Source organism: Saccopteryx leptura, unplaced genomic scaffold, assembly GCF_036850995.1.
Source record: "Saccopteryx leptura isolate mSacLep1 unplaced genomic scaffold, mSacLep1_pri_phased_curated manual_scaffold_57, whole genome shotgun sequence".
In the NCBI taxonomy this organism is placed as follows: Eukaryota; Metazoa; Chordata; class Mammalia; order Chiroptera; family Emballonuridae; genus Saccopteryx; species Saccopteryx leptura.
In genome coordinates, this window is record NW_027095739.1 from 1 (window position 1) to 242,376 (window position 242,376).

The following is a 242,376-nucleotide window of genomic DNA, read 5'->3' on the forward strand; positions in this document are numbered from 1 at the left end:
TCACTATTCCACACATCCTTCTGTGGGACCTTCTGTGGTGGATATTATTCTAATTGCTTTTATGAATATTAATATTTACTTTTCCCAGAGACCTAATTCACACATGTAGTCTCAGTGGCATTCATAAAATGTAATCAATTATACACACTTTTCTAAACAAACTCTTGCATTTCAACTTCAGATTTCTGTACTCATTGCTTTAGAACTTCATGTGTTCACCTGAATGATTCACAGACGACATCATATCAGTGTCTATAGCACTGAATCAGACTGAAACCCATGGGATGTCATGACATTTACAATGTGGTTTTCCGGCTCTGGAACCCGAAACATGGAGAGTGCTGACACTTAGGAGTCAGTAAAAAATATTTTTGAATGAAAATATAAATAAGTCATTAAATATATTTTTAAATGCCCATTCACCCTCTCTAACACATGGGTGACAAGGGATGAAGACACGGTTACAGGGTTGCTGTCATTCATGCTGTAACTGTTGTAAAGTACTGTACCTTAATCCACGGGTTACATAGAGACACCAAGTCCAAATGAATTTTTGAGAAGTTTATTAATTAGCTGGCTAGCTACATGGGGCACAATCCCAAATCATGTAGCCAGTCCCTACCATTCTGTGGTTGATTTTATAGACCAAATCACATACCGGTTGGGGTGGGTAAGGAGGGAGCATGGTACAATAGTCAATTACTAACAAGCTTACAACATCTATCTATAGGATCTATTAAAAGGAAAAAGCATTCTTACACATCAAGACCACAAGATAACACAGTAGTGAAAATTGTTTTACATACCCGGCAAAGTCATTCCCAAATTTCTAGTGTCTACGACCCATGCTTGTTGCCACAACGAAATGGTTAGCTTATGCAAAGCCAGTAGGCATGGCCACCATCACTGCCGGCTGGCCCATGCAGGTTTACATTGGATTTGAACAGTTGGTAATGAAACAACTGAGTCAATAACTGGTGGGCCATTACCTTTAATCCTAGCTTGCACCCGGCGGGCAAGTAAAAACACACACTGGGCTCCAAAACCCATTCATTCAGTGCTCACAAAGCTACTGACTCATCCGAGTTTCCTAGAATCAAAGGTTTCTAGCTCACTAGCCTTATTCACCTCTGTTTCCCATCTCCTTCTCTCTGCACAAACTCTACACCAGGGGTGGGGAACCTATGGCTCACAAGCCAGATGTGGCTCTTTTGATGGCTGCATCTGGCTCGCAGACAAATCATTAATAAAAAAATAATAACATTAAAAATATAAAACATTCTCATGTATTACAATCCATTCATTTCCTACTGCTCATGTTTATGGTTGTGTATGGCTGATGCCAATCACAGCTGTCCTCCGGGACAACATCAAACTTGTATTGAATAATGCGTAACGTATATGGGTTGTTGTATGGCTCTCATGAAATTACATTTTAAAATATGTGGCGTTTATGGCTCTCTCAGCCAAAAAGCTTCCCAACCCCTGCTCTACACAAACTGTCTTCTTCTTCAGCATTCTGCCATCTTGGCTGCTTCTCCTGTCCTCCACGTGGCCTTTCTCTGCTCTCCTCTCTAATGCTAATCTCAGGAACCAAGAAAGAGCAAGCTCCCAGTCTGGCCCACTTTATAGTGTAGCTTTAAAACCTTTAATCCAATATACAAATAAAGAAGTCTCTGATACAAAGTCACTTATCTGAGGCATGATGGGATTCCTCATGAGGGTGCACCAGCACAGGATGGGAAAAGCTTAATCTTAAAACTAAGCCTTAGGCTAGTGGTAGTCAACCTGGTCCCTACCGCCCACTAGTGGGCATTCCAGCTTTTATGGTGGGCAGTAGCGGACCAACCAAAGTATAAATATCAGATAAAAAGATAGATTTAACTATAGTAAGCTGTTTTATAAAAACTTATTCTGCCAAACTTAGTGAAAATTCAACATAAAGTACTTGGTAAGTAGTTACTATTATATGCTTTAACTTGCTGTAACTCTGCATTATAAATTTTATAAAGTAAAGTTACTTCCCTACTTTATAAATCACCATTACTGTGGAACCGGTAGGTGGTTAGAAAATTTTACTACTACCAGAGATATAAACGTGGGCGGTAGGTATAAAAAGGTTGACAACCCCTGCCTTAGGCCATAACGACCTGACCTGCTTACAGCCTGTCCCCACACCCAGTGCAAACTATAAGTGAGCAAACATATATATCACATTTAAAAACTTATTTGCCCAACAGCTTAGAATAAGGAGAGAAGCTAACTGAAATTACCTTTGCTAAAAGTGTTGGGGCTACTTATTAGGAAACCTAATAACCTAGTAAGCTAGACCCTGCTTGTTTAGTTTACAAGTTTTTATACATATAAAGGATTTCAAAAGGGATGATTATTAGAAAGCATATAAAATGTTACAGAATGCAGGTTTTTCAAGCAAGGGGAATGGACTTGTGATGCCTTTGTCTAGACTCTAGAGGTATAAGTCACTCTCAGGACCCCAGGAGTGAGAAAGAGTTAGAATCAGTGCAGGAATTTTTAATTAAGATATATAAACATTGTCTCCTAAAGGATCTTATTGAAGGGGAAGAGAAGTTTTCAGATAACTTTTATCTTCTTTGCTGTCTAGCAAGTGGCCTAGTCCTTCCAGAGAACTATAGTTAAACTAAGATTGGTTCCTAACTTTTGCCCCTTTAATCTCTTTCTCTGGGTTTTTTTATTCTTTTCAGAAAGGAGGAGTAAGGGGTGTTGGTCAAATAAGTTTGTAAATATAATATATATGTTTGCTCATTCATAGTTTGCATTGGGTGTGGAGGACAGGCTGTAAGCAGGCAGGGTTGTTATACCCTAAGGCTTAGTTTTAACAGTAAGCCTTTCCCACCCTAAGTGACTTTGTATCAGAGACTTCCTTGTTTTTATATTGGATTAAAGGTTTTTATTTCTACACTATAAAATAAGGCAGACCGGGAGCTTGCTCTCTCTCGGTTCCTGAGATTAGTATTAGAGAGGAGAGTAAAGAAAGGCCACGTGAAGGAGAGGAGAAGCAGCCAAGATGGTGGAGTGCTGAAGGAGAAGACAATTTGTGCAGAGTTTGTGCGGAGAGAAGGAGATGAGGAACAGAGGTGAATAAGGCTGGTGAGGTACAAACCTTTGATTCTAGGAAACTCGGATGAGTCAGTGGTTTTGGAAGCCATGAATGGAAAGGGAAGTGTCTTCCCACTGTGTGTTTTTAGTTGCCCACTGAGTGCAAGCTAGGATTAAAGCTAATGGCCCAGCAGTTCTTGGCTTCCTTGTTTCATTACTCTCTGTCCGAATCAAATGTGAACCTGCATGGGCCAGGCGGCTGTGATGGTGGCCGTGGCTACTGACTTTACAGGGGGCCTGACTCTTTCTTTTAAAATACTTATGTTAACAATTTTTTCAATTCTTCGGAACCTTATCACAGAACCATACTCCCTGATCCCAGTCATAGACATGGAGTCATGCTAGAGACACCCACCTTCCTCACCCAAATCTCCAACAATCCCTCATTCTGCTGATTCTACAACAAAAACAGATCTAGACTCTTCTGTGTTCTCCTCATCATCACTCTGTCCTGAGCTCAGACACTGCATCTTGCCCTGGAATATGACAACAGTCCTACACCCTCCCTCCCTGTCACAGTTCTCCATTCCGCTTTACCTTTAAAACATCTCTCAGAATTAGCTGCAAAGTCATTGTCAAAACAACAGTGTCTTTGTGATGATCTGGCTTCCACCTGCCTCTCTAGGAAGCCAAGCTCAACTCGGGGCACCTCCTGGAACTCTTTCTCACCCTTATAATCAGATAAATAGGACAACAAGAAATTTAATGGTATTTTTGAGACATATATTCCAATGGCAGTGTGTGCTCATATTAGAGGCACATGTCCCCTCCACAACATGGTGCACTGTAATTTATTGTGTGAAAGCACTAAATGAAGGAAAATATTCACACAGGACTACATGCTTTTTAGCTTTATTTATTTAAAATGCACAAAATAGCTTAAGATGTAAACATAAAAAGCAGAATAATGGAGACTAATTGCTGGGTTGACAGACAATGGTGAATTACTGTTAATTCCTGAGTTGTCTCTCATTCCACAAAGGCTTCAAATGTAAGATTCCACCCAGTCCCCAGATTCAGGAGCGGTGATCATTCTCATCTGGCACCATGTGCAAAAGCCAGCACCCCAATGTCATGTTGTGTCCCCCATCTGGTTTACTGAGGAAAATTACAGGAAAGGTTTCAGCAAAATCCACGGCCCTCCTACCCTCTCCTGAGCCTCCTGAGAAGCAGACGGGGTGGGACCAGGGGCAGCAGGATGGATATGGGGTTGTCTTTCCAGACAAGAGCTCACACCTGACATTATGTGTCTTTAATAAATGAAGTGGGTAAGAGGCCATGACGTGAGACCTGGAGAAGGAGACTCAGCAGTGGTTCCGAGGAGACGTGTGGCCATGATGGATCCACGTCCATGACACTTGGAGACCCAGGGAGTTAGGTCACAGGTGGGGGCACAGATGGCAGTCTGATCCAGCTCAAAGCAGAGCACCCTGAGAGAGACTCGGGAGTCACCTACAGACAGACGGCTGCTTCACTCTGTGTGGGAAGTGAACGTGGTACCAGGGCTGACCCGGTACCAGAGACAGGAGAAGAGGGACAGGGACTCTGTCCCAGATGACCTTTTCCAAAATGCCCTGAGCCCTTCACCTGTGCAGAGAGAAGAGTGAGGAGAAAGGACCCTATGTCAGGCCTGTAGTGTCCCCAGAGTTGGGACCCTAAAACTCCCGACACCTGCATGATCCTCCTTCAGAGCTGTGTGGGGGGATCTCCATCACCTGATGTTACTAAACATTAATTGTCCCCAGCTCCATTGACATCTTGGCATGAGCCTCAGATCACCTTGAGATGGAGGAGAGAGGGGGCTCTCACAGAACCCGCACGGGTGTGAGGAAGCTGACACTGGTGTCCCTTGTGCAGAAGGAGGTCACACATAGTCACGTCTCATTCTGGAAAACACTCTTTTTTCTCAGCATCCTTGGAGCCACAGACCTGCTTCCTTTGAGCCTCAGGAGGAGAATGATAGTTCTCACAGACACATCATAATGAGCACATGTAGAGGGGAGGTGACATAACCTTTGGAGCTGGTCCCTAGGAGGTGAGCGAGAGGAAAGCTCAATATAGTGACTGACCAGAATCACTCAGACCACCCACAGTGGTGAGTCAGACTTTGACCCTGCTTTGGGCATGGCTGAGGTCAGACATCTCCTAGCTCACCCATCAACCCTAAAGGGAGGAGCACAGCCCTAAGACCTGATGATGTCTGTGTGCACACGATCATGGTGAGAAGGTGTTAGCAATAAATGAATGAACAGTCTGACTTAAGAAAAAGAAGATGTTTGCACACTATGGTTGCAAAGAGGTTAACTGCAGACTTGACAATAGATTTCACCTTGCATTACCCTTTGTTCCAGGCAGAACAAGGTTAACAACCACAAGCAGGGAGAGCGTTATGTGCTTTTAGTCTCACTTCCCCTTTACCCTAGAGCATTGTGTAACTCTTACTGCCATCATTCCATATATCACAGTAATAGTCCACCTCGTCCTCAGGCTGGAACCCAGAGATGAGCAGGAACCCAGAGATGAGCAGGAACCCCGCATTGGCTGAGGCATCTTTGGATCCAGAGAAACGGCTGGGGACCCTGGAGCGCTGGTGCTTATCTGAGTCTGAGTTGAACCTCAGGAGATACTGGGGAGGGCTGCTTGGCTTCTGCTGGTGCCAGTATATCCTGTACCCACCAACATCAATGCCATTGCTCAGGGTGCAGGTGAGTCTGGCTGATGCTCCAGGAGATGCAGAGAGGGAGGGCAGCTGAGTCAGCACAGGCTGGGACAGGGAACCTGCAGACACAAATGGCGAATGGGACAAGAACCAAGGTAATGTACCTTAGGGTCTGAATCTAAGTGTCTGATCCAGGATGAACAGCTGCCCTCTGTCTGTCAGGGCTGTCTCTACCTGCACAGTGAGAGAGGAGCACAAGGAAGAGAGGGGTCCAGGACATGGCGCTCACAGCCCTGAGCCCACAGTGGGGCTGGGCTGCCCCAGGCCTCCTTTTCTTCTCCCCCCTCTGCCAGAGGAGTGGTTGTCCATGCAAATGTGTGTCCCTCAATGACTGACCAGCCCCTTCCTGAGCCTTGAGGATGAGCTCAGCTCACACATCAGATTGAGGGGAATAAAGTTTGGCCTCGCTCCTGGGAGGAAGCTCTGGGAGGAAGCACCTACTGAGACCACACAAACGCCTCTGCTCAGGGGACTCTGCCAGGACAGAAATGACACAGGTGCTGTGTCTCCATCAGTGAACACAGGGCCTATTCTGTGAGGCCCAGATTTTTTCAAGTGAATGGTCCCATGTGAACAGCAGTGTAGGGATCACAGGTCTGCCCCACAGTGCCAACACCTGGCAAACATCTAAAAATGTACAATTTAGCCTGACCAAGTGGTGGCTCAGTGGATAGAGCATCAAACTGGGATGTGGAGGACCCAGGTTCGAGACTCCGAGGTCACCAGCTTTAGCGTGGGCTCATCTGGTTTGAGCAAGGCTCACCAGCTTGAGCCCAAGGTCGCTGGCTTGAGCAAGGGGTCACTCGGTCTCCTGTAGCCCCCCGGGGTTAAGGAACATATGAGAAATCAATCAATGAACAACTAAGGAGCTACAACAAAGAATTGATGTTTCTTATCTCTCTCCCTTTCTGACTCTCTGTCCCTATATGTCCCTCTCTCTGACTATCTCTGTTTCTACTACAAAAAAGTGTAAAATTTATAAAAATTAAGAGATAACCTCCATTAAAAATAGGTAAAATGTACATTTTCATTGGAAAATAGAAATTTTGATTTGGATGAAATAAAGTAAAAAAGAAAAAATTTCAGTAGAAAATTTAAAAATGTAATGAAACTACTCTACTGAGTAGCATAAGATACAAACAATTCACTGAGAAATTTGACCAAGCTTTCAAAGATGAAAGGGGTCCAATTTAATTGTTTCATATTTGCCACCATATTGAAAAGTAAGTAGGATATCATAGCTTTTGTTACAATATTGATAGTCACTTTACATATAACTTACACAAAAAGAGAAATAATAGTCCAATAACATTAAATATTGCTACAAAATATTTTTTTAAATATTAACCAATAGCCCAGTATCAGATAAATAATTTTATACACTAATATGGAACATGATTTATTGCAATGATGCAAGTTTTGAGTTATATTAAGAAATATTTTTATATAACATAACATATTAATGCAGCAATAAATATGATCACACTGTCTCCATTTATGTGGAAAAAGCCTTTAAGCAAATTATCACCAACTCTAAAAAACCATATGAAGAGGCAAACATATGCATTTATAAAGTGGTAATAAACACTCACACACATGCAAACTTCATACTAAATGCAGCATCTTACTTAATCAAATGCGGAAGGGGCATTTCCACAAATATCAGGAACAGTCTAAGGTGAGCTTTATCTCTGTTATTATTCAAGTATTAGACAATGAAATTAAACAAGAGAAATCTATATTTAGGTCTCAGCTTTGAGGAGAACAGCCAAGTAGACATGTTTAAAGATGTGAATGGAAGATATGGCCTTAGTCTCGTGCTGGTGCAGAAGTGACAGCAGGAACCTCCCTGTGACAAGTATCGGTAACACTGGGTGACAGATGCATGGTGAGTGGAACAAGATGAGCGAGAGGCGTCCTCAAGTTATGTTGAGAGACCTGAGGCATCGCCCCGGTCTTATGTCACAATCTGTAGTTCACTGGGCTGCATCACATTCATGGGGCTTCTGTCCCCGAGCCCGAATCCACGCACTGCAGAGGCTCCCAGTGCAGACGGAGGACCTTCTGCCAAAGGGAACAACATGCTGACACAGAAGGATGTGAGTCTGGTGTCACAGGACCTGCTCTGAATGGAACTGGGAGGTCAGACCCTGTCCTAGCCCAAGTACTACTTTCCTTAAGTCTGACGAACATGAGGAGACAGCTGGAAGCTCTGTGTCCTGAGTCCCACAGGGGAAATCCAACAACGAGCTGATTCTAATTTTCTGCACAGACTTTTCTAGCAGCCCACGTCCCCCTCGGAAATGCACTCTGGGTCTTCGTTGTCTTATCACTACAATATGTATCAGATTTAGCCAAAGATGCCACAGAGAACAAGTAGATGACAACAATTCAAAACCATCTGCTGAGAGAGCCACACCCAGGACCTCATAGGGCGATGAAGACCTTGCAGGGCCAGAAATGTCACACAACAGTGAGGACAGAGTGTACGCAACTACCCTAGAGCCCCAGAGTGGATCACCCACAGTCTGTCATTGCTCCCCCTACTGGCCACCGGGCACATCCTCCAGCCACTTGATGTCCCTGAGCACACCAAGCATATGGGTATTTTCACAGGAGTCATTTCTACATCTAAGAAGTGGGGGGAGAAAGGACTTTTTTAAGTCACCATGGAAACAGCGATGTTTTAACACTTGGACTTTTATCTCAGTGGAAAAATATAATTTTATTTTCAAATTCTCAATCTCTGTCCATTGTAACACTGCAGCTCTTGTCTGCTGTGCCAGGCACCCCACGTATGTGTGGTAACAGAAAACGGGTGACACATGAACACACATATGGCCACAGTGCCTGAGCGCATGTTGGGGGTACAGAGGGAGCTGACCCCAGTAGCCTGAACAGAGCTGAGGTATGTGCTTTGGGATCAGTGGGAGAGTCAGGTGATTCTCCTGGCAAAGGGGGGAGAGCGCTCACTCATGTCAGGGGTCAGGGCCGGTGCCAAGGCCAGAGAAAGGGGCTGATTGTTTGCTGCTGATGCTGGTAATTGGCCATTTGAAACCTGAGACATAGAGCTTCTGACCATGTGTATCTGCCATCTCCACACTGTCTGTTCCTGCCCTCCATGCCAGGGGTCCTCACAGACCAGAAGGGGAAAGTGGAGGAGACGAGCCTGGGACACAGGCACCTGGCTCTTGATCAGCATGAGTCCTGGTGGGACAGCTCACCCAGTGAGCACACTGATGGCCAAGGTCCCAGGTGGTGGCCCTGAGGGAGCTGCCAGATAATCAAAACAATCTCAGGATTAAAGAACACTGTCCCACTCTGCTAACAGGTCCCCACCCCTCCTGTCCTCTCTGACACACTGGTCCCTCCAGTAGAAGAGCACTGGTGTCCTGATCCTCTTTTCTGAAGCCTTTTGTGATGTCACAGAGGAACCTGGGCCCACTGGGATTATAGACAAAGGAGGTGGGGGCTAAGGGTGCCCCTCTCACTCCTAAGGGGCCTCAAAGACCTTGTGTTTCTGGTTTATCAGCAAAACAAACACAGACGTTTATTATTCAGTCATTTCACCTCCAAAAATGAAGACTATTTGCTCTTCAGTTTTTCACAGTCCAGATGTCCCAGTTTAAAACACTTCTTTTCCCAACACTCTCACCTCCTGTAACTGGAAACCCAAGTGAGACCCGAGGCTGATGAGTCCGGTCAAGTGCAGTCTCTAAGTCTTTGTTCCTGACATGGGTGAGATCAGCCTTCTCTGTCCATTGGTGTCTGTCTGGGAACAACTTGTGCTCTGTCCAAGGAGCTCTGTCCCATGTGGACATGACTGGGCAGAGGAGGTGCCTTTAGAAACATCTAGATGGTGACAGAGAAGGGGACAGTCTTGGAAAAAGAGACACATGGAAGGGTCTCTAATCCTTAGGTGCTGGTGACAGAGGTGACAACAATCACACAAGAATGAGTGTCGAGCCCTGGCCGGTTGGCTCAGTGGTAGAGCGTTGGCCTGGTGTACAGGAGTCCCGGGTTCGATTCCCGGCCAGGGCACACAGGAGAAGCAACCATCTGCTTCTCCACTCCTCCCCCTCTCCTTCCTCTCTGTCTCTCTCTTCCCCTCCCGCAGCCAAGGCTCCACTGGAGCAAAGTTTGCCCGGGCACTGAGGATGGCTCTGAGGCCTCTGCCTCAGGCGCTAGAATGGCTCTGATTGCGGCAGAGCGATGCCCCAAGACGGGCAGAGCATCGCCCCCTGGTGGGCGTGCCGGGTGGATCCCGGTCAGGCGCATGCGGGAGTCTGTCTGACTGCCTCCCTATTTCCAACTTCAGAAAAATACAAAAAAAAAAAAAAAAAAAAAGAATGAGTGTCTGCTCAGGGGTCTCAGAGGGGGTGTCTGTGTTGCTTCCTCCTGAGCACACAGCACTGTGTGCATTAAGTCTCATCACTTACGGGAATATTGTCTTAACGTCGTCCTCAGGCTGGAGCCCAAGATGGTTGTGAGGCTATGTGAGGCCTTGAAAAGAGAAAATCAGTCTGGAATCAGTGACGGCCTAGTCCTTCCTAGATTCAGAGATCAGGGGCGACCCCACTTTGAGCTGGAACGTGTACACATTATAGGATTCAATGTTGCTGCTGCTCCCAGAGATGACGTGATCACTGGGTCAGAGTCCCCAACAACCAAGGATGACTGTCAGCAAACAGGATGCCAAGGACCCTGAAATGAAGGACACAGTCACAGAGATAGAGTCAAGGTCCTTGCCCACAGCTCAGGCTAAGCACCATGGAGCAAGGCCAGGGGACCCAAGCAAGGCCTGGGACAGGCCTGGAGTTGTCAGTTTAATCTTAACAGACAGTTCACCTTTCACCCGGGTGAGGACCACACTAAGGGTAACCTCACTGTCACTGCTGGGGTCTATGTGACTATGGAGACTAATGGATGACAAAATCTTCACATTCTTATACACAAAGCTGTAGTCTCTTCATAATTTTGCCTCCCTGTCCCCATGTCTGAGGCTGAATTATGGTGTTAGATTTATATTTTCCAGAATGGTGTTGGCCCGGTCAGCCCTGCTGCTGTCAGGGGAGACTGGAGAGGGCTCCCTGACTTCTGCTGACACCAGCATATCCCGTGTCCCTAACACTGACATCACTGCTCAGGTTGCAGGGTGGAGGGCACAGAGGGAGACAGGTGATTTGACACAGGCTGGCTATGGAAACTGCACACACAGACATGAGTGTATAGGTTTTAAAATGTACATATATTATGATGTAATAAATTATATATAGGTAGATATATTGTTGTAAAGTACTGCAACCCATGGATTACATAGAGAAACCAGGCAGGTTACAGAAGAAATTTGAGGAGTTTATTAATTAGCCGGCTAGCTAGCTATATGGGGCATGGTCCCAAATCATGTAGAAAGTCCCTACCATTCTGTGGCTGATTTTATAGACCAAATCACATCCCGTTTGGAGTGGGTAAGGAGGGGTTCATGATCCCTTTGTAGAGATATAGGTTACTCTCATGACTTTAAGATGGGAGGGTGAGTCAGAGTGTAGAAATTCTTAATTAAGGTACATAAACATTCTTTTCTAAAGGCTTTTAAGAAAAGAGAAGTGAAGGGATTCTTAGATAAGTTCTATCTTCCTTGCTTTGTAGTTACATTATGACCTATCTGACCCAGTTGCCCTTGTAAGCCAAAAAGCTCCAGCATTCTTCTCTCTCCATTCTCCACAGAAAAGAGGGGACAAGGAGCTTGACTTTTCTCTTTAAAATGATGTTGTCAATACTAAGTTTTACAGTTCTTTAGCACCTTATCACAATACGCACAAAAATTAGGGGATATTTCAAAATAAATATATAGCTATAAAATATCACCTAATATTTGTGAGCAGTATAGATAGATGATAGATAGATAGATAGATAGATAGATAGATAGATAGATAGAAAGATAGATAGATAGATGATAGATAGATAGATAGATAGATAGATAGATAGATAGATAGATAGATAGATAATAGATAGAGGTTACCAGGCAAAGATGCTGTCCTCAAAAAGGACATACTTTGGGAACTCAAAAGAAGTTTCCCAGGAGCCACAGGAATGGTCAGATTGTCCCCTCCTATGAAGTTCAGACCATCTTGGTGATGGCAGCACCACGCGGAGACAGAGCTCCCAGGACACAGTGACGTGGGGTCAGGGGTGGGCACTCCTAGAGCTCTGCTCCTTGTGTCCAGCATTTCAGGACAGAGAACTTGTTCATTCAGTCACTCAATAAGTAGAGGAATTTATTTGAATTACCAACGGCCACTTAGACCCAACATATTTTGTGAAAGGACCCACGTGTCACAAGGTGGAGACAGGGGAAGTCTAAGTATGTGAGGTAAGAAGCCTGTGGCCCAGGTTGGGACAGAGGAGATTTTAGCTGAGCTGCCGACAAGGACTGGAGACTCACTCTTGGACCCTGAGTGTCACACCCATCCCGGTAGAGCAGGTGCTCAGGGCATTTCCTGGGGGTTCTTATAACCGGACCCCAGCTACACTCCTGTCTCTGGGGTTCCTCTGAGGGACAGTCTGCCTCCTGACGATTCTGACCCTGAGGATGCTGGGTTAGCACAGACTGATTCCTGAGTTCTGGGGGGACAGGAGCCTGAGAACTGCAGAGCCCAGGGGGGTGTGCACTCAGAGAGAGGAGGGTGTGTGCATGTGAGTGTGTGTGTGAGTCTGTGCATGTGTGCGTGACACAGCCCTAAATCTGTGGATCTGACACTATTTTCAGGAAAATAGTGCTCAGTTGTGTCCCTGAGTGAGAGAGAGACAGGTGTGTATGTCCAGGAGTGTATGCACGGCATGGAGACATTTCCTCAGAGATCAAGCATGAGGACTGTGGTCTCCTGTCCCTCTTACTTTCTTTCTGTTCCCTGAGGGAGGTTCTTCATGCAAACCCATCCCTGGGGCTGGTTCTCTGTAAGACCCTCCAGGTCCCGGAGCCTGCAGCTAAGAAAACCAGTGTGTAAGAAAACCACTTCCCTTGGACCGGGATGAAATTTAGGTGAGGATGAGGAATTTGGTGCAGATTAGCTCTGACAACACTCCCACTTAATCAGCAGTCTGGGTCCTGCAGAGTCAGGGAAATCTGTCCATGTTCCTCCTGTAGGCCCAGGACCCTCAGCTGTGGGGACTCAGGTCTCAGGAAACACAGAGTGGGGTGAGCACACAGCCCCCTTCTTTCTGCCTGCACACCACAGCCGTGCCTGATAATCAGCCCTTCCTTTGTTTATGACATCAAATCTGACTTTGTTCAGGGACTGTTATTTCTGTCTGATCCATACAAAGGGCATCAGCAAGAAAAAACAGCATATCATCGTATATCCTAATGTTTCTTCAGCAATACGACCTATCCCACACTCTGAGACACTCCAGGTTCCAATTTTCAATGATTTTATTTCTTCTTCTGAGGACGAAGAAAGTGAACATCCAGTAATTCTGAAGGATGAATATCACTGGGGAACAAAATTTTTGTTGCATCCACAGAAACACTTGTTCTTACCTAATTCGAGTGTGCTGATCTCAGATCTGACATTAGCTTTTCTCTGTAAGCTAGAGTTTTTTTGCAATTCAAGATTTTAGGTTTTTATCTTATTGTAAAATTTTCAACATTTAATTTAACATAATGAAGTAGAATGCCTTCTTGGGCATCATCTTTGTGAAAACATAATAATTTATATAATGCAGTAAATACACTAATACACTAAAAGATATGATTGCATCAGAATTTGTCTACAATTTCGAAATAGAACATATTAAAACACTTATTTTAATCATAAAATCTGCACAAAACATATTTAAAGTCTTTTCATGCAAAAATTTGTGTTTGTAGCTCTTGTGTTTTGTACTTGTTGAGGACAATGTCCTTTGATGCTCCAGCAGTAGTCTGCTCATCACTAACAGCTCCAAGATTTTCAGGAAACTTATCAAGGTGACTGTTCAGGAAGTGAATCTTAACGCTCATGTTTCATCCAATTTTGTGGAAAGTCAACAACATCGTTTAAACCAGAAATTCATAGTTTTCTGCTTTTTTGTTGCCAAGAAAGTTCTTTGTAACTGCCACAAAAGACTGCCATGCTGCTTTCTCCTCCTTATTCATCTTCCTGGTATATTCTTCGTCACCTATGAGGGTTTGAATTTGAGGTCCATCGAATATACCTGTTTTTATCGTCTCGAAAGACAAGGCAGGAGAAGCAGAAATACTATGTTGAAAGCATTCACTTTCTCTATTCAAAGCCTGAATAAACTGCTTCATTAAGCCAACTTTGATGTGAAGTGGGGAATAATGATCCTGTCTCGATTAACTACAGGTTCATTCACAATATTTTGCATCCCTACTTCTAGAGCTTCATGTTTCGGCCACTCCTTCTGTGTCCAGTGTTTCTCCCGAGCTCAGCTGACCCACAAACACAGAAAGCAGAGATACTTCGTGAAACCTCTATGTTGTCCTAGCAGGAAATTTACTATTTTAAGATCCACACAAATGATCCAGTTATGCTCCTCAACTTCAGAAAGTCGAGGACAATTTTTATGTCATTATAATCTTTTCACAGATGAGTTAAATAACCAATTGGAATCATTGCATAAACATTATCGTTGTGTAGGAGAACATATTTCAGACTTAGTTTAGAGCTGTCAAGAAATAGCCGCCATTCTGTTGGACTGTAAGTGGTAACAACTTGGTGGCTGAGAAGATTACTGATATCATGACTGTAAAGAAATTGTTTGTCTTTGGAAAAAAGTCCACAAAAATTTGTTCACACTTGCTGAAATGGGATACTTTAGCTGACCGGTGAAGTACATTCTTTTCTTGAAGCCTGGAGGCTAATAACTCAGCTGCTTCCTTTGATAGGCCCAAATCTCTTACTAAGTCATTCAATTCGGGTTGGCTAAACTGCTGAGGGGTTAATGACTGCTTGGCATCAGAAGAAGACCCTTTAGATTCTACAACCAGTTCCTCATGCATCTTATCAAAATATACTTGATCACTATGTTCACTTTCTTCGTCCTCAGAAGAAGAAATAAAATCATTGAAAATTGGAACCTGGAGTGTCTCAGAGTGTGGGATAGGTCGTATTGCTGAAGGAACATTAGGATATACGATGATATGCTGTTTTTTCTTGCTGACGCCCTTTGTATGGATCAGACAGAAATAACAGTCCCTGCTGTGGTTCTTAGGTTCACGCCAAACCATGGGAATACCAAAAGACATTCCTTTGTATTTTCCTTTTGTCCAATCACAAAGCATTTCCTCAGAATTATGACACACAATATGAGGAGCCCAATTCTTATCTTGATCACCAAGAGGAACTTGAAAATACATAATATATACACGTGTCACAAATAATGAAATATTGCGCCTTTGATGTTGAAGTGTGGAATAGCCACATATAACAGAAAGTGTCAGGACAATTCTTACATTTACACCTACTCGAAGAAGCTATGATTCAATCTTAGAACAAAATAAGAGGGTGTTTTTATCAGCAAATAATTTTTTACATTTAAAAACAACCACAATATGTAAAAGTGATGTTTGTAAAACATTATTTTCCTTGTGGTTATGTTCAATCCAAGAATCGTTGCCCTTTAACTCCAATTTAAAAACCAATGCCTGCCATTAACTGTGACAAAAAGAAATCAACAGTGCATAAAAACCAGAGCATGCACCAAAAAATGGATTTCAGATTTGGAATCAGCGATGCAGAAATATATAGAAACAGTTCTAAAACCTCATGCAAAAGAAAATGAAAAAACAAATTTCCCCAGAGTAATAAATACAGTAACAATTTCTATGTATAAATACTCAAAGGTTGGATAGACACATCACTTAAAAAAAAAAAAAAAAGCAGGCCCTGGCCGTTTGGCTCAGTGGATAGAGCATTGGCCCTGCATATGGATATCCCAGGTTTGATCCTGGTCAGGGCACACAGGAGATGTGACAATCTGCTTCTCTTCCCCCTTGTTTTTCTTTTTTCTCTTCCCCTCTTGCTCAATTGGTCTGAGCATCAGCCTCAGGCGCTGAGGATAGATCCTTTCATTTGAGCATCAGTACCAGTGGGGGCTTTGTGTAGATTCTAGTCAGGGTGCATGTGGGAATCTGTCTATCTCCCCTCCTCTTACTGAAAGAAAGAACAAAAAAGAAAGAAAGAAAAGAAAGGAAGCAAGGAAGGAAGGAAGAAAAGGAGGGAGAGAAGAAGGAGGGATAGAGAGAGAGAGAGAGAGAGAGAGAGAGAGAGAGAGAAAGAAAGAGAAAAAGAGAAAGAAAGAATATTATATGGTTGCATTAAAGAGATTGGCTGTGGGTGGTAGAGAGTGAACAACTCAATGGGGAGCTGACAGTAGGAAAAAAATGAGGAATGAATTTACGCTGGTCTGCTATCTGTCCATCCTCCCTGTAGCCAGAGCCAGGGGAATGAAGACTTCAGCAAGACCTTGCCAGTTTCTCTGAAACTAAAGTGAGGATGGAGTGAAGACCTGATATGCTAGAGGGAGAGACCAGGAGGGGGAGGGTCCCCAGCAGAGAAGAGACAGCAGAACAGAGTGAGGGGCTGTCAGTGATGGTCTGTGGATCTGGGTCCAGTTAGACTTGAAGACTGATCCAGAGAAACTGTGTCTGTGACTATTAACATGAGTATTAACACAGCACTATGGACATGTCATTAGCAACACAACATTGACACTTTGCAGCATAAGTTTTGTGGGTGAACATGACTCACTTGCTCATCACGTGTAGTAGACACAGACAGCGTTAATTTGTTTACTTACTACTACCCTGTGGGCAGCTGGGCTCTATTACCTCACCTGCAATGCCCTGCATTGCATAACTGAGTTACTCATTCATGTTCATAAATAGGTGTAACTGAGTAGTCACCCCTCAGTGAGTCATCTCCACAGAAGTTTCTCAATAAAAGAGGCTCAGGGACAAATTTGGTAAACCCAGGGGTTTTTGTCTCACTTCCTCGTCCTCTGAGACACTGTGAGTAACTGTAGCTGCTCCCACTGCCATGAGGTGCAGCACAGTAATAGTCCGCCTCGTCCTCAGGCTGGAGCCCAGAGATGAGCAGGAGCCCCGCATTGGCCGAGGTGTCTTTGGATCCAGAGAAGCGGCTGGGGACCCCCGAGCCCTGGTGCTTATCAGAGTCTGACTTGTAGTACAGGAGATACCGGGGAGGGCTCCCTGGTTTCTGCTGGTATCAGTATATCCAGTGTCCATCAACATTGAAGCCACTGCTCAGGGTGCATGTGAGTCTGGCTGATGCTCCAGGAGATGCAGAGAGGGAGGGCAGCTGAGTCAGCACAGGCTGGGACAGGGAACCTGTGAACACAGATGGCATATGAGGCAAGAACCAAAGTAATTCTGAAGTGCTGAGTCAAAGAGGCTGACACAGGTTAAATGACTGCCCCGTGTCTGTGAAGCCTGTCCCTACCTGCGCAGTGAGAGAGGAGCACAAGGAGGAGAGAGGTCCAGGCCATGGTGCTCACAGCCCTGAGCCCACAGTGGGGCTGGGCTGCCCCAGGCCTCCTTTTCTTCTTCCTCCTCTGCCAGAGGAGGGGCTGTCCATGCAAATGTGTGTCCCTCAGTGACTGCCCAGTCCCTCCCTGAGCCCTGGTGCTGAGTTCAGCTCACACTTCATACTGAGGAAGCTTGAGGTTACTTTCCCCCTAGGAGTCACTGCAGCAAACTGAGCCCTGTCCCTTCAGGGCCCCAAACCTACTCCTTCCTTTCCCTTTTGGGAGATATTGGCCTAAGCTTGAGATCATGGTGATAACATACATTTTGAAAAATTTGAGTGACTTTTAGTAACAAAATGGGCACACATCTTGATAGATAGGAATAGAGAATTAACAAATACAGACTGTGGATAATATTGAAGGTACACAATCAGTAGGGAAAAGTTCTAAGTACCTGCTCCCATTATCTCCCATTAATCACCATCCCTAGGACTCTTCTTTTTCAACCTTCCACCCTCTGTCCCTCCTTCTACTCCCTGGACGAGTAGGAAACCACATCCACACACTGTGTCCATCATTGCTATGCATTAGCGTGTATGTGCATTTTTAATGTCTCCATACTCTTGCACCTGAAAACGTTGGTTTCCACCTACTCTCACATAAATATATCTGTGCTTTAGGCTCAGGAACAGTTACCTAATTGATTGTTGCACCGACTGAAAGAGTGGAGGAGGAACAAGGCCTCCTGTGTCTGCAGTCTGAGGCTCGTGGATGACGTATGAGCAGAGGAAAGCCCAAAGCAGCACGCACGTCCTCAGACATTTATTGGCTTCCTTCACAGACGTCACAGCGCACATCCTGTCTTCCTTTACACGGAGAATTCAAATCCGTCATTCTGGCTTCATGAATGTTCCCACTAGGATCCTTTGTGGGAATGTTGGTCAAAGAGTTGAATATTAAAATTCATTGATTACCTGGTTCATTTTGAGCTGTGTATTTAGCACTGTGAGATAATTGATGATATTACAGACTTTCAGTTTAGTGAATTCTGAGATGTTCAAATGACTACCTTGCACCCGGCAGTACATCGGCCCACGGAGGTTGTCTTGTTCTCTGTCATCAGCGTTTCTTCCTCGTCCACCTGCTGCTCCTGTCCATTTCTGGGACTCACACAGACATGCAGACTCCAAGAGGACAAGCCTTTGTCATAAGTTTATTCCTCTTTTGTCTCATGCTTAAAATGGACTCCCTAAAAATAAAAATAAATATATTATATATTCAGGCGCATTGTGTGAAAATTTCAAAATATTAACTGCACACATAGTCTACCCAAATTTCTACTTGCTCTTTGTGTGAGAGGAGAGTCCAGGCTCTTTGATTTCATATGAGTTCTGTATAACTGTTTTTCTTTAACACATGATTAAAAGGAAGAAAGAAAGAAATTAATCTCTGTCCAGCTGATGACATAAACAGGACAATAGCCAAAGGCTACACAAAGCTGAGAGCATGTCTTTTTAGCTCTGTGGTTCTCAATCAGGGAGGTGTGTCCCCCTCGGGGAGTATCTGGAACTGTCCGGAGGTGTGTTGTGTGTCCTGATTTAGAGAACAGAGCTTACTGTCTTGTGATGTGTGGAGCCCAAAGAATGCTTTTTAAAGTCCCATATGCACAAAACAGCCCTCTCCTCAAGCAATGACCCAGCCCCATTGTCTGAAGTCCAGAAGCTCAGAAACCCTGTTCCAAACTAAATCAACTCCATGAAGTAAGTGCAAAAGAAATAAGCAATTGTCCATCAGGGCATGGTGGAAGTTTGAAAAGAAAATAGACTCTTGTACCCAAAATATCAACACACACATTCCAGCAGGAGACAGTAAAGAGCATCCCCTGCTGAAGGTGACAGACGAGAGCAGACCCAGCACAAGGAGGCTCTGGGAGTTTGGTATCGCTTCTCCAAGGGCCAGATCGACTGTGTGATCATAGCTACAACCATAACCAGACTGATAGTAGTAGTTGGCCTCCTCCTCAGGATGGAGCCCAGAGATGGTCAGCTAAGCCTGGTTAGAAGCTACTGTTGGAGCCAGAGAACTAAATGGAACCCCAGAGGGTCTTTGGTTGTCCTCATATGTCATGGCGGTGGGACCATTGCTCAGGTGCTGCTGGTACCAGTACACATACCTGTGCCCAGTGTTGCTGCTGCTGCAGGTGCAAGAGATGGTGGCCTTCTCTCCTGGAGACCATAAAAAAGAACAAAGCTAATTCAAGACAACCTCGGCCCAGGACCCTGCGAGAAGGAATCAACATGGACATCAGTGGACACAGAATTGACCCTGTTCCTAAGGAAATGAGAAACGTCTACTTTCCAGGTGACAAAGAGCTATCCTCCCAGAATTTCCAGCAGGCACCAACTGAGCAGTGAGAAAGAAGGGAGAGGAGGGCCTGAGCCCAGGCCTTGGTGGGGATGCCCTCAGACTGTCCCTGAGCACAACAGCCCGGCCTGAGCTTTCATACATCTTATTTGTCATCCAGATCACGAGAGTGGACCTCTCAAAGCAAATTTACCCTACTGTGGAGGCTGAGCAAACACAATGTTGGACCCGCACCTCAGATCCAGCTAAGGAAAAGAGAACAATGTGGAGGGCTACAGCCTCAGGATATCACAGGAGACCAGCAAGAGTAAGGGAGGATTCACAAATGAGAAAGTGAGGCACAGGCGCCCTCTGGTGGATGCCAAAAACATGATGTCCTGGGATATGAGCTCAGGGTGCATCCAACCTCCATCCTCCACCTCAGTTTTAGCATGTTAAGATTGGCTGCTTTCTCTCACAAATATGCATATTGGGTTACCGGACTGAATCACTTTCCGTTATTTAGAGGTACAGAATTTGTCTATTCATTCACCTATTGAAGGACACAGCAGTTGCTTTTAAGTTGTAATAAACATGAATAAAGGAGCTGTGAACTTGACGTGCATGTGCTTGTTTGGAGAAGAGTCACTGATTTTGGGAAATACCTACCGGTGTGATTTCTGTACTGTGTCACATAAGAGTAAGGTTAGCTTTGTAAGAAACTGACAAAATCACTTTCACAGTGACAGTGGCATTTGATTTACAGGAGCATAAATGAGAGTTCCTGCTGCCCTGTGTCCTTGGAGCATCTGATGTGGTCGGTGTACTGACTTCAGGAGGGAAGGATGGATGAGGGAAGAGGAGCCTCAGGGGGGACAATGATGGTGGAAAGAGACTTGACTTAGAATGGTGAACACACAAGACAGTGTACAGATGATGTTATAGAAATGTGCGCTTGAAATTTGCATAATTTTGCTAACCTGTGTCACCCAATAAATTCAATAAAAATTATTTTTAAAAAGGAGAAACATTCATAGAAGGCTTTTAAGAAAAATTGAGCAAGGATTGAAACTTAGACCCACCCAGCAATCCCCACTCTCCTCTCCCCATGATAGAGCTGTTTGTCAAATGCTAACCATGGTCCAGACATTACTTCCTCCATTTCCAGACTCCACCTGAACTAGTATTCATTTAACAACTTTCTTTAGATACACTGTTTATTTAACTATATTAATTTTGAAAGGATGCTTTGTATCACCATGGTAAACAGGAAGCCAGAAATAAAACACAAACTTACAAATCTAAACACAATGCAGATAAAGCAGTGCTGGTCCATTCTACCCAACACGGCTGCCTGGAAGAGCCCATGAACTGAGGTTAGGAGCCATCACTGAGGGAGATCAGCAGGTATGAGAGAGGCGTTAGAGACATACTAGCCCAGAAGGAGACTTTCTCCTTCTTGTAACCAGAGTTTTCTGAGATCACTGGAAAAGGGACTTGTGTTCTCAGTCACTCATTTAAAGCTGGGCGATGCCCACACTCTGTTACCTTATTTGCCTCATGGCACTCATAAACTAAGCACTGAAATACTGCACCACACAAAAAATATATTGTTTGCTGCTCTAACAAAACAAAAATAGTTATATTTTTATTTATTCACACTGCAAGGCTATAGTTATATTGGTTGTTCTCTCTCTCTTTTTTTTTAATTTGACATTCTATGGGAAAAAAGGTCAGTGCCCCTACTCGATAGTCAGATAGTGCATGTTTGAGATGTTCTTGCAGCACACTGGTTGAAGATTGCTGGCTCAAGAAAATAGTATTGTTGTCATTATTTATTTAAAGTGTACTTAATGTGACCCTCCCACGTGCCAGACACTGGCTTAACGTACTTGGGACAGCCCAGTGAACAAACTTGTCAAAAACCCCTTGATCTTATGAAACTTACTAACAGCACTGGTAGGTTCTCATTATTCTGCTGACCCATGAGTGTCATGGAAACGGGGGTAGTGACAGATCTAGGCTGGTCCTAACGGGTCAGGTTTCTGTTTCCCAAAGTGAGAGACATATATCTTAGCAGACTTAGAAATTATTTCCGGTTCTTCAAGGCCATATATTAAATTATGGAGTAAGAATGCTGTTCTCTGATGACCACAAGGAGGAAGTCTCAGTAGGGAGCGGGGATGCCTTCAGTGCCTACAGGTGAAGCTTGGTGGTGACAACAGGGACTCCAGGCTGCCCTGGTTTACATCCAAGCTGGGCACCTCCGTGTTAGTCAACTTGGGCTTCCATAAGAACAAAAGACTACTAGAGGCTTAATCAACACAAATTCATTTTCTCAAAATTACATGTTTTCTCCCACCACACATTTTTGAAAACATCCTCATGCAATCTTTATCATGTGGCTGCAGAGTGTGTGTGGGCCGTGAGGACGGTGAAGACAGCGCTGTGTAAGAAGAGGCTACAGTCAGACTCCCTCTGGGTTGTGCTTCCCAGTGGAGGGGCAGCTGAGACCTCAGAAGATGCACAGTGGCCAGGGGTTCTCCTGGAGCAGTGACAAAGGGACAGACATGGTCAGAAGGCAGACTGTAAAACAGTCCCTGACAAGACATGTGAGGTGTGACTTTGCAAGCCCATCCCAGCTTGTGTCCACAAAACATCCCTGTCCGTGGTCCTCACATGATAGGGTGGCCTCATACTGCTCCTTTTATTGTCTCTGAGAGCAATTATATTTATGAACAAAAATTTTCTACTGTGTAGAGGTAAGCACAGGCTGAGTGTGTGAACTCAGCAATCATTCAGTTTACAAATTCATAAAGTCAGTGATCCATGGGCTCCCACAGAGCCCTGTCTTTTCATCACAGGAGGAGAATCATACAGCACATGACAGGCTAACATCCCTGACCATGAGGGACAATGCGAGTCACCCTGCAGTGAGATATCATTCCACCCAGACAAGAAGGGCTGTGATCAAAATGAAAGGTAATATTAATTGTTTGTGAAGGTGTGGTGGAAATGGAATCTTTATACATTGTTGTTAGAAATTCATCCCGTGCAATCATATTGAAAAATACCTGATAGTTCCTCAAAAAATGTAATGTGCCATTACCATAATGACACATAAATCCCAATAGAATATTTTGGTCCAACAATTGAAAACCTCAGTTTTCAAAATTATATACAAAACATAAAACGTGCACACAAATGTCCCAAGCAAATACATGCACATTTCATGCACCACTATGCACAACTGACAAAAGAAGACAATCGAACCAGCGTTGCGTGACCTGGTGGGGCATCATGAACAGAGCATCAGCCTGGGAATCTGAGGACTCATGGTTGAAACCTGAAGATCGCTCACTTTAGTGCAGGATTATAAACATGACCCCATGGTCATTGTCTTGAGCCCAAAGGTCCCTGGCTTGAATCCCAAGGTTGCTATCTTGAGCACAGATCACTGGCATGACAAAGGGGTCACTGACTCAGTTAGAACCCACTGTTCAAGGCATGTGGGAGAAGCAATCAATGAATAACTAAAGTGCTGCAACTATGAGTTGATGCTTCTCATCTCGCTCTCTTCCTATCTGTCTGTCTCTCTCTCTTTCTCTCTCTCTCTAAAACCAAAGCAAAACAAACAAACAAACAAAAAGAACAACCCAATGTTGGTGAGTGGATGGGCACATGGATAGATGGGCAAACTGAACTGTGTTTATACAATGCAGTGTTACATGGACATAGAAATGAACGATTCACCATATCACAACATTGATGGATCTCAAAAACAAGATACAAACCAATTAAGTAAAATAGATAGTCATAAAATCCCCCCAACCCTTTGCATCTGACCTAATGAAATGTCCTCACGAGGGAAATCTATATAGAGGAGAAGAGGATCAGCAGTTACCCAGGACTGAGCAGAGTGGACGAGGACTGATTTGCAAATGGGTGGAAATTTCTTTGAGGGACAATGAAATGTTCTAAAATTATACTTTCACAATAGCTGCATAATGAGGTAACTACATTCATAACAATTAAATATATGCTTTAAAAAAGTAACTTTAACATATGCATCTTGTAATTTTATAAACTCATTAAAAAGAGCATGTGAGTGTCACTGCCCCTTTAAAGTTCATCTGTAAATGTAAAGTGGGCCTCTGACACTCTCCACCTGCTACAGTCACCCTCTCTGTTGTTTGTCACAGTCTCAGGAGAGATCATGAGGAACAGGGGCAGGTTTTTGTCTCAGTTCCCAATGCGTCTGAGTCATTGTGTTACCACTTGAACAGTAATAGTCAGCCTCGTCCTCAGGCTGGAGGCCGGTGATGGTCAGAGAGGCCATGTTGCCAGATATGGAGCCAGAAAAACAACCTGGGATCCCCGAGGGCCGAGACCCATCAATCATCACAGCTTTGGGACAGCACCAGGGAGATGTTGGTACCAGGCTGCACCATTTTTTCCAAAAGTACCCATGCCCCTGCTTCCATCGCAGGAGAGAGTGACCTTCTGTCCCACAGACCCTGACACCGAGGCTTCCTGCCTCAGCCCAGACTGTGCCCAGGACCCTGCAACAGAGTTGTAGACACACAGAGATGTGAAACGGGTTATTTCTCACAGCTCATTCTCATTAAATAAAGAAAAAATGTGTCCCCATCATCACTCCCACGCCATCAGTCCATCACCTGAGCAGTGAGCGAGGAGGGCGAGGAGGAGAGGGGTCCAGGCCATGGTGGAGATGCCCACGCTCTGCTTCTGAGCCCCACATGTGAGAGAACTGCTCACAGTCTCTCTTATCTTGTCCCCTCAGGGGAGGGCAGGGAGGAACCCTCATGCAAAGTTTACCTCTCTTGGGTGTTCCCTGGCCTAAATTTGTTAAAAGCTGAGGGTGGGGGAGCATCATCTGGGGGCACTGGGAGGCCACAGCTGCTGGTCCCACTGAGCACAGAGCAGAGAACAAAGGTTAGGGCCCCAGGGCTTGTTTCTCAACTGAACCCCCTCAGCCCTCCCTCTGGGACAAGCCCACAGCGCCCTCTGCTGTCTGAGAGTGCAGACTCACTTGTAACTGGGAAGGAGAGGAGGAGCTGAGCAGATAGGGACTGAGACTCTGGTCTCCAGCCTCTCCTTACACGTCACCCACCCCCACAGGGCAGGGACTTCCCATCCCTCAGGGGCTCCTTACTGTGCTGCAGGTGTCCCCACACCTCACTCTAATGTTCAAATACATTGACTCCTCAGCATGAAGTCATCCTGTGCTCCCCTAGTGTTTAGATCATTATCTTAGGAGGACAATTAGGTGACTAACCCCCAGAAACAAAGTGACCTGCACCCAGTGAGAGAAGATATTGACACCCCTAAATACCCTCTCTGTGCAGGGACCTGGTGGGGGGACTGAGAAACCAAGCTCCCATCCCATTTCAATCCTGCCTTGAAGGCAAGTCTCCATAACCCTCTCCAGTTGTTCTTGCCTGTAAACTCAGAGAGGCAGGATCCATTCATACAAATGCCCAAAAAATTATCCTGGAAGAGACCTGTATTATTTAGAGAGAACTGCTTCTCTGTGGCCCCTCCGCCTTGAGGAAGCTGACCAAGGACACCCGCCCCAGATGCAGCCGGAACCCACAGCCCTAGAGTGGACACCAGAGGAACAGGTCTCCACACAAGACGGGGTGGGCTGCATGGTGTTGTTGGGTCTGGGCAGTGAAGACAGGCTGTAGTGGCGAGGACAGCGACAAGGGAAATGACACACAGCTCCAGAATTCCTGCCTAAGCCCATTAACTACTCAGTCAACTATTTTAACTATTTTGCAGATCTGGTGGGTATTATTCTACTTGCTTTATGAATATTAACATTTCTTTTTTCCAGAGACCTAATCCACACATGTACTCACATGGCATTCGTAAACTATAATCAACCATATACACGTTTCTAGCCAAACTCTTGTGTTTTCACTTCAGACTTCTGCACTCATTGCTGTTAGACTTCATGTGTTCATCTGAATGATTCACAGACAACATCATATCAGTGTCTCTAACACTGAGTCAGACTAAAACCCACAGGATGTCCATGACATTTACAGTGTAGTCTTCCGGCTGTGGAACCCAGAGTTCTGGCACTTAGTAGTCAGTAATAAATATTTTTGAATGAAAATATAAATAAATCATTAAACACATTTTAAAATCCACCCTCATTAACACATGGAAGATGAAGGATAAAGACACAGTTACAGGGTTGATGTCATGAGTGCTGTAACCTTACTCCTTGATCCCAGTCATAGACATGGACTCATGATAGAGACACCCACCTTCCTCACCCAAATCTCCAACAATCCCTCATTCTGCTTAATTTACAACTAAAACAAATCTTGACTCTTCTGTGTTCTCTTCATCGTCACTCTGTCCTGAGCTTGGACACTGCCATCTTGCCCTGGAATATGACACCAGTCCAATACCCTCTCTCCTAGTTTAACTTCTCCGTTCTGTTTTACCTTTATCGCATCTCCCAGAAATAGCTGCAAAGTTGTCGTCAAAACAATAGTGTTCGTGATGATCTGGCTTCCACCTGACTCCCTAGACAGCCCAGTTCATCCCGAAGGGCACCTCCTAGAACTCTTTCTCACCCTTAGAATCAGATGAATATGACAAAGACAAATTTTATGACTTATTTGAGACGTGTATCCAATGTTACTATGTGCTCATATTAGAGTCAGATAATCCCTCCACAACATGGTGGACTGAACAATTATTGTGTGAAAGCACTAAATGAGGAGAACATTCACACAGGACTACATGTTATATGGCTTTATTTATGTAAAATGAACAAAATAGGTAAAGATGTAAAAATAAGAATTAGATTAATACCTACTAATTGCTGAGCGGATGGAGGTTAGCAAATGACTGTTAATTCCTGAGTTGTCTCTCATTCTTCAAAGGGCTCAAATGTAAGATTCCACCCAGTCCCCAGATTCAGGGAGGGGCGATCATCCTCATCTGCACCATGTGCAAAAGTCAACACTCCAATGTCATGTTGTTTCCCCCATCTGGCTTTACAGGGAAAATTACAGAAAAGGTTTCAGCAAAATCCATGACCCTCCTATCCTCTCCTGAGCCTCCTGAGAAGCAGACGGGGTGGGACCAGGGGCAGCAGGATGGATGTGGGGTTGCTCTTCCAGGCAAGTACTCACACCTGAGACACTGTGTCTTTAATAAATGAAGGGGGTGAGAGGTCATGACATGAGACCTGGAGAAGGGACTCAGCAGTGGCTCCTAAAGGACGTGTGGACATGATAGATCCATGTTCATGGCAGCTGTAAACCCGGGGAGTTAGGTCACAAGGGGCAACGTAGATGGAAGTTCAACCCAGCTCAGGGCTGGGCACCCTGAGAGAGACTCGGGAGTCACCTACAGACAGTAGCTTCACTCTAAGTAGGAAATAAAGATGGCTCAAGGGCTGACCCGGTACTAGGGACAGGAAAGGACAGAGAGGGCCGGTGTCCTGATGACCATTTCCGGAATGTCCTCAGCCCTTCACCTGTGCAGAGAGAAGGGTGAGGAGGGAGGACCCTAGGTCAGGCCTGGATTGTCCCAGAGTTGGGACCCTACTACTCCCCACACCTTCATGATCCTCCTTCAGAGCTGTGTGGGTCAATCTCCATCACCTGATGTTCCTAAACGTTAATTGTCCCCAGCTTTGTTGACATCTTGGCATGAGCCTCAGATCACCTAAATGGAGACGAGAAGGGCTCTCCCAGAACCTGCACCGGTGTGAGGAAGCTGACACTGGTGTCTCTTGCGCACAAGGTCACACACAGTCACGTCTCATTCTAGAAAAGACATTTTCCCTAGCTTTCATGGAGCCACAGAGACCTACTTCCTCTGAGCCTCAAGAGGGAACTGACAGTCTGCACAGAATGGTCACAGCGAGCCGATGTAGAGGGAAGGTGACAGACACTTGGTGCTGGTTCTCAGGAGATGAGTGAGGCGTAAGCTGTACCCAGTGACTATCAGACGATCTATATCTGTGAGGTCAAACACCTCTTTCCTCATCAGTCATCGCCAAGGGGAGGAGCACAGCCCCAAGACCTGATCTGATGTATGTCTGTGTGGACATGATCAGGGTGACAAGGTGTTAGCAATAAATGAAGGATCATTTTGAATAAATAAAGTGTGAAGCCATTTGCACATCCTCCATTGCAAGGAAAGGAGTTGCTGACAACAGATATCACCCTCAGTTAGGCTTCGCCTCAGGCAGAGCAAGGTTGTCAGCCCCAGGCAGGGAGGACAGCGGAGTGTTAGTCTCACTTCCCCATGACCCTGGAGCACTGTGTAACTCTTACTACCATCGTGCCATGTAGCACAGTAATAGTCTGCCTCATCCTCAGGCTGGAGCTCAGAGATGAGCAGAAGCCCTGCATTGGCCGAGGCATCTTTGATCCAGAGAGCCCTGGTGCTTATCAGAGTCTGACTTGTAGTACAGGAGATACCGGGGAGGGCTCCCTGGTTTCTGCTGGTACCAGTATATCCAGTGTCCATCAACATTGAAGCCACTGCTCAGGGTGCAGGTGAGTCTGGCTGATGCTCCAGGAGATGCAGAGAGGGAGGGCGGCTGAGTCAGCACAGGCTGGGACAGGGAACCTGTGAACACAGATGGCATATGAGGCAAGAACCAAAGTAATTCTGAAGTGCTGAGTCAAAGAGGCTAACACAGGTTAAATGATTGCCCTGTGTCTGTGAGGCCTGTTCCTACCTGTGCAGTGAGAGAGGAGCACGAGGATGAGAGGGGTCCAGGCCATGGTGCTCACAACCCTGAGCCCACAGTGGGGCTGGGCTGCCCCAGGCCTCCTTTTCTTCTCCCCCCTCTGCCAGAGGAGGGGCTGTCCATGCAAATGTGTGTTCCTCAGTTACCACCCAGCCCCACCCTGAACCCTGGAGCTGAGCTCAACTCACACTCCTGACTGAGGAGGAACAAGTCTGTTTCTCCCTTTGGGGGGCCTTGGAAGGAAGCACCTACTGAGACCACACAAAGTTGGTGCTTCCTGATCTGGAAATACTGAGTCCTCATCTGGGAGTACAGGGCCCAGGCCTGATGTCCAGAGTGTAGCAAGTGAATGGTTCTCAGAAGTTATGCAGAAAATTAGGACAGTCCCACAGCACCTTCTACTGGTCAAAGAGCATGAACCTCCTCGTGGCCCAAAGGCCTGGAAGCCCCGCTGGTTTCTGCAGCTCACCAGGTTCCTGTCTCTTCACAACCTCACTTTCTGATTCCTAAACCACACTACCATGTGGTTCAGCTGTCCCGCCCCTGGGGAGTTATCTGGACCAAAGGAAAATAGTAACCCACAATGATACATGCACCCCCATGCTCATGGAAGAGTTACTTACTACAGTCAAGATAGAGAAACAAAGTTAATGTTCATCAATAAATGAATATATATATATATAAATATACATGAATATGTTTCATTTCTAAAAATAGGTAAACCTTTGGCACAATAAGCTAAGAGAAATAAGTAAGGCTGAGGATGACAAACACCACATGATCTCACTGATTAGTGGGATAAACCATAACCAGGGGATCACTTGCTCTGTTCCATAGTTTGTGTAAATTTTCGAACCATTGCTTATTGCAAACTTTCATTTCCAAATAATATTTTGCTAACCAAGTTACAAAAACTGAATTAAGTGAGCCAGCAAAGAGCATTTAATAAGACAACATTATCAGCCCTGGCTGGTTAGCTCAGCAGTGGAGCATCGGTCCAGCATGTAGAAGTCCCTGGTTCAATTCTTGACCAGGGCACATAGAAGAAGTGCCCATCTGCTTCTCTACCCTGGCTCCATTGAAGCAAAGTTGGTCTGGGCGCTGAGGATGGCTCCATGGCCTCCGCCTCAGGTGCTAGATCAGCTTTGATTGCAGTGGAGCAACGCCCCAGAGGGCCGAGCATCGCCCCCTGGTGGACATGCCTGGTGGGTTGCGGTTCGGCACATATCGGAATCTGTCTGCTTCCCCCTTTGGCTTCTCACTTTGAAAAAATGCAAAAAAATGCAAAAAAACAAAACAAAAAAAAAACAACACCACCAAAACCCCCAGCATTGACAGCTTTCAAAAATTGAAATTATATAGTACTAATAATAACAATAGCATATGCACTGTTGAGTTAGCATCATTTACGGAGGCAGAAACATTGCTTCTCCATACTCGGATATTCTCCTGCCCATGACAGTAACTAGTTGTGTACTTGTGCATGCATGTATGTATGTATGTAGTGTTAGTATGTGCATGTGTGTTTATCCATGCATGCATTTAGGTATGTCTGTTGAATATATCCCTGTTTTTTATACATAAGTCAACATTATTATATAAGTATAGTTTTTACTTCACCAAAACGTAGGTACTGATTATAATTTAGTACTATAGAATATGCATACCTAATTATATATATCAAAATATAATTAGATAATTATAGATATCTATATCCTATTATATATGGAGATCTAGACACTGAGGATGGCAGCGACAACCCCAGCACCTTCTGGCCCAGGACCCTGAAGCAGGTTGAGCACCCTCACAGCTAATGGAACAGCCCCGCTGTGTGCAGCTGGTGGAAGGAGAAAGCGACGCCCCTCCCCCATACCGCCTCACTTTCCACTACAGGAAACTCCCTGTGCAGGGAGTGAGAAGGGGAGGAACCTGGGCCATGACAGAGAGCCCAGAGCTCTGCTTGCTGAGGCCTAATGTTGTCACTGGGAAAATCCCTCCTTAGGTGTCTCCTCCTTTGCCTACAGAGCACTGTGGGTTGTGTTTCTTCAAGATTTAATTTTATTGCATCATGTTTTGTCTATCCTTCCTGCAAATCAGACCAGGAAATGACTTTATGAAAGGAGAAGATACAATATGGGACAAATGTGTGGGTCACATTTGAGCGCTCATGTGACTCCTTGGGCATCAGATGCAGACAAGTCACACACTTTAGTGACGACACTGCTTGCCCAAGTGTGCAAGAGCCAGTAGAGAACATTGCTAGCCTGCTTGGCTCAGAACCCTGAGCTCTCAGGTGCAGTCCACCAGCGCCCCCTGCTGGTCTCAGAACGCACATCTGCAGCCCATTTCACACCACCCAGTTCTCCTGGAAGAGCTCTGGTTTTGCAATTGAATATTTCCCATGTCACTACCCAGGGCAATAGAATGAGCAAATCCCCTCTGTGATGTTGGGCTTAAGCCATTAATTTTTCCAGAACACTGATGATCTCCAGAGAGCGCTATAAAATGCGATGTTACCAGATATCACAGGATTATATGATAGTTGAGTTTATTTCTACCTGGCCCCTGTGCTCATTACTGGTATGTGTTCACATTATTCTTCTAGCACATGGACTTTTTTTAATTATTGATTTTAGAGAAAAAGAAGTGAAAAGAGAGAAGGAGACAGAAACATCAATCTCTTGTATGTGCCCTGACCGGGGATCAAGCCCCACAGCCTTTACATATAAGGACAATGCTCTAATTAACCCAGCTATCCAGTCAGGGCCATGCCTATGCTGCTGTTGTCATGAGGGTTTCCTATTAAGTCGCCAGCCCCCAGGGCACATGTCTTGGCTTTTTATGTCTCCTTTGCCACAAGAACACGGCCCAGGCTGGGAACAAGTGTCTTATGTTCTTCATAACACTGCAGGTTCTCATTCACCTTGAATGTGATTCTGACAGTACTTCCTCTCTCCTGACTCTGAGGTAGTTAAGATAGTTTTGTCCATTTATGCAATTTCCCTTAGTACAAAAATTGATATAAAATATTCTTATGAAGAGAACTCTACCCATTTTAGGGGTTCTTCTTTCATTGTGAGATTTATAAACTCTCATTTTCTATTTTCTAATCTTCTTTATCTTGGCTCAGATTCATTTGTTAAGACCTCCATAGATCTAATGCAGGTTATGTTAATAAGGTCTAGATCCAAATCAACTAATATTTATTTCATATCATCCCAACAACAGAACCCATAGAAAAAGGTACGACAGGTCATGGGTTAAAACAGAGGAAGTGAGCAGGAGACGGGCCTCAGGGCCACACCCTTTCTGGAGAGCATCTCCCATGGCCAGGAGCTCCTCACAGTATCATCGCAAAAGCAAAATAAAACCCAGGTTCCCTAAAGGAGTCAGGGTTCAAAGAATGAGCATCAAATCTTAGACCAAGAACAAGGGCAGGCATGGGGCTGCTAGAAGGCACCTGGTCTCCCAGGTCACATATCTCAGATTTCTGTTGTCCTTTCACCCTGCCCATCACTCTGAGGGTTATAATGAATTTGGGTAGAGTGATCTGTTTGAACTGAAGACTAATCAGAAGTGGAGATGTTGTCATTGACCCCTAGGTGCAGGCCATGATGAGATCATGAGACCTCCTGGTTTCAAAACAAATGTCTCAGCAGAGGCCAACACCTGAGCAAGGATGGTCACAGTCAAGAACAGAGCAGTGATGGGCCACAGGGGAGGAGGATAGATTTGACCTCACTTCTTGATGGCAGGAAGTTCTCTGTGGCATTGGGTTGTGCTGGGTTGCTGGCAGTGATGGTCAGCCTCCTCATCAGCTGGAGCCTGGGGGTCATGGAGGCTGTGTGCACACACAGGAGCCAGGGAAGAGGAGGAACCCCTGAGGGTCAGTCACCCCTGTCTATGTCAAAAAGTAAGAGACCTGCCCCGGAGCCCTGGGAACCATTGCCATGGGAACCCTCCATGTATGACCACACCCAGAGCAGGAGATGGTTGTCTCAGGTCTGGGCTCATCAGAGCTTCACAGGGGGAGTGACACAGGCACACACTGGGGAGTTTCTGCTCCTGATGCCCCATGGCCCAGCCAACACTGGAGTAATGGAAAGCTAACTGGGATGAGAGGACAGGACATAGTCAGGGCCTGTGGACTCAGGAAACTCACTCATGGGAGTTCCCACAACCCTGAGTGAGGTCATCTTATCCATGGACCCACTTCACCCTTTTCCATGGATCAGGCTCCGCTTTGTCTGAGGAACAGTGGAGCGTCCCCCACCCCCTCAGCTTCCATAAAGACATGTGCTGCACTCAGTCCACAGATCAAATCTGACTAACTACCATCTACTGGACACCACTCCTGAAGGGACAGGTACTATGACAGTGCCAGGTCACCTTTGTGCCTGGAATTCTTCCTCACCCCGTGTCCTCACACAGCACCTCACGTCATGGTGCCTCGTGCTCAGGACACAGCGCTCCTCGACCAGCCCTGCGCACAGGAGCCTGGGAGGGACAGGAAGGGGAAGTTCCCTGCTCCAACCCCTATTTTTGAGTTCTTGCAGGGAATTTTCTTCTTTAATTTCAACCATTGCATTCTCAGTTCTATTATTTTTATTTCTTTTGTTTTCATGACTTCTACTTTAATTCTGATTTTTTTCTCATTTCCCAAGTGTACCAAAAATGCTTGTTTCGCATCAAGAGGCTGTTATCATTTGTGCCTATAAATGTATTCATATAATTACATCATCTATGTTACCTCTTTGTTAATGTCAGAAGACTTCTTTCTCATTCAAGTTTTGACTTTTCTGGTCCTTGGGGTGACAAGTGGCATTTTTACTGGACCCTGGACATTTCCGGATGCATCACTCTCCCCCGGTTACCATTTACTCTCCCTTTAGTCAGGCCCCCAGCAGCTGAGCCATAGCAGAAGGTCAGGGCGGGGGCGTTCAGTTCCCTCTGGACACTGAGTGTCTCAGCAAATGTGAAACAATGACCCAGGCATCTTCCTTGGGACAATAAGGCGGGGTTCGTAACCAGCTGGTTCCCATCAAGTGGGGTGTGAGACAAGTCCCTTGTTTGGCAGTGCTGACTGAGGGAGGGAAGCACAGGGCTCCGTGGAGGACCAGGGCTCAGTGGGGATGGGCGGCCTGAATCACGGATGGGACCATGGGTCTGCAGTCTAACTGTTCTTATCTGGTTATAGAAACAGAGACGATTTGGCTTCCAGAAATATGTTGAAAACCGTTCTTTCTTTATCTTAGTCAAAATATTTGTGTAGAATATTTATATTAAGCTACTTCAATGACTGATAAAATTAAGACACAAAGTAATTTGTGTTTGGAGGAGGTCAGAAAATACACTGTACTGTACTGACAAACACAAAATTAAACAGAACCGACCTCACATGTCATGAGATAATATTCACAGTGTAGAAGAGCGCTGCTTTTTCAATAGGTTGTAATTTACATTCAATATTAATGCCACTGTGGGTTTAAAATAAAATGCATTTTTATGCTTGAAAAAATAATTTTTTGTATTTTATTTTATTTTTATTTTTATTTTTTTTTAAATAATTTTATTTTTTTAATGGGGCGACATCAATAAATCAGGATAAATATATTCAAAGATAACATGTCCAGGTTATCTTGTCATTCAATTATGTTGCATACCCATCACCCAAAGTCAGATTGTCCTCTGTCACCTTCTGTCTAGTTTTCTTTGTGCCCCTCCCCCTCCCCCTTTCCCTCTCCCCGCCCCCCCCCCCCCCGTAACCACCACACTCTTATCAATGTCTCTTAGACTCACTTTTATGTCCCACCTACGTATGGAATAATGCAGTTCCTGTTTTTTCTGATTTACCCATTTCACTTCGTATCATGTTACCAAGATCCCACCATTTTGCTGTAAATGATCCGATGTCATCATTTCTTATGGCTGAGTAGTATTCCATAGTGTATATGTGCCACATCTTCTTTATCCAGTCATCTATTGATGGGCTTTTTGGTTGTTTTCATGTCCTGGCCACTGTGAACAATGCTGTGATAAACATGGGGCTGCATGTGTCTTTACGTATCAATGTTTCTGAGTTTTGGGGGTATATACCTAGTAGAGGGATTGCTAGGTCATAAGGTAGTTCTATTTTCAGTTTTTTCAGGAGCCACCATACTTTCTTCCATAATGGTTGTACTACTTTACATTCCCATCAACAATGAATGAGGGTTCCTTTTTCTCCACAGCCTTTCCAACATTTGCTATTACCTGTCTTGTTAATGATAGCTAATCTAACAGGTGTGAGGTGGTATCTCATTGCAGTTTTGATTTGCACTTCTCTAATAACTAAAGAAGATGAGCATCTTTTCATATATCTGTTGGCCATTTGTATTTATTCCTGGGAGAAGTGTCTGTTCATGTCCTCTTCCCATTTTTTTATTGGATTGTTTGTTTGTTTGTTGTTGAGTTTTATGAGTTCTTTGTATATTTTGGATATTAGGCCCTTATCTGAGCTGTTGTTTGAAAATATCATTTCCCATTTAGTTGGCTGTCTGTTTATTTTGTTATCAGTTTCTCTTGCTGAACAAAAACTTCTAGTCTGATGTAGTCCCATTCATTAATTTTTGCCTTCACTTCTCTTGCCTTTGGAGTCAAATTCATAAAATGCTCTTTAAAACCCAGGTCCATGAGTTTAGTACCTATGTCTTCCTCTATGTACTTTATTGTTTCAGGTCTTATGTTTAGATATTTGATCCATTTTGAGTTAATTTTAGTACAGGGGGACAAACTGTAATCCAGTTTCATTCTTTTGAATGTAGCTTTCCAGTTTTCCCAGCACCATTTATTGAGGACGCTTTCTTTTATCCATTGTGTGTTCTTGGCCCATTTATCAAAAATTATTTGACTATATATATGTGGTTTTATTTCTGGACTTTCTATTCTGTTCCATTGGTCTGAGTGTCTACTTTTCTGCCAATACCATGCTGTTTTGATTGTCGTGGCCCTATAATATAGTTTGAAGTCAGGTATTGTAATGCCCCCAGCTTCATTCTTTTTCTTTAGGATTGCTTTGGCTATTCGGGGTTTTTTATAGTTCCATATAAATCTGATGATTTTTTGCTCCATTTCTTTAAAAAAAGTCATTGGAATTTTGATGGGAATTGCATTAAATTTGTATATTGCTTTGGGTAATATGGCCATCTTGATTATATTTATTCTTCCTAACCAAAAACAAGGAATATTCTTCCATCTCATTATATCTTTTTCGATTTCCCTTAACAATGATTTATAGCAAGGGTCCCCAAACTTTTTACACAGGGGGCCAGTTCACTGTCCCTCAGACTGTTGAAGGGCCGGACTATAAAAAAAAAACTATGACCAAATCCCTATGAACACTGCACATATCTTATTTTAAAGTAAAAAAACAAAACAGGAACAAATACAATATTTAAAATAAAGAACAAGTAAATTTAAATCAACAAACTGACCAGTATTTTAATGGGAACTATGCTCCTCTCACTGACCACCAATGAAAGAGGTGCCCCTTCCAGAAGTGCGGCGGGGGCCAGATAAATGGCCTCAGGGGGCCGCATGCGGCCTGCGAGCCATAGTTTGGGGACCCCTGGTTTATAGTTTTCATTATATAACTCTTTACATTCTTTGTTATGTTTATTTCTAAGTATTTTATTTTTTGTTGTTGCAATCATGAAGGGGATTATTCTTTTGAGTTTGTTCTCAAATGTTTCATTGTTGGCATATAGAAAGGCTATTGACTTCTGTATGTTAATTTTGTATCTTGCGACCTTACTGTATTGGCTTATTGTTTCTAGTAGTCTTTTTGTGGATTCTTTGGGGTTTTTGATGTATAGGATCATATCATCTGCAAAAAGTGATAATACTTTTACTTCTTCTTTTCTGATATGGATGCCTTTTATTTCTTTGTCTTGTCTGATTGCTCTGGCTAGAACCTCTAGTACCACATTAAATAAGAGTGGAGAGAGTGGACAACCCTGTCTTGTTCCTGATTTAAGGGGGAAAGCCTTCAGTTTTGAGCCATTTAATATGATGTTAGCTGATGGTTTATCATATATGGCCTTTATCATGTTGAGATATTTTCCTTCTATACCCATTTTCTTGAGAGTCTTAAACATAAAATTGTGTTGTATTTTATCAAAAGCCTTTTCTGCGTCTATTGATAAGATCATGTGGTTTTTCTTCTTTGTTTTGCTGATATGGTGTATTATGTTAACCGTATTATGTATGTTGAACCATCCTTGAGATTCTGGGATGAATCCCACTTGATCATGATGTATTATTTTTTTAATATGTTGTTGTATTCGATTTGCTAGTATTTTAGCATCTGTATTCATTAGAGATATTGGTCTGTAGTTTTCTTTTTTTATGCCATCCTTGCCTGGTTTTGGTATGAGGGTTATGTTGGCTTCATAAAATGTGTTTGGAAGTATTGCTTCTTCAATTTTTTGGAAGACTTTCAGTAGAATAGGAACCAAGTCTTCTTTGAATGTTTGATAAAATTCGCTGGTATAGCCATCTGGACCTGGACTTTCATTTTTGGGGAGGTTTTTAATGTTTTTTTTTATTTTTATTTCTTTTCTACTAATAGGTCTGTTTAGGATTTCTGCTTCTTCTTGACTCAGTCTAGGAAGGTTGTATTGTTCTAGGAATTTATCCATTTCTTCTAGGTTGTTGAATTTAGTGGCATAAAGTTTTTCATAGTATTCTACAATAATTCTTTGTATATCTATGGTGTCCATGGTAATTTCTCCTCTTTCATTTTGGATTTTGTTTATATGAGTTCTTTCTCTTTTTTCCTTGGTAAGTCTTGCCAGTCGTCTGTCAATTTTGTTGATCTTTTCAAAGAACCAGCTCCTTCTTCTATTAATTTTTTCTATAGTTTTTCTGTTCTCTATTTCATTTATTTCTGCTCTGATTTTTTTTTTAATTTTTTATAAAGATTTTATTTATTCATTATAGAGAGGGGAGAGAGAGAGAAAGAGAGAAGGGGGGAGGAGCAGAAAGCATCAACTCCCATATGTGCCTTGACCAGGCAAGCCCAGGGTTTTGAACTGGCAACCTCAGCGTTTCCAGGTTGACACTTTATCCACTGTGCCACCACAGGTCAGGTTCTGCTCTGATTTTTATTATCTCCTTTCTTCGGCTGGTTTTGGGTTGTCTTTGTTCTTCTTTTTCTAGTTCCTTAAGGTGGGAAGTTAAGTGGTTCACTTGGGCATTCTCTTGTTTGTTCATATATGCCTGAAGTGATATGAACCTCCCTCTTATCACTGCTTTTGCTGCATCCCATAGATTCTGATATGTCATATTGTCATTTTCATTTGTCTGTACATATCTTTTGATCTCTGCAGTTATTTCTTCTTTGACCCATTCATTTTTTAAAAGTATGTTGTTTAGATTCCACATTTTTGTGGGATTTTTTTCCTGTTTTTGCAGTTGAATTCTAGTTTCAAGGCTTTATGGCCAGAAAATATGCTTGGTACAGCTTCGATTTTTCTGAATTTGCTGATGTTGTTTTTGTGGCCCAACATATGGTCAATTCTTGAGAATGATCCATGTACACTGGAGAAAAATGTATACTCAGTCACTTTGGGATGAAATGTCCTGTAGATGTCTATCATATCCAGGTGCTCTAGTGTTTTGTTTAAGGCCACTATATCTTTGTTGATTGTCTGTTTGGATGACCGATCTAGAGCCGTCAGCTGTGTATTGAGGTCTCCAAGTATGATTGTATTTTTGTCAGTTTTTGTTTTAAGGTCAATAAGTAGCTGTCTTATATATTTTGGTGCTCCTTGGTTTCGTGCATATATATTAAGAATTGTTATGTCTTCTTGATTTAGTGTCCCCTTAGCCATTATGAAATGGCCATTTTTGTCTCAGTACTTTTGCTGTCTTGTAGTCAGCATTATCAGATATGAGTATTGCTACGCCTGCTTTTTTTTGGATGTTATTTTCTTGGAGTATTGTTTTCAAGCCTTTCACTTTGAATTTGTTTTTATCCTTGTTACTTAGATGAGTTTCTTGTAGGCAGCATACAGTTGGATTTTCTTTTTTAATCCATTCTGCTACTCTGTGTCTTTTTATTGGTGAGTTTAATCCGTTTACATTTAGTGTAATTATTGACACTTGTGAGTTCCCTATTGCTATTTTATAGATTGCTTTCTGTTAGTTTTGTGTCTTGTTTGATCCTTCTCTTTCGTTTTTCTACCTTTTGTTTTTATTTGGTTGTATTCCATACATCTTTCCTCTGTTGCTATCTTTTTTATCTCATGTGCTTCTGTGGTGGTTTTTTCAATGGTGGTTACTTTTAAGTAATGAATAGGGTTCCTACCATGTTCATTGTAGTGCACTATTTTGTGAGTACTTTTGCACTCCATTGTCCTTTGCTACTGTTAATCTCCATCCTCCCCCCTCCTTTCTTTTTGTTGTTGTCACAGTTTAAATTTGGTTTTATTGTGTTCTTCTTGGAGCTTTTACTTGTGGCTTTGTTTTTTTTTTTTTTGTTCTTTGTATCTGATTGCAGAACCCCCTTTAGTAATTCCTGGAGTGGGGGTTTTCTGATGATAAATTCCCTGATCTTTTCTGTATCTGTGAATGTTTTTATTTCTCCTTCATATTTGAAGGATAGCTTTGATGGATATAGTATTTGTGGCTGAAAGTTCCTCTCTTTCAGGACTTTAAATATTGGGGTCCACTCTCTTTTAGCTTGTAAAGTTTCTGTTGAGAAATCGGATGAAAATATAATGGGCCTTCCTTTATATGTTGTATTCTTCTTTTCCCTGGCTGCCTTGAGAATTTTTTCTTTGCAGTTGGTTTGTGCCAATTTCATTATGATGTGCCTTGGAGTAGGTTTGTTGGGGTTAAGAAAACTCGGAGTTCTGTTTGCTTCTTGAATTTGAGGCTTTAGCTCTTTCCACAGGCTTGGGAAGTTCTCATCTATTATTTGTTTGAGTATGTTCTCCATTCCATTTTCTCTCTCTTCTCCCTCTGATATACCTATTATTCTTGTTATTCTTTTTGATGGAGTCAGATAATTCCTGTAGGGCTATCTCATCTTTTTTTAATTTTTGAGTTTCTTTCTTTTCTCTCTGTTTTGCCTCAAGTTGCTTGTCTTCTATTTCACTAACCCTACCTTCTATATGGACTGTTCTATTAGCTAAGCTTGTTACCTCGTGAAAAAATAATTTTTAAGAAAGGAAATATATTTTGAAATAAAAATAATAAAAGCTCTTTAAATTCAACCTCAAGTACTGTGCACATCCTATCTCCAGTGCGGCACCAGCAGGTCATTCCCCAGAGCCTCGTGGTCTCACCTGAGAGTAGCCGGCCCTGGGGAACCAGGTCCCAGATGTGGAACTGCTTCTTTCCTTCTCACAGAGCCCAGCAACATGCAGGAACATATTAAAAACTGGTCAGATGTCCATAAGGCTCTATTAGACCAGCAAGCAAAGATATTTTTATGGTCCTCATAAAGATAGGTCACAATGAGAACAGAAACCCTCATGGTTTGTAGCACAAGTGACAAAAAAGTCAAAACCTAAGCTGGCATTGTTCACAGTCATGGGACAGGACCAGGATGGGTCACCGGGGAGAGCTGGGCAGATGTTTACCTCACTTCAGATGCAGTGACAGTTCTCTGTGGCATTGAGTTGTATTGACTCATGTGACCGTGATGGTCATCCTCCTAGTCAGCTTGGAGCCCAAAGGGGGTATAGGAGGCGGTGTGCACACACAGGATCCAGGAAAGAGGGTCAGTCACTATTGTCTTATGTCAGAGGGCAAGAGATCTGCCCAGGAGCCCTTGGAACCATTGCCATGGTAACCCTCCATGTATGTGCCATGCCTAGTGCTGAAGAAAGCTACTTAGGTCTGGGCTCATCAAGACCTTCACAGGGGGAGTGACACAAAAGCCAGAGAAGAGGTTGAACTCTGGGACTCAGTCACCTCTACCCTAGCTCACAAGGTAAGAGATCTGTCTGGGAGCCCTAGACAAGGTCAGGTGTGCTCCTCCCTGTGCAAGAGAAAATGGCCTTCGATCTGGGCTCATCGAGACCTTCACAGTGGGAGCAACAGAGGCACACTCTGAAGAGTTCCTGCTCCTGATGTCCCATAGCCCAGCCCACACTGAGTGCTGAAAAGCTCCAGTGAGCTGCGAGAGGAGAGGACACAGTCAGTGCCTGAGCCCCTCTCGGGAGTCCCCACGGCCCTGGGTGCTGTCGGCTATAAGAGTGCTTTGACTCCGGACCCACATCACCCCTTTCCCTGGAGCAGGCTCTACATTTCCCCAGCAACAGTGGAGCATCACCCGCCCCTTGTGACCATAAATGGGGTTTCTTGGCCTCAGATCCAACATTTTGCCTTTTGGTTCCCCCTCTCCCCGACTTCACAACTGAAGATGCAGGGACTGAGCAAGGTTGACAGGCCAGCTCTGCTCCTGGGGTTCCTCGTGGGCCTGAGTCTTCACCTGCATCTTACGTTTTGTGCCTTGGCCCAGGGACACTGCCCCACAGCCAGTCCTGAGCTCTGGAGGCTGGTGAGTGTGGGACAGCTACCGCTCGGACCCCTGGAAGAGCAGAGTCCACACTGTAAAAAATTGTCCTCCTGTGGGAAGGTCCAGGGCTTGACCAGGAGAAAAGCTCGAATGTCTCTCATTAATTCAAAAGAGCTGTTCCACAGGCTATGGGGTTTCTTACACATGGAAAACAGGCAAGATTTCTGTCATAACTTCTTTTGGATTTATACTCTTTTCCTGAGACTTCAGAGACATAGACTAGACAATGGAAGGTAGACCCACTATGAGTCAGATGGTTCTTGCAGGTATCATCTGTATACCAGTACATACAAGTGATTTAAAATGTGCATTTGTCATGAACCAGGACCAGTATGTTGGGGTTTTTGCCCCACTTCCTCATCTTTTCTGTCACTGTGCAAAGCATTATCATGGACAATCATACAGTAATAGTCTGCCTCATCCTCAGGCTGCAGCCCAGAGATGAGCAGAAGGCCCACATTAGCCAAGGCGTCTGTGGATTCAGAGAAGCAGCTGGGGACCCTGGAACCCTGGTGCTTGTCTGAGTCTGAGTAAAACCTCAGGAGATACCGAGGAGGGCTGCCTGGAATTTGCTAGAACCAATTTATACCATAGCTGCCAACACTAATGTCGCTGCTCAGGGTGCAGGTGAGTCTGGCTGATGCTCCAGGAGATGCAGAGAGGGAGGGCAGCTGAGTCAGCACAGGGAACCTGTGAACACAGAGGCTCATGGGTCATGGGGCTGGGAACTGGATAAAATTCTTCAGGTCTGACCTAAAAGGCTTGGCAAAGCTTGGAATTGATATCGGGGAGGAGAGGGGTCCAGGCCATGGTGCTCACAGCCCTGAGCCCACAGTGGGGCTGGGCTGCCCCAAGCCTCCTTTTCTTCTCCCCCCTCTGCCAGAGGAGGAGCTGTCCATGCAAATGTGTGTCCTTCAGTGACCGCCAGCCCCTCCCTGAGCCCTGGTGCTGAGCTCAGCTCACACCCCACACTGATAAAACTGATTGTCCTCACCTCTTGGGAGAGCCCTGGGAGGAAGCACCTGCTGAGACCACACATAGGTCCCTGCTCACGGGACTCTGCCAGGACACAGGGGTCAGAGCTGCTGTGTCTCCATCAGGGAGCACAGGGCCCAGCTGTCAAGCCCAGTTTTTTTTTTTCTTTTTCTTTTTCTTTTAGTAATGGTCCTCACTGAGCAGTTGTGTGAGGTTCATGGGGCCACCCAACAATGCCTCTTTCTGGAGAATCATGTAAAAATGAAATAATCTTTGTTATCTTACTTATTTTTTAGAGAGAGAGAGAGAGAGAGAGAGAGAGAGAGAGAGGGAGAGAAAGGGGGAGAAGTAGGAAGCATCAGCTCCCATATGTGCCTTGACCAGACAAGGCCGGATTTCAAAGCAGAGACCTCAGTATCCAGGTCCACTGCGCCACCACAGACCAGACAAAATGAAAAATTCATGAGTCTTGTTTCTGTTTTCTTTGTTAATTTGTTTTTTGTTGTTCATTAGATTTCACATGTAAGTGAAATCATATGAAACTTGTCTTTCTCTGACTTTTTATTCTTCTATTTTTAGTGAGTAGTTCAAGGTTAGCAAACAGCCTGAGTTTACTGAGGCACCTCTGGACCCTGAGAAGCAGCTGGGGCAGCAGCGCCCTGGCTCCCACTGAGACTGAGAAGCATCTGAGACGGTACTTGCGAGGGGTCCTGGCCTCTGGTGCTGCCAGTGATACTAGTTTCACCTGCACCAGGGAATCTCTGCACCTTCTGCTCAAACCTGCTGCAAACAAAATACTTCTATAACAAGTCAAGTCTAATTAAAGAAAAAATAAAGAATGAGAACTCTTTAGAAACCATATTGTAAAGAGAAAAGTAGTCAAGAGGGATCATTGAGAGTTCTGCCAGGTACAAGAAAAGAAAAAGAAAAACATTAAGAAAACAACATCATTAACAAAACAACATCCTCTCATTATAATAATGTAACAATAAATGAGGGAGACATTAGAAAAACAGTAGATCTGACTGACACATCAAACCTAATTTTCAAATGACAGAATAGAACAACCACTCACTGAATTTTGAATGAAAATGGATAATGCACAAATATACAAAATAAGAAGTAACATGTGGAAGCAATATTTTTTTAAATGTGTGTTAAACTTCATTAAACTAAACAATAGTATATTTTCCTCATAACTTAAAATAATTACCTCTGTTACAAAAAATGGGTAAAGAATCATATTTTAAGATAAAATAAGAATATTATTATAGATGATTTCACAAAAGAATAGAATACAGCTAGCTTCACAGAAAACACTAAGAAAACTTCACAGGTCAGATAGTTCGTTTGATTCATATACATTTTTTTTATTTCAAAATATTAAAAATATAAAAAAATTTCCAATTTTTAGAATGGAGGTGCGATAGAAATATATTCACATGAAAAATAAACTAAAGGAGTCCTCAGATAACCACATAGTTCTGTTCCTACAACAGTGACGTAACCCAAATTTTGGTGTAAGTTGAAACATACCCTAGCCTAAGTCACCTACCTATCCTAACACAGTTGTACAATCATAATCTAGAAATAAAAGCACAACTAATCCACAAAAGAAGGGAAAAAGACATATATATATATATATATATACTGTACAGTGCACTGTACTGTAGTAACAGAAAAAATGACGTGAAGTTCATAAGTATGACGCTAACAGCATAAGCTGAAACATTACAGTCTTAATTTTTTAAGTTTTTACGGGCGTGAACGTAAACACGAAACATCGTATGTTGACCCCTGGACCCTGCTGCAAAGAAAAATGAAAATAATAGACCATTAACATGAACTATTGATGCTACAGTTCTAAAAAAATATCAACAGAGATCCTATTCTGAGATTAATAAATTGATACTCCAGTACCCTAAATTATTTATTATAGTCTTTCATTCTGGGCTTCATACTGATCACCCTTTAATATTATAGATTATATTAATGGATCACCAGATAAACTCATATAATCTCAGTTGATTCTAAAAAAGATTTTGATCAAATGGTAAAAGATTTTTCTAATAAAAACACATACAGATAGAAACAGACAGATGCGTTTTTAATATTGTAATTTACACTCTGTCCACACACACAGGACTTAATCCTACAGCCAGTGTCTTAGCTAACGGGCTTGGGTAGAGAACATTCCCACAGAGCTCAGGAGCAGACCAGACCAGGTGGTGGCGCAGTGGATAGAACTGGATTGGGATGTGGAGAATTCAGGTTCGAATCCCCGAAGTCACCAGATAAAGCACAGGTTAATTTGGTTTGAGCAAGTCTCACCCGCCAGAGCCCAAGGTCGCTGGCTTGAGCAAGGGGTCACTTGGTCTGCTGTAGTCCCCCGGTCAAGGCAGATATGAGGAAACAATCAATGAACAACTAAGGTGTCACTATGAAAAATTGATCCTTCTCATCTCTCTCCCTTCCAGTCTATTTGTCCCTGTCTTTCCCTCTATCTGTTTCTCTCTGTTTCTGTCACACACATAAAAAAAATCAGGAGCAGACCAGTGTGACTTTAACTCCATTATTATTTAACACAATTCTTTAAGTTTAGACAATGCAATTAAAAAAGGAGAAATTCATGGTTAGTCCTTAACACTAATGGGAATAGACAGGGAGTCATTCCAAGCCCCACATGTGTGACACAGCTCGAGGTGCCTGGTGCCCCCATAGCAGTGACAGCAGAAACCTCTTGTGAGCGAGAAGGACAGGCCTTCATGATGAAGACTAATGAGAGGATGACAGAGCTCTGGAACATCTGGAACTAGGTAAATGGCCAATGACGGGGACGCTGGATTCCTCTTCATAGTCCAGGTCAAGATGACCACAGCTGGAATCTCTTTCAGGCCCTGAGCTTTCATGCATAGAGTCTGTGTCCACAGGTGACAGGGAGATGGGCCTTCTGTTTCCTTTGAGTACTATTGTCTAGGAATAGGCTGTTGTGAGTGATCTGAGGACAGAGGGAGATGAGGAGCCTTCACTCCCAGGTGCTGCCCCTGGATGGAGCTGGCCCACGGTGACAGCAACAGAGGCAACAAAAGTCACCAGCTGAGCCTGAGCCAGAGGTTGCTGGGTTGTTCCTCCTCCCAGTAGGTGATCAAGGGTCACTGGTGGCAGTTGCCACAGGCCAGCAGCTTTGTGGACACACTGAGGTCACCTGCAGTCAGAACAGACACACTGAGAACCAGTCTCATACTTAGGTCACCCCAGCGATGGACAAGGCCTCCCACTTGCCAGATTTGAGCCAGAGAATCAATAGAGACCCTGCGGGTCTAGTCTATATAATAGCCGAGGGCTTTGGGTTCTTCCTGGGAACTGTGGTACCAGGACACACATTCTGGATACTATTGATGCTATTGATGTGTCCTGACTCAGACACAGCTGGACTCCATGTCCCTGGTTCTGCCCTGACCCATTATGGGCTCTGTCCTCAGAGCACTTTGCCCCATGTTCCAGGAATTTCTGCTCAGTTTGAGGAAATCACACAATGGGTTTCCAAGGACAGGTGCAGGGGCAGAATGTAAAGGACGTGGACAGACTGTCTAGACGAGCTGAATGAAGTGGGTCTCAGGCCCCAGTACTTGGCCACACAAACCCAGGAAGCAGCTGCTGTTAGAAGAGTAGGGAACCCCACTTCAAGAGGGACAATTGGTTTTTATCTCACTTCCCCACAGGCCTGCAGCACTGTGAGACCACTGAGACCACTGTCCCATGCTGAGCAGTAATAATCAGCCTCGTCCTCAGCCTGGAGCCCAGTGATGGTCAGTATAGCTGAGCTGCCAGACTTGGAGCCAGAGAATCGGTCAGGGACCCCCGGTTCATGATTGCTATTACCCCAGATGAGACGTTTGGGGACCGTTCCTGGGAGCTGTTGGAACCACTGCACACTATTACTCCCGATGTTGGAGCTGCTCCCAGTGCGGGAGATGGTGACCCTCTGTCCCGGGGCTCCAGACACTGAGGGTGGCTGAGTTGCACAGCCTGGGCCCAGGATCCTGGAAGAGGGAGAAACACAGAGATGGTGATTCTGGGTCGGGAGGCAAGAGGAGGAAGCAGACCCCATGTGTCTTCCCAAGGTCCCTTCTGTTTTTCTTTTATCCAGTCACCTGTGAAGTGAGCAATGAGAATGATCAGGGGAAGGGACCAGGCCATGGTGGGGATCATCCCTGAGTCCTGTCTCTGTGGCCCCACAGCTGAAGCAGAGCTTCCCCCACATCTCTCCCTGCCCCTCTTCATGCTCTGCAAGGGGGAGGGGCCACTCATGCAAATGAGACTCCTCAGTTTTCTGATTCTCACTGGTCTCTGGGTCATGTCTTTCTGTCTGAGATTGTCATGGGTTGGGGACAAGGTTAGGGTGGCCTGGGGCTCAAAGGATGGGGAGCTCACAGCTGTGAGTCCTGACAAGGGGCACAGGCAGTGCCAGGTGGCTGGTCCCAGCTCTCATTACCCACAGATATCTCAGGAACAGGCCCTGTGTGCCCCCTGGTGTTTCAGCAGAGACACAGCATTGTGTGACATGGTGACCAGAGCCAGCAGAGACAGCTCCTGCCTCCCCACTGCTCTGCCCCCGCCCTGCTCCCCTGCCTTACAGCCAGGCTGGTGCCCTCAGTTAGCTCTCTCTTTGCTTCAGAGCAGACTCTGTGCTTTACACAGACACTTCAGGGGGTCTGTCCAGTTGTCCTTGGCTGCTCAGTGGTCAGGAAAGTAGCAGTGTGTCTCATACACACTCCTCTTAGATCAGGATCAAGTCCGGAGCAGTGACCTACCCCATAAGGATAGGTCCCCTTCTGTGCAACACGGATTCTCTGCTCTACATCATTTCTCCCTGTGGTCAGGCTCTGATCCCTGTGGATCCCACAGCCGTGAGGAGGTGGGGCTCTTCTCTCTGGGGATTGAGACGGGGGGGGGGGTAAAAGGAAGCCCCTGAGAGAATTCCCAGTGCGTGATGCTGTGTTAATTGTTATTGTCTGTCACTCTTTCCTCGTGAAACACATTTGCCAGGTACTCCTAGTGGAACTCACTGTGAGGAGTTCCTTCTCAGATCAGAGTCATCAGTCTGCAGGAGCCTCGCACAATGACCTTGTTTATCACTTTTCCATAAGGTCAAAGAAGGCAAAAAGCCAGTTACTTATAGAATACAATGAGGTAAACGTCCAAATTGCCCTGATAGGGCTGATTAAAGAGTTTATATGTTTTCATCACTTTCCCATCGGTGCACTTAAAAGAGATACATGCTGTGTTGTATAAAAGAAACTTTCATAAGATTGATTTTAAAACAATGATGGTGAATATTAATATAAATTCTGTTTCCAAACAAAAAGAAACAAAAATGGAAATATAATGCCCTTTATTCTTGCCTTAACAGGGTCATATTATTTTATTATTGCATTTATTTTTTATTTGTCTATTTACTTACTATTTTATTTATTATGAGATTTGCATTGTGGAATGAGTCTGTAGGTAGGAAAGCAGACCGGGTGCTCAGTGAAACCCCAGAGTGTCCCGTCCTATGAACCTCAGTCCACTTCGGTGACGGCTGTAGCACACGGAGTTAGAGCTCCCAGGACAGAGAGACGTGGGGTCAGGGGTGGGCGTCCCCACAGATCTGCCCCTTGTGTCCAGCATTTCAGGACAGAGACCTTGTTCATTCAAAGACTCAATAAGTAGAGGAATCTATTTGAATTACCAATGGCCAATTAGACGCAACATATTTTATCAAAGGATCCATGTGTCACAAGGAGGAGACAGGGGCAGACTATTTGCCTGAGGTAAGAATCCTGTGAACCAGGTTGGGACAGGAGAGATTTTAGCTGAGCTGCCGACAAGGACTGGAGACTCACTCTGGGACCTGAGTGTCACACCCATCCCGGTAGAGCAGGTGCTCAGGGCATTTCCCGGCTGCTCTCATAACCAGACCCCAGCTACACTCCTGTCTCCGGGGTTTCTGCTGAGGGACAGTCTGCCTCCTGATGATTCTGACCCTGAGGATGCTGGGTTAGCACAGAGTGATTCCTGAGTTCTGGGGGGACAGGAGCCTGAGAACTGCAGAGCCCAGGAGGGTGTGCACTCAGAGAGAGGAGGGTGCGTGCGTGCATGCGTGCGCACGTGTGTGTGTACATGTATGTGTGTGTGACTGCACACTGGATCTGTCTTCACGGATATAGTGCTGAATTGTGTCCCAGAGTGGGAGAGAGAGACAGGAGTGTATGTCCAATGCTCCTCATGGAGCCATTTCCTCAGAGATCAAACATGACGACAAGCGGACACCTGTCCCTCATTGTCTTTCAGTCTCCTGAGAGGGGTCCTTCATGCAGACCCATCCCTGGGGCTCATTCTCTATAAGACCTTCCAGGTCCAGATGGCTGCAGTTAAAAAGACCTATCTGTTAAAAGCCACTTCCCTTGGACAAGGGTGAAATTTAGGTAAGGAGGAGGAATTTGGTACCGATTAGCTCTGACAACACTTCCACTTAATCAGCAGTCCAGATTCTGCGGTTCAGGGAAATCTGTCCATGTTCCTCCTACAAGCCCAGGACCCTCAGCTGTGGGGTCTCAGGTCTCAAGAAGCACAGAGCGGGGATGAGCACACAGCCCCTTCTTCCTGCCTGCATACCACAGGCATCCCCACAGTGCAATGTGATCCCCATTGCCCACCTGGGTTTGATAAAAAGAAATTATTTATTTATTTATTTATTTTGTGGCATAGAGAGGGAAAGTCAGAGAGAGGGACAGATAGGGACATACAGACAGGAAGGGAGAGAAATGAGAATCATCAATTCTTTGTTGCGGTTCCTTAGTTGTTCATTGATTGATTTATTATATGTGCCTTGACCAAGGGGCTACAGCAGGCTAGTAACCCCTTGCTCTAGACAGCGACCTTGAGTTCAAGCTGGTGAGCCTTGCTCAAATCAAATGAACTCGCGCTCAATCTGGTGACCTCGGGGTCTTGAACCTGGGTCCTCCCCATCCCTATCCAATGCTTTATCCACTGCACCACCTTCTGGTCAGGCAATATTAATTTTTATATTAGAAAAAGACTCATGCATGGGACTTCATCAGTATGAGACAAACGTGTGTGCAATTGAGTGAATCCTGATGTTCTTAAGATACAAGTACTCTTGGGAACAAGGAAACTGTTGGCATGTGCTGAAATATGGCATCCACTCCCTCCTTTGTCTGTGACATCAAGACTGACCTTGTGCGGAGCCTCAGTAACGCTGAGGGAGGAATGATAAACACACTGAGAGCTTAATTCTGCAAATACTCAGAGTGTGGGGAAAACATTTTTAGGTATAAACAATAACTGTATTGTTATAGTAAAGAGATTGAGGGTGTTGGAGAGTGAAAGCAATTCAAATTTGAAAGCAGAAATACGGTTATAAAGAAATTTTATGTTAGTCTTAAATATGTAAATTTTCCTCCCTAGAATTGGATCCCTGGAAAATGCAAACTACAGCAAAACTTTTTTCTGTTTTTTTTGTTAAAATCTTAACATGCAACAGAGTTACGGTCTCATGAGCCAGAGGAAGAAATGTAGAAGGTGAGAGGTGCTGCACAGAGGAGGACAAGGAGGGACGAGTGAGGGGTGCTGGCAGTGACAGAGGAGGTCAGGGTCCTATCTCATATGTAGAATAATCCAGACAGAGAGGAAACTGTGTCTATGATCAGTGTGACTTCTGACTCACAGCTGAGGCTGTGTCATTAGTAACACAAGATTCACACTGGGACACGAGTTCTGTGCGGGAACACGATCATTGTGGTCACCATGTTTTGTTGCAGGAAAAATACTGTGAGATAATAAAAATATATAGTGTGGTCTGCCCTCGATTCCTGACACAGAAATCCTGAAACACTCTAAGTTCCTGGGCAACAGGAGTGACTTTCATCCAATGCAAGGACTCTGGAAGGGCTCGACGCCGAAGGACCAACCACGATTAGAAGCTTGAGGTTGTTCAGCCCCGTCCCCCATTGTCTTAAAAACGGCGAGCTGAGAGTGGAGTTGATAATTAATCCTGTCAAGGTGATGAAACTCCCAAAATAAAAGTCACTAAATCATAAAGTTTATGCAGCTTCTGGGTTGACTAACCAATCCATAGCAGGAGGGTGACAGGTGCCAACATTACAGGGACAGGAGTTCTGTGCTCAGGACCTTCCCAAACCTCTATCCCTCTATCATCTGTGTGTCTGCCTGTGTCCTTTACCACGACCTCTAATAACACAGAAATGCAAGCATGTCTTTCCCTGGGTTCCATGCGATGCTCTAGTGTGGTCATCAAGCCCAAAGACAGGATCGTAGAAACCTCTGGATACAGAAAATTCAAACAGAAATTGTGGGCAGTAGGAGACCTCCTATGTGTGGTTGGCACCTAAAATGGGGACAGTCTTGTGGGACAGAGTCTTAAAACTGTGGGTCTGATCCTGTCTCCATGCAGATAGTGTGAGAATGGAGGTAACTCGTAGGACATACAAAGGGTGCATCACAGAAATTCTTATTGTGGAGAACACTTCCTGCACATTGACAACTAGAGTGTCAAAACTAAATATTTTAAATGAGTAGTAAAGAAAATATAACAGGAAGAGAAAATAAAGTATTATGTTGTTTTTTATTACACAGTATTTTTCTTGTTCATTTACTTCAGACCCTGGGGGAATGTATACTTTGGAACTACTACCTTATGAGTGTGTGTGTGTGTGTGTGTGTGTGTGTGTGTGTGTTTGAGTGTGTGTGTGCACACGCACATGCCCATATGTTAGAGAGAGAGAGAGAGAGAGAGAAAAATCCTGGGATGCTCTGTGCTGGCTCAGGTGACAGCCATGAATTCCATGTTATTGTTTCCTCCTGAAAAACAGGTCTTACCATTAAGAAGCCTCCCATACAGACGTCATTACAGGATTTTCTTAAAACTAATTCAGAGCTAAGACCTATGTGCCTAGGGGTTTTTGTCTTACTTCCTCCTTATGTGAGACACTGTGAGTAACGGAAGCTGCTCCCACTGCCATGATCTGTAGCACAGTAATAGTCCACCTCGTCCTCAGGCTGGAGCCCAGAGATGAGCAGGAGCCCTGCATTGGCTGAGCTGTTCTTGGATCCAGAGAAGCAGCTGGGGACTCTGGATCCCAAACTTGTACTTGTATAGTAGTACATGAGAAACCGAGGAGGGCTCCCTGGCTTCTGCTGGAACCAGTATATGTAGTAGCCGCCAACATTGAAGCCACTGCTCAGGGTGCAGGTGAGTCTGGCTGATGCTCCAGGAGATGCAGAGAGGGAGGGTGGCTGAGTCAGCACAGGCTGGGACAGGGAACCTGAAAATACACACACACCGTCAGTACTGAGGCAGAGATCATGGTGAATTTTTACATTCGTTTGAGCATACAGGGAAAGAAGCTGGGAAATGAGGCCTGTTCCCCGAGTGCTGTCTCACCTGAGCAGTGAGAGAGGAGCACGAGGAGGAGAGGGGTCCAGGCCATGGTGCTCACAGCCCTGAGCCCACATTGGGGCTGGGCTGCCCCAGGCCTCCTTTTCTTCTCCCCCCTCTGCCAGGGGAGGGGCTGTCCATGCAAATGTGTGTCCCTCAGTGACCACCCAGCTCCTCCCAGAGCTCAACTCACACCCCAGACTGCAGAGGATGGAGGTTGACCTCACCCCCTGGGAGAGCCCTGGGAGCAAGCACCTGCTCCAACAACACAAAGGACCCTGCTCAGCGGACTCTGCTATGTCAGAGAGGTCACAGCTGTGAGTTCCCACAGTGAGCATAGTGCTTCGCACACAGGCCAGGCTCCTTTGACTGACCAGCCTCACTGAGGACTTCTGTTTTTATTGTCATGCAACCAAGGAATGCTAGAGGATCTTTTAGAATTTGGGTGCATGGGGATTCTGATTGCTTCAGGAAACCAGTAAGGGGATGAGGTTGATCCCATAAAGATAGACAGTGGTGAGAACATAAGGCCTCCTGGGTTGTAACACAAGTGACAGCAGAATACAAAATGTGACTGAGTGTTGGTCACAGTCAGAGACAGGGCAGTGATGGGCCACCAGAAGGAGTACACCTTGCGTGCATGTGACAAGGAGAGTGACTATTAACTTATGAGTTGGTTTGTCTAACTTTCTTCACATAACACAATTGTAAGATTCTACAAAATACCCAGATTCTATAGGGGTGTTTGACTCATGTGACACCGAATGCAAACACAGACACCCCGTGTCATCTGGTGCCCCCCTTCTGGCTTTATTGGGGACAATTTACAAAAACTAATTTCCAACGTAAAGAATACATCTGGGTTTCAACAGCAGTTTTGTTCCTTCTGGATGGTGTAGGCTTCTGTGCACGTAGAAGGGGGTGTTTGTGTGTGATCTGTGTGTGTGATTCTGAGTGTGCCTACATGCATGTCCCACTAAGAAAGAAATTGCCAGTGCCAACCTCTAAATGAGGTAAATCTCATAAACCATGTTCTGTGTGTCTGTAAAGTTTACCAAATTTCATATTCACATTGTATCTGAACTACATCTCAAGCGTTTACAGAAAAATCCATCACCACTTGGGGACATGCTCACAGGCTCTAAGTAGACAAGCTGTGTTTCAGAATCACCACTCTATTTGGTGAGTAACAGTGACACTTACTCATGACCATAGCGCCCTGTAGGCCTCTGTCCTTCCTGCACCTCAGTCTGACCAATCACAATGGAGAAAAGCAGCTTTACTGTCTCATTTCTCATGCGACAGAGATTGAAAGTTGGGTGAATCATGCAGGGTTGCTCTTTCTGTGATGGGGAACCAGGAAGTGTGATTTAGTCCCTGTTCCAAATCCAAGCATTTTCTCTCAAGCCTGCCGAGTCTGTGGACAGACGTACACATGAGATCGTGCATCTGGCATCTGGAGAACCCTGAGCATTTTCCACCGGAGCCTGCTGCCTGCGTGGCAGAGACCAGACTGGGACATCTTATCAGTAGAGTTCACTAGAAAGTGGGAATGGAAGACATGGGAACAATGGAAGTGCCCCTGGATAGAGGACTGGGTAAAGAAGATGTGGTTTATGTACACAGTGGAATACTACTCAGCCATAAGAAATAATGACATATTGCCATTTACAACAACATGGATGGACCTTGAGCACATTATACTAAGGGAAATAAATAAATCAGAAAAAGCTAAGAATTATATAATTTCACACATAGGTGGGAAATAATATTGAGATTCATGGACGTAGATAAAAGTGAAGTGGTTACCAGGGAAGGAGGGTGGGGGAAGGCAAGTAAGGAGGGACAAATATATGGTGACAGAAAATGATTTGACTTTGGGTAATGGGCACACACACAACAGTCTAAATGCTCTGTAAATGTTTACCTGAAACCTATGTACTCTTATTGATCAATGTCACCACATTAAATTTCTAAATAATAATAATTTTTAAAAATGGGCCTGACCAAGTGTGATGCAGTGGTTAGAACATCAGACTCAGATGCAGAGGACTCAGGTTTGAAACCCCAAGGTCACTGGCTTGAGTGCAGGCTCATCAGCTTGAACACAGGGTCACTGGCTTGGGCATTGGATCCCAAACATGACCTCATGGTCACTGGCTTCAACCCAGAGTTCATTGGCTTGAACCCAAGGTCACTGGCTTGAGCCAAAAGTTTCTGACTTGAGCCCAAGGTTGCTAGCTTGAGCAAGGGGTCATTCACTCTGCTGTAGCCCCCCACCCCCGCATCAATTCACATGAGAAAACAATCAATGAACAACTAAGATGCTGCAACAAAGAACCGATGCTTCCTTTCTCTCTCCCTCATTGTCTGTTTGTCCCTATATGTTTCTCTCTCTCTCTCTCTCTCTCTCTCTCTCTCTCTCTCTCTCTATCACACAGATAAAAAAGTTTGGAATGAACAGAAGGTTCACAGATCCATGGAAGAGCCTCTGAACCCTGGTTCTTGAGGAACAAATAACTGTAGAGATTTCTCCAAGTCTGGTGTTGGTCACATGAGGTGAGAGTGAGTCAAAAGTCCAGGCTGCGGATCAGATGGAAGGCTTCCATCTCATTTGCTTCCAGGGCTAGAGCCCTGGGTTAATACAGGGATCCCTTCAAATCTTAATTAGCCATATCCACCTTTTTCTTTTTCCTATTCCATCCTCAGACAGCAGCCTAGGGTCATCACAGAGAATGAGTGACCAGGACTGGAGCCAAAAAACCAATAAGAGATCCTGAGGGTTGGGGATCACCAGCATCACTGTTTGGGACTCCTGTGGGAGCAGTTGGTGTCAGCCCAACTCTGCTGCTCTTTCTGATGCCAAAGGAGCTGACATTAAACCAGAACGCGGGTGTCTGAGTCAGTACAGATCATGCGCAGGACCCTGGAAGGGACCACATGGCACATCACTGCTGGAGAGCCTGGCACTGAGAAGGCACAAGAACCCTGTGTGATATCAGTAACTGATGTTTGCCATTTACTGATCCCTGTAACAAAGAGGAACTTGTAGTAACGACTTCCCTTACAGGCACCTCCACACCTTCTCAAGGGAAAGCATGTGTAAATGAGTAATAATGTAAATAATAAAAGTGCTTATATAGCCTGACTTTCAGTGTTAACATTTTTACTGTGTTGTTATATAAAAAAATACTTCACCACTTGTTCAAATGTTTTTATTCATTATTGAATTTTGTAATTATTTTTCCTGCAGCTATGGTCAAAGTTTATATATATATATATATATATATATATATATATATATATATATAATTATAATTGGGTCAAGATAATGTATATTATGAAATAATTTAAAAATTATATAATGTTTTTATTCATTGTAGCCTAGAATTATTTATTCCTTTTAATAAATTTTCAATTCACTCTCCAGTCCCCTATGTACATGGTGGTAGTCTGCATTACTTAAAAATTAAATTGATTCCACATCATTAAATAGCTTCCTTTTCTAAAATGTCTATTATTGATCTGATCCATCCCTGGTTGCCATTTTCACAGTCGTTGTGTCAGCAGCCAGGGTGAATGGTCCAAATGAAATGGTAACGATGCTGGAGTTTTTTATTTTTAAGAACAATGTTCCTCTCTAGAATAAACATGTAGTCAATAAGACATTAAGGAGTATTCTTTATTTCTTTATGTGTATATTTACTTTTATAAAACCAGGAGAAGTAATTGAATGTAATTGGTAGCATTTAAGCAAGTATTAAAAATGTTATGTGTATTTTTCCACTTAAAACATTTGGAATTTTAAAAAATCACCAAAAATGACTGTTTTGAAACAATAGACTCATTTCATCTTTATTACTAACCCCTCTTTGGTTCACTGTGAAGCTTTATATTCAGAAAATTCTCATGTTTCCTTCCCAACACCTGCTATGGAGACTTTACCTTCCATTTCCAGAATCTTCCACGGTACTAATGGACCTAAGGAAGGGGCCTTGCATGTTCAAATGACAAGGACAGTGGGCTCCTTTTGCCTCATAAACTGTCACGGATTTCTCCCACTCTGAGCAGAACCACGCCCTGACACCCTGACTGGGCCATAAGATGAGGGACCCACCCAGGACTAAGCACATGGGTCTCAGGCATCGGGGTCCCACTTTCCCGCCAGCTGAGATGACCTCTGTGACTCAGAGCATTCTCCCCTGGTTTCCTGCTTCTGTGAGAATCCCAGTACTTACAAAGGAGCCTGGTGTCTGAGGGCAGGAGCTTACAGGGAACACATCTGCTCAGAGCTGAGGGTTGGGTCAGGAGACCAGGCAGGGAGGTGACTTCCTGTGTCCTCCTGAGGACAGGAAGGAAGCCACCAGAGAGGGGTTGGGTGCAGATGGAGAAAAGTACTCACATCCTTGGATTCTTGACAAAGGCCTGAGATTAGATTGCATGAGATCCTTCTGGTTTGATTCTGGTTGATCCTTAACCCCTGAGCTAAGGACATTGGCATCCGCCTCCCACTAACTCTTCCATTCATTACCTGGAGGGAATCTGTGTCCCCAAGATAAAGTGTCTGTCTGCAGAGAAGTAACCAGATTGGGAACATGAGATTAGAAACATTTTTGTTATCCTCAGAGCCAGAGACCTTTGGTGAGTCTTCAGGTCCTCAGGGGGCAGTCAGAGAATTGCCAACAGTCACCTCTGCTGTGAAGTCAGAGGAAGGAAAGTGACCACAGAGAGATGAGACCACAGAGGGAGGGGGAGGGGTTGTATCTTCATTCTTCACAGATCTGCAACACATTGTTAAATCATTCTCTATCACATCCTACTGATCAGCCTTTACTTGGGACAGGCTCTCAGAGACCCATGGGAAGTACCCCTTGCCAGACCGGAAGCCAGAGGTTCCATGTCAGAAGGCTCAGAGACAGAACTCCAGGCCCACGGCTGGAAGGCTGCTGCCTGATGCTCTTGCTGCCAGGATGCCCTGTCCACGTTGTGCTGCTGCTGCTTCTGCTGTAGAGGATTGCGTTCCTGATTGTCATCTCACTCTGATAAAAGACTGTGTCCTTGCAACTTGCTGAGTAAGACATCTCATCCGGTGTCTCAAAACTAACTTCCGGGCTCCTGAGTGAATTTCCAGGGCTTACAAATGAAACCTGCATCTATGAATCCTGGATGGAAAATCAGACCTTTCTGGTTGGTCCTTAACCCCTGAACTGAGGACATTGGCATCCACCTCCGACTAACCCTTCCATTCATTTCACTTCTGGGACGGAGGCTGCTGTCCCCCCTCTCCTTAGTGTGGTTCCTGCAGCCCCACGCCCCCTCCCCCCATGCAGGAAGACTCATGGAAGCAGAGAAGGTTATTCCAGGGCCTCTGTTTCAGTTACATCTTTTCTTATGGTTTCCATTTCTTGGCTGAACATTTCTACCTCATTTTTATCGAAAGTATATTTTAATGAAGACCTTGACATTAGTTTTATATTCAATTTGGGAAAAGCTGTCATCTTCACCACATTTGGGTATTTTGAACCACAAACTGAGATATCTACTTAAGTTTAATTTCCTTGCAGTGTTTTATACTTTTCACTATATAAGACATTCAATTTTTTCGGATTTATCCTTAAGTATTTAATACACATGCTGTTTAAACAAAGTTGTGTTGTTATTTTTGAAATGTTGATGGTTCCCTGCTCATATATAGAATACACTTCATTCAGCATGTTGGCTGTATCAGAACATTCAGATGGGAGCACTCAGACCAGAATCACCTCAGTCACTGTGTCACCCTGATCTGAGCTTGGCCTGAATGAGCTTGCTTTGTCCCCCACAGTGTCTCCTATGGGAAATGTCTGTCTCTGAGCAAGGAATTGTAGCCTGTGATAACATGGACACACCAAGAACATATGAGCAAGAAATCCAGTTGAACTGAAGGAAAAAAATAATTAAAATTTGAACTGGAGACAAGCATGTGACACTGTCACAACTACTGTCCCAGGAACGGCAGGTACTGAATGAGGGTCTGACAATACGAGTAACGGCTGAGCCAGACATGGTCACAGTCCCCAGTAGGGATGATTGTACCAGATCGGGAGAACAGAGAGGAGGTTTGTCTCACATCCTTGTAGGTCTGGAACACTGTGTAACTGTTAGCCTTGCCGTCCCATGTAGCACAGTAACAGACTGCTTCATCTCAGGCTGCAGCCCAGTAATGTGCAGGACACCTGAGTTGGTTGATGAGTCTTTGGATTCAGAGAAGCAGCTAGGGACCTCATAGCCCCGGTGCTTATCTGAGTCTGCGTGTTAATACAGGAGGGACAAAGGAGTGCTCCCTGCCTTCTGCTGGTGCCAGACTATACCATAGTCACCAACACTGAAGCCACTGCTCAGGGTGCAGGTGAGTTTGGCTGATGCTTCAGGAGATGCAGAGAGGGAGGGCGGCTGAGTCAGCACAGCCTGGGACAGGGAACCTGCAAACACAGCACCTGTCAATGTTGAGACAGAGACCACAGTGAAATTTTTCATTAGACTGGACATAAAGGGAACGAAGCTGGGAAATGAGGCCTGGCCCTGAGTTCTGTCCCTACCTTCGCAGTGAGAGAGGAGCACGAGGAGGAGAGGGGTCCAGGCCATGGTGCTCACAACCCTGAGCCCACAGTGGGGCTGGGCTGCCCCAGGCCTCCTTTTCTTCTCCCCCCTCTGCCAGAGGAGGGGCTGTCCATGCAATTGTGTGTCCCTCAGTGACAGCCAGCCCCTCCCTGAGCCCTGGGGCTGAGCTCAGCTCTCACCCCAGACTGAGGAGGATGGTGGTTGGCTTTATTCCTTGGGGGAGTCTTGGGAGGAAGCACCTACCCAGGGAAAAAGAAAAAAAAGGTCCCTCCACAGAATACATTACCAGGACAGAGATCACAGGGCTGCTGAGTCTCCATCAGTGATCACAGGGCCCAGACTTGAGGTCCATGGTTATTTATTTATTACTATTATTATTGTATTTTTAAACTTTTTAAATGAATGTTCCTCACTGAGCAGATGTGTCAAGACCACAGGGCAACCCAGCAGTGCCCCCTCTTGGTCAAACATGTAAGAATGAAAAATTTATAAGAATGAAGAGATAACCTCTATTAAAAATAGATAAAATGCATGCTCTCCTTGAAACATGCTTTTGGGAAATCCAAAGTGTTACAAGTGTGTTAGGTTTGCTCGCTTGCACTTTGCCTAAATATTGCCTGAGCACGGGGCAGCGCCATGTGTGTACAGTCTATGTGAGACTGGTGCTTGCTCTCAGGGCGGCAGATTGCAAGTTGTGGATTGCCTGCCTGCTTGGGAGGGGCCATTGTTTGCTACTGTTTGCTAGAGAAGGGGTTTGTTCCCCCAGCCTGTTTTGCTGAAGAGTCCAGAGAGAGAGAGAGAGGGAAGCAGTTCTTTCCTGCTTGTTTATTTGTCCACCTTTGTGACACTTTAATAAACGGAATGGCCCACCATACTCTGTCTCTACAATTCCTTTACCGTCTGCCCAAATCCAATGTGAACCTGCATGACCAGCGTCACTGGCCTTACACAGACAAAATTGGCTCTAGTAGAAATACAGTAATTAACAAAACAATTTCTGTAGAAAAATTAAAAACATAATGAAACTACTTCACTGATTGCCATAATATACACACATTTTCACAGGGAACCTCAACCAAACCTTGAAAGATTAGGAAGTTCCAATTATATTCTTCAAATTTTCCAGAATATTCAAAAGTATATATAGCAGTCATAGTTTTTGGTTATAGCATTGATAAACACACATTACTCATGAATTAAACATAAAGGAAAATTACAGTTTATTACCATGAAATATTGCTACAAATGTTTGAAATAAGAGAGCCTAATAACATATAAATAATTCTATACACTATTACAAAGTGTGATTTATTCTAATGATACAAATTTTGTTTAATGTTAAGAAATATTTTCATATAAAACAATATATTTATAATCAATAAATATGATCATAGTGTTGTGATTGATGCCAGCAATGCCCTTTTATCAGATTAAATAGCAACTCCTAAAAAGTCATATAAAAATATAAACATATGCGTTTATAATTTTAATAAACACTCACATACCTGCATAACTTAGCACTAAATGCAGCATCTTAGATAATGAGATGGGGAAGGGACATTCACAAAAATTAGCATCAGGCAAACGTGACCTTTATCTCCATCATTATTCACAGCATTCTTCAAGTACTCCTGCCCTCCATTCCCCAAGGTCCTCACAGACCAGACCAAGAAGGAGGAGACAAATCCAAGCAGAGGCACCTGTCTCTTGATCAGCATGGGTCCTGGTGGGAAGGACAGCTCACCCACTGAGCACACTGATGACCAAGCTCCCAGGTGGCCCTAAGGGAGCTGGCAGATGATTGGAGCAATCTCAGCATTGTCACACACTGTCCCACTCTGCTCTCAGGACCCAGCCCCTCCTGTCCTCTCTGACACACCAGACCCTCCAATAGAAGAGCACTGGTGTCCTGATCCTCTCTTCTGAAGCCCCTTGTGATGTCACAGAGGGACCCAGGGCCACTGGGATTGTAGACAAAGGGGGTGTGGGGCTAAGGGTGTCCCTCTCACTCCTAAGGGGCCTCAGAGATCTTGTGTTTCAGGTCAATCAGCAAAACCAACACAGATGTTTATTACTCATCCATTTCACCTCCAAAAATGAAGACTATTTGCTCTCAGTTTTTCACAGTCCAGATGTCCCAGTTTAAATCACTTCTTTTCCCAACTCTCTCACCTCTTGTAACTGGAAACTCAAATGAGACCCGAGGCTGATGAGTCTGGTCACATGCAGTCTCTTAGTCTTTGTTCCTGACATGGGTGGGATCAGCCTCCTCTGCCTCCCTGGTGTCTGTCTGGGCACACGTTGTGCCCTGTCCAAGGAGCTCCGTCCTGTGTGAACATGTCTGGGTGGAGCTGCTGTGATTAGGAACAGCTAGATGGGGACAGTCTTGAAAAAACAAACACATGAAAGGACCTCTGATTCTCAGGTGCTGGTGACAGAGGTGACAACAGTCACACAAGAATGAGTGTCTGCTCAGGGGTCTCAGAGGGGGTGTCTGTGTCGCTTCCTCCTGAGCTCACAGCACTGTGTACATTGAGTCTCATCACCTACGGGAATGTTGTCATAATCTCGTCCTCAGGCTGAAGCCCAAGATGATTGTGAGGCCCTGTGAGGTCTTGGAAACAGAAAATCAATCTGGAATCACTGACGGCCTAGTCCTTCCTAGAGTCAGAGATCAAGGACAGCCCCACTTCGAGCTGGAACGTGTACACATTATAGGATTCAATGTTGCTGCTGCTCCCAGAGATGACGTGATCACTGGGTCAGAGTCCCCAACAACCAAGGATGACTGTCAGCAAACAGGATGCCGAGGACCCTGAAATGAAGGACACAGTCACAGAGATAGAGTCAAGGTCCCTGCCCACAACTCAGGCTAAGCACCATGGGGCAAGGCCAGGGGGCCCAAGCAAGGCCTGGGACAGGCCTGGAGTTGTCAGTTTAGTCTAAATAGACAGTTCACCTTTCATCCCAGTGAGGATCAGACTGAGGGCTAACCTCACTGTCATTGATGGAATCTGTGTGACTATGGAGACTAATGGATAACAAAATCATTATATTGCAATACACAAAGCTATAGTATCTTTATTATTTTACTCCCTGTCCCATCTCTGAGGCTGAATTATGGTGTTAGATTTATATTTTCCAGAATGGTGCTGGCCTGGTCAGCCTTGCTGCTGTCAGGGGAGACTGGAGAGGGCTCCCTGACTTCTGCTGACACCAGCATATCCTGTGTCCCAGACAATGACGTCACTGCTCAGGGTGTAGGGGGTGTCCCAGCAGGTCAGGGATGCAGAGAGAGAGGCTGCTGATTCAGCACAGATTGGCAATGGAAACTGAAAACACAGACATCATTGTATAGTTTTAATATATACATATATTTATAATGTATATAATTATATATAGGTAATTAGATAGAAGATAGATAGATGGATGGATGGATAAATAGATAGATAGACATTACCAGGCAAAGAAAGATGCTCTCCTTGAAAAGGTCCTTTGGGAGCTCAAAAAAACTTCCCAAGAACCACAGGAAAGATCATAGAAAAGCCCTCCTATGAACTTCAGACCATCTCGGTGACGGCAGCACCACATGGAGATAGAGCTCCCAGGACAGAGCGACGTGGGGTCAGGGGTGGGAGCCCCTACAGCTCTGCTCCTTGTGTCCAGCATTTCAGGACAGAGAACTTCTTCATTCAGTCACTCAAGGAATGGAAGAATCTATTTGAATTACCAATGACCAATTTGCACCCAATATTTTTTTTCTAAAGACCCATGGATCACTCATGAAAAGGTGGAGACAAAGGCAGACTATGTGCCTGAGGTAAGAAGCCTGTGGCACAGGTTGGGACAGAGGAGATTTTAGCTGAGCTGCCGACAAGGACTGGAGACTCACTCTTGGACCTGAGTATCACACCCATCCCGGTAGAGCAGGTGCTCAGGCATTTCCTGGCAGCTCTTGTAACCGGGCCCCAGCTACACTCCTGTCTCCCAGGTTCCCTCTGAGGGAGAGTCTGCCTCCTGAGAATTCTGACCCTGAGGATGCTGGGTTAGCACAGACTGATTCCTGAGTTCTGGGGGGACAGGAGCCTGAGAACTGCAGAGCCCAGGGGGGTGTGCACTCAGACAGAGGAGGAGGGTGTGTGTGAGTGTGGGTGCATGAGTGTGTGACTGCGCCCTTAATCTGTGGATCTGACACTATCTTCAGAAAGTAGTGCTGAATTGTGTCCCAGAGTCGGAGAGAGAGACAGGTGTGTATGTCCAGTGCACCTCATGGAGCCATTTCCTCAGAGATCAAGCCTGAGGACAAGTGGACTACTGTCCTTCTTGTCTTTCAGTCCTGTGAGGGAGGTTCTTCATGCAAACCCATCCTTGGGGCTGGTTCTCTGAAAGACCTCCCAGGTCCCGGAGGCTGCAGCAAAGAAGGTCAGTGTGTAAGAAGCTACTTCCCTTGGACTAGAATGAAATTTAGGCAAGGAAGAGGAATTTGATGCAGCTTTACTCTGACAACACTTCCACTTAATCAGCAGTCTGGGTTCTGCAGAGTCAGGGAAATCTGTCCATATTCTTCCTGTAGGCCCAGGACCCTTAGTTGTGGGGTCTCAGGTTTCAGGAAGCACAGGTTGGGGTGACCACACAGCCCCCTTCTTCCTGCCCGCACATCACAAGCTGTGCCCAATAGTCAGCCCTTCCTTTGTTTATGACATCAAATCTGACTTAGTTCAGGTCCTCAGTAATTCTAAAGGATGAATAATAAATACATCAACCGTTTCTATGTACGAGTACTCAAAGGTTGGATGGACACATCATCTTAAGAAAAAAAGCAAGTGTGTTGTTTGACTCAGTGCATAGAGTGTCTGTCGGCCCTGCATGTGGATGTCCCAGGTTTAATCCCCGGTCAGGGCACACAGGAGACGCAACCATCAGCTTCTCTATCCCTCCCTCTTCCACTTCTCTCTCTTCCTCTCTTACTCAATTGGTCTGAGCATCGGCTTCAGGCACTGAAGATAGTTCAGCAGATTTTTCTTTTTTTTTTCCTGAAGCTGGAAATGGGGAGGCAGTCAGACAGACTACCACATGCGCCTGACTGGGATCCACCTGGCACGCCCACTAGGGAGCGATGCTCTGCTCATCTTGGGGCATCGCTCTGCCGCAATCAGAGCCATTCTAGTGCCTGAGGCAGAGGCCACAGAGCCATCCTCAGTACCCGGGCCATCTTTTGCTCCAATGGAGCCTTGGCTGCGGGAGGGGAAGAGAGAGACAGAGAGGAAGGAGAGGGGGAGGGGTGGAGAAGCAGATGGTTGCTTCTCCTGTGTGCCCTGGCCAGGAATCGAACCCAGGACTTCCGCACGCCAGGCCGACGCTCTACCACCGAGCCAACCGGCCAGGGTCTAGTTCAGCAGATTTGAGCATCAGTCCCAGAGGGGAGTTTTGGATGGAATCTGGTCAGGGTACATGCGGGAGTCTATCTCCTCTCCTTTTCCTCTAGAGAGAGAGATAGAATGAAAGGAAGACAGTAAGAAGGAAAGTATTATATGGTCACATTAAAGAGACTGGCTGTGGTGGGGGAGGGTGAAGCACATCAACGGGAGCTGCCAGTAGAAAAAATCAGGAATGAATTTACGCTGGTCTGCTGTCTGTCAACCATCCTCCTGTAGACAGAGCCCGGGGAGTAAAGACCACAGCAAGACCTTGCCTGTTTCTCTGAAACTAACTTGGGGATGGAGTGAAGACCTGAAGGGCAGAGGGAGAGACCAGGAGGGGAGGGGTGTCACAGCAGAGGAGAGATGAGGAGGGACAGTGAGGGGCTGTCAGTGACAGTCTGGAGAAATGGGTCCACTTAGACATGAAGGTTGATCCAGAGAGAGGAAACTGTCTGTGACCAGGGTGAGTAATATCACATCACTATGGACCTATCATTAGTAACACAGTATTGACACTCTGAGTATAAGACTTGAGGGTGAATCTGACTGACTTGTTCATCACATGTAGATGCAGACACAGTGTTAACATGTTTACTTACTGCTACCCCGTGAGCATGGGCAATTTGGCTCGAGTCCCTCAGCTGGAATGCCCGGCACTACATTGAAGGGAAAGACCCTCCACAAATATGAACGGTAGTTAACTTCAGAGCAGGGGTTACTTGGAGACAAGAGACTTTGGAGTGTGTTAACCATAACAGGAGACTGGCCTGGGGTTACTTGAATGCAAGTACTCAGGATTCTCGGAGAAATGCCTTCAAGAACCAGATGTCCTTTATGATTGATAAGCTCTGAGATGCTGATGCTTCTCGTGTCCTTGATCATGAAGGAAACAGACGTGCAGGATTGGGGATGGTATCGTTGGGAAAAAAAAAAGGCTTTTGTAGCTTTCTAGTTTTATCTGCTGAGCTGTGGCTTTAGGAACTCAATAAACATGCAGTGGCCCAGTTTCTCGGGACTGATTCCACCTTGTGAGTTTCAGCCCTCTGCTTATACTACTTTCATCTGATGTGTCTTATTCCTTCTGAGTCCAAAACATAAACAAATCGTAACATTGTGTAACTGAGTTACTCATTCACGTGCACGAGAAGGTCTAACTGCGTCTTCTCCCCTCAGTGAGGCATCTCCACAGCATATTCTCAATAAAAGTGGCTTAGAAACAATGTCTGTGTGCCCAAGGGTTTTTGTTTCACTTCCTAATCATCTGAGACACTGTGAGTAATTTGGCTGTTCTCACTTTTATGACTTATAGAACAATAATAGTCCGCCTTGTCCTCAGGCTGGAGCCCAGAGATGAGCAGAAGCCCCACATTGGCCGAGGCCTCTTTGGATCCAGAGAAGCGACTGGGGACTCCGGAGCCTTGGCCTTTATCTGAGTCTGACTTGAACCTCAGGAGATACCTGGGTGGGTTCCCTGGCTTCTGCTGGAACCAGCATATAGTATACACACCAACACTGAAGCCACTGCTCAGGGTGCAGGTGAGTGTGGCTGATGCTCCAGGAGATGCAGAGAGGGAGGGCGGCTGAGTCAGCACAGGCTGGGACAGGGAACCTGCAAACACAGACACTCAGAGATTAGGGGTCACAGACACAAGTAAATATTATCAGGGTGGTGAACAAGATAAGAATGATTTTTGAAAATACCCTGTGTTCCTAAGACTGGATCCTACCTGTAAAGTGAGAGAGGAGCATGAGGAGGAGAGGGGTCCAGGCCATGGTGCTCACAGCCCTGAGCCCACAGTGGGGCTGGGCTGCCCCAGGCCTCCTTTTCTTCTCCCCCCTCTGCCAGAGGAGGGGCTGTCCATGCAAATGTCTGTCCCTCAGTGACTGCCAGCCCCTCCCTGAGCCCTGGTGCTGAGCTCAGCTCACACCACAGACTGAGGAGGATGGAGTTTGGTTTCATAGCTTGTAAGAGCCCTGGGAGGGAGCACCGGCTGACAGCACACAAAGGAGGGGTCAAGGAGCTCTACAAGGTCAGAGTGAGAACAGTTGCTGAGTCCCCATCAGGGAGCACAAAGCCCAGCCCCCAGGCCTAGGCTCTATTGTGTGAATGGTTCTCACCAGCTGTGATGGGAATTCAGGACTGTCCTACTGTGTGTTCTGCTGGTTGCAGGTCACACACCTCTTCATGTCCTAAGTGCCTGGATTTCAGTTAGTACAGTTTACCAGATCACTTGTGTATTCACACCTCCATGGTCTGACTCCTAAAAATGTACTACCATCTGTTTCAGCTATTCTACCTCTGGGTATTATCTGCACCAAAGGAAAAAGTAACTCAAAAAGATACATGCACCCCCATGCTCACGGCAGTGTTACAACAGACAAGATTTGGAAACAACCTAAATGTTCATCAATAAATGAATATATAGCCTGGTCAGGTGGTGGCACAGTGGATAGAGCTTCAGACTGGAATGCGGAGGACCCAGATTCAAGACCCCAAGGTCACCAGCTTGACCGTGGGCTCATCTGGTTTGAGCAAAGCTCACCAGCTTGGACCCAAGGTTGCTGGCTTGAGCAAGGGGTCACTCAGTCTGCTGTAGCCCCCCGGTCAAGGCACATATGAGAAAGCAATCAAAGAACAACTAAGTTGTGGCAACAAAAAACTGATGATTGATGCTTCTCATCTCTCTCCGTTCCTGTCTATCCCTCTCTCTGACTCTCTCTCTGTCTCTGTAAATAAAAAACAAAAACAAACTTAAAATAAATAAATAAATATATATTATGATATATATGTGAATATATATTAAAATTATTTATTTCTATAAAAGGATAGATCTTTTGGACAACAAGCTAAGTGAAATAAGTCTGTGTTGTAAGGTACCAAAAAACTGCAAAATTAATATTAATATTCTAGGAGGAAAAAGTCAGGCTTTCCTGTCCTTTCTTGGAAAATGGAGGAAAAAGAATATAGAAGCCTGACCAGGCAGTGGCACAGTGGATAGAGCGTTGGACTCGGATGTGGAAGGACCCAGGTTCGAAACCCCGAGGTAGCCAGCTTGAGCGCGGGCTCTTCTGGTTTAAGGAAAAAGCTCACCAGCTTGGATCCAAGGTCGCTGGTTCGAGCAAGGGGTTACTCGGTCTGCTGAAGGCCTGTGGTCAAGGCACATATGAGAAAGCAATCAATAAACAACTAAGGAGTCGCAATGCGCAACAAAAAACTAATGATTGATGCTTCTCATCTCTCTGTTCCTGTCTATCCCTCTCTCTGACTCTCTCTGTCTCTGTAAAAAAAAAAAGAAAAAAAAAAAGAATATATGAATAGAAGTCTCCTGACTTACAAGGATGACTAGGGTCATTTGGTTTTTAGTTCTCTGAAAGGATTAAGGTTATATGAGGAACTCCCTTTCACTTTCAATAAGAGGCAAAATTCACATACCACCCTACACTGATCTTAGCTCTCCCTCCCTTCCTGGAATCCTGAGATCAATGTGTACCTCTAGGCATAGGAGGAGAGATAGACACTGAAAGGATTTGTGAATGTCTTTGATTATATAACCTTGAAAGTTTGAACGTTCTTTGTTAATCCCCTAGACAAATATTATAATCTTGTTAATAATTGTGTCATGCTGTCATGCTCCCCAGCCTGTATGTGGTCAAAGGGTATATAACCAGCCTCTGAAATATACTCGGCACGCAGGATTTGGGTCTGCTATGCCTCGTTTCAGCCATATGCGGCCGGCATATTTAACAAATCTCCTCCTTCAATTAAACTCTTCAAAATTCATCTGGACTGGGTGTCTCTACATGAACCCAATGGAGTGAGGTACGGTGCCTTTCAGAATCTGGGGTACCACACTTTGTAACAACAAAGGATGATGACAAACTCCAAATCATCTCTCTGATAAGATAAATTGAATCATAATCAGGAGATCACTTGCTCTGTTTTATAATTTGTGTAAATTTTTAACATTTCCTTATGATAAACATACATTTCTGAATTATATTACTAAGAAGTTACAGAAACTGAGTTAACTGAGCCAACAAAAAGCATTTAATAAGAGAGCATGCTCAGCTCTTACAAATTGAAATTGTATAGTAATGCTGTAAAGTGACCAGAGAATTTCATAAAGACACCAAGTCCAGATGAATTTTTTTGAAACATTTTCTTAAATTTTTTTTATTTCCAAGAGGAAAAATTATTAAAGTGAGTGTAGCTTTGAAAAGTGATATTCAAAGGCAAAACCAATATTTTTGTATCACAAACTTTTGAGAATAAAAAATTTAAAGAATCAGTATATTTTAATGATTATTACACATTATAAACTCACAGTTATGATTGCATACTGATGTTTCCAGTAATAACCAGTATTATACTTACAGTCTACTTTCTAACAGATGGTAGAACAGATAATTCTTTCCTCCTATGGCTACAGACTAGATTTTTAAAAAGTATAAGAGTAAATTTTTTTTTATAATTTTATTTTTTTAATGGGGTGACATCAATAAATCAGGATACATATATTCAAAGATAACAAGTCCAGGTTATCTTGTCTTTCAATTATGTTGCATACCCATCACCCAAAGTCAGATTGTCCTCTGTCATCTTCTATCTAGTTTTCTTTGTGCCCCTCCACCTCCCCCTTTCCCTCTCCCATTCCCCCCTCTCCCCATAACCACCACACTCTTATCAATGTCTCTTAGTTTCACTTTTATGTCCCACCTACGTATGGAATAATGCAGTTCCTGTTTTTTTCTGATTTACTTATTTCACTTCGTATACTGTTATCAAGATCCCACCATTTTGCTGTAAATGATCCGATGTCATCATTTCTTATGGCTGAGTAGTATTCCATAGTGTATATGTGCCACATCTTTATCCATTCATCTATTGATGGGGTTTTTGGTTGTTTCCATGTCCTGGCCACTGTGAACAATGCTGCAATGAACATGGCGCTGCATGTGTCTTTACGTATCAATGTTTCTGAGTTTTGGGGGTATATACCCAGTAGAGGGATTGCTGGGTCATAAGGTAGTTCTATTTTCAGTTTTTTGAGGAACCACCATAGTTTCTTCCATAATGGTTGTAATACTTTACATTTCCACCAACAGTGTATGAGGGTTCCTTTTTCTCCACAGCCTCTCCAACATTTGCTATTACCTGTCTTGTTAATAATAGCTAATCTAACAGGTGTGAGGTGGTATCTCATTGCAGTTTTGATTTGCATTTCTCTAATAATTAAAGAAGATGAGCATCTTTTCATATATCTGTTGGCCATTTGTACTTCTTCCTGGGAGAAGTGTCTGTTCATGTCCTCTTCCCATTTTTTTATTGGATTGTTTGTTTGTTTGTTGTTGAGTTTTATGAGTTCTTTGTATATTTTGGATATTAGGCCCTTATCTGTTGTTTGAAAATATCATTTCCCATTTAGTTGGCTGTCTGTTTATTTTGTTATCAGTTTCTCTTGCTGAACAAAAACTTCTTAGTCTGATGTAGTCCCATTCATTAATTTTTGCCTTCACTTCTCTTGCCATTGGAGTCAAATTCATAAAATGCTCTTTAAAACGCAGGTCCATGAGTTTAGTACCTATGTCTTCTTCTATGTATACTTTATTGTTTCAGGTCTTATGTTTAGATCTTTGATCCATTTTGAGTTAATTTTAGTACAGGGGGAGTTAATTTTAGTCCAGTTTCATTCTTTTGCATGTGGCTTTCCAGTTTTCCCAGCACCATTTATTGAAGACGCTTTCTTTTATCCATTGTGTGTTGTTGGCCCCTTTATCAAAAATTATTTGACTATATATATGTGGTTTTATTTCTGGACTTTCTATTCTGTTCCATTGGTCTGAGTGTCTACTTTTCTGCCAATACCATGCTGTTTTGATTGTCGTGGCCCTATAATATAGTTTGAAGTCAGGTATTGTAATGCCCCCAGCTTCATTCTTTTTCTTTAGGATTGCTTTGGCTATTCGGGGTTTTTTATAGTTCCATATAAATCTGATGATTTTTTGCTCCATTTCTTTAAAAAAAGTCATTGGAATTTTGATGGGAATTGCATTAAATTTGTATATTGCTTTGGGTAATATGGCCATCTTGATTATATTTATTCTTCCTAACCAAGAACAAGGAATATTCTTCCATCTCATTATATCTTTTTCGATTTTTCTTAACAATGGTTTATAGTTTTCATTATATAAGTCCTTTACATTCTTTGTTATGTTTATTCCTAAGTATTTTATTTTTTTTGTTGCAATTGTGAAGGTGATTATTCTTTTGAGTTCGTTCTCAGTTGTTTCATTATTGGCATATAGAAAGGCTATTGACTTCTGTATGTTAATTTTGTATCCTGCGACCTTACTGTATTGGCTTATTGTTTCTAGTAGTCTTTTTGTGGATTCTTTGGGGTTTTTGATGTATAGGATCATATCATCTGCAAAAAGTGATACCTTTACTTCTTCTTTTCCGATATGGATGCCTTTTATTTCTTTGTCTTGTCTGATTGCTCTGGCTAGAACCTCTAGTACCACATTAAATAAGAGTGGAGAGAGTGGACAACCCTGTCTTGTTCCTGATTTAAGGGGGAAAGCCTTCAGTTTTGTGCCATTTAATATGATGTTAGCTGATGGTTTATCATATATGGCCTTTATCATGTTGAAATATTTTCCTTCTATACCCATTTTGTTGAGAGTCTTAAACATAAAATTGTGTTGTGTTTTATCAAAAGCCTTTTCTGTGTCTATTGATAAGATCATGTGGTTTTTGTTCTTTGTTTTGTTGATATGGTTTATTACGTTAACCGTTTTACGTATGTTGAACCATCCTTGAGATTCTGGGATGAATCCCACTTGATCATGATGTATTATTTTTTTAATATGTTGTTGTATTCGATTTGCTAGTATTTTGTTTAGTATTTCAGCATCTGTATTCATTAGAGATATTGGTCTCTAGTTTTCTTTTTTTGTGCCATCCTTGCCTGGTTTTGGTATGAGGGTTATGTTGGCCTCAAAAAATGTGTTTGGAAGTATTGCTTCTTCTTCAATTTTTTGGAAGACTTTCAGAAGAATAGGAACCAAGTCTTCTTTGAATGTTTGATAAAATTCGCTGGTATAGCCGTCAGGACCTGGACTTTTATTTTTGGTGAGGTTTTTAATGGTTTTTTCTATTTCTTCTCTACTAATAGGTCTGTTTAGGCTTTCTGCTTCTTCTTGTCTCAGTCTAGGAAGGTTGTATTGTTCTAGGAATTTATCCATTTCTTCTAGGTTGTTGAATTTAGTGGCATAAAGTTTTTCATAGTATTCTACAATAATTCTTTGTATATCTACGGTGTCCGTGGTGATTTCTTCTCTTTCATTTTGAATTTTGTTTATATGATTTCTTTCTCTTTTTTCCTTGGTACGTCTTGCAAAGCGTTTGTCGATTTTGTTGATCTTTTCAAAGAACCAGCTCTTTGTTCTATTAATTTTTTCTATAGTTTTACTGTTCTCTATTTTATTTATTTCTGCTGATGTTTATTATCTCCTTTCTTTGGCTGGTTTTGGGTTGTCTTTGTTCTTCTTTTTCTAGTTCCTTAAGGTGTGAAGTTAAGTGGTTCACTTGGGCTCTCTCTTGTTTGTTCATATATGCCTGAAGTGATATGAACCTCCCTCTTATCACTGCTTTTGCTGCATCCCATAGATTCTGATATGTCATATTGTCATTTTCATTTGTCTGTACATATCTTTTGATCTCTGCACTTATTTCTTCTTTGACCCATTCATTTTTTAAAAGTATGTTGTTTAGATTCCACATTTTTGTGGGATTTTTTTCCTGTTTTTGCAGTTGAATTCTAGTTTCAAGGCTTTATGGCCAGAAAATATGCTTGGTACAGCTTCGATTTTTCTGAATTTGCTGATGTTGTTTTTGTGGCCCAACATATGGTCAATTCTTGAGAATGATCCATGTACACTGGAGAAAAATGTATACTCAGTCACTTTGGGATGAAATGTCCTGTAGATGTCTATCATATCCAGGTGCTCTAGTGTTTTGTTTAAGGCCACTATATCTTTGTTGATTGTCTGTTTGGATGACCGATCTAGAGCCATCAGCTGTGTATTGAGGTCTCCAAGTATGATTGTATTTTTGTCAGTTTTTGTTTTAAGGTCAATAAGTAGCTGTCTTATATATTTTGGTGCTCCTTGGTTTGGTGCATATATATTAAGAATTGTTATGTCTTCTTGATTTAGTGTCCCCTTAGCCATTATGAAATGGCCATTTTTGTCTCAGTACTTTTGCTGTCTTGTAGTCAGCATTATCAGATATGAGTATTGCTACGCCTGCTTTTTTTTGGATGTTATTTTCTTGGAGTATTGTTTTCAAGCCTTTCACTTTGAATTTGTTTTTATCCTTGTTACTTAGATGAGTTTCTTGTAGGCAGCATACAGTTGGATTTTCTTTTTTAATCCATTCTGCTACTCTGTGTCTTTTTATTGGTGAGTTTAATCCGTTTACATTTAGTGTAATTATTGACACTTGTGAGTTCCCTATTGCTATTTTATAGATTGCTTTCTGTTAGTTTTGTGTCTTGTTTGATCCTTCTCTTTCGTTTTTCTACCTTTTGTTTTTATTTGGTTGTATTCCATACATCTTTCCTCTGTTGCTATCTTTTTTATCTCATGTGCTTCTGTGGTGGTTTTTTCAATGGTGGTTACTTTTAAGTAATGAATAGGGTTCCTACCATGTTCATTGTAGTGCACTATTTTGTGAGTACTTTTGCACTCCATTGTCCTTTGCTACTGTTAATCTCCATCCTCCCCCCTCCTTTCTTTTTGTTGTTGTCACAGTTTAAATTTGGTTTTATTGTGTTCTTCTTGGAGCTTTTACTTGTGGCTTTGTTTTTTTTTTTTTGTTCTTTGTATCTGATTGTAGAACCCCCTTTAGTAATTCCTGGAGTGGGGGTTTTCTGATGATAAATTCCCTGATCTTTTCTGTATCTGTGAATGTTTTTATTTCTCCTTCATATTTGAAGGATAGCTTTGATGGGTATAGTATTTGTGGCTGAAAGTTCCTCTCTTTCAGGACTTTAAATATTGGGGTCCACTCTCTTCTAGCTTGTAGAGTTTCTGTTGAGAAATCTGATGATAATCTAATGGCCCTTCCTTTATATGTTGTATTCTTCTTTTCCCTGGCTGCTTTGAGAATTTTTTCTTTGCCGTTGGTTTGTGCCAATTTCATTATGATGTGCCTTGGAGTAGGTTTGTTGGGGTTAAGAAAACTCAGAGTTCTGTTTGCTTCATGAATTTGAGGCTTTAGTTCTTTCCACAGGCTTGGGAAGTTCTTATCTATTATTTGTTTGAGTATGTTCTCCATTCCATTTTCTCTCTCTTCTCCCTCTGATATACCTATTATTCTTATGTTATTTTTTCTGATGGAGTCAGATAATTCTTGTAGGGCTATCTCATTTTTTAAAATTTTTGAGTCTCTTTCTTCTCTCTGTTGTGCCTCAAGTTGCTTGTCTTCTATTTCACTAATCCTCTCTTCTATCTGGCCTGTTCTATTAGCTAAGCTTGTTACCTTGGTTTTCACCTCGTGAATTGAGTTTTTCATCTCTGTTTGATTTGTTTTTATAGTTTCAATTTCCTTGGAAATATATTCTTTGTGTTCATTAAGTTGTTTTCTGAGCTCCCTAAATTGCCTTTCTGTGTTTTCTTGTATATCTCTGAGTATTTTAAGGATTTCTATCTTGAATTCTCTGTCATTTAGCTCCAAGGTTTCCAATATATTAAATTTTTTCTCCATAGATTTTTCCTCATCTATCTGTGTTACCTCTCTTTCTTTTGTATCCATGATATTCGATTTTCTCTTCCTTAATGTCATCTGAGGGTGGTTTTGTTGATAGTATTAATGAGATTTAATAAAGAATAAAAAGTTAAAAAAATAAAAAATCGAAAAAAGTTGTTTTTTTTTAAATTAATAATGAAATAAAGAAAAATGAAATAAAATAAAAATAAAAAAAAGGAAATTATTCCCCCCCTCCTTTTTTCCTCTCCTCTCCTCTCCCCTCTTTCTTGAGAAAATCTTGTGGTGAACTGTGAATTATATTTTATTAAATAGAACAAACAATGCCTCTAATGGAGGGCCTGAATTGGGGAAAAGTAATAAAGGGGCAAAAAATAAAAATAAAAAATAAATAAATAAAAATAAAAAAAATTAAAAAGGGGGTATGGACCCACAAAAAGCAAATAAGGAAAAAATTTGGATCAAGAATAAAATGATTTGCATTTAGGTGTTGGTTGACTAAGAGTTATGATGAGAGGAATAAGAGGGAAACAGGAAAATGGGGGGACAAATTAAAAAATTACTATTGTATTTAGTGCAACCAGAGCTTGATAAAATGGAGAGCCAGGGATGGGAGCACTGCTAGTGAGTTAAAAAGGTGAAGTAAAAACCCCCCAAAATGCCACAAACATAAGTTTGAGTTTCAGATAAGATAGTTTGTTCATTATTGAGGTTTGAATGAGAGGAGATGTAAAGGAGAAAGGAAGAAACTAATATAGAGGTAGAATAGAAAGAGAGAGAGAGAAAAAAAAAGAGGGAACCTTTAAAAGAAGAAAAAAGAGAAAAGAAGAGAGAGAGAGAGTTAAGGGTTTTGGAGTGCAACCCTCATAGAGAGAAAGGAAGAGGAAAGAAAAGATAATGAGAGATGTAACACTTATGGGTAGTGTAGTTCAAGGAGAAGAGAGAGTAAGACTGGTAGAGAGTTAAACAACCAAATTGGAGGAGGAAAAAAAAATCAAGGATGAAGATAAGAGAAACAAAAAAACAAATATAATAAAATGGGATAGGTTATAAAGTCTGCGGATTATTCTTGATTTTGAGATGTTATCTTCTTGCTTTTTCTTTTCTCTCCCTCTTCCTGGTTGGTGACTCTGTTCCCCGGGTTCTGCCCCTTTGGCACGCTCAGGTAGAGGTTTGCAGTTGATAAGTCTCTATGGCAATGTCATGTATTGTGCTTTAGTCTCGTTGGCAGTCGAGGCTCATTAACATTTATAGGCTCCGACAGTGAGAGAGTCCATGTTCCTGGAGCCTCTATCCTAGTCTTTCCTTCCTCAATTAGTAGCCTGATAATCCAGCTATGGGGTTGCTGCTGCCTCTGCCTGGATAGTAAGAGGTTCAAAGAGCTGGCCGCTCCCCACTCTATTCCCACTCAGCACAGGGCTCTGGGTAAGGCTCAGTCAGAGCTGCTAGCATAATCAGCCGGGGCTTCCGCCCACTCAAAGACCTCTGGCTCTGCCACTCTGTACGGTAACACGGGCAGGCACCCACTCCCAGGGCGCTTGGAGGAAACTCTCGCTCACTATCTTTGCGTGCAGACCAGGATGTCAGGCCGGAAGTCTCGCCCTCTGAGTGAAACCCCCCGCCTGCACTGAAAAGTTCCAGCGTTGGAATTGGCTCTTGCTCCGTCCCTGTGTGCGGCTTTTTCAAGATGCTGGGGCGGCCTGAGATTCCACTTTCGGCCCACACAAAGGCCCCTGACTCTGCCCCTCTGTGGGATAACACGGGTTTCCACTCCTGAGGTGCTGGGAGGAGTTTCCTGCCCACTCTCCGTGCGCTCCGACCAGGATATCAGGCCAGCCGCCTCACCCTCTGAGTGAAACCCCTCCCGCATGGACAAGTTCCAGCATTGGAATTAGTTCTCACTCCCTTCCCATGCGTGGCTCCCTCAGGGCACTGGGGCGGCCCAAGATTCCGCTTTTGGCCCACACAAAGGCCCCTGACTCTGCCTTTCTGTGGCGTAACACAGGCGCACACTGCCGAGGCACTTGGAGGAATCTCTCGCTCACTATCTGCACGCGCAGACCAGGATATCAGACCAGCGGCCTCACCCTCTGAGTGAAACCCCCTCCCGCACAGAAAAGTTACAGCATTGTAATTAGTTCTCACTCCCTCCCCATGTGCGGCTCCCCCAGGGTGCTGGGGCAGCCTAGAGATTCCGCTTTTGGCCCACACAAATGCCTCTGACTCTGCCTCTCTGTGGGACAACACGGGTGCACTCCCGGGGCTTTGGAAGGAATCTCTCGCCCACTATCTGCATGCTCCGACCAGGAGATCAGGTAAAATGGCTGCCCTGCTTGTCTTTCTTTGTCTGGGTTTGGCGCGAGTGTTAGCTGTATTGCCCGGGTTGTCACAGGAACAGTTTTTCCTTGGATCTCCGTGCCACAGCCTGGTTCGGCCGTTTGTGCCGCGGCCTGGATCTATTCACCCCCTTTGCCCGCCTCAGTTTCTATATTCTCAGTTTCCAGTGAAAGCCGCCCTGTTTAGGTTAGTGAGGAAGACAGAGCATTTCTTACTCCCTATTTCCTTTGTGGTTTGGTTATATATTTAGCCAATTTTTCGCTCGATCATACCTTCGGGCGTATTGTGAAACATCTGGAGGCTCCAAGGATAGGTTTTTCTGTTTCTGGTTGAAGATCTTGTTGAGTTTTGGGGGAGATTTATTGGTATCACTTCCTATCCCGCCATTACTCTGATGTCATCTTCTCCACATGAATTTTTGAGGAGTTTATTGACCGGCAACTGCAGGATGCTGCTACAAACTCAAATCCTGCAGCCCCTAACACAGCTCTGAGGCCCCTTTTTATAGACCCAATTACACACTGCCCGGGAGAGGGAGCATGGCACAAAAGTCGATAATCTCATGAACAAGCTCATTGAATTTTACTGCCTTGTTACAATGGTTATCTATAGGATCTATCAAAAGGAAAACATTACTACTAAAGGCATTAAGAAAAGAGAAGTGAAGGGATTCTTGGATAAGTTCCATCTTCCTTGCTCTGTAGTTACATTATGACTTATCTGACCCAGTTGCCCTTGCCAGCCCTTCCTCCTGCATTCTTCTCTTTCCTTTCTCCACAGAAAGGAGGGGGTAAGACGCCTGACTTTCCTCCTTAAAATGGCGTTGCTAATGCTAAGTTTTATAGTTTCTTGGCACCTTATCACAGTTGTAGTAATAATAATAATAACAATAGTATAAGCACAGTTGAGTTAGCATGAGTTATGGAGGGGGAATCTTTGCTTCTCCAGACCCAGAACTTCTCTTGCCCGTGAAAGTCATGAGTTGTGCACATGTGCACATATGTGTGTAAGTAGTGTTTGTTTGTGCATGTATCTTTATCCATGTATGTATTCTGGTTTGTCTATTGAATCCATCCCTGTGTTTTATTCTGTGTGTGTGTGAGAGAGAGAGAGAGAGAGAGAGAGAGAGAGAGAGAAACATAGGGACAGACAGGAAGGGAGAGAGATGAGGAGCATCAATTATTCATTGCTGCACCTTAGTTTTTCACTGATTGCTTTTTCAAATGTGACTTGACGGGGAGTACAGCAAACTGAGTGACCCCTTGCTCAAGCCAGTGAACTTGGGCCCGAGCTGGTGAGCCTTGCTCAAACTGGAAGAGCCCCAGCTCAACCTGGTGACCTCAGAGTTTCAAAGCTGTGTCCTCTGAGTCCCACTCTGATGTTTTGTCCACTGTACCACCACCTGGTCAGGCAATCCCTGTGTTTTATAATTAAGTCAACACTATTATATATTTATGTATAATTTTACTTCACAGAAACTTAGGTACTAATTAAAATTTAGTACTATATACACATACGCATACATAATTATATGTATAAATATATAGTTATATAACTATAGATATCTATATCTTATTATATAGAGAGATGTAGACACTGAGGATGGCAGAGACAGCCCAGCACCTTCTGGCCCAGGACCTTGAAGCAGGTTGAGCACCCTCACAGCTAATGGAACAGCCCCACTGTGTGCAGCTGGTGGAAAGAGAAAGAGATGCCCCTCCCCCATACTTGTTCACTTTCCACCACAGTAAACTCCCTGTGCAGGGAGTGAGGAGGGGAGGGGAGGAACCCAGGTCATGACAGAGAGCCCAGAGCTCTGCTTGCTGAGGCCTAATGTTGCCACTGGGAAAATCTCTCCTTAGGTGTCTCCTCCTTTGCCTTCTGAGCACTGGCGGTTGTTGTAAGGTATTTTTCCCCACCGAGAAGGAAGGAAGGGGCCAGAGCCACGAAGTGTGGAATAATAAAAGGCTTTATTGAGTACAGAGCGTGCATCCCGCCCGGCAAGGTTCCCTGGCCCCAAGGAAAGATGGAGGCCAGGGAAGTTGCAAGGATTAAACCGCGTGGGAGATATTTAAAGGGGTCCCTCTGGGGAAGTCGAGCTAACATGACATGGTGAAATCCCACTGGCTAGTAGACGGTCGCTTTTTCCAAAGGGTTCCTGCGAAGCTTCTTTTGGCGTGCTTGGTTGTGGGCGGTCCTAGCCAAAGTTTGAGAGTCTGAGTTCCCCATGTGACCATCCCCCATTATCCACCATCCTTACATTCTGACCTTTTGTGTTAAATAGAAAAAGGGGCGCCGTTTATTCATCTGGCTACTTCCTGCTGATTAGGGGCATCATGGGGAGGGGGAGATCAGAAGGTGGTCGCTTTGAGGGGTGTCAGGAGGAACATCTGTGTGGTCAGCTTGCAGTCAGGGCAGGGCTGAGTGGGCAGCCACTGGCAGGGGCCCTGCCGGGACCAGTGGTCCTGCTTGCCACACTTAAAGCAAACTGCTGGTGGCTCTGCTGGTCTCAGGGTTGCCACAAGAGCCAGGGTTTAGAGCATTACCTTCTGCTGCATGCGGGCTTGGCAAACAGCCTTGGCCAATTTCTTCTAGTTGGAACTGTTAAAAACTTTAAATGCCATGTTCACAGTTTCCAGATAGGGGTTTGGGGGCTTGGGAACAAGAGGAGGGGTGCTTGTAGGGAGCCCGGCACCCAGATCTGGCAGGAAACGCTGGAGCCAAAGGCAGGACAGGGCCAGAACTTCCTGTAAGAAAATTGGGGTTGGGCGTCAGGGTCCTGCAAACCTGTGTAAGAGCCAATGCCAGGCTGAGAATGGCCTGACGGAGGAGGGATTTAAGAACACAGTGGAGAAGGGAAGGACCCCTGGCCAGCAGGGAAGGAGAAAGAGAGATGGTAGTGGTGAATAAGAAACAGATTATTGCAAAGGGAGGGGGCTTTCACAGGGAAGAGACCCGAGCACAAAAGAGGTCTGCAGATGGACCAGAGAAAAGTCTTGAGAGAGGGGTGCCCCCGGGGATCAGACAGGAGGGAGAGAGAGTTGGGAGTCCACGGAGAAGGAAAGATTAGGAGTGGAGGTTTTAGGTGAGGTTTCTCTGGCCCACAAAAGGCCTGTGTAGTGCAACAGGCGGCACAGAGATTAAGGACAGGTGCGCGAATAATTAGAAGCCGTATATGTAAGAGATCTCCAATCAGTTCCCAGCTTTTTTGGTGATAGTTAAATTGGTGAGGGTGTTAACACCAAAAGTCCCTTCAGGAGGCTAATTCAGTGTGTTCTGTGGCCTGGTCACAATGGAGAAGAACAGTTTCTTCTTCTTTAGGGAGGGAGATTCCTGTGCCCCCACGGCTGCCCTCAGTCCTCAGAGTGGTCAGATTTGAGTATTAGTGTCCTAAATCTCAAGGTCTGGACACAGACGGAAAAGGTAAAGTGGATATGCTCCAGACATCTCTGAAAGCACACACACTTGGACAGAAAAGAAGTCCCTGACGCAGCTGCAGTTTTGGACAGGGATTCTAGGAGGAAAGAACTGAGGTTGGGTGGGGGTGACTTACCCCACCGTGCACCGAAGTGGGTGGAAGGTCGAAGATCCTGGTTCTTTCTCGTTGGGGATGAGGAAGAGGAGCGGTCCTTGCGGACTTCTAACTCCTCCCGGGTTTATGGCACCAAAATGTAAGGTATTTTTTCCCGCTGAGAAGGAAGGAAGGGGCCAGAGCCACAAAATGTGGAAAAACAAAAGGCTTTATTGAGTACAGAGAGCTCATCCTGCCCAGCAAGGTTCCCTGGCCCCAAGAAAATATGGAGGCCAGGGAAGTAGCAAGGATTAAACTGCGTGGGAGATATTTAAAGGAGTCCCTCTAGAGTTGAGCTAACATGACGTGGTGAAATCCCACTGGCTGGTAGACGGTCGCTTTTCTCCAAAGGGTTCCTGCGAAGCTTCTTTTGGTGTGCTTGGTTGTGGGCGGTCCTAGCCAAAGTCTGCGGGTCTGAGTTCCCCACGTGACCATCCCCCATTATCCACCAACCTTATAGTTGTGTTTCTTCAAAAGATTTTGTTTAGTTGTGTCATTTTCTATCAATCTTTTCTGTAAATCAGACCGGGAGAATGACTTCATAAAAGGAGAAGATAAAATAGGAGGCAAATATGTGAGTCAGAGTTGAGTGCTCATGTGACTCCTGCTGCAACATGTGCAGGCAAGTCACACCTCAGTGAGAACACTGCCTGCTCAAGTGTGCTAAAGCCAGTACAGAACATTCCTAGCCTGCTTGGACCACAACCCTGAGCTCTCAGGCGCAGTCCACCAGTGCCCCCTGCTGGTCTCAGAACGCACATCCTGCAGCCCATTTCACACCACCCAGCTCTCTTGAAAGGGCTCTGACTTTACAGTTGAATCTTTTCAATGTCACTACCCAGGGCAGTAGAATGAGTACATTCCTGCTGTGATGTTGGTGTTGAGCCATTAATTTTTACAGGTCACTAATGAGTTCTGGACAGCTCAATTATATGATATGTTACCAGATATTAAAGGATTACTCGTCTAACCAGGCAGTGGCGCAGTGAATAGTGTCGGACTGGGATGCAGAGGACCCAGTGTCAAAACCCTGAGGTCGCTGGCTTGAGCACGAGGTTGCCAGCTTGACCATGAGGTCCCCAGCTGAATGTGAAGCCGCCAACCTGAGCATGGGATCATAGATATGATGCCATGGTCATTGGCTTGAGCCCAGAGGTTGCTGGCTTAAGTTCAAGGTTGCTGGCTTGAGCAAAAAGTCACTAGCTCTGCTGTAGCTCCCCCCCCTCAACCCTCCACCCCCATCAAAGTACATAAGAGAAGGAAATCAGTGAACAACTAAGGTGCCACAACAAAGAATTTATGCTTCACATCTCTCTCCCTTCCTGTCTGTCTGTCCCTATCTGTCCTTCTTCTTGTCTCTGTCACACAAAAAATAAAAATAAAGCCTGACTAGGCTGTGGTGCAGTGGATAGAGCGCCAGACTGGGGTGCAGAGGACCCAGGATCAAGACCCCAAGGTCGCCAGCTTGAGCGCGGGCTCATCTGGTTTGAGCAAAAGTTCACCAGCTTGGACCAAAGGTCACTGGCTCAAGCAAGGAGTTACTCAGTCTGCTGAAGGCCCGCGGTCAAGGCACATATGAGAAAGCAATCAATGAACAACTAAGGTCTCACAATGAAAAACTGATGATTGATGCTTCCCATCTCTCCGTTCCTGTCTGTCTTTCCCTGTCTATCCTTCTCTCTGACTTTCTCTCTGTCCTTGAAATAAATAAATAAATAAATAAATAAATAAATAAATAAATAAATAAATAATAAAAAAATAATAAAAATAAAATAAAGGATTACTCAATAGCTGAGTTTACCTCTGCCTGGCCTCTGTGCTCATTACCGGTACATGGCCACATTGTTTTTTCTTGCTTATAAAGTTACTTTATTATTGGTTGTAGAAAGAAAGGAAGAGAGGACAAGAGACAGACAGAAACATCCTTCTGTTTCTGCATGTTTCCTGATTGGGGATCTAACCCACAACATATGCTTATGGGGAAAATGCTCTAACTAACTGAACTATCCAGCCAGGGCCACAAACACATTGAGTCAAGTCTTAGACAGAAAGTTCCGCATTAATCCCATTAGTTCATACCTGGTAATAATTCTACTGGGATGATCATGACAGGTTGAAATATATGGTTGACTTGCTCTTGTTTGTTGTCATGAAGCTTGTTAGGTTCCCAGACCCCAGTGGACATACCCCGGCTATTATTTTATGTCCCTTTTGCCACGAGAACACAGCACTGTCAGGGGACAAGTGTCTTCATATTTCTGCATGTTCTCATTCACCCTTGAATGTGATTCTGACAATACTTCCTCTCTTCTGACTCTTGAGGTAGTTAAGATAGTTTTGTCCATTTATGCAATTTTTCAGTATAAGAATTGATATAAATATTTTTATGAATAGAACTCTACCCATTTAGAGGTTCTTTCTGTTAGGTAGAAACCACAGGACAAAGCAGAAACATGAGGTTAGTGTGTTCCAAAAGAAAAATTTATTTTAAAAATGCCTAAGTGCAAACATACAAGCGGGCTGAAACCAGCAAGTATCAACCCTGAGCTGCAGGAAAGGGCATTAGATACAGGGAATTTGTTGGCATGGGGTCCATGCACCTGGGCAAGCTTAGATTAGCATATCAGGGTTCTTGTGGCCTTGGTTACTAACTTAACAAGGGGAATTCTGCTGCAGAGACACAAGTTCTCTGATGTAGCAAAGACTTAGTGTCCTTGGTAAATACTAAAGACAGCCAAGAGGTCAGTGTCCCAGTAACAGCTGGGGGCCTGAGTCTGTGAACCTGCTTTCACAAACAGCTATTGTGATTTTAAAGCTCCCCTAATGGTGAGGTTCCTGGCCAATGCAAGCTTTTCCAGATATTTTTGTGATGGTAAACTTTTGCTACATTTCAAAGTAAAGGCCAGTCAGCTGTTAGGAGAAAGAATAGCAAGCAGATTAACTCTAACCTTATAAAATGTTTGGGTGAGGGGAATATGAGTTTTACAGGAGCTAACTTAACCCTAACCCTTCCCCTATTATGAGATTTATAAACTCTTTATTTTCTGTTCTCCAATCTTCATTATCGCTACTCAAGTTCATTTATTAAGCACTACTTGGATTTAATGTGAATTGGATGAATAAGGTCTAGGTCCATATGAACTAATGTTTATTCCATATCACTGCAGCAGGAGAACCTGTACAGAAAGTAAGAAGAGTCATAGGGTTAAACTAGAGGAAGTGATCAGGAGACAGGCCTCAGAGCAACACCCTTTCTGGGGAGGAGATCCCAGGGTCTGGAGGTCAGGAGCTCCTCAGAGCGTCATCTCAGAAGAAAATAACACCCAGCTTCCCCATGGTTTCAGGGTTCAAAGAATGAGCATCAAATCATTGGCCAGGAACAAGGACAGGCATAGGGTTGGTAGATGTCACCTGGGTCTCCCAGGTCACATATACTGGTTTTCTGTTGTCCTTCTCACTCCACCCAGAACTCTGAAGGACATGTTGTATCTGGGTACAAAGTGATTCTGTTTGAATTGAAGACCTCTAAGAAGTGGAGATGTTGTCAACTGACCCCTAGAATCAGGCCAAGGTGAGATCATGAGACCAAATGTGTCAGCAGAGGACAAGACCTGAGCAAGGTTGGTCACAGTCAAGGACAAAACAGTGATGTGTCACAGGGGAAGGAGGGTAGATTTTTCCCTCGCTTCTCTATGGCGGGATGTTCTTTGTCACATTGGGTTGCACTGAGTCTGTGGCAGTGATGGTCAGCCTCCTCATCGGCGAGAGCCCGGGGGTCAGAAAGGCCATGTGCACACACAGGAGCCAGGGAAGAGGCTGAACACATGACGGTCAGTCACCCCTGTCTGTGTCACAAGGTAAGAGATCTACTCAAAAGCCCTTGGAACCATTGCCATGGGAACCCTCCATGTATGACCACACCCTGTGCAGGAGAAGGCTACCTCAGGTCTGGGCTCATCAGAAGCTTCACAGGGGGAGTGACACAGGCACACACTGGGGAGTTCCTGCTCCTGATGTCCCACAGCTCAGCCCTCGATTGTTGGAAAGCTCCAGTGGTGTATGTGAGGAGAAGACACAGTCAGGGCCAATAGACTCAGGAAACCCACTCTTAGGAGTCCCCACAGCCCTGGATCCTGTCATCTCACCAATGAACCCACCTCACCCCTTTCCATGAAGCAGACTCCGCATTTTCCCAGCAACGGTGGAGTGTCCCCCCACCTCAGGTCCCATAAAGAGATGTACTGGACTCAGGCCAGAAACGCATCTCTTCTCAACTAACTACCATGTCCTGGACATCACACCTGAAGGGACAGGTACCCGTGAGGGTGCCAGGTAGCTTTGTGCCCTGAATTCTCCTTGAGCCTGCGTCCTCACACAGCATCTCACATCATGGTGCCTCGTGCCTGGGACACAGTGCTCCTCAGCCAGCCCTGCACACAGGAACCTGGGAGGGACAGGTAGGTCCCTACTTTGACCACTGGAGGAGCAGAGTCTACCCTGTGGATGATGGAGCACCCACTGAGTTGGCCCTGGGGACCCGATGAAGACAAAGCTAGGGAATGTCACTTCCCTTGTGTGAAGAGATACAGGGCAGCTCCACAGGCTCTCGTTTTATCACATCGATAATCAGGCAACACCAGTGTCATAAGGGGCTATTTTATTATTGTTTATATTTTCTAAAGTTTCAAAAACATTGAATGGAAAAATATGAATACACATTGTGAATGAGAAAGTACTTACAAATGCAGTTTGTGTGTATCTAATTAATGTAAAATGATTAAATTGTCATGGAGCAAGATTCTAAACTGATGTTTATGTCCCATGTCCCCATGTTATGTGTTACTGTAACATTATTGTGCCCAATCACATTGCACAGTGACAGCTTGGTCCTCAGGTTGGAGTCCTGCATTGGTCCAAGCTACTTTGGATTCAGAGTAGCAGCTGAAAACCCCAGATCTCTCATGCTTATCTGAGTCTGACTTGTAATACAGAAGAATTCTGGGGAAAGGGAGTGTTGGGCAGATAAAATATATTATGCTCACTTTGTTAAAGGTGGCACTGCTCACGTGGAAGCCATCGCCCAGGTGATAGTAATGTGTATTGGGGCAGGCTGTGGGCAGGCAGGATCCTTGTAGCCTGGAGCTTGGTTTTAGGACTAAGCTTTTCCCACCCTATTGATGTGGGGTGGTACAATCTTATCATGCCTCAGATAAGTGACTTTGTCTTAGAGACTTCCCTATTTGTATATTGGATTAAAGGTTTTGGTTTCTACACTATAAAAGTGGTGCAGACTGGGAGCTTGCTCTCTTGGTTCTTGAGATTAGCATTAGAGAGGAGAGCAGAGAGGAGAGCAGGAAAAGGCCACGTGGAGGAGGCCAGGAGAAACAGCCAAGATGGCAAAGTGATGAAGGAAAAGCCAGTTTGTGCAGACTTTGTGCAGGGAGAGGGAAGAAGATGGGGAACAGAGGTGAATAAGTCTGGTGAGCTAGAAACCTTTGAGTCCCGTAAAACTCAGATAAGTCAGTAGCTTTGTGAGCACTGAATGAGTGGGTTTTGGAGGCCAGTGTGTGTGTTTACTTGCCCACTGAGTGCAAGCTAGGAATAACGATGATGGCCCATCAGCTTTTGGCTCCGTTGTTTCCTTACCGACTGTCCAAATCCAATGTGAACCTACATGGGCCAGGCTGCTATGATAGTGGCCGTGGCAACTGGCCATACAGGGAGCGTTTAGGCTTCGCTGAAAACATTATATATATCTGCTACCAATACTGATGTCACCTCTCACGATGCAAGTGAGTCTCATGAAAATTCCCAGACACACAGAGAAGGAGGGCGGCTGAGGAAGCACAGGCTGGGACAGGGGACTTGCAAACACACGTGACACATGGGACAAGGACCAAAGTACAATTTCTCAAGGTCTGAGCTAAAGTGACTGATCCAGGTTGGATGGTTGCCCTGTGTCTGTCTGGCCTGTCCCACTGTGCACTGAGAGAGGAGCACAGGGGGCCGGGCCATGGTGCTCACAGCCCCTTCTTAGGACACAGAGCAGGGGCTGGGCAGCCCAGACCTCTCTTACCCCTCCCAGCTGGCCTCACAGAGGAGGGACTGCTCATGCACATAGGCCCCATCCTGCCCCTCTTCTAGGGGAGCCCAGTGATGGTCAGGGAGCCTGAATTGCCAGACTCAGAGCCAAAGAATCAGCTGAGGACTCCTGAGGGTCAACTACCATCCTAAGAGAAAGAAGCAGCTATCTTGTCCCCAGGGGGACCCATTGTGAGGAGACAGTAGGTTTTTGTCTCACTTCCCCACTGTCCTGCAGCACTGTGAGAGCATTGAGACTCTTGTCATAGTTCTCACAGTAATAATCGGCCTCGTCCTCAGCCTGGAGCCCAGTGATGGTCAGGGTGGCTGAGCTGCCTGACCGGGAGCCAGAGAATCGGTTGGGGACCCCTGAGGGACGACTGCTACTACCATAGATGAGGAGTTTGGGGGCTGTTCCTGGGAGCTGTTGGAGCCATTGAACACCATAACCACCACCAATGTTGTCACTGCTCCCAGTGCAGGAGATGGTGATCCTCTGTCCCAGGGCCCCAGACACTGAGGGCGGCTGAGTCAGCACAGCCTGGGCCCAGGATCCTGGAAGAGAGAGAGACACAGAGATGGTGATTCTCGGTCAGGAGGCAAGAGGAAAAAGCAGACCCCATGTGTTTTCCCAAGGTTCCTTCTCTTGTCTCCTTATCCAGTCACCTGTGCAGAGAGCAATGAGGGTGAGAAGAAGAGGGGACCAGGCCATGGTGGGGATCATCCCTGAGTCCTGTCTCTGTGGCCCCACAGCTGAAGCAGAGCTTCCCCCACATCTCTCCCTGCCCCTCTTCATACTCTGCAAGGGGGAGGGGCCACTCATACAAATGAGACCCCATCTATTTGATCCCTCCCTGGGCCCTGGGTCAGGTCCCTCTGCCTGAGAATGCCCATATGCCCATGGGTATTGACACTGTGGGGCTGTGTGGGGCCTAGTTTTGGGGAAGTGACAGCTGTGAGCCTGAGCAGAGGGCACTAGGAAGTGCCAGGGGGCTGGTCTCAGCTCTGAGCACCCTAGTCCCTCAGGAATAAGCCCTGAGTGCCCTCTAGTGTCCATACATTAGTGTGTTAGGTAGAGGAAAACTTAGAGACAGCATCTGCCTTCCCACTGCTCTGTCCACTGCCCCCGGTCTCAGGGCCAGACCAGGTGTCCTCACTTGTGTTCTTTGTGTCACCGCAGGGCAGTTTCTTCCTCTACTCAGGGTGAGTCTGCCCACACCACCTTTGGCTGTTCAGTGATCAGGACTGAGGTGGTGTCTCTTACATAAACCCTGAGACCAGGATCACGTCCAGAACAGTGACCGGCCCATGGAGGCATGTCCCCTTCTGTGCAGGACGTGTGTTATTTTTCTCTGGTTGCTTGACATCTCCTTCCATGTGAGTCTCCAGCAGAACTGAAGAGAAAAGTTCCTTCTCTCTAGAGATGGGGAGTTGTGTGGAAGAAGCCAACATGTGCATTTTTGGTGGCCACACTATTCACGTCTTTCTTGTCTTGGATTGTCCCCACCTGTAGGAAGTCATTGCTCTCCTCAAACTGTGAGCAGTTGGTTTCCCTGGGTGGCTATTCTCGAGCTCACAGTCACTTTTTGCACTCATAAACTGTCACCGACTTCTCCTGCTCTGGATAGAGTCATACACTGAGACTCTGACCTGGCCGTGAGGTCGGGGGCACACAGCACTGAGGACGGGGACCCACAGTCATCATGGTCCCTCCCTCCAGCAGAGTTGATTCCTGTGACTCTCAGGCAGGCCTCCCCCTGGAATCCCATTTCTGCAGGAAGAGCTGTGTTTCCAGCAGGGCCTGCTGCCTGAGGGCGGGGGGTGTACAGGGAGCACAGTCCCCTAGAGCAGGAGCTGTGCCCCACAGGCCAAGAGGAAGGTGGCTGTGCGTGACCTCAGTAGGACAGGAAGAGGCCAGCAGGCCAGGCTCGGGGCAGATGGGGGAGTACTCACAGCTGCGGGTTCATGACAAAGCCCTGAAATCCGATTACGTGGGTCCCTTGCAGTCAGATTCTGAGAGTCTCTGAACTTATGAGCTGAGGAAACTGGCATCAGCTTCCCACTGACCCTTCATGGATTATACAGAAGGAATCTGTGTTCTCAACATAAAGTCTCTGCTTGTGAAGGAGTAGCCATCTGACAACTCTCTTTTTTAATAGTGTGTGTGTGTGTGTGTGTGTGTGTGTGTGTGTGTGTGTGTGTGTGTGACAGAGAGAGTGACAGAGAGAGGGACATAGAGGGACAGACAGACAGAAAGGGAGAGAAATGAGAACCATCAATTCTTAATGCGGCTCCTTAGTCTCCTTAGTTGTTCATTGAGTGCTTCCTCTTATGTGCCTTGACTAGGAGGCTACAGGAGAACTAGTGACCCCTTGGTCAAGCCAATGACCTTTAGACTCAAGCCACCAAGCATAGGGTCATGTCTAAGATCCCATGCTCAAACAACCCCACACTCAAGCTGGTGAGACTGTGCTCAAGCCGGGAATCTTAGGGTTTTGAACCGGGGTCCTCTGCTCTCTGTCCAGTGCTCTATCTACTGTGCCACCACCAGGTCAGGCTGAAAACTCTCTTGATAGGAGAAACAGAGATTGAGAGACTTGCTGTTTTTGTTCCTGGGGGAACACTAACTCATACACCACTCTATCAAAATCTTTGTTTCAATTTCAGCTCTTCCTGGCTATTTGCGGGACCCTGTGCATGAAACAATCTCTGACAAGGGTGGGGCAGGGAGACACCTGTGCTCTGGGTCCTACAAAACCCTTGAGAGATCATGGTTACCTGGAAATAAAGGATCAGGAACGCACATTTAAATTGTGCATAACTGCTCCCTGTTCATACCCCACAGAACAGGCTGCCAGCACCCTGTCTGTCACAGGCAGAGTCACACTCTTTCAAGGACAGGCCAAAGGAGCTCTTGAAGTGAACTGTGGTTGTGTGAGAGGTCTTTAATTTTCAGTCCAGAGTTTACAGATTCAGGTCCCATTTCTAAGCCTTGGAAACTCAGTCAGCAACCCTGAAATCAGGAGACACTGGCTCAGCATTCTTACTCAGCAAGTTGCGAGTCACAGAGTCCTTCATGGGAGTGAGAGTCACAGATTTGTCACCCCAGGTGCACACTGCAGGTGACAGCACAGGCTCAGCACCCAGTGGCCCCAGCCCAGGCCCCCTGCACCCACTCAGCCCTCAGCCCTCAGGGCAGCTTCTCCCACCTGGTCTGTGTCACTCCTGGGACAGAGGCTGCTGTCCCCTTGCTGTTTTTGTTTTTGTTTTGCTGAAATATCCTGCCTCATCCTTTATTGAAAGTGTGTTTTACCTAAGACCTTGTCGTTAAATTTTCAATTCAGGAAAAACTGTCCTCTTAACCACACTGGGTATTTTGAACCAAAAATTAAAATACCTACTTAAGTTTAATTGTTTGCAGTGTCTTATACATTTAAGATTTTTTTTTTTTAATTTTTAGATTTATCCTTAAGGGTTTCATACTCATGGTGTTACAAAAAGGACTGTTGTTATTTTTGAAATTTTGATGGTTCCCTGCTCTTATATAGAATACAGTTAATTCAGCACATTGGCTATATCACTATATTCAGATGGAACCACTCAGACCAGAATCACCTCAGTCCCTCTGTGACCCTCAGCTGAGCTTGGCCTGAATCAACCTCTTTGTCTCCCACAGTGTCTCCTATGGGAAATATCCATCTGTCAGAAAAGAATTGTAGCCTGTGATAACATGAACACGCCAAGAGCATATAGGCAAAAAATCCATCTTAAGAGTTGAATTGAGGCCCTGGCCGGTTGGCTCAGTGGTAGAGCGTTGGCCTGGTGTGCAGGAGTCCCGGGTTCGATTCCCAGCCAGGGCACACAGGAGAAGCGCCCATCTGCTTCTCCACCCCTCCCCCTCTCCTTCCTCTCTGTCTCTCTCTTTCCCTCCCGCAGCGAGGCTCCATTGGAGCAACGATGGCCCGGGCGCTGGGGATGGCTCCTTGGCCTCTGCCCCAGGCGCTAGAGTGGCTCTGGTCGCAATAGAGCGACGCCCCGGAGAGGCAGAGCATCGCCCCCTGGTGGGCAGAGCGTCGCCCCCTGGTGGACGTGCCAGGTGGATCCCGGTCGGGCGCATGTGGGAGTCTATCTGACTGTCTCTCCCCGTTTCCAGCTTCAGAAAAATACAAAAAAAAAAAAAAAAGAGTTGAATTGAAGGGAAAATAAGTGAATAAAAGTTGAACTGAAGACAAGAGTGTGACACTGTCACAACTACTGGTCTCAGGAATGGCAGGTGTTGGATGATGATCTGACAACACGAGTCATGGCTGAGCCAGACTTGGTCACAGCCCCCAGCAGGGGTGACTGCACCAGGCCTGGAGAGCGGAAATCAGGTTTTATTATCACTTCCCTGTACTGTAGACACTGTGTAACTACTGCCATTGTCCCATACATTACAGAAAGGGGTATGAGAAAGGGAGGGGGTAACACTTGAGTGAAAACACTGTTTGCTCAACTTCTCCAGAAGGTGATGGGTGGTTTACCAGCTGTCTGGCCCAGCACCCACACTCTGACACACTGTATGACTCCCCCCACTGGTCACAGGGCTCACATTCTCCAGCCACTTTGATGTCCAGAAACACACCACATAGAATGGTCTTTTTACAGCAGTCTTTATTGGTGGTACTCTCACTAGAGTGAGATGAGAAAAGACCTTTCTAAGTCACCATGGGACCAGAGAGATATGCTCACATTTGGATATTAATCTCCATGAAAAACTGTTTTTCAAAATGCCAGTCTTTGTCCACTGTACCCGTACAGCTCCAACACTGTCTGCTGTGCCAGGCACTGAGCATATAGGTAACAGGACAGGTAACAGGTGCAACAGGAACACATACGGTGCCGGTTTCCCTGGCACATGTGGGGGTGCGCATGCGGGAGGCGGGCCCAAGAGGCCTGGTCAAAGCTGTGCCGTGTCTGTCAGATCGGGAGGGTGTCAGGTAATCCCCCTGGCAGAGTGGGGAAGAGCCCTGAGTCAGAGGTCAGAGCAGGTGACATGGCCAGAAAGCGGAGGCTGGTTGCTGGTGACCCTGGATAATAACCACTGACAGTCAGAGAGGTGGATCCTCTGAGCATGAGTGTTCAGCACCTGCTAATGGAATTGGAAAATCTGAGAAAATAAATATTCCTGTACGTAAATCCTGAAATCCATTTCTGTTACTTTTTAAAGTATGTGAACGTTTGTTAACACAACCACCGATGTAGTCACCACTACGTTGCCTATATAACTTGCCCGTTGTGCCGGTGTAGCTTTTTGTTGTTGTTGTGTTCACTTATATTATCCTTAGTAGTCCTGAGTTATGCACACTGTTGTCAGTGGGAACCCAACCTGCATCCTTTCCTGGGGTGGTTACATGGTGCTCTTTGAGGACCCCACATGCAGGGTAAGGATGGACCCGCTGTCCTGGAGCACCGTGTGATCAGAGAGGCTGCTGTCCACGCTGAGCTGTGAGCCTCAGCATCAGGCAGGAGCCCAGCGATGGTCAAGGAGAGCAAGCTGCTGTCCCAGAATGAATAAAATGATCAGTCTCAGGAGCAGCCTGGAGCCCAGAGATGGCCGATGGGACAGAGCTGCTGACGGAGAGCAGAGACTCACTCTTGGGCCCTGAGACTGAAACCCATCCCAGCAGAGCAGGTGCTCAGGGCATTCCCTGGCTGCCCTGTAACAGGACCCCAGCCACGCTCATGTCGCTGCTGGTTCCTGATAAGGGAGAGTGCCTCTTGGAGATTGCTCTTTAAATTTTTTGTTTATTGATTTTAGCAAAAAAAGAAGGGGAAGATACAGAGAGTGAGATATAAGGTCAATCTGTCCTGCTTGTGCCCCAACCAGGGGTTGAACCAACAACCTCTATGCTTGAGTACAATGCTCTTATCAACCAGGCTGTCCCGCCAGGGCCTTTTGGAGATTCTAACACTGAGAATAGTGGGTCAGCACAGGCTGAGCCTTAACTTCTGGAGTACAGAACACCTGAGAAATGCAGAGTCCAGAACAGTATGCACTTAGAGCAGGGTGTGTGTGTGTGTGTGTGTGTGTGTGTGTGAGTGTATGTGTGAGTGTATGTGTGTGTGTGTGTGTGTGTGTGTGTGTGTGTGTGTGAGAGAGAGAGAGAGAGAGAGAGAGAGACTTTGCCCCATGGACCTTCAGGGAGCCTTTTTTTCAGCATAAGGACGCGTGGCCTCCTGTCTCCCTTATACTCTCTCCATCCCCTGAGGGTGGTTCTCTATGCAAATCCATCCCTGGGACTGGTCCTCTGTAAGATCCTCCAGGACCTGGAGCTCCAGCTAAGGAAGGTTAGTGTCCGCAAGGCCACTGAACAAGCACCAGGGCACATCTGACACAGGAATGAGAAATTTGGTGTAGATTAGCTAGTATGACGATTCCATTTGGTCAGAAGTCCAGGTCTCGAGGAGTGAGAGAATTCTGTCCACTGCTGTCCTGCAGGCACAAGAACCAGAGCTGTGGGGTCTTCAATGCTAGAAGGACAGAGTGGGCGGTGGGCACACGGCCCACTTCTCCCTGCAAGTCTCACCACAGCCATTGTCCACAGTGGCTGTGATCGTGATACCTCCTTGGGGATCACCACGAGAGTGTTTATTATTATATTAGAAAAGGGAAAATTTGTGTGATTTCACTAATCTGAGCAAAATGTGTGTGTTGTAAATTAGTGCTGATTTTATTAGAAAACTAATATTGTCCGTAATGAGAATAAACATTCTGTTTATGCAGCAGGCCTTCATTTGTCTGTGACATCAAGACTAACATTCTGAAGGACCTCAGTGATTCTGAATAATAAATATATCAATAACTTCTATATGCCAGTAATTCAAGGCTCATTAAATCAATTTTAAGGAAAATCAATAACTAAATTGTCATATTTAAAGACTGACTGTTGTTGGTGGGGAGGAGAAAACTACAATTTGGAGAGCACAGTGGGAATAAAATTACGAAGAAGTTTTTATTGTGTTCTAAGGTTGTTAATCACCCTCTTATAGCAAGACCTCGTCAGTTTTCTCTGATAACCAAACAGGGAGATGGAGCTAAAACCTGAAGGGCCAGAGAGAGACCAGGAGGGGGAGGGTCCCGCAGCAGAGGAAAGAACAGAGAATAGAACAGAGTGAGGGGCTGTCAGTGCTGGTCTGTGGATCTGGGTCCAGTTAGACTTGAAGGCTGATCCAGGGAGCCCAGGAACCAAATAACAGATATAGTTGCCTGTGAGTGATTTGTCTTCACAGACAACTGTGTGGAAATCTCAGGAACACCCATTAGCACCCATTGTGGGTGACAGGCCACACACCTCTTCATGGCCAAAGTCCTGAGTGTCCAGCTACAAGCATGTTCTTTTAGCTCAGTGGTTCTCATACAAGGGCAGTGTGTCTCCCTCAGGGAATACCCAGAACTGTCTGGAGGTGTGTCATGATTTAGAGAGCAGAGCCTACTGCCTTGTGATGTGTGGAGCCCAAAGAATGCTTCTTATTTTCCCACATGCACAGAACAGCCCTCTCCTGAAGCAATGACCCAGCCCCATTGTCATATGTCCAGAGGCTCAGAAACCCTGTTCCAAACTAAATCATCTCCATAAAGTGAATGCAAAAGAAATAGGCAATTATTCTTCAAGACATGGTAGATGTTAGATAAGAAAATAGATTCGTGAACCCACAATATCAACACACACTTTTCATCAGGGGACAGAGACAGCACTGATATCTGAGGGGACAGGTGAGAGCAGACCCAGGACAAGGAGGCTCTGGAAACTTTTGGTCTTGCTCCCCCGTGGGCCAGATCCACTGTGTGATCATAGCTGCGGCCATACCTAGTCAGACAGTAGTCATCGGCTTCGTTCTTAAGATGGAGCCCAGAGAGTGTCAGGGAGGTGAGTTGGAGAAACTGTCGATGGAGCCAGAGAACCAGTCGGGAACCCCGGGGGCTCTTTGGTTGTCCTCATATAACACAGTGGTGGGTGGGACCACTGCCCAGGTGTTGCTGGTACCAGTACATATAATTGTCCCAAAGTTGCCGCTGCTAATGGTGCAGGAGATGGTGGCCTTCTGTCCTGGAAGCCCCCCAAAAAACCAAGACTTCTTCAACACAACCTTGGTCCAGGACCCTGCAAGGAGGAAACAACATGGACATCAGTGGGGACAGAGTAGACCCTGTTCCTAGGGAAATGGGAAAGGTCATCTTTTCAGGTGACAAAGAGCTGCCCTTCCAGAATTCTCTGCAAGCATCCAACTGAGCAGTGAGAAAGGAGAGTGAGGAGAAGCTGAGCCCAGGCCATGCTGGTGACGCCCTGAGACTTCCCCTCAGCAGCACAGCCTGGCTTGAACCTTCAAACATCTTATTTGTCACCCAGACCACGAGAGTCAGACATCTCAATGCAAATCTACTCTACTCTGGAAGCTGAACAAGCCCCACCTTTGGTCCAAGTCACAGATCCAGCTGAAAAAAAGAGAGTATAGGAGTGTGCAGGGCTTCAGTCCCAGGATGTCACAAGAGACCTGCAAGAGTCAGAGAGGACTTTAAGTGAAAAAGTGGGACACGGGCACCCTTTGGTGGATGCCATAAACATGATGCCCTGGGATGGGCTATCAGGGCCCCTCCAACCTCCATCCTCCACCCCTCAGCTTTAACCTGTTCAGATTGGCTGCTTTCACTTAGAACTATGTGTATTGGGTTACCCTACTGAATCACTTTCCATTGTTTTGAGGTACAGAATTTGGCTATTCATTCACCTATTGAAGGACATGGCAGTGGCTTTTAAGTTATAATAAACATGAATAAAGGAGCTGTGAACTTGATGTGAATGTACTTGTTTGGACAAGAGTGACTGATTTTGCAAAATACCTATGGGTGTAATTTCTGTATTGTCTCACGTAAGAGTAGGTTTAGCTTTGTAAGAAACTGACAAAGTGTCTCCCACAGTGACAGTGGCATTTGATTTACAGGAACATAAATGAGAGTTCCTGCTGTCCTGTGTCCTGGGAGCATCTGATGTGGTCAGTGTACTGACTTCAGGAGAGAAGGATGAATGAGGGAAGAAGAGCCTCAGGGGGACAGTGATGACAGAAAGAGACTTGACTTAGAATGGTGAACACACAAGACGGTGTAGAGATGATGTGTCATAGAAATGTGCACTTGAAATCTTTACAATTTTGCTAATCAGTTTCACCCAATACATTCAATAATTTTTTTTTATAAAAAGGGAGAAACATTCCTAGAAGTCTTTTATGAAAAATGGAGCATGAATTAGAACTCAGACACACCCCAGCAATCCTCACTCTCCTCATCCCATGAGAGAGCTGTTTGTCAAATGCTAACCATGGTCAAGCCATTACTTTCATTTCTTGATGCTATGTGAACTAGTATTTATTTTAAAACATTCTTTAAATAAACGGTTTAACTATATTTATTTTAAAAGAACACTCTGTATGACCATGGTAAACAGGAAACCAGAAATAAAACACAAACTTACAAATCTAAACACAATGCAGATAAAGCAGTGCTGGTCCATTCTACCCAACACGGCTGCCTGGAAGAGCCCATGAACTGAGGTTAGGAGCCATCACTGAGGGAGATCATCAGGAATGAGAGAGGCGTTAGAGACCCACTAGCCCAGAAGGAGACTTTCTCCTTCTTGTAACCAGAGTTTTCTGAGATCACTGGAGAAAGGACTTGTGTTCTCAGTCACTTATTCAAAGCTGGGCAATGCCCACACTCTGTTACCTTCTATTCCTCATGGCACTCATAAACTAAGCACTGAAATATTGCACCACATCAAAAAATATATTTTCTGCTGCTCTGACAAAACAAAAATAGGTATATTTTGATTTATTCACATAGCACTGCTATTGTTATATTGATTGTTCTCATTTTTTTTAAATTTGACATTCTATGAGAAAAGAGTCAGTGTCCCTACTTGATAGTCAAATAGTGCATGTGTTGGGCAGATAAAATGTATTATGCTCACTTCGTTAAAGATGGCGCCGCTGCCCACGTGGAGGCCATTGCCCAGGTGATATTAATGTGTTGGGGGCGGGCTAAAGGCAGGCAGAATCCTTGTAGCCTGGGGCTTGGTTTTGGGATTAAGCCTTTCCCACCCTTTTTGATGTGGGGTGGTACAATCCAATCATGCCTCAGAGAAGTGACTTTGTATTAGAGACTTCCTTATTTTGTATATTGGATTAGAGGTTGTGAAGCTACAATATAAAATGGGGGCAGAACGAGTTTGCCCTCTTGGTTCCTGAGGTTAGCATGAGAGAGCAGAGAGAGTAGAGCCAGCAGCGGAAGGAGGCCACGTGGAGGAGGCCAGGAAAAGCAGCCAAGATGGCGGAGTGCTGAGTGAGATGCCAGTTTGTACAGAGTTTGTATCTGGGATAGAGAAGGAGATGGGGAACTGAGGAGAATAAGGCTGGTGAGCTAGAAACCTTTGATTCTAGGAAACTCGGATAAGTCAGTGGCTTTGTGAGCACTGAATGTGATTGGGTTTTGGAGCCCAGTGTGTGTTTTTACTTGCCCGCTGGGTGCAAGCTAGGATTAAAGACTATGGCCCACCAGTTTGTGGCTCCGTTGTTTCTTTACCGACTATCCGAATCCAATGCGAACCTGCATGTGAATGGCCATGATGGCGGCTCCTGTCTTTACAGCATGTTTGAGATGTTCTTGCGGCACACTGGTTGAAAATCACTGGCTCAAGAAAATAGTATTGTTGCCATTATGTATTTAAAGTGTACTTAATGTGATTCTCCTATGTGCAAAACACTGTTTAAGGTACGCAGGACAGCACAGTGAACAAACTTGTCAAAAGCCCCTTGATATTATGAAACTTACTAACAACACTGGTTGGTTCACATTATTCAGCTGACCTGTGTGTGCCATGGAAATGGAGGTAGTCCCAGATCCAGGCTGATCCTAACGGGTGAGGTTTCTGTTTTCTGAAGTGAGGGACATACACACTGGCGGTCTTAGAAATTATTTCTGGTGCTGCACCGCCATACATTACATTATGGAGTAAGTTGCTATTCTCCAATGACCACAAGAAGGACGTCTCATTAGATATTGTAAAGCCAGTAGCCACGGCCACCATCACAGCCGCCTGGCAAGTGCAGGTTCGCATTAGATTAGGACAGATGGTAATGAAACAATGGAGCCAAGAACTGGTGGGCCATCATCTTTAATCCTAGCTTGCACTCAGTGGGCAAGTAAAAACACACACTGGGCTCCAAAACTCACTCACAGTAAGTGCTCACAAAGCTACTGACTTATCCAAGTTTCCTAGAATCAAAGCTTTCTAGCTCACCAGATTTATTCACCTCTGTTCCCCATCTCCTTTCCTTTCCCCTCACAAACTCTGCACAAACTGGCTTCTCACTCAGCACTCCACCACATGGCCTCTCTCTACTCTCCCCTTTAATGCTAATTTCAAGAACGAGAGAGAAAGCTCCCAGTCTGACCCACTTTTATAGTGTAGAAACAGAAACCTTTAATCTGATATACAAATAGGGAAGTTTCTAATACAAAGTCACTTATCTGAGGCATGATGGGATTGTACCACCCCACATCAAAAAGGGTGGGAAGGCTTAGTTCTAAAACCAAGCCCCAGGCTACAAGGATCCTGCCTGCCCACAGCCCACCCCCAACACACATTAATATCACCTGGGCAATGGGCCTCCATGTGGGCAGCACCATCTTTAACAAAGTGAGCATTGTAAGGCCAGGAGCCGCCATCGTGGCCATTCACATGCAGGTTCCCATTGGATTCGGGCAGACGATAAAGAAATGGCGGAGTCAGAGGACGGGGGGCCATCCTATTTATTGGTGTCTCACCAAGACAGGCAAACCACAAAAGAAGACAAGGGAAAAGCAGAAAACCAGCTCTTCCCATGAAGGGCAAGGGGTCAGGGAAGCCCCTGCAATTGTGATAGCAGGAACTGTGTGTCCAAGCTCCTGGTCTGTCCCACTTTATAGTGTAGAAAACCAAAATCCCTTAATCCAATATACAAACAAGGAAGTCTCTGATACAAAGTCACTTATCCAAGGCATAATTGGATTTCTCATGAGAGTGCACCACCCAGATAATACAATCATTCAAGGGTGTGGGGAAAAGCTTAGTCCCAAAACCAAACCCCAGGCTACAACGACCTGGCCTGCTTATAGCCTGTCCCCCACACCCAATATAAGTCACAAGCGAGCAAACATATATATCACATTTACAAACTTATTTGACCAACAAGCATAATATATTTTATCTGCCCAACAATTACTGTCTGTCCGAATCTAATGCGAACCTGCAAGGGCCAGGCGGTTGTGATGGTGGCCTTGGCTACTGGCTTTACACCATCCCAGCTCGAGTCCACTGGGCATCCCTGTCTGTGATCCTCCCATGGGAAGCTTGCCTCATACAGCTCATTGTCTCTGAAAACAATTATATTTCTGATCAAAAACTTTCTGCTGTGTAGAGGTGAGCACAGCCTGAGTATGTGATCTCAGCAATCATTCTGTTTACAGATTCTTAAAGTTAGTGATCCATGGGCTCCCACAGAGCCTTGTCTTTTCATCACAGGAGGAGAATGATACAGCACATGACAGACTAACATCCCTGACCACGAGGGACAATGCAAGCCACCCTGCAGTGAGATATCATTCCACCTAGACAAGAAGAGATGTGATCAAAATGAAAAGTAATATCAATTGTTTTTGAAGGCATGGTGGAAATGGATCTTTATACATTTTTGGTAGAAATTTATCCTGTGTGGTCATATTGAAAAATAACTGATAGTTACTCAAAAAATTTAATGTGCCATTACCATAATGACACATAAATCCCAAACCTATAGTTTGGTCCAACAATTGAAAACTTCAATTTGCAAAATTAAATACAAAACATAAAACTGGCACACAAATGTCCCAAGCAAATGCATGCATGTTTCAAGCAGCACTATGCACAACTGACAAAAGATGACAACAGACCTAGTGTTGCGTGACCTGGTGGGGCATAGTGAGTGAAGCGTCAGCCTGGGAAACTGAAGACTCACAGTCGACACCCGAAGGTCGCTCACCTGAGTGCAGGACCATAAACATGACTCCATGGTCATTGTCTTGAGCCCAAAGGGCCCTGGATTAAATCCCAAGGTTGCTATCTTGAGCACAGATCACTGGAATGACAAAGGGGTCACTGGCTCTGCTAGAACTCTCTGTTCAAGGCACATGTGAGAAGCAATCAATGAACAACTGTGGTAAGGTGTCAGAGAACTGTAAAACTTAGTATTGGCAATGCCATTTTAAAGAGGAAAAGTCAGTCTCTCTGTCCTGTCCTTTCTTGGAACATGGAGGGAAAAGGATATAGAAATCTTCGGACTTACAAAGACAACTGAGTCATTTGGTTTTAAATTCTCTGAAAGGATTAAGGTTATCTGAAGAACTCTTTTTCCCTTTCAATAGAGGCAAAATTGGCCCTGGCCAGTTGGCTCAGTGGTAGAGCGTCAGCCTGGCATGCAGCAGTCCCAGGTTCAATTCCCGGCCAAGGCACACAGGAAAAGAGCCCATCTGCTTCTCCACCCCTCCCCCTCTCCTTCCTCTCTGTCTCTCTCTTCCCCTCCCGCAGCCAAGGCTCCAGTGGAGCAAAGTTGGCCCGGGCACTGAGGATGGCTCTGCCTCAGGCGCTAGAATGGCTCTGGTTGCGGCAGAGCAAAGCCCCAGATGGGCAGAGCATCGCCCCCTGGTGGGCATGCTGGGTGGATCCCGGTCAGGTGCATGCCCAAGTCTGTCTGACTGCCTCCTCGTTTCCAGCTTTGGAAAAATACTAAAAAAAAAAAAAAAGAGGCAAAATTTACATACCACCCTACACTGCTCTTGGCTCTCCCTCCCTTCCTGGAATCCTGAGATTACGTGTACCTCTAGGCAAAGGAGGAGAGATAGACACTGAAAGGATTTGTGAATGTCTTTGATTGTATTACCTTGAAAGTTTTAATGTTCTTTGTAAATCCTCTAGACAAATGTTATAATCTTGTTAATAATTGTCATGCTGTCATGCCCCCCGAACCTGTATGTAGTCAAAGGTATATAACCAACCTCTGAAATATACTCAGGGCTGCATGATTTGGGTCTGAAGAATCCCCCATATATGCCACCAGCTTAATCAATAAAACCCCTCAAAATTCATTTTGAACTTGGTGTCTACAAGGCAAAGGTCCATAACGCTCTTCAGTTGTTGCCCTTATCTTTAAACTTAAATAAGCAGGATGCATTAATACAAATGTCCAGCAAATTCTCCCGGAAGAGGCCTGTATTATTTAGAGAGAACTGCTTCTCTGTGGCTCCTCCGCCCTGAGAAAGCTAATCAAGGACACCCACTCCAGATGCAGCTGGAACCCAAAACCCTAGAGTGGACACCAGGGGAATGAGTCTCCACACAGTTCAGGGTGGGCTGCACAGTGCTGCTGGGTCTAGGGGGTGCAGACAGGCGGGAGTGGCTCCCATGGGAAGCTTGCCTCATGCTACTCATTCTATTGTCTCTGAGAGTAATTATATTTCTGAACAAAAATTTTCTGCTGTGTAGAGGTGAGCACAGGCTGAGTGTGTGATCTTAGTAACCATTCAATTTATAGATTTGTAAAGTCAGTGATCTAAGGGCTCCCACAGAGCCTGTTTTTTGTTTTTTTTTTTATCACAGGAGGAGAACGATATGGCACATGACAGGCTAACATCCCTGATCACGAGGGACACTGCAAATCACCTACAGTGAGATATCATTCCACCCAGCAAGAAGAGCTGTGATCAAAATGAAAAGTAATATCTATTGTTCGTGCAGGCATGGTGGAAATGGAATCTTTATACATTGTTGGTAGAAATTTATTTATTCCACGCGGTCATATTGAAAAGTACCTTATAGTTACTCAAAAAATATAATATGTATTTACCATAATGACACATAAATCCCAATCCTATATTTTGGTCCAACAATTGAAAACCTCAAATTGCAATATTAAATACAAAACATAAAACTTGCACACAAATGTCCCAAGAAAATGCATGCATGTTTCAAGCAGCACTATGCACACTGACAAAAGATGACAATGGACCCAATGTCGCGTGACGTGGTGGGACATAGTGAATGAAACGTCGGCCTAGAAGTCTGAGGACTCACGGTCAAAACTCAAAGGTTGCTGGCCTGAGCGCAGGATCATAAACATGACCTCATGGTCGTTGTCCTGAGCCCAAAGGTCCCTGGACTGAATCCCAAGGTTGCTATCTTGAGCACAGATCACTGGCTTGACAAAGGGGTCACCGACTCAACTAGAACCCCCTGTTCAAGTCAAGTATGAGAAGCAATCAATGAACAACTAAAGTGCTGCAACTATGTATTGAAACTTCTCATCTCGTTCCCTTCTTGTCTATCTGTCTCTCTCTCTCTCTAAATCCAAACCAAAACAAAAAAACAAACAAACAGAAAACAACCCAATGTCAGTGAGTGAATGGGCAGATGGATGGATGGGCAAACTGAACTGTGTTCATACAATGCAGTGTTACATGGCCATAGAAATGAATGATTCACCATATCACGACATTGACAGATCTCAAAAACAAGACACAAACCAATTAAGTAAAATAGAATAGTCATAAAATCGCCCCAACCCTTTGCACCTAACCTAATGAAATGTCCTCATGGGAAAATCTATACAGAGGAGAAGAGGATCAGCAGTTAAAAAGGACTGAGCTGAGTGGACGAGGAATGATTTGCAAATGGGTGGAAATATTTTTGAGGGACGATGAAATGTTCTAAAATTATACTTTGGCGATAGTGCAAAATGCAGTAACTATATTCATAACAATTATATATGCTTTAAACAAATAACTTTAATATATGCATCTTGTAGTTTCACAAACCTGTTAAAAAGAGCAAGTGAGTGTCACTGCCCATTTAAAGTTCATCTGTACTTGTAAAGTGGGTCTCTGACACTCTCCACCTGCTACAGTCACCCTCTCTGTTGTTTGTCTCAGTCTCAGGAGAGATCATGAGGAACAGGGGCAGGTTTTGGTCTGAGATTCACATGGGTCTGAATCACTGTGGTACCACCAGTGGTAGCATCTAATGCTGAGCAGTAATAGTCGGCCTCGTCCTCAGTCTGGAGGCCGGTGATGGTGAGAGAGGCCATGTTGCCAGATTTGGAGCCAGAGAACTGATCTGGGATCCCCGAGGGCCTAGAGCTTCCAATCATCACAGTTTTGGGGGCAGCACCAGGGAGCTGTTGGTACCAGACTGCACCATATCTTCCGACATTGTTGCTGCTCCCAGTGCAGGAGAGAGTGACCTTCTGTCCCACAGACCCTGACACCGAGGCTTCCTGCCTCAGCCCAGACTGCGCCCAGGACCCTGCAAAAGAGTTGTAGAGACACAGAGACGTGAGATGGGTTATTTATCACAGCTCGTTCTCAGTAAATAAGAAAAAAATGTGTCCCCCATCATCACTCCCACCCCACCCTCAGTCTGTCACCTGAGCAGTGAGCGAGGAGGGTGAGGAGGAGAGGGGTCCAGGCCATGTCGGAGATGCCCACGCTCTGCTTCTGAGCCCCACACGTGAGAGAACTGCACACAGTCTCTCTTATCTTGTCCCCTCAGGGGAGGGCAGGGAGGAACCCTCATGCAAATTTTACCTCTCTTGGATGTTTCCAGGCTATAATTTGCTGAAAGCTGAGTATGGGGAGCATCTCCTGGGCACTGAGAAGTCACAGCTGCTGGTCCCAGGGAGCACAGAGCAGAGAACAAAGGTTAGGGCCCCAGGGCTTGTTTCCCAACTGAACCCCTTCAGCCCTCCCTCTGGGACAAGCCCACAGCGCCCCCTGCTGTCTGAGAGTGCAGACTCACTTGTACCTGAGAAGGAGAGACAGGAGCTGCTCAGAGAGAGACTGAGTCTCTGGTCTTCAGCCCCTCCTCACACATCACCCACCCCCCAGGGTAGGGACTTCTCATCCCTCAGGGGCTCCTTACTGTGCTGCAGGTGTGCCCACACCTCACTCCTTACTTCAAATACATTCAGTCAGCATAAAGTCATCCTGTGTTCCCCTAGTGTTTAGATCATTATCCTAAGAAGGGCCATTAGGTGACTAGTAACCCAGAAGCAATGTGACCTGCACCCAGTGAGAGAAGGGAGAAGATATTGACACCCCTATACACCCTCTCTGTTCAGGGGGATGGAGACTGAGAGACCAGACCCCACCCTTCACATTTCAATTCCCTCCTAGAAGACAGGTGTCCATAACCCTCTTCATTTGTTATCTTTATCTTTAAACTTAAGTAAGCAGGATTCATTAACACAAATGCCTAGTAAATTCTCCCAGAACAGATCTGTATTATTTAGAGAGAACTGCTTCTCTGTGGCCCCTCTGCCCTGAGGAAGCTGATCAAGGACACCTGCCCCAGATGCAGCTGGAACCCACAGCCCTAGAGTGGACACCAGGGGAACGAGTCTCCACACAAGACAGGGTGGGCTGCACGGTGCTGCTGGGACTAGGAGTGTGGACAGGCGGGAGTGGCAAGGACAGCGACAAGGGAAATGACACAGAGTTCCAGAATTCCTGCCTCAGCCCACTAACTACTCACAGTCAACTACTTTCACTATTCCACACATCCTCCTGTGGGATCTGCTATGGTGGATATCATTCTAATTGCTTTATGAATATTAATATTTACTTTTCCTAATTCACACATGTAGTCTCAATGGCGTTCATGAACTATAATCAATTATACACACCTTTCTAGCCAAACTCTTGCATTTCAACTTCAGACTTCGATACTCATTGTTGTTAGAATTTCATGTGTTCACCTGAATGATTTACAAATGAAATCAAATCAGTGTCTCTAACATTGAATCAGACTAAAGCCCACAGGATGTCATGACATTTACAATCAGGTTTCCTGGCCTGGAACCCAAAGCGTGGATAGTGCTGACACTTAATAGTCAGAAAAAAGTATTTTTGAATGAAAATATGAATAACTCATTAAATATATTTTTTAAATGACCATTCAAGCCTGACCTGTGGTGACGAAGTGGGATAAAGCATCTACCTGGAATATTGAGGTCACCGGTTCGAACCCTGGGCTTGCCTGGACAAGGCGCATATGGGAGTTGATGCTTTCTGATCCTCCCCCTTCCTTCTCTTTTTGTCTCTCTCCTTCTTTCCCTCTCTCTCTTCTTGAAAATTGAATAAATAAAGTCTTAAAAAATTGTGGTAAAATATAAAATGCCCATTCACCCTCTCTAACACACGAGAGATGTGGGATAAAGACACGGTTACAGGGTTGCTGTCATTAGTGCTGTAACCATACTCCTTGATCCCAGTCATAGACACGGAGTCATGCTAAAGACATCCACCTTTCTCACCCAAATCTCCAACAACCCCTCATTCTGCTGATTCTACAACAAAAATAAATCTCGACTCTTCTGTGTTCTCCTCATCACCACTCTATCCTGAGCTTGGACACTGCCTTCTTGCCCTGGAATATGACACCAGTCCTACATCCTCCTTCCCTGTCAATATTCTTCATTTCATTTTAATTATAATGCATATCCCAGAATTAGCTGCAAAGTATTCATCAAAACAACAGTATCTCCTGACCAGGTGGTGCCTAGTAGAATGAGGGTTGGACTGGGATGCGGAAGACCCGGGTTTGAGACCCCGAGGATGCCACCTTGAGCGTAGGCTCATCTGGTTTCAGCAGAGCTTGCCAGCTTGGGCCCAAGGTCTCGGGCTCGAGCAGGGGGTTACTCAGTCTGCTGAAGGCCTGAGCTCAATGCACATATGAGAAGGCAATCAATGAACAACTAAGATGTTGCAACAAAAAACTGATGACTAATACTTCTCATCTCTCTCCATTTCTGTCTGTCCCTATCTTCCTATCTATATCTCTCTCTGACTCTCTCTCTGTCTCTGTAAAAAAAACAACCCAACAGTGTCTTCTGTAACTCTTTCCCAACCTTATTATCAGATGAATAGGACGACAAATTTTATTATTTATTTGAGACCTATATTCCAATGTTAGTGTATGCCCATATTAGAGGCAATATTTGTCCACAATATGGTGAACTGAAATTTATTGTGTGAAAGCACTAAATGAAGTAAAATATTCACACAGGACTACATTTAGCTTCATTTATTTAAAATGCACAAAATAGCTAAAGATGTAAACATAAAAGGAGAATAATGGCAACTAATTGCTGGGTGGACAGACGATGGTGAATGACTGTTAATTCCTGAGTTGTCTCTCATTCCTCAGAGGGGTCAAATGTAAGATTCCACCCAGTCCCCAGATTCACGAGGGGTGATCATCCTCACCTGGCACCATGTTGAAAAGCCAGCACCCCAATGTCATGTTGTGTCCCCCATTTGGCTTTACTGGGTAAAATTACAGGAAAGGTTTCAGTAAAATCCATGGTTCTTCTACCCTCTCCTGAGCCTACTGAGAAGCAGACGGGGTGAGACCAGGGGCAGCAGGACGGATATGGGGTTGTCCTCCCAGACAAGTATTCACACCTGACATTATGTGTCTTTAATAAATAAAGTGGGGCCCTGGCCGGTTGGCTCAGTGGTAGAGCGTCGGCCTGGCGTGCGGGGGACCCAGGTTCCATTCCTGGCCAGGGCACATAGGAGAAGTGCCCATTTGCTTCTCCACCCTCCCCCTCCTTCCTCTCTGTCTCTCTCTTCCCCTCCCGCAGCCAAGGCTCCATTGGAGCAAAGATGGCCCTGGCGCTGGGGATGGCTCCTTGGCCTCTGCCCCAGGCGCTAGAGTGGCTTTGGTCGCGGCAGATCGACGCCCCGGGAGGGGCAGAGCATCGCCCCCTGGTGGGCAGAGCGTCGCCCCTGGTGGGCGTGCCAGGTGAATCCCGGTCGGGCGCAGGCGGGAGTCTGTCTGACTGACTCTCCCCGTTTCCAGCTTCAGAAAAATACAAAAATATATAAATAAATAAATAAATAAATAAATAAATAAATAAAGTGGGCTAGAGGACATGGTGAGACCTGGAGAAGCAGGCTCAGCGGCGGCTCCGAGGAGATGTGTGGCCATGATGGAACCACATCCATGGCACTTGGAGATCCGGGGAGTTAGGGCCCAGAGGAGGCAGAGATGGCAGTCCGACCCAGCTCAGGCAGGGCACCCTGAGAGAGACTCGGGAGTCACCTGCAGACAGACGGCAGACCCAGTACTAGGGACAGGAGAAGAGGGACAGGGACTCTGTCCTAGATGACCATTTCCAGAACGCCCTCAGCCCTTCACCTGTGCAGAGAGAAGAGTGAGGAGAGAGGACCTAGAGTGTCTCCGGAGTTGGGACCCTACAACTTCCCACAATTTCATGATCCTCCTTTAAAGATTTGTGGGGTGGATCTCCATCACTTGATGTTCCAAAAATTTAAATGTCCCCAGCTCCCTCAACATCTTGAAGTAAGTTTCAAATCACGTTGAGATGGGGAAGAGAGGGAACCCTCACAAAACCTGCATGGGTGTGAGGAAGCTGACACTGGTGTCCCTTGTGCACAAGGAGGTCACACATAGTCACGTCTCATTCTTGAAAAGACTTTTTTCTCAGCATCCTTTGAGCCACAGACCTACTTTTTTGAGCCTCAGGAGGAGAATGATGGTCCCCACAGACGGGTCACAATGAGCACATGTACAAGAGAGGTGACATAACCTTTGGAGCTGGACCCTGAGAGATGAACGAGGGGAAAGCTCCACATAGTGACTGACCAGAATCACTCAGACCACCCACAGTGGTGAGTCAGACTGTGACCCTGCTTTGGGCATCGGTAACATAAGACATCTCCTTCCTCACTCATCAACCCCAAGGGGAGGAGCACAGCCCTAAGACCTGGTGATGTCTGTGTGCACATGATCAGGGTAAGAAAATGTTAGAAATAAATGAATGAACATTCTGACTAAGGAAAAAAAGAAGATCTTTTCACACTATGGGTGCAAACAGGTTGACTGAAGAGGTGACAATAGATTTCACCCTGCATTACCCTCCCTTGGTCCCAGGTAGAACAAAGTTAACAACCAAAAGCAGGGAGAGCATTGAGTGCTTTTAGTCTCACTTCCTTATGACTCTGGAGCACTGTGTAACTCTTACTACCATTGTCTCATATAACACAGTAATAGTCCATCTCATCCTCAGGCTGGAGCCCAGAGATGAGCAGGAGCCCTCACTGGCCAAGACATCTTTGGATCCAGAGAAGCGGCTGGGGACCCCATAGTCCTGGTGCTTATCTGAGTCTGAGTTGATCATCAGGAGATACCGAGGAGCGCTCCCTGGCTTCTGCTGGTGCCAGTATATCCTGTACCCACCAACATCAAAGCCACTGCTCAGAGGGCAGGTGAGTCTGGCTGATGCTCCAGAAGATGCAGAGAGGGAGGGCAGCTGAGTCAGCACAGGCTGGGACAGGGAACCTGCAAACACAAATGGCACATGGGACAAGGACCAAGGTAATGTACCTTAGGGTCTGAAGAAAAGTGGCTGATCCAGGATGAACAGCTGCCCTGTGTCTGTGAGGCCTGTTCCCACCTATGCAGTGAGAGAGGAGCACGAGGAGGAGAGGGGTCCAGGCCATGGTGCTCACAGCCCTGAGCCCACAGTGGGGCTGGGCTGCCCCAGGCCTCCTTTTCTTCTCCCCCCTCTGCCAGAGGAAGGGCTGTCCATGCAAATGTGTGTTCCTCAGTGACTGCCCAGCCCCTCCCTGAGCCCTGGTGCTGAGCTCAGCTCACACCTCAGACTGAGGAGGATGGAGGTTGACCTCACCCCTTGGGAGAGCCCTGGGAGGAAGCACCTGCTGAGACTACACAAAGGTCCCTGCTCAGTGGACTCTGCCAGGACAGAGAGGACACAGCTGTTGAGTCTCCATCAGTGAGCACAGGGCCTATTCTGTGAGGCCCAGATTTTTTCAAGTGAATGGTCCTCGGTGAACAGCTGTGTAGGGGTCACAGGTCTGCCCCCACAGTGCCCCCACCTGGAAAAATCTAAAAATGTAAAATTTATAAAAATTAAGAGATAATCTCTATTAAAGATAGATAAAATGATCTGACCAGGCGGTGGCGCAGTGGATTGAGCATTGGACTGGGAGCATTGGAAGGACCCAGGTTTGAGACCCCGAGGTTGCCAGCATGAGCGCGGGTTCATCTGGTTTGGGCAAAGCTCACCAGGTTGGACCCAAGGTCGATGGCTCCAGCAGGGAGTTACTCTGTCTGCTGAAGGCCCCCGGTCAGGGCACATATGGGAGGGCAGTCAATGAGCAACTAAGGTGTTGCAATGAAAAACTGATGATTGATGCTTCTCATTTCTCTCTGTTCCTGTCTGTCTGTCCCTATCTATCCCTCTCTCTGACTCTCTCTCTGTCCCTGTAAAAAAAAAAAAAAGATAGAAAAAATGTATCTTTTATTGGAAGATAGAAATTTTGTTTTGGATGAAATAAAGTAAAAAAATAAATTTTAGTAGAAAAATTTTAAATGTAATGAAACTACTCTACTGAACAGTGTAAGATACAGACAATTTGCTGAGAAATTTGACCAAGCCTTCAGAGATCAGAGGGGTCCAGATTAATCGTTTCATATTTGCCATCATATTGAAAAGTAGGTAGGATGTCATAGCTTTTGTTACAATATTGATAGAGTCACTCTACTTATAAATTACACGGAAAGAAATTAAGAGTCCAATAACATTGAATATTTCTATGAAATATTTATTTAAAAATATTAACCGTTATCCCAATATCAGTTAAATAATGTGATACACTATTATAAAGCATCATTTATTACAATAATGCAAGTTTTGAGCCATATTAAGAAATATTTTTATATAACACAACATATTAATGCAGCAATAAATACGATCATACTGTCTCTATTGATGAAGAAAAAGCCTTTGAGCAAATTAACACTGACTCCAAAAAGCCATATGAAGAGGCAAACATATGCATTTATAAAGTGGTAATAAACACTCTCTCACACACAAGCATAACTTTGTGCTAAATGCAGCATCTTAGTTAATCAAATGGGGAAGTGGCATTTCTACAAATATCAAGAACAGGCTAAGGTGAACTTTATCTCCATTATTATGTAAGTATTAGACAATGAAGTTAAATAAGATAAATCTATATTTAGATCTCAACTTTGAGGATAACAGCCAGGTATACATTCTTGAATATCAAATAGAAGTTATGGTCTTAACCAGTTTGGTCTTGGTGCAAAAGCAACAGCAGTAACCTCCCTGTGACAAGTATTGGTAAGACTGGGTGACAGAGGCGTAATGAGTGGAACAAGAGGAGCAAGCAGTGGGAAGCTTCTGCCCAAGGGACCAACATGCTGACACAGAAGGATGTGAGTCTGTTGTCACAGGACCTGCTCTGCATGGACCTGGGAGGTCAGACCCTGTCCGAGCCCCAGTGCTCCTTTCCCTAAGTCTGACGAACATGAGGAGACAGCTCGTAGCTCTGTGTCCTGAGTCCCACAGGGGAAATCCGACAAAGAGCTGATTCTTGTTTTCTGCACAGACTTTCCTAGCAGCTCACATGCTCCTCAGAAATGCATTCTGGGTCCTCATTGTCTATCAGGACAACATGTATCAGATTTGGCCAAAGATCACAGAGAGAACAAGTAGATGACAGCAATTCAAAATCATCTACTGAGAGAGCCACATCCCGGACCTCATAGGGTGCTGAGGATTTCACAAGGCCAGGAAAGTCACCCATCAATGAGCACAGAGTGTATCCAACTTCCCTAGAGCCCCTGAGTGGATCACCCTCAGTCTGGCATTGCTCCCCCTACTGGCCACCGGGCACATCCTCCAGCCACTTGATGTCCCTGAGCACACCAGGCAGAGGGGCATTTTCACAGGAGACTTTTCTACATCTAACAGTGAGGGGAGAAAGGACCTATCTATGTCTCCATGGAAACAGTGATACTTTAACACTTGGACTTTTATCTCAATGGAAAAATAAAATTGTGTTTTCAAATTGTCAATCCTTGTCTCTTGTCACACTGTAGCTCCTAACGTGTCTGCTGTGCCAGGCATCCCGCATATGTCTGGTAACAGGTAATAGGTGACACATGAACACAGATATGCCAATACTCCGTGAGTGCATTTGGGGATACAGAGGGAGCTGACCCCAGTAGCCTGAACAGAGCTGAGGTGGGTGAGTTGGGATCAGTGGGAGAGTCAGGTGATTCTCCCGGCAAAGGAGGGAGAACACTCACTCATGTCAGGGGTCAGGGCCGGTGCCAAGGCCAGAGAAAGGGGGAGGCCGTTTACTGCTGATGCTGATAAATGGCCAATTGAAACCTGAGAGGTAGAGCCTCTGACCATGTGTATCTGCCATCTCCACCCTGTCTGTTCCTGCCCTCTATGCCCCGGATCCTCACAGACCAGACAGAGAAGGAGGAGGAGATGAGCCCGGGGCAGACACACCTGGCTATTGATCAGCATGGGTCCTGGCGGGACAGCTCACCCAGTGAACACACTGATGGCCAAGCTCCCAGGTGGCCCTGAGGAAGCTGCCAGCTGGTTGGAGCAATCTCAGGATTGTCACACACTGTCCCACTCTGCCCTCACACTTCAACTCCTCCTGTCCTCTCTGACACACCGGGCCCTCCAGGAGAAGAGCACTAGTGTCCTAATCCTCCTTTCTGAAGCCCCTTGTGACATCACAGAGGGACCCAGGGCCACTGGGATTATAGACAAAGGGGTTGTGGGGCTAAAGGGTGTTTTTCTCTCACTCCTAAGGAGGCTCAAAGACCTTGTGTTTCAGGTCGATCAGCAAAGTACACACAGACATTTATTACAGCATCTATTTCACCTCCAAAAATAAAGACTTTCTTCTCAGTATTGGATAGTCCCAATGCCCCAATTGAAAACACTTCTTTTCCTTATACTTTTCTCTCCAGTTGCTGGAAACACAGGTGAGACCTGAGGCTGATGAGTCCGGTCAAGTGCGGTCTTTAAGTCTTTGTTCCTGCACGGCCAGGTGCAGGAGCCGAGGATAAAACATTTGCTGTAGTGTAGACACTCTGTGCCGGAGGTCTGTAGGCCAAAACAACAGAACTCCGGCACAGGGCGTCTAGTTCTGAGAGTTCCGGTTAGGCCTTTTTCTCGAAGTGACACACCACCCAAGTTATGCTTGGTTTTATGGCGAATTTTGACACACCAAGCTCAAAAGATTGCCCATCACTGTAATAGACAGTTCACCCTTTTCCCCAGTGAGGACCAGACTAGAGGGTTAACATCACTGTCACTGCTGGGGTCTATGTGACTGGAGATTAATGGATGACAAAATCTTCACATTCCAATACACAAAGCTGTAGTTTCTTCGTAATTTTGCCTCCCCATCCCCGTCTCTGAGGCTGAATTCTGGTGTCAGATTTATATTTTCCAGAATGGTGTTGGCCCGCTCAGCCCTGCTGTGTCAGGGGAGACTGGAGAGGACTCCCTGACTTCTGCTGACACCAGCATATCCTGTGTCCCTGACACTGACATCACTGCTCAGGGTGCAAGGGGTGTCCCATTGGGTCAGGGATACAGAGAGGGAGGCAGCTGATTTGGCACTGGCTAGCAATAAAAACTGCAAACACAGGCATGGGTATATAATTAATATATACAGTGGTACCTTGAGATACAAATTTAATTCATTCTGTAACCAAGTTAGTAAGTCAGTCAACTCGTATATCAAACTGCCGATAGTGGACCCATGCACCAATGCGCCAACTAGTGGCAGCTTCCAGAATCATGACTCGTATCTCGGAATTTAGCTCATATCTCGAACAAAAATGCAGACCGAGTCACAGCTCGTATCTTAAAAATTCATATGTTGGTCTGTTTGTATTTCAAGGTAACACCATACATATATAATGTAGAAAATTATATATAGTTAGATGTATTGCTCACAAAAATTAGGGGATATTTCAAAATAAATATAAAGCTATAAAATATCCCCTATTTTTTGTGAGCAGTGTAGATAGATAGGTAGATAGATAGATGATAGATAGATAGATAGATAGATGATACATAGATAGATAGATAGATAGATAGATAGATAGATAGATAGATAGAGGTTACCAGGCAAACAAAAATGCTCGCCTCATAAAAGCCATCCCTTGGGAGCTCAAAAGAAGCTTCTCAAGAACCACAGCAAAGGCCAGAGTGTCCCCTCCTATGAACTTCAGACCATCTCGATGACGGCTGCACCATGCAGAGACAGAGCTCCCAGGACAGAGCGATGTGGGGCAGGGGTGGACGCCCCTACAGTTCTGCTCCATGTGTCCAGCATTACAGGACAGAGAACACATTCATTCAGTCACTCAAAAAGTAGAGGAATCTATTTGCATTTTCAACATCCAATTAGACCCAACATATTTTGTCAAAGAACCCTCATATCACAAGGAGGAGACAGGGACAGACTATGTGCCTGAGGTAAGAAGCCTGTGGCCCAGGTTGGGACAGAGGAGATTTTAGCTGAGCTGCCGACAAGGACTGGAGACTCACTCTTGGACCCTGAGTGTCACACCCATCCCGGTAGAGCAGGTGCTCAGGGCATTTCCTGGGGGTTCTTATAAAAAGTCCCCAGGCACACTTGTTATAAAGTAACTTACTTTAATCTAAGGTTTACATAGAGACACTGAGGCAGGATACAGAAGAAATTTTAGGAGGAGATTTATTAATAAGCCACCTACATATGACTTACACAGGGTATAGCTAACCCAAATCATGCAGCCTTGATTATAGTCCTCAGGTTGGTTATATAGACATGATCACATACTGGTTGGGGGCAAAAGGAGGGGAGCATGATACAAAAGTCATTTACTGATAAGCTTACAACATTTATCTATAGGATCTATTAAAAGAAAAAACATTTCTACACATTAAGTCTACAAGATAACATAATAATGATAAATGTTTTTCATACGGGACACATTAGTAGTAAATATTATTTTACATTTAAACATAGTAGTGATAAATGTCATTTTACATATCAAAGATTCCCATATCTTTCAGGGTTTACACTTATCCTTGTTGCCACTACAGTGGGAAATGAAATGTTTTAGCTTAGGATAAAGAGAGAAGCTAAATGAAGTTACCTTTGCTAAAAGTGTTGGGGCTAGCTTATTAGGAAACCTAGTTTACAACTTTTATACATATAAAGAATTTCAAAAGAGATGAATATTAGAAAGCATGTAAAATGTTACAGAATTCAGGATTTTCAAGCATGGAGAGTGGGTTGTTGATCATTTGTCTAGAGCAGTGGTTCTCAAAGTGTGCTCCAGGGTGCACTGGTGCACCCTAGAAGATTTCCAGGTGCACCATATGGTATTCCAGAGAAATATGTGCCTGTAGGGGACCAAAGAATCAACAGAGTTTTTGGAGTTTAGATTTTTGGGGGACAGAGGTGTGGGGAATTGGCTGTAAGCTGACAGTCTGCCCAGACCCCCACCTCACTTGCATGATTAGGTTGCAAAAGGCTGTTAAGCTGTGGTGCTGGATTGTTTACACTACCCCCCCCCCCATGTTGCCCAGAAAGACTGGAGGGAAATCTCTTCTATCCTTTGTTTGCTGTAAAGCTAAGATGATATGTATGGTGGGGGTTTTGGATTGATGATTTATTTATTTATTTATTTATTTTAACAGAGACAGAGTCAGAGAGAGGGATAGACAGGGACAGACAGACAGGAACAGAGAGAGATGAGAAGCATCAATCATTAGTTTTTCGTTGTGACACCTTAGTTGTTCATTGATTGCTTTCTCATATGTGCCTTGACCATGGGGCTTCAGCAGACTGAGTAATCCCTTACTCGAACCAGCGACCTTGGGTTCAAGCTGGTGAGCTTTTGCTCAAACCAGGTCAGCCCGCATTCAAGCCGGCGACCTCGGGGTCTCGAACCTGGATCCTTTCGCATCCCAGTCCGACGCTCCATCCACTGCGCCACCGCCTGGTCAGGCTGGATTGATGATTAAACATAAGAAATTGTCTCTTGAAGCCTTTTGGATTTCTACAAAAGAAGAATATGTGGAAATATTTTTAAAAGCTTTGAACATTTTATTACAATCTTCAACATACTATTTATGTGAATTAGGATTTTCTACCCTCAACAAAATTAAGAGTAAAAAGAGAGGAATTCTTCAATGAATTGATGAGGAAATGAGAGTTTGCATATCAAATATATGCCCAAACATTGAAGAAATCACTAGAACACTCATGTTTCTCATAAACACAAGAATAAAAAAATTTAACACATTAGCACCAGGACCTGCCAAATTTACTAAATCTTACTAAGAATATATCTATATATAAAAACGACAACTTTTTTGTATTTTTTTTTATTTTTAATGCCTCTTTTTTACAAATTCTAAAAAGCATAACTCCAAAAATGTAACATAAAAATATTTTTTAATGTTAGAATAAATTTAATTTTGTCGTATTTATTTTATTTACCAGAAAAGAATGCTTGGACTTTATATTTTTCTTTAATATTTGACTTAATTATTATAACATATTTCTCAGAAATTTATATATAGTGTGTCTATGATTATTTGTAGGATTTTAAATGCGCCTGACTTCAAAAGGTCTGAGAACCACTGGTCTAGAGGTAGTCATCACTCTCATGGCTCCAGGAGGGGAGGAAGAGTCATAGGAGTTTTAATTATGATATGTAAACATTGTCTCCTAAGGCTCTTAGGGAAACGGAAGATAAGTTCTACCTTCTTTGCTCTGTCTAGCAAGTAGTGGCCTCAGTCCTTCCAGTTAAATTATGATTAACTACTAACTAACTTTTAGCCCTTTTAATCTCTTTCTCCTGGGTTTATTTTTTCTCCTTAGAAGGGAGGGGTAAGGGAAGGCTTGGATCTTCTTTTTGAAATATCAGTATCAACAGTTTTGCAGTCACTTGACACCCTATCAAACACTCCTCCTGTCTCCAGGGTTCCCTCTGAGATACAGTCTGCCTCCTGACGATTCTGACCCTGAGGATGCTGGGTTAGCACAGAGTGATTCCTGAGTTCTGGGGGGACAGGAGCCTGTGAACTGCAGAGCCCAGGGGGGTGTGCACTCAGAGAGAGGAGGGTGTGTGTGTGTGTGCGCGTGCGTGCACACGCATGTGTGTGTGTGGGTGTGTGTGTGTGACTGAGCACTGGATCTGTGGATCTGACTCTATCTTCTGGGAAACAGTCCTGAATTGTGCCCCAGAGTGTGAGAGAGAGACAGGTGTGTATGTCCAATGCCCTTCATGGAGCCATTTCCTCAGAGATCAAGCATGAGGACAAGTGGCCTCTTGTCCCTCATTGCCTTTCAGTCCCATGAGGGTAGTTCTTCATGCAAACCCATCCCTGGGGTTCATTCTCTGTAACACCTCCCAGATCCCGGAGGCTGCAGCTAAGAAGGCCAGTGTGTTAGAAGCCTCTTCCCCTGGACCAGGATGAAATTTAGGCAGGGAGGAGAAATTTGGTGCAGAGTAGCTCTGACAATACTCCCACTTAATGAGCAGTCCAGGAACTGCAGAGTTAGGGAAATCTGTCCATGTTCCTCATGCAGGCCTAGGACCCTCAGCTGTGGGGTCTCAGGACTTAGGAAGCACAGGGTGGGGTGAGCACACAGCTCCCTTCTTCCTGCCCACACACCACAACAGTGCCAGATAGCCAGTCGTTCCTTTGTTTATGACATCAAATTTGTAATTCTGAAGGATGAATAATAAATACATCAACATTTTCTATGAATAAATACTCAAAGGTTGGATGGACACATCATTTTAAGAAAAAAGCAGGCCCTGGCCATTTGGCTCAGTGGATAGAGCATCGTTCCTGCATATGAATATCACAGGTTTGATCCCAGATCAGGGCACACAGGCGATAGGACTATCTGCTTCTCTTCCCCTCTCTCCCCCACTTCTCTCTCTTCTCCTCTTGCTCAGTTGTTCTAAGCATCAGCCTCAGATTCTGAGTATAGATTCTTAGATTTGAGCATCAGTCCCAGTGAGAGTTTTGAGTGGATTCCAGTCTGGGTGAATGTGGAAGTCTATCTCCCCTCCTCTAGAAAGAAAGGAAGAAAGAAAGAAAGAAAGAAAGAAAGAAAGAAAGAAAGAAAGAAAGAAAGAAAGAAAGAAAGAAAGAAAGAAAGAAAGAAAGAGAGAAAGAGAGAAAGAGAGAAAGAGAGAAAGAGAGAAAGAGAGAAAGAGAGAAAGAGAGAGAGAGAGAGAGAGAAAGAAAGAAAGAAAGAAAGAAAGAGAGAAAGAGAGAGAGAGAGAGAGAGAGAAAGAAAGAAAGAAAGAAAGAAAGAAAGAGAGAAAGAGAGAAAGAGAGAGAGAGAGAGAGAGAGAGAGAGAGAGAGAAAGAAAGAAAGAAAGAAAGAAAGAAAGAAAGAAAGAAAGAAAGAAAGAAAGAAAGAAAGAAAGAAAGAAAGAAAGAGTCATCCACCTGTAGCCAGAGCGGGGGGAATGAAGACTCCAGCAAGACCTTGCCAGTTTCTCTGAAACTAAGTGGGGATGGAGTGAAGACCCGAAGGGTCAGAGAAAGAGACCAGGAGGAGGAGGGTCACGAGCAGAAGAGAGACGAAAAGGGACAGAGGGGCTGTCAGTGATGGTCTGTGGATCTGGGTCCAGTTAGACTTGAAGGCTGATCCAGAGAGAGGAAACTGTCTGTGACCAGGGTGAGTATTAACACAGCACTGTGGACATGGCATTAGCAACACAATATTGACGCTTTGTGGCATAAGTTTTGTGGGTGAACATGACTGACGTGGTCGTCATGTGTAGTAGACACAGACACAGTGTTAACTTGTTTACTTACTACTACCCTGTGTGCAGTTGGGCTCTATTACTTCACCTGCAGTACCCTGCACTACATTAACGGAGTTATTCATTCATGTCCATGAACCAGTGTAACTGTGGAGTCACCACTCAGTGAGGCATCTCCACAGAAGTTTTATGATAAAAGAGGCTCAGAAACAAGGACTGTGTGCCCAGGGGTTTTTGTCTCACTTCCTCATCATCTGAGATACTGTGGGTAACGCTGCTCCCACTACTATGATATGTAACACAGTAATAGTCTGCCTCGTCCTCAGGCTGGAGCCCAGAGATGAGCAGGAGCCCCGCATTGGCCGAGGCGTCTTTGGATCCAGAGAAACGGCTGGGGACCCCTGAGCCCTGGCCCTTCTCTGAGTCTGACTTGTATTGCAGGAGATACCAGAGAGGGCTCCCTGGTTTCTGTTGGTGCCAGGATATCCAGTATCCATCAACATTGAAGCCACTGCTCAGGGTGCAGGTGAGTCTGACTGATGCTCCCAGTGACGCAGAGAGGGAGGTTGGCTGAGTCAGCACAGGCTGGGACAGGGAACCTGCAAACAAAAATGGCACATGGAGCAAAGACCAAAGTAATTCTAAGGGGCTGAGTCAAAGTGGCTGACACAGGTTAAATGGCTGCCCTGCGTCTGTGAGGTTGTCCCTACCTGCACAGTGAGAGAGGAGCACAAGGAGGAGATGGGTCCAGGCCATGGCGCTCATAGCCCTGAGCCCACAGTGGGGCTGGGTTGCCCTAGGCCTACTTTTCTACTCCCCCCTCTGCCAGAGGTGGGGCTGTCCATGCAAATGTGTGTCCCTCAGTGACCCTGCAGCCCTCCCCTGAGCCTGGTGCTGAGCTCAGCTCACACCCCACAGTGAAGAGGAGGAAGTCTCGCATCACCTCTTGGGAGAGCCTTGGAAGAAACACCTGCTGAGACCATGCAGAGTTGGGCTCAGGGGACACTACAAGTTTGTAGTGAGAACAGCTGCTTAGTCCCCATCAGGGAGCACAGAGCCCAGCCCTCAGGCCCAGGCTTTATTGAGTGAATAGTTCTTACCAGCTGTGGTGGGAATTCAGGAAAGTCACACAGCGCCTCCTGCTGGTCACGCAACACACATCTTCTCATGGCCAAAGGGCCTGGGTTCCCTGCTGGTTACTGCAGCTCTCCAGGTCACTATATCTATTCATACACCCATGGTGTGATTCCTAAAAAATACACTACCGTATGATTCGGGTATTCCAAATCTGGGTGTTTATCTGCTCCTAAAAAATACTAGCTCAAAAAGATGCATGCACCCCTATGCTCATGGCAGCATTACTTACAAAAGCCAAGATATCGAAACAACCTAATGTTCATCAATAAATGAATACATATATGAATATATATGAATATTCTTCATTTCTAAAAATAGATAGAATTTTTGGACAATAAACTAATTGAAATATGTCTGACAGAGAATGACAAAAACCATATGATCTCACTGATAAGTGGAATAAGCCATAACTCGGGGGTTACATCTTCTGTTCCTTAATTTGTGCAAATTTTTTAACTATTTGTTATTAGAAAATTTTATTTCTAAATTATATAACTAACAAGTTTCAAAAACTGAAATAACTGAGTTATCAAAAATCATTTAATAAGTGCTTTCTTGACTTTCACAAATTAAAAATACATTGTAGCAACAATAGCAATAACAATAATAATAATGTATGTACGGTTGTATTAGCGTTCGCTATCGAGGCTGAGTCTTTGCATCTCTTCACTGTCACAGTTTCTTGCCCATGACAGATATGAGTTGTGTATGTGTGCAGGTATGTCTGTATGTAGTATTTGTATATGAATGTGTGTTTATGTATGTATTTAAGTTCGTTTGTGAATCCATTTTATACATAAGTCAGCACTGTTACATATTTATGTATAGTGTTTACCTCACAAAACTTAGGTACTGATTATAATTTTGTATTATATATACACACAACTATATATGTATAAACATACATGTATATAAAATTATCTATGTACATCTAAACACTGAGAATGGCCCCAACAGCCCAGCACCTTCTGGCCCAGGACCTGGAAGCAGGTTGAGCACCCTCACAGCTAATGGAACAGCCCCGCTGTGTGCAGCTGGTGGAAGGAGAAAGCAGTGCTCCTCCCCCATACCAGCCCACTTTCCACCACAGGAAACTCCCTGTGCAGGGAGTGAGGAGGGGAGGGGAGGAACCCGGGTCATGACAGAGAGCCCAGAGCTCTGCTTGCTGAGGACTAATGTTGCCACTGGGAAAATTCCTCCTTAGGTGTCTCCTCCTTTGCCCACGGAGCACTGTGGGTCGTGTTTCTTCAAGAAGACTTAATTGTGTTGTGTCCTTTTTTATCTATCTTTCCTGCAAATCAGACCAAAGAAATGACTTCATAAAAGGAGAAGATAAAATATGAGGAAAATATGTGAGTCAGAGTTGAGTGTTCATGTGACACCTGAGGCACCAGATACAAACAAGTCACACTTCATTGAGGACACTGCCTGCTCAAGTGTGCAAGAGCCAGTAGAGAACTCTCCTCATCCAGAACCCTGAGCCTCAGGCGCAGTCCACCAGCGCCCCCTGCTGGTCTCAGAATGCACATCCTGCAGCCCATTTCACACCACCCCACCTCTCCAGGAAGGGAGCTGGTTTTGCAGTTGAATCTTTCCAATGTCACTACTCAGGGCAGGAGAATGATTAGATCAGCTCTGTGATTTTGGGGTTGAGCCATTAATTTTTTGTTGTCACTGATGACATCCAGACAACTCCATAAAATGCTATGGTCCCAGATGTTAAAGGATTGCATTATAGTTGAGTTTACCTCTGCATGACCCCTGCACCCATTACTGGAGCATGACCACATTGTTTTTCTAGCTCATGGACTTCATTATTTATTTTAGAGAGAGAAGAATGAAGAAGGAGACGGAGATAGAAACATTGATCTGTTCCTGTTTGTCACCTGACCAAGGCTTAAACCCACACCCTTTGCATATTGGACAATGCGCTAACTAACCGAGCTATCCAGCCAGGGCCATGACCACACTGAGTCCAGGCTTAGGCTGAAAGTTCCCCATTAATCCCATTAGTTCATAGCTGGTGATAATTCTACTTGCACATTGAAAACATGGTTGTTGTTGCTCTTGTTTTTGTTGCTGTCATAAGGGTTTTCTGTTAGGTCCCTAGCCCCTGTGGACATGCTGTGTCATTTTTTTTATGTCTCTTCATCATGAAAACAGCCATGTCAGGGAATGAATGTCTTGTGTTCATTATACTTCTGCAGGTTCTCATTCACCCTTGAATGTCATACTGAAAATACTTCCTTTCTTCTGACTCTTGAGGTATTTAAGATAGTTTTTTGTCTATTTATGCAATTTTTCTCCATACAAATATTGGTTTAAAATTTTATGAATGGTGGCCTGACCTGTGGTGGCGCAGAGGATAAAGTGTCGCCTGGAATGCTGAGGTCGCCGGTTCAAAACTCTGGGCTTGCCTGGTCAAGGCACATATGGGAGTTGATGCTTCCTACTCCTTCCTCCTTCTCTCTCTCCTCTCTCTCTAAAAATGAATAAATAAATAAATAATTTAAATTTTATAAATGGAAATCTACCCATCTTAAAGGTTCTGCCTCTATTATGAGATTATTTATTTATTTATTTATTTATTTTCATTTTTCCGAAGCTGGAAACGGGAAGGCAGTCAGACAGACTCTCGCATGCGCCCAACTGGGATCCACCCGGCATGCCCACCAGGGGGCGATGCTCTGACCCTCTGGGGCGTCGCTCTGTTGCATCCAGAGCCACTCTAACGCCTGGGGCAGAGGCCACAGAGCCATCCCCAGCGCCCGGGCCATGTTTGCTCCAATGGAGCCTTGCTGCAGGAGGGGAAGAGAGAGACAGAGAGGAAGGAGGGGGGAGGGGTGGAGAAGCAGATGGGCGCTTCTCTTGTGTGCCCTGACCGGGAATCAAGCCCAGGACTCCTGCACGCCAGGCCGACGCTCTACCGCTGAGCCAACTGGCCAGGACCGATTTATTTATTTTCTATTGTTCAATATTCATTATCGGCCTTGGCGGCTGGCTCAGTGGTAGAGCGTCGGCCTGGCGTGCAAGGGGTCCAGGGTTCGATTCCCAGCCAGGGCACACAGGAGAGGCGCCCATCTGCTTCTCCACCCCTCCCCCTCTCCTTCCTCTCTGTCTCTCTCTTCCCCTCCCGCAGCGAGGCTCCATTGGAGCAAAGATGGCCCGGGCGCTGGGGATGGCTCTCTGGCCTCTGCCCCAGGTGTTAGAGTGGCTCTGGTCGCAACAGAGAGACGCCCCGAAGGGGCAGAACATCGCCCCCTGGTGGGCAGAGCGTGGCCCCCTGGTGGGAGTGCCGGGTGAATCCTGGTCGGGCGCATGCGGGAGTCTATCTGACTGTCTCTCCCCATTTCCAGCTTCGGAAAAATACAAAATATATATTTTGTATTTCATTATCCTTGATCAAATTCATTAGCTAAGAGCTCCATGGATTTAATGGGGATTGGATTAATAAGGTCTAGGTCCAAATCAACAAATATTTATTCTGTATTATCCCAATAAGAAAACCCACAGGGAAAGTAGGAAAGGCCATGGGCTTAATCTAGAGGATATGAGCAGGAGACAGGCCTCAGAGCCACGCCCTTTCTGGAGAGGAGCTTCCAGGGCCTTGAGCTCAGGAGTTCCCCAGAGTGTCATCTCAAAATCAAAATAAAATTTCTGTTTCCCAAGGAGTCAGGATGAGCATAAAATCATAGGCCAAGTACAAGGACAGGCATGGGGTTGGTAGAAGGCACCTGGGTCTCCTAGGTCACATATCTTGGATTTCCATTGTCCTTGTCACACCACTCAGAAACTCTGAGGGATATAGTACAACTGGGTACAAAGTGTTTCTGTTTGAATTGAAAACCAAGTAGGAAATGATGATGTTGTCATTGACCCTTAGATACAGGCCAAAGTAAGATCATGGGAGACCCTGGTTTCAAATCCAAAGTGTCAGTAGAGGTAAAAACCTGAGCAAGGTTGGTCACAGTCAGGAACAGAGCAGCGATGGGTCCCAGGGGAAGGAGGGTAGATTTTCACCTCACTTCTGTATGGTGGGAAGTTCTCTGTGGCATCGGGTTGTACTGAGTCTGTGGCAGTGACGGTCAGCCTCTTCATCAGTGGGAATCTGGGTGTCAGGGAGGCCGTGTGCACACACACCAGCCAGAGAAGAGGCAGAACCCATGAGGGTCAGTCTCCCCTGTCTGTGTCACAAGGTAAGAGATCTGCCTCAGTACCCTTGGAACCATTGCCATGGTAACCCTCCATGTATGATCACACCCTGAGTAGGAGAAGGCTACCTCAGGTCTGGGCTCATCAAGACCTTCACAGGGAGAGTGACACAGGCACACACTGGGGAGTTCCTGCTCCTGATGTCCCACGGCCCAGCCCACACCCTGGACTATTAGAAAACCCCCGTGGGGTGTCAGAGGAGAGAGGGCACAGTCAGAGCTTATGGGTTCAGGTAACTCACCCAGGGGAGTCTTCATGACCCTGAGTGCTGTAATCTCATCCATGGACCCACCTCACTCCATTTTGTAAAGCAAGCTCTACATTTTCCCAGCAATGGTGTAGTGTCACCCATCCCCTCAGGCCCCATAGAGAGATGTACTGGACTCAGACTACAAAACCCATCTCCTCTTGACTAACTATCATCTCCGGGACATCACATCTGAAGGGACAGGTACCTGTGAGAGTGCAGGTCAACTTTGTGCCTGAATTCTTCCCAAGCCTGTGTCCTCACACAGCATCTCGTGTCATGGTGCCTCATGCCCACATGGCGGCTGGCAGTGAATTTCAGACCATGCTACACAGCATCAGTTAAGCCTCACGGTGCTGACACTGAGGGTGGGAGGTGTATGCAGGCCACTCCCTCACAAACTACACTGGATACAGGGATGCCAAAGAACTCGCTGCTTCCCTCAGGGGGCTGCAAAGGGGTGAATGTGGGTGGGGTCATGCAGGAGCAGGAATCAGACACAACATGAGAGCTGAGGGGACATGGGCATGACGTGAGGATCCTGTGGGTCTGGGTGAAGATGTAGAGAGATCCACAGGTGTATGAACAGGGAACACAGAAATGGATCTCATGACCCAGGAGACGTGGACAGCCAGGAAAAATGTGATTAGAATTATAAAATGCAGACTTGCAGAAGCAAGAGCTTCACGACCCCAGAAGATGCACTTTGGTTCGTCAGGTCACTGAGCTTTGTGGCTGGTTGAGGCTTTTTGAAAAGAAAAGAGGTAGCAGCCATGTGTTGGGGGGTGAGACGTGAAGAGAGGGTGAAAAGGTGGACAGAGGGACAACAGAGTCCCATTAGGACAGATCAGATATCAACTCTAATAGAACATTCAAAATCAAGATGTTTTTCTTTGGAAGTTCTGTATAAGAAGAATCAATAATTTGCTGATATTGGTCAAAAGAGAAGATAAATCCAAAGCTTATCATTTTATTACCCTTTGCAACATTAATTACCTTATTTCCAACATACACAATTTGCATCATTGGCCATATCTTAGCATAATAAAAATAGTATGATTTAAAAGTATTCCCTAAAAGTATTTAGTGTCTTAGTGGTGTCCAAGGTAAAATATGAGTTGAACAAACTTTTTGAAACATGTTCCTGCTCTGTTTGTGTGAGAGTTATGTGCATAACTTTTTAAAAATTATTTTGTGACATGTTGACGTTACTTAGTGAGATAGCTAAGTGTATTATTATTCATAATCTGTTTATTTTGTTGTGAGTGTGTACCAAGTAAAATCTCAGTAAGTTACTTCTTCAGGATCCTGAAGTATTTACCAAGAGCTACTAAAATTTTCTTTGCTGACCTTGTGTTTCAGAACCTTACAACCACAGACACATTTTTTGTGACAATGGGCCAGAGATGATTCTTTGTGTTCATTAGCTGATCAGTGGAGGAAAATGAGAATATAAGAGGCTAGAACTCGGAAAAATCATTGACCCTAGGCCTGAAGACATGACATGACATGATAGATACACACAGATAATTCCAGAAGGAAAGTGACAAGGACAGCCAAGCTGGGGAAATCAGGAGAGTTTACCTGTGGCTCTCAGGCTTGGCTTATGTCCTGGAGGGGCACAGTCACAATGGAATCAGAGTCAGGCTGATTCTGATGTCATCTGTGACCAGGCCCCTGTGATGTGGACATTTTCAGCAATGGCACAAAGGTTACAGAGGGAGAAATTGCTTTGTTTGGGGCTCAGAAGGAGCCCCAATATGGACTGTGTGAACAGAAGATAGTTTTGGGTGCTTCACTCTGTCTGGGCCTCACTTGACAGAGTGACAGGTGAAAGAGAGAAGCCCAGGTGTAGTGTGGAGGTAACCATGACTGCAGGGTCTTAAACTTCCTTTAACTTCTTACCACCTCTGTTAAGATGAAGCAATCTCTCTATCTCTCATGAGAACACCTAAATTTCAGTCACAGATCAGAGTGCTGGCTTGGAACTGATCAGTGCAGGGATATCTGAATGGCCAGGGAGCTGAGCTACAGTCCATGTGATGGAAACAGCCTGGCTCATGCCCCATGTCCGATCCCAGTGTCCACCATACATGTCCCAAAGTGAACTAAGGATTGAATTGGAAGGCAGAGTGTTGAGAATAGGGGGGACATATTCTCTGAAATTTCTACATTTTCTTTTTTATATGGACCACAAATCTCACTGAAACATGGCTGGTTGTGACTAACACAGTTGTAAATGGACAGACTCTACGTTACCTAAACCAATGTGACAAGACCTTTCCTTATCTCAAGGTTGTTGACAGGGAGATGGTGTGTGTTACTGGGTCTGGTTACCTTGAAAACAGGATTCCTCGTAAGTGGTCAGGGAGGGACCACCTCTCCTTCCCTGGGGTTCATCATGGATATGGGATGCCTGTGACTGCAGAGACATTTTGTGTCCATGTAGGAAACCAGCCTGTAGAAAGAATATTTCTGCTTGTTTGTTCCCGCTCATCCCCAGACAACATCATCCCCAACAGTGGGGTGAACTTTCCTGCCCTGTCCACTTAGCACCCTGAGTCCCTAGACCAGGGGTTGGAAAACTTTTTGGCTGAGAGTCATAAACGTCATATATTTTAAAATGTAATTTCATGAGAGTCATACAACAACCCGTGTTCGTTAGGCATTATCCAATAAAAATTTGGTGTTGTCCCAGAGGACAGCTGTGATTGGCTCCAGACACCCGCAACCATGAACATGAGCAGTAGGAATTGAATGAATTGTAATACACGAGAATGTTTTATATTTTTAACAGTATTATTTTTTTAATAAAGATTTTTTTCTGTGAGCCAGATGCAGCCATCAAAAGAGCCAAGGCTGGCTTGTGAGCCATAGGTTCCCGACCCCTGCCCAAGACCTACGTCCAGCATGTGGTAGGTCTTGAGTAAATGGGGTGGATGCACATCATCTGCAAAGTGAACTGTCCTGTGCTCTGAGCCCCTGGTCTGTCCTCACCCCTTGATATAAATGTAAATGTGTCCCCTCAATATCATGTGGTAAAGCCCGGCCACAACGTGACTGTCTTTGGAGCAAACACATTGAAGGAGGTAATTAAGGTAAACAAGGCCATATGGAGGGAGTATCCAAATCAAGTAGGGCTGATTTAATATAAGAAGAGGCAGAGAAATATGCGGTGAGCACACACAGAGAAAGGCCATGTGGGAACTCAGCTATAGTGCAGCCCTCAGCCGAGGAGAGACACCTCAGGAGAAACAAAACCTGCCAACACCTTGATCTTAGACTTCCAGCTTTCAGACCTGTGAGAAAATTTGTTTCCATTGAATAAGCCGCCCAGTCTGTTTCTTATGTTACAGTGGCCTGCGCTAACATGTCCTCATGGACCCAGGTAATCTCCCCTGGCAACCAGGGATTTCTGCTCAGTTTGAAAATGACAGACTATGCATTGCCACCAAGGACAGGCTTGAGGGCAGGATCTGAAACTATAAGGGCACATTCTCGAGACAACATCCCCTTGGTGGCTCTCAAACAACAATTTTTGTCCAAAGCAAAAGGGAAGAAGCTGTCTTGGCAGAATATGGGTCTCTCACTGAGGCGCCAACGCAGGGAGAAAACAGGATTGTGTCTCACTTCCCCACTAACCTGGAGCACAGTGGGAGCTCTGAGGCTGTCGTCACAGGGCTGTTGTGACAATAAGTCTTGTCCTCAGGCTGAAGCCCAGTGATGGTCAGGGAGCCTGAACTGCCAGACTCAGAGACAGAGAATCAGCTGAGGACTCCTGAGGGCGAACTGCTATCTTTAAAGAAGGAATCAGCTGCTGTCAGAGGAGTGGGGACTGCCCAGGGGGACCCGTTGTGGGAGACAGCAGGTTTTTGTCTCACTTCCCCACAGGCCTGCAGCACTGTGGGAGCACTAAGACTAGTGTCAGAGGCCTGGCAGTAATAATCGGCCTCGTCCTCAGCCTGGAGCCCAGTGATGGTCAGTGTGGCTGAGCTGCCAGACTTGGAGCCAGAGAATCTCTCAGGGACCCCCGGGTCACGATTACTATCATAATAAATGAGGCGTTTGGGGGCTGTTCCTGGGAGCTGTTGGAACCACTGCACAGGGGTATGACCCCCGATGTTGGAGCTGCTCCCAGTGCAGGAGATGGTGACCCGCTGTCCTGGGGACCCAGACACGGAGGGCGGCTGAGTCAGCACAGCCTGGGCCCAGGATCCTGGAAGAGGGAGAGACACAGAGATGCTGATTTTGGGTCGGGAGACAAGAGGACAAAGCAGACCCCATGTGTCTTCCCAAAGGCCCTTTTCTTGTCCTCAAATCCAGTTACCTGTGAAGTGAGCAATGAGGGTGAGCAGGAGAGGGGACCAGGCCATGGTGGGGATCATCCCTGAGTCCTGTCTCTGTGGCCCCACAGCTGAAGCAGAGCTTTCCCCACATCTCTCCCTGCCCCTCTTCATATCCTATGAGGGGGAGGGGCCAATCATGCAAATGAGAGTCTTCCCCCAGGTTTTTACTCTTCACTAGACCCTGTGCCTGAAGATGAGTAGGGGTAAGACTCAATAAGAAGACAGCTGTGAGCCCTGAGCAGAGAGCCTCAGGCAATACCAAGTAACAGGTCCCAGCTCTGATTCCCCCAGACCTTCAGAAACAGTCCCGGTGCGTCCCCTGGTGCCCAGGCCTAGGTACAGCATGGTGTGACATGGTGACTAAAGCCCATCAGAAACAGCCCCTGCCTCCCCAAAGCCCTGTCCACTGACCTCTGCTTTAAGGGAGCACAGGTGTCCCCTTACATGACCTCACCATCACTTCAGGACACGTTTTATATTCTATGCAGACTCCTCAGGTGATTCTTTCCACGAGGCCTTTGGCTGTCCAGTGGTCAGAACTGAGCTTGTTTTATTTATGTTATTTTTCTTACAGCAGGATCAGGTGAAGAGCAGTGACTGTCCCATGGAGGCGTGTTCCTTTTCCTTGTAATTAGATTTATCCTTAAGTGTTTATTTTGATGCCAATATAAACTGAATTTGGGTTTATTTATTTATTTATTTACTTATTTTATAGGGAGAGAGACAGACAAAAAGGGAGAGAGATGAGAAATCTCATCTCATAGTGGCAACAACTTAGTTGTCCATTGATTTCTCTCTCATACGTGTCTTGACCAGCAGGATTCAGCCGAGCCAGTGATTCGTTGCTTATGGAAGTGACTTTGGGCTCAAGGGAATGAACATGGAGTCATGTCTATGATCCCACACTCAAGCCAGCAGCCTCAGGATTTTGAACCGGGGTCCTCAGTGTTGCAGGCCAATGCTCTATCCACTGTGCCATTGCCTGGTCAGGAACTTTTTAATTTTTGATGGTTTATGAGGGAAAATTTATGAAAAACTAATAGATTTCTGTTTTGAGTAATTCAACTACTTCCTGAAAATGTGACAACAGATGTTACTCTAAGTTATATCTGGACCCAGTTAAAGCAAGAATGAGTACTGTGGTCAGGGGAGCACAGAAAGGTTTTAGTCTCATTTCCCCGTGACTCTGGAGCACTGTGTACATATCACTGTTACTTCCCATGTAGCACAGTAACAGCACGCCTCGTCCTCAGGGAGGAGCTCAGAGATGAGCAGGAGCCCCGCATTAGCCGAGGTGTCTTTGGATCCAGAGAAGCAGCTGGGGACCCCGGAGCCCAAATCCATACTTATGTAGTAGGAAAAGAGATACTGAGAGAGTTTCTTGGCTTATTCTGGAACCAGTCTATACCATAGCTGCCAACACTGAAGCCACTGCTCAGGGTGCAGGTTAGTGTGGCTGATGCTCCAGGAGACACAGAGAGGGAGGCAGCAGAGTCAGCACAGGCTGGGACAGGGAACCTGCCATCACCGCACTCAAGGATGACAAAGCAGGAAACATGGTAAGGTTTCCCAGGACACTGAGTATGAAGGAAATGAATCTGGGAAATGAGACCTGGTCCTCGAGACCAGTCTGTACCTGTGCAGTGAGAGAGATGAACGAGGTGGGGAGCAATCCAGGTCACAGTGCTCACCATGGCTGGAGGCTGTGAACGCTGAGTCTGTCCCTTGATAGGAAGCACCTGTTGTCACCTCCAACTTGGAGCAGTGAGCAAAGGTTCAGGGGACATTGAATTAGAAACATTCAAGTTTAAGGTGTTGGAGCTCTGAGAAGATCCACAGCATCCCCTGGTGACGTCCTCCAGAAAATGTTCCATGGTGGTGAGGATATACAGAGGGAATACTATATATGTTTTTCTTTATTTTCTGAAAATAAATAAATACTGTGTCACCTTCTTTTGAGCCCCAGCAGAGATATTTCTTCTTTAATATTAACAATTCTGTTCTCAGTTCTATAATTTCTATTTGTTTTGTTTTTATGACTTCCTTTTTAGTGCTGATTTTTCTCTTCTTTCCCATGTGTACCAAAAGCACTTGTTTCTCATCGAGTGGATATTATCATTGTTGCCTAAGAATATACGTCATATAATTACAGCATCTGTGTCATCTCTGTGTTAATGTCAGTAGACTCTTCTTTCTCATTCAAGTTTTGATTGTTCTGGTCCTTGGTGTGACAATTGGCATTTTTACTGGACCCTGGACATTTCCGGATGCATCACTCTCCCCTGGTTCCCATTTACTCTCCCTTTAGTCAGGCCCCCTCCCGCTGAGTCATGGCAGAAGGGCAGGGGGTTCAACTCCCACTGGACACTGGGTGTCCCAGCAAAGGGGAAACAATGACCCACCCCTGCTCTGTCCTGCTGACACTTTCCTGAGGACAGTGAGGCGAGGGTTGTTACCAACTGGTTCCCACCAAATGGGGTGTGAGACAAGTCCCCTGCTTTGGCACTGCTGACTGAGGGAGGGAAGCACAGGAGTCCATGGACGACCTGGGCTCAGTGGGGATGGGCGGTCTGAATCACGGATGGGACCATTGGTCTGCAGTCTAACTGTTCTTATCTGGTTATAAAAACAGAAACAATTTGGTTTCCAGAAATATGTTGAAAACCATTCTTTCTTTATTTTATTCATAATATTTATGTAGAATATTTATATTTAGCTACTTCAATGACTGATAAAACTAATACACAAAGTAATCTGAGTCTGGATTTGTGTTTCGAGGAGGTCTGAAGCTACACTATACTGACAAACACAGAATTAAACAGAACCGACCTCACATGTTGTGAGATAATATTCACAGTGTAGAAGAGTGCTGCCTTTTCAATAGGTTGTAATTTATATTAAATATTAATGTCACTGTGGGTTTAAAAGAAATTGAAATTTTATGCTTGAAAATATTAGTTTTTAAGAAAGGTAATATATTTTTAAATAAAAATAATAGAAGCTCTCCAAATTCAACCTCAAGTACTGTGCACATCCTATCTGCAGTGTGGCGCCAGCAGGTCATTCCCCAGAGCCTCGTGGTCTCACCTGAGAGTAGCCGGCCCTGGGGAACCAGGTCCCAGATGCGGAACTGCTGCTTTCCTTCTCACAGAGCCCAGCAACATGCAGGAACACATTATAAACTGGTTACATGGCCATAATGCTCTATTAGTAAACCAGCAAGAAAAGATATTGTTATGGTTGTCATAAAGATAGATCACCATGAGTACAGGAACCCTCATGGTTTGCAGCACAAGTGACAGACAAGTCAAAACCTAAACTGGCTTTGGTCACAGTCAGAGAGAGGGCCAGGATGGGTCACCGGGGAGAGCTGGGAACATGTTTACCTCACTTCCTATGCAGTGAGAGTTCTCTGTGGCATTGAGTTGTATTGAGTCATGTGCCCGTGATGGTCAGCCTCCTTGTCAGCTTGGAGCCCAGAGGGGTTCTGGGATGTCACGTGCTCATACAAGATCTGGAGAAGAGGCTGAACCCCTGAGGGTCAGTCACTATTCTCTTATGTCACAAAGCAAGAAATCTGCCCAGGAACCCTTGGATCCATTGCCATGGTAATCCTCCATGTATGTGCCATGCCTAGTGCAGAAGAAAGCTACCTACATCTGGGCTTATCAAGACCTTCACAAGGGGGACAAACACAGGAGCCAGAAAAGAGGCTGAACTCTGGGACTCAGTCACCTCTAACCTAGCTCACAAGGTAAGAGATCTGTCTGGAGCCCTAGATAAAGACAGGTGTACTACTCCCTGTGCAAGAGAAAATGACTTTTGATCTAGGTTCATCAAGATTTCACAGGGGGAGTGACACAGGCACATTTTGGGGAGTTCCTGCTATGGATGTCCCACTGCTGGGGTCCCGCCCCGGAGGGAATCCAGAGGTCCCACAGAAATGGACGACATCAGCACGAAATGAGTGAGAAAGCTGAATTCTTTAACTCATCTGCCAGGCATCTCTGCAAATTGCTAGTACAGCGTTATTTTTATACACTAAGTTATAATTACATGTTATGCAGAATACATTGATTAATAGTTGTTTTTGCTTTTATGTGGATAAATATTCCAGGAAGTGGTTAGTACATTTCTTTAAGCTATAAATCAGGTGGTAAGCCATTCTAAGTACAGTTATACAATAACTTGAGCAGCAACAAAAATATTGGAGCAAGCTTCTAAAAGGTCAGTATTGATTTATAACTGTACCTTACCTAATGGACTATTGTCTAGTAAAATTATGTTTGTCTACTATTTTCATGTACCAGTTAAGGTCTAACTTTATTTTTCTCAGAGTGTTCCACTACCTGAAGGTCAGGTATGTAAGAGGAATGGAAAGTTTTTCTATTCTTCTATAGTATGAAAAGGCTAGGGGGGTTTATAGGCTTTTCAGTGAAATTCACACCCTCTGTCTCATTTCCAGAGAAATTACTGTGAATTTGCAGGGAAAGCACGGTGCGACTATTAATTTCAGATGCTAACCGTGTGCCATAAGTGATAGCACAAACACACACAAAAGAGGAGGGGAGAAAAATCAAATAAACCCAAGAAGTTAGGGGGGAGTGCCGCTGTGCCTCTTCCTCATTGCTGTGACTGTGTCAACCAGCAGCTGTTGATCGGCCCCCGACATCCCAGCTCCAGTGGGCTGTGAGAGGAGAGGACACAGTCAGTGCCCAAGCCCCCTCTCTGGAGTCCCCACAGCCCTGGGTGCTGTTGGCTGTAAGAGTGCTTTGACCACGGACCCACCTCACCCCTTCCCTGGAGCGGGCTCTGCATTTCCCCAGCAACAGTGGAGCATCCCCCGCCCCTTGTGACCCTAAATGGGGTTTCCTGGCCTCAGACCCAACATTTCCCCTTTTGGTTCCATCTCTCCCTGACTTCACAACTGAAGATGCAGGGACCCAGTGAGGTTGACAGGCCAGCTCTGCTCCTGGGGTTCCTCCTGGGCCTGAGTCTTCACCCTGCATCTCATGTTCTGTGCCTTGGCCCAGGGACACTGCCCCACAGCCGGTCCTGAGCTCTGGAGGCTGGTGAGTGTGGGACAGCTACCGCTCGGACCTCTGGAAGAGTAGAGTCCACACTGTTAAAAATTGTCCACTTATAGGAAGGTCCAGGACTTGACCAAGAAAAAAGCTCAAAAGTCTCTCATTAATTCAAAAGAGCTGTTCTACAGGCTATGGGGTCTATTACACATGGAAAACAGGCAAGATTTCTGTCATCACTTCTTTTGGTTTTATACTCTTTTCCTGAGACTTCAGAAATGTAGACTAGAAAATGGAAGGTAGACCCACTATGAGTCACATGGTTCTTGCACGTATCATCTGTATAGCAGTTCATACAAGTGATTTAAAATGTGCATTTGTCATGAACCAAGGCCAGTAGGTTGAGGTTTTGCCTCACTTCCCCATCTTGTCTGTCACTGTGCAAAGCATTATTGCGCCCAATCATACAGTAATAGTCCACCTCGTCCTCAGGCTGCAGCCCAGAGATGAGCAGGAGCCCCACATTGGCCGAGGGGTCTGTGGATCCAGAGAAGCGGCTGGGGACCCCGGAACCCTGGTGCTTGTCTGAGTCTGAGTAGAATCTCAGGAGATACCGAGGAGGGCTGCCTGGAATCTTCTGGAACCAGTTTATACCATAGATACCAACACTGATTTTGCTGCTCAGGTGCAGGTGAGTCTGGCTGATGCTCCAGGAGATGCAGAGAGGGAGGGCGGCTGAGTCAGCACAGGCTGGGACAGGGAACCTGCAGACACAGAGGTGCACAGGTGATGGGGCTGAGACCTGTTTAAATTCTTCAGGTTGACCTAAAAGGCTTGGGAAAGCTTGGAATTGATATTGGATTTCCAAGTTCTGTCCCCACCTGCGCAGTGAGAGAGGAGCACGAGCAGGAGAGGGGTCCAGGCCATGGTGCTCACAGCCCTGAGCCCACAGTGGGGCTGGGCTGCCCCAGGCCTCCTTTTCTTCTCCCCCCTCTGCCAGAGGAGGGGCTGTCCATGCAAATGTGTGTCCCTCAGTGACAGCCCAGCCCCTCCCTGAGCCTTGGTGCTGAGCTCAGCTCACACCCAGACTGAGGAGGATGGAGGTTTGCTTCCCCCCTTGGGAGAGCCCTGGGAGGAAGCACCTTATGAAACAAAACAAATGTCCCTGCACAGGGGACTCTGCCGGGCCAGAGTGGTCACAGCTGCTGAGTCTCCATCAGTGAGCATAGCGTGTAGCCCCAGGCTCAGGCTCCTTTGATTGAATGGTCCTCACTGAGCAGCTGCGTAGAGACTTCAGCAATAACCCACTGCATCCCCGGATGTTAACCAGACAGACCTCCCCATGGCCAAAAGCCCTGTGAGCCCAGCTGATGTCTGCAGCTCAGCATTTTTCTCTCTTTTCAAATATCCATGATCTAATTCTGATAAATTGCCCATAACTACTGTAGAGTCCCTCACTCCAAGGTGGAATCCCCACCTATGTCTCAGTCCTGACTGCTGAGATAAACACGCCTTGCATATTGATGACCCTGTCAGCCTCATGGTTCGAGCCACAATATGTGCCCATTCTCCACACCTCCTTGTACCACTCAAGGTGGCCAAGTGTAGGCTGTACCCCAACTCCCTGGGAACATGCAGACCCCTCCGTCTGGTGTTGTCTGTTGTTTGTCTTCCCTACATTTCATTCTTTGCATGATTATCAGAGTTGTATTTCAAATATGCACATCTGATGATGCCCCTCTCTGATTATAAATCTCCCATGCACCCCCCTTTACAATGACTAAGTGAAAATCTTGAACATCTCATGCAAGGTCTCCCTGGCCTGTCAGCATTGGACCCTGTCCCCTGCCTCCTCTCTCCATCTGTGCCTGTGATGAGCACCAGTGGACCCGGTGCTGAAACACACCTGGACCCTGGACCACAAGGCTTCCCTCTGGTTCAATGCTTGTCACTTTCCTACCCCAAGTCCCCATCACTCATTTCACAGGCAACATACAGAAATCTCTTATCCAGTTGCAATCCTGGTTAAAGTACCAGCTTAGACCTATTAGATGACAACTCTTAGCCAGTCAGTGGGCAGGGCTTGGCCAGCTCTGAAAGAAGAACTGTGGCAGGGTCTACACTACAGCATCTGCTAGACTCCATCTCTTGCTGTGTTTAGACCCACCAGTTTCTGATAGAGCTCCCGGGAGGAGCTCCTCTAGCAATGTGTGTGGTCTGTGTGCCTGAGGGAGGCCGGACTGCAAGACACCGTCCATGGGAGGAACCACAGGCTCTGCTGCTGGAGCTGCTCTCAGACTAGACACCTGCCACCTGTCCTCTTCTTCCTCCTCCCATAACACATGCCCCTCCCCTGGGGCAGCACCTGGTCCAGGTGTCTACCTGCTGGGGGTACCGGAAGTCTGTTCCTTATGTCCATATGCTCAGAACCCAAATCCGTCTAAAGATGTGGGCTGTTGCTGTAGCTGTCCCCTTGTCTCAAAATGGGCAGAGGAGACATGACAGGAGACCCCAGGAAGTCAACCCCAATGTGTTAGAGCAGCTATAACTCCCCTTGAGCAGGATGGTTTCCTGAAGTTGAACTTCTCTTGATGGTGTCTCATGAGCCGGTGGAACTGCACTTGGAATTTATTGTTATTCTTGCTGTGTCCTCAGGGGTAAGTGTGCCCAGTCATGGTCCACACCTGCAAACTCACAGAGAACAGCATTGTGGGAAATGGAGGCCCAGTCTCCCAATTGGACCCCCACAGTGATGGGAAGAGTGGCTGCTCATGCACCTTGTCCCCGTGGGATTCAGACAGTGTCCCCGTTCAGGACAGAGCACAGCACAGCAGTGATGAGTCACGTTTATACACTATGGACACGGTTCCCTGACCTTCAGGACTTCATGTCAGAGTGGGAACTTCTGCTACATTTGCAGCTTTTGTGAACTTGATGCCCTCAGCCCTGTCACTGGATGTGTACCATCCTGCTGTCCTATGTCCCAGGGATGCTGCAACAAAGTACTACGGGCTGAGTGACTTAGAGAACGGGACATGAATTCTCCCTCAGTTGTGGGGTTAAGTCTGAGATCCAGATGTCTGCAGGCCAGGGCCCATGAAGGCTCTGGGTAAGTGTTTTCTTGGCTCTTCCTAGCTTCTGGGAGCTCCTGGCAACTCCTAACATCCCGCAGCCTGTGCTCAGCCTGTGTCTCTGTCGTCACACCTCAGCCCTGCAGGGAACACGCCCTGTTCTCAGAGCCGCTGTAGGGAACGCGCTCTATCACAGAAGGGCCTGGATGATGTGCTTTTGTGATCCAGATACATTTCTCAGGAACACAGGGGGGATTTGCCAAATAACTGGATATAGATGGAGGAGGGGGAGCTTTATTCTCCAGAGTAAAAATGATTAACATAAAAATTTACCTTAGCTATTAAATTTTATAAGACGTTATTTTTGGATTTTTCCCATTTTATTATTTTAGACTTTATCCAGAGTCATGGAAAGAGGAACTTTTTCATATTTTTATTATGTTTCTACTAATTTCATTGCAGCATTTATCTCTATAAATAAAATCATAGCTCTATTATATCATTATTATTAACTTCAGAATTAAAAGCCGAAGTGAGAGGTGATAATATTTATTTGAGATAAAAATCATTGCAATCTTGGGCCATACTCTGAGACAGGAAGCCAAATTATGTCCAAGTATGGGGTGAAGGCCGTGGTTTTACGAGGACGGGGAGGGAAGTAATCACATGAGAAGAAGGGAAGTGTTTCTATTGGTGATAATAAGCCAAGGAAGGGATTTCCGTGGGTGAAAATAAGCTAAGTTATTCTTTAGCTGAACAGGGCTAAAGACTGTCTAATTTTCAGGCCTGAAGGCAGGATGTGGGCTCTCCTGTTAGCTTTGCAGACAGTTGTTTGGAATATACGCTCACTTTGTCACAGCCCAAAGATTATTTTCTCCTCAAATCCTACAGATGTTTGTGAAGGAGGATGTGCAGGGAAATTTCTCTGGGATGGAAACCCTGACTCTATTTGAAAGTGGCTCTGTTTCTGCTGGGTTTTACACTATATTATTAAGTTTTGTCTTGTTACTAAATGCTGGCCAAGCAACATTCTGACATGATGTGTTGCGTCCATGTGTGTATAACTTCCCTTCTGTTGCTTCTGTCCAACCTATGCAAGTGTTAATTATATTGGACTTGTTTTTAAGACCACTTTGTTTTCATAAAATGATGAGTTAAAACCTTTCACAGCTTAGAAAAATTGATTTAATAGCCTCCTCTGGGGCCACAGAGAACACACCTGTGAGCCCACATTAGTGAGACGCAGCCTCTGTGAAGAGGAGACGGGACATTAGAGCAGAGGGTGCACTGAGCCAGGGGTTTGTCTCACTTCCCCACCTGCATCTGTCACTGTGGAAACGGCTGCTGTACCACAGAGCACAGGAATATTTGGCCTCATTTTCGGGCTGGGCCCACAAGAGGATCAGGGCAGATTTGCCCCCATCGATGGAGCCTGAGAACCTGGCGGGGGTCCAGGAGAGCTTATTGCTTGTATCATAAATCGGTGTCTTCGGAGCTTGGCCAGACTCCTGCTGGAACCAGTATGGATAGAGACTGCTAGTGACCTCTCCAGTTGCTGGAGCTGCAGGTGAGAGTGACTGTCCCTCCTGGGGACACGGTTACAGAGGGCTTCTGAGTCACCACAGCCTGAGAACTGCACCCTGAAATAAAAAACGGACAGAATCAGGAATGAAGAATGAAGGCAGAGGGACCTCTTCAAAGGCTGGTCTCTGAAATGTCCATGGACCTGGGCAGAGAGTGAGGAGTGGAAGGAGGAGGAGAGGAGTCCAGGTCATGGTGGAGACTCTCCTAGTTCCCCAGGTCTCATGATGGTGCTGGAATCCGTGGTGTCCCTTTATCTCCTCAGCACCCTGGATAAAGGGTATGTTTGCTGGAACATTATGCCAATATGAGCTCACAACACCGTCCACTTCCACGTCCTCAGCACAGTTCTCAGCTTCCCTCTCAGGAGGAGGCTGTGGTGGTTGTGAGCTCTGAGACTGTCTCTTGAGAGAAAGTATCTGCTGTCAGCTCTACTCAGGCCATGTGCATGGACACAGGGCCCATTCAGTTGGAACCATTTGAGTTGGCTTCAGGCCTTTCTGCACTGAAAAGATCCACAGCGCCCCCTAGTGATGTCCCCTAGGGAATATTCATGGTGCTGAGACAATGCAGAAGTAATGAAGTTGGTCCTTCTCTAAAAGGAAGGAAGGAAGGAAGGAAGGAAGGAAGGAAGGAAGGAAGGAAGGAAGGAAGGAAGGAAGGAAGGAAGGAAGGAAGGAAGGAAGGAAGGAAGGAAGGAAGGAAGGAAGGAAGGAAGGAAGGAAGGAAGGAAGGAAGGAAGTTTGCCCTCCTTGGGAGGGAGGGAGGGAGGGAGGGAGGAAGTTAGTTTGACCTCCTCCTAACTTCCTGAAGAGAGGTGTAGTTTATTTCACCTATTCTGTTTTTCATTTTTATAATTTCCATTACTTTTGTTTTTATGGCTTCTATTTAAATTCCGAGTTTCTCTTCTCCATCAATACCAAGGATGCTTGTAGCTGCTCGTTCCATGGATTTTAGGATTCTTTCTGAATAATATCTGACAATATTTCCTTATCTGAGTCATCACAGGATTGATGTCAGTAGATTCTAATTTCTCATTCAGGTTTTTAACTTTCTGGTTATTGATATAAGGAGTGCTGAACTTTACTGGGTTCTGGACATTTTAAGACTGTATTAAGATCTTCTGGGTCCCATCTATTCTTCTTTGATCAAGCCGTCCTCCTGCTGAGCTGCGGAAGAAGGTTGGGGTGCGCGTTCAGCTCTCACTGGCCCTGCAAGGGTGGGTCTCTGACTCCACTGCCCTGTGCTGCTGACAACTTCCTAGGGACCGTGGGACAGTGATCTCAGCAGCTGCTTACCATCTAGTGGGAGTGTGACACGAACCCCCTGGTGGACCATACTGACCTTAGGAAGGGAGTCGCAAGGATGAGGGGAGGTGCTGTGCTCAGTCGGGGTGGGCGCTCAGCTCCCCCATGGGCCTTTTCGGCCTCACTGACAGCAGGGAAGGGAGGGAGCACTTGTAGCGCTAACTCCTCTGACTCACACCACTTTTTCAGTGCTATTAATGCTGGCCAGGGTTCAAGGCTGTGTTCTCACTGGTCCCCCGACTCACCAGCAGGGGACGCCAGAGCACACACTTGGTCAGCCTTGCACCACCTCCTTCAGTCTCATTGCTGACAGATGTGGTTGAAGTTCAGCTCTCTTCTCTGCTGCTGGACTCATGCTGAAGGCTTTTAACTATTTTTTCTGGTTAAGATAATGAGGAAATCGTTCCTCACAAAATATGTCAGGGAACATTCCTTTCTCCTGTTTTCTTCAAAACTCTGCGTACAATATTTATATTTTCCACTTAAATATATGCTATAATTAACAAACAGAGTCAACCTAAGTACATTAATGTCCATGAGAAGGTCTGGAAATATAGTGATAAAGTAATTAATAATACGCAATGACAAACTTGGGAATACAGAGAATTTATTTCTCATTTTATTAGACATTATTTATAGAATACAAGCAGGGTAGCTTTCACTAGATTGTGTTTTTACATCCAACATTAATATCATTGTAGAATTTTTTAAAACTACATTTTTATTTTTAATTATAAATTAGTTCAGTGGTTTCATTTAACATGCTTTATTTTGAAATAAAAATAGGAGAAGCTGTTCACATCTAATTTTGTTTATTTTCTCAGATGTGGCCCTGGCAGACAATAAAGTACTTCTTCATACCCCGTGGTCTATGGGTGCTCGTCTGGGAGCCGATGGTCCTGGGGAAACAGGTCCTAGATGCGGGACTTGAATGTTTATTGTCATGCCACCTGAGACTCCGAGGGATTTTTTTAAAACTGGATGCATGGAGATTCTGTCTCATCAGGAAGCCATTAAGAAAATTTGATATTTTTGTTGACCTCATAAATACAGACAACGGTGAGAACATGAGGCCTCCTGGTTTGTAGCACAAGTGACACAGAACGCCTCTGTCCAAGGTCTTAAGGTAGTGGCTTGGCCAGGAAGACCTTGACATCATTTTTATTGGAATCTCCAATGTGTTGCTACTTCCTGTGCAAAGAAGGTCACCTGGATGGGGTCACCAAGAGCTTCACAGGGGGTGTGACATACGCACTTATTAGGGGTGTTCTGCTTCTGATGACCCACAGGTCAACCATCACCCTGGATTGTTTGAAAGGTCAAATGAGATTCAAGAAAAGACACAGTTGGAGTCTGTGGGCTCAGAAAACCCACTCTGGGGAGTCCCCATGGCCCTGAGTGCTGCCGGCTGTAGAGTGACTCAAACACAGACCCAACTCACTCTCTTTCCTGGAGCGGGCTCTGCATTTTCCCTCCAACCGCTACCCTCTCACCCTCTCATCCCCCCCGAAAGATTTCCTGCCATTAGGTTCCATATGTCCCCTTTGAAGAACCACCCCCGTCCCTGACTTCACACTGAATACTCAGGGCACAGCGAGGGCGCCAAGCCAGCTGGGTCTGGAATTCCCCCTGGTTCTGCGTCCTCCTCCCAGATTTACCATCTGAGTGCCTTGTCTCTGGGACACAGTGCTCCTCACTCAGCACTGAGCACGGGAGCCTGGCAGGGACAGGAAGTCCTCTCTTTTGACCCCTCAAAATGCAGTTTATTTTTGGAATATTTTTCATCTGTGGGGATGGTCCCTGGACTTTGATCAAGAACAGAGCTTGGAAGTTCTTGTTCTTTCTTTCAGTGAGAAAGGACAGTTCCACCAGCTCTGGTTCTGTTACACCTGGATAACAGGCTACATTTCAGCATCAACATGAATATTTTGTTTTTGGTTTTCTTTTTCCTGGGACTTCAGAAACATAGCATAGAAAATTGATAGTACATCATTTATGAAAAAGAAGTATCTTCCAAGTAAAGTTTGAATATATACAAGTAATTTTAAAATGTTCAATTGCTGTGAACTAAGACTCTGGGGAGGTCGACATTATGTCCCACTTTCCCATCTCTGTGTGTGACTGTGGGAAGCACCAATGTGACTGGTTATACAGTAATAGTCCACCTTGTCCTCAGGCTGGAGCCCAGAGATGAGCAGGAGCCCCGCATTGGCCGAGGTGTCTTTGGATCCAGAGAAGTGGCTGGGGATCCCCTCGAGTCCTAGTTCTTATCTGAGTCTGACTTGAACCTCAGGACATACCGAGGCATACTTTCTGGTTTCTGCTGGATCCAGTATATGCTGTATCCACCAACATTGATGTCACTGCTCAGATGCAGGTGAGTCTGGCTGATGCTCCAGGAGATGCAGAGAGGGAGGGCGGCTGAGTCAGCACAGGCTGGGACAGGGAACCTGCAAACACAGACACTCATAGTTGGGGGGGGGGCAGAGACACAAGTAAATGTGATCAGGATTATGAACAAGAGGAGAGTGAGTTTTGAAAATGTCCAGTGTTTCTAAGACCTGATCCTACCTGTGCAGTGAGAGAGGAGCACGAGGAGAAGATGGGTCCAGGCCATGGTGTTCACAGCCCTGAGCCCACAGTGGGGCTGGGCTGCCCCAGGCCTCCTTTTCTTCTCCCCCCTCTGCCAGAGGAGGGGCTGTCCATGCAAATGTGTCCCCCAGTGACCGTCAGCCCCTGCTTCAGCCCTGGCGATGAGCTCGGCTCACACCCCAGACTGACAAAGGTATTCTGTGGCTTCACCCTTTGGAAGCACCCTGGGAGGACACACCTGCTGAGACAATACAAATGTGCCCGCTCAGGGGACTCTGCCAGAGCAGAGGTGACATCTCTGAAGCCTCATCAATGAGCACAGGCACTAGGCCACCATCCAGGAGCCTTTGTCTAAGTGTTGTCATTGAATACCTTTGTGGTGATCACCTGGCAGTCTCACCGCGCCACCTGTTGGTAACATGACACATACACTCCCCTGGCCCAAAGCCCTGAGAACCCAGTGGGTTGTGCTACTCGCCAGGTTGCCGTCTATTCACACAGCCATGGTCTGATCCTGATGCAATGGACTCATTAGCATTTCACTTTCAAGATCCACATCTGTGATATGCACAGCGATATACATATGTGACAAATTAATTTGTTTTCTCTTCCAATAAATATGTTGTAAATTAAAAGTACAGTGAAGTTCTTGTCCAGTGTCGCATACGAGGGAGCATTGGTCAGGCTTGAAGAGCTCCCAGGGGCTGGTCAGGGAAATAACGGGCAAGGGCATTTTCCAGGAATATTCTCTGTGGCTTATTCAAAGAAAGACCGTTCAACAAACCTTTCAAATTACAGAAGGCATTTACAGTTTTCATGGAGATTTGACTTGATATAGTGATTAGTAAAAAAAAAAAAAAAGAAAAATGCTTTGGTAAACTTTACATTTCCCAGTAGAGATTATTTACAGCACATTGTGGTTTCTTTTTTAATTTTTGAAATTAACTTTATATTCTAACATTTGTGTGATCTGCTCATATGTGTCAAATGATTCTCATACTGATTTAGTCTTCTGTATCTGAAAATGTGTTTATATATTTTAAAAATTCCTACCTGTATTTCCTTACATATTTTCCTTCATAGCGTCTTATTTTAGTAACAAGCTACATGTGAGAGTGCTGTGTCTGCAGGCGTGAATGTCCGGAGGTCAATGCAGAAACCACCACTTCCTCACTGTGTCTTTTTAAATTGACTTCTTATTTCTCAATTAAATTGGACATTAAATATTATATTATATTAGTTTCAGATTAGACATTATATAACTTATTAAGTGATCATGTCAATAAATGGGTTGCCCATCTGACACCGTCCACAGTTATTAGACTATTCTGGCTGTATCTCCGTGCTGTATCTTACATCTGCGTGGGTTCTCCTTTAAAGAGTATCCATTTGGAATGTTGTTTATAAAATAATTTCTGTGGACAGCTCTGATAATTTTTTCTAGCATTTATGATTTTTCAGTTCATTCACTGAAATGCTTTTTAAATTCCTAGTTCTTGGTGAGCAAATTTTGCAGTGGAGCTTTTTGTGTGTGTGTGACAGGGACAGAGAGAGACAGAAAGAGGGACAGACGGGGACAGACAAACAGGAAGGAAGAGATGACAAACATCAATTCTTCGTTGTGGCACCTTAGTTGTTTCTTGATTGCTTTCTCATATGTGCCTTGAGGGGTGGGGTGGCTACAGCAGACTGAGTGACCCCTTGCTCAAGCCAGCGACTTCGGGCTCAAGCTCATGAGCCTAGCTCAAACCAGATGAGCCCACAATCAAACTGGCGAAATCAGGGTTTCCAATGAGTCCTCCGTGTCCCAATCTGATGCTCTATCCACTGCGCCACTGCCTGGGTGGGCTGCAGCGGAAAACTTTTTCATCAATATGAATCCCATTTGTTCTGTGAATTATATATTCAATGGAAAAGAAATTTTTGGAAATAAAATTTTAAATAAAAGTTATAACCAAACATCTTTCTGAAAGCAAACAAATTGCTCATGGAATGAACCTATAATGCATGTTGTACATTTATTACTGGAATATTCTCCAAAACACTCCAATCTATATTCATCAGGAAGACAGCCAAAGCCTCTTCTGTCCCCTTTCTTAGCCTTGGATTTGAGGGACTGCCGAGCTCTCTCTTGGCCTCTGAGATTTGGGAAAACATGATAAGAATATTTTGAGTTCTTTGCAAGATCTTCTTCTTCTTTAAGATTCTAACTTATAAAAAGTTATGCTATAAAACATTGAAAATAGACCGTTTGACATTCAATTTTAATATTTCCTGATTAAAGCTTCCATATATAAATATGCTGATATATATATATATATATGAGTAAGTAGAAATATTTACTTAAAATATAGCAGATTAAATGCAAGTGCTTACAATACTTAAATGAGCATTTCAATGCACAAAAACACAAAGACCTCACTGGGCAAACAAGCAGAAGTTACCAACTCAGAAAACAATTTTAAATTATTTTAATATGTTTATTCTCATTAATGTAATCATTTTAAAAGTCTAAGCATTATTTTTTAATTTCATAAACTTAGCAAGTACTAATTACAGATATAATATTCTTGATGATGGGAATAACATGGTAGTAAAATGTGGTGCATTAAGGTCTGCTTATGTTCCTGATGACAGTTGAATTTGGTCACTGCATTTTGTAAGACGTAATAATAAAAATTAAAATATTCTGTTGTACCATTTTTTAGATGCTGAAATGTTCAGACTCTAGTTCTATGCCTTAAAGTTTTTCTTGAGAATCTGAAACAAAAATGTCAAGAAAAATGGAAAATTGTATTTATTCTGTAATTAAGTGTAGTAACCTCATGAAAAATGAGAAATTTATCATGTTGCCCACATTACATGTAAATGAGGTAAAGTTGTCTTAATGTTGGGCAGCTCTGAAACTTTGTTTTTACATAAGAGTAAAAGAAGAATAAAAAATGAATAAAAATGGTGGTACAGTGTGTCTTATTTTGTTCATAAATAGCTATAATAATCACAACATAGATTACTTTATATTTTTAATGTTTTTAATTATGATTTACATTCCATATAATTTTATATCAGTTTCCCATGTATTGCATGGTGTTAGACAATCATACACATTGTGAATGTCCTCCCGATATTTTCAGACCCACCTGGCACCACACACAGATATTATGGCACAAATGACTGCATTTTCTAGGCAGTAATTTACATCCCTGTGACTCCTCTGTAACCAAAAATCTGTACTTCTCAATCCCCCCCTCTGTTCCCACAGTTCCCCACCCCACTCCCCTCTGGCCACCACATTTCTCAGGTCAGACCCAAGGAAAGTGTCCCAAACCAGAAGGCAATGGCAGCAGGATTGTGAAGCTGTGGTCCTGGTGCAGGAGGAAGGCGTCCTAGAGGGTGGAGGGAGAGCAGGTGCAGCACAGTGTCTGACGAGGGCTCCATCAATATCTTGGAATGATCCTGAGATCCCCTTGAGATGGAGAAGAGAGGGGGCTCTTACAGAATCTTCACAGGGCTGAGGAAGGTGACACTATTGTCCCTTGTGCTAAAGGAGGTCACACACAGTCACATCTCACTCTGGAAAGGACTCTTTTTACTAAGCATCTCTGGAGCCACAGACCCTCTTCCTCTGAGCCTCACGAGGGTAATGACAGTCCCCACAGACAGGTCCCAATGAGCAGATGTAGAAGGAAGGTGACATAATCTTAGAGCTGCTCCCCGAAGATGAGTGAGGTGTAAGCGGGACCCAGTGACTGATCTGAAGCACGCAGAACACCCAAATCTGTGATGTCAAAAACCTGCTTTCTGATCCACATTTCCAAAGAGGGAAGCACAGGCTTAAGACCTGATGTATGCCTGTATGCATATTAAGAGGGTGCAGTATTAACAATGAAAGAATGAACATAGTGACTAAGAAAAATAAGAAGACATTTGAATGTCCACGCATAAGAGAAAGAGTTGCTGACTGAAGAGGTGAAAACACATGTCATCCTGAGTTGTACTTGGTCTCACGCAAAGCAAGGTTGACAGGCCCAGGATGGAAGAGCACTGAGTGGTTTTAGTCACACTTCCCCATGGCCATGGAGCACTGTGTAATTCTTACTGCTGCTGTCCCATGTAGCACAGTAATAGTCCGCCTCATCCTCAGGCTGGAGCCCAGAGATGAGCAGGAGCCCCGCATTGGCCGAGGCGTCTTTGGATCCAGAGAAGCGGCTGGGGACCCCGGAGCCCTGGTACTTATCTGACTGAGTCTGAGTAGAACCTCAGGAGAAACCGGGGAGGGCTCCCTGGCTTCTGCTGATACACACTATATGGTAACCCTGAACAACAAAGCCACTGCTCAGTGTGCAGGTGAGTCTTGCTGATGCTCCAGGAGACGCAGAGAGGGAGGGCGGCTGAGTCAGCACAGGCTGGGACAGGGAACCTGCAGAGAAAGACACTTGTCAGTGATGGGGAGGGACCAGGGGAAGTTTCTCAGGAGAGTGATCATGAAGGGAATGAACTTGGGAAATGAGGCCTGGTCCTCAAGGCCTGTCCCCACCTGCGCAGTGAGAGGAGCAGGAGCAGGAGAGGCGTCCAGGCCATGGTGCTCACAGCCCTGCTGCAACCCCGGAGCTAAAGTTCTGTTGCCCAGCCTTCTTTTATCTTCTTCAGACCTCAGAGAGGAGGGGCTGCTCACACAAATTTGTTTTCCTTCCTGGAGAGTCTGCACCACACTGACCACCCCCTGCAGTCTGAGCATGGTTATTTACACAAACTGATTCTGAGGCTGAGTATCAGCTTCCCCTTGGGAGAGTTGGAAGGAAGCAGCTGTGGGACCTTTCACAGACCTGTGAGCCAGAGACACTACCCAGCCCAGGGTCACAGCCCCTGAGTCTCCAACAGCAAATGGGCACCAATGCCTAAATAGTGTAGACAGAGTTCAGGGGATTGTAAGCAGGGGCACCATGACCCTGGGGAAGACCCACTGCGCCCCCTGCTGCCCACTGATCGAACTTCAGATATTTATTGAAATGATGGTAGAGATGCAGGCCTGTGAGACAGGGTCTCAGTATTCCCCCAACATCCATGGGCCACAACCCCTGCTCTGTTCGAAGGTAACTGATATTAATAAACAGCCCTTTCCATTGAGGGAATTCTTTTTTTTTTTAGAGAGAGATTTTTTTTTTAATTTATTTATTTTAGAGAGGAGAGGGAGAGACAGAGAGAGAGGAGAGACAGAGAGAGAGAAGGGGGGAGGAGCTGGAAGCATCAACTCCCATATGTGCCTTGACCAAGCAAGCCCAGGGTTTCGAACTGGCGACCTCAGCATTTCCAGGTCGATGCTTTATCCACTGCGCCACCACAGTTCAGGCATTTTGAGGGAATTCTTAAACTACTCTGAGCGAGAGGGGTGGAGAAGGTGAGCACTGCACTAGACAGGACTAAGGGGGTGAGAATGCAGAGGGCTCTGGCATCAATGGCCTGAGTGGACACAGGGAGGACGTGACTGGCCATCTGGGTCTGAATCGGGAGTGAGGATCCTGCTGGGGGACAAACGAAGCACCGAATATTCTGCAAAGATGTGAGGATTCTTATAAGTTTAGCAGAGTTTGCAAACACTCGGGGACATGAAATAGAATTAGTTTGGGGGGTTGATGGTGGATCGTGCAGGTGTCCACTGCACTGGCCTGATGGCGTTAAAGCCTCTGTGTGGATCACAGGAATTTTAGACAGACTGGTGACAACTTCTGTCCTCAGGAAAGGATTGAGATATATTTAGGACAACTTAGGTGTAATTTTCATATAATCAACCACCCTTAATTAAATGTGCAATGTAGTAAGTTAATAAATGTATCTGTAGCCGCAAAAGTGTTTATATGTCCCCTTCGAAGTCTTCCCTCCTGCCACCCAGTCCCCAAATTTGGGGCTATCTCTAATCTTCTTTTATCAATTAAAGATAGTTTACATTGCATAGAATTTTAAATACATTGAATCTCATTTTTCTTATTTTTTTCTGATTTTCTTAATTTAGCATATTTCTGAGGCCTCGCCATGGTTAGCATTTACTAGCTCTTGCTCACTAAACAGTGTCCCCTCAGACCGCTATCCCACAGTGTGCGTACCATCCATCTGCTGACAGGCATTTGAATTGTGTCCACACTGGACTACAGTATAAATACACACATTCATGCATATGTGTTGCTATGTGTCTATTATGAACCTAAATGTTTAATATGTTCATTAGTGAATATAAATCTTAACATATAAATTCATATATACTATAAATAAGTAATGTTGCTATACATATTTGTGTACAAGTCTGCATGGATACACACTTTAAATTTTGTGGGTAAAAACAACAGCTGAATCATAAGGAAAGCATACATTTAATCTTATTAAAAACTGTTATACAGCTAGTGCTTGACTTATGACCACGATTGGTTCTGACAGACCAGTCGTAACATGATTTGGTTGTAAGTTGAGTAGGCTATACATACAGTATTGTGAAATGATGTTATAAAAATCTTTAAGTCATATTTTATCATAATTTTTTCATTATGATTAAATATCATAATTTTCTTTGTTCACTTTATGCCATTTGTATCATCTCTACACCATTTTGTTTCTTATTTTTACATACGTCATGTTTAAGTAAAACACTGCATTACCAGTACAACTGGTTTAATATTTGCAAAGACAATTTCCTCTTGGTAGACATCTTGGGAGGAGTTTGATGAAAAATATCCAAGACACAAAACACAAATTGCTGTACTGAGTGGGATAACAGTTGAAATGGTGCACGAGGAGATGGTAGTGCTGCCGGATGCTGGTCTGCACTGTCCTACGCCCAGCTGGGCAGTGCTTGCACTGCCAGATGCGGAAGAGTCATGGCTAATGATTGTGGTCCTAAAGTCAAATGGTCGTAAGTTGCATAGGTTGTAAGTCGATCGATATTTGTACTATATATTTTAATTTATCTATTGATTTGAGAGAGGAAAAGAGTGAGAGAGATGAAAGCATCCTTCTGTTCCTGTATGCGCCCTGACCGCGGATCTAACCCTCAACCTTGGTGGCTCAGGATGGTGTGATAACCAATCATGCTGTCTGGCCAGGGCATGTTTTCTAAATCAGTTTATTAAATTCACATTCCAACCTGAGAATTATTAGGCCACGTCTCCTCTAAAAACTGGTCTGATCAGAATTTTATTTTTGCAAATTCTCATACACGTGTAGTGATTGTTTGGTTTTAATTTCTATTTTCATATTATGTAATGATTCTGAACATCTTGTCATGTCCTTATTTGCCATCATATATCATCTTTGGTGAAGTTTTGCCCAAATTTAAGTGAATTGTCTTCTAACTATCAACTTGTAGGAGTTTTTTATACATTACTGATATAAGTCCTGCATAAAAGATTTGGCTTTACATACACTGTATATCCTACAAGTCTCTCAGTTGCCTTATGATCACCTTAACAGTATCCTTCAAAGAGCGGGGGATGGAGTCTAATTTATCAATTACATTTTTATGCATGGTGCATAGTATCTCATTGTAGTTGTAATTTTCTTTTTGCTAATAACTTATATTGTTAATGAGCTTTTTCTTCAGTTGATTATTGACCATTTATAAATATCCTTATATGAACTGTTTGTTAAAATCTTTAGCCCATTTTAATGTGTCATTTGACTTTTTATATAAAGTTGTAGTAATCTTTGATGTACTTTTTTACTTTAAATATTTTATCAGCATCGTTGTTGTCTTTTAACATGTGCACACACTGTCACACACTTGAATGATCTGCTTGCAGAAAGAGATTTGTATGCCCAAGTGAAAAATAAAAATTTAAAAAGATTCTGTGGGCTTTTATTATTATAGACAATTATATCCACATTACTTACAAACTTATTGCCATATCTGTCCAAAGAAACATCATGAGAGGTACAAAAATTATCTTGGGGGAGTTTTGGCCTAGTAGCTCACTTGGTTAGAGTGTAACCCAACATACCAAGGTTACAGGTTCAATCCCTGGTCAGGGCATATACAAGAATCAACCAATAAAAGCATAAAAAAGTGGAACAATGAATCAATGTTTCTGTCTCTTTCTCCTTTCCTCTTTCTCTTTAAAAATTTTTAAGAAAAAATCTTGGGGAAATTTCAACAGTGGCATAGCAGAGCTCTCAATATGAGAAAGCTAATAGAACGTGGACTTTTGCAGTGAATTTTGTCTGCAAAATATGGGAGAGGTTTGTCAATGGGCAGAAAGTAAGAAAGCAGGCTCCATGACATCAGCTTTTGCGGTCAATTTTCTTACAGCGTTTTGCAGGGTCATCGAGAAAATGTGTCCTCTTTCTCTGGAAGCAGTTTCAGAACGTTTTCAACTGCAATGGCCTTACCCTCATCTCTTACTTAATTAGAGTGACCCATCTGAGGGAAGCCTCTACAAGTCTTGAGGCAGAAGCTTCCTGCTGTCTTCACACGACCAAAGCAGACTTGAGCTTGTTTCACAAAATGAGGTCGAGTCTCACTTTTTCCTCCTGATTTTTGTCAACCAAGCACATCAAGGCTGTCACTCTGACTTCCTCAAAGGCAGCACCACAGTGTAACCAGGCCAGATGGTGGATCTGTGCCCTGTATCACTATGTGGGCATGAAAAGTACATCCAGAACGACAAAGATGACTAGGAGCACAGAGTATGGCTCCAGGAGGAAGCTCCTCTTCTGCAAGTCCTTCCAGTCCGATTCTGAGGGTTTCACCTGGGGCTACAGAACCCGTTTCAGCACCATCAGAAAAGACTCCAAGAGCCTCCACAGTGTGCTTGTTTGGCATCTCCACCAGCTGCTGGGCTTTACAAACAGATCCCAATTCCACCTCTCCAGAACCGCGGTGCCCAAATCCGGTACTTATTCCAATGGGCAGCCTGATCGGTGCAGCAACTAGTTTAGTGAAGCTTGACAAGTTATTCAGATATGGAACAAATGGTAATCCAATGTAACAAGGATAGAAATCTGATTGGTTTCTTTCTTTCTTACTTTCTTTTTTTTTTAAGTGAGAGAAGGGGAGTTAGAGAGACTGACTCCCACATAAGCCCAGACTGAGATTTACGCGTCAACCCCTGTCTGGGCAGATGTTTGAATCAACTGTGTTATCCTCAGCATCTGGGCGATTCTAGAACCAATCAAGCTACTGGCTGTGGGAGGGGAAGAGGGAGAGAGAAGGAGGAGAGGGAGGAAAAGAGAAGCAGAAAGTTGTTACTCATGTGTGCTCTGAACTGGGATTGAACCCAAGACTTTTGCAGCTGTGCTGGCACTCTATCCACTGAGCTAGCTGGCCAGGGCCGATGAATTGTTTTAAATAGAAACCAGCATGTAAAACTGAAATTAGAAAGACTGAAAGACACGTGGTCATCTATCTCTTTTCAGGAATTGGCTGAAACCGAACTGTGGGCGCTGCACCGTTGCTTTCCTGCATTGATGACTCAAAGGAGAATCATTTAAGAGAAAGTGGAGGCATTGTTGCAAACTCTTTTGTTTTGAAATTAAAGCCAAGGTAGATTCTAGAATCATTGAGCTGAAATTTCTTGAAAGGAGAGTAACCTTTAAGCAGATTTTACAAACCATGATGAACTGGATTTATCCTTCTCACGTTCTATAATTTTTGTGTGATTTCATTTGAAATTAAGATAATGATCTCTTAGGGACAAGGATATTTAGTTTAAATTCAAAAGTGGTGTCAAGTCTAGTAAAGCACAAATTTCAAAACCCTCCAATTCTTCTTTATGAGAAATACAGTAATTTCTAATAGAAATGTGCTTTCAGAATTCAGTTACCCACAGAACTAGTTTGCTGTTCTATGAAATTGAAGAAACAAAAAATTTAAATATATATTTAAAAAACACAAATGTGTGAGTGCCAGTCTGCAAAGGTACTAATGCTATTTATATGTCTGACTCAATAATATTATTTATTCCAAGCAAAACATTCACAGAACACCGATTCTCACCATCAGGCCCTCTGGCTGGCTCTTGGGGGCTGGCACTGATCTCTGATAAATATTACTCTTGTAGGAAAGACATGTCAGAAGGCTGCTGTTTGTGGTTGACTTTCTCCTTTGGAGACATAGGAAGATCTTTGGTGCTGTGATTATCATCTGGTTACTCTTAGGCAGACACACACACACACACACACACACACACACACACACACGTGCGCGTGCTGGTGCGAGCATGATCTTCCCTAAAATACATTACGGCACTATGGATTTTCATATGGATGGATTTCACCTCCTGTTCTATTGGCTTTTTACTATTGGAGAGGTGTTCTCTTTTCTGCCTCTGACTGTCCTTGTCACTATATTGGTGTAAGTTTTTGTTTGTCTTACCCTTTTAAGGCAGTGAATATTTTACATAAAAATCTGAATGCAGTATATAGTATAGTACCATTGAAACATAAGCCCCTGGACTGAGGTCTATTATACATATTATCATTAAGTTCTTCCCACCTTAATAAATGTGTCAGAAGCTTGGACAAAACGAGGCCTCGGGTTTTTGTCCCACTTCTCATCAGCCTCTGTCACTGTGCTTAGCACTGCTGTCATACACCTGACAGTAATAGTCTGCCTCGTCCTCAGGCTGCAGCCCAGAGATGAGCAAGTACGCTGTATTGGCTGAGGTGTCCTTGGTTCCAGAGACTCGGTTGGGGACCCCAGGTCCTAGCTCCTTGTCTGAGTCCGAGTAGTAGTACAAAAAGTACTGGGAAGCACTCCTTGAGTTCTGCTGGTACCAGAAGATGTTTTTACCACCAACACTGAGGTCGCTGCTCAGGGTTCAGGGAAATCTGGCTGGTGCTCCAGGAGATGCAGAGAGGGAGGGCGGCTGTGTCAGCACAGGCTGGGACAGGGAACCTGCAAACAGACACATCAGAGTGAGTAGAAGGGTCAGGGTGCAGGTGCTCTGGGTCTCTGGGTGCTGTCCCCACCTGTGCAGTGAGAGAGGAGGACAAGGAGCACAGGGGTCCAGGCCATGGTGCTCACAGCTGCTCCTTAGTCCACAGGGCTGGACAGGGCTGCCTAGGTCTCTTATCCCCTCCCAGCTGGCTTCACAGAGGTGGGACAGCTCATGCAAATATGCCCCATCCCCTGCCCCTCCCCCAGTACACTGACAGGGTCTAGGGCCCTGGCACAGGGAAGTCAGCCTGTTGCACTAGTTTCACCATGGATGGGGCTGGGAGGGAGCCGGTGCTGGGAGCACACACAGGGTCACATGCAGGGCACTTAGCCATGCCCAGAGAAGTCATGTCTGCCCAGCCATAGAAAAGAAAGAGCCCAGCCCTGGAGCCTCCAGTCACTGGAGTGCTGCCCAGCTGGGAGCTCCTGTTTTACAGAAACCCTCAGAGATGGTCTTGAGGCGCCCTCTGCTGGTCCCCGGGTGAACCGCTCCTCTTTCAAGCTGCTTCAACATCTAGCCTTCACCTGTTTTCTTGACTCCTGTGTTTTCAACACATTAAGAATCATCATTACAGGGGACAATGCAAATGCGGTCCTGGTGTGACCTTCATTGATTCTGGCACACGTGGATTCTGACCTAGGAGAGACTGAGGATTTCCGTGGAGCTAAGAAACACAGGGAGGGGGCAGAAAGCAAAGAAACAAACAAAAACAATGAGTCCACATGGTGGGAGCTCAGAAGAGAGGCCTTTCTCTGGGTTCTGAGTGTGAACAGAAGCTTATTAAGGGAAAGGGATCCTCACAGAAGAGGACATAGCAGGTGAGGAATGTTCACCCCTCTGGGGCAGAGGGCAGAGGAGACTGCACACCCATGAGGGTTCTGCAGAGCAGGGGCTTGAGCGTGGCCTGGACATCCAGAGGGACAACTGCAGTCATCCTGAGACTTTGTCTTGTGTGCAGGGACATTATTAATCTGGCTGTGCCTGTCGCCATTGCTTCAAATTAAAGATTTAGGTCTATAGATCGTTCTAGAACTTTGCACTTTGCAAGTGGACATCCTGGGGCAGCTTGATGAAAATGACAGCAGAGAAAACTGGGAAGGGCTGGAGTGGCTCATGTCACAAGTTAGGACTTAGGGAGGTGACCGATTGAACCCCAGGCTGGAGAAGGGGGAGAAATGGTCTGGACCATCAGTAGATGAATAATATCCTTGAAAGAGGCGGGGATGCCCCACCGACACCGATGATTTCAGGTGGAAGGACAGGTGCGAGACTTGTTTATTGGGTTTGTGGTCATTTGGCACATTGAGGCCAGGCTCTGAAAGTGGAGATGTGTTAGGAAGATTCAGAGACAATCAGTGCTGCAGAGACTGGTGTCCTCCTCTGTTGGAAGACTAATGGTATAACAAGTCATCAATTGCTAGGGGACTTTGGATGTGTCAATCATGCATTTATTCATTCATAAAGTCATCCTTTAAATAGATAAGTAAGGAATGTCTCAAGTGAGTCAGGCTTGTGACATGGGAGGGGTCAGGCCAGAGCCTAGATCACTGGAGCAGGAGAACCCAGACAAAGTCAGGAGTGCAGATGGCTCTGGAGGGTCACCCAGGCTGAGGGATTCCTGGCATCTCCCAGATGAGTCAACCAGTAAGACAGTGGGTGTCTTACAGAGCCTTCCCTCCAAGTCTGCAGCTAGTGCAGGGAGGACAGTGTCTTTATGGATGTAGGGACAAATTAGAGGAGAAGGCAGAGAGGAGGAGGACCCTGCCTCTGTCTAAGGGGTGAAATGCAGCAACACAGGCCATCTAGGCAGCTCTGCAAGTGCACCACCCAGACTGACTTCCAGGAGACTCTGAATGGGGAGCAGAGGTGCCCTGTAGTCTCACAGCCTCGAGGCTGCTCCAGGCATGATTGGCACAGCAGGTGCCTAAAGCCCAGCCTTTCCTGCTATAGGCAGTGTCTTCATGGGCACCCCACATGCAGGAGACTTTCAGTCTCCCCTGCCCACCTGAGACTTACCCAGACCTGCGCTATGCTCTGAGGCTCTTCCTACCCATCCTTCTCTTCCCCTTCCCGGGAGCAGCCGTTCTATGAAGGTTCCCTCCCTCTCCAGCTCCTTCTTGTTTGTCCGCGACCAGCGTTCCCTCTTCCAAAATATGTCCCTTCTTTGTCATCTATTTTGCATAGAACTTCCAGATTAGAGAGATAGACAATCCCCCCCAAAAAACATGTGGTTTGTTTTTTTTAATTAATATACTAAATCAGCCCTGGCTAGTTGGCTCAGTGGTAGAGCGTCGGCCTGGCGTGCTTGAGTCCCAGGTTTGATTCCCGGCCAGGGCACACAGGAGAGGCGCCCATCTGCTTCTCCATCCCTCCCCCTCTCTTTTCTTTCTGTCTCTTTCTTCCTCTCCCACAGCCAAGGCTCCATTGGAGCAAAGTTGGCCCGGACGCTGAGGATGGCTCCATGACCTCTCCCTCAGGTGCTAGAATGGCTCTGGTTGCAACAGAGCAGCGCCCCAGATGGGCAAAGCATCACCCCCTGATGGGCGTGCCGGGTGGATCCCAGTCGGGTGCATGCGGGAGTCTGTCTGACTGCCTCCCCATTTCCAACTTCAGAAAAATACAAAAAAAAATTAATATACTAAATCAATTTTACAAGTATATCATTGATTTAGTATGTTAATGTCTATATAGTGTGTATTTTTTCACATATATTATGGAGAATTTAACAGAGCCCCAGGAGGAGAGACCTCAGGACTATGCACTGCTTTAAATTCTGTGTTTTGTGTCCTCTGAAGTTTTAAGAAGTGCATTTGCCCCACAGAAACACCATCTGATGAAATCTGTGAAAATGTCTCTGGGTGTGTCCATTTCGAATGTCATATTATAGGTGTGGTTTGATTTAAACTTACAGGTGATCCCTGTATGATGAATGAGGCTGTGATGTCTCTTCACAACGTGTAGCCTAGGGAACACTTCCAAAGAGGAGGGATTTGCATTGCCTTTCTTGGTGCCTAAGTTTATCCATGACATTTACAGAAATGGGAGAAGAGGGTAAATTTAAACAGATGCCTGTTCTTTTTGGACAAAAAATACAGACACCAAGAGTATAAGAACTATCATGTTTTTATTCATCCTTGTGTGTCATGCTTGAAAAATACTCCAACCCCGAGCAGATAGCTCAGGTGCTTAGAGTGTTGTCCCATTACGCAAAGTTCATGTGTTTGATCCCTGGTCAGGGAACACACAGGAAAAAATCATGTTTATGTCTGTCTGTCTTTGTTCTTCTCTCTAAAATTGCTAGATATATTTAATAAATACTCTTAAAAGTATAAATACACCAAAAGATAATATATAAAGCTAGATATGCTATATTTTCATGTGCATTGTATAAAATTTCAATATATGAACTGCACATGTAGTCTGGCCAAATATTGTACTCTGCTCTCTGGTTGACAGGAGATTCTATGTGATTGGGTCACACTCTCTGACCTCATGTGAGTGTGTGTAACTGTCCTGTCTAACAGACGAGAACGCGGAAGCACAGAGAGATGATACATCTAGTCTCCGTCCAGCTGAATGGCCTAAACAGGAATAAATGTTAAAGGTGTCCTAATTCTAAAAACATGTCTTTTTAACACAGTGATTTTCAAACTGTGGTGATTAGGATCCCTCAGGGGACATTTGAAAATGTCTGAAGGCTTGTTTATGGGTCATTACTTAGAGATGAGGGTACTACTAGCAATGTAGATGTGGAGCCCAAAGGATGTTTCTAAATATCCCATGTGTACCCCCTCCACAGACAATGACCCTATATCCGATGTCAAATGCGCAGTGGCTCAGAAATCCGGTTCTGAACAAAATTATCTCCATGAAATGATTGAAATGGAAATAGACAATCATCATCAAGGCATCAGAGAAATCTGGAAAAAGAAAAAACAGAAGGACTCAAAAACCGACAATCTCAACGCAAACATTCCAGCAGGAGACAGAAAGGAACTCTTCTCTGTGGTGCGGACGGTTAGGGCAGACCCAGGATGGGAGGCTCTGGGGTGTTCTGGTCTCACTTCCCCGTGAGTCTGGAGCACTGTGTGATGGTAGCTGCTATCATAATCATAAGACTGACAGTAGTAGTCGGCCTCGTTCTCGGGCTGCAGCCCAGAGATGGTCAGGGAAGCGGCGTTGGAGGAGCTGTCGATGGACCCAGAGAACCGATCTGGAACCCCGGAGGGTCTCTCATCATCACGGTAGATCACAGTGGTGGGGACACTGCCCGGTCGTTGCTGGTACCAGGACACATAGTTGCTCCTAATGTTGCCGCTGCTGCGGGTGCAGAAGATGGTGACCTTCTGTCCAGGAGACCCCAACACAGAGCGGGGCTGAGTCAGCACAAACTGAGCCCAGGACCCTGCAAGGAGGGAGCAACACAGAGATCAGGGAGGACAGAACAGACCCCTTTCCCAGGGAGGGGGGAGAGGTCATCCTCCCAGGTGACAAACAGGTGTCCTCCCAGAATTCCCTCAGGCTCCACCTGTACAGTGAGCCAGGAGGGCGAGGAGGAGTGGAGCCCAATCCATGGTGCAGACACCCCAGACTCTGCTTCCTGACCCCACAGCCAGGCCTGAGCCTTTACACTTCTTATATGTCCCCCTGACACAGGGGGGGAGTCTATGCAAATCTTCCTCTTTCAGGAGGCTGTGCAATCTTCCTTTTCCTTAGGCTCCTCTTACATACATAGCCAGACTCCTGCTGAACTGGGGGGGGGGGGGGGAGGGCCAAGCCCAAGGATGACACAGGAAACCTGCAAGAGTCAGGGAGAGAACCCACAGCTGAAGACTAAGGGCACATGTGCGATCTCCAGTGAATGTAGAAGGCTTGGTGACCTTGGGTGACAGCTGGGTCTCAGGGCTCCTGCCCCAATCCTGGCCCTGATCGGGGCCTCTTCATGGTTCTAGTCTTCTCATATTGGCTCATTTCACTTAATAATCTGCGTGTTAGGTTCCTGTGTTTTTCTGTGGCCTTAAAAATTATTCTTTATATTTCCAATCATATTCCATAGCATAAATGGACAAGAGTTTGTTAATCCATTCACCTGTTGAAGGACATAGCAGTTGCTTTTTAAGGTATAACAACAGTGAAAAAAGAAGCTACAACTTGTTGTGCTCATACTTGTTTGAACATAAGTAACTGATATAAGTAAACACCCAGCAATGTGATGTCTATATTGTCTCATGTAAAAGTGTGTTTAGCTTTGTAAGAAACTGACAGGGGATCTTGAAAAACAGCTGTGATATTTTGCACTCCCAACAGCATGAGTTAGAGTTCCTGCTGCCCACATCCTGGGTAGCATTTGCTGTCATCCATGTATTGAGGGTTACCATTCTAATAAGACTAGAGGCATCTCTTGTTTAAAGTTGTAATGCCCAATGACACTGTGTTGAGCACATTCTCAGGTGCTGACTCCCAGGTGTACATAGTCCTCAGTGATGAGACTGTTCAGATCTGCTCAGTGGGCAGGCGTTCCCTACTCTCAAGGACTGGAGCTATATTACAAAGATTATTTATATTTATTAAAATATAATTACCATTCCTCGATAATTGGTATAAATACACAAAATACAAAAAACACTTCATTTCAAATTAATAAATATGATACAGACTCCTTTAAGTGGTGGTAATTTAATAATGTAAGAATGTAATATTCATATTAAATTTTATATTGTACACACTTGAGTTCTTTGGTTGATATCTAAACAAACTTTTCAAAACATGTTTTACCCTTTACTATCAATATGTATTTTATTCCATTTTCAGTATAATTAGATATTTAATGGAAAATTGAAGTGTTGTGTGATTTTCTATCTATTTTGAGCTGTAAATCAGGCCTGGACAATTGAATTCATGTGGGGAGGGGCTGAGATATGAGGTAAGTGTGTGAGTCAGAGCCAACTGCTCATGCGCCTTTCCAGGTCCACAGGTGCAGGGAAGTCACACTTCAGTGAAGACACTGCCTGCCCAAGTGTGCAAGAGCCCTTAGAAAATTTTCCCACTGGGCCTGGCTCTGAATCCAGAGCTCTCAGACACAGTCCACCAGCGCCCCCTGCTGGTCTAGAACACACATCCAAAGCCCATTTCATACCACCCAGCTCTCCTGGAAGGGCACTGGTTTGTGAAATTAGGTCATTCTGATGCCACTACCCAGGGCAGTAGAATCAATAGATCCACTCAGTGTGGTTTTGTGTTGAGACATTCATATTTAGAGGTCACTGATGATCTCCAGGCAGCAAAAGAAGTGCAAGGTTACCATATATTATAGAATTGTTTGAGCTTTGAGTTTACTTCTATTTTGCCCCTGGGTTCATTACTGGTAAGTGACTACCTAATAACAAGATCTTGGATTAAGGTTCTGCGAAGAACCCTGTTGGTTTCTACCTGGTGATAACTCTACTGGGTGAGCCTTGCCAGTGGATTGATTTGGTTTGAGGGTTGTTGTCATGTCTCCGGTCAGCTCCCCGTCCTCACTGCACACGTCCTGGCTCTTTATCTGTGTCTTTGTCATGAGAACATGATGTCATCAGAGAAGAAAGGCCTTTTGTTGTTGATTCTGTGTGTTCTCATTTACGCTTGAACTGAACCTGGAAATGCATATACACAGGGGTGGGCAAAGGTACGTTTACAGTTGTACTGCAGATAAACAATACAATGTTAATAAATATGAATACAAGTCTAAACTCCATGTTTCATGTACTCACAAATATAAAGTCACATTTGCCCACAATTATACACACACACACATGCACACACACACATATTTGATAAATATAACATTTTTGTTTAGCTTTTTTATTTTCCTCAACATTACCATAAAAGCACATCTCATCTCTTTTCAGAGTTTACTTCTTCATTTCTGACCTAAAACTGCTCCTGCCCTGTTGTGTCCTAATCCACATTACCCCTGATACAGTTCATTTGTTAAGAGTTTGGTGGTTGTTTTCATGAGGGTTGGGTTTAGAAATTTATACCTCCAAACATAGATGTTTACTCATCATCACATCAAAGAACCACAGAGGGAAAGGTACAACAGGTCATCTGGTTACAGTGCAGGAAGTGAGCAGGTGACAGGTCTGAGAGCCATGTCATCACAGGAAGTGACCCCCAGAACCTGGAGATCAGGGGTCCTCAGAGGGCAACCACCAGCAAACAGAGAAAGAAGCTTCCCTGAGCGGTGAGGGGGCAGGGGACGGGCATCAAGCCCAGGCCGGGAGCAGGGCCATGCAGGGAGGCGGGAGAGGGCCCCAAGTCTCCCAGGGCACAGATACCAGACTTGTGCATTTCTTGTCACCTGCCCAGCAGCTCTGAGGGGTATTTTTTTGGGGAGTACAAAGTGATTCTTTTTGAATTGAAAGGCCAGTAATAAAAGTAAATATTTTATTGACCATTGAAGACAACCAAAGCAAGAACATGAGGCCGTCTGGTTTAATTACTCAGGTGACAGCAGAAGCTGTCTCATGACCAGTGGGTGACGGTCACAGTCCATGACATGGAAAACAATGGGTCTTTGGGGAGAGGAGAGCTATTATTACTTCAGTTTCCATTGGCACAGGTGTCCTTTGTGCATGGGGTTGTACTTATCTAAGTGACAGTGATAGTCAGCCTCCTCAACAGGCTAGAGGTCAGGGATGGTCAGAGAGGCCAGGTGCACAACCAGGAGCCAGACAAAAGGGTTAGAGTCCTGACTGTCAGGCACCTTTGTCCTAGGTCAGAGGTACAGCCCTGTGCTGGCTGGGTGCTCACTGTGTTTGCTGCTCCATGCTCAAGAGAAGGTGACCTCAGACCCTGGCTCATCAAGAGCTTCACAGGAGCAATGACAGACACTGGGGAGTCCCTGCTCCTGATGTACCACAGCCCACCATCACCCCGGATTTTTGGGAAGCTCCAGTGGGTTGTGAAGACAGGACACAGTCAAGGCTCGGGGTTCAGGATACCCTCTGTCAGGAGTCCCACAGCCCTGAGTGCTGTGGGCTGTAAGGGTTTCTCATTCATAAAGCCACCTCACCCTCTTCCCTGGAGTGGGCTTCACATTGTCCCAGCAACATATAGCATTTTCACCCTATCAAGACCCCCCAAAATATTTCTTGGGCTCAGGCCACAAATTTCCCTTTTAGTAACCCCCTCTCTCCTGATTGAACAGCAAGCTCAGGTTCCCAGCAAAGGTTGCCCCAGCTCTGTGCTGGAAGTCCTCCCGGGCTGGAGTCGCCACCAGGGACCTCACATCTTGGTGCCTCATCCACGGTACTCAGAGCTCATCCGCTGCCTGTGCTCAGACAGGCGCTTGGAAGGAAGGGGAAGGTCACTGCTCTGACCTCTCACAGGGAAAAGTCCTGGCTGTGGAGGACGATCCACCTGCTGAGTTTGGTCCCTGAGCTGTGAAAATAAAAAATTTCAAATGCTGTTTCCTTATTTCAAGAGAAACACTGCATTCCCTCATGCTCTGGTTTTATTACACATAGATAACAGGCAAAATTTCAGTGTCTTAATAAATTCTTTTTTTTTTTTTTTTTTTTTTTTTTCCTTTTTCTGAAGCTGGAAACAGGGAGAGACAGACAGACAGACTCCCGCATGCGCCCGACCGGGATCCACCCGGCACGCCCACCATGGGGCGACGCTCTGCCCACCAGGGGGCGATGCTCTGCCCATCCTGGGCGTCGCCATGTTGCGACCAGAGCCACTCTAGCACCTGAGGCAGATGCCACAGAGCCATCCCCAGCGCCCGGGCCATCTTTGCTCCAATGGAGCCTTGGCTGCGGAAGGGGAAGAGAGAGACAGAGAGGAAAGCGTGGCGGAGGGGTGGAGAAGCAAATGGGCGCTTCTTCTGTGTGCCCTGGCCGGGAATCGAACCCGGGTCCTCCACACGCTAGGCCGACGCTCTACCACTGAGCCAACTGGCCAGGGCCTTAATAAATTCTTTAATGTTGGTATTGATCTTGTTATACTGACAATACAGAAACATGAAATAAAAAATTGAGAATAGACCTCACATAAACCATGAGTTAGTTTCCTATATAATTTACATATAGAAATAATTCTAAAATGTTCATTTGTAGTGAACTAAGACTCGGGGAGGTTAACGTTTATATCTGACTTCCTCATCTGTGTGTGTCACTGTGAGGAGCACTAATGTGCCAGGTCTCACAGTAATAGTCCGCCTCATTTTCAGGCTGGGGCCCAAAAATGAGCAGGAGCCCCACATTGGCCGAGACATCTTTGGATCCTTAGAAGCGGCGGGAGGTGCTGGGGCCCTGGATCTTATCTGAGTCTGACTTGAACCACACAAGGTACCGGGGAGGGCTCCCTGGCCTCTGCTGGAGCCAGTTTATACCATAGTCGCCAACACTGAAGCCACTGCTCAGGGTGCAGGAGAGTCTGGCTGATGCTCCAGGAGACGCAGAGAGGGAGGGCGGCTGAGTCAGCACAGGCTGGGACAGGGAACCTGCAGACACAGACACTCATGGGTTCTGGGATGGGCATAAAGTGTAAGCCACTTAGGGATCTAAAGCACATGAGGCTGAGAGAGGATTAGTAGGCAGCCCTGGACACCTCCAGACTCTCCCTACCTGTGCAGTAGTAGGAGAGGAGCATGAGGAGAAGGAGACACCCAGCCATGGTGTCATAGCCCCCTGTGGTCCCAGATCAGGTCTGAGGTGGGCCGGGCCTCTTTCATCTTCCCCATTGGAGGAGGAGCTGTTCACAGTATTTGTTTCCTTAATGGTAAGCTTTTTTTCACGCTGAGAAACAGCAAAGACCAAGCTTAGTTTAGTAGACAGAAGATCAGAAGGGTGAAACTGAATCTGTCACCTGGGAGATTCTAGGGAGGAAGCAGCTGCTGGGACCTTACACAGATCAGTGAGCAGGCGACTGCCCCACCCAGAGAGAACACAGCCACACAATTCCCAACAGCAAACTCAGACAACAAGGCCCTGGGGAGTTTGGGGGATTGGTTACATAGTGCAAAACTCCCACCATCTGACACTGGTGGACCCACAGTGCCCCCTGCTGCTCACTGCTCAAACTTCATCTGTGGATAGAAATGATTTGGGGTACACTGTCCTAAAACCTAGTCACGGTCAGTCCACAAACATCCATGGGCGCAACACATTCTATACCTCAAGTTACTAATATAAATAAACAATATTTTCCAATGATGGGCTTTCTGTAATACTAGAAGGGAAAGATGGAAAATAGGATCACCAAAAAATGTGGCCAGAGCTATAGGCATCTGATAGTGCAGAGGGCTCTTGAGCAAACCTTGAGCTTCCAGTTCAACAGGGACCACATGGAGGAGACTGGTGATCAGGGCTGACATTGCACAGTGGAGTCTTACTGCACAGCACACAAAGCATACATTTCCATAAAATGGGTCGACTTCTTAGAAGATGTAACAGAGTGTGTAAATACTAAGACACATTAAGTACTGAGCTCTGTGGAGGCAAAGGTTATGGACTGACCATTGTGGTGTCAGATCAATGAATTGACTAGATAAGTCAGCAAGGGTCCAGGTTGCAAAGAACCTTCTCTGTTCTCATATTTAATTATGATATATTTATGACCATTTACGGACGTATATTTGACAGGCAACCAACAGTGAGCCATTTGATAAATTTTGGCATTTATATAAACCTGTGAAATCACCAACAATATCAAGATAATGAATACATCTACCAACCTCAAAAGTGTCTTTATATTCTTTGAAATTCCTTTTTCTTTTCTACCCCTCTCACCATTTTCCAGGCAAGCATTGCTCTGCCTTTCCTCCACATGCATGTAATTGCATCTTTCAGAATTGTATAAAATTGAAACCATACAGTATACAATGTTTGTCCTTATATTTATTCTGAAATTTAAAAACTTAATCTGTACTGTATCATATATCCATAAGTCATTAGTCGCTAAAAGTACCCTCTCTGTGGATTTAGCACAGTTTATTTAAGCTATTGCCTACCGAGAGACATGGGGGTCATTTACAATAACTGGCTATTATAAATGAAGCTGCTGTGAATATTTGTGGGGGACCCACTGTAATCACATACAGTGCGTGTACATTTTTTTGTGATATATACATATAATAGTGGGACATGCTAACAAGTATATGTTTAATGTTTTAGAAAGTACAGAACCACTCTTTAAAGTGATATAATCATTTTCTTTTTTTTTTTTTTTTTTTTTTGTATTTTTCTGAAGCTGGAAACGGGAAGAGACAGTCAGACAGACTCCCGCATGCGCCCAACAGGGATCCACCCGGCACACCCACCAAGGGGCTACACTCTGCCCACCAGGGGGCGATGCTCTGCCCCTCCAGGGCGTCGCTCTGTTGCGACCAGAGCCACTCTAATGCCTGGGGCAGAGGCCAAGGAGCCATCCCCAGCACCCGGGCCATCTTTGCTCCAATGGAGCCTTGGCTGCGGGAAGGGAAGAGAGAGACAGAAAGGAAGGAGAGGGGGAGGGGTGGAGAAGCAGATGGGCGCTTCTCCTGTGTGCCCTGGCCGGGAATCGAACCCGGGACTTCTACACGCCAGGCTGACGCTCTACCACTGAGCCTACCGGCCAGGGCGATCTAATCATTTTCACTCCAACCAGAAGGACACAAGGATCTAACTGTACCACGTCCTTGTCTGCACTTGGCCTGGTCGGTCCTGTTAACTTCAGCCATTCTCAAGAGATGCAGTGCCTTTTCATTGCGGTTTCAATCTGTACTTCACTGAGATATTCTGAAGCTGAACATTCTTCCATGTGCTTACTTGTCCTCTGTATATCATCTTTGGAGGAGCATCTTTTGAAATAACTTTATCAGCGGTGACTTACATGACAGTTTTTGTTTTTTTTTCAGATATGTGATTGCAAGCAGTCTGTGGCTCTGTTGCCACTCTATTAACATTGTCTCTCAAAGAGCACATGATTTAAAACTTGATAAAGTTCAAATGATTTTTCTATGCTTTTTGCTTCTGTTGTTCTAGCTCAGAGCTCTGTGCCAGCTTGAGCATTCTGTGCATGTCTCCTGGAATGATGTCTTCACATCTAATAGCACACATGCTCTACGGGACACAGAGTGTTCTCACTTACAGTGATAATGCACTCCCCTCCTGCACTTCTATATTAGAGTAGTGGTTTCAAACACATTGTTCCTAATTAACACATGAAGAAGTAAAATGACCCAGTTATAAGAAAGAAATCCTCAGGAATTTATGTCTTAGAGGAAGCAGCTGGACTCTGCCAGAACCACAGGCAGCTGGATTCTGCCGGGACCCTGGGTGGCTGGGCACAGCTGATGGGACCTCAGCCCTGAGCTCAAGGACCATGTTTCTCTCCTCACACTTGAAGTCAGCAGGGCCTCTCAGGTTGTGAGATCACCAAGTAAGAGGAGACTGAATGTTATCAGGGAAGTTCACCAGGCTGTGCGCACATGCTGGTCTAAGGACTGGAACCAGGTACTCGGTGAGTCATGGTCACCTCTGGGCCTCTGCAAACCTCAAACAGCATTCTTCTCCCTCCACCGTCTTCTCTTGGATGGTTTCTGTCATGAACAGGTTGATGTTACTTACTATGAGGGCTTCCTTAGACCCTCAGGTCTCATAACGAGCCTCTCAACTCAGGAAATGGGAACAGAAGTGACAGCAGAGTCACAAGCACAGGCAGAAATGGACAGGCAGAAGTGGGCTAGGAGCACGGGGGTGGGTCTGTCTGGTTCACAGGGACCTCGAGCAGGAGCAGAAGGTTCCAGACTGGAATGTCAGGGTTGGAAGTGGTCCTTGCTTCTGTATCTCATTAAACTCGCAGGTCTGACAATAGGCAGCAGCCAAGTGCCTGTTCACCCAACGCCTCAAGGACCTCCTGGAAGTCAGTTTTCTGGTGCAGAACATAAAAGAGAGAAATGATTCAGACAGTTTCTTTTTGTTTTTAGAGAAAAAGCTACCCGGGCAATACCTGCAGCTGTAAAGAGAGCATAGCAATAACTAGGACATCATTAGTAGAAAAGCTGCCTTTCAAAATAGGTCAGGAAAGCAAAGCAAAACAACCAGAAAACTCCTAAACTAAGTCATCATTTATGAAACACCTCCGAGAGAGAATGTAATGCAGCTTTGTTCTGATCCTTTGGACCTGACAAGGTGACATTGGAGGTGTGCACGGAGACAGACCTTGCGGTGTCTGGGGCCCTTGATCCCGGCAGCTGGGAAGTAACCATGTGCCGGTTTCACAAAGGGTGCCAGCTCTGGAGGAGGTAGTTTCGCTGCTTTAGTGACTGCAGGGTATGCGGAATTAGTGAGCATTTTATACGGACTATCTGGAGCCCAGGCAGATGTCAAAATGGGGATTTCTGCCTAACAAGAATCAGCTCAGAAAAAACATTCCATCTGCTTCTACAGTGGAGCCTTCAAAGTGAATCTTCAGCTCTTCACATGATGTGGCCTTGTTGCAAGCTGCATCCCAGAGGCAGGACAAGGGAAAGTGGGGGAAAGGGGAGGCAGTGAATAAAAGCACTCTGCTAGGGGCCTGCACACCTGAGTATTGTCTCCCAAAGACCGACTTGTTCTCAGAATCGAGTAAGCCCACCCACCACCCTGCTCCCCACTCCTGTTCACACACTCTGCCCCTTCAACAGAAGATATTTTTAGAGTTCGTTACAAGGCTAGGCAATTTCAGCTAAAGCTGTTTCACTTGCAAAAGTATGCTTGCTGAAGGCCAGTTTCTCGGCTTGTTTGAAAGCTATGTAGGCGGCTGTATAGACGGCAAGATGATAACCAGGGCTGTGAGAAGAAGCCAGAATCAGAGCTGGGTGGGGGTATAGCCTGTCAGACACCTTATCTTTTCCTCTTCTTCATCTTCTAAGCAGCCCCAAATTCCAAAGGTAGTAGAGAGCTGTAAGTTTACAGGAAATAAGAAACTTGCTATCACCATCTGCGTGTGATGGTGACCCTGTGACTTCAGTGAGAAGAGGGACATGGGACATGTGCTCTGTGACTTCTCTTAGGAGCCTGGATGATGTGGTGAGAGAAAGCTACTTGCCATCCACGGTCAGTGGACCACTTACCCCACCTGTACAAGTGCATTTTAAGCTCACCTTTCTGATATCTGCATGTGGCCTGAAATCCCTCCATCGTCACAAAGCCATCCTTGATTAATGAATGAGAGTTGACTGGTAATGAATTCCCTAGTTTCAAATTCCACAATTCTATTTGTACACATTAACTTCCAAAAGCAATTCATTTCTTTGCTTACGATGTAATGATTTCTTGGTCAATTTGTGTATTTATGCCAGGTTGGCTCATAGTTTGCATTTTCTCTGAGTTTCCAGAATTACTGGGCTGTGTCTGGGTTTCTGTCTGCAGAGGGCACACACCTGGGGAGGGTGGGGCGAGCCCCCTGCACACAGACGAGGTGCAGGTGGTGGTGGCATGGCGCATGCTCCATGGCCTCCAGCTACCGGGGCCTCTGACAGATGCACACTCTTCACGCAGGGTCAGCACAGCTTAGGACAGACAGGACTGGGAACACACAAGGGGTCGGGAGAATCTTCCTTGGAGTTTCGAGTTGTTGAGGAAACAAGTGATCCGCTTAATTGCAAGGCTTAACCTACTAATGACACCCACTCTCATTAAATGCAGGGCTGGAGGAGCCTCCACGCAACGCTGGGAAGATGCCAGGCAGGGTGGCCTGAGAACCTTCCCTAAGAGAAAATCGGGAGCCCTGGTTGCTGGAAAAGCCTCAGGTTTCACCATGTATCAAGTCCACATGGGGACTGATCACCTTCCAATGACCCTTGCAGCCCGGGAGCAATTTGAGGGGGATGGGCTCTCCCCACCTTGCCGCCCCGCGGGTTGTCTGGATCCTTCAGCTCCGCATTGAGGCCCACGTGCCTCAGCCGGTAACGGTTCATACAGCGCATGCGCGTTTGGTACCGTTTCCCGCAGCCAGTGCTCTAGAAGCCGCAGACGTTGGAGAAGCCAGACAGCAGGGACGGTTGGATATGGGAGCAGAGTCTATGGACCAGGCAGCTCCTCATGCACAGACCTAAACTACCCGATGCGCATATGTCCACGGCAAGTAGAGGAGAACGAACTGCTTTTCAGGTGGGAGAGAGACACGGGCGGGGTGTCCTCCACTGGAGGACCTGGGAGCCTGTAAGGCCACACATCCTCATGGTGACACACTGATGCTCATTTGCAGATGCTTTGGAGCCATGTGGGGTCGTTGGCTCCCTCTGACCCGGAGACTATGGAGGTTTGAGGGCCGGGCTCAGCTCCGCAGGCTGCGGTAACGGTGAGAAGTGCGCAGGCGCGGGCAGCCAGGGGTCTGGGCGGAGCTGGTCGGGGACGGGGAGGCACAGCCCTGAGCGCAGTCTCTCGGGTGGACACTGTATCTATCCCAGTGCGACCCCGAACCCACCCAGGGCCTCACTGCCCTGAGGGTTAGTACAGAGGAAACGTGGCTGCCTTCCAGGGAGGGACTGGAGGGACAGCAGCTGTGTCCTCACAGGAGAGACTCATGAGCCCTGGTTCTGAAGAAGCCCCAGGTCCCACTGTGGGCTGTCTCCCATTTGCAGCTGCTGCCTGAGAGCGATTTGGGGCATTGGGTGTGCTCCTTCTTCCCTGGAGGCCAAACAGGTGGTCTAACCCGGGGCAGAGGCACCTGGCTCTTGATCAGCATGGGTCCTGGCGGGACAGCTCACCCAGTGAGCACACTGATGGCCAAGCCCCCGGGTGGCCCTGAGGGAGCTGCCAGATGATCGGAGCAACCTCAGATTGTCACACACTGTCCTACTCCGCTCTCAGGTCCTAGCCCCTTCTGTCCTCTCTGAGACACCTGGCCATCCAGTAGAAGAGCACTGGTGTCCTAATCTTCTCTTCTGAAGCCCCTTGTGATGTCACAGAGGGACCCAGGGCCACTGGGATTGTAGACAAAGGGTGTGTGTGCCTAAGGGTGCCCCTCTCACTCCTAAGGGGCCTCAGGCCCTTGTGTTTCAGGTCAATCAGCAAAACACACACAGACGTTTATTACATCATCCATTTCACCTCCAAAAAGAAGACTATTTGCTCTTCAGTTTTTCAATGCAGATGCCCCAGTTTAAATCACTTCTTTTCCCAACATTCTCACCTCCTGTAACTGAAACCCAAGTGAGACTCGAGGCTGATGAGTCTGGTCACATGCAGTCTCTAAGTCTTTGTTCCTGACATGGGTGGGATCAGCCTCCTCTGTCTCCCTGGTGTCTGTCTGGGCACATGCTGTGCCCTGTCCAAGGACCTCTGTCCTGTGGGGACATGACTGGGCAGAAGAGGTGCCATTAGAAACATCTAGATGGTGACAGAGAAGGGGATAGACTTGGAAAAACAGACACAAGGAAGGGCTTCTGATCCTTAGGTGCTGGTGACAGAGGTGACAACAATCACACAAGAATGAGTGTCTGCTCAGGGGTCTCAGAGGGGGTGTCTGTGTCGCTTCCTCCTGAGCACACAGCACTGTGTGCATTGAGTCTCATCACCTATGGGAATGTTGTCATAACATCGTCCTCAGGCTGGAGCCCAAGATGCTTGTGAGGCCACACTGCCTGCCTTGGAAGCAGAAAATCAATCTGGAATCACTGACAGCCTAGTCCTTCCTAGAGTCAGAGATCAGGGGCAACCTCACTTGAGCTGAAACCCGTATACATTATAGGATTCAATGTTGCTGCTGCTCCCAGAGATGACGTGATCACTGGGTCAGAGTCCCCAACAACCAAGGGTGACTGGGTCAGCAAACAGGATGCCGAGGACCCTGAAATGAAGGACACAGTCACAGAGATAGAGTCAAGGTCCCTGCCCACAACTCAGGCTAAGCACCATGGAGCAAGGCCAGGGGGCCCAAGCAAGGCCTGGGACAGGCCTGGAGTTGTCAGTGTAGTCTAAATAGACAGTTCACTTTTCACCCCGGTGAGGATCAGACTAGAGGGCTAACCTCACTGTCATTGCTGAAATCTATGTGACTATGGAGACTAATGCATAACATAATCTTTATATTGCAATACACAAAGCTATAGTATCTTCATAATTTTACCTCCTTGTCCGTATCTCTGAGGCTGAATTATGGTGTTAGATTTATATTTTCCAGAATGGTGCTGGCCTGGCCAGCCCTGCTGCTGTCAGGGGAGACTGAAGGGAGCTCCCTGACTTCTGCTGACACCAGCATATCCTGTGTCCCTGACAATGACGTCACTGCTCAGGGTGTAGGGGGTGTCCCAGCAGGTCAAGGATGCAGAGAGAGAGGCCGCTGATTCAGCACAGACTGGCAATGGAAACTGCAAACACAGACATGAGTGTATAGTTTTAATATATACATATATATATATAATGTAGATAATTATTTATAGGTAATTAGATAGAAGATAGATAGATAGATGGATGGATGAATTATAGATAGATAGATAGACAGATGTTACCAGACAAACAAAGATGCTCTCCTCAAAAAGGTTATTTGGGAGCTCAAAAGAAGCTTCCCAAGAACCACAGGAAAGACCAGAGTGTGCCCTCCTATGAACTCCAGACCATCTTGGCGATGGCAGCATCACATGGAGACAGAGCTCCCGGGACAGAGCGATGTGGGGTCAAGGGTAGGAGCCCCTAAACCTCTGCTCCTTGTGTCCCGCATTTCAGGCCAGAGCACTTTTTCATTCATTTACTCAAGGAATGAAAGAATCAATTTGAATTACCAATGACTAATTGGACCCAATATTTTTTTCTAAAGACCCATGGATAACTCATGGAAAGGTGGAGACAGGGGCAGACTATGTGCCTGAGGTAAGAAGCCTGTGACCCAGGTTGGGACAGAGGAGATTTTAGCTGAGCTGCCGACAAGGACTGGAGACTCACTCTTGGACCTGAGTGTCACACCCATCCCGGTAGAGCAGGTGCTCAGGGCATTTCTTGGTGGCTCTTATAACTGGACCCCAGCTACACTCCTGTCTCCGGGGTTCCCTCTGAGGGGCAGTCTGCCTCCTGACAATTCTGACCCTGAGGATGCTGGGTTAGCACAGAGTGATTCCTGAGTTCCGGGGGGACAGGAGCCTGAGAACTGCAGAGCCCAGGGGGGTGTGCACTCAGAGAGAGGAGGGTGTGTGTGTGAGTGTGGGTGCATGAGTGTGTGACTGCGCCCTTAATCTGTGGATCTGACACTATCTTCAGGAAATAGTGCTGAATTGTATCCCAGAGCGGGAGAGACAGGTGTGTATGTCCAAGGGACCTCATGGAGCCATTTCCTCAGAGATCAAGCATGAGGACAAGTGGACTACAGTCCTTATTGTTGTCTTTCAGTCCTGTGAGGATGGTTCTTCATGAAAACCCATCCCTGGGGCTGGTTCTCTGTAAGACGTCCCAGGTCCTGGGAGGTCCTGTAAGAAGGGCCAGTGTGTAAGAAGCCACTTCCCTTGGACCAAGATGAAATTTAGGCAAGGAAGAGGAATTTGGTGCAGATTAGGTCTGATAACACTCCCACTTAATCAGCATTCCAGGTCCCGTGGAGTCAGGGAAATCTGTCCATATTCCTCCTGCAGCTGTAGGACCCTCAGCTGTGGGGTCTCAGGTCTCAGGAGCGCACAGGGTGGGGTGACCACATAGCCCCCTTCTTCCTGCCCACAGGTCACAAGCCGTGTCCAATTGTCGGCCCTTCCTTTGTTTATGACATCAAATCTGACTCTGTTCAGATCCTCAATCATTCTGAAGGATGAATAATAAATACATCAACCATTTCTATGTACGAGTATTCAAAGGTTGGATGGACACATCATCTTAAGAAAAAAAGCAAGCTTTGGCCGTTTGACTCAGTGCATAGAGTGTCTGTCAGCCCTGCATGTGGATACCCCAGGTTTAATCCCCAGTCAGGGCACACAGGAGACGCAACCATCAGCTTCTCTTTCCCTCCCTCTTCCGCTTCTCTCTCTTCCCCTCTTACTCAATTGGTCTGAGCATCAGCCTCAGGTGCTGAGGATACTTCAACAGATTTGAGCATCAGTCCCAGAGGGGAGTTTTGGATGGATTCTGGTCAGGGCACATGCGGGAGTCTGTCTATCTCCTCTCCTTTTCCTCTAGAGCAGTGTTTTCCAACATGGGGCCCATGCCCCACAGGGGGGCAATTCGATAGTTAAGGGGGGCAATTTGAAAATAGACTCAACACGACTTTAACTCTTTCGCCCCCGGCCATTTAAATGCAATGCTAGATATCGGTGCTAAATTTAACAAAAAATGCAATTGAGGTAAATAATTATTAAGTATAATTTCGTTTGACGAGACCAAAATATCAACTGGGTGATTGGCATCGTCAAGTAAACTTTGTCCTGGGTTCACTGCAGAGCGTGCCGTCTGCCGCGGGGAACCCCGGACGTTTTAAAAACTCGCTAAACAACGCAGTTATTCTCCACCTAATTGGCCTATCGCAACTTCTGTAGTGTTTCACATCATTCAGTTGGTGTTAATTTGAAATAAGTGTCAGTCAAAACTGTTGTAAAAGCTCGTTGATTTAATAAATATACATATATATATATTGCATAGATATAATTGGTAAGTATTTGATTTTATTTTATCAATATTAAACTCTTTATTAAGTACTTCTTGCATTGGGGCTAGAAAGCACTAATATTTTATAAATATTATTGGGGCTATAATAGTGCATGCACGACAATTTTAATTTTAGAAGCATAACTTTCCAGAAAATTTTGTCAAGTGGAAAAAATACAGATACCTTTTGATTTGTGGTGGTAGTGTAGTAAATGTGTTATATACATTTAAATAAATATGAATTTTTAGTATACGTTTACTCTATGTCACATTGAATATATTTTAACACATATTTTAATATTAGTTTTTAATTGATCTTATTTTTATTTCTTATAGCCCATAGTAAAATGAGTGGTGCAAGCAAGAAAAAAACTCGTCAGTATTCGGAGGAATATTTAAAATTTGGGTTCATACCCGCTGTTCACAATGAGCGGATTCCTTTTTGTCTTTTATGCCAGCAATGCTTGACCAACGAATCAATAAAATGAGGTCGTCTTGAGGCGCATTTGAAGGCGAAACATAGTGCTCATATTAATTCAGATTTGAGTTACTTTAAAACTTTAAAGAAAAATTTTGAAAAAAGAACAACATTAAAGTCTCTATTTACTGCTCATACTTCAACTAATAATCATGTTCTTGAGGCTAGTTATCAAATTTCTTTATTCATCGCTAAAACTGGAGAAAATCACACTATAGGAGAGAATTTAATAAAACCGTCAATATCAGCATTTCTTAAAACGGTTCTTGAAAAAGATGACAAAGATGTAAAAGCTATGCCACTCAGTAACAATTCTGTTAGCAGAAGAATAGACGAAATGAGTGAGGATATTGAAAAACAACTTATTGAAAAGCTGAAAACAAGAAAATTCTCCTTGCAAATGGATGAATCAACTTTGAGAGACAGTGAGGCAGTATTGATAACTTACGTAAGATATATTGATACAGGACATTTTGCTGAAGAAATGTTGTTCTGTAAAAGATTAGAAAGCACCACTACCTCCAAAAATATATATAATAAGCTAAAAAACTACTTAGATGTCAATGATATACCAATGAAAAATATAACATCTTGTGCTGCAGATGGTGCTCCCAATATGATGGGCAAGAAAAATGGCTGCTTAAAATTGATGAAAGATGCGAATCCAGAAATGATTCTTGTGCAGTGTGTTATTCATAGGGAAAACTTGGTAGCTAAAAACATCTCGCCTGTTCTGAATGAAGTAGTACATACAGTGATAAAGTGAGTTAATGCTATTAAAGTTAGTGCCAAATGTGAGCGTCTTTTCAAGCTATTTGGTGAAGAACAAAATGAAGACCATGTGAGACTTTTACTTCATACTGAAGTAAGATGGCTATCTAAAGGAAACTGTTTGAAAAGATTTCCTTTGATACTCTTAGTGATTTTTTAAGTGACAAACCTGAAATGAAGTATCTGTTAACAATAGATGGTAAAACATTTGTGAGTTATTTAGCCGATATCTTTGAAAAACTAAATATATTAAATAAGCAACTTCAAGGAACAAATAAAACTCTTGTCGATGCAAAAGCAAAGATATTTGGTTTCATTACCAATATTGAGTTATGTCAGAAACATATTAACAACAAAAACTTTAAACAGTTTTATTGGCTCCAAAAATGTGAAGTAACTGATACTGCGTTACTTGTTATTGTCAATCATTTGAATATTCTGTCAACTGATTTAAAAGAAAGATTTTCTGATTTAAAACAAATTGATTTCCCAACATGGATAATGCAGCCAATGTTAGTGGATTTGTCTGATCTATCAAATATGCAATATCAAGAAGAACTCGCAGAATTGCAAAATGATGAGTCAGTTAAAGCTTTATTTAATATCAAAGGAGCGATGGCATGGCTTTGTGAGTAAACAGAAATCAAATACCCAAATTCAACCAAATGTGCAAGAAAACTATTGCTACCATTTCCATCTTCATTTTTAGCTGAATGTGGATTTAGTGCTCTAAATGATTTACTGGTAAAAAAAAGAAATCGGCTGGATATAACACAACGTGGAGACTTGAGACTAAAGCTAACCAAATTGGAACCTAATATAAAATCTCTGTGCAGCAAGCATCAAGAGCAAGGATCACACTAAATTAAAATAATAAATTAATATAGAAAAATCTGTATTAAAATTATTTGGAATTTAAATTTCTGTTTTTCATTATATGTTTTGAAATTTTACTTACTGTGTTTTGTTAACAATTTCATAGTGATTTCTTCCTAGAACCTATCATTTATGTTTACTAAGTGAACAAATCAATTTTTTAATGTTAAAAATTATGTATGTTACATAGGGGGGGACATAAAAATTTTAGAAAGGTTAAGGTAGGGCATGGCACAAAAAAGGTTGGGAAACACTGCTCTAGAGAGAGAGAGAGAGAGAGAATGAAAGGAAGTCAGAAAGAAGGAAAGTATTATATGGTCACATTAAAGAGACTGGCAGTGGTGGGGAGGGTGAAGCACTACAACGGGAGCTGCCAGTAGGAAAAATCAGGAATGAATTTACGCTGGTCTGCTGTCTGTCAACCATCCTCCTGTAGACAGAGCCCGGGGAGTAAAGACCACAGCAAGACCTTGTCTGTTTCTCTGAAACTAACGTGGGGATGGAGTGAAGACCTGAAGGGCAGAGGGAGAGACCAGGAGGGGAGGGGTGTCGCAGCAGAGGAGAGATGAGGAGGGACAGTGAGGGGCTGTCAGTGACAGTCTGGAGAAATGGGTCCACTTAGACATGAAGGCTGATCCAGAGAGAGGAAACTGTCTGTGACCAGGGTGAGTAATATCACATCACATGGACGTATCATTAGTAACATAGTATTGACACTCTGAGCATAAGATTTGAGGGTGAATCTGACTGACTTGATCATCACGTGTAGTTGCACAGTGTTAATATGTTTACTTACTGCTACCCTGTGAGCATGGGCAGTTTGGCTCGAGTCCCTCAGCTGGAATGCCCGGCACTACATTGAAGGGAAAGACCCTCCACAAATATGAATGGTAGTTAACTTCAGAGCAGGGATTATTTGGAGACAAGAGACCTTGGAGTGTGATACCCATAACAGGAGACTGGCCTGGGGTTACTTGAATGCAAGTACACAAGGATTCTTGGAGAAATGCCTTCAAGAACCAGATGTCCTTCATAAATGATAAGCTCTGGAAGACTCTGATGCTTCTCGTATCCTTGATTATGAAGGAAACAGACGTGCAGGATTGGGGATGGTATGGTTGGGAAAAAAAAGGCTTTTGTAGCTCTCTAGTTTTATCTGGTGAGCTGTGGCTTTAGGAACTCAATAAATATGCAGTGGCCCAGTTTCTTGGGACTGATTCCACCTTGTGAGTTTCAGCCCTCTGCTTATACTACTTTCATCTGATGTGTCTTATTCCTTGCAAGTTGAAACCATAAAGAAATCGTAACACTGTGTAACTGAGTTACTCATTCATGTCCACGAGAAGGTCTAACTGCGTCTTCTCCCCTCAGTGAGGCATCTCCACAGCATATTCTCAATAAAAGTGGCTTAGAAATAATGTCGGTGTGCCCAAGGGTTTTTGTTTCACTTCCTCATCATCTGAGACACTGTGAGTAATTTGGCTGTTCTCAATTTTATGACTTATAGAACAATAACAGTTTGCCTCATCCTCAGGCTGGAGCCCAGAGATGAGCAGGAGCCCCGCATTGGCCGAGGCATCTTTAGAGCCAGAGAAGTGGATGGGGACCCCGGAGCCCTGGTGCTTATCTGATTCTGTGTAGTAGCAAAGCAGATGCTGGGGTGTGCTCAGGCTCCCTGACTTCTGCTCCTAGCAGTCTATGCAGTTGCTGCCGACATTAAATCGACTTCTCAGAGTGCAAGTGGGTCTCACTGATTTTCCAGGGAATACAGAGAAGGAGGGCAGTAGATTCAGCACTGCCTCGGACAGGAACCTGCAAACACACATAGCACATAAGTAATGGCACAGGGACTCAGTGTTAAATTTCTCAAGGCTCTAGGCCAGTAGAGAAAGATGCAAACTAAGTGGCTTTCCTGGGACCCCAAGTTCTGTCCCCACCTGTGCAGTGAGAGAGGAGCACGAGGAGGAGAGGGATCCAGGCCATGGTGCTCACAGCCCTGAGCCCACAGTGGGGCTGGGCTGCCCCAGGCCTCCTTTTCTTCTCCCCCCTCTGCCAGAGGAGGAGCTGTCCATGCAAATGTGTGTCCCTCAGTGACCACCCAGCCTTTCTGAGCTCAGCACCCACCCCAGACTGAGGAGGATGGCGGTTATCTGCTCCCCCTGGGAAGAGCCCTGGGAAGAAGCACCTGCTGAAACCATACAAAATCCTCACTCAGGGGACCCTTATGTGCCATAGAGGCCATAGCTGCTGTGCCCCATCAGTGAGCACAGAGCCTTGTCATCAAGCCCAGGCTCTTCTGAATGAACTGTCCTTACTGAGTGGCTGTGTAGGGACCTCAGGGCAGATGCACAGCTCTCCTGGCAACTCCCCAGGCCCAAAGCCCTGAGAGCCGTGCTCGTTTCTGCAGCTCAGCAGGTTACTGTCTCTAGTCGCACATCTAGGGTTTGGCTCATGGATACTGTGATCCCATAGTGCTGCATGTGCTTTCTGTGGCTTCTCTCTCCCACAAGGATTTTTGGTTTATGGAGGGTAGAAAACATACATAAATGACAGCTTAAAGGATTTGCACCCAATAGAAAATACTGAAAACATTGTACACTTTATTGGGATATGGCACAACTTATCCAGAAATTGTTTTTGCACATATTATGCATTAAATGAGTGGTCCCTACTACTCTCACATGAACTGGGTTTTTGTCTTCCATTTTCTAAAGAAGTGAGTTGTTGTGCTAATTGATTCAGCATAGAAGCATCGTGTATGTAATGTGTGCACTTGCCGTACTCACAGCATGTGACACAGTACGTAGAACAAAAATGGTTAAGCAGGCCACACATCTTGACAATCATTTATGGGCTTTCATTATCCACTTCTCACAGGTCAGAAGCTTCTCCTCTGTCTATGGAGTTCACAAATCCAAGCATTTTTTTTCTATAGCTTTGCAACAAGATTCTTTCTGAGATTTTTAGTTAAAGCGTCGAATATCAGTATTTCTTGATCATGAGGTGAACAATGAGCTTTACATTTCATATTTTGTGGACAAATGACTATCATCCAGTTAGTTATTTAAGTGAAATGTTAGCAGATGTTCATACAACTTACTGTACTTTTCAGGTCATTTTTTTTTCATGAAACTTGTGTACTGTGCTCAGAATTTTCTCTGCCATCCACTTGTTCCCTGTGGCTTCTTTACTTGGTACCAGGAAGACTATCATGCCCCTTTCACTGTCACCCTATGATCCCCTGGAATCCAAGTCCCACCCATGGTCTCCGTTCCCAGCCTGTAAGCACTGCAGTACATGTAGCCATGGGGACCTGGTACCATCTGGACCTCAAACTCGAGACCTTTGTCTGCTGCCAGTTTCAACATGTCCTCTAGAATGACAAACCAAGAAAGACCAACGAAGACAGGCTAGTCTTTTTATGACCTAATATCACAAGTGACATCGAATCACTTCTGCTGTGTCTCTCTTACAATGACAGAGTCAGAATGAGGACATGCATACACTCGATGATCTTTGCATGTTGGTTCCTATGTTGTTACTTCTTTATAGGAGGCTGGGATTATTAGTGTTAATTTTAGTTTTTTTAGACACCCAACTGGCGTCCATGGAGCCCAGTCGAGATTATTCTAAGCCATGCAGAGCCCGACTGCTTTGCATTGCATACACTATAAAACTGCACTCAACACCCACTCACCGCTGACAACAAGCCCTGGGGCCATAACAGACCTCAGACTGCTGCTGCCCTTGGAGCTCTCTGCCCCAGAGAGTCCCCACTTTGCTGCTGAGTGACACCTCCAGGGCAGGTTTGTCCTTCTTCATCTCCCCTTCCCAGGGAGTCCCTTTGCTCTCCTCACCTGGGAGACTGTCCCTGGGCTTTTGAACTCAGGGCTTTTCTCTGTAACAACCTGTTAGAGTATTTGTTAACATTAGCTATTTGAATTTTATTGTTTATTTTATATTTTTCCAGTCTGCCTCAACATCAGGACATAAGAATTCAAATAGATAGAAATTGCCACCCCAAACCAGTGGGGTCTTGGGACCCTTATGGCCAAAGGTTTATTAGAAACAAATTAGAAAAAGATTTGTACCTGCATTTGTGTCCAGTCTCAAAGCTGGTAATAAAGAAACCCAATAGTAATTAGAAACTAATTTGAAATTACATTACGCCCACAGGCATCTAAAGGTCCAGGGCAAGTAAAATTGCATGAATCAAATAGTAAAGAAAACGTAACTACCCTTTCCCTAAATACTTGCAGGATTTACAGTTTAGTCAGAAAACTGTTCAAAGGACTGTCTGAGAGTTGCTTCCAACATTACTAGGAGATCCAGTGCATCACCCAAGGACTGGCTCCCACATGGACAGTTCACACACCATGATCCTGACAACTCCCACTGATGCCAAGGTAGAAGGCTTGCCTTATACCAACCACAAACTGGAAGCTGGTTGGTCTATGTACAGCGAATGTCTGAAGAAACTCACTAAGGACTCCCTTTTCAATAAGACTTTGGGAAAAGGGAAGCTAGGCTAAAAAGAAAGTCAATTTAAATGTCACTAAAGGTTAAACAGTTTTGACTAAAAGTAAATTGTTATAAAAGCCAGTTAATTTTATGTAAGATGCAAAAGGTATGTGCAGTTTATAGAAAATCAGTCAGTAATATTTGTTTCTTTAGTGAATTGTATTGCTGTTCATGCTGTCTGTTAAATATCTATTACATGGTATAAGTCAATATTTTCTACACAACAGCTTTATGCTCTTCAGTAAACTAAGGCAAGGATTTAACATAGGAAATAAAACCAGTGGGGATTGTTGTAAGGTACCAAAAGCTACAGAATTAATGTTTTAGGAGGCTTAAGGAACATTTTATTAATTTGGGCTAGGTGTGCAGAGAGATTTTGGATATAATCTTTGTACTTGTGTGATTAGCATCAAAGCAGGATGGCCGATAGCATTGTATTGTAAATGCAGAGGAGAAGGAGATTTGGATTCTCTGATCTTCCACCACACCTATAGGGAGGCTAGTGAATAGCTAGCCAGGTGCAGGAAGAGAAAGATTAAAATAAACCTTTCTTATATTGATGGGCCATTTACAGGCATTTTTCCCCATGGAAACTAACCCTCCCCTCCTGAAAGCGTGTAGTTAATGCATATATCTCTAAACAAAGGAACAGCAAATGAACACTAGAAAATATAGGAATATCTTTTAATATGTTATGTGACATTTATATTATTGTGTTACCATGTAAATTTTAATGTGTAGAAACATTTTTTATGAATCCTATAGACAAATGTTATAAACTTGCTAATAAATTGTGTCCCACCCCCCTTCATTATTTTTCCAAACCTGTATAGGTGAAAACAAAGGTTATAAGCTTATGCCATAATGTCATGATTTCCCCTGCCCATGTATAATTAAGGGTATATAACCAGCCCCTAGAATATTAAGATACACACGATTTGGGACTGCTGCCCTGTGTAAGCCATATGTGGCCAGCAAATTTAATAAATATCCTCCTTTAATAAAACTCTTCAAAAGTCATCTGGACTTGGTGTATCTACAAAAACCTGCAGAATTGAGGATTGGGTACTTTACAACTGTGGTCCTCAACATTTTTTTGGGCCACAGACCGGTTTAATGTCAGAAAATATTTTCATAGACTGGCCTTTAGGGTGGGAAAAATAAATGCACAAAATAAAATTATGCAACCGGTGTAAAAACTGTGGTATTTTTAAATATAATTGTCAAACTTATGATACAAACATCAAGAGTGAGTCTTAGATGGATGTAACAAAGGGAATCTGGTCATTTTTTAAAAATAAAACATTGTTCAGACTTAAATATAAATAAATAATGTAAGTTATTTATTCTTTCTCTCCAGACCAGAACCAACTGGCCCACGGACTGGTACCAATCTGCAGCCCAGGGGTTGGGGACCACTCCTTTACAACACAGGGAGCTGTTGGTACGAGGCTACACCATATGATCCCAGTGCAGGAGAGAGTGACCTTCTGTCTTACAGACCCTGACACTGAGGCTTTCTGCCTAAGTCCAGACTGCGCCCAAGACCCTGCAACAGAGTTGTAGAGACACAGAGATGTGAGACTGGGGTTATTTCACAGAGTGTTCTCAAATGGAAGGACTAAAGTGTATCCCCAGCTGTCCCCCATCAACCCTTCCACCTTCCCACAGTCCGTGACCTAAGCAGTGAGCGAGGAAGGCAAGTAGGAGAGGGATCCAGGCCATGGCAGAGATGCCCACACTCTCCTTCTGAGCCCCACAGCTGAGAGAACTGCACACAGTCTCTCTTATGTTGTCCCCTCAGGGGAGGGCAGATGTTTACCTCACTTCTCTGTGGCATTGAGTTGTATTGACTAATGTGCCCGTGATGGTCAGCCTCCTCATCAGCTTGGAGCCCAGAGGGGGTCTGGGAGGCGGTGTGCACACACAGGATCCGGGGAAGAGGCTGAACCCTTGAGGGTCAGTCACTATTGTCTTATGTCACAAGGCAAGAGATCTGCCCAGGAGCCCTTAGAACCATTGCCATGGTAACCCTCCATGTATGTGCCATGCCTTGTGCAGAAGAAAGCTACTTAGGTCTGGGCTCATCAAGACATTCACAGTGGGAGTGACACAAGAGCCAGAGAAGAGGCTGAACTCTGGGAGTCATTTATAACCTAGCTCACAAGGTAAGAGATCTCTCCGGGAGCCCTAGACAAGGTCAGGTGTGCTGCTCCCTGTGCAAGAGAAAATGGGCCTTCGATCTGGGCTCATCAAGACCTTCACAGGGGGAGTGACACAGGCACACTCTGGGGAGTTCCTGCTCCTGATGTCTGACAGCCCAGCCCACACTGAGTGCTGGAAAGCTCCAGTGGGCTGTGAGAGAAGAGGACACAGTCAGTGCCTGAGCCCCTCTTGGGAGTCCTCACGGTTCTGGGTACTGTCGGCTATAAGAGCATCTCGTCCACGGACCCACCTCACCCCCTTCCCTGGAGCGGGCTCTGCATTTCCCCAGCAACAGTGCAGCATCTCCCACTCCTTGTCACCCTAAATGGGGTTTCTTGGCCTCAGATCCAACATTTCCCCTTTTGGTTTCTCCTTCTCCCTGACTTCACAACTGAAGACGCAGGGACCCAGTGAGGTTGACAGGCCAGCTCTGCTCCTGGGGTTCCTCCTGGGCCTGAGTCTTCACCCCACATTTCACATTTTGTGCCTTGGCCCAGGGACACTGCCCCACAGCCGGTCCGGAGCTCTGGAGGCTGGTGAGTGTGGGACAGCTACTGCTCAGACCCCTGGAAGAGCAGAGTCCACACTGTTAAAAATTGTCAACTTATAGGAAGGTCCAAGACTTGACCAAGAAAAAAGCTCAAAAGTCTCTCATTATTTCAAAAGAGCTGTTCCACAAGCTCTGGGTCTCTTACACATGGAAAACAGGCAAGATTTCTGTCATAACTTCTTTTGGATTTATACTCTTTTCCTGAGACTTCAGAGACATAGACTAGAAAATGGAAGGTAGACCCACTATGAGTCAGATGGTTCTTGCACGTATCATCTGTATACCAGTACATACAAGTGATTTAAAATGTGCATTTGTCATGAACCAAGACCAGTAGGTTGGGGTTTTTGCCCCACTTCCTCATCTTTTCTGTCACTGTGCAAAGCATTATCGTGGCCAATCATACAATAATAGTCTGCCTCGTCCTCAGCCTGGAGCCCAGAGATGAGCAGGAGCCCTGCATTGGCCGAGGCGTCTGTGGATCCAGAGAAGCGGCTGGGGACCCCAGAGCCCTAATGCTTGTCTGAGTCTGAGTAGAACCTCAGGAGATACCTAGGAGGGCTGCCTGGAATCTGCTGGAACCAGTTTATACCATAGTTGCCAACACTGATTTTGCTACTCAGGGTGCAGGTGAGTCTGGCTGATGCTCCAGGAGATGCAGAGAGGGAGGGTGGCTGAGTCAGCACAGGCTGCGACAGGGAACTTGCGAACACAGAAGCCCACGGGTGATGGGGCTGGGAATTGGTTAAAATTCTTCAGGTCTGACCTAAAAGGCTTGGCAAAGCTTGAAATTGATATCGGGTTCCCTAATTAAGTCCGTACCTGCGCAATGAGAGAGGAGCACGAGAAGGAGAGGGGTCCAGGCCATGGTGCTCACAGCCCTGAGCCCACAGTGGGGCTGGGCTGCCCCAGGCCTCCTTTTCTTCTCCCCCCTCTGCCAGAGGAGGGACTGTCCAAGCAAATGTGTGTCCCTCAGTGACCGCCCAGCCCCTCCCTGAGCCCTGGTGCTGAGCTCAGCTCAGGCTCCAGACTGAGGAGGATGATGGTTTGCTTCACCACTTGGGAGAGCCCTGGGAGCAAGAACCTGATGGAACAAAACAAATGTCCCTGCACAGGGGACTCTGCCGGGCCAGAGAAGTCACAGCTGCTGAGTCTCCATCAGTGAGCATAGTGTGTAGCCCCCATGCTCAGGCTCCTTTGATTGAATGGTCCTCACTGAGCAGCTGTGTAGAGACCAGAGTAATAATCCACCACACCCCAGATGTTAACCGGACACACCTCCCCATGGCCTAAAGCCCTGTGAGCCCAGCAGGTGTCTGCAGCTCAGCATATTTCTCTCTTTTCAAATGTCCACGATATAATTTGATAAATTGCCCATAACGACTGTAGAGTCCCTCACTCCAGGGTGGCGTCCCCACCTATGTCTCAGTCCTGACTGCTGAGATACACATGCCTCATGATTCGATCCACAATATGTGCCCATTCTCCACATCTCCTGTACCACTCAAGGTGGCCAAGTGCAGGCTGTACCCCAACTCCCAGGGACCATGCAGACCCCTCTGTCCGGTGTTGTCTGTTGTTTCTCCTCCCTACATTTCATTCTTCACATAATTATCAGAGTTGTATTTCGAATATGCACATCTGCTGATGCCCCTCTCTGAATATAAATCTCCCATGCACCCCCCTTTACAATGACTAAGTGAAAATCTTGAACACCTCATGCAAGGTCTCCCTGGCCTGTCAGCATTGGACCCTGTCCCCTGCAGCCTCTCTCCTTCTGTGCCTGTGATGAGCACCATTGGACCCGGTGCTGAAACTCACCTGGAACCTGGACCACAGGGCTTCCCTCTGGTTCAGTGCTTGTCACTCTCCTACCCCAAGTCTCTAGCACTTGTTTTGCAAGTAACCATGGGAAACTCCTTATCCAGTTGCAAACCTGGTTAAAGTACCAGCTTAGACCTATTAGATGACAACTCTTAGCCAGTGGGCAGGGCTTGGCCAGCTCTGAAAGAAGAATCGTGGCAGGGTCTACAGCATCTGCTAGACTCCATCTCTTGCTGTGTTTGGACCCACCAGTTTCTGATAGAGCTCCCGGGAGGAGCTCCTCTAGCAATGTGTGTGGTCTGTGTGCCTGAGAGAGGCCGGACTGCAAGACACTGTCCATGGGAGGAAACACAGGCTCTGCTGCTGGAGCTGCTCTCAGACTAGACACCTGCCAACTGTCCTCTTCTTCCTCCTCCCATAACGGATGCCCCTCCCCTGGGGCAGCACCTGGTCCAGGTGTCGACCTGCTGGGGGTACCAGAAGTCTGTTCCTTATGTCCATATGCTCAGAACCCAAATCTGTCTAAAGATGTGGGCTGTTGCTGTAGCTGTCCCCTTATCTCAAAATGGGCAGAGGAGACATGAGAGGAGACCCCCAGGAAGTCAACCCCAATGTGTTAGAGCAGCTATAAGTCCCCTTGAGCAGGATAGTTTCCTAAAGTTGAACTTCTCATGATGGGTGTCTCATGAGTCGGTGGAACTGCACTTGGAATTTATTGTTATTCTTACTGTGTCCTCAGGGGTAAGTGTGCCCAGTCATGGTCAACACCTGTAAACTCACAGAGAACAACATTGTGGGAAATGGAGGCCCAGTCTCTAAATTGGACCCCCACAGTGATAGGAAGAGTGGCTGCTGCCACACCTTGTACCCCTGGGATTCAGACAGTGTCCCCGTTCAGGACAGAGCACAGCACAGCAGTGATGAGTCACATTTATACACTATGGACATGGTTCCCTGACCTTCAGGTCTTCATGTCGGGGTTGGAACCTCTGCTACACTTGCAACTGTTGTGGACTTGATGCCCTCAGCCCTGTCACTGGCTGTGTGCTGTCCTGTCATCTTGTGTCCAGGGCTGCTGCAACAAAGTACCACGGGCTGAGTGACTTGGAGAACGGGACATGAATTCTCCCTCAGTTGTGGGGTTAAGTCTGAGATCCAGATGTCTGCAGGCCAGGGCCCATGAAGGCTCTGGGTAAGTGTTTTCTTGGCTCTTCCTAGCTTCTGGGAGCTCCTGGCAACTGCTGACATCCCGCAGCCTGTGCTCAGCCTGTGTCTCTGCCGTCACACCTCAGCCCTACAGGGAACACGCCCTGTTCTCAGAGCCGCTGTAGGGAATGCGCTCTGTCACAGAAGGGCCTGGATGATGTGCTTTTGTGATCCAGATACATTTCTCAGGAACACGGGGGATTTGCTGAATAACTGGATATAGATGGAGGAGGGGGAGCTTTATTCTCCAGAGTAAAAGTGATTAACATAAAAATTTACCTTAGTTATTATATTTTATAAGATGTTATTTTTAATTTTCCCCATATTATTATTTTAGACTTTATCCACAGTCATGGAAAGAAGTACTTTTTTCCAGTTTATATTATGTTTCTACTAATTTCATTGCAGCATTTATCTCTACAAATAAAATCATAGCTCTATAATATCATTATTATTAACTTCAAAATTAAAGGCTGAAGTGAGAGGTGATGATATTTATTTGAGATAAAAATCATTGCAATCTTGGGCCATACTCTGAGACAGGAAGCCAAATTATGTCCAAGGATGGGGCGAAGGCCGTGGTTTTACGAGGACGGAGAGGGAAGTAATCACATGAGAAGAAGGGAAGTGTTTCTATTGGTGATAATAAGACAAGGAAGGGATTTCCATGGGTTAAAATAAGCTGTTATTCTTTAGATGAACAGGGCTAAAGACTGTCTAAGTTTCAGGCCTGTAGGCAGGATGTGGGCTCTCCTGTTCGCTTTGCAGACTGTTGTTTGGAATATACACTTTGTCACAGCCCAAGGATTATTTTGTCCTCAAATCTTATAGATGTTTGTGAAGGAGGGTGTGCAGAGAAATCCCTCTGGGATGGAAACCCTGACTCTATTTGAATGTGGCTCTGTTTCTGCTGGGTTTTACACTATATTATTAAGTTCTGTCTTGTTACTAAATGCTGGCCAAGCAACATTCTGACATGACGGCATTGCGTGTGTGTTCATGTGCGTATAACTTTCCTTCTGTCCATTACCTGTGCAAGTGTTAATTATAGTGGATTTGTTTTTAAGACCACTTTGTTTTTATAAAATGATGAGTCAATTGCCTAGAAAATTTGATTCAATTGCCTCCTCTGGAGCCATGGAAAACACAGCTCTGAGCCCACATTAGCAAAACGTAACCTCTGAACAAGAGACGGGAAATTAGAGCAGAGGGTGCACTGAGTCGGGGGTTTGTCTCACTTCCCCACCTGCATCTGTCACTGTGGAAACAGCTGCTGTACCACAGAGCACAGTAATACATAGTCTCATCCTCGGGCAGGGCCTCCGAGAGTGTCAGGGCAGCTCTGCCTCAATCAATGGAGCCTGAGAACCGGGTGGGGTTCCAGGAGAGCTTATTGCTTTTATCATAAATCAGTGTCTTCTGAGCTTGGCCTGACTCCTGCTGGAACCAGTATGGATAGAGACTGCTAGTGACCTCTCCAGTGCTGGAGCTGCAGGTGAGAGTGACTGTCTCTCCTGGGGACATGGTTACAGAGGGCTTCTGAGTCACCCAGCCTGAGAACTGCACCCTGAAATAAAAACAGACAGAATCAGGAATGAAGAATGAAGGCAGAGGGACCCCTCCAAAGCCATGGACATTCTAAAATGTCCATGAAGCTGGGCAGACAGTGAGGAGTAGAAGGAGGAGGAGAGGAGTCCAGGTCACGGTGGAGACTCTCCTAGTTCCCCAGGTCTCATGATGGTGCAGGTCTCTGTGGTGTCCCTTTATCTCCTCCTCAGTCCTTTGGGAAAGAGTGCCTTCACTTGGGTGATATGCAAATATGAACCTACAACACCACCCAATTCTGGGTCCTTGGTCCAGTTTGTAGCTCCCCTCTCAGGAGGAGGCTGTGATGCTATGAGCTCTGAGACTGTCTCTTAAGAGGAAGCACCCACTCTCACCTCTGTCTCAGGCCATGTGCATGGGTGCAAGGTTCATTCAGTTAGAAATTTTGAGTTGGTTTCAGGCTTTGCAGCTGTGAGAAAGTCCACAGCACAGCCGGTGACGTCCTCAAAAAAGGATAATGGTGGATGGAGGTGGGCACTATGCAGAAGAATGGTGGTCCTTTTTCTCTTTTAACAAACAAAAAAAATAACAAAAAAAAACAATAAATAGCTGGTAAAATTATTAATAGTTGTATATTTTAAGTAAAATAAATGACAGGTGAACTGATGAATATCTTCAAAATATTTTGCTTTAAAGAATAATAAACTGAAAATACAGCCCATGAATGTGGTTTGAGTGGGTAAGTTTTTTTCTTTTTCTTTTTTTTGTTTTTTTTTTTTTGCATTTTTCCGAAGCTGGAAACGCGGAGGCAGTCAGACAGACTCCCGCATGCGCCCGACCGGGATCCACCCGGCATGCCCACCAGGGGGCGATGCTCTGCCCCTCTGGGGTGTTGCTCTGCTGCATCCAAAGCCATCCTAGCACCTGAGGCAGAGGCCACAGAGCCATTCTCAGCGCCCAGGCCATCTTTGCTCCAATGGAGCCTTGGCTGCTGGAAGATAGAGACAGAGAGGAAGGAGAGGGGGAGGGCTGGAGAAGCAGATGGGCTCTTCTCCTGTGTGCCCTGGCCGGGAATCAAAACCGGGACTCCTGCACACCAGGCCAATGCTCTACCACTGAGCCAACCGGCCAGGGACTGAGTGGGTAAGTTTTTAATCAGCTGATGTGACACCTCTTGAAGTAAAACATCAGGATTTAGGCTTTTTAAATTTTTATTTTTTTAAAGTACTGTTTACATGCAGTATTATTTAATATGAGTTTCAGTCTATAGCATGGGTCCCCAAACTTTTTACACAGGGGGCCAGTTCACTGTCCCTCAGACCGTTGGAGGGCTGGACTATAAAAAAAACTATGAACAAATCCCTATGCACACTGCACATATCTTATTTTAAAGTAAAAAAACAAAACGGGAACAAATACAATATTTAAAATAAAAAACAAGTAAATTCAAATCAAGAAACTGACCAGTATTTCAATGGGAACTATGGGCCTGCTTTTGGCTAATGAGATGGTCAATGTGCTCCTTACATTGACCACCAATGAAAGAGGTGCCCCTTCCGGAAGTGCAGCGGGGGCCAGATAAATGGCCTCAGGGGGCCGCATGTGGCCCGCGGGCCGTAGTTTGGGGACCCCTGGTCTACAGCATAGTGTTAGAAAATGATATACTTTAAAAGTGTTCCTGCAGATAGTTTCAATATTCCCCTGGCACCACACATAGTGTTCAAACAAAAAACAACAACAAAAAGAACGAATGATCCCTGTCACAGTATGGATGTGACCTAAAGTACGTTATTCAAAAGAATAAACACAAACAAGATAGCTGCAAAAAAACACCTGTTTTCTGGTTCAATCTCTATGAAATGTACCTGATAGGAATCTATAAATATGGAGGGTGGGTCCGCAGTCACCCTGGACTGACAGGTGTGATGAGTGCAGACTTTCCCTGCAGGATATGAAAGTGCTCTCAACCTGGCATAGGGATGGTTATACACTTCTGTAAATATGCTAACGCTGCTTTGGTGTGCGTTTTAAACCAGTGAAATTAGGGCATGCAAATTTTATAAATAAAATTGTAAAACAGCATAAGCAGATCACCTATCACAGACTATTTAAAGAGGGCCTGCGCTCAGAAAGTAAGACCCACAGAGCCGGACAGCTACAGTCTGCCACAATGACCTTCTTTGTTTGTCACAGGCATTCATTGGAGTGTCACGGGTAAACGGGCAGGTTTTTGTCTCAGTTCCCCATGAACTGGGAGCACTGTGTCATTGTAGATGCCATAGTCCCATGCTGAACAGTCATAGTGAGCCTTGTCCTCAGGCTGGAGGCCAGTGAAGGTCAGGGAGGCCCTGTTGCCAGATTTCGAGCCAGAGAACTGATCTGGAATCCCCGAAGGTCAAGAGCTTCCAAGCATCACAGTTTTGGGGGCAGGACCAGGGAACTGTTGATACCAGGCTGCACCATATCTTCCGACATCGTTGCTGTTCCCAGAACAAGATAGAGTGACCTTCTGTCTCACAGACCCTGAGGCCTAGGCTTCCTGCCTGAGCCCAGACTGCGCCCAGGGACCCTGCAACAGAGTTGTAGAGACACAGAGATGTTAGACTGGGTTTGTTTTTCACAGCTCGTTCTCAATAAATAAGTTAAATATATATCCCCCATCATCACCCCCATCCCAACCTCAGTCCGTCACCTGAGCAGTGAGTGAGGAAGGCAAGTAGGAGAGGGGTCCAGGCCATGGTGGAGATGCCCACACTCTCCTTCTGAGCCCCACACCTGAGAGAACTGCACACAGTCTCTCTTATCTTGTCCCCTCAGGGGAGGGCAGGGAGGAACCCTCATGCAAATTATTACCTCTCTTTGGTGTTCCCAGGCTATAATTTACTGAAAGATGAGGTTGGAAGAGCATCTCCTTGGCACTGGGAGGTCACAGCTGCTGGTCCCAGTGAGCACAGAGCAGAGAACAAAGGTTAGGGCCCCAGGGCTTGTTTCCCAACTGAACCCCCTCAGCCCTCCCTCTGGGACAAGCCCACAGCGCCCTCTGCTGTCTGAGAGTGCAGACTCACTTGTAACTGGGAAGGAGAGGCAGGAGCTGAGCAGAGAGGGACTGAGACTCTGGTCTTCAGCCCCTCCTTACACATCACCCACCCCCACAGGGCAGGGACTTCCCATCCCTCAGGGGCTCCTTACTGTGCTGCAGGTGTCCCCACATCTCACTCTTTACTTCAAATACATTCACTCAGCATGAAGTCATCCTGTGCTCCCCTAGTGTTTAGATCATTATCTTAGGAGGTCCATTAGGTGACTAATGACCAAGAAGCCATGTGACCTGCTCCCAGTGAGAGAAGGGAGAAGATATTGACACCCCTATACACCCTCTCTGTGCAGGGGGGTGGAGACTGAGGAACCAGACCCCACCCATCACATTTCAATTCCCTCCTAGAAGACAGGTGTCCATAACCCTTCATTTGTTGTCCTTATCTTTAAACTTAAATAAACAGGATCCATGAATACAAATGCCCAGTAAATTCTTCCAGAACAAATCTGTATTATTTAGAGATAACTGCTTCTCTGTGTCCCCTCTGCCCTGAGGAAGCTGATCAAGGACACCCGCCCCAGATGCAGCCGGAATCCACAGCCCTAGAGTGGACACTAGGGGAACAGGTCTCCACACAGGTCAGGGTGGGCTGCACAGTGCTGCTGGGACTAGGGGGTGCAGACAGGCAGTAGTGGCAAGGACAGTGACAAGGGAAATGACAGAGTTCCAGAATTCCTGCCTAAGCTCACTAACTACTCACCGTCAACTATTTTCGCTATTCCACACATCCTTCTGTGGGATCTGGTTTGGTGGATATTATTCTAATTGCTTTTATGAATATTAATATTTACTTTTCCCAGAGACCTAATTCACACATGTAGTCTCAATGGCGTTCATGATTATACACACCTTTCTAGCCAAAATCTTGCATTTCAACTTCAGACTTTTATACTTGTTGTTAGAACATCATGTGTTCATCTGAATGATTTACAAACAAAATCAAATCAGTGTCTCTAACACTGAATCAGACTAAAACCCATTGGATGTCATGACATTTACAATCTGGTTTCCTGGCTCTGGAACCCAAACCGTGGAGAGTGCTGACACTTAGTAGTCAGAAAAAAGCATTTTTGAATGAAAATATAAATAAGTCATTAAACATATTTTTTAAATGACCATTCAAGCCTGACCTGTGTTGACGAAGTGGGATAAAGCGTCGACCTGAAACACTGAGGACACTGATTCAAACCCTGGGCTTGCCTGGGCAAGGCACATATGGGAGTTGATGCATTCTGCTCCTCCCCCTTCTTTCTCTCTCTGTCTCTCTCCCTCTTCCCCTCTCTCTCTCTCCTCTCTGAAGATTGAATAAATAAAGTCTTAAAAAAAATTGTGGCAAGATATAAAATGCCCATTCGCCCTCTCTAACACACGGGAGATGAGGGATGAAGACATGGTTACAGGGTTGCTGTCATTGGTGCTGTAACCATACTCCCTGATGCCAGTCATAGACATGGACTCATGCTAGAGACACCCACCTTCCTCACCCAAACCTCCAACAACCCCTCATTCTGCTGATTCTACAACAAAAATAGATCTTGACTCTTCTGTGTCCTCCTCCTCATCACTCTGTCCTGAGCTTAGACACTGCCATCTTGCCCTGGAATATGACAACAGTCCTACACCCTCCTTCCCTGTCAGTGTTCTTCATTCCATTTTACCTTTAACGCATCTCCCAGAATTAGCTGCAAAGTCTTCATCAAAACAACAGTGTCGCCTGACCAGGCGGTGTACAGTGGATAGAGCGTCTGACTGGGATGCGGAGGACCCGGGTTTGAGACTCCCAGGTCGCCAGCTTTAGCGCGGACTCATCTGGTTTGAGCAGAGCTTGCCAGCTTGAACCCAAGGTCACTGGCTCAAGCAATGGGTTACTCAGTCTGCTGAAGCCCCACAGTCAAGGCACATATGAGAAAACAATCAATGAACAACAAAGGTGTCGCAACAAAAAACTGATGATTGATACTTCTTTTTTTTTTTTTTTCTGAAGCTGGAAACGGGGAGAGACAGTCAGACAGACACCTGCATGCACCCGACCGGGATCCACCTGGCACGCCCACCAGGGGGGACGCTCTGCCCACCAGGGGGCGATGCTCTGCCCCTCCGGGGCGTCGCTCTGTAGAGACCAGAGCCACTCCAGCGCCTGGGGCAGAGGCCAAGGAGCCATCCCCAGCGCCCAGGCCATCCTTGCTCCAATGGAGCCTTGGCTGCGGGAGGGGAAGAGAGAGACAGAGAGGAAGGAGAGGGGGAGGGGTGGAGAAGCAGATGGGCACTTCTCCTGTGTGCCCTGGCCGGGAATCGAACCTGGGACTTCTGCACGCTAGGCCCACACTCTACCACTGAGCCAACCGGCCAGGGCTGTGATTGATACTTCTCATCTCTCTCCATTCCTGTCTGTCTGTTCCTATCTATCCCTCTCTTTGACTCTCTCTCTGTCTCTGAAAAAAAAAAAACCCAAAACAACCATGTCTCCTGAAACTCTTTCTCACCCTTATAATCAGATGAATAGGACAACGACAAATTTTATTATTTATTTGAGACCTATATTCTAATGTTAGTGTATGCTCATATTAGAGCCAATATCTGTCCACAACATGGTGATCTAAAATTTATTGTGTGAAAGCACTGAATCAGGGGTCTTCAAACTACGGCCCGCGGGCTGCATGCAGCCCCCTGAGTCCATTTATCTGGCCCCCCGCACTTTCGAAAGGAGTACCTCTTTCATTGATGGTCAGAGAGAGCAAAGTACAGCGTCGCTCACATACAGTACTACTTCTGGTGATGTAGGATGCACGCATCACGGCTCCGGAAACACGTCATATGATGCACATCTGGTCTGCAGCTGCGGTGCCCCACACTAAAATACTGGTCAGTTTGTTGATTTAAATTTATTTGTTCTTTATTTTAAATATTGTATTTGTTCCCTTTTTGTTTTTTTTTACTTTAAAATAAGACATGTGCCATGTGCATAGGGATTTGTTCATAGTTTTTTTTATAGTATGGCCCTCCAACGGTCTGAGGGACGGTGAACTGGCTCCCTGTGATAAAAGTTTGGGGATCCCTGCACTAAATAAAGAAAAATATTCACAAAGGACTACATTTAGCTTTATTTATTTAAAATGCACAAAATAGGTAAAAATGTAAATAAAAATAAAAGGAAGAATAATGGCAACTAATTGCTGGGTGGACAGATGATGGTAAATGACTGTTAATTCCTGAGTTGTCTCTCATTCTTCAGAGGGGTCAAATGTAAGATTTCAGGCAGTCCTCAGATTCAGGAAGGGTGACCATCCTCATCTGGCACCTTGTGCAATAGCCAGCACATCAATGTCATGTTGTGTCCCCCATCTGGCCTTACTGGGGAAAATTACAGGAAAGGTTTCAGCAAAATCCATGGCCCTCCTACCTCTCCTGAGCCTCCTGAGAAGCAGACGGTGTGGGACCAGGGGCAGCAGGATGGATGTGGGGTTGTCTTTCCAGACAAGAACCCACACCTAACATTATGTGTTTTTAGTAAATATAGTGGATGAGAGGCCATGACGTGAGACCTGGAGAAGGAGACTCAGCGGCGGCTCCGAGGAGACACGTGGCCATGATGGATCCATGTCCATGACACTTGGAGACCCAGAAAATTAGGGCCTTGGGGGACCAAATGGCAGTCCAACCCAACTTAGGGCAGGGCACCCTGAGACAGACTCAGGAGTCACCTACACATAGACAACAGACCTGATACTAGGGACAGGAAAGGAGGGACAGGGACTCTGTCCTAGATGACCATTTCCAGAATGCCCTCAGCCCTTCACCTGTGCAGAGAGAAAAGTGAGGAGAGAGGACCCTAGAGTGTCTACAGAGTTGGGACCCTACAACTTCCTACAATTTCATGATCCTCCTTCAAAGCTTTGTGGGGTGGATCACCATCACCTAATGTTCCAAAATTTTAAATGTCCCCAGCTCCCTCGACATAATTTTTTTTAATTTATCTTTTTAAAAAATTTTAATTTTATTTTATGGAATTTAATGCAGTGACATTGATAAATCAGGGTACATATGTTGAGAGAAAACATCTCCTGATTATTTTGACATTTGATTATGCTGTATACCCCTCCCCCAAAGTCAAATTGTCTTCAGTCACCTTCTATCTGGTTTTCTTTGTGCCCCTCCCCTCCCCCACACCCCTCTCTCCTTCCTACCCCATCCCTCCCCCCCTATTACCATCACATTCTTGTCCATGTCTCTGAGTCTCATTTTATGTCCCATCTATGTATAGATTCATATAGTTCTTAGTTTTTTCTGATTTACTTATTTCACTCCGTATAAGTTATCAAGGTCCATCCATGTTATTGTAAATGATCCGATGCCATCATTTCTTATGGCTGAGTAGTATTCCATAGTATATATGTACCAAAGCTTTATAATCTACTCATCCTCTGTCAGACACTTGAGCTATTTCCAGATCTTCGCTATTGTAAACAATGCTACCACAAACATGGGTTTGCATTTCTCCATTTGGAGTAGGTTTATGGTGTTCTTGGGGTATATTTCTAACAGTGGGATAGCTGGGTCAAAAGGCAGTTCGATTTTCAATTTTTTGAGGAATCTCTATACTATTTTCCATAGAGGCTGCACCAGTCTGCATTCCCACCAGCAGTGCAGGAGGGTTCCCTTTTCTCCACATCCTCGCCAGAACTTATTCTGTGTTGATTTGTTGATGAGCGCCATTATGACTGGTGTGAGGTGATATCTCATTGTGGTTTTAATTTGCATTTCTCTAATGATTAATAATGTTGAGCATTTTTTCATATGCCTATTGGTCATCTGTATGTCCTCTTTGGAGAAGTGTCTATTCATTTTTTTCCATTTTTTGATAGGATTCTTTGTCTTCCTGGTGTTGAGATTTACAAGTTCTTTATAAATTTTGGTTATTAATCCCTTATCAGACGTATTGTCAAATATGTTCTCCCATTGTGTAGTTTGTCTTTTTATTCTGTTCTTATTGTCTTTAGCTGTGCAAAAGGTTTTTAGTTTGACCTAGTCCCATTTGTTTATCCTGTCTTTTATTTCACTTGCCCGTGGAGATAAATTGGCAAAAATATTGCTCCGAGAGATGTCGGAGAGCTTACTGCCTATGTTTTCTTCTAAGATGCCTATGGTTTTATGGCAGGGGTCCCCAAACTTTTTACACAGGGGTCCAGTTCACTGTCCCTCAAGACTATTGGAGGGCCAGACTATAAAAAAAAAAACCTATGAACAAATCCCTATGCACACTGCATATATCTTATTTTAAAGTAAAAAAACAAAACGGGGACAAATACAATATTTAAAATAAAGAACAAGTAAATTTAAATCAACAAACTGACCAGTATTTCAATGGAAACTATGGGCCTGCTTTTGGCTAATGAGATGGTCAATGTCCGGTTCCATATTTGTCACTGCTAGCCATAACAAGTGATATGATGTGCTTCCGGAGCAGTGACGCGTGCATCCCGCGTCACCGGAAGTAGTACTGTACGTGCTACTACATACAGTACTCCAGGACCACAGGATATGGATGCTGACCACCAATGAAAGAGGTGTCCCTTTCAGAAGTGTGGCGGGGGCCGGATAAATGACCTCAGGGGGCAGCATGTGGCCCGCGGGCTGTAGTTTGGGGACCCCTGTTTTATGGCTTACATTGAAGTCTTTTATCCATTTTGAGTTTATTTTTGTGAATGGTGTAATTTGGTGGTCTAGTTTCATTTTTTTGCAGGTAGCTGTCCAATTTTCCCAATACTATTTATTTAAGAGGCTGTCTTTATTCCATTGTATTTCCTTACCTCCTTTGTCAAATATCAGTAGTTTATAAAGCTGTGGGTTTATTTCTGGGTTCTCTGTTCTGTTCCATTCATCTATATGTCTGTTCTTATGCCAGTACCAGGCTGTTTTGAGTACAATGGCTTTGTAGTATAACTTGATATCAGGAAGTATGATACCTCCTACTTTATTCTTCTTTTTTAAGATTGCTGAGGCTATTCATGTTCTTTTTTGGTTCCATATAAATTTTTGGAATATGTGGTCTATATCTTTGAAGTATGTCATTGGTATTTTAATTGGTATTGCATTGAATTTATACATTGCTTTGTATAGACATTTTAATAATGTTTATTCTTCCTAACCATGAGCAGGGTATGTGCTTCCACTTGTTTGTATCTTCCTTGATTTCTTTTATCAATGTTTTATAATTTTCCGAGTACAAATCTTTAGTCTCCTTGGTTAAATTTACTCCTAGGTACTTTATTTTTTTGGTTGTAATACTGAAGGGGATTGTTTCCTTAATTTCTTTTTCTGATTGTTCATTGTTGGCATATAAAAATGCCTCTGATTTCTGTGTATTAATTTTATATCCTGTTACTTTGCTGAATTCATTTATCAGGTCCAGTAGTTTTATGACTGAGACTTTAGGGTTTTCTATATACAGTATCATATCATCTGCAAATAATGATAGTTTTACTTCTTTTTTTTCAAACTTGAATGCCTTTTATTTCTTCTTCTTGTCTGATTGCTGTGGCTAGGACTTCCAGCACTATGTTGAATAAGAGTGGTGAAAGGGGCACCCCTGCCTTGTTCCTGATTTTAAGGGGATTGCTTTTAATTTTTGCCCATTGAGTATAATGTTGGCTGTGGGTTTGTCATAGATGGCTTTTATCATGTTGAAGTATGTTCCCTGTATTCCCACTTTGCTGAGAGTTTTGATCATGAACGGATGCTGGATTTTATTAAATGCTTTTTCTGCATCTATTGAAATTATCATGTGGTTTTTTTTCTTCCTTTTGCTTTGTGATGGATCACATTGATTGATTTGTGGATATTGTACCAGCCTTGCCTCCCCAGAGTAAATCTAACTTGATCATGGTGTATGATTTTTTCCATATATTGTTGGATCCGGTTTGCTAATACTTTGTTGAGGATTTTAGCATCTATATTCATCAGGGATATTGGCCTATAATTTATTTTCTATGTGTTGTCTTTGCCTGGTTTTGGAATCAGTATTATGCTCACCTCATAAAAGGAGCTTGGAAGTCTTCCTTCCTCTTCAATTTTTTGAAATAGCTTGAGAAGGATAGGAATCAGTTCTTCTTTGAATATTTAGTAGAATTTACTTGTGAAGCCATCAGGCCCAGGACTTTTCTTTTTTGGGAATTTTTTGATAACTGTTTTGATTTTCATTTGGTGTAATCAGTCTTTTTAGGTTTTCTGATTCTTCCAGATTGATTTTTGGTAGATTGTATGTTTCAAGAAATTTGTCCATTTTATCTAGGTTGTCTAGTTTTTTGGCATACAGTTCTTCATAGTATTTTCTTACAATATTTTGTATTTCTCTTGTGTCAGTGGTTATTTCTTCACTCTCACTTCTAATTTTATTTATTTGAGCCCTTTCTCTTTTCCTCTTGGTGAGTCTAGTTAAAGGTTCATTGATCTTGTTTACCTTTTCAAAGAAACTGCTTCTAGATTTATTGATCCTCTGTATTGTTTCTTTAGCCTCTATGTCATTTATTTTTGCTCTGATCTTTATTATTTCCTTCCTTCTACTACATTTGGGCTATACTTGCTGTTCTTTCTCTAGTTCTTTTAGATGCAGGGTTAAGTTGTTTATTTGAGCTTTTTCTAGTTTATTAAAGTGTGCCTGTAGTGCTATGAACTACTCTCTCAGCACTGCTTTTGCTGCGTTCCATAAATTTTGAGTTGTTGTATGCTCATTGTCATTCATTTCTAGGAATTTTTTTATTTCTTCTTTGATCTCATTCTTAATCCATTCATTATTTAACAACCTGCTATTTAGTTTCCATGTGTTTGTGAATTTTTGAGCTTTTTTGTTGTGGTTCATTTCTAGTTTCATGTCATTGTGATCAGAGAAAGTGCTTGATATGATTTCTATCTTCTTAAATTTGTTGAGACCACTTTTGTATCCTAACATGTGGTCTATTCTAGAGAATGTACCATGAGCACTTGAAAAGAATGTATATTCTGCTGCTTTAGGGTGAAAGGTTCTGAAAATATCTATTAAATCGAGTTGATCTACTGTGTCCTTTAAGTCTGCTGTTTCTTTGTTAATTTTCTTTCTTGAGGATCTATCTAGTGATGTTAGTGGGGTATTTAAATCCCCTACTATTATAGTATTCCTGTTGATCTTGCTCTTTATATCCATCAATGTCTGCTTTACATATTTAGGTGCTCCTCTATTAGGTGCGTAGATATTTATAATAGTTATATCTTGCTGTTGGATTGCTCCCTTTATGATTATGTAGTGGCCTTCTTTATCTGTTACTATATTCTTTGTTTTAAAGAAAAATATTCCATTTGCATGAAATATTTTTTTCCATCCTTTTACCTTCAGTCTATATGCATCTTTTGTTTTAAGGTGTGTCTCTTGTAGACAGCATATGTACGAGTCCTGTTTTCTTATCCATGCAGCTACCCTATGTCTTTTGATTGGATCATTTAATTCACTTACATTTAAGGTTATTATTGATATGTAGTTGTTTATTGCCATTTTATTCTTTAAAGCTGTATTCCTCTTTTGCTATGTTCTTTTCCCACTTTGATCTCTTTACACCATGCCCCTAAACATTTCCTGCAGCATTAGTATGGTTGTAATGAATTCCTTGAGTTTCTTTTTGTCTGGGAAGCTTTTTATTTCTCCTTCAATTTTAAATGATAGCCTTGCTGGATAAAGTAGTCTTGGTTGTAGGTTCTTGTTCTGCATTACTTTGAATATTTCTTGCCATTCCCTTCTGGCCTCAAGTGTTTCTGTTGAGAAATTGGATGTCATCCTTATGGGGGCTCCTTTGTAGTTGATAGCTTTTTTTCTCTAGGAGCTTTTAATATTTTCTCTTTATCACTTAGCTTTGGTATTTTAATTATGATGTGTGTTGGTGTAGGTTTCTTCGGGTTTCTCTTTAATGGAGTTCTCTGTGCTTCTTGAACTTGTAAGAGTTTCTCCTGCATTAATTTAGGGAAGTTTTCAGCTACGATTTGATTAAACAAAGTCTCTATCCCTTGTTCTTTCTCTTCTTCTTCAGGAACCCCTATGATGCAGATGTTACTTCTCTTCATGTTGTCACAGAGCTCTCTAAGAGTTTCCTCAGACTTTTTGAGTCTCTTTTCCTTTTTTCTTCTCTGCTTTCTTGCCTTCATTCAAGTTATCCTCCACCTCACTGATTCAATCCTCAGCTCTATCCATCCTGTTTTTAATTCCTTCCATTGTGGTCTTCGTTTCTGATATTGTGTTTGTCATCTCCAACTGATTCTTTTTTAATATTTTAATATCCTTTTTTATACTTGCTATTTCTTTATTTAGGTGTTTGTAATGACCATCCATTGTTGTTCTAAGGTCCCTAAGCATCCTTACAATTATTATTTTGAACTCCACATCCAGAAGTTTGGTTATTTCCATATCACTCAGTTCAACTCCTGAAGGTTTCTTTTGTGGTTTCATTTGGATTGCACTTCTTTGTCTTCTCATTTCTGTGTTTGGGAGTTTTGCTTGTAGAGTTGGTTGAATTTAGGCTTGGTATTGTCTGCCTCCAATTTTCAATTGTGTTATTTCTAGGTCTTCTTGGGTTGGCATCAGCTATTATTTGTAATCCACTTTTTGTTTGGGGCTGCTTTGAAGTCTTGATTTGTTTGTTTTCTTAACAGGTGATAGTTTTGTTTACTGATCTCAGCAGGGGGCTTCCTTTAAACTTTATCCAAGAATGTGATGGGTGTAACCTGAGACTCTGAAGGCCTCTTCCACCAACTAATCTCTCTCAGGGCAGGGTGTTTTCTCAGCTTCAGTAAGAGGAGGTGTATCTCAGATCTCCAGGGAAACCTGATTTACTGCCCCTCTTCCCCACTTCTTGTTTTCAGCTGTGTCTTATTGTGCTGATTGGAGCTAGAGAGATGTCTGGAGATCTGTGATCTGGAAGCAGTTAAGTTTTTTTTCGTGAAAGGATCAGTCCTTCCCCCACCTATGGCCGCCTCCAGTACCTGATGAGTCAGCTTTTTTAGGTCGTCCCCTGCATTCCTCTGCTCCTCACCATCTGTCCCTCGCTCTCCCCTTTCCTCTTGGAAGATAAGCCAGTCCTTTCAACACACCTTGCTCCCTGGTCACCAGGCAAGTGGCTGTGAGCAGTATTTTCTGCCCTTTTCCAGGAGTGAGAGCCCCTCTGGGCTCTCAGCCTCAGTCTCCCCTCCATTCCTGTAAGCAGGGGAGATTCAGGTGCTCCCTACCATGTTTGTTGTGGCTTCTTCTTTGCTCCTTGGTTTTTGAGAGCTGTTCTTGTAGTCCAGAGTTGGTTTTTCATGCTGATTGTTCCTAAGTTGATTTTTATTCCAGTTTCGTGGTGAGAGCTGGGAGTCTGTGCATGTTCCTACTCCACTGCCATCTTCAGGTCTCTCCTCAACATCTTGACAAAACTTCAGATCACAGTGAGATGGAGAAGAGAGGGGACCCTTATAGAACCTGCATGGGTGTGAGGAAGCTGACACTGGTGTTCCTTGTGCAGAAGGAGGTCACACATAGTCACATCTCATTCTTGAAAAGACTATTTTCTCAGCAACCTTTGAGCTACAGACCTACTTTCTTTTAGCCTCAGGAGGAGAATGATAGTCCCCACAGATGGGTCACAATGAGCATATGTAGAAGAGAGGTGACATAACCTTTGGAGCTGGTCCCTGGGAGATGAGTGAGTGAAAAGATTGACATAGTGACTGACCAGAATCACTCAGACCATCCACAGTGGTGAGTCAGACTTTGACCCTATGTTGAGCATGAGTAACGTAAGACACCTCCTTCCTAACCCATCAACCCCAAGGGGAGGAGCACAGCCCTAAGACCTGGTGATGTCTGTGTGCACATGATCAGGGTGAGAAAGTGTTAGCAATAAATGAATGAACATTGCAAAGAGGTTGACTGAAGAGGTGACAATAGATTTCACCCTGAATTACCCTTGGTCCCAGGCTGAACAAACTTAACAACCACAAGCAGGGAGAGCATTGCATGCTTTTAGTCTCACTTCTTTATGACTCTGGAGCAGTGTGTAACTCTTACTATCATCGTCTCATATATCACAGTAATAGTCTGCCTCATCCTCAGGCTGGATCCCAGAGATGAGCAGGAGCCCCCGATTGGAAGAGGTGTTTTTGGATCCAGAGAAGTGGCTGAGGACCTCGGAGCCCTGGTGCTTATCTGAGTCTGACTTGAAACTCAGAAGATACCAAGGAAGGCTGCCAGGTTTCTGCTTGTGCCAGTATATCCTGTACCCACCAACATCAAAGCCACTGCTCAGGGTGCAGGTGAGTCTGGCTGATGCTCCAGGAGATGCAGAGAGGGAGGGTGGATGAGTCAGCACAGGCTGGGACAGGTAACCTGCAAACACAAAATGGCACATCAGACAAGGACCAAGGTAATGTACCTTAGGGTCTGAAGAAAAGTGGCTGATCCAGGATGGACAGCTGCTCTGGGTCTGTGAGGCCTGTCCCCACCTGTGCAGTGAGAGAGGAGCACGAGGAGGAGAGGGGTCCAGGCCATGGTGCTCACAGCCCTGACCCCACAGTGGGACTGGGCTGTCCCAAGCCTCATTTTCTTCTCCCCCCTCTGCTAGAGGAGGGGCTGTCCATACAAATGTGTGTCCCTCAATGACCGCCAACCCCTCCCTGAGCCCTGATGCTGAGCTCAGCTCACACCTCAGACTGAGAAGGATGGAGGTTGACCTCACCCCTTGGGAGATCCCTGGGAGGAAGCACCTGCTGAGACCACACAAACGCCTCTGCTCAGTGGACTCTGCCAGGACAAAGAGGACACAGCTGTTGAGTCTCCATCAGTGATCACAGGGCCTATTCTGTGAGCCCCAAATTTTTTCAAGTGAATGGTCCTCGGTGAGCAACTCTGTAGGGGTCACAGGTCTGCCCCACAGTACTCCCACCTGGAAAAATCTAAAAATGTAAAATTTATAAAAATTAAGAGATAACATCTATTAAAAATAGATAAAATCCATACTTTTTTTGGAAGATAGAAATTTTGCTTTGGATGAAATAAAGTAAAAAAAAAATTAGTAGAAAAATTTTAAATGTAATGAAACTACTCTACTGAACAGTGTAAGATGCAGACAGTTCGCTGAGAAATTTGACCAAGCCTTCAGAAATCAGAGGGTCCAGATTAATCATTTCATATTTGCCATCATATTGAAAAGTAGGTAGGATGTCATAGCTTTTGTTACAATATTGATAGAGTCACTTTACTTATAAATTACACAAAAAGAGAAATTAATAGTCCAATAACATAGAATATTTCTACAAAATATTTTAAAAATATTAACTGATATCTCAGTATCAGATAAATAATGTTATACACTGTTATGAAGCATCATTTATTACAATAATGCAAGTTTTGTGTCATATTAAGAAATGTTTTATATAACACAACTTATTAATGCAGCAATAAATATGATCATACTGTCTCTGTTGATGCAAAAAAAGCCTTTGAGCAAATTAACACCGACTCTAAAAAGCCATATGAAGAGGCAAACATATGCATTTATAAAGTGGTAATAAACACTCTCTCACACACAAGCATAACTTTGTGCTAAATGCAGCATCTTAGTTAATCAAATGGGGAAGTGGCACTTCCACAAATATCAGGAGCAGGCTAAGGTGACCTTTATCTCCATTATTATGCAAGTATTAACAATGAAATTAAACAAGATAAACCTATATTTAGGTCTCAGCTTTAAGAATAACAGCCAGGTATACATTCTTGAAAATCAAATAGAAGGTATGGCCTTAGCCAGTTTGGTGTTGGTGCAAAAGCGACAGCAGAAACCTTCTTGTGACAAGTATTGGTAAGATTGGGTGACATAGGCATAACGAGTGGAACAAGAGGAGCGAACGGTGACTTCGGCCTCTTCCCAGGGAGGAAGAGCATGTTGAGAGACCTGAGGAATTGTCCCAGTCCGAAGCTGTTCACTCAGACTGCATCACATTTATGGGACTTCTGTCCCCAAACCAGAATCCCTGCTCTGTAGAGGCTCCTGGTGCAAACAGTGGGAAGCTTCTGCCCAAGGGATCAACATGCTGACACAGAAGGATGTGAGTCTGTTGTCACAGGATCTGCTCTGCATGGACCTGGGAGGTCAGACCCTGTCCGAGCCCCAGTGCTCCTTTCCCTAAGTCTGACAAACATGGAGAGACAGCTCGAAGCTCTGTGTCCTGAGTCCCACAGGGGAAATCCAACAATAAGCTCATTCTTATTATTATTTTTTTTTATTTTTCTGAAGCTGGAAACAGGGAGAGACAGTCAGACAGACTCCCGCATGCGCCCGACCGGGATCCACCCGGCACGCCCACCAGGGGCGACGCTCTGCCCACCAGGGGGCGATGCTCTGCCCATCCTGGGCGTCGCCATGTTGCGACCAGAGCCACTCTAGCGCCTGAGGCAGAGACCAAGGAGCCATCCCCAGCGCCCGGGCCATCTTTGCTCCAATGGAGCCTTGGCTGCGGGAGGGGAAGAGAGAGACAGAGAGGAAAGCGCGGCAGAGGGGTGGAGAAGCAAATGGGCACTTCTCCTGTGTGCCCTGGCCAGGAATCGAACCGGGGTCCTCCACACGCTAGGCTGACGCTCTACCGCTGAGCCAACCGGCCAGGGTTCATTCTTATTTTCTACACAGACTTTCCCAGCAGCCCACGTTCTCCTCAGAAATGCATTCTGGGTCCTTATTGTCTATCAGCTCCAACATGTATAAGATTTGGCCAAAGATCCCACAGAGAACAAGTAGATGACAGCAATTTAAAACCATCTGCTGAGAGAGCCACACCCTGGACCTCATAGTGTGCTGAGGATTTCACAAGGCCAGGAAAATCACCCATCAATGAGCACAGAGTGTATCCAACTGCCCTAGAGCCCCTGAGTGGATCACCTGCAGTCTGGCATTGCTCCCCCTACTGGCCACCGGGCACATCCTCCAGCCACTTGATGTCCCTGAGCACACCAGGCAGAGGGGTGTGCTCACAGGAGTCTTTTCTACATCTAAGAGAGTGAGGGGAGAAAGAACTTTTCTAAGTCTCCATGGGCACAGGGATGCTTTAACATTTGGCCTTTTATCTCAATGGAAAAATGTAATTTTGTTTTCAAATTCTCAATCTCTCTCCACTATACCACTGCAGCTCCTAACATGTCTGCTGTGCCAGGCACCCCACGTATGTGTGGTAAAAGGTAACGGGTGACACATGAACACACTAATGGCAGCAGTGCCTGAGCGCAAGTTGAGGATACAGAGGGAGCTGTCCCCAGTAGCCTGAACAAATCTGAGCTATGTGAATTGGGATCAGTGGGAGAGTCAGGTGATTCTCCCAGCAAAGGGGGAAGAGCGCTCACTCATGTCAGGGGTCAGGGCCGGTGCAAATGAAAGAGAAAGGGGGAGGTCATTTGCGGCTGATGCTGGTAAATGGCCAATTGAGACCTAAGAGATAGAGCCTCTGACGACGTGTATCTGCCATCTCCACACTGTCTGTTCCTGGACTTTGTGGCCGGGGTCCTCGCAGACCAGAAGGGGAAAGAGGAGAAGCAGGTGAACCAAGGGTAGAGGCACGTGGCTATTGATCAGCATGGGTCCTGGCGGGACAGCTTACCCAGTGAGCACACTGATGGCCAAGCTTCCAGGTGGCCCTGAGGGAGCTGCCAGTTGGTTGGAGCAACCTCAGGATTGTCACACACTGTCCCACTCTGCTTTCAGGTCCTAGCCCGTCCTGTCCTCTCTGAGACTGGCTTCTAATCTTCAATCCTGATACTGTCCCTGTTGGGTTGGGATCCTTTGATTTGTTAGAAGGAGAGAATGAGTTTAGGATACATTTTAGTAAATACTTTCCAAAACATGTAAACAAAGACTTTGACACTGTGGATGGCAGAGCCAGAAGCATCTGACCCGGCCCCCGAAGCTGGTTAGACGGAGGCAGACATCCTGGGTGATGAGCACCGGTGCCACATGATGGCGCTAAAGAGTACAAACGCCTACTCCTTCTATTCCATCTCTTTCCTGTAAAGGAGACTCTGTTCAGGGAGAAACAAGGTAAGAGGAAATATCAACCATGCTCATGAACCCCCAGAATTCTGTTTGCTGAGGCTTAATGGTTGGCATTAAAAAAAATCCATACTTCAAGGTCTGCTGTCCTGTGTACACATAGCACTGTAGGCCCTGTTCTGCAAATATATATATACTTTTGTTATGTTGTTTTCTCTCTATTATGAGCTGTAAATCAGGCCTGTGCAATTGAAATCATGTGGGGAGGGGCTGAGATATGAGGTAAGTTTGAGTCAGAACCGACAGCTCATGTGCCTATCTTGGGCCCACAGGTGCAGACAAGTCACACCTCAGTGAGGACACTGCCTGCCCAAGTGGGCAAGAGCCAGTAGAGAACATTCCTAGCCTGCCTGGCCCACAACCCTGAGCTCCCAGGCACAGTCCACCGACGCCCCCTGCTGGTTACAGAATGCACATCCTGCAGCCCATTTCATACCACCCAGTTCTCCTGGAAGAGCTCTGGTTTTGTAGTTGAATCTTTCCAATGTCACTCACTACCCAGGGCAGTAGAAGGAGCAGATCCCCTCTGTGATGTTAGGGTTGAGCCATTAATTTTTCAAGGTCATGAATGATGTCTATGCCACTCCATAAAATGCTGTTACCAGAAATTAAAGGATTACCTGATGCTTCTGTTTACTTCTGCGTGACCCCTCACTCATTACTAGTCCGTGATTGCTTTTTTTTTTTTTCTTTTTTTGCTCATGGACATTTTTCATTATTTATTTTAGAGAGAGAAGAATGACAAGAGTAAGAGACAGAAACATCAATCTGTTCCTGTATGTGCCCTGACTAGGGATTAAGCACACACCCTTGCATATCTGGACAATGCTCTAACTAACCCAGCTATCCAACCAGGGCCATTACCACACTGAGCCAAGGCTTAGTCTGAAAGTTATCCATTAATCTCAATAGTTCATTCCTGGCAATAATTTCACTTGGATGATCCTTACAGGTTGTAATATATAGTTATTATTGCTCTTGTTTGTTGTTGTTGTCGTGAGGAATTCTTTTAGGTTCCCAGGACCCATGGATGTGTCCTGACTTTTTTTTTATGTGTCCTTTGCCATGAGAACATAGCACCATAAGGGAACAAATGTCTGTGTTCTTGATGCTTCTGCAGGTTCTCATTCCCCTTAAATGTCATACTGACAAGACTTCCTTTCTTCTAACTATTGAGGAATTTAAAATAGTTTTGTCCATTTGTGCAATTTCTCAGTAGAAAAATTAATTTAAATATTATTATGCTAGGAACTGTACCCATTTTAGAGATTCTGTCTCCATTGTGAGATTTATTTATTTTCTGTTTGTTCTCCAATCTACATTACCAGGCTCAAGTTCATTTGTTAAGAGCTCTATGGATTTAATGGGGATTGGATTAATAAGGTTCAGGTCCATATCAAGTAATATTTATTTTATATCCTTCCAACAGGAGAACCCACAGGGAAAGAAGAACGGACCATAGGGTTAAAGTAGAGGACGTGAGCAGGAGACAGGCCTCAGAGCCACGCCCTTTCTGGAGAGGAGCTCCCAGGGCCTGGAGGTCAGGAGCTCCTCAGAATGTCATCTCAGAAAAAAATAACACCCAGCTTCTTTCGGGTGTCAGGGTTCAAAGAATGAGAATCAAATCATAGGCCAGGAGCAAGGGCAGGCATGGAGTTGGTAGACTCCACCTGGACAAGAGTGGCTTATTTCAGGAAATACCTAGGTGTGCAATATCTGTACTGTATGTATCACAGAAGAGTAGGTTTAGCTTTGTAAGAAACTGGTAAAGTGTCTCCCACAGTGACAGTGGCATTTGATTTACTGGAGCATAAATGAGAGTTCCTGATACCCTGTGTCCTGGGAACATCTGATGTGGTCAGTGTACTGACTTCAGGAGGGAAGGATGGATGAGGGAAGAAGAGCCTCAGGGGGGCCAGTGATGATGGAAAGAGACTTGACTTTGGATGGTGAACACACAACACAGTGTACAGATGCTGTGTTATAGAAATGGGCACTTGAAATCTACATACTTTTGCTCACCAATGTCACCCAATAAATTCACTAAAAATTATTTTAAAAAAAGAAAAGAAAGGAAACATTCTCAGATGCCTTTTGTGAGAAATGGAGCATGTAGAGCAACTTAGACCCACCCCATAGATCCCCACTCTCCTCTCCCCGTTATAGAGCTGTTTGTCCAATGCTAACCACGGTCAAGCCATTACTTCTTCCATTTCCAGATGTCACCTGAACTCGTATTCATTTAACAACTTTCTTTAAATAAACCTTGTTTATTTAACTGTATTTGTGTTTAAAAAAAAAAAAAGATGCTCCATATCACCATGGTAAACAGGAAACCAGAAACAGAATGCAGGCTTACAAATCTAAACACAATGCAGATAAAGCAGTGCTGGTCCATTCTACCCAACATGGCTTCCTGGAAGAGCCCATGAACTGAGGTTAGGAACCATTACTGAGGGAGATCAGCAGGTATGAGAGAGGCGTTAGAGACCCACTACCCCAGAAGGGGACTTTCTCCTTCTTATAACCAGACTATTGTGAGATCACTGGAAAAGACACTTGTGTTCTCGGCCATGTATGCAAAGGTGTGCACTGGCCCCTCTCTGTTTCCTTTCCCGTCACACAGCACTGAAAAACTAAGTACTAAAATGCTGCAACACACCAAAAGATATATTTCTGGCTGCTCTGATGAATAAAAAAAGGTATAATTTTGATTCATTCACACTGCACAGCCATTGTTGCATCGACCGTTGTCATTTTTATTGTTTGACAGTCTGAGGGAAAAGGGGTCAATACTCCTGACTCAATAGTCAGTGCATGTTTTAGATGTTCTTGCAGCACACTGGTTGAAAATCACAGGCTCAGGAAAATAATATTGCTGCCATTATTCATTTAAAGTGTACTTAATGTGACTCTCCCACGTGCCAGACACTGCTTAAGGTACTCAGGACAACGCAGTGAGCAAACTTGTCAAAAACCTCTTAATTTTATAAAACTTACTAACAACACTGGTCAGTTCACATTTTTCTGCTGACCCCTGGGTGTTGTGGAAATGCGGGTAGTCACGGATGCAGGCTAATCCTAATGGGTCAGGTTTCTGTTTCCTGAAGTGAGGGACATAAACCCTGACAGTCTTAGAAATTATTTCCCGTGATGCATGGCCATACATTAAATTATAGAGTAAGTTGCTATTCTCAGATGACCACAGGAGAAAGTCTCAATAAGGTGCTAAGATGCCTTCAGTACCTACGGGTGAAGCTTGGTGGTTACAACAGGGACGCCAGGCTGCCCTGATCCACATCCAAGCTGCGTACCTCCGTGTTAGTCAACTTGGGTTTCCATAACAAGGAAAGACTACTAGAGGCTTAATCAACACAAATTGATTTTCTCACAATTACGGGTCTTCCCCCCATCACAATTTTTGAAATTTTAATTATGTCCTAGAACGTCCTCATGCAATCTTCGTCATGTGGCTGTCAGAGTGCGTGTGGGCCGTGAGGACGGTGAAAACGGCGCTGTGTAAGAAGGGGCCACAGTCAGGCTCCCTTTGGGCTGTGTTTCCTAGTGGAAGGACCTCAGCTGAGCCCTCAGAAGATGCACAGTGGCCGGGGGTTCTCCTGGATCAGTGACGAAGGGACAAACACGGTCAGAAGCCAGACTTTACAACAGTTCCAGAGAAGAAGCATGCCCATCCCAGCTCGTGTCCATAGTACATCCCTGTCTCTGGTCATCCCATGGAATTGTGGCCTCATACTACTCGTTCCATTGTCTCTGAGAGCAATTATATTTCTGAACACAAATTTTCTGCTGTGTAGAGCTGAGCACAGGCTGAGTGTGTGATCTCAGCATTCAGTTTATAGATTCGTAAAGTCAGTGATCCATGGGCTCCCACAGAGCCTCCTTTTTTTTTATCACAGGAGGACAATGATATAGCACATGACAGGCTAACATCCTTGACCATGAGGGACAATGCAAGTCACCCTGTAGTGAGATATCATTCCACCCAGACAAGAAGGGCTGTGATCAAAATGAAAAGTAATATCTATTGTTCGTGAAGGCATGGTGGAAATGTAATCTTTATACATTGTTGGTAGAAATTTATTCTGTGCAGTCATATTGAAAAATACCTTATAGTTCCTCAAAAAATATAATGTGCCATTACCATAATGACACATAAATCCCAATCTTATATTTTGATCCAACAATTGAAAACCTCAATTTGCAAAATTAAATAAAAAACAAAACTTGCACACAAATGTCCCAAGAAAATGCATGCATGTTTCAAGCAGCACTATGCACAACTGTCAAAAGATGACAATGGATCCAATGTCGCATGACGTGGTGGGACATAGTGAATGAAACGTCGGCCTAGGAGTCTGAGGACTCACGGTCAAAACCCAAAGGTTGCTGGCCTGAGCACAGGATCATAAACATAACCCCATGGTCCTTGTCTTGAGCCCAAAGGTCCCTGGACTGAATCCCAAGGTTGCTATCTTAAGGACAGATCACTGGCTTGACAAAGGGGTCACTGGCTCAGCTAGAACCCCCTGTTCAAGGCAAGTATGAGAAGCAATCAATGAACAACTAAAGTGCTGCAACTATGTGTTGAAGCTTCTCATCTCGCTCCCTTTCTGTCTGTCTGTCTGTCTAACCCAAACCCAAACCAAAACAAACAAACAGAAAACAACCCAATGTCAGTGAGTGGATGGGCAGATGGATGGATGGGCAAACTGAACTCTGTTCATACAATGCAGTGTTACATGGCCATAAAAATGAACGACTCACCATATCACAACATTGATGGATATAAAAAACAAGACACAAACCAATTAAGTAGGCCCTGGCCGGTTGGCTCAGTGGTAGAGCGTTGGCCTGGCATGCAGAAGTCCGGGGTTTGATTCCGGGCCAGGGTACACAGGAGAAGCGCCCATCTGCTTCTCCACCCCTCCCCCTCTCCTTCCTCTCTGTCTCTCTCTTCCCCTCTCGCAGCGAGGCTCCATTGGAGCAAAGATGCCCCGGGCGCTGGAGATGGCTCCTTGGCCTCTGCCCCAGGCCCTAGAGTGGCTCTGGTCGCGACAGAGCGACGCCCTGGAGGGGCAGAGCATCGCCCCCTGGTGGGCAGAGCGTCGCCCCCTGGTGGGCGTGCCGGGTGGATCTCGGTCGGGTGCATGCAGGAGTCTGTCTGTCTCTCCCCATTTCCAGCTTTAGAAAAATACAGAAAAAAAAAACCAATTAAGTAAAATAGAATAGTCATAAAATCCCCCCAACCCTTTGCATCTGACCTAATGAAATGTCCTCACGAGGGAAATCTATACAGAGGAGAAGAGGATCAGCAGTTACCCAGGACTGAGCAGAGTGAACGAGGATTGATTTGCAAATGGGTGGAAATTTCTTTGAGGGACAATGAAATGTTCTAAAATTATACTTTGGCAATAGTGAAAAATGCAGTAACTATATTCATTACAATTAAATATATGCTTTAAACAAATAACTTTAACATATGTATCTTGTAATTTCACAAACCTGTTAAAAATAGCATGTGAGCATCACTGCCCCTTTAAAGTTCATCTGTACTTGTAAAGTGGGCCTCTGACACTCTCCACCTGCTACAGTCACCCTCTCTGTTGTTTATCACAGTCTCAGGAGAGATCACGAGGAACAGGGGCAGGTTTTGGTCTGAGTTTCACATGGGTCTGAATCACTGTGGTAGCACCAGTAGTACCATCGTATGCTGAGCAGTAATAGTCGGCCTCGTCCTCAGGCTGGAGGCCGGTGATGGTCAGAGAGGCTGTGTTTCCGGATTTGGAGCCAGAAAACCTATCTGGGATCCCCGAGGGCCTAGAGCTTCCAATCATCACAGTTTTGGGGGCGGCACCAGGGAGCTGTTGGTACCAGGCTGTAGCATATCTTCCGACATTGTTGCTGCTCCCAGTGCAGGAGAGAGTGACCTTCTGTCCCACAGACCCTGACACCGAGGCTTCCTGCCTCAGCCCAGACTGCGCCCAGGACCCTGCAACAGAGTTGTAGAGACACAGAGATGTGAGACTGGGGTTATTTCTCACAGCTTGTTCTCAATAAATAATTTAAAAATGTGTCCCCCATCATCACTCCCACCCCACCCTCAGTCCATCACCTGAGCAGTGAGCGAGGAGGGCGAGGAGGAGAGGGGTCCAGGCCATGGTGGAGATGCCCACACTCTGCTTCTGAGCCCCACATGTGAGAGAACTGCACACAGTCTCTCTTATCTTGTTTCCTCAGGGGAGGGCAGGGAGGAACCCTCATGCAAATTTTTACCTCTCTTTCCAGTCTACCTGAACCATTACCAGCTAGAAGCAGCAATCGTTGGGACTTGGACATGAGCTGCAAAGTATAGAATGGTGACAACAATTCCAGTGCCATGAGGACTTTTCCTGGATGTGGACTTTTCCTGGACTCCTGCTCCCTGTGACAGCTCCTAACAGACTGAACTGTGGTTGGGTTGCATTTTTCAGGGATTTGGCATGGTGATGGGGCCAACTTGGACTTGGTGAACATGTTAAGGACACTACTCTTTTATGGATTCTTGCTGTATTGGCCAAGAGTTTGCTTAAAGGCTTTTAATCACTGTAAAAAAAATAGAAGACTGGATAGAGAAGATGGGACACATATACACCATGGTATACTATTCAGCTAGAAGAAATGATGACATCGGATCACTTACAGCAGAATGGTGGAATCTTGATAACATTATGCGGAGTGAAATAAGTGAGAGAGAAAAAAAACAAGAACTGCAGGATTTCATACATTGGTGGGACATAAAGCGAGACTAAGAGACATGGACAGGAGTGTGGTGGTTACAGGGGGTGGGGAGAGGGAAGGAGGGCAAGGGAGAGGGGGAGGGGGAGGGGGAGGGGTACAAAGAAAACTGGATAGAGGGTGACGGAGGACGATCTCTCTTTGGGTGATCGGTATGCAACAGAACTAAATGACAAGATAACCTGAAAATATTTCTTTGAATATATGTACCCTGATTTATTGATGTCACCCATTAAAATAAAAATTTATTTATTAGAAAAAAAAATTTTTTTTTTACCTCTCTTGGGTGTTTCCAGGCTATAATTTGCTGAAAGCTGAGTATGAGGAGCATCTTTTGGGCACTGGGAAGTCACAGCTGCTGGTCCCAGTGAGCACAGAGCAGAGAAAAAAGGTTAGGGCCCTAAGGCTTGTTTCCCAACTGAACCCCCTCAGCCCTCCCTCTGGGACAAGCCCACAGCGCCCCCTGCTGTCTGAGAGTGCAGACTCACTTGTAACTGGGAAGGAGAGGCAGGAGCTGAGCAGAGAGAGACTGAGACTCTGGTCTTCAGCCCCTCCTTACACATCACCCACCCCCAATGGGTAGGGACTTTTCATCATTCAGGGGCTCCTTACTGTGCTGCAGGTTTGCCCACACCTCACTCCTTACTTCAAATATATTCACTCAGCATGAAGTCATCCTGTGCTCCTCTAGTGTTTAGATCATTATCCTTAGAAGGTCCATTAGGTGACTAATGACCCAGAAGCAGTGTGACCTGCACCCAGTGAGAGAAAGGGAGACTATATTGACACCCCTATAAACCCTTTCTGTGCAAGGGGGTGGTGACTGGGAAACCAGACCCCACCCATCACATTTCAATTCCCTCCTAGAAGACAGGTGTCCATAACCCTCTTCATTTGTTATCCTTATCTTTAAACTTAAGTAAGCAGGATCCATGAATACAAATGCCCAGTAAATTTTCCCCAAACAGATCTGTATTATTTAGAGAGAACTGCTTCTCTGTGCCCCTTTGCCCTGAGGAAGCTGAGCAAGGACACCCACCCAGATGCAACTGGAACCCAGAGCCCTAGATTGGACACCAGGGGAACAGGTCTCCACACAGGTCAGGGTGGGCTGCACGGTGCTGCTGGGTCTAGGAGGTGCAGACAGGTGGGAGTGGCAAGGACAGTGACAAGGAAAATGACACAGAGTTCCAGAATTCCTGCCTCAGCCCACTAACTACTCACAGTCAATCACTTTTAATATTCTACACATCCTCCTGTGGGATCTGCTATGGTGGATATCATTCTAATTGCTTTTATGAATATTAATATTTACTTTTCCCAGAGACCTAATTCACGCATGTAGTCTCAATGGTGTTCATGAACTATAATCAATTATATACACCTTTCTAGTCAAACTCTTGCATTTCAACTTCAGACTTCTATACTCATTGTTGTTAGAACTCCATGTGTTCACCTATATGATTTACAAATGAAATCAAATCAGTGTCTCTAACACTGAATCAGACTAAAACCCACTGGATGTCATGACATTTACAATCAGGTTTCCTGGCTCTGGAACCCAAACCGTGGAGAGTGCTGACACTTAGTAGTCAGAAAAAAGTATTTTTGGATGAAAATATAAATAACTCATTAAACATATTTTTTAAATGACCATTCAAGCCTGACCTATAGTGACGAAGTGGGATAAAGCGTCGACCTGGAACACTGAGGTCACCGGTTCGAACCCTGGGCTTGCCTGGGCAAGGCACATATGGGAGTTGATGCTTTTTGCTCCTCCCCCTTCCTTCTCTCTCTGTCTCTCTCCCTCTTTCCCTCTCTGAAAATTGAATAAATAAAGTCTTAAAAAAATTGTGGTAAAATATAAAATGCTCATTCACCCTCTCTAACACACGAGAGATGAAGGATGAAGACACGGTTACAGGGTTGCTGTCACTGGTGCTGTAACCATACTCCCTGATCCCAGTCATAGACATGGACTCATGCTAGAGACACCCACCTTCCTCACCCAAATCTCCAACTATCCCTTATTCTGCTGATTCTACAACAAAAACAGATCTTGACTCTTCTGTGTTCTCCTCATCACTCTATCCTGAGCTTGGACACTGCCTTCTTGCCCTGGAATATGACACCAGTCATATTCCTTCCCTGTCAATGTTCTTAATTCCATTTTACTTATAACGCATCTCTCAGAATTAGCTGGAAAGTATTCGTCAAAACAACAGTGTCACCTGACCAGGCAGTTCACAGTGGATAGAGCGTCGGACTGGGATGCGGAGGACCGGGGTTCAAGACCCCGAGGTCACCAGCTTGAATGCAGGCACATCTGGTTTGAGCAGAGCTCACCAGCTTGGACCCAAGATCTCTGGCTCGAGCAAGGGGTTATTCGGTCTGCTGAAGGCCCGAGGTTAAGGCACATATGAGAAAGCATATATTCCAATGTTAGTGTGTGCTCATATCAGAGGCAATATCCATCCACAACATGGTGAACTGAAATTTATTGTGTGAAAGCACTAAATGAAGTAAATATTCACACAAGACTACGTTTAGCTTTATTTATTTAAAATGCACAAAATAGGTAAAGATGTAAACATAAAAGGGAGAATAATGGTAACTAATTGCTGGGTGGACAGACGATGGTGAATGACTGTTAATTCCTGAGTTGTCTCTCATTCTTCAGAGGGGTCAAATGTAAGATTCCACCCAGTCCTCAGATTCACGAGGGGTGATCATCCTCATCTGGCACCATGTATGAAAGCCAGCACCCCAATGTCATGTTGTGTCCCCCATCTGGCTTTACTGGGAAAATTACAGGAAAGGTTTCAGTAAAATCCACGGCTCTCCTACCCTCCCCTGAGCCTCCTGAGAAGCAGACGGGGTGGGACCAGGGGCAGCAGGACGGATATGGGGTTGTCTTTCCAGACAAGTACTCACACCTGATATTATGTGTCTTTAATAAATAACGTGGGTGAGAGGACATGATGTGAGACCTGGAGAAGGAGACTCAGCGGCGGCTCCGAGGAGATGTGTGGCCATGATGGATCCACGTCCATGGCACTTGGAGACCCGGGGAGTTAGGGTCTGGCGGGGGCACAGATGGCAGTCCGACCCAGCTCAGGCAGGGCACCCTGAGAGAGACTCGGGAGTCACCTGCAGACAGACGGCAGACCCGGTACTAGGGACAGGAAAAGAGGGACAGGGACTCTGTCCTAGATGACCATTTCCAGAATGCCCTCAGCCCTTCACCTGTGCAGAGAGAAAAGTGAGGAGAGAGGACCTAGAGTGTCTCCAGAGTTGGGACCCTACAACTTCCCACAATTTCATGATCCTTCTTCAAAGCTTTGTGGGGTGGATCTCCATCACTTGATGTTCCAAAATTTTAAATGTCCCCAGCTCCCATGACATCTTGACATAAGCTTCAGATCATGGTGTGATGGGGAAGAGAGGGAACCCTCACAAAACCTGCATGGGTGTGAGGAAGCTGACACTGGTGTCCCTTGTACAGAAGGAGGTCACACATAGTCACGTCTCATTCTTGAAAAGACTCTTTTTTCTCCGCATCCTTTGAGCCACAGACCTACTTTCTTTGAGCCTCAGGAGGAGAATGATGGTCCCCACACACGGGTCACAATGAGCACATGTACAAGAGAGGTGACATAACCTTTGGAGCTGGACCCTGGGAGATGAGCGAGGGGAAAGCTCGACATAGTGACTGACCAGAATCACTCAGACCACCCACAGTGGTGAGTCAGACTGTGACCCTGCTTTGTGCATCGGTAACATAAGACACCTCCTTCCTCACCCATCAACCCCAAGGGGAGGAGCACAGCCCTAAGACCTGGTGATGTCTGCGTGCACATGATCAGGGTGAGAAAGTGTTAGAAATAAATGAATAAACATTCTGACTAAGGAAAAAGAGAAAGTGTTTGCACACTATGGTGCAAAGAGGTTGACTGAAGAGGTGACAATAAATTTCCCCCTGCATTACCCTTGGTCCCAGGCAGAACAAAGTTAACAACCACAAGCAGGGAGAGCATTGCGTGCTTTTAGTCTCACTTACTCCTGACTCTGGAGCTCTGTGTAACTCTTACTACCATCGTCCCATATATCACAGTAATAGTCCGCCTCGTCCTCAGGCTGGAGCCCAGAGATGAGCAGGAGCCCTCATTGGCCAAGTCATCTTTGGATCTTGAAAAGCGGCTGGGGACCCTGGAGCCCTGGTGCTTATCTGAGTCTGAGTTGAAAATCAGGAGATAATGAGGTGCGCTCCCTGACTGCTGCTGGTGCCAGTATATCCTGTACCCACCAACATTAAAGCCACTGCTCAGGGTGCAGGTGAGTCTGGCTGATGCTCCAGGAGACGCAGAGAGGGAGGGCGGCTGAGTCAGCACAGGCTGGGACAGGGAACCTGCAAACACAATGGCACATCAGACAAGGACCAAGGTAATGTACCTTAGGGTCTGAAGAAAAGTGGCTGATCCAGGATGAACAGCTGCCCTGTGTCTGGAGGCCTGTCCCCACCTGCGCAGTGAGAGAGGAGCACAAGGAGGAGAGGGGTCCAGGCCATGGTGCTCACAGCCCTGAGCCCACAGTGGGGCTGGGCTGCCCCAGGCCTCCTTTTCTTCTCCTCCCTCTGCCAGAGGAGGGGCTGTCCATGCAAATGTGTGTCCCTCAGTGACCACCGAGCCCCTCCCTGAGCCTGGTGCTGAGCTCAGCTTACACCCCACACTGAGGAGGATGAAGGTGGCTTTACTCCTTGGGAGAGCCCTGGGAGGGAGCACCTGCTGCGACCCCACAGAGTTGAGCTCAGGGGACACTACAAGTTTGTAGTGAGAACAGCTTCTTAGTCCCCATCAGGGAGCACAGAGCCCAGCCCTCAGGCCCTAGCTTTATTGAGTGAATAGTTCTTACCAGCTGTGGTGGGAATTCAGAAAAGTCACACAGCGACTCCTGCTGGTCACTCAACACACATCTTCTCATGGCCAAAGAGCCTGGTTCTCAGCTAGTTACAGCAGCTCACCAGGTCACTGTGTCTATTCACAAACCCATGGTTTGATTCCTAAAAAATACACAACCATATGATTCAGCTATTTCAAATCTGGGTGTTTATCTGGTCCTAAAAAATACTAGCTCAAAAAAATGCATGCACCCCCATGCTCATGGCAGCATTACTTATAAAAGCCGAGATAAGGAAACAACCTAATGTTCTTCAATAAATGAATACATATATGAATATATATGTATATTCTTCATTTCTAAAAATAGATAGAATTTTTGGACAATAAACTAATTGAAATATGTCTGACAGAGAATGACAAAAACCATATGATCTCACTGATAAGTGGAATAAATCATAACTCAGGGGTTACTTCTTCTGTTTCCTAATTTGTGCAAATTTTTTAACTATTCCTTATTAGAAAATTTTATTTCTAAATTACATAGCTAGAAAGTTACAAAAACTGAAATAACTGAGTTATCAAAAATCATTTAATAAGCGTTTTCTTGATTTTCACAAATTAAAAATATATTGTAGCAACAATAGCAATAACAATAATAATAATGTACGCATGGTTGAATTAGCATCCGTTATGAAGGCTGAGTCTTTGCATCTCTTCACTGTCACAGTTTCTCGCCCATGACAGATATGAGTTGTGTATGTCTGTATGTAGTATTTGTATGTGAATGTGTGTTTATGTATGTATTAAAGTTCATTTGTGAATCCATTTTAAACATAAGTCAACACTGTTACATATTTATGTATAGTGTTTACTTCAGAAAACTTAGGTACTGATTATAATTTAGTATTATATATATATATATACACACACACACCTATATATGTATAAACATACATGTATATAAAATTATCTATGTACATCTAAACACTGAGGATGGCAGTGACAGCCCCAGCACCTTCTGGCCCAGGGAACCTGAAGCAGGCTGAGCACCCTCACAGCTAATGGAACAGCCCCGCTGTGTGCAGCTGGTGGGAAGAGAAATCAATGCCTCCCCCATATCAGTTCACTTTCCACCACAGGAAACTCCCTGTGCAGGGAGTGAGGAGGAGAGGGGAAGAACCCGGGCCATGACAGAGAGCCCAGAGCTCTGCTTGCTGAGGACTAATGTTGCCACTGGAAAAATCCCTCCTTAGGTGTCTCCTCCTTTGCCCACGGAGCACTGTGGGTTGTGTTTCTTCAAGAAGATTTAAGGCCCTGGCTTGTTGGCTCAGTGATAGAGCATCAGCCTAGCATGTAGGAGTCCCGGGTTCGATTCCCGGCCAGGGCACACAGGAGAAGCGCCCATCTGCTTCTCCACCCCTCCCCCTCTCCTTCCTCTCTCTCTCTGTCTTCCCCTCCTGCAGCCAAGGCTCCATTGGAGCAAAGTTGGCCCCGGTGCTGAGGATGGCTCTGTGGCCTCTGCCTCAGGTGTTAGAATGGCTCTGGTTGCAACAGAGCAACGCCCCAGATGGGCAGAGCATTACCCTCTGGTAGGCAGGCTGGGTAGATCCTGGTCAGGTGCATGCGGGAGTCTGTCTGACTGCCTCCCCGTTTCCAACTTCAGAAAAATACAAAAAAAAAAATTTAATTTTGTTATGTCCTTCCTATTTTTCCTGCAAATTAGACCAAAGAAATGACTTCATAAAAGGAGAAGATAAAATATGAGAAAAATATGTGAGTCAGAGTTCAGTGATCATGCGACACCTGAGGCACCAGATGCAAACAAGTCACACTTCATTGAGGACACTGCCTGCCCAAGTGTGCAAAAATGGGCAGAGAACTTTCGTAGCCTGCCTGGCCCACAACCCTAAGCTCTCAGGTGCAGGCCACCAGCTCCCCCTGCTGGTCTCAGAACGCACATCCTGCAGCCCATTTCACATCCCCCACCTCTCCAGGAAGGGAGCTGGTTTTGCAGTTGAATCTTTCCAATGTCACTACCCAGGGCAAGAGAATGAATAGATCAGCTTTGTAATTTTGGGGTTGAGCCATTAATTTTTTCATGTCACTGATGACATCCAGAAAGCTCCATAAAATGCTATGGTTCCCAGATGTTAAAGGATTACATGATAGTTGAGTTTACTTCTGCATGACCACTGCACCCATTACTGAAGCATGACCATATTGTTTTTCTGGCTCATGGATTTCATTATTTATTTTAGAGAGAGAAGAATGAAGAAGGAGACAGAGATAGAAACATTGATCTGTTCCTGTTTGTCACCTGACTGAGGCTCAAACCCACACCCTTTGCATATTGGACAATGTGCTAACTAACCAAGCTATCCAGTCAGGGCCATGACCACACTGAGTCCAGGCTAAGGCTGAAAGTTTCCCATTAATCCTATTATTTCATATCTGGTAATAATTCTACTTGAAAGATCCCTACACATTGAAAACATGGTTGTTGTTGCCCTTGTTTGTTGTTTTTATCATGAGGGTTTCCTGTTGGTTCCAGAGCCCCGTGGACATGCTGTATCTTTTTTTTTATGTCTCTTCACCATGAAAACAGCCATGTCAGGGAACAAATGTCTTGTGTTCATTATACTTCTGTAGGTTCTCATTTACCCTTGAATGTCATACTGAAAATACTTTCTTCTGACTTTTGAGATATTTAAGATAGTTTTTTGTCTATTTATGCAATTTCTCTTAATACAAAGATTGATTTAAAATTTTATGATTGGAAATCTACCCATCTTAGAAGTTTTGCCTCTATTATGAGATTTATTTATTTTCTATTATTCAATGTTCATTATCTTTCATCAAGTTCATTTGTTAAGAGCTCTATGGATTTAATGGGGATTGGATTAATAAGGTCTAGGTTCAAATCAACAAATATTCATTCTATATTACCCCAACAAGGGAACCCACAGGGAAATTAGGAAAGACCATAGGGTTAAACTAGAGGACGTGAGCAGGAGACAGGCCTCAGAGCCACGCCCTTTCTGGAGAGGAGCTCCCAGGGCCTGGAGGTCAGGAGTTCCCCAGAGCGTCATCTCAAAATAAAAATAAAATTTCTGTTTCCTTAGGAGTCAGGATGAGCATGAAATCACAGGCCAAGTACAAGGACAGGCATGGGGTTGGGAGAAGGCACCTGGGTCTCCCAGGTCACATATCTTAGATTTCTGTTGTCCTTGTCACACCACTCAGAAACTCTGAGGGATATAGTACAACTGGGTACAAAGTAATTCTGTTTGAATTGAAAACCAAGTAAGAAAAGAAAATGTCATTGACCCCTAGACACAGGCCAAAGTAAGATCATGGGAGCCCCTGGTTTCAAATCCAAAGTGTCAGTAGAGATCAAAACCTGAGCAAGGTTGGACACAGTCAGGAACAGAGCAGTGATGGGTCCCAGGGGAAGGAGGATAGATTTTCACCTCACTTCCGTATGGCGGGAAATTCTCTGTGGCATCAGGTTGTACTGAGTCTGTGGCAGTGATGGTCAGCCTCCTCATCAGTGGGAATCTGGGGGTCAGGGAGGCCGTGTGCACACACACCAGCCAGATAGGAGGCTCAACCCCTGAGGGTCAGTCACCCCTGTCTGTGTCACAAGGTAAGAGATCTGCCCCAGAACCCTTGGAACCATTGCCATGGTAACCCTCCATGTAATTTCACACCCTGAGTAGGAGAAGGCTACCTCAGGTCTGGGCTAATCAAAAGCTTCACAGGGAGAGGGACACAGGTGCACACTGGGGAGTTCCTGCTCCTGGTGTCCCATGGCCCAGCCCACACCCTGGACTATTAGAAAACTCCCATGGGCTGTCAGAGGAGAGAGGTCTCAATCAGTGCTTGTGGGTTCAGGTCACCCACTCAGGGGAGTCTCTACGACCCTGAGTGCTGTTATCTCATCCATGGACCCAACTCACTCCCTTTTGAGAAGTAAGCTCTGCATTGTCCCAACAATGGTGGAGTGTCACCCATCCCCTCAGGCTCCATAGAGAGCTGTACTGGACTCAGACTACAAAACCCATCTCCTCTCGACTAACTACCATCTACGGGACATCACACCTGAAAGTACCTGTGAGAGTGCAGGTCAGCTTTGTGCCTGAATTCTTCCCGAGCCTGCGTCCTCACACAGCATCTCACGTTGTGGTGCCTCGTGCCCACATGGCCGTTGGCAGTGAATTCCAGACCAAGCTAGACAGCCTCAGCTAAGCCTAATGGTGCTGATACTGAGGGAGGGAGGTTTACATGGGCTTCTCCCTCCCCTTCTACATTGGATACAGGGATGCCAGAGAGCTCGCTGCTTCCCTCAGGAGACTGCAAAAAGGTGAATGTGGGTGGAGTCATGCAGGAGCAGGAATCAGACACAACATGAGAGCTGAGGGGACATGGGCATGACGTGAGGATCCTGTGGGTCTGGGTGAAGAGAGATTCACAGGTGATATGAACAGGGAAGACAGAGATGGATCACATGACACAGAAGAAGTGGACAGCCAGGAAAAATGTGATTAGAATTCTAAAATGCAGACTCACAGAAGCAAGAGCTTCACGACCCCAGAAGATGTGATTTGGTTCATCAGGTCACTGAGCTTGCTGGCTGGTTGAGGCTCCTGGAAAGGAAGAGAGTAGCAGTAATGTGTCGGGGGATGGGATGTGAAGAGAGGGTGACAAGGTGGACAGAGGGACAACAGAGTCCTGTTAGGACAGATCAGATGGCAACTCTAATAGAACATCCAAAATCAAGATGTTTTTCTTTGGAAGTTCTGTATAAGAGGAATCATGTTGATTTGTCAATATTGGTCAAGAGAAGATAAATCCAAAGCTTATCATTTCATTACCCTTTGCAATATTAATCATCTTATTTTCAACATAAACAATTTGCATCATTGGCCATATCTTAGCATAATAAAAATAGTACATTTCAAAAATATTCCCTAAAAGTATTTATTGTCTTAGTGGTGTCCAAGGTAAAATATGAGTTGAACAAACTTTTTGAAACATGCTCCTGCCCTGTTTGTGTGAGAGTTATGTGCGTAACTTTTTAAAAATTATTTTGTGACATGTTGATATTACATAGTGAGATAGCTAAGTCTATTATTATTTATAATCTGTTTATACTGTTGTGACTGTGTATCAAGTAAAACCTCAGTAAATTAGTTTTTCAGGATCCTGTTGTATCCAAGTGCTACTAAAATTTTCTTTGCTGACCTTGCGTTTCAGAACCTTACAGCCACAGGCCCTGGCTGGTTGGCTCAGTGGTAGAGTGTCGGCCTGGCGTGCGGAAGTCCCAGGTTCGATTCCTGGCCAGGGCACACAGGAGAGGCGTCCATCTGCTTCTCCACCCCTCCCCCTCTTCTTCCTCTCTGTCTCTCTCTTCCCCTCCCACAGCCGAGGCTCCATTGGAGCAAAAGATGGCCCGGGCACTGGGGATGGCTCCGTGGCCTCTGCCCCAGGTGCTAGAGTGGCTCTGGTCACGACAAAGCGATGCCCCGGATGGGCAGAGCATCGCCCCCTGGTGGGCATGCTGGGTGGTTCCAGGTCGGGCACATGCGGGAGTCTGTCTGACTGCCTCCCCGTTTCCAGCTACAGAAAAGAAAAAAAAAAAGGAAGAAAAAAAGAACCTTACAGCCACAGACACATTTTTGTGACAACGGGCTGGAGATGATTCTTTGTGTTCATTAGCTGATCAGTGGAGGAAGATGAGAATATAAGAGACTAGAACTCGGAAAAATCATTGACCCTAGGCCTGAGGACATGACATGACATGATAGTTAATTCCAGAAGGACAGTGACAAGGACAGCCAAGCTGGAGAAATCAAGAGAGTTTACCTGTGGCTCTCATGGTTGGCTTAAGTCCTGGAGGGGCACAGTCCCAATGGAATCAGAGTCAGGCTGATTCTGGTGTCACTCTGTGACCAGGCCCCTGTGAGGTGGACATTGTCAGCAATGGCACGAAGGTTACAGAGGGAGAAGTTGCTTTGTTTGGGGATCAGAAGGAGCCCCAACATGGATTATGTGAACAGAAGATTGTTTTGGGTGCTTTACTCTGCCTGGGCCTCACCTGACAGAGTGACAGGTGAAAGAGAGGAGCCCAGGTGTAGTGTGGAGGTAACCACCACTGCAGGGTCTTAAACTTCCTTTAACTTCTTACTACCTCTGTTAAGATGAAGCAATCTCTCTATCTCTCATGAGAATACCTAAATTTCATTTCAGTGTGTCACAGATCAGAGTGCTGGCCCAGACTGCTCAGTGCAGGGATATCTGAATGGCCAGGGAGCTGAGCTGCAGTTCATGAGATGGAAACAGCCTGGCTCGTGTCCCCTGTCCGATCCCAGTGTCCACCGTACATGTCCCAAAGAGAACTAATGATGGGGTTGGAAGGCAGAGTGTTGAGCATAAGGGGGATATATTACCTGAAATTTCTATCATTTTCTTTTTTTATATGGACCACAAATGTCACTGAAACATGATTGATTTGTGACTAACCCCAGTTCTAAATGGACAGACTCTACGTTACCTAAACCAATGTGACAAGCCCTTTCCTTATCTCAAGGATGTTGACAGGGAGATGGTGTGTTACTGGGTCTGGTAACCTTGAAAACAGGATTCCTGGTCAATGGTCAGGAAGGGACCACCTCTCCTTCCCTGAGGTTTGTCGTGGGTATGGGATGCCTGTGACTGCAGAGACATTTTGTGCCCATGTAGGAAACCAGCCTGTAGAAAGAATATTTCACCTTTTTTATCTCTCTTCCCCAGACTACATCACCTTAGCAGTGGGGTGAACTTTCCTGCTATGTCCACTTATCACCTTGAGCCCCTAAACCAGTGGTTGGGAAACTTTTTGGCTGTGAGAGCCATAAACACCACATATTTTAAAATGTAATTCCATGAGAGCTGTACAATGACCCGTGTACATTACGCATTATCCACTAAAAATTTGGTGTTGTCCTGGAGGACAGCTGTAATTGGCTCCAGCCACCTGAAACCATAAATATTAGTGGTAGGAAATGAATGGATTGTAATACATAAAATGTTTTATATTTTTAACTTTATTATTTTTTTAATAGAGATTAGTCTGCCAGCCTGATGCATCCATCAAAAGATCCACATCTGGCTTGCGAGCCATAGGTTCCTGACCCCTGCTCAAGACCTATGTCTGGCATGTGGTCGGTATTGAGAAAATGGGGTGGATGCACATCATCTGGAAAGTCAACTGTCCTGGACTCTGAGCCCCTGGTTCTGTCCTCACCCCTTGATATAAATGTAACTGTGTCCCCTCAATATCATGTGGTAAAGCCCAGCCACAATGTGACTGTCTTTGGCGCAAACACATTGAAGGAGGTAATTAAAGTAACCAAGGCCATATGGAAGGAGTGTCCAAATCAAGTAGGGCTGGTTTAATATAAGAAGAGACAAAGAAATATGTGGTGAGTGTTGACTGAGGACGCACCAACAGAATTCTAGACTCAGAGTAAAACAAAGAAAAGTTTATTACACTCGCGAGCGGGCCCAAGGCAAGGAAATGGCCAAGAGCCCCGAGCCACTTCAGCAGGCAAGTTTTATACCTATTTTCAGGGAGAGGAATTGTAACAGTTCTCAGGGTGATTGATGTGATATAATCTATTCCCGGTCCTTGAGGTAAGGAAGGTGTTAATTATTACTTTTGTTTCACTATGTTTTCATGTTTCGGGATAACAGTTAATTTACATCTATGAGTCACAAGTCAGGTAGCAAATTATTCAAAATACAAAATAACTTGAATAGTGATAACATCAGTAAAAGCTTTTAGAGTATTAGTTCTAAAAGGCTTGTCTCTATAGAAATTAACATAACATTAAGAATAGCTTTCACCCAAAGATATGCAGAGTGCACTTGCAAGATAGCCCAGCAGCAACACAAGACATTCCATGGATTTCCCTACATTTTTAAATCTCATGAGAACATCTCATTGAGAAAGCCTAGCAATTGCCTTTAGTCAAAATACAATTCTCTTAGTAAAACATTCTTTTCTTGCTGACTACGCTATAAAAACCCCTAAATTGTAGGTGCTCGGGTGTGACTGGTGACCGTCACCTGAGCTCACTTTTCTATAAAACTTTGTTTAAACTCTCTAAACGTCTCCAGTGTCTATTTTACCCGGCGAATGCAACAATTGATTGCCTCAGATGCTTGCGGCCTTGCCTTTCCGATAAGCCCTTAATCAAACACCGGATGCCTGCGGCTTCTTCAAGGAGCCTGGGCAAACATCTAGGGGCCGAGTGGGCCAGTTATTGTTTTACAAGCCAAGATGAGTTAAGCAAAAATCAGACGAAAAAGATCAGACGGAATCCACTGTTACATTCCCCCCTTTCTTTGTTGCATATCTCTAATCCTAGAGATCTGAGTTCTGTTCTAATTTCTCATAATGTTGTCTCATAATCATGAGTTTTACTGCTCCTATTTGCCCCTGCAGGAAGGTGGTGAGTCTATTCAGGACACACGGTCCAATGGTGATAACTAGCAATAGCACTATAAGGGGTCCTGCTAAGGTGGAGATGAGGGTAGTCAACCAGGGTGCTTTGGCATACCACCCTTCAAACCATCCCTGCTGATCTTGTAGTCTCTTTTCCCTAGCCTTTAGTCTTTCAGCTTATTCATGGAGTCCCTAACTACTCCAGTGTGGTCGGCATAGAAACAGCATTCTTTTTTAAAGCAGCACATAAACCACCCTCTTTTAAAAATAACAAGTCTAAGCCTCGTCGGTTTTGCAACACAACCTCAGAGAGGGAGGTCAGTGACTTTTCTAAAGCTTCTATTGACTGCTCTACAGCCCTTAAATCCTGGGTAATAGCAGACTCTAGCGAGGCCATTTGTTTGGGCCCTTCAACTAGGGCAGCAGCTCCTGTTCCCACTCCTGCCAATACCCCGGCTCCCAGCAGTACTGCTAGGGTGAGTGTGACAGGCTCTCTTCTATACCTGGTCCGCCCTTCAACCGCCTCTTCAAAGTCCTCATTTCCATGATATATAAGGCGGGGGAAAACCCTAACCATTACACAAAAATCTTGAGAGTTGTTAAAGGCCTGAGTGGACACACAGGGAGTCAGGCCCGTTCTGCATGCCCACCGAGTTCCTTTCTCAGGGATCAAATAGGAACTGTTAGGAGAAATTGAAATAGTCTGCAGGCATCGGGCCTTGTCTGAAGCAGACGGGGTCCCCAGGCATATCCCCTGTCCATTCACTTCTGGGAGGGTAAGCATGTGACGCCTGCCCCAATTACACTGGGAAGGGCTTTTGTTCTCATAGTAGCTCCCATTGACTGCGACCCCTTCATAATAGGGAGGCCCTGCCTGCAAGCATATCCAGCAGGAGTCAGTAAGGTTGGGGTGGGTGCTATTTAAAGCTTCAAAACCACCTTTTATTAGATCTAATAATCGCTGCCCCGTGGTTGAACCTGACGTGGTTTGTGACAGGGGTGTACTACTGACACTGGCTGGGCTGCTGACTGTATCTCTCGGGGATGGAGTAGCTTGCACCGGGACTGAAAGGGGCTTGCTAGGCCTTGGGGCCCTTTGGTCAGCCAGTACTTTGTTAGGTCCTAATGGGCTGCCTCCAGCGGTGCCTATCTGGAGTTTAATTTTGAACGTCAATCCAGTATCAGATCCTGACACATACATTCTTAAGCCCCACTGCCTGCCTTTTAGCCATGCATTATCCTGCCTTCTTCCATGGTGGGTAAAGGTAATATTCAGTGGGTTACAGGTGAAATTTGTACATGGCCCACTACCAGTCCAGGTCCCTGGCCTCCGTGCAGAGAAGCCAGAGGCCTCATTCCCAGAGCAGCGGGAGTCCCGAATTCCTGCCCCCTCCCGGGCTACTCGCGTTACCCTGATCCAATCCCAGGAGGATGTGGGCCTCCAGTAAGTTGTCCCGGTAGTCTCACAACCCCAAGCCTTACAGTAGAAGACTTCCAGTCCCCCGCATCTCCAAGCCGTGTCCCTATCACGACCGTCCCGGGGGCAGACATAAAAGTCAGATGCTCTGAGTTCTGCGCGGAGCTGTGGGTGGGAGCACCCATAGCCCCAGCCCCCTATCCCACCAGTCGGGCAGGCGCATGTCCCAGAATTACAAAGAAGGGGTCTAGCAGGGTCCGTGGTCGGGATGTCCCAAGTTTCCAGCCCTGCCGCAAGCTGACAGAGGTCTGGATACAGGGATGGCCACCAAGTCCAGGGGGGATGGTCATTGGAAGTCACTTCCCATACCATGTCACTGGTCCCCGATATCACCTGCCATGTCTGCCGGGTCGGTTGGTGGGGATTTGTTGGGGCGGCGGACACGCAGCTTGAGGGGATTATCTGTTTTCTCTACTGTCCACTGGTCATCAGGAGCAGGAGCAGGCTTGAGGTGTGAAGTATGGATCCAAGCAGCGATGCCATCGACCTTTACAGCAGTGGGTGTGATGAGGAGAACTTGGTAGGGTCCTTTCCAGCGGGGTTCGAGGGTCCGGTGTTAGTGTCTCCGGACGTAGACGAAGTCCCCGACTTGGTAGTGATGTGGGGCCCCGTCTCCTGCCGGCTGGTAAAGGTCAGACAACTGCTTCCATAGGCAATGTTGTACTCTGGTCAGGGCCTGTAACCTAATGGACAAAGGGGTATTTGGGATATTTAAGTCAGAGGGGGATAAATCTCGAATAGGCGGAGGGGTTCCAAAAAGTATTTCAAAGGGGGTTAGGTTAGTTTTAGCAGAAGGGGTATTCCGAGCCCGGAAAAGAGCATATGGTAGGAGCATTACCCAATCTCTATGGCCAGTCTCTATGACTAATTTAGTTAAGGTCTCTTTAATTGTTCTATTCATTCTCTCTACCTGTCCTGAACTTTGGGGTCTATAAGCACAATGTAGTTTCCAATCAATCCCCAATATTTTGGCTACCCCCTGGCTTACCTGGGCCACAAACGCCGGTCCGTTATCAGACCCTATTACCTTTGGAAGGCCAAATCTAGGAAAGATTTCTTCCATAATCTTCTTAATTACCACCGCCGCCATCTCATGCTTGGTAGGGAAGGCTTCTACCCATCCTGAAAAGGTGTCTACAAAAACTAAGAGATACCTTAGTCCATACTTGGCAGGTTTTACCTCAGTGAAGTCTACTTCCCAATATTGGCCTGGTCTGGTGCCTCGGAGACGGGTTCCACTGGTTCCTTTTGTTGGGTAGGCATTCACCATTTGGCAGGCCTTACAAGCTTTGACTATTTCCTTTGCTATTTGCCTCTTCTCGGGGGTAGTCAATGTTTTATCATCTTGAAGCAGTTGTACCAGTTTGTCAGTCCCAAGGTGGGTAAGATGGTGGGCCATCTGGAGGAACTTCCGAACATCCTCAGGTTCCTCTAAGTGGGTCAGGGTGGGGGATGGCTCTGCTTCTATAGTGAGGATGTTGGAGGCAGTCATCATGGCTACCGCTCGAGCCTCTTCATCCGCCCTCCTGTTGCCTTTTGCTACTGGGTCTTGCCCTTTCTGGTGCCCAGGGCAATGGACAATAGCTAGCTCCCGTGGGAGCATGATAGCATCTAAGAGGGCTAGGATTTCTTGTTTGTGTTTAATGTCTTTGCCTGCTGATGTAAGCAGGCCCCTTTCTTTGTAAATTGCCCCATGCACATGTGCAGTAGCAAATGCGTACCTGCTGTCCGTGTAGACGGTGGCCCGTTTACCACTAGCTAGTTCCAAAGCCTTTGTTAGAGCTATTAGTTCTGCCTTTTGAGCTGAGGTTCCTGGGGCAAGTCTCTCTGACCAGATTACTTTTTCCTTGTCTACCACTGCAGCCCCAGCTCGGCGTTCTCCTTCATACAGAAAACTGCTTCCATCAGTATACCAAATTAAGTCAGATTGTGGCAATGGTGTGTCCCGCAAGTCTTTCCGGATCCCAGCTTCCTTGGCTAGGATATCCCTGCACTGATGATGGACAGTTCCCCCCTCCTCCCTGGGTAGCAGGGTGGCTGGGTTCAAAACAGTTGGAGAGCCAAAGGTGATCCTGTCTTTATCTAACAGGAGGCTTTGGTAATGAGTAATGCGGGCATTAGTTAACCAGCGGTCTGGAGGTTGTCTTATTATGCTTTCCAGGGCATGGGGGGCGACAACAGTCAATTTCTGGCCCAGAGTCAGTTTGTCAGCGTCTTTGACTAGGAGGGCCACAGCGGCAATCACCCGTAGGCACCCTGGCCACCCTTTTGCGACTGCATCTAACCTCTTAGAAAGATAGGCTACTGGCCGTTTCCAGGGTCCCAGAGACTGAGTCAATACTCCTTTAGCTATCCCTTCCTTCTCGTCTACATAGAGAGTGAAAGGCTTCTCTATGTTGGGGAGTGCCAAGGCCGGGGCTGACAACAGTGCCCTCTTGATTTGGTCAAAGGCCTTTTGCTGTTCATCTCCCCAGGTATATTCAGTTCCATCCTTTAACAAGGGGTATAGAGGGGCAGCTTGTGCGGCAAAGCCAGGTATCCATAGTCTGCAAAAACCTGCTGTGCCTAAGAATTCCCTGAGGCCCTTCCGATTTTTCGGAGGCGGGATTTGAGTAACAGTCTTTTTCCTCGCCTCAGTTAGCCATCTCTTACCGTCTCGGAGAGAGTAGCCCAGGAAGGTGACTTCGGGTTGGCAGATCTGGGCCTTTTTGGCGGATGCCCGGTATCCCAGTTTGGCCAGTTCGGCAAGCAGTTTTTCAGTTCCTTGTTTGCACTGCTCTCTGGTGGCGGCTGCAAGTAATAGATCATCAACATACTGCAACAGAGTTACCTCAGGGGTGGAGGCTCGGTAAGCACTCAAATCCTGGTGCAGCGCTTCGTCAAAGATGGTGGGAGAGTTCTTGAAGCCCTGGGGTAGCTGAGTCAGGTGAAGCTGGTCCACTGAGTCCATTCTCAGGGTCCGTCCATTCGAAAGCAAACAGGGGTTGGCAGTCCTCATGCAGGCGCAAGCAGAAGAAGGCATCTTTCAGGTCCAGTACTGTATACCACTTCCTGTCAGGACTGAGGGTACTGAGGAGGTTGTAAGGGTTTGGGACCGTTGGATGTATGTCCATTACTCGACTGTTAACCTCTCTCAAATTCTGGACTGGTCTATAGTCCCCTGTCCCTGGTTTCTTCACTGGTAGCAGGGGGGGTGTTCCATTCTGATTGACAAGGCCTCAGGATCCCCTGTCCTAGTAGCCTCTTGAGGTGAGGCCTAATGCCTTCTCGGGCCTCTTTACTCATGTAGTATTGTTTGACCCTTACGGGGGTAGCGGAGGGCTTTAGGTATACTACCACCGGAGGCCTTTGTACTGCTAATCCTGGCCCTGCCGTTTCTGCCCAGGCCTCTGGGAAGCTCTGAAGCCACCTGTCCTCTGTTGAATGGGGTCCAGGGGCAGGGGTCTCATACAGTTTATACTCATCTTCAGCAGACAAGGTCAGCATGGTCACAACAGGCTGACTGACAAGAGGGTTACTGAATCTTACTTCTGGTCCCTGGGGCTTGAAGTCAATACTTGCCCCTAACTTGGTAAGCAAATCCCTCCCCAGCAGCGGGGCAGGGCATTCTGGTATGACCAGAAAGGAGTGCTGTACTTTTCCCCTCCCCAGGTCCATTGTCCTTTTAGTTGTCCATGATCTATGCTGGCATCCATTTGCCCCCTGAACCAGGGATTTTTTGTTTGAGAGGGGGCCCAGCGGGTTCTGCAAGGCGGAGTAAACCGCTCCTGTATCCACCTCAAAGTCGATTGGTGTCCCCTCCACATTGAATGTTACCCTGAGTTCGGGGAGGGGGTCCGAACTCCGACGCCCCTAATCTCCTAGGGCAAGGATTTCCTCAGTCTTCTTTTTGTTCTTCTTAGGGCAATCCCTGACCCAGTGTCCTTCTTCTTTACAGTAGGCACACTGGTTAGGTCCTAATTTTGGTTTTTGGTTTGGGCCCGAGGTACTATGCTTTCCTTTTCTATCTTGTTTCCCTACTACGGTAGCCAAAATCTTTGTTAACTCTTTATTTCTCCGTTTATCTCGCTTATTTTCCTGCTCCTCACGTTCTTTTTCTAATCTTTGCTCCTTTTCCTCTGCTGTCTCTCTTTTATAGAACACTTTCTCAGCTTTCTTGACTAAATCTCTCAGAGCCATGTCCTGTAACCCATCCATCCTCTGGAGTTTCCTCCGAATATCAGTAGCTGACTGTCCTATAAAAGCCATAGCCAGTGCCCCTTTCTGATCTTCAGACTCAGGGTCGAAAGGGGTGTACCTCCTATAGGCTTCCATTAGTCTCTCTAGGAATCTGGATGGGGATTCCTCTGACCCTTGAATTATTTCTCTTACCTTAGCCAAATTAGTGGGGCGTCTCGCCGCCGCTCGGAGACCCATCATCAGAGTCTGGCGATAGAGTAAGAGTTGCCGCCTACCTTCAGGCGTATTAGGGTCCCAGTTAGGCCGCCTTAGGGGAAAATTCTCATTTATAAGGTTGGGGAGTTGAGTAGGACGACCATCAGGTCCAGGAACCAATTTCCTGGCCTCGAGGAGAATTCGTTCTCTTTCTTTGGAGGTGAAGAGGATACCTAAGAGCTGCTGGCAGTCATCCCAAGTGGGCTGATGGGAAAACATAAGAGACTCGAGAAGGTCAGTAAGTTTGACAGGGTCCTCTGAAAAAGGTGGATTATTGTTTTTCCAATTATATAGGTCTGAGGAGGAGAAGGGCCAATACTGAAGTACCAGCATGTCTCCCCCTTGACCGCCAGGGACAGGAGGTCCGAAAGGCCGAAGGGGCAGGGTGACGGCCACGTCATCCGAGGTTTGTGCTCTCCGGCTCCGGGTACCTTGGGCTGGACCCTCTCCTGATGGTCCCCGTTCGTTCTGATGTGGGGCCTCAGGCTGGGAACCAGCAGCACCGGCAGGGACATCCCTGGGATAGGGAGGCGGGAGTCCCGAATCAAGAAGAATAAGGTCAGTTTGAGATTCAGGGAGAACAGAGGAGGGAAGGGGAGGATACAGGGATGAAGTAGGCGTCGTTGGCTCCAAAGGTTTGAGTGGAAGCATAGAGGAGAGGTCTGGATGAGTTGGAGCAGGTCTGGGAGTGCCCGGAGTGGTGGAGAGGGTTGTTGGGAGGGAGGGTGCAGGGCTGGAAGGAAAGGCTGGATCCAAGGAGGAGGGTTGTCGGTCAGGTCTTCCCAAACCCAAATATAAGGCTGCTGATCCGGACGGCCATGAGGTCCTGGACTGAAGACGACTGCTTTAACCGCCTTTATGGTGTCTTTGTGGAAGGTTCCAGTGGTCGGCCAACCTACTCCTAAGGTGGGCCACTCGGAGGTACAGAAAGTTTGCCACTTGCGCTTCTTAACAAGAAGAGACAGATTATGAGCTCGGGCATTAACCTCAGACCAATGAAACAGAGTCAGGGACAGTGGGGTGGAAGCTCCTTGTCCCATTTTAATTTCAAAGAGATAAAAAGACAGAAAGAAGGCAACAAATAAGACACTGACAAAAACAAACAGAAACAAACAGACAAAGCCGGCTGCGCCGCGAACAGCAAAATAAAACTAAAAATAAATCTAACGGTCCGGACCTACGAGCTCGGTTGGAAACTGGCAACAAATCTACAGATTCTGTCTGAGACAGCAGATGGACTTCCAAGCGTCCTTGGTCGTCCTCACACTCCAGGGCGTCCCCCCAGAGTCGTGGCCTGCGACCCCCCTGACATGTCTGTCGGTCGCAGCCAGGAGGGACTCACGTCCCTGCCTGACAGCCACCGCCAGTTTCACTTACCAAGCATCAGGCGTGCGTCTCGTGCGGGATCTCGGTGGAACCTCCAAATGTTGACTGAGGACGCACCAACAGAATTCTAGACTCAGAGTAAAACAAAGAAAAGTTTATTACACTCGCGAGCGGGCCCAAGGCAAGGAAATGGCCAAGAGCCCCGAGCCACTTCAGCAGGCAAGTTTTATAACCTATTTTCAGGGAGAGGAATTGTAACAGTTCTCAGGGTGATTGATGTGATATAATCTATTCCCGGTCCTTGAGGTAAGGAAGGTGTTAATTATTACTTTTGTTTCACTATGTTTTCATGTTTCGGATAACAGTTAATTTACATCTATGAGTCACAAGTCAGGTAGCAAATTATTCAAAATACAAAATAACTTGAATAGTGATAACATCAGTAAAAGCTTTTAGAGTATTAGTTCTAAAAGGCTTGTCTCTATAGAAATTAACATAACATTAAGAATAGCTTTCACCCAAAGATATGCAGAGTGCACTTGCAAGATAGCCCAGCAGCAACACAAGACATTCCATGGATTTCCCTACATTTTTAAATCTCATGAGAACATCTCATTGAGAAAGCCTAGCAATTGCCTTTAGTCAAAATACAATTCTCTTAGTAAAACATTCTTTTCTTGCTGACTACGCTATAAAAAACCCCTAAATTGTAGGTGCTCGGTGCGACTGGTGACCGTCACCTGAGCTCACTTTTCTATAAAACTTTGTTTAAACTCTCTAAACGTCTCCAGTGTCTATTTTACCCGGCGAATGCAACAATTGAATGCCTCAGATGCTTGCGGCCTTGCCTTTCCGATAAGCCCTTAATCAAACACCGGATGCCTGCGGCTTCTTCAAGGAGCCTGGGCAAACATCTAGGGGCCGGGTGGGCCAGTTATTGTTTTACAAGCCAAGATGAGTTAAGCAAAAATCAGACGAAAAAGATCAGACGGAATCCACTGTTACAGTGAGCACACATGTGAGGTCTCAGCTGCAGTGCAGCCCTCGGCCAAGGAGAGACACCTCAGGAGAAACAAAATGAGCCAACACCTTATCTTGGACTTCCAGCTTTCAAACCTGTAAGAAAATTTGTTTCTGTTGAATAAGCTGCCCAGTCTGTTTCTTATGTTACAGTGGCCCTGCGCTAACGTGTCCTCATGGACCCAGGTCATCTCCCTCGGCAACCAGGGATTTCTGCTCAGTTTGAAAAAGCCAGACTATGCATTGCCACCAAGGAAAGGCCTGAGGGCAGAATCTGAGACTATAAAGGCATGTTCTCAAGACAACGACTCCTGTGGTGGCTCTCAAACCACAATTTTTGTCCAAAGCAAAAGGGAAGAAGCTGTCTTGGCAGAATATGGGTCTCTCAGGGAGGCACCGACACAGGGAGAAAACAGGATTGTGTCTCACTTCCCCACTGGCCTGGAGCACGGTGGAGGCTCAGAGAATGTCTCACAAGGCTGTAGTGACAATAAGTCTTGTCCTCAGGCTGAAGCTCAGTGATGGTCAGGGAACCTGAACTGCCAGACTGGGAACCAGAGAATCAGCTGAGGACTCCTGAGGGTGAACTGCTATCTTACAAGAAGGAAGCAGCTGCTGTCACAGGAGTGGGGACTGCCCAGGGGGACCCGTTGTGGGAGACAGCAGGTTTTTGTCTCACTTCCCCACAGGCCTGCAGCACTGTGGGAGCATCGAGATTATTGTCATAGGACTGGCAGTGATAATCGGCCTCGTCCTCAGCCTGGAGCCCAGTGATGGTCAGTGTGGCTGAGCTGCCCGACTTGGAGCCAGAGAATCTCTCAGGGACCCCCGGGTCACGATTGCTATCACCATAGATGAGGCGTTTGGGGGCTGTTCCTGGGAGCTGTTGGAACCACTGCACAGGGTAATGACCCCTGATGTTGGAGCTGCTCCCAGTGCAGGAGATGGTGACTCTCTGTCCCGGGGACCCAGACACTGAGGGCGGCTGAGTCAGCACAGCCTGGGCCCAGGATCCTGGAAGAGAGAGAGACACAGAGATGGTGATTCTGGGTCGGGAGACAAGAGGACAAAGCAGACCCCATGTGTCTTCCCATGGTCCCTTCCCGTGTCCCTTTCCTTATCCAGTCACCTGTGAAGTGAGGAGGAGAGGGGACCAGGCCATGGTGGGGACCATCCCTGAGTCCTGTCTCTGTGTCCCCACAGCTGAAGCAGAGCTTCCCCCACATCTCTCCCTGCCCCTCTTCATGCTCTGCAAGGGGGAGGGGCCACTCATGAAAATGAGACCGCACCAGATTTTTTATCCCTCAATAGACCTAGGTCACGTTCCTGTGCCAGAGGATGTTAGAGGATGAGTAGGGTGGCTCTCTGTATTGCCCAGGGGGTGACAAGGTCACAGCTATGACTCCTGAACAGAGAGCCTCAGGCAATGCCAAGTAACAGGTCCCAGCACTGATTCCCCCCAGGGTTTCAGGAACAGTTCTTGTGCGCCCCCTGGTGCCCAGGCCTAGATACAGCATGGGATAAGATGGTGACTAAGGCTGGTCAGAGACAGCACCTGCCTCCCACAACTATGCTGCTCTAGCTGTAAACTTACCTCAAATAGGGCAGAGGTGTTTTGCCAACAGATCCCAAAGTCAAACCTAATGTGTTAGAGCAGCTATAAGTCCCCGTGAACAGGATCATTTCCTGAAAGTAAACTTCTCATGATGGGTGTCTCTTGACCTGGTGAGACTGCCGTGCAGTGATGAGAAGAGTGGCCACTGCTGCACCTTGTCCCCCAGGGATTCAGACAGTGTCCCTGTTCAGGACAGAGCACAGCAGTGATGAGTCACATTATTCAATATGGACACAGTTTCCTGATCATCAGGGCATCATGTCGGGGTTGGAACCTCTGCTACTCTTGCAACTGTTGTGAACTTGATGCCCTCAGCCCTGTCACTGGCTGTGCTGTCCCGCTGTCCTATGTCCCGGGGCGGCTGCAACAAAGTACCAGGGCTGAGTGACTTAGAGTACGGGACATGGATTCTCTCTCAGTTGTGGAGGTGAAGTCTGAGATTAGAGTCCAATAACATAAATATTACTATAAACGTTTAAAAGAAAATAAGAGAGCTCAGTAACATAAATAATTCTATACATTATTATGAAGTGTGATTTATTCTAATGTAGAAATTGTTTAGTAGTAAGAAATATTTTAATATAAAACAAGGAACCTCAACCAAACCTTCAGAGATTCGATGGTTCAAATTATATTCTTCATATTTTTCCTCAATACCCAAAACTATGTAGACTATAATCTTTTGGCTACAGCATTGATAAACACACTTATTCAGAAGTTACTCAAAAAGGAAAATCACAGTCCAATAACATTAAATATTGCTATAAATGTTAAAAATAAAATAAGAAAGCTTAGTAACATAAATAATTCTATACACTATTATAAAGTGTGTATTATTCTAATAAAACTAATTTTGTTTACTATTAGGAAATATTTTAATATAAAACAATACATTAATACATCAATAAATATGACCATTCAGTCTTGATTGATGCTGGCAAAGCACTTTGAGGTTTAACACTAACTTCTGAAGAGCCATATAAAAATAGCAACATATGCATTTATAATGTGGTAATAAACACACACGTGTATAACTTAGTATTAAATGCAGCATCTTAGTTACTGAAATGGGGAAGGGACATTTCCACAAAAATCAGCAACAGGAAAAGGTGACCTTTATCTCCATTACTATTCATAGCATTCTGCACGTATTTCTATCCTCTGTGCGGGGGTCCTCACAGACCAGAAGGAGAGGAAGGAGGAGATGAGCCCGGGCCAGAGGCACCTGGCTCTAGATCACCATGGGTCCTGGGGGGACAGCTCACCCAGTGAGCACACTGATACCTGAAGCTCCCAGGAGACACTGAGTGATGTGCAGCTGGTTGGAGCAATCTCAGGATTGTCACACACTGTCCCACTCTGCCCTCAGACCCCAACCCCTCCTGTCCTCTCTGACACACTGGACCCTCCAGTAGAGGAGCACTGCTGTCCTGATCCTCTCTTCTGAAACTGCTTGTGACATCACAGAGGGACCTGGGGCCACTAGGATTGTAGACAAAGAGGGCATTGGGCTAAGGTTGTAACTCTTGCTACTAAGGGGTATCAGACCTTATCTTTCACATTGGCCAGCAATATACACGCACTGATGTTTACTACATCATCCATCTCACCTCCAAAAATATAGACTATTTTCCCTTTCTTTTTTTATAGACCAAGTGCCCAAAATTACTCTTTTTCTTTAAATTTCTGTTTTTATGTAGAGGCAGGGAGGCAGAGAGGCAAACTCCCACATGTGCCCAGACCAAGATCCATCTGGCAAGCCCCCTACTGGTGGCTGATCTGTTGCTCAGCAACCAAGCTATTTCAATCCCTGAGGCGAGGCCATGGAGCCATCCTCAGATCCCAAGGCCAAATTGCTGGAATTGAGCCATGGCTATTGGAGAGAGAGAGTGTGAGAGACAGAGAGAAGGAGAGAGAGAAGAGGGAGGGTTGAAGGAGTAGATGGCTGCTTCTCCAGTGTGTCCTGACAGGGAGTCAAACCAGGGAATTCAACCATGGCTATGGGTGAGAGAGAGAGAGAGTGAGAGAGAGAGAGAGAGAGAGAGAGAAGGAGAGAGATAAGGGAGGTTTGGAGGGGCAGATGGTTGCTTCTCCTGTGTGTCCTGACAGGGAATCAAACTGGGGAATTCAACAAGCTGGCTATGCTCTACCACCAGCCAGGTTCCAATATAAAACACCTGTTTTCCCAACACTCTTATGCGCCTGGAAACCCAGGTAAGATCTGAGGCTGCTGTGTCTAGACAACTGCAGTTTTGAAATCTTTCTTCCTGACACTGCATGGGATCACTTCCTCTGTCCACTGGGGTCTGTCTGGGCACACACTATGCCCTGTCCAAGGAGCTCCGTCCTGTGTGGACATGACTGGGCAGTGCAAGTGCCATTAGGAATGGCTAGATGGGGACAGAGAAGGAAACAGTCTTGAATAAATGAACTGTGGAAGGACATCAGATCCTTAGATGCTAGTGACAGAGAAGACAAAAGTCACAGGACAATCAGTGGCAGCTCAGGGGTCTCAGAGGGGGTTTATGTGTCTCGCTTCCTCCTGAGCACAGAGCACTGTATGCATTGAGTCTCATCATCTTCAGGAATGTTGTCATGATCCCATCCTCAGGCCTCCCCCTTGCTCATATGCTGAGTGGTTTGTGCAACTCTCAGTTATGATTATAAATGAGGCTGGCTTGTAGTGTTCAATCCTGATACTTCCCTGTTGGGTAAGGATGCTTTGATTTGCTAGAAGGAGAAAATGAGTTTAAGATGCATGAGCTCATTTTAGTAAATACATTTCAACACAAGTAAACAATGACTTCAACACTGTTGATGGCAGAGCCAGCAGCATCTGACCCGGCCCCCGGAAGCGGGTTAGATGGAGGCAGACATCCTGGGTGATGAGCACCGGTGCCAGATGATGGCGCTGAGGAGTGCAAACGCCCGCTCCTTTCATTCCGTCTCTTTCCTGTGAAGGAGACTCTGTTCAGGGAGAAACAAGGTAAGAGGAAATCTCGACCATGTTCATGAACCCCCAGAATTCTGTTTGCTGAGGACTAATGGTTGGCATTTAAAAATCCCTGCTTCAGGGTCTCCTATCATGTGCCCATGGAGCAGTGCAGGTCAAGTTCTTCAAGAAAATATAGTTTTGTTTTGTTGTTTCCTATCTCTTTTAAGCTATCAACCAGACCTGGACAATTAAATCCATGAGGGGAGGGGGCTGAGATATGATGTAAGTGTGTGAGTCAAAGTCAAATGCTCATGTGCCTTTCTGGGTCCTCATGTGCAAACAAGTTACACTTCACTGAGGACACTGCCTGCCTAAGTGTGCAAGAGCCTGTGGAGTATTTTCCCACTGGCCCTGGCCCTGAACCCAGAGCTTTTAGTCACAGTTCACAGCGCCCCCTGCTGGTCACAGAACTCATGTCCTGCAGCCCCTTCCAAACCACTCAGCTCTCAGGAAGGACTCTGGTTTGGGCAATTGGATCTTTCAGATGCCAATACTCAGGGCAATGGAATCAATAGTTCTCATTGTAGTTTAGGGTTGACACATTTATTTTTCTATGTCACTAATGATCTGCAGAAAACAATAAAATGCAATGTTACCAGATATTACAGGATTGTATGAGATCTGAATTTGCTTCTATCTTGTCCCTGGGTTCATCACTGGTATGTGACCACCCTGTACAAGGTCCAGGATTAAGGTTCTGCAGGAACTCTGTTAGTTCCTGTTTTATCGGAACAGCAGAAACCAAATTAAGGAGTCTTTATTTTAAAGCCAGCAACCACATGGAGACCAATGTCCTTAAATAAAGCAGCTCCGAACACAGTTTAGGGTTAGCTTTTAAAGACAAAATTACATACTGATTGGGGAATGGGGAGAAGGAGAAGCAAGCAGTAAAACAAAGCAGTGAAACATGCTCTCTTACAATGTTTATCTGTAAGATTAATTCAGGGAGAAACATTCTGGACACATCTGCAACCTTGCGGAACTATCCAAGGTCACAGCCTGGGAAACCAACCTCAAGGCCAGGGGCAGGGAGTTTTTTTAGAAAAAGTAATTTCTGCTGAAAGTCTCTTTGTTTCAGAGAAAGTAAGTTCTGCCAGAAATTACTCATGCTAAGTGTCTTTCTCTTCTATATTTCATTCTCTACTGGTTTTAATTAAATTTTAATCAAATCATTGATTCATTTTTGTTGCTATCTTCTTATATAGGTATATATTGACTTCTGATTACTAATAATTTGATAGAATTTATTCTTTCTTGAACAAACTTTGTTATAAAATTGATTAAACATGGTCCTAATGTCAGACAGCATAAAATTAAAGTAAGAGGACCGATTGTAGGAAACAGGGTAGGTAGCCATGGTGACCAGTTAAACATTCTCTGGAACCAATTCTGCAATTTTTCAAATTCTTTTCTTCTTTTTTCTATATCTGTCCTAACTAAATATAGACTTTTTAAATTATACCAGAATTATTAAAATTGAAACAACAAGTTTCTCCTAATGCTGCACATAAGCCACCTTGTTGAAGGAAAAGTAGGTCTAAACCTTTTCTATTTTGTAAAACTATTTCAGCTAAGGAATTTACTTGTGCTTCTAACTTGGAGATAAATTACTTTAAATTTTCTAAATCATAGTTGATTAGACTATTTAACTTCCTTATTTGTATTTCTCCTGCTATTAAGGCCGCAGTCCCAACTACAGCTCTTTCTTGCTAATTCTAATCCTACTAGTAAGGGGACAAGAACTGGGACTTGTTTCCAACAGGACAACATGCTAGATGGTTGCATTAATAGTCTTCCTTTATTTCCTTTATACAAATAAACTTGAAGCATAACATATATTAGAATACACAATAGAGGCTTATTCTGTTCTCTAAACGTCTTTTTTTTTTCTTTTTTACAAACCTCCTACAACCTGTACAAACCTTCTGTAATTTACATAAACCCTCTTTACTATTCAGAAATAACTAGCTTTCATAACAACTTACTTTCTCCCTCTTTTCTTTCAAAAGCATTTCTATACCTTATATCTTTCATTATTAAAAACTATACAATTCTGTTCTAATTAATCAGAACTCTTAATTTCTAAAAACCTCAAACTTCAGTGACAACCAAGCTAGCAACAAGCAATTCTTTTTCAAAATATACTTCTTTTTGGAGGTGCCCTCCCCTCAAGGAGCCCATCGTACACATGACTAATATTTACAGGTCACTTTACAGGGGTAGCTATGAGCGCATATATACTTTGCATTTACCTTGAAGCTCCTTTCCCAGTGAAGGGACCTATAACCCCCTTCTGCATGACCCACAGTGGCATATGCATCAAACCTTAAGATGACATGCTCTGGCCGTCACCTGACACTAGCCTCCCCCCCCCCTTTCTAAAGTTCAATTATAAGGAGTCCCACAGTGAGGTTCCTCAGGCTCCTGTGGTACAGAGACCAGCCAGCATCCAGTTTGAGGCTAGAGCAGGGCATGTTGTCCTTCTTAGGGACAACTTACAGGGGTTGTTGGGATCCGTATGCATGGTCTATGAGGGGGTCTCCAAGGGAGCTTAGGGAGAAGGGCTTTTGCCATGTTTAATACAATCTTATACAGGGTGAATCCTGCCTGATGGGGGGGTGCATTGTGTTTTCAAAATAGCAAAGGTAAGAAGATTTACCTAGTTTTCACCCATCTCTAAAATGAATTAAGTCAGTACTTCTTTCAGAGTTCAGTTCATTTTTTTGACCTGTCCCAATCTCTGAGGCCTGTGAGCACAATGTAATTTCTAATTAATACTGAGCGTCTTTCCTACTAGTTGTGAGATTTTGGACCCAAATGCAGGCCCATTATTAGACCCAATATCAATAGGCAAGCCAAATCTGGGAATAATTTCATACAGCAATTTCTTAACAACTGTTACTGCGGTCTCAGTTCCAGTAGAGAAAGCTTCTACCCATCCTGGAAAGGTGTCAATAAAAACTAATAGGTACTTATATTCCTCTGCTGGTGGCTTGATTTCACTAAAAGCTCTCTCCTAATGTTTTTCTGGGAAAGCTCATCTTTCCCTATTTCTTTTTACAACTTGTCTACTCTGCTTAGCATTTACTTACGTACAGACTAAACACTTGGACACTACACTTTCTATAATAGATTCTAAGCCTGGCAAATAGTAACTTTTCTTAAATAATTCTATTAGCTTAGTTTGGCCTAGATGAGTAGCTTGATGTAGCTGCCGATAATCTCTCTGCCTAGGGCTTCAGGTAAGAAGGGCCTTTTTTCTGGCAACTCTAACCACCCTTCCTTATTTCTAGATGTTCCTCTTCTTTTAGCAATTTTCTTCTCTAGTTGGTTATAAAAAGGTGTCTCTGGAAACAAGGGTTCCAGTAAAGTCACTAAAATTTCTAAAAGCCCTACGGGTTTTAGAGCTACTTCTTTGTCTGCTTGATCAGCTACCCAATTTCCTTTGCCTCTATTGAGTCCCCTTTCTGGTGTGCTGGGCAATGAGTAAGGGCTATAGTCTCTGGTAACCAAATGGCTTCAGCAAGGCTAAAATTTCTTCTTTGTTTTTAATGTCCTTACCAGCAGATGTTAAAAATCCTCTCTCCTTATAGATTGCTGCATGAACATGGGCAAAAGCATACCTACTGTCAGTGTAAATATTGACCTTTTTTTCCTTTGGCCCAACTTAATGCCTGGGTGAGAGTAATATCTTCTGCCCGCTGAGCCAAGGTCCCATGGGGCAAGACTTGGGCCTATATGTAGTATTAGGAGTCACTACAGCTGCTCCAGCATGTTGAACCCATCTAGGACAAAACTACTTTTATCTGTGAATAGCTGTTCTTCCACATTAGGAAGGGGAATATCAGTAAGGCCTAGTCTTGCAGTTGAACAGAGTCCAGCAGCTCAGAGCAGTCACACTAGGGGATGCTTGAATCATCTTCAGGCATAAGGCTTGCTGGGTTGAGAGCCTGCATCTGGAGGAACTTAATACGAGGCAGGTCTATGAGCAGAGCCTGATACTGTGTGGTCCTAGCATTACACATCCATCTTTCTGGAGTTCCTCTAAGTAAAGTCTCTACTGCATGTGGGGCCTTCAGAAACAGTTCTTTCCCCATAGTCCATTTATTTGCCTCTGTCACTAGTATGACAGCGGTGGCTATGGCTCTGAGACAGTTCTAAAGCTTCTTGTTCTTTATCTGTCCAGATTAACTCTTGGGTTCCTGCTGTACAGGAGTATAAAGGCTTGGCTATCTCTGCAAATCTAGGGATCCACAACCTCTAGTAGCCAACTGCCCTTAGTAATTCTCAAACATGCCTCTTGTTAGAGAGGTTTGGGATCTGAAGAATTGCCTCTATACTACTGGAGGAGAGAGTACACATCCCACCTCAATGTGGTGTCCTAGGTAGTTCACCTTGGAGGTGCAGAGTTGTGCCTTTTTAGCTGACACTCGGTAACCCAGAGTGTACAGTGTTTGTAAAAGACCCTCAGTGGCTGTCTGGCAGCTTACCTCTGTATCCACAGCTAGAAGCAGTTTATCTACATGCTGTAGCAGCGTGCATTCAGGATGTTCCTGGCGGGAGGCGAGCAGGTCCTGATGTAGAGCCTCATCAAAGAGGTCGATGAATTCTTGAAGCCCTGTGGCAATCTGGTCCATGTTAGTCTGGTCCTGAAATGCCTGCCTCTGGGTCATTCTTCTTGAAGGCAAAGATGGGCTGACATATTGGGACTAAGGGAGAATATTGAAAAAATCATCTTTTAAATCTAAGACTGTGTAAAATTCCAAGTTCGGTTACAACAGGCTTAACAGTGTGTAGAGGTTAGGCACAGTTGGATCTATTGTCTTAATCTGCTTATTTACTTCCAGTAAGTCCTGGACAGGATGATAGTCTTTGGTGCCTGGCTTCTGAACAGGCAGTAAAGGAATATTCCATTGGGATTGACAATGAACAGGAATACTAGCTTCTAACAGTCTCTTAATATAGGTACTTGCTCATTGAGAGCAGTCCGAGGAGGGGAGTGAGAACAGATTGAGAAGCTCAGTAAGGAAGTATATTGGGTAGTCCCCTACTTGTAAAGTTACCTTGGGCTCCTGGGGGCTAACGAGTATGGAGCCCTGGCCCCATTAGTCCTCCTGTAAATTAAAGACTCTTGAGGTCTGCTGTGACTTTCCTTTCATTTTAGGACAGCCTTTCCTCTAATGTCCTTTTTCTTTACAATTAAGCGCATTGATTTTTTTTCTTAACTCAGGCTTTCCTCCCTTTTTGTTCCCTTTCTTTTTAGTCTGGTGTTCTAAAACAGCTACAACTACCCTAGTCATCCTTTTAGTCTGTTACTTCTCAAGGGTGCCTCTATTATTATAAATTTTCTGAGTTATTTCTGACAGTTGGGAAATTACCATCCCTGGGAAACCTTCTAATTTGTGTAGCTTTCTCCTAATATCTGGAGCTGACTGGGTAAACAGCAGCTAAGTTACTTGCCCTAGCATTTTCTGGTGCCTCGGGGTCTAGAGATGTATAGACCGTGGAAGATTCCTGCAGTTTTTCTCAGAAAGCTGCGGAAGTCTCCTGAGGACCCTGAACAACTTCTGACACCTTAGACAAGTTCATGGGTTTCTTAGCAGCTCCCTGATCCCAGCTAACAGAGATTGGTGAAAAGTGTTCAAAGCTTCCTGTCCTGCTGTGGCATTGGGGTCCTATTTGGGTTGGACAATTGGAAACATATTCTCAAGGTTTTCCCGATTATCAGAGCTATTTCTCCCTAGCATGACAGCTTCTCTTGCCTCTGATTTGATTCTTTCTCCTCAGTAGTGAACAAGGTGACTAAAATCTGCAGACAATCATTCCAGGTGAGGTGATGTTTACAGCACTGATTCTAATCATTCTGTTAGGGCCTGAGCCTTCTATTCTGAGTTTTCTAATTCTGTAGGTCCCTTGAGGAAAAGGGGACATAAACCATGAAAAGTTGCCTCCCCTGTGGCAACCCATCAGCAGGCGGGGCTTCCCTCAGGGGGAAAATGAGTTTAAAAGGAACAGTATTACCTAAGTCTTCCCCTTGGGTTTGGCTCTAGGTATGAGGCAGTGAGAAATTGACCTGATTATTCCCTGGAGTCAAAGCAGAGGAAATAGAAGGGGCTGTAGCAAGGGGGTAGCAGTTGAAATTCCTCTGAGTGGTTTACAACACAAGCAGTTGTTTGGAAATGCAAATGTCCCTGGCTGGCCATGCCACTAAAACCTTTTGTCCCAATCACCTGGTGCAGTCCTTGAGCTTAGAAAGAGGGTTGTTTTTTTTTTTTTTCTCATTTTTCTGAAGCTGGAAACAGGGAGAGACAGTCAGACAGACTCCCGCATGCGCCCGACCGGGATCCACCCGGCACGCCCACCAGGGGCGACGCTCTGCCCACCAGGGGGCGATGCTCTGCCCATCCTGGGGGTCGCCATATTGCGACCAGAGCCACTCTAGCGCCTGAGGCAGAGGCCACAGAGCCATCCCCAGCGCCCGGGCCATCTTTGCTCCAATGGAGCCTTGGCTGCGGGAGGGGAAGAGAGAGACAGAGAGGAAAGCGTGGCGGAGGGGTGGAGAAGCAAATGGGCGCTTCTCCTATGTGCCCTGGCCGGGAATCGAACCCGGGTCCTCCGCACGCTAGGCCGACGCTCTACCGCTGAGCCAACCGGCCAGGGCGAAAGAGGGTTTTTTATGAGAGCATGCCACTGGTCAATATAGGGGAATTGGTCAGGGACCTGGGATTCCCAGTGCCTGAGGGGCTGGGGGAGCTGCCACGTCAAGCAGCACCAGGGAGCCCAAGTGAGCCCTGTGCAAGCTCCACCACCCCAAACACCATGGAGGTGGCATTGCCCTGTCTTCCACTTTTACTTTCTCTGCCTCAGCTATAGCCGCCTGGCTGCCTGCTGCAGCTCTTGCTCAGCCCAGTCTCCCCCAATGGGTAGGTGTGCGCGGCGCACAGGGATAATGGTCCATGATAGTATTCTAGACTGCCCGTGCTTTCTCCAGGTCTAGCAATTCTTCACTTGGCCAGTCTGCTCTAAAAGTTGGCCATTTTAATTCACAGAGAGTTTTCAATGTACCTTTAGACAATTTTTACATTATAGTTATCAGAAAATCTAATTTGTAATTCTTAAGCATACACTCAAGAGGAGTTTAACTCTTA

General features: G+C 45.3%; 1 long non-coding RNA gene and 2 gene segments (V, D, J or C); all 3 read right to left on the reverse strand.

Moving 5' to 3' along the window:
* Positions 1-5,580: 5,580 nt before the first annotated feature.
* On the reverse strand, positions 5,581-6,077 carry LOC136387062 (probable non-functional immunoglobulin lambda variable 5-48; the record flags this gene model as incomplete). The annotated part of the segment is given in 2 exon segments: positions 5,581-5,916; positions 6,032-6,077. Coding segments are annotated over 2 exon segments (382 nt in total), but the record flags the coding sequence as incomplete, so codon positions are not given.
* A 26,742-nt stretch (positions 6,078-32,819) lies between these two features.
* Positions 32,820-198,659, reverse strand: LOC136387063 (uncharacterized). Its single transcript, XR_010748068.1, has 3 exons — positions 198,591-198,659; positions 116,312-116,610; positions 32,820-32,831 (listed from the first exon to the last, which is right to left on the reverse strand). It is a non-coding gene; the product is annotated as an uncharacterized lncRNA (long non-coding RNA).
* On the reverse strand, positions 150,067-155,051 carry LOC136387064 (immunoglobulin lambda variable 6-57-like). The segment is given in 3 exon segments: positions 150,067-150,276; positions 154,515-154,855; positions 154,979-155,051. Coding segments are annotated over 3 exon segments (597 nt in total).
* Positions 198,660-242,376: the final 43,717 nt, after the last annotated feature.